Source organism: Papio anubis, chromosome 1 (assembly GCF_008728515.1).
Source record: "Papio anubis isolate 15944 chromosome 1, Panubis1.0, whole genome shotgun sequence".
In the NCBI taxonomy this organism is placed as follows: Eukaryota; Metazoa; Chordata; class Mammalia; order Primates; family Cercopithecidae; genus Papio; species Papio anubis.
In genome coordinates, this window is record NC_044976.1 from 51,397,138 (window position 1) to 51,675,258 (window position 278,121).

The 278,121-nt window shown below is 45.4% G+C and overlaps 3 protein-coding genes, 1 long non-coding RNA gene and 3 pseudogenes across 10 annotated transcripts; 4 read left to right on the forward strand and 3 right to left on the reverse strand.

The window, feature by feature from the left end:
• Positions 1-14,034: 14,034 nt before the first annotated feature.
• LOC110743845 lies at positions 14,035-15,448 on the reverse strand (annotated as a pseudogene).
• Positions 15,449-16,194: 746 nt separating this feature from the next.
• On the forward strand, positions 16,195-141,121 carry SCP2 (sterol carrier protein 2). 3 transcript variants are annotated; one of them, XR_002523576.2, is made up of 16 exons: positions 16,195-16,427; positions 37,389-37,446; positions 44,746-44,817; positions 47,782-47,913; positions 51,707-51,771; positions 59,615-59,741; positions 70,459-70,522; positions 72,382-72,468; positions 73,881-74,031; positions 76,057-76,204; positions 82,860-82,967; positions 106,846-106,999; positions 117,866-117,968; positions 128,440-128,569; positions 137,386-139,055; positions 140,102-140,213. XR_002523576.2 is itself a non-coding variant. In XM_003891901.4 (16 exons), the coding sequence occupies exons 1-16, from the start codon at positions 16,359-16,361 to the stop codon at positions 140,195-140,197; spliced, it is 1,644 nt and encodes a 547-aa protein (XP_003891950.2). In that variant the 5' UTR covers positions 16,195-16,358; the 3' UTR covers positions 140,198-141,121. The 3 variants fall into 3 exon arrangements, 2 of the variants coding, with proteins under 2 accessions (XP_003891950.2, XP_021797343.2); XM_003891901.4 differs by having other exon boundaries at positions 137,386-137,465; positions 140,102-141,121; XM_021941651.2 differs by lacking the exon at positions 128,440-128,569 and having other exon boundaries at positions 137,386-137,465; positions 140,102-141,121.
• Positions 85,587-89,531, forward strand: LOC103885217 (annotated as a pseudogene). Its single transcript, XR_648164.4, has one exon. The product of XR_648164.4 is annotated as a tubulin beta chain-like (transcript).
• Positions 141,122-151,273: 10,152 nt separating the features above from the next.
• PODN (podocan) lies at positions 151,274-175,251 on the forward strand. Of its 3 annotated transcripts, none has more exons than XM_031668854.1 (11): positions 151,274-151,430; positions 159,720-160,086; positions 161,441-161,534; positions 164,486-164,550; positions 165,741-165,850; positions 167,063-167,219; positions 167,436-167,551; positions 168,111-168,768; positions 170,466-170,614; positions 171,725-171,935; positions 174,263-175,251. In XM_031668854.1, exons 2-10 carry the CDS (start codon positions 159,775-159,777, stop codon positions 171,906-171,908), a joined length of 1,845 nt encoding a protein of 614 aa, XP_031524714.1. In that variant the 5' UTR covers positions 151,274-151,430; positions 159,720-159,774; the 3' UTR covers positions 171,909-171,935; positions 174,263-175,251. The 3 variants fall into 3 exon arrangements, 2 of the variants coding, with proteins under 2 accessions (XP_031524714.1, XP_021797361.2); XR_004185201.1 differs by lacking the exon at positions 151,274-151,430 and adding an exon at positions 151,621-151,892 and having other exon boundaries at positions 170,431-170,614; XM_021941669.2 differs by lacking the exon at positions 151,274-151,430 and adding an exon at positions 151,642-151,892.
• LOC116273749 lies at positions 162,991-163,269 on the reverse strand (annotated as a pseudogene).
• Positions 175,252-176,940: 1,689 nt separating the features above from the next.
• On the reverse strand, positions 176,941-230,061 carry SLC1A7 (solute carrier family 1 member 7). 2 transcript variants are annotated; one of them, XM_003891900.3, is made up of 11 exons: positions 228,672-230,061; positions 220,778-220,857; positions 201,250-201,465; positions 192,493-192,535; positions 190,119-190,341; positions 183,229-183,328; positions 182,327-182,560; positions 180,375-180,746; positions 179,565-179,699; positions 178,658-178,760; positions 176,941-177,990 (listed from the first exon to the last, which is right to left on the reverse strand). In XM_003891900.3, the coding sequence occupies exons 1-11, from the start codon at positions 228,846-228,848 to the stop codon at positions 177,772-177,774; spliced, it is 1,902 nt and encodes a 633-aa protein (XP_003891949.3). In that variant the 5' UTR covers positions 228,849-230,061; the 3' UTR covers positions 176,941-177,771. The 2 variants fall into 2 exon arrangements, with proteins under 2 accessions (XP_003891949.3, XP_009207025.2); XM_009208761.2 differs by lacking the exon at positions 201,250-201,465 and having other exon boundaries at positions 176,941-178,009; positions 180,375-180,569.
• Positions 182,552-189,792, forward strand: LOC103885240. The gene is made up of 3 exons (XR_004185210.1): positions 182,552-182,950; positions 183,978-184,039; positions 189,014-189,792. It is a non-coding gene; the product is annotated as an uncharacterized LOC103885240 (long non-coding RNA).
• Positions 230,062-278,121: the final 48,060 nt, after the last annotated feature.

Below are 278,121 nucleotides of genomic sequence, written 5' to 3' on the forward strand. Positions count from 1 at the left end.
AGACTGGGTAGTTTATAAAGGAAAGAAGTTTAATTGACTCACAGTTCTGCAGGGTTGGGGAGGCCTCAGGAAACTTTCAATCATGGCAGAAGGGGAAGCAAACACATCCTTCACGTGGTGACACCAAGGAGAAGTGCAGAGTGAAGTGGGGTGGGGGAACTCCTTATAAAACTATCAGATCTCATGATAATTCATTCACTATCACAAGAACAGAATGGGGGAAGCTGCCTCTGTGATTCAATTATATCCACCTGGTCCTGACCTTGACACGTGGGGACTATTACAATTCAAGGTGAGATTTTGGGTGGGGACACAGCAAAACCATATTACCAAGTCTTCATTTACATAGAGTGTAACCAACAGGAAACCTCTAAAGGGTACTTAAACCCTGGAAGATTTTGCAATCAGGGCTCTTGAGCTGCTTGCTCCAGCCTGCTCCCACTCTGTGGAGTATACTTTCACTTCAATAAATCTATGATTTTGTCTTCCATTGCTTTGTTTGTGCATTTTGCCCAATTATTTGTTCAACATGCCAAGAACCTAGACAACTCGTAGTCAAGACCCTTCACTGGTAACAGTAGTAGTTATTATTTGGATTATCACCCAAATCCTCCAGCTTGCTGAAGTCATTTTAAGGTTGTTTTTTGTTTGTATTTGTTTTGTTTTTGAGACAGGGTGTTAAATATTAATTCTAAATTTCTCTTCAAAGAATTAATGTCAGTCTGTTCAATGTTCAATTCCTTGCCTTATACTTTTAAACTTCCTCGTAAAGCAACCTTTTTCGATTATTACGCCACCCTGACTCATTCCGATCACCTGCTCCACCCTGACTCATTTCAATCACCTGCTCCACCCTAACTCATTCCAATTATCTGCTCCACCCTGACTCATTTGAATTACCTGCTACCTGCTCTGCCCTGGCTCATTGGCCACCCTGCATAACCATTTTTTTTCCCGCCAAAGCACTGACCCCGTCACTCTCTTTAAATCAGCCAATCAGAATGAGTTTAGACTGTGTGGTCTAACCCTAGCCAATAGGGGAATGACATAGCAGCAGGGGCCACGTACGTTAGGGATAAGAACCCCTTTCCCTTCCTTGTCCAGGTGTGTGCTCAACATTGCTCCATCTGTGAGGGTGCACCCTTCTATAGAAGTATGTTGCCTTGCTGAGAATTAAAAACAACATTTTATATTTGAGTGCTATTTCTTTTGCGGCACTGAAACTTTATATATAACAATTTGGGGGCTCGCCTGTGATTACATACATTCCCCTCCAGGGGCGGTCTCTGGTTCTTTCTCGTGAGGAGGCATGTGCCCCACCCCTTGTGGCGGCCTCAGCAGGGAGAAATCAGAACCCACCTAGTGCAAGGCATAACCCAAGCTCTCAGCAACATGGGAAAAACAAAAAAAAACAAACAAAAAAAACTGGCCAGCAACGTAGCTTAAAGGATCCTCACATACTGCTGCAACGACTCTGTGCACAGACCAAGGAAGGAGAAGCTGCGGGAGCTGGTAAAGTATTTCCTTGGTGGTTGGGACTAAGGTAAGAAAGCCGTGGGGGTGGGCGGTGAAGTATTCCTTGGTTGGAGTGGCTTAGAGGTCAAAAAGAGGCGAGATATCCCCACTAGGGGGGATTGAACCTCACACAAACCTCCAGTAGTAGAAAAGGCAAGATATTTCCAGTGGGGAAACTGAGCCTCACCCCAAAAGGCAAGAAGTTTCCAGTAAGGGAACTTGAACCTTACCACAAAACCATCAAGATGGGAAATGCCCCAAGCAAGACAGGGAGGAAGGTGGATAAAGATGGTAACAAAGATATCCCTGGGGATAGCACCCTAGGTTTCATGCTAAAACACTGGAAGGATAACAAAAGGACTAAACATAGGATAAAGCAACAGATGATAAAATACTGCTGTTTGGTTTGGACTCAGGGACCCATCCTCAAACCCTTAATCTTCTCGCCACAGTTTGGGTCGAATGAGGATGTAATGTGTCAGCTTCTAATCCGATATGTTAATGATAAAAGTCCAGTGTCTCAAGAAGAACTAGGCTATCCCTTTTGTTGGAGGCAAGGACCTGCCCCCCTTTTCCCCTTAAAAACAAAGAGGGAAGAACCCAGTCTGGCACCTCAAAATGAAACGTCAGAGGAGCTAGCTCTCATGCCTAAAGACTCCAACACGGCCGGGCGCAGTGGCTCATGCCTGTAATCCCAGCACTTTGGGAGGCCGAGGCGGGCGGATCACGAGGTCAGGAGATCAAGACCATCCCGGCTCACACAGTGAAACCCCGACTCTACTAAAAATACAAAAAAAATTAGCCGGGCTACTCGGGAGGCTGAGGCAGGAGAATGGCGTTAACCCGGGAGGCGGAGCTTGCAGTGAGCGGAGATGCGCCACTGCACTCCAGTCTGGGCGAGACTCCATCTCAAAGAAAACAAAACAAAACAAAGACTCCAACACATGGGATCCCCTAGACTACCTTCCCCCACTCAGCGTCCCCAATCTTTCCCCTCAGACAGCCACTGCTGCCTCAGATCCTGTTCCAAATTCCCCCTCTACTCACGTTATCCCTTCTCTTTATAACCCTGACTCTTGGGAATTACCATCCCATCAGCCTGTTCCCTCCCAACCTAAATACCCCTCTCTAAAAGGACTCCAGCATGAGGCAGGACAATGTAAAAAAGATATTCAGAATTTCCCATTTCCCTCCGTACCTAAGGGGTCAGCCCTGACCCTCTTCCCTTTGAAAGGGGTACCACAAGGAGAGGGGGCTATTGGCTTTGCAAATGTTCCCCTAACCAGTTCAGAAGTCTGGAATTTTAAAAAGGAGCTCAAACCGCTACTAGATGACCCTTACGGAGTGGCAGATCAAATTGACCAAGTCTTAGGACCTCAGTTATACACCTGGGTCGAGTTAATGTCCATCTTGGAGTATGATTCATATGTAGGGCTGCTATGGTAGTTTGGGAACGTGAGCACCCTCCCAGTGAAAATGTTCCTACCTGGGACCAGAAATTCCCTGCCCGAGACCGCCGGGGGAACAATAACAACGGAGATCACAACGAAAATATGCAGGACCTAAGGGAGATGATAATAAAAGGAATTCTGGAATCAGTACCCCGAACCCGAAATCTTTCTAAAGCGCTTTATATACAACAGGAAAAGGGTGAATGGCCTATGAGATTCCTAGACAGACTGAGGGAGCAAATGAGGCAATATGCAGGCCTCAATTTGGATGATCCCCTTGGACAAGGAATGTTGAAACTCCAATTTGTCACTAAAAGTTGGCCAGACATTTCAAAAAAGTTACAAAAGATAGACAATTGGGAAGACCGTCCTCTAAGTGAGCTTCTCAGGAAAGCTCAGAAAGTATACGTGAAAAGGGACGAAGAAAAACAGAAAAAAAGACAAAACTTATATTTTCCACCTTCCAACAGATGGCTCCCAAACCAGGTACTTCTAGACAGTTTCCAGGGAGCCAGAAACTGTAAAGGGTACAAACCCTCTTTTAAAAGACCCCAGCCTCCCTCTGGAGGACCAAGATCCTTGTATCAGGCCCCCTAAAGAGTATAGGGGAGCAGGGTTAAAGAATCCCAGAACTAAGAGGGAGGAAGGACAAGATAGGTGCTATAGATGTGGAAGAACAGGCCACTTCAAGAGAGGTTGTCCTGAACTAAGAAAGGAGAAAGAAGCCCTTCCACTCATGACTTTCCAGGAAGAATAGGGGGCTCAGGGGCTCTGTCTCTTTTATCTTGAGTCCCACCAAGAGCCCTTGATAAATTTGGAGGTGGGACCTAAACATGAGCTTATCACCTTTTTAGTCGATTCAGGGGCTGCTTGCTCCTCTGTTTCCCCCCGTCTAATGTTGTCTCCTCCTCAGAGGAGCTTTTAGTCTCTGGAGTAAAAGGGGAAGGATTTAGAGCAAAAATTTTAGAAAGCACCCAAGTTAGATACCAGGATTGCTCAGCTTATATTCAGTTCTTGTTAATCCCTGAAGCAGGAACTAATTTACTGGGGAGGGATTTAATATTAAAGTTGGGTATAGGTCTACAAGTCAGCCCAAGAGGATTCCTCACCTCATTAAACCTACTCACCACTGTAGGTGAAAAATATATTAATCCTAATGTCTGGTCCAAAGAAGGAAACCAAGGAAAATTCCAAGTCCCTCCAATCCACATCAAGCTAAAAACCCCGGGAGAAGTAGTAAGAAAGAAGCAATACCCTATTCCCCTAGAAGGCAGGATAGGGTTGAGACCTATGATTGAAGGCCTTATTAAGGACGGGCTTCTTGAGCCCTGTATGTCCCCTTATAACACCCTAATAAGGCCAGTCAAGAAATCAGACAGGTCATACCAACTAGTATAGGACCTTAGAGCTATCAACAAAATAGTCCAGACTACCCACCCCATTGTCCCCAATCCTTACACCATTCTTAGCAAGATTCCATATAATCATCAATGGTTTACTGTAATAGATTTGAAGGATGCTTTTTGGGCATGTCCCCTTACCGAAGATAGCCGAGATATATTTGCTTTTGAGTGGGAGGATCCGTACTCAGGGCGGAAACAATAATACCAATGGACAGTCTTGCCCCAAGGGTTCACAGACTCCTCTAATCTTTTTGGCCAAATTTTAGAACAAGTACTAGAAAAAGTTGTCATCCCAGAACAAATATGCCTTCTTCAGTATATGGACAACATTCTTATATCTGGTGAAGATACAGGGAAGGTAACTGACTTCTCTACATGTATTCTTAACCATCTGCCATTTGAGGGGCTACGAGTCTCAAAAAGAAAGCTTCAGTATGTAGAGCCCAAAGTTAAATATTTAGGCCACTTAATAAGTGCAGGCAAATGAAGAATAGGGCCTGGACGAATTGAGGGAATTGTGTCCTTACCCTTGCCTCAAACTAAACAAGAACTCAGCAAATTTTTAGGGTTAGTCGGATACTGCCACTTATGCATTGACTCATATGCACTGCACAGTAAACTGTTATATCAAAAACTTGCCCAGGAGAAGCCTAACCATCTCCTGTAGACTTCTGAGGAAGTTGATCAAGTCCAGAGGCTGAAGGAAAGGCTCATAACTGCCCCTGTTTTAGCCTTACCCTCCCTAGAAAAGCCATTCCACCTTTTTCTTAATGTGGACAGTGGGGTAGCTTTAGGAGTGCTGACTCAAGAACACGAAGGCCATCGGCAGCCCGTAGCCTTCCTATCAAAGGTCTTAGACCCAGTCACTTGTGGATGGCCTCAATGCATCTGTCCATCGTGGCTACGGCAATACTAGTCGAGGAAAGCAGAAAGTTAACCGCTGAGGGAAAATTGACAGTAAGCACGCCTCACCAAGTTAGAACTATCTTAAACCAGAGAGCAGGGAGATGGCTTAGTGACTTGAGAATCTTACAGTATGAGGCCATTTTGTTAGAAAAGGATGATTTAACATTGACCACTGATAATTCACTCAACCCGGCAGGTTTCCTAACAGGGAATCCAAATCTAAGGAAGGAACACACATGTTTAGATTTAATTGATTGCCACACAAAGGTTCGACCAGACCTAGGAGGAACCCCCTTCCGGACTGGATGGCACTTATTCATAGATGGTTTCTCCCGGGTGATTGGGGAAAAAGACACAATGGGTATTCAGTGATTGATGGAGAAACTCTCGTAGAAATAGAGTCAGGAAAATTGCCCAACAGTTGGTCTGCTCAAACGTGTGAGCTGTTTGCACTCAGCCAAGCCTTAAAGTACTTACAAAACCAGGAAGGAACCATCTATACAGATTCCAGGTATGCCTTTGGAGTGGCTCATACGTTTGGGAAAATTTGGACTGAATGAGGTATCATTAATAGCAAAGATCAAGACCTTGTTCACAAGGAGCTAATCACACAAGTACTGAATAGTCTTCAGTTGCTGGAAGAAATAGCTATTGTCCATGTTCTCAGACACCAGAAAAACCTTTCTTTTGAAAGTTGAGGAAATAACCCAGCAGATCAGGTAGCCAAGCAGGCAGCCAAGCAGGCTGCTGTGTCTTCTGAAATGTGTATTTTTCACTTAACTCCCTACTTCCCTCCTTCTACCATAATTCCCATTTTCTCCTCTATTGAAAAAGAGGAACTAATAAAAATAGGCGCTAAAGAGAATTCAGAAGGAAAGTGGATACTGCCAGAACAGAGAGAAATGTTGTCTAAACCCCTTATGAGGGCAGTCTTATCCCAACTACATCAGGGGACTCATTAAGGGCCCCAGGCCACGCATGATGCAATTCTCAGCATTTATGGTTTATAGGAACTTATACCCTGGTCAATCAGGTTACAGATAGTTGCTTAGTATCTCAGCTCACTGCAACCTCCACCTCCCTGGTTCAAGCAATTCTCCCACCTCAGCCTTCCAAGTAGCTGAAACTACAGGTATGTGCCACCAGGCCTAACTAATTTTTGTATTTTTTGTAGAGACAGGGTTTCACCATGTTGGCCAGGCTGGTCTTGAACTACTGACGTCAGGTGATCTGCCCACCTTGGCCTCTCAAAGTGCTGGGATTACAGGCATGAGCCACCACATCCGGCCTATGTCCATTACGATTTAAGCAAAACTCAGCTCTAATCCCCTTCCTGTATCTAATGGGAAACTATGAGTTCCTCCCTGTGTCCTTCGATATTATTATTATTCTTTTGAGACAGGGTCTCACTCTGTCACCCAGGCTGGAGTGCAGTGTGGCATGATCATGGCTTACTGCAGCCTCAACCTCCTGTGCTCAGGTGATCTTACCACCTCAGCCTCCTGAATAGCTGGGACTATAGGTGTGCACCACCATGGCTGGCTAATAATTGGGGTCTGTATCTGTCCTGGTCACTTCCAACTCTATGTCCCTGGGTCCAATGAATTAATTCAGATTATAGATCACCTGGCCATCCCTCCATATCTCTTTTCTGTAACCTATTGGACACAACTTCAATTCCTTCATTCCCTAAAGAATCAAGGACATGAGGCTGCATGTGATAAATTTTACAGAAAGGTTGGGGAGGAATTATGGGACCTTACCTTTCATACTTTTGTCAACCTTAAATAATAAGACTCAGAAATATTAAGTATTGAGTTTATTGGAGCACAAAGTTTGATAATAACACTCCAGGAAATACAGGCTGCAAAGGAATGGGGTCAGTGCCCCAAAATGGGGGAATTAAGGTTTTACTTATGTAGTGGAAGCAGGGAGGTTTAGCAGGGTTACAGTATTTTTCCATACAAGGCCAGTATGTATGTTACAGTAATTTGATTGCTTATAGCTTGCTATATTCCAAGGAAGAGTGCTTTAAGGTTCTGTGAGGAGGATCTGAGGGAGTCTCATCTTTGACACCACAAGGTTTTTCCTAATGATTTACAGGAAAAAAGCAGAAGTTGCAGTTGCATGCTGCAAGACTCAGGCCACATAGCCACATCTCTCTCAAGACTTGAAATAATTTAGAGTCCAACAGCTTTAGGTTTGAATTTATTTAATTTCGCACTTTAAAGAGGTTAATACAACCAGGTGCTGTGACTCACGTCTGTAATCCCAGCACTTTGTGAGACCAAGCTGGGAGGATGGCTTGAGCCCAAGAGTTTGAGATCAGCCTGGGCAATATAGTGAGACCTTGTCTTTACAAAAAAAATTTAAAAATTAGCCCAGCATGGCAGTGCACGCCTATAGTCCCAGCTGCTTGGGATGCTGAGATGGGAAGATCACTTGAATCTGGGAGGTCAGGGCTGCAGTGAGCCGAAATCATGCCACTGCACTCCAGCCTGGATGACAGAATGAGACCCTGTCTCAAAAAAATAAATAATATAAAATAAAAAGGTTAATGCTAACCTGTTACAGGCTGAATTGTGTCCCTCCCTGTCACCAAATTCATCATTGAAGTCCTAACCCCCAGTACATCCGAAGGTGACTATATTTGGAGGTGAGATCTTTAAAGAAGCAATTAAATAAAAATGAGATTATAAGGTTAGGCCCTAGTCCAGTATGACTGGTGTACCTAAAAGAAGAAAACAGGCCGGGTGTGGTGGCTCACGCCTGTAATCCCAGCACTTTGGGAGGCCAAGGTGGGTGGATCACGAGGTCAGGAGATCGAGACCATCCTGGCTAACATGGTGAAAACCCCGTCTCTACTAAAAATACAAAAAAATTAGCCGGGCGTGATGGCGGGCACCTGTAGTCCTAGCTACTCGGGAGGCTGAGGCAGGAGAATGGTGTGAACCCGGGAGGTGGAGCTTGCAGTGAGCTGAGATCACACCACTGCACTCCAGCCTGGGCGACAGAGCGAGACTCCGTCTCAAAAAAAAAAAAAAAAAGAAAAGAAAACCTTGGCTGGGCACGGTAGCTCATACTCATAATCTCAGCACTTTGGGAGGCTAAGGTGGGTGGATTACCTGAGGTCAGGAGTTCAAGACCAGCCTGGCCAACATGGTGAAACCCTGTTTCTACTAAAAATATAAAAATTAGCTGGGTGTGGTGGTGGGTGCCTGTAATCCCAGCTACTCAGGAGGCTGAGGCAGTATAATCGCTTGAACCTGGGAGGCAGAGGTTGCAATGAGCTGATTGCACCATTGCACTCCAGCCTGGGCAACAAGAGCAAAACTCCATCTCAAAGAAAAGAAGAGGAAGAGGAAGAGGAGGAGGAGGAGGAGGAGGAAGAAAACATTTGAGCATGGATAGGTACAGAGGGAGCATCATGTGAAGACAGAGAGAAGACAGTCATCCACAAGCCTACAGAGAGGCCTCAGATGAAACCAACATTGCCAACACCATGATTTTGGACATGTAGCCTCCAGAATTGTGAGAAAATAAATTTCTGTTGTTTAAGTCCCCCAGTTTATTGTATTTTGTTATGACAGCTTTAGAAAACTAATATGCTACCTGAAAGAAGTACTTCTCCTAAGAGGAAGTCTGGTGTCTGGTTTTTAAAACAAGAAAGTAAGTGAGGCACAGTAGCAGGCACCTGTAGTCCCACCTACTTGGGAGGCTGAGGTGGGAGGATTACTTGAGCCCGGGAGTTCAGGCCCAGTCTGGGCAACATAGAGAGACCCCAAATCTAAAGTAAAATAAAAGGCCAGGTGTGGTGGCTCAGGACTGTAATTCCAGCACTTTGGGAGGCTGAGGTGAGAGGGTGAGAGGATCGCTTGAACCCAGGAGTTTGAGACCAGCCTGAGCAACACAGCAAGACCTCATCTCTACCAAAAATTAAAAAAAAAAAAATTGGCCAGGTGTGGTGGCTCATGCCTGGAATCTCAGTACTTTGGGAGGCCGAGGCAAGTGTATCACTTGAGGTCAGGAGTTCAAGACCAGCCTGGCCAACATGGTGAAACCTCATCTCTACTAAAAAATACAAAAATTAGCTGGGCATGGTGGTGCATGCCTGTAATCCCAGCTACTCAGGAGGCTGAGGCAGGAGAATCGCTTGAACCAGGGAATCAGAGGTTGTAGTGAGCCAGGATCACCACTGCACTCCAGCTTGGCGACAGAGCAAGACCCCATCTCAAAAAAAAAGGGGGGGGGGGGGGGGGGCTGGGCATGGCAGCAGGTGTCTGTAATCCAAGCTACTCGGAAGGTTGAGGCAGGAAGAGTTGCTTGAACCCCAGGAGGCGGAGGTTGCATTGAGCAGAGATCGTGCCACTTCACTACGGCCTGGGTGACAGAGTGAGACTCCATCTCAAATAACAAAACAACAACAAAAAATTAGCCTGGCGTGGTGGTGGGCACCTGTAATCCCAGCTACTTGGGAGGCTAAGACAGGAGAATCGCTTGAACCCGGGAGGCGGAGGTTGCAGTGAGTTGAGATCATGCCACTGCACTCTATCCTGGGTGACAAAGTGAGACTCCATCTCAAAAATAAATAAATAAACAAATAAATAAATACTAGCCAGGCATGGTGGTTCATGCTTGTAGTCCCAGCTACTTTGAGAGGTCGAGGCAGGAGAATCGCTTGAACCCAGGACTTTGAGTGAGCTACGATCACAGCACACACTCTAACCTGGACAACAGAGTGATACCCTTTCTCAAAAGTAAAAATAAATATTACATAATAAAATAACATTAGGAGGCTGAGGTGGGAGGATTTCTTGAGGCTGGGAGTTTTGGGCCAGCCTGGGCAACAGAAATACCCCGTTTCTAAAAATAAATAATAAATAAATAAGATAACAAAGTTGCTCCTGCCTTCTTTTCTCTATAGCATTTTTGTTTCTGGGATTTCAAGGCAGCTTAGCAAAGGAGCAAGGGAAGTGGGACAAGAGTGGGACAATATGGCCACAGGGAATATCAGTATTTTTTCTCCTTTTAACATTCTGCTGTTTTTAAATTTTTATTTATTTTGAGATAAGGTCTCACTTTGTTGCCCAGGCTGGAGTGCACTGGTGCAATCTCAACTCATTGAAGCCTCGACCTCCCAACCTCAAGTGATTCTCCCACCTCAGCCTCCTTAGTAGCTGGGACCATAGATACACGCCACCATGCTTTGCTTATTTATTTTTATTTTTTGTAGAGACCAGGTCTTGCTATGTTGCCCAGGCTAGTCTCGAACTCCTGCTCAAGTGATCCTCCTGCCTCGGACTCCCAAAGTGTTGGGATTACAGGTGTGAGCCACTGCACCTGGCCTAATCCTGCTGTTTTTAATGAGAAATATTCCTTCACTAATCTCTTCTGATCTAAAATCTGAATTAAAAAAAATTTATTGGCCAGGCATGGTAGCTCACGCCTGTAATCCCAGCACTTTGGGAGGCCGAGACGGGCGGATCACGAGGTCAGGAGATCGAGACCATCCTGGCTAACACGGTGAAACCCCGTCTCTACTAAAAAAATACAAAAAACTAGCCGGGCAAGGTGGCGGGCGCCTGTAGTCCCAGCTACTTGGGAGGCTGAGGCAGGAGAATGGCGTAAACCTGGGAGGCAGAGCTTGCAGTGAGCTGAGATCCGGCCACTGCACTCCAGCCTGGGTGACAGAGTCAGACTCCGTCTCAAAAAAAAAAAAAAATTTATTGGCCAGGCATGGTAGCTCACGCCTGTAATCCCAGCACTTTGGGAGGCTGAAGTGGGCAGATCACCTGAGGTCAGGAGTTCGAGACAAGGCTGGCCAACATGACGAAACCCTGTCTCTATTAAACATACAAAAAAATTAGCTGGGCACGGTGGTGGGCACCTGTAATCCCAGTTACTTGGGAGGCTGAGGCAGGAGAATCGCTTAAACTCGGAAGGCACAGGTTCAGTGAGCTGAGATCGCGCCACTGCACTCTAGGCTGGGCAATGAGTGAAACTCCGTCTAAAAAAAGTTTTTTTCCTTAGTTTTAAACACAGTATATACAAAGCACTCTCACATTGCTGATGTGAATGTCTTTAAATGAAAAGCAACTGGTAATTTATATCAAAATTATAAATACACAAGCTCCTTGCCCCGGAAAGTCCAATTTTAGAAATTTAACCTATGGATAAATCCACACAGCTGTGAAATGACATGTGTTCATGGCTGTACATTGCAGCATTGTTTATAATAGCAAAAGATTGGAAGCATCTGTATTAGGCCATTTTTGCATTGCTATAATGAAATATCTGAGGTTGGGTAATTTTTAAAGAGGTTTAATGGGCTCATAGTTCTGCAAGCTTTACAGGAAACATGGTGCTAGCAGGTGCTTCTGCTGAGGCCTCAGGAAGCTTACAATCATGGCTGAAGGTGACAGGGATCCAGCATGTCACATGGAGAGAATAGGAACAAGAAAGTGAGGGGGGTGAGGTCCCAGTTTATCACCAAGGGGATGGCGTTAAACCATTCACAAAGGATCTGTTCCCATGATCCAATCACCTCCCAACAGGGCCCACCTCCAACATTGGGAATCATATTTCAACATGAGATTTGGAGGGGTCAAACATCCAAACTATATCACAGTCTTAATATCCATCAGTAGAGGGTTGGTTACATAAATTATGGGGCTGTGTGTAGTGGCTCACCCTATTATCCCAGCACTTTGGAAGGCCAAGGCAGGTCGGTCACTGGAAGCCAGGAGTTTGAAACCTGCCCGGGAAACATAGCAAGCCCCTATCTCTACTTTAAAAAATAAAAAAAAATACATCAATAATCTGAATACTATGCAGCTATAACAAAACACAGGAAGCTCTTTATGCATTGATATGAAACCTTCAAAATCTATTGGTATATGAAAAAAGTCAAGATGCAGAATAGTGTGTAAAGAAAGCTAAAATTTGGCTGGGTCTGGTGGCTCATGCTCATGAACCTAGCACTTTGGGAGGCTGACGCAGGAGGACTGCTTGAGGCCAGGAGTTCAAGACCAATCTAGCTAATATAGCAAAACCCCACCTCTATTAAAAGAAATAATAAAGAAAATGAAAATTTGTGTTAACAAGGGAGATAACATTAGTATGCATGTGTATATTTGATTATATTTACATAAAACATCTTTGGAAGGATAGGGAAGAACTGAGAGGCCGGGAATAGCAGTAGGAGAGATAAATTTTACAGTTTGACCTGTTACACTTTTTTGGATGCAGGATGTTGCTGTTGCTCAGATTGGAGCGCAGTGGCAGTATCTTGGCTCACTGCAGCCTCTGCCTCCCGGGCTTAGGTGATCCTCCCACCTCACCCTCCTGAGTAGCTGGGACCACAGGTACATGCCACAACATTGGCTAATTTTTGTATTTCTTGTAGAGATGGGGTTTTGCCACGTTGCCAAGGTTGGTCTCGAACTCCTGAGCTCAAGCAATTTGCCTGCCTTGGCCTTCCAAAATGCTGGGATTACAGGTGTGAACCACCATGCCTGGCCCCTTTTATACTTTTTGAATCTTGATTTTTGTTTTAAGTGTAACTTACTCAAAATAAATAATGAAAATGAAAACAAAGTACAATGACAAAAATTAAAAACATGCCTTAGCAAAAATAAAAAACTAACATATACACAAAATCAAAACATACTAACTAGCCAGGCCCGGTGGCTCATGCCTGTAATTGGAGGCTGAGGTGGGTGGGTCACCTGAGGTCAGGAGTTCAAGACCAGCCTGGCCAACATGGTAAAATCCTATCTCCACTAAAAATACAAAAAATTAGCCAGGCATGGTGGCCTGCGCCTGTAATCCCAGCTACTCAGAAGGCTGAGGCACAAGATCACTTGAACCCAGGAGGCAGAGGTTGTAGTGAGCCGCTGCACTCTGACCTCTGCACTCTGACCTCAGCAACAGAGTGAGATTGCCACTGCACTCTGACCTCGGCAACAGAGTGAGATTCTGTCTCAAAAAAACAAAAACAAAAACAAACACAAAACAAAACATACAAACTATAGTTGGGTATAAGATTAAAAGAAAAACCCTCCCTCTTCCATATTCCATGCATTTATTTTATTCTATTTTATTGAGACAGGGTCTCACTCTGTTGCCCAGGTTGGAGTACAGTGGCGCAATCAGTTCACTACACTCTCAGACTCCTGGGCTCAGGGGATCCTCCTGTCTCAGCCTTCCAAATAGCTGGGACTACAGGTGTAGGCCACCACACTCGGCTCATTTTTAAATTTTTTTGTAGAGACAGAGGCCTCCCTGTGTTGCCCAGGCTGGTCTCAAACTCCTGGCCTCAAGTGATCCTCCCACCTCAGCCTCCCAAAGTGCTGGGATTACAGGTGTGAGCCAGCATGCCTGGCCTCCACCCATTTAAAAAGATTTTTCTTCTTTTTCTTCTTTTTTTAGAGATAGAGATGTTGCCCAGGTTGGTCTTGAACTCTTGGGCTCAATCAATCCTCCCATTTTGGCCTCCCAAAGTGCTGGGATTACAGGCATAAACCACTGTGCCTGGCTGCTTTTTGTCTTTTTGTTTTTACAGAAAAGGTCTTACTATGCTGTCCAGGCTGGAGTGCAGTGGTTATTCACAGGCATGATCATAGCTCACTGCAGCCTTGAACTCCTGGACTCAAGCAGCCTTTCTGCCTCAGCTTCCCAAGTAGATGGGACTACTGTCGCATACCACCACACCCAGCTTAAAAGGATATTTGATGTATTTTATCTAGCATTTCTGGGTGTTTTTTTTTTTTTGGTACACTTATTCATGCCACAAAGTAAGTGGTACTTATACAAGTGTACAGTGATTTTTCAGGTTCCTTTCTAATATAGCTTGCTTAAATTCACAAGCCAACTAATGTTTCATTTCATGTGCACTCTAAGTGAAGCTGGTTAATGATGACCATAAGCAGGTGCAGAAGCTTTCAACATTTTACTTATTTTATCAGTACTCCTGATTTTATAAATGATGAGGCTCATCAACCCCATTCCCACTCAAATCTGACAAACTTGGGTATAAGAGGGCTTCACAGGCATCCAAACATTTTTAATAATGTTTTGAAGCATCTTGGTGTGGGACAAACAGCTCAGGCTACCCCAGAGCCCCACATCCAATGACTTAGAAAAGTCTGTGTTTTATAGTGGGAAATGTTTGGATTATTTAGTCCGCCACATTGGAAAGGGAAGTGTTTTTTCTCAATCTTTTTGGTATTAACAAATACCTTTTATATTACTATCTATCCCCTCTGCCCCTCTGTGGACTCCTATTTTGAAAGCAATATCCAGTGGACCGCCAGCATTTGTTACCTAACAATCTTGACCTTAGGACTTGTTGTTCTATTAAGTTGGTAACTTTGTTTGATCCACTAATCATACTGCTGTCTTTATCAGCCCATCAGTTTCAAGAAACAACTGTACACCTCAGTGCCCTGACTTGTGCTTGTTTTTCTTTTTTTTTGGTTTTGTTTGGTTTTTTAGAGACATGGTCTTGGTATGTTGCCCAGGCTGGAGTGCAGTGGCTATTCAGAGGTGTAATCACAGCACATTTGTAGCCTTGAATTCCCAGGCTCAAGTGATCCTTCCGCCGAAGCCACCTGAGCAGATGGGAGAGGCATGCATCACTGAGCCCAGCAGATTTTACTAAGTAGGTCTAGTCCTAGCTCAGTAGTTCTTTACTAAGCACAGAGCGGCTTCTTAGAATCTTCTACACTTGATCTTAGCCAAATAGCCAAGAAGCACTCTTTAGAATCTTCTAGGAGAGCCTTTCTACATGCTGATACTGCAAACCGAAAAGTATATGAAACATCTCAATTAATTTAGAAGTTAATTTTGCCAACTTTAAGGACGTACCCGGAGACAGGTCCATGCCTTTCTCTAAAGATGATTTTGAGGGCTTCAGTTTTTATAGATATTGGGGAAGGATGAATGAATTTTAAAAATATGTGGGTAGATAAGAGGCAAACGGTTGCGTTCTTCTGAGTCTTTGATCAGCCTTCACATGTGAGAGGGGGGTAGAGAAATAGTCACTTATGCATTCGTCTAGCTCAATGAATCTGCGTTTTTACATAAGATAAAATAAACAGAGGGCCAGGAGCTGCGGCTCACACCTGTAATCCCACCACTTTTCGAGGCCGAGGTGGGCAGATCACCTGAGGTCAGAAGTTCCAGACCAGCCTGGCCAACATGGCAAAACCCCATCTCTACTAAAAACACAAAAATTAGCCAGGCATGAAGGCGTGCGCCTGTAATCCCAGATACTCCGGAGGTTGAGGCAGGAGGATTGCTTGAACTCGGGAGGTGGAGGCTGCAGTGAGCCGTGTTCGCGGCATTGCACTCCAGCCTGGGCGATAGAGCGAGACTCCGTCACAAACAAACAAACAAACAAACAAACAAACAAACAAACATGGAAGGCTGTTTCTACCCGGTTTGCTGGAATAAAGTCTCCGTCTTCCAAATTCCTTCTCGGAGAACTTTTGTTCACGAGATTAAAAAAGGTCAGGCAGCTGCTTACGGAGCCTGTATTTTTTGATTTAGACATTGTATTCATGTGTGAGATCCTGCCCATCCCCGCTTTCTTGGTGTCTTGTTAGTTTTAATTCATGAATTCACTCTCAACTGCCACCGCTAACAGGACACAGGCCAATTCCAACACGAACCCCAACGGCTCTCCTCAGGATCACCTTTCACCAGTCCGCTTTCCCGCCAATTCCTCCTCTCAGTCTTAGGCCCCACTGCAGGCCTACTCCCGCTCACCGTGCAGAACCTAAGCACAGGCTCAGAGATGGGGACGGGCTGACTCAGTCCCACGCCCAAGTCCGCAAATTAGTGCTGCTGCCGCCAAGGGTTACAGAACGCTCCCCACCCCACAGGACACGCCCCGCCCCCGCTCCCCGCCCCGCCCCGCCCCGCCCCGCCCCGCCCCGCCCCCACGCACGCGCACTCTCACCCGCCTGTGTTGCGGTCCGCGGCCCTGACTTCGGGGCCTCAGGGAGCTCCGGTGCAGTCTGCGCCTGTCAGTCCCGGCAGTCGTCCGCCGCGCCGGCCCCCGTCCCGCACTGGTGCAGCCATGTCCTCTTCACCGTGGGAGCCTGCGCCCCTGCGCCGGGTCTTCGTGGTGGGGGTTGGCATGACCAAGGTAAACCGAGCAGCGGCCCCGCTGGCCGGCTGAGGCTCGGGGGCGGTGGGTGCCGGGTTTCTCTGCCCCTCCGGTCTCCTAGCTTCGGCTGCTCCGCGCGTGGGGCATCAGCGTGGCGACTTGGTGGCTTGTAATATGCGGAATCTCTGGGGTCATAGCGTCTCGGGCTGGTTCCTGCGGCCTTCTGCTTCCTCGTTCCCTTTTCTTCTGCTCAGAGTTCATGAAGCAGCCCCGAGATAACCCAAGGATCTCACCTCTTTAGATTCTGAGCGGAGTCCCGAGGTGTGTGGGCTGGCTTGCCCCGGAGGGAGGCAGGTCGTGAATGCCGTCTGCTCGACCCTCCCAGGAACAGCCCCCACAGGAGCCCTCGTAGAGACAGCTCCAGATGCGGATGGCGAGGAGAAACGCTGCTTATGCCCAGCGCCTCGGCCAAGTGGCAGAGTCCGGCCTCCCTCTGTCCCTCCAGTGACTGCTTGGGACCCGGACGCCGCAGGCTCCCACGGCCGTTTTCCCCTCATTGCCCGCATGCTCTCTGAATGCCAAACTGCCTTTCGTTTCTCCCCCGACTCAGTTGTCTGATGCCTCTGTTGCTTCTGTTCTGTTTGTACCGTGTGTCTTCACCTGGTTAACTTTTGTGCATCCTGAAAGGATCCGTTCAGATGGGATCTTCTCCAGGAAGCCTCGGATCCTCCTGACTTTCCCCTAGAGCCTTGCACTGTGCTTACCTCTGTCTTACACTTAACTCTACTTACGCTTACTAGGCAGTACCGAAGCTCTGTATGCGTCTGTGCGCCCCCTTAGCATGGCAGCTCCTCTAGACTGGGTACCTGGCTTATTCGCTGCTGTGCCCCTCACCCTGATCGTTCCTGATGCCTGAAGACCCTCAGTGAATGTTAGTTGAACAATCCTAAATGGATATGCTTTGTGAAAGAGTTCTTAGGGAGAGTGCTATTTCTGAGAAAACAGTCCTAAAATGTTTATTATTTTACCAGTGGGCTGAGCGTATGCAATTCAGTCCAACATGTAAATAGGCCGGGAGCGGTGGCTCACGCCTGTAATCCCAGCACTTTGGGATGCCAAAGCGGGTGGATCACCTGAGGTCAAGAGTTCGATACCAGCCTGGCCAACATGGTGAAACCCCGTTTCTATTAAAAATACCAAAATTAGCTGGGCATGGTAGCACACGCCAGCTACTCGGGAGGCTGAGGTGGGAGGATTGCTTGAGCCTGGGAGATGGAGGTTTCAGTGAGCCGAGATCACGCAACTGCACCCCAGCCTGGGCCGTAGAGTCAGTCCTTGTCTCAACAAAAACCAAAAATATCCATGTAAATGGAAAAGTGGACCAATACCTTATGAAGCAGAAGGACATCATCCTAGTGTTTCACAGAAGGGGAGGCTTCTATCACAGGTGGACAGTAAGATCTTTCGAAGTAAGGTATTAATGCAGTCAAATCTTCCTCTGGCTGCTGAATGTCTGATTATATGTGCTGTATGGAAAAGCACAGTTGTCTAAACCTTTGGGAAATAGATGTGTTCCTTTTTCCTCAAGTTGGGAGGTAGAGAGGTGGGGTAGGTGTTACAGTCCAGAGGGAAGGGGTGAGGAGTTTGGGTAGTGCCATTAATGATGTGCCTGTTTGGCCAGTGTACTTTCCTGTGGGTCTGGTCTTCTGGACCGTGGGGCAGAGGCTAATGGAGGAGGGAGAAATATTGACTAGACAACACTGTAACACTTTTTTTTTTTGGAGACAGGGTTTTGCTCTGTCAACCAGATGGGAATGCAGTGGTGCAATCATAGCTCACTGCAGCCTTGAACTAGTGGACTCTAGCAATCCTCCCAAATAGCTAGGACTACAGGCATGCTACCATACCCGGCTAATTAATTAATTTTTTTTTTTTTTTTTTGTAGAGACGGGTTTCACTACTTACTACTAGATGGGTCTCATTTCTACCATATATTACTGTTACAATTTATCATAATACTTTATTTTTATTTTTTGAGACAGAGTCTCACTCTGTCCTCTAGTCTGGAGTGCAGTGGGGCGATCTCAGATCACTGCACCCTCTGCCTCCCAGGTTCAAGTGGTTCTGCTCAGCCTCCCGAGTAGGTGGGATTACAGGTGTGTGCCATCACGTCTAGCTCCTGTTTGTATTTTTATTTCTGTTATTTTTTGACACAGATTCTTCCTGTGTCACCCAGGATGGAGTGCAGTGGTGTGGTCTCAGCTCACTGTAACCTCTGCCTCCTGGGTTCAAGCAATTCTCGTGCCTCAGCCTTCTGACCAGCTGGGATTATAGGTGTGCGCTACCACACCTGGCTAATTTTTATATTTTTAGTAGAAACAGGGTTTCATCGTGTTTGCCAGGCTGGTCTTAAACTCCTGGCCTCAAGTGATTCCTCTGCTTCAGCCTCCCAAAATATTGGGATTACCAGCATGAGCCACGGTGCCCAGCCTAGGTAATACTTTAAAGTTCCATTGATAGATCTCAGCTGTTGGGGTTCCTCTGTTATGTTTCTCAATTTAAATAGCTGAATTTGACAATATGAAGTTCTCTTAACAAGGTTTTATTATTCACTGTAGGAAATGAGTTGGAATTCCTATGGTGGATATCAACAGGTTTTGTTTTTTTTTTGAGACAGAGTCTCGCTCTGTTGCCCAGGCTGGAGTGCAGGGGCGTGATCTCGGCTCACTGCAAGCTCGGCCTCCCGGGTTCACGCCATTCTCCTGCCTCAGCTTCCCGAGTAGCTGGGACTACAGGTGCCCGCCACCACCCCCAGCTAATTTTTTGTATTTTTTAGTAGAGACGGGGTTTCACCGTGTTAGCCAGGATGGTCTCAACCTGCAGACCTCGTGATCCACCCACCTTGGCCTCCCAAAGTGCTAGGATTACAGGTGTGAGCCACCGTACCCGGCCGTCAACAGGTTTTAACACAACTAAGTCATGGCTGCCATCTGACTGACAGCAAGTCACACCCTTTGCTTATGCTGCCTATCTCCAGATATACCCTCTTTTCATTTACTTAAATGCTACCTATCTTTCAAGAACTAGTCCAAGTCCCATACCTTCTTAAAACTTCCTCAGACTACTCCAGTACACCAGTCACCTTTTTTGAAATTCTGGTGCCCTTATATTCAGAACATATAATTTAGCACTTCAGTTTTCTAGTACTTTTATGTATGGTAATTTCATGAAATAACATCTTACATCACAATCCAGTAAACACATACAAAACTTATTTATAACAACTGAAACAATTTGTTAAAGCAACGCTTATTGCATGTGATGAACTCTTGGTATCCCTAAGGTATATCTTTTTTTTTTTTTTTTTTTTTTTTTTTGAGACGGAGTCTGGCTCTGTCACCCGGGCTGGAGTGCAGTGGCCGGATCTCAGCTCACTGCAAGCTCCGCCTCCCGGGTTTACGCCATTCTCCTGCCTCAGCCTCCCGAGTAGCTGGGACTACAGGCGCCCGCCGCCTCGCCCGGCTAGTTTTTTGTATTTTTTTAGTAGAGACGGGGTTTCACCGTGTTCGCCAGGATGGTCTCGATCTCCTGACCTCGTGATCCGCCCGTCTCGGCCTCCCAAAGTGCTGGGATTACAGGCTTGAGCCACCGCGCCCGGCCCCCTAAGGTATATCTTAAAAAAAAAAAAAATTTGCTTGGCTGGGTGTGGTAGCTCATGCCTGAAATCTCAGCACTTTAGGAGGGCGAGGCGGGTGTATCTCTTGAGCCCAGGATTTGAGAACAGCCTGGGCACTATTGGCAAAACCCCATCTCTACTAAAAATGCAAAAAATTAGGTGGGCTTAGTGGCACACATCTGTAGTCCCAACCACTCGGGAGGCTTAGGTGGGAGGATCACCTGAGCCTGGGAAGTCGAGGCTGCAGTGAGCCCTGTTTGAGCCACCACACTCCAGCCAGGGTAATGGGAGTGAGACTCTGTCTCAAAAAAAAAAAAAAAAAAAAAAAAAAAAAAAGTGCTGCTCACAACCTACTAAATTGATTTGGTCATAATCTAATAAGTACAAATTTCAGTTTGAAAAATATTACATTATTTAATTTTCAGCATGTAATGGATTTTTATATATCCATTCAATTATCTGACTCTAAGGCTCAGAGGGACTAAGTAATTTATTTTGGTGCAGCTTTTAAGTTTTAGAACTGCCTTACTTGAAATCTTTCCATATATGGTATACTTGAAATTCCAATATACGGTATACTTGAAATCTACCATATATTACTGTTATAATTTATCATTGAGACATATATTCAGTAAATATTCTATGGGTTATATGCTAGAGATGCAAAAATGAGAAAAACAAAGTTCCTGTTTTAAAGGAATGTCTAATCTGGAGGAGAAAAGAATAAACAAGTAATTTAAATAAGATTATTTGAGATATTTGTTTAAACATGGCAGATTGAGAACATGAATTTATCTCTGTTGGTGCTTTCCATATCCCACTAAAGCAACAATAAGGAAAGAAAATGATGTTAATCCACAAGGGCAAAGTGAGTAGGAGAGGAAACAATGCTGAGAGATATCAGAAAATTTTTGGAAGATTTTTAGTTGGTGGAGAAGTGGTCACTGACTCAGAGCAGGGGGACCACTACCTAAGTTCCTGAAGAGGGGTTATACTGGTTGAGTCTCCCAGCAGAACTCCAGAAGGCCCAAAACTTGGATATACTAGGTGCCAGGTAGGGTGGGAAAGAAGAAAAAGACTATTCTAAGGAACAGTTAGGTCCCAATCTCTTTTACCACCAGGTGACTTTACCTTTTCTTAGCAGAGTATTGGAGACTTTTTCTCTGGGAAAACTGAACAGATGAAGAGGCTCTAGAATCATCTGAGCTGTTAGGCCCAAGTTGAAAAAAAGGGAATTAAATTGAATTCTGCATGCTAAAGGGTAGTACTTCCCAGCTGTGAGAAGCAACACTGGTAGTCACACATGTACTACTTTGCTGGCAGAGATTTGGAAAATTATTTGAAATGGCTCCAGAGAGAAGCCAGCTTGCTACTCCATCATCTTGTGGTGAAGATTAGCAGTTGATAAGCTTCATTCATGCAGAGAGCTTCCTTCAGGTGTTTAATTGTTTTAATTATGAACAAATAGCCAAGGATCACCAGACATTCAAGGAAAATTTCCAACAAGACAATGGTCAACCCCCCACTCAAAAACAACAAAATACTAAGGAAAAAATTTGGAGGTGGGATCAGAAGACACTTAGGGAACAAAAGAAAACCTAAACTGTAACAACTTCAGGGAGATAAGTGAAAATATTACATCTCTGAAAAAAGAACTGAATGCTATTAAAAAAAAAAAAGATATAGGAAAGAGCTCTTAGGAAATTAAACATATTTTGACCAAAACAAAATATTCAATAGAAGATAACATAAAGGAAATCTGGAAAATGGAGCAAGAACAAAGAAATGGGTATTAGGAGAGAAAATAAAATTAAATGATTAATAAAAAAGATCTAATGTCTAGTTAATGAGTTCTAGAAAAAGAACTGAGAACATAGAAGGTAGGAAATTATCAGAGAAATATGGAGAATTTTCCAAACTGAATTTTTCAGTTTGAAGAGTCAATCCAATGAATAAAAAGAAAACTCGTATCAAGGCACATTATCATGAAATATCAGAACCGTAGCATTAGATTTCTCAACAGAAACCTTGGAAGCTACAAATGACAGGATAATGCTTTCAAAATTCTTAAGTAAAATTTTTTATCCTAGTATTTTATTCCTGAATAAATAATCCAAATTTGAAGGTAGGAAACAAAGTTTTTAATGTAAGCACTAAAAAATTTACTTTTTACACATCTGTACTCACAAAGCTAATTAGAGAATGAATGTGTCCACCAAAATGGTGGAGTAATCCAAGGAAGAAGATACTGGATCCTGGAAACAGGGTAACATAGAATAATGAGAAAAGCCCCAGGATGGCATCTGTGCAATGACTCAGTTTGGAATATGTTCTGGATGGTTCCAGGAGGGAGTTCTCTAGAAAAAAACATTTTGACCATGTTTTAAGAGAGATTTTATTTTATTTTTTTATTTATTTATTTTTTTTTGAGACGGAGTCTCGCTCTGTCACCCAGGCTGGAGTGCAGTGGCCGGATCTCAGCTCACTGCAAGCTCCGCCTCCCGGGTTCACGCCATTCTCCTGCCTCAGCCTCCCGAGTAGCTGGGACTACAGGCGTCCGCCACCTCGTCCGGCTAGTTTTTTGTATTTTTTAGTAGAGACGGGGTTTCACCATGTTAACCAGGATAGTCTCGATCTCCTGACCTCGTGATCCGCCCGTCTCGGCCTCCCAAAGTGCTGGGATTACAGGCTTGAGCCACCGCGCCCGGCTAAGAGAGATTTTAGAGATGAGTATGTTAGAGTTGGAGGTAGGCACATAAAAAGCAAATGAAATGAAATACATGAGTTATGCAAATTAAAATCAGTAATTATGTTACTGAGCATTAACATTAGTATTGTTATGAGATTATTATGTGTGTAACATAGTTTAAAATACATAAATAAATAAAATTCTGCTTCATCCCTTGGTGCTTGAGAATTAAGATTCTTGGTGGAAAAGGCCGGGCGCGGTGGCTCAAGCCTGTAATCCCAGCACTTTGGGAGGCCGAGACGGGCGGATCACAAGGTCAGGAGATCGAGACCATCCTGGCTAACACGGTGAAACCCCGTCTCTACTAAAAAATACAAAAAACTAGCCGGGCGAGGTGGCGGGCGCCTGTAGTCCCAGCTACTCCGGAGGCTGAGGCAGGAGAATGGCGTAAACCTGGGAGGCGGAGCTTGCAGTGAGCCGAGATCTGGCCACTGCACTCCAGCCTGGGTGACTGAGCGAGACTCTGTCTCAAAAAAAAAAAAAAAAAAAGATTCTTGGTGGAGAAGAAAAGAGATACAGATGTAATACAGAAGGGAGTAGGTAGAAAATTCTATAATTCTTAATTTCTGAAGAAAAGAGATACAGATATTAAACAGAAGGGAATAGGTAAAAAGTTCTATAATTCTGAAAAAGTACTAGTGTAAACTTTAGTATTTCATCTTTAAATATTAATATAAACTTTAATTAGCATTTCATCTTTAAATATTTTTCTGGCTCTGTCCACTGAAGAAGCTTAGAAATAATGACCAAATCTGTGACATCCATACCATTGTGGTCTTAAAATATCTTTTTCTACTGGAAGAAATGGCTGGTTGCAGAAATTGCTGATTCTACATGGGGCAGGAAATGTACAATGTAAGTCTAGAATATTTTGTCACTCCTAATTGCAAAGAAGTTTTCAAAGCCTATTTGAGTGATGCCGAAAAGATTCAGGAGCCAACCTGAAGTTCTCACTTACCAAAGTTGAGAAAATTTGAGCTTTAAAAAAGATAGTAATTGCAGTTGATTAAAACCCATCAAGCTGGGCACAGTGGCTCATGCCTGTAATCCTAGCACTTTGGGAGGCCGAGGCGGGTGGATCGCTTAATTAAGCCCAGGGGTTTGAGACCAGCCTGGGCAACATGGCGAAACCTCGTTTCTACTAAAAAAAAAAAAAAAAAAAAAAAATCAAAAATTAAGAAAAAAATCAAACCCATCAAGTATGTTTAAACATGAGTTTGTGATAATATTTTAAAAATCAACTAATTATAGTCTTTGGAGGATAATAGGGAACCTACTCATGGTCTTGAAAATTTTTTGTTATTTTTCCCGTATGAACTGCATCATTGGATAATTAAATAGTAGATGAGGAGTAGTGTCTTCTATCAAATGTATTTAAGTAATAACTGAAAAAGAAATGACAGAACATTACCATCATTTTTGACAGCTGCCAATGAATTGATCTAGCAGGGGTTCTCAAAATACGGTTTGTGGAGTCCTGGGGGGCAGTAAGATCAAGACTATTCATAACAATACTAAGATATTGTTTGTGATTTTGATTGTATGTTGACATTTACCCTGATGGTGCAAAAGCAATGGTGGGTAACACTGTTGGCATCTTAGCATGAATCAAAGCAGTGGCACCAAACTGGTAGTCACTGTATTTGTTATGCACTTATGCCTTCACAGGAAAAAAGAAAAGCACTAATTTTCACTTAAGACCTCAATGAAGCAGAAAACATTTGTTAATTTTATTGAATCTCAACCCTTAAGAGATGATTTGCATTGTGAGCTAAACCAACTACTTTTTTCATGAAACACGTTTTACTTGAGAGAACAAATGGCACACATGTGATGGTTAATTCATACTTGAGTATTTTACAGACATTTTCTCAAAAATGAATGAAGTCAGCAGTCACTTCAAGGAAAACAACTAAAGTGTTTGCTTCTAATGAGAAAATTTGAGCTTTCAAGTGAAAATTAGAATTTTAGAAAACTTGTATCTGCTTGATAACCTCCTACTATTTAAAATTTATTATTATTTTTTAAATGGGATGAGTAATATTAACAAAGGTGAGTTTTTGGAATTATATAAAGTCAAAATTTGAAAGGGCCATATAACTCTTTAAGCCACTGTTTTTCCAGAAAACCAATGGATGATGTTCTGCATTCTTTAAATAATGATCCACTCATTTATGTATACATTGAATGGATCAGTAAGAGATCCATTCAAATACATGATTTTATTATAACAGAGTATGAAAAGTTCATTGATACCGTTTCAAATTCTACATTCCAACTAATCTTTAAGAAACCTTGGCCTGGGTGTGGTGGCTCACGCCTGTAATCCCAGCACTTTGAGAGGCCGAGGTGGGTGGATCACCTGAGGTTAGGAGTTTGAGACCAGCCTGGCTAATGTGGTGAAACTCTGTTTCTACTAAAAATACAAAAAATTAGCCAAGCGTGGTGGCGCGTGCCTATAATCCCAGCTACTCAGGAGGCTGAGGCAGGAGAATCGCAGGAACCTGGGAGGCAGGGGTTGCAGTGATCCGAGATCGCGCCATTGTACTCCAGTTTGGGCAACAAGAGTGAAACTCCATCTCAAAAAAAAAAAAAAAAAAAAAAAGGGGAAAGAAGAAAAAAAGAAACCTCTACTTGGCCGGGCATGGTGGCTCATGCCTGTAATCCCAGCACTTTGAGAAGCCAAGGAGGGTGGATCACCTGAGGTCAGAAATTCGAGACCAGCCTGGTCAACATGGCAAAACCCCGAAACCCCGTTTTTATTAAAAATACAAAAAGTAGCCAGGCGTGGTGGTGGACGCCTGTAATCCCAGCTACTTGAGAGGCTGAGGCAGGAGAATCACTTGAACCCAGGAGGTGGAGGTTGTATTGAGCTGAGATTGTGCCACAGCACTTCAGCCTCAGCCACAGTGCTAGCTAGACTCAGTCAAAAAAAAAAATAAAATAAAAAAGAAACATTCTCTCTCAAGAAAAAAAAAGGAATGTCTGTACTCAGTTGGGTCCAGTGACTCATGCCTGTAATCCCAGAAGTTGGGGAGGCTGAGGTGGAAGACTCACTTGAGCCCAGAAGTTTGAGACCAGTCTGTGCAACATGGCAAGACCCCGTCTCTACAAAAGATTAAAAAATTAGCTGGGTGCAATACTGTATGCCTGTAGTCCCAGCTACTCAGGAGGCTGAGGCAGGAGGATTGCTTTAGCCTAGGAGTTGGAGGCTGCAGTGAGCTACATTCATGCCACTGTACTGCAGCCTGGGTAACAGAGCAAGACCCTATCTTTAAAAAAAAAAAAAGAATATCCACAATTCCAACAGTCTTCCCTTTTCCAACTACGTATCTGTGTTAGGTCACATGATATACTTCATAGACTTCAACTAAAACAACATAATGCTAAAGTTCGAATGAAGAATCAGATATGAGGATTCAACTGTCTCCTGAATTAAAGAGAATTGCAGAAATGCAAAACAATGCCATTCTTCCCACTTTATTTTGGAAAATATAATTATTTTTCATAGAAATTATTTATGTTAACATGTAATGGATTTATTGTTTTTGATGAATTGGAAAATCTTTTAAAATGTCTTTAGTTTTAAGTTCTATTATGATAGCTATTAGTAGATATAACCTTAATAATCGAAAGCTCTTTGGCATTTTCAATAATCTTCAAGAGTGTAAAGGGGTCCTGAAACTAAGAAGTTTGAGAATCGCTAGATCTAGTCTCTACTGCTAACAACACAGAGAAACAATCAGATATATGCTTCCTAATGAAAGGATACACTACCACCTGTAGTTTTGTCAAAGGGATAGAATGTACGATCAACTTTTGGATCCAGTTGCCAATTTACAGGAAATACAGAGAACAGAAGTACACGTTCAAATACATGAGTAGGCAGTCTGCAAAATCCAGACTCTGGGAAACTGTAGGTCAAATGCTTGGGTTCTTCAACAGACATGTCCTACTGCATTTGAAAGGAAAAGAAAGTAGTAGAGGGGAGCCTGGATTAAAAGAGAATTAAAAGACTTTTTTATAAATGGGCAATACTAAACTATAATGTCTTTGGATGCATATTTGGGTGATAAAAGTATGAAATATTCCAAGAGAGTAATTACTGTAGGAATCGGGATAGTAATTACTTTGGGGGTAGAGTGGGGATTGAGATTGGGACAGAGTATGTGGAGGAGTTTCTGGGGTGGAGGACAAAGTTCTATTTCTTGATCTGGGTGATGATAGCAAGGGTTTTGCCTTAAAACAATTTATTAGGATATGCATTTAACTCCAGAAAAAAAAATCCTAAAAATTGTACAGTAAGGAAATGCAATCACAAGTAGACAACTGGCCCAGTAGTTGAAAAAAATGTATTTAATAAAGCAAACACTGAGAATTAAATTAACACCAAATTGTGATTCTGCTATGTAAGGAGGGTAAGAGATAAGTAAACTAATGTATATGTGGGGTAGCAGAAAAGGCCTGAGCCTCATTGGTCTTCATAGGAGATTATGATATGACTTCTTAAATTGATGAAGAAAGAAATGGTAGTATAAGAATACTTAGAAACTTGTCAGTTTCTAACAAGAAATATCTGAAAGAATTGAAAGTGGATGCTTTGGGAGCAAATAAGACTACTGGGTGGCCAGGAGCGGTGGCTCAAGCCTGTAATCCCAGCACTTTGGGAGGCTGAGACGGGCGGATCACGAGGTCAGGAGATCGAGACCATCCTGGCTAACACGGTGAAACCCCGTCTCTACTAAAAAAAAAAAAAAAAAAAAAAAATACAAAACACTAGCTGGGCGTGGCGGCGGGCTCCTGTAGTAGTCCAAACTGCTCGGGAGGTTGAGGCAGGAGAATGGCGTGGATCCGGAAGGCGGAGCTTGCAGTGAGCTGAGATCCGGCCACTGCAGTCCAGCCTGGGCGACAGAGCGAGACTCCGTCTCAAAAAAAAAAAAAAAAAAAAAAAGACAACTGGGTGCAGAGTAGTGAGACAAGATTGCTGTTTTTATTGTAAAGTTTGTGGTACTTTTTGTCTTTGTCTTTTGTTTTTGCATTTCTTTTATAAAAAAATAAAATATAAATAGAACATTACTAGCACCTCAGAAGGCCCTCTTGTGTCCTCTTCCAGCCACTGACCCCTTGCCTTCAAAGGGTTACCATTATTCTGACTTCTGACCTTTAATATGCTGGATTAATTCTGGCTTTTTTTGTTCAACATTATGTTTGTGAGATTCATCCATAATTTTATGTATAATTATAGTTTGTTCATTTTTGTTGATGTAACATAGTCCATTGTGTGAATATATTGAGAGGTGAAGCCAGCTGGACTTCCTGGGTCAAGTGGGGACTTGGAGAACTTTTCTGTCTAGCTAGAGGATTGTAAATGCAACAATCAGCACTCTGTAAAAACGCACCAATCAGCTCTCTGTGTCTAACTAAAGGATTGTAAACTCACCAATCAGCACTCTGTAAAATGGACCAATCAGCAGGATGTGGGTGGGGCCAAATAAGAAACTAAAAGCTGACCAGCCTAACCAGCAGCAGCAACCCACTGGGGTCCTCTTACGTCTTGTAGAAGCATTGTTCTTTTGCTAGTCATGAGAAATCTTGCTGCTGCTCACTCTTTGGGTCTGCACTACCTTTATGAGCTGTTAACACTCACCGTGAGGGTCTGCAGCTTCATTCCTGAAGTCAGCGAGACCATGAACCCACTGGGAGGAACAAACAACTCCACGACACACCACCTTTAAGAGCTGTAACACTCACTGCAAAGGCCTGCAGCTTCACTCCTGAAGTCAGCAAGACTACGAACCCACCGGAAGGAAGAAACTCCGGACACATCTGAACATCTGAAGGAAGAAACTCTGGATACCCCATCTTTAAGAGCTGTAACACTTACCGCGAGGATCTGCGGCTTCATTCTTGAAGTCAGCAAGACCAAGAACCCACCGGAAGGAATAAATTCCGGACACAATATTATCAAAGATAAAGCTGGACACTAGTTAAGACAGTGAGGATTGACTTGAATCAGTAATAAGTATTGCAGTAGGGAAAAGAGTTCAGCATGTACTGAACTCAACTTTGATTTGTAGAGAAGTCAGTGGGTGTTTAAAGGAAAATGAGGGAGTGGGGTAGAGCAAGCAAGGGTTCAGTAGAGTCAGGGAAGTGGAAAATAAGAGTGTAAATGTGACTAGGCCAGCTGTTTTGCCTCGCTGGCAATTACCTAATTTAGGATTCTGTCCTCTCACAGAGACTGGGAGACAGAGACTATCCTCAGATGTTGGCTGGAACAAATAGTACATTGTTTTGGCAGCCTAGAGTTTTGTCAGGCAAGCACTTTAAGCTGGGCAAGGGTTGTTTTAGGGATGTGGCCTTGTGCTGTTAGAAACTATGTGTTCAAATAGAGAAGAGAGCTCAGAGGAATCTATCTAGAGTCTGTTCAAGGAGAAGATCCTTGTCATATACCAAAGTTTATCCAGTCTACTGTTAAAGGACATTTGGTAGTTTCCACATAAATTTGCTTTTAATTTTGAAGGAATAACGTTGTATGTGTTTATTTGCTTGACTAACCTTTTAAAACTTGCCTTGATTTCAGTAAGAAATTAGAAAGTGGAGGCCACATGCGGTCGCTCATGCCTCTAATCCCAGCACGTTGAGAGGCTGAGGTGGGTGGATCATTTGAGGTCACGAGTTCGAGACCAGCCTGGCAAACATGGTGAAACCCCATCTCTACTAAAAATATAAAAAAAATAGCTGGGCATCATGGTGCGCACCTGTAATCCCAGCTACTCGGGAGGCTGAGGCAAGAAAATTGCTTGAACTTGGGAGGTGGAGGTTGCGGTGAGCCGAGATTGTGCCACTGCACTCCAGTCTGGATGACAGAGCAAGACTCTGTCTCAAAAACAAACAAACAAAACAAAACAAAACAAAACAAAAAAGAAATTAGAAGGTGGAGCAGTTTCACCATACAGATGATAATTTAATCATTAATAGATATTGCTTGTTAAGCGTCTAGTACAGTACTGTTGAAATGGGAAAGGTTCCCTTGTCCGCCTCACAGGGTGTGCTATGGGTGTGTGGCTTACTTCTTCAGTGCCCCCCTGTTCAAACCTCTAGGGGAGCATACAGGCAGGTCGGCTGTGGGGCTCTGACTCCACAGCAGTGTCTAGGGCTGAATGTTTACAGTTCCTGAAACCCCAGTGGGCCTGTGCTACAGGGTACTCTCTTAGTCTACAGGCGGCTTGTGTTAACCAGCTCAATTAGACCCCCTTATCATGAGAACAGATGGATTTCTGTATCCTGGGGTTTCTTGCCTTGGTGTACCAGAAGAATTGTATCACACATGGGTTTGCAGAATGAGTGCAAGGTTTTATTGAATAGAAGTAGCTCTCAGCAGATGGGGGAACCAGAAGGGAGATGATTTTCCCCTGGAGTCAGCTGCTTAGTGGCCAGGGCTCTCCTCTGACTGCCTCTGCCAAACTCTGCCTCATCCCACTGGTAGATGGCCTGCCGGTGTGCCGGTGTCTGTTGGTGTGCTCTTCTGCCAGTGTTCTCCTCTTGATGTGCTTTCGATGACCAGCCTCTTGCATCTTCTTCCACTGATGTGCTCCTCTCCACGTCTGGCTACCTGTGTGTTTGCCTGCTAGGGTCTCGGGTTTTTATAGGCACAGGGTGGGGGCATGGCAGGCCAGAGTGGTCTTGGGAAATGCAACATTTGGGCGGGAAATGCCTGACTTCACCTAGGCCCGTGAAGTCCATTATTGCGGGATCTGGCCAGCAGCCCGCAATGCAGTGGGGCTCTCTTTTTGTTCCCAGGTGGATCGGCAGGTTGAGAAATAATAGACGCATACAAGATAGTGAAAGCTGGGTCCAGGGGGGTCACCGCCTTCTGGTCCTGTGGTGCCAACAATGCACTGGATATGCCAGCATTTATTATTAAGTTTAGTGAGGGTGGGGGTAGGTTAGTGAGGGATTTAGGATCATTTGATTATGAGGTGAGATGGTCACATGGGGATGAAGTAATTCTTTAACATAATGTCTGTATGCAGAAGTACAGTATACAGAGATAAGAATTTACAATATAGTGTGTGCATCAGTAATTTCTAACAGAGCCTTAAAACAGGAACACAGTCTTTCCATTACCTATGATTAGCAAGCTATTAATCAGCAGTAACAGTTGCAGCAAAAGCTGGTTACAAACAATCCATAGTAACAGGACGGGAAACTAGACAACCAGTTAGATCAGAAATTCTCAGAAGGGAGTATGCCTTAACCCTAAAGAGGCCGAGAAGAGCTGTGGCAAGATGAGGGCGTTTATAGCCCTATCTTATCCATATGGACAGGCGCCCCCCCATGCGTCTGTTTATAGGCTCTCCACAAGGGTCGCATTCTATTCCCAGAGCTGTGAACATCTGCTTTTCTGGGATAGGAATCTTGGTGATGCAAAACCTCCCTGACTGCATGTCCGTTCATAGGCTCTCTGCAGGGGGAAGCACATCATGCACTGATGGCTCATTCTGGCAGTCCAGCCTGGCATTATCTTTACACAATCCTGCATGCCATTTTGTGTTCACAATAATCAGGAGCATTTCATCTTTTATTCCATAGCAATAGTTTCAGGGGGTCTCCTTACATCTCCTCCTTTTCTCTGATTTAAATGAACCATAGCAATCATAGCTTGGTGCTGATTACGATTGGATTGAAGAATATTTTTTTCCAATTTTACACATGAACAATAAACCAATAGCACAAATTATACACAGAACAAAATTAATGACAGTGGATCCTCCCAAAGATTTTACTCATTGAATGGGGTTGAGATTAGATAACTCCTTAAGGATAGCGTCTAAAACTTCAGCACCGGGTAAAGCAGTTAAGTGTGCTTGAGAGGCCTCTTAAATCTGTTCTTTTAGCTTGCTTATGTCTAAACTTAAATTATCTTCACTTCCTTGTAAATGGCGTTTTACTGATTCCCAATTGTGAACAGACTCATTATATTGAAATGGAGTTACACAAAAATCAGAAGTATTCCAATCACATTGCATTTGTAATCTATGTTCTAAACTCATAATTCTATCTCCCATCCATGTAACAGTTTGTGTTAGATCATTAATTTGGCCAATTTTTGATCAATACCTGACTGAGAATTCCACATACGAGTAGATTTTTTTTGCCATTTATCCACAAAATGAACAGTTTGAATAGAGTGATGTAATGCAACTCCACCAGTAGCAGTAGTCGCAGTAACAACAATCGAGCCCATTATTACTTCAATTAATGTAAAAATAAATCATTTACTCCTTTTAAGAATGTTTTGTAAAATATTGTTAATAACATGGATAGAAGGTTAAGATTCCCAAGGCCTATGTAAGGTTACGGGGAGCCAAATACCTTCTCTGGCTGTGACTATTAAAATACTATGATATTGTTTAAAGGATGAGTCAATACAAGTATGTAAGTAACAATTAACACAGGTAATTATGTTGGTTTTTGAACTAATATGCATCTTTTCTACTAATAACATATATAGTGGTTTAACACAGCTTTTAAGTGGTATAGTTTTGTTGGACTCCATATAGATAGTATATATGTTTTGGGATGGTACTGTTTTTTGTGAATGTGGAGTGGGGGGAATAGGTTGTACGAGAGGTGGTGGGGGAACATTAGCAATGGGGGGGTATAAGTCCTCATAATCTTTACTGTCCCATCTTTGAATTGACCTTTTGATGATTGCCATAGTGATATTTTTGGCTGTGTGGAAATAGTAGTGTAAATCAATCTGTTGTCTTAGTTTTCGAGGTGACAAGGTGGATTTACTTATAACACTTTCTCCAGCCCAAACTCTCATACCAGTCATAGCTATGGTTAATCTCCATAATTCTGAATGTTCAGTTCCTAAGTGGGGAACAATGAGCCTTGGCTTTGGAGGGGCAACCCCTGCCCCTTTCCACTTAAAAGGAAAAAAGGAGTTTAATCTATGATATAATAGGGGAGGGCTGTCACTATTTTTTTGATAAGTAATATCATAGACAAAATGTTGACAATCTCTGTGACCCTGAGAGCAATCATTAGTAATATGACCTTTAGGAGCCCAATCAACAGTGGCGTAGTGAGAAGAATTGAATAACACCATTCCTTCTGAACTAATACAATCCTTCCATATTAATTTGTCAGCATGTGAAGACAAGTTGAGAGGACACGCAGGTCCTAAAGGCTTATATTGCGATATGTGAATATAATCAGTGATTCTTGTTTTGATCTGCCTTAGAGGTTTTAATGAGAGCCCTGATACCAAGTGTCCTAAGGGAGGGACAGAGTGACCAGATGGTAGTGTGACTGCCCAAGTTTGAATATCTAATGAGAGACATCCATTAGTGGGTCCCAGGCACAAAGGTGGATACCTAAAACCTAAAGTGATATTGAAAGGGGTTCCTTCTTCTGAAGGTTGGGCGGGACAACGATCATCTACAGAACCAGGCGTCCAAATACTATCACTAACATAGACCTCGATAGGGGCGTCCATCCATGTCATGGCTCGAATAAGAGGAGGAAAAGGAACATAGGCCCAATATTTGTAGTTTTTAACAGTCTGTGGGGTGACAGAGGGTAGAAGGATCAGTATCAGGAGGAGGCAGAGGTTGAGCCGGACCTGGATCGCTGGAGAGAAGTTGTTCAGGGTGGCTGACTGGATTGTCTGTTGTAAAGGAGTTAGCATGGTCATTTTCTTCTTTTTAGTGATACGTTGACGTCCTAACCCAATCAAAGTGGCTATTTGATCAAAATATATTGAAAGAGTTTTAGAGGCTGAATTAGGAAGAAATACCCATTCAACTAGAGACTCATTTTGGACTTATCCCAAGCAAAGTGGCTATTTGATCAAAATATATTGAAAGAGTTTTAGAGGCTGAATTAGGAAGAAATACCCATTCAACTAGAGAATCATTTTGTACTATAAGTCTCGTAGGAGAGTGGATGGAAGGAAAAACTAAAAATTGTAAAGGTAAATTTGGGTCAATACGAGAGACTTTTGCCTCTCTCACTCGTTGTTTCATGAAAGTCTTGCTTCACTTAGGTATGTATATATGTGTGTACTGGGTTGTAAAATGTATTTTATTGTGGTTTGCAGTCAAAACAATGGTCAAAGTCGTTTCGCTTTAGCATGACCACTCAGCAGCAAAGCACTACATCTTACCTAATCAGTCATCAAGTTCAGTAGATTTTACTTCCCTTGTATTTCTTAGGTCTATCTCTTTCTATCTTTTTTGCTTCTGTCTTAGCCCTCACTTGGCCTGTTTCAGAATCATGCTAGTTGGTCTCACTGCCTCCTGCCATACTCCTTTCATCATTTCTCCACATTGTGTCTAGGATGATCTAAAATGCAAGTCTCATCATTCCCAGTCTCTTTCTCTTTAAAACTAGACTATTTTAAAAGAGAAATTTTAGGTTTACAGCAAAATTGAGTACAAGGTACAGAGATTTCCCATGTGTTTCCCCCATCCCTCCATATATAGCCTCTCCCACTATCAGCAAGGGTACATCCAGAGTGATACCTTTGTTACGATCGATGAACATGCATTAACACATCATTATCACCCAGAGACCATAATTTACTTTAGGGTTCACTCTTGGTATTTTGCATCTATGGATTTTGACAAATGTGTAATGACATGTATCCAGTATTACAGGATCATATAGAATAGTTTCACTGCCCTAAAAATCCTCTGTGTTACACATATTCATCCTTCTCTCCCACCAGCTCCTGGCAACCACTGATCTTTTTACTGTCTCTAAAAATTTTACCTTTACAGAGTGTCATTTACTTGGAATCATAGTTTGTAGTCTTTTAAGATTGGCTTCTTTCACTTAATATGATATCTATTTAAGGTTCCTCCATGTTTTCTCATAGCTTGATAGCTCATTTCTGTTTAGCACTGAATAATATTCCATTGTTTGGATGTGCCATGGTTTATCCATTTACCTCCTGAAGAACATCTTGATTGCCTCCAAGTTTTGACAGTTATGAATAAAGCTCATATAAACATCTGTGTGGTTCTATCATAATGGCTCATGCCTGTAATCTCAGCACTTTGAGAGGCCGAGGCAGGAGGATTGCTTGAGCCTAGGAGTTCGAGATCAGCCTGGGCAACATAGTGAGATCCATCTCTATAAAAAAACGTAAAAATTAGCCAGGCATGATTATGAGCACCTGTGATCTCAGTTACTTAGGAGGCTGAGGTGGGAGGATTGCTTGAGCCCGGGAAGTTGAAGCTGCAGTGAGCTATGATCACACCACTGCACTCCAGCCTGGGCAACAGAGTGAGACTCCATCTCAACAAAACAAAACAACAACAAAAAACGTCCATTTGTAGGTTTTTATATGGATGTAATTTTTCAGCTCCTTTGGGTAAATGCCAAGGAGTGCTGTTGCTAATCTGTACGTGTATTGTGTGTACTTTATTGTTGCTTCATTTATTTATTTATTGAAACCGAGTCTTGCTCTGTTGCCCAGGCTGGAGTGCAGTGGCACAATCTCGGCTCACTGCAACCTCTGCCTCCTGGGTTTTCCTGCCTCAGCCTCCTGAATAGCTGAGATTACAGGTGCTGGCCACCATGACCAGCTAATTTTTGTATTTTTAGTAGAGACAGGGTTTCACCATGTTGACCAGGCTGGTCTCGAATACCTGACCTCAAATGATCCATCCACCTCGGCTTCCCAAAGTGGTGAGATTACAGATGTGTGCCACCATGCCCAGCCTGTACATGTTTAGTTTTGTAAGAAATTGCCAGACTTCCTAATGCTCCATATCCTTGTCAGCACTTGATGTCAGTGTTTTGGATTTTTGCCGTTTTAATAAATAGTGGTATCTAATTGTTGTTTTATTCCAGTCTCATTTTAAAAAACATTGTTGTCTGGGCATGGTGGCTCACACCTGTAATTGCAGCACTTTGGAAGCTGAGGCAGGAGCATCACTTGAGCCCAGGAGTTTGAGACCAGCCTGGGCAACATGGCAAACCCCATCTGTACAAAAAATACAAAAATTAACTTAGCGTGGTGGTGCGTGCCTGTAGTCCCAGCTACTGTGGGTGCAAGGGGAGCTAAGGTGGGAAGATTGCTTGAGTCAGGGTGGTTGAGGCTGCAGTAAGTTGTGATCATACCACTGCACTCCAGCCTGGGTGACAGAGCAAGACCTTGTCTCAAAAAACAAACAAACAAAAACACTGTCTTCAGGATAAAGCCCAGACTGGCATTGCGGGGCATAAACGGTCCCTTGTGAGTTGGTTCCATAACTAGACTAAACTTTCAACTCTATTACTTATTAGCTCTATGCCCCTGGGTTAGTTGTTTATCTCTCTGTGTCCTAGTTTTCTTATCTGTAATGCATGGAACCTACCTTTTAGGATGATTGTGAGGATTAAATGAGTAAATACATGTGAAATGCTTAACACAATGTATACCACAGTAAGTGCCCAATAAATATTCGTTGTTATCATTGTTTGGACCTAAGTTACTTTTGTGTTCATATTACTTTTTTTTTTTTTTGGAGACAGAGTCTTGTTCTGTCATCCAGGCTGGAGTACAGTGGTGCTCTCTTGGCTCACTGCAACTCTGTCTCCTGTTTCAAGTGATTCTACTGCCTCAGCCTCCCCTCCCGAGAAGCTGGGATCACAGGTGTGTACCGCCATGCCTGTCTAATTCTTGTATTTTTAATAGAGACAGGGTTTCACGATGTTGGCCAGGCTGGTCTTGAACTCCTGACTTCAAGTGATCCGCCCGCTTCGGCCCCCCAAAGTGCTGGGATTACAGGCGTGAACCACCACACCCAGCCATCCTTAACACTTTCTACTTTGTGCTTTAACCTATGTCGTACCAAATTACGTACAGTTCTTCCACAGAGAAAAAACTGCTGTATTCTCTCACTTCTAGACCTTTACTCCAAAATTTCTTTCTCTTTCACTGTGCTAACTGCTACTCATCCATAAGGACTTAATTTAAATGGCAGTTTCTCTGGGAAGCCTTTCTTGGCCTCCCTCCAAGTCTGGGTAGATGTCTCTGTCAAGACATTCTGTGCTTCTGACACTGTAGTGTAACTGTCTGTCTTAGGTTAGACAGGAAGCACTCTGAAGGCAAGGATTTTGTATTATTTATTATTAGAGTCCAAGAACACAAGAAGGGCTCAATGTGTTTTTTGTTTGAGTAGTGAATGAATAGATTTTCATTGTGTAGAAAATATAACTATACTTGGCTGGGCGTGGTGACTCACGCCTGTAATCCCAGCACTTTGGGAGGCCGAGGTGGGCAAATCACGAGGTCAGGAGTTTGAGACCAGCCTGGCCAACATGGTGAAACCCTGTCTCTACTAAAAATACAAAAATTAGCTGGGCATGGTGGTGTGCACCTGTAATCCCAGCTACTGGGGCGGCTGAACCAGGAAAATGGCTTGAACCCAGGAGGCGGAGGTTGTAGTGAGCCGAGATCATGCCACTGCCTTCCAGCCTGGGTGACAGAGCAAGACTCCATCTCAAAAAAAAAAAAAAAAAAAAAAAAGTAACTATACTTGTTTGTATTTATTATCTCTTTCTGTATCTCTAGTTCGTGAGGCCTGGAGCTGAGAATTCAAGAGACTACCCTGACTTGGCAGGAGAAGCAGGTAACATAGAACATTTAGATCTTTGAACATTCATAGTTTATTATGTGGTCTGTCTTGATTTCATGGATGGGGCAGCCTTGCAAGCCCAAAAAGAAGCCCAGTCAAGGGAGAAGAACCTGTGCAGAGAAATGCCTAGTGACTCACTGCAAAGGAAAAGAGCTTGGGCATTCTTAGCAGCTACATAGCCAGAGCAGAGAGTGGCTTACAATTTTATGTGCTGTCCAAATATTTGTTGACGTGGTTAAGGGATCTGTGGGAGAGAGAGGTAGGGTCATTAAAAGGGATAACATCATTCTAGTGGGTGTTAACTTTAGGAGTTCTAATAAAATTAGTGTCTTCCTTTCCTGGAAAAGGGATAATCACATTCAAAATGTATTAAATACCTTTATGGTGGTTTTCTTCACTTCATTGAGCCAACATAGAGAATTCTTTTTCTGTCACTAGGTTACTGCACAACTAAAGGAGGTATTACAGTTTGTTATTGTTTATTCTAATGAGTATTAGTACTTTTGAGCAAAAGACGGGTGAATATTAGTGTGAGTGGAACCAACAGGGAGAAAGATGTACAGGTGTACGGGTCCTGGTTCTCTAAGCATTTGGCATTCTTTAGAGACGTGCCACGACCAGGCTGCATCTGGCTGCACTGTGGGTCTGAGTTCTAGCAGAGAGATCCGCATCCATTGTTCTCCTTCTCCCCCACCTCTCTTTTGTTTTTAAAAAGGGGACAAGCATGAGAGCTTCTTTACATGATATATATAAATAATTTTTTTTTGCCATCAATAAGAAATTTAATTGTTTTGTAAAAATCTAAATGCTGGCATTGCCAGAAAAATTTAACAGGCTTTTTTTTTTTTTTTTTTTTTTTTTTTAATTTGAAATGGAGTTTTGCTCTTGTTGCCCAAGGTGGAGTGCAATGGCGTGATCTCAGTTCACTGCAACCTCCATCTCCTGGGTTCAAGCGATTCTCCTGCCTCAGCCTCCCGAGTAGCTGGGATTACAGGCACGCACTACTACGCCTGGCTAATTTTTTTTGTATTTTTAGTAGAAACAGGGTTTCTCCATGTTAGCCAGGCTGGTCTCGAACTCCTGACCTCAGGTGATCCGCCTGCCTCAGCCTCCCAAAGTGCTGGGATTACAGGTGTGAGCCACTGCACCCAGCCTAACAGGCTTCTTTATATCCCTGCTGTTGTAGTACAAATTCACACACAAATGAAAATGGAAAAACTACCAATACTTGATTTCTGTCCCCTATTTTTCCACTTGGAATCATATACTTAGATGCCTTTTGACTCCATGGGAAAAAAAAATCTAACGTTGAGAACTACCACTAACAAGAAGAAAAGAATATTTTTGTTTTTGAGAATGAAATGGTTCCCGACATAGTGGGTTCTTAAGCACCTTCTCTGCATATGTAGTATGCTAGCTTGATGTCTGTTGGTGTAATTGTTACTCATTTGACATGGTTAGTGCACAGGTTGGTGTCTTCAAAGAGGCCGAGATAGGCCTCACTTACCTTTTGCAAAGCACCAATAGCTGCACTCTGGAAGTGCCAATCTGTTTTTAAGTCCTGAGCAATTTGTTGCACCAGATGCTGGAAGGGAGGTGTGTGAATCAGCCTAGTGGACTTCTGATAATGTCTGATTTCACCGAGTGCCACAGTACCAGGCCTGTAACGATGAGGTTTCTTCACCACTGCAGTAGAGGGCACACGCTTACGAGCGGCTTTTATAGCCAGTTGCTTCCTGGATGCTTTACCACTGGCTGATTTTGGGCAGTCAGCTTTGTACTAGCCATGGTATAGAGACCTCCTTACTTACCCTCCTTCTTTGGGTGGAACTCTGCCAGCTAGAGGTGGTGCTGATGATAGAGAGGGGCAGCAGCTGCTGGAACACCTAAATAAATGTTTTGGTTTGGGGGCAAGTACTCTAAGCTTAGGTGCCAGTTGTTTAGGAGAATTCTGGGAAATACCTGCTGTCAACACTTGGAGACCTTCTCTTTCGTCCCATAAGTTGTTAGGCACAGTCCTTTTCCTAGGGAGCCTCCCCAACTCAATTCCTGCTACCTTGTTGCCAGGCAACCCAAAAGGAGTTACTGTGTTTATTCCTTAGATGTTCCTGCTTATTACCATAAGCATCCAGTACATATATATTTAGATTTTGCCTCAACTTTTTTTTTGTTTTCTTTTTTCTCTTTCTAACCATTCCTTCAACATCAACTCTTATTATTCAACTCAATACTTACATGTTATACAAGGAATCAGAGCATGTCTGTCCTCCAAAACGAAGGTTCAAGAGATTTGATTAATTGCAGTGGTTCTCAGGGCAGACACTATTCACTTAATGTTTATCTTCTGCGTTGTTAAACGTTCTCCTCTTAACTGATGCCTCCAAACAGCTTCTGCCTGTCTCTTAAGTGGGAGATAATTTGATCAGTTTTCTCTATATTTTTTGACCAATTTCTTTTATTTCATTAAAAAATTTGAAGTTACTTTAGTGTGTATATAATATTTTGATTATAAAATGGTAATATTGAGGTAAAGTTATGATGTTTGAAATTAACTTTGGGGATTGACTAGTAATAAGAAATCTGGCCAGGCATGGTGACTCATGCCTGTAATCCCAACACTTTGGGAGACCGAGGCGGGCAGAGCACCTGAGGTCAGGAGTTCGAGACCAGCCTGGCCAACATATAGTGAAACCCCATTTCTACTAAAAAATACAAAAATGAGCTGGGCATGGTGGTGGGTGCCTGCAGTCTCATCTACTTAGGAAGCTGAGGCAAGAGAATTGCTTGAACCCGGGAGGCAGAGGTTGCAGTGAGCCGAGATCACATCGCTGTACTCTGCCCTGGGCAACTGAGTGCCCAAAAAAAAAAAAAAAAAAAAAAAAAAAAGCCCGTCTGATTTACTCAGCTTACTTATTAATACTGTGTTTGCAAGCAACATTAGGAAAGTAAGTATCTTTTAATAAATGAACTTTTATATGGGATAAAACTTAAAACTTCTATTTATTATTATTATTATTATTTTTTAGTTATTAAAATTAAATTGTAGAGACAGGGTTTCACCATGTTTCCCAGGCTGGTCTTGAACTCCTGAGCTTGAGTGATTCGCCTGCCTTGGCCTTCCATGGTGGGATTACAGGTGTGAGCCACTGCACCCGGACAAAACTTAAAACTTTTAAAACCTAGCTTTGCTCTTAAAAATACTCCCCCATTCTAATTATGTAAAGAAGTGAGCAGTGCCAAAGGATTACTCCACTCATAGATCTCACCTACAGCACCTTCAGACCACATCAGTCACATTTCGTCAAACATTTATTCAAATACAACTTGGGGATAAAAATCCCTGAGATTCTGTAGATGCTTTTGCACTTGCTGTCTCTGGACTCATTTGTAGACTGTGGTGTTGAGGCAGGGGTATTGGTTTAGAAGTCTTACCCCACTTCTCCAGACTGCTTATAGGAGGGGGTTCTGCTCCCTTTTCTTTCCCGTTATTTCCTAAATGCATAGAATGGAGGGGAGCACACCAGCAGAATTGTGTCCTGTCACTTCCATTACTTAAGGACTTCTACTCTTTATACATTCCTATATCCTCCTTTTCCTCAGAGAATGGTTGGGGACCCCTTTACATCTAAATGCACATGACATGTGCTTGAGTGATATAGCAACCATGGAACTCCTTGAAACATTTTCAGATAGTTAACTTCTGTGCTTCCATTGTTTTCTTATCCTTTTAACATTTTTATTTAATAATTATTTTAATCTGAAAGCTTATACAGAAAATCTGACATTAGGAAAAAGTGTGCAGCAAATAGTGAGTGCCTCCTGGGCACTGGGAAGGTTTCAGATTGGTGTGATATACTGATCTCAAGGTTCTTACCATCTAGTAGAGAAAATAAGGCAAGTTTAGAGAGACAGTGAGTAGTAGACTGTGAAAGGTACAACATGCTGTTAGCATTTTTTTTTTTTTTTTGAGGTGGAGTTTCGTTCTTTGGCCCCGGCTAGAGTGAAGTGGCTCAGTCACAGCTCACTGCAACCTCTGTCCGCTGGGTTCAAGTGATTCTCCTGCCTCAGCTTCCCGAGTAGCTGGGATTTACAGGCGCCTGCCACCACACCTGGCTAACTTTTGTATTTTTAGTAAAAATGGGGTTTAGCCATGTTGTCCAGGCTGGTTTTGAACTCCTGACCTTGGGTGATCCACCTGCCTCGGCCTCCCAAAGTGCTAGGATTACAGGCATGAGCCATCATGCCTGGCCTGCTGTTATCATTTAAAGGAGGTACAGAGTACCAGCTAAACATACCTTTTTGTAACTCATTCTTTCCCACTGATTATAAGAGCAATGCATGTGTTTTATTGTAACAAATAATTATGTACTAAAGAAAACAAAATTTTGACCCAGACCTAATCACTATTAGTATCTTGGTGTTATTCTATTTTAGCATTTTCACCCTATGGCTATATGGGATCACATTTGTAGTTTTGTATCCTATTTATTTATTTATATATTTATATATTTTTAAGGACAACATTTCACTATGCTGCCCAGGCTAGAGTGCAGTGGCTATTCACAGGTCCAGTCATAGTGCATTCCACCTCAAACTCCTGGGCTCAGGCAGTCCTCCTGAGCAGCTGGAACTACAGGCACTCGCCACCGCACCCGGCTTGTATCCTTATTTCTGAAATTGATTTTATCATGAGCATTTCCCCTTTTACTTAAAATTGTTTGGAAAAGGGCCAGGCGTGGTGGCTCATGCCTGTAATCCCAGCACTTTGGGAGGCTGAGGCGGGCAGATCACCTGAGGTCAAGAGTTCGAGACCATCCTGGCTAACACGGTGAAACTCCGTCTCTACTAAAAATACAAAAAATTAGTCAGGCATGGTGGTGGGCACCTGTAGTCCCAGCTACTCGGGAGGCTGAGGCAGGAGAATGATGTGAACCCGGGAGGCGGAGTTTTCAGTGAGCTGAGTTAGCACCACTATACTCTAGCCTAGGCAACAGAGTGAGAGTCTATCTCCAAAAAAAAATTGTTTGGAAAAGAATGTTTAAGTTGTGCATAATATATTATTTTTTATATATGCTGTTATTTTTGTTGGACATTTAGGTTCCCAAGTTTTTGATATTTTAGAAAAATTGTAGTGAACATTTTGCTAAATAAATGTTTGTTCTAATCTCTGTTTATTTTTGAGGAAAGAGCCTAGAAGTAGAATTGTAGGAATAGTAAATATGATCATTTTTAAGTTTCTTTTTTTTAAATTGAGACATGGTCTCCCTCTGTTGCCTAGGCTGGAGTGCAGTAGTGTGATCATGGCTCACAGCAGCCTTGACCTCCTGGACTCAAGCAATCCTTCTACCTCAGCCTCCCAAGTAGCTGGGACCACAGACACACACTACCATGCGTCCCTAATTTTTGTATTTTTTGTAGAGACGGGGTTTTCCCACATTGCCCAGGTTGGTCTTGAACCCCTGGGCTCAAGGAATGCTCCTGCCTTGGTCTCCCAAAGTGCTAGGATTACAGGAATGAGCCACTATGCCTGGCCTCTTTTTTTTGTTTGTTTGAAACAGCGTCTGGCTCTGTTGCCCAGGCTAGAGTGCAGTGGTGAGATCACGGCTCACTGTAGCCTTGACCTCCAGGATTCAAGTGATCCTCCCTCTTCAGCTTCCCAAGTACCTGGGACCACAGGTGTATGCTACCACACCTGGCTAATTTTTATTTTTTGTAGAGATGGGTTCCCACTATGTTGCCCAGGCTGGTCTCAAACTCCTGGGCTCAAGTGATCCTCCCACTTCAGCCTCCCAAAGTATAGTAAGCCACCATGTCAGCCAAGATTCTTGCCAAATTAATTTTCAGCATTTACACCCTTAGAGTCTCATTGGCAACATATGAGAATGTTCTTCTCAACATAGTCTTGTGAACGTTATTATAAGACATTTATTTTTTGCCCATACGTTAAGCAGGAAAAGATAACTCATTGTTTGACTAACCCAATTCTGTAATCAATTACTTCATAAATTATAATTGATTGTTATAATTAGTGTGTTTGTGAATTAAAAAAATCTTTCAAATACATTTATATGGTTAAAAAAAAAAAGAGGCTGGGCTTGGTGGCTCACGCCTGTAATTCCAGCACCTTGGGAGGTCAAGGGAGGCGGATCACTTGAGGTCAGGAGTTTGAGACCACCCTGGCCAACATAGCGAAACCCCCTCTCTACTAAAAATACAAAAAGTAGCGTGGTGGTGGGTGCCTGTAATCCCAGTTACTTGGGAGGCTGAGGCAGGAGAATCACTTGAACCTGGGAGGTGGAGGTTGCAGTGAGCCGAGATCGCGCCTTTGCACTCCAGCCTGGCGACAGAGCAAGACTCTGTCTCAAAAAAGAAAGAAAGAAAATACAGGAATACAGGGCCAGGTGTGGTGACTTATGTCTTTTACCCCTCACTTTGGGAAGCCGAGGTGGGAGGATCGTTTAAGCCCAGGAGTTTGAGACTGCAGTGAGTTAGGATCACAACACTGCACTTCAGTGACAGAGAGAGACCTTGTCCTTAAAAAAAAAAAAAAAAAAAAAAAGGAATGAAGAGTGGCTTGTAATTCTCAGGACTGTCCCCCATGGACAACTTCTTTTAACTTGTTTTGCTTTAGTTCTTCTGGTGGTTATCTAAATACTTCCTCAAGTTTTTGATTTGTCAGTTTTAGATGTCTGTTTTTTCTCACTGTCATAAATGAGGATTTAGCTCACACTTTTTTTTCAACCTCACTGTCTTGTTTCCAGTTTACTTACATAATTTTTCTCATTTATTTACATAATTTTTCTCAGTTCATCCACTAGTTGTTTCTGCCACTTTCGATAGCATCCTTAGGCTCTCTTTCTTGTTCCATAGACAGAGTCATCTCTTGATCTTGGCTTTGTAAGATGAGCACATTTGTGCTGTCTGCTCCCAGTAATGACAGTCTTTCTCATTTTACCCTCTAGATGTGCAGTGGAGCTACAGGGATGAATAAGACAAGGACCGTGTCATTAAGGAGCTGTAAGACTCTTCAGATTTAATGTAGATAGATGTGAAGTTATAACAGAAAGTGTTAAGTACCAAAAAGGAGATACGGAAAAGTGATGCAGTAGCTTAGAGGAAAAAATGATTACTTTTGAAATTAGAGATCTGAGATGATTTGATGAAGGATTTGTCATTTGAATTGAGCATAGACTATATAGAGTAGTTTACTTTGAGAAAACTCTAAGCTTAATTTTTACTCTCCTAAAACAAATACTTAAAGCACTTTTTGATAAAAACCTTTTGTTTTTGTAGGCCAGAAGGCTTTAGCTGATGCACAGATCCCTTATTCAGCAGTGGACCAGGCATGTGTTGGCTATGTTTTTGGTATGTATTAAACTGTGTATTCTAATTTTTTTTTACCTGAATCTAGCAGCAGCTACACAAACAATACAGAGACATTTGTGAATTTTAACCCTCAAAAACTCAGAATTCATTCAATTATATTTGCATTGAAAAAAGAAAGAAAAAATCCCTCAGAATTCAAAGTCTGATTTAAGGGGATTACCACTATTTATATATTTCCCTTATGTGTCAACCTAGTGTAATTTTTCTTTTGGTGACTATTCCAAATCATACTGTAAAGATCTTCTTTGGTCTTTTTAAAAATACGGCCAGGCACTGTGGCTCACGCCTATAATCCTAGCACTTTGGGAGGCCGAGGCGGGCGGATCACGAGGTCAGGAGATCGAGATCATCTGGCGAACACGGTGAAACCCTTCCTCTACTAAAAATACAAAAAATGCACCTGTAGTCCCAGCTACTCAGGAGGGAGAAGCAGGAGAATCGCTTGAATCCAGGAGGCAGAGGTTGTAGTGAGCCGAGATTGCACTCCAGCCTGGGCAACAAAGCAAGACTCTATCTCAAAAAAAAAAAAAAAAAAAAAAAAGCATAGTGTTTCATTGAATAAATGTATTATAATTTATTTTACCAATCCCCTTTTAATGGATATTTAAAAGTTCCAGTCTCTTCACAGCATTTAAAAAATACTTAATGTCAAATAAAGATTGAATATATTCAAGGTATAAAATAAGATGATTTATGTATATATTGTGTAATAATTACCACACTCCAGTTAATTAGTACATTAATTACCACCCATGCTGTACATTAGATCCACAGAACTTGTTCATCTTATAACTGAAAGTTTGTACCAGTTGATTAACATCTCTCTGTTTCCCCAACCCCAACAACATTTTTTTTTGTTTTTGGCAAAGGGGTGGGGTGTGTGGGGGAACCCCTACATCATTTTATATGATTATATGATATTCTACTCTTGAAGGTCTACTATAGCTTATTTAGAAGTAGTAATGATATTTTCTAAATTCTAGTTATTATAAAAATACTATGAATATATACAGCATTATTAAAATAGTATAGTAGGTGTTACTGTAGATGAATATTTGTGCATATATATGATTTATTTCTTTGAGATATCAAGATATCAAGAGAATTCTAGAAGGGAAACATACTGGGTTAAAGGGATGCAGAATATATTTATTGAAAAGCAGATCCCTAACTTTCCTGATTTTGCTGAAGACTCCTGGAGCCTGTACCTTCAGATATTCCCATCACACTGCTCCAGCATGTCTACCTTGGTGGTCATGTTACTTGTGTTTGAAATGCTTGTTCCTTGGTGCTGTAAAGAAATAGCACTTGAACATAAATTTTTTTTTTTTTTTTTTGAGACAGAGTCTTGCTCTGTCGCCCAGGCTGGAGTGCAGTGACCGGATCTCAGCTCACTGCAAGCTCCACCTCCTGGGTTTACGCCATTCTCCTGCCTCAGCCTCCCGAGTAGCTGGGACTACAGGCGCCCGCCACCTCGCCCGGCTAAGTTTTTGTATTTTTTAGTAGAGACGGGGTTTCACCGTGTCAGCCAGGATGGTCTCGATCTCCTGACCTCGTGATCCGCCCGTCTCGGCCTCCCAAAGTGCTGGGATTACAGGCTTGAGCCACCGCGCCCGGCCGAACATAAATTTAATTTACTCAGCAAGGCCACTTTTACTTCCTGCAGAAAGGGTACACTTGCCAGCAGTTTTGCCACGAGAGTACACCAAACAAAGGAGACAGGATCATTTATAACCTGACGTGTCCACCCTACTGCTGTGTCCAGTTCCATTGGCTGGAACGGGACCTCACATTCTGTATTTGTCTCGATTGGCTAGCAACTTAGAACTTTTTAAAAGAGGCAAAGGCAGAGGAGAACAAAGGAAGGAGGAAGTAACTTGTGGAATGCCAAGAAACGTAAAAACACCTTCAAATAAGGAAGAGGAACAGGTTATGACCTAATGCTTGCTTGGACCAGTATAAGCATGCCAGGGCAAATACTTAGGCTAAATAGTGGGAACTAAGAACATAAAGTACATTGATTTCTTTACCATGGCTAGCAGATATTTAAGAATGTTAGCATAGGTCTTTGAATATATTTTGCTTCTAAGAGAAGTTACTATCTATTCCTAGTTAAATGGGGAGGAAAGTCTTTGAAGAGGAACCTCTACTTTACTTTTTACACTTGGGAAAGGAAGTCACATATGTATTTAACATGGATCATGTTTTCCTGGAATGCCTTGGCATGCAGGGTCTTTTAAACTTTTCGAAGTTGTGGAATCTTTATATGAAAAGTAAATCATGGCTTTTAATCACTATCATAGGTTTAAAGATTTTATTTATTTATTTGAGACAGAGTCTCGCTCTGTCACCCAGGCTGGAGTGCAGTGGTGCAATCTTGGCTCACTGCAACCTCTGCCTCCTAGTTCAAGTGATTCTTCTGCCTCAGCCTCCTGAGTAGCTGGGATTACAGGTGCATGCCACCACACCTGGCTAATTTTTTGTATTTTTAGTAGAGATGGAGTTTCACTGTGTTAGCCAGGATGGTCTTGATCTCCTGATCTTGTGATCTGCCCGCCTTGGCCTCCCAAAGTGCTGGGATTACAGGCGTGAGCCACTGCACCTGGCCAAGGTTTAAAGATTTTTATCTGACATTTAGGTGTTAATGAAATATTGCTTTCTTTATCATATAGCCTTAGCCAGATGGAATCGTTTCTATTAACTGATCATTTCTTTACTTCTCTACCTCTGTATTATATAAAGAAAGTGCACATATATTCTGTTTTCAGTCTTTTTTGCAGAGTAAATGATGGTTAGTGTTAAAACTGTTTCTAAGATATTTATTATCTTGCACGTGTTATATGCTTGGCAAAGGTATAATATTAAAAAAAACACATAATGTAGTATTATGTTGCATTGCAGCTCCGTAATTCTCCATATTAAAATTTTTGTTTTTCTATTCAGGTGACTCTACCTGTGGGCAGAGGGCTATCTATCACAGTTTGGGAATGACTGGAATTCCTATTATCAATGTCAACAATAACTGCTCTACTGGTTCTACTGCTTTGTTTATGGCCCGCCAGCTGATTCAGGGTGGTAAGGAGTGCTTGTCTAGTGTACTTAAATATTGCCCCATTTTAATCATTTAATCACACGACCATCAGAGGAATTATTTTATAATGTATTTGTTTTAAAAAAAGCCATATCAGGCCGGGTGTGGTGGCTTATGCTTGTAACCCCAGCACTTTGGGAGGCCGAGGTGGGTGGATTGTTTGAGCTTGTGAATTCGAGACTAGCTCTGGGCAACGTAACAAAACCCCGTCTCTACAAAAAAATACAAAAATTAGCTGGGTATGGTGGCATGCATCTGTAGTCCCAGCTACCTGGGAGGCTGAGGTGGGAGAATGGCTTGAGCCTGGGAGACAGAGATTGCAGTGAGCCTAGATGGCACCACTGCACTCCAGCTTGGGCGATAGAGCCAGAGCTTGTCTCAAAACAAAAACAAAAACAAAAACAAAAAAACAAAAAAAAGGCTTTATCAGCCAGGCATGGTGGCTCACACTGGTAATTTCAACACTTTGGGGGACCAAGGCAAGATCATCATTTGAGCCCAGGAGTTCAAGACCACCCTGGGCAATGTAGTTAGACCCTATGTTTACACAAAATTAAAAAAAAATTAGGCGTGGTGGTCCCAGCTACTCAGGAGGCTGAGGCTGGAGGATGTATGATCATACCACTGCACTCTAGCCTGGGCAACGCAGTGAGACTCTGTCTCTAAGAAAAAAAAAAAAAAAATTAAAGTAAAATAAAATTAAAAAGGCATTGTGAGATATAATTTATAGACCATAAAACTCACCTTTTTAAAGTATACAATTCAGTGTTTTTTGTATATTCACAGAGTTGTATACCTATCACCACTATGTAATATAAGAACTTTTTTTTTTTTGAGAGTGAGTCTTGTTCTGTTGCCCAGACTGGAGTGCAGTTGTGCGATCTCACCTCACTGCAACCTCCACCTCCCGGGTTCAAGTGATTCTCCTGCCTCAGCCTCCCGAGTAGCTGGGATTACAGGTACCCACCACTATGCCTGGCTAATTTTTTTGTATTTTTAATAGAGACGGGATTTCACTATGCTGGCCAGGCTGGTCTCAAACTCCTGACCTCAAGTGATCCGCCCACCTTGGCCTCCCAAAGTGCTGGGATTGCAGGTGTGAACCATCACACCTGGTCATATTAGAACAGTTTTATCACCACAGAAAGAAACCCTGTACCCATTAGCAGTCATTCTCCATTTTCTTCTTCCCTCAGTCCCTAGAAACCACTAATTTACTTTCTCTTTGTGGAATTTCATATTCTGAATATTTATATAAATGGAATTGTACAATACATGGCCTTTTGTGGTTTATTTCACTTAACACAATGTTTTTACAGTTTATTCATGTTGCAGCATATATCAGTACTTAATTCCTTTTCATGGCCAAATAATATTCCATTGTATGGATATATCACATTAAAAAATAGATGGACTGTTTTTTAAATGTAGAAGAAAAATAAAAAGTAAAATAAGTAGAAATGAGGTCTTCCTATGTTGCCGAGGCTGATCTCAAGCTAATGGCTTTAAGCGATCTTCCTGCCTTGGCCCCTCAAAGTGCTAGGATAGCTATACCACATTTCTTCTACCTGTTTATCAGTTGATAGACATTGTTGCTTGCGTATTTTTTTTTTGGTTTCCATCAGTTGAGGGATTGTTTCTATTTTTTTTGGCTGTTATAAATAATGCTGCCATAGTGAGCATGGCACCTGTAATCCTGGCTTCTTGGGAGGCTGAGGCAGGAGGATCGCTTGAGTCTCGAGACTGAGGCTGCAGTTTGCAGTCATAACTGCACAGTCATAACTGTGCCACTATACTCCAGCCTGGGCAACAGAGCAAGACACTGTCTTTTAAAAATGGTCAGGGGAGGGCGAAGATAATGCCATTGTAAACATTGTGTATACTTTTTTTTTTTTTGTGGCCGTGTATTTTCAGTTCTTTTGTATATGTGTCATATCCTATGTCTCCATATATTCTAGGGTTTTTTATTAGGTCCTCTCTCTGTTCCACTGATTTGATTGTTGGTTACTATTTCACTACCCAGCGTTTTAATTATTGGAACTTTATATTGTTTGATAATGCTAGTGGTCCCTGTTTCTGTTACATTATATTTCTTTTATTTTTTTAGGAAAAAATGTGGCAATCCTGTCTTTTTTTTTTTTTAAATTCAGCTCCTGCAGGAATGTTTGGCTCTTCAGTTGAACTTTAGCAACATCATTTTTAGGTGCCCCCTCTCTCCAAAAATAATTCTTTTGAGATTTTCATTGGGTTCATTTTTTAATTTTTAATTTCAAATTTTAAATGCTTTTCTAACTGTGATTCTAAATTAGCTTTTTATATTCATTACTGAAACATATTTCCACATTACCACGAAATTTTATTAACATATTGAGACTCAAGAGAAGAATTAAGCACCTTATTGATTTTTCCTCTTTTCTTTTTTTAGAGACAGGGCCTCACTCTCTCATCCAGGCAACGGTGTGGTAGCATGATCTCAGCCCCTGCAACCTGTGCCTCTTGGCCTCAGGTGATCCTCTCAGTGCAGCCTCCTAAGTATTAATAGTTGGGATCATAGGTGTGTGCCACCAGACCCGACCAATTTTTGTATATTTTGTAGAGATGGGGTCTTGCCATGTTGCCCAGACTGGTCTCAAACTCCTGGTCTCAAGCGATACATCTGCCTTGGCCTCCCAAAGTTTTGGGATTACAGGTGTGATTCACCACGCCCAGCCCGATTTTTCCTCTTGTCTAGAAGAATATAAAGATTTTCTCTGTAATTTTTCTGTTATTAAAAACTTTGGCTGGTTGGTGGCTTATGTCTGTAATCCCAGCACTTTGGGAAGCTGAGGTGGGTGGATCACTTGCGCCCAGGAATTTGAGACTACCCTGGGCAACATGGTGAGACTCCATCTCTACAAAAAAAAAAAAAAAAAAGCAAGAAAACTGGTTGTGGTGCCACAGGCCTGCGGTCCCAGCTACATGCAGATTGCTTGGGCCCAGGAGGTCTAGGCTTCAGTGAGCCATGATTGCATTGCTGCACTTCAGCCTTGGTGACAGAGTGAGATACTGTCTCAAAAAAAAAAACAAAAAAAACCAAAAACCAAAAAAACCTTTGTGGTGCCGGGCACAGTGGCTTATGCCTGTAATCCTAGCACTTGGGAGGCTGGGGTGGACAGATTGCTTGAGCCCAGGAGCTCAAGACCAGCCTAAGTAACATGGTAAAACTTTTTCTACAAAAAATACAAAAATTAGCTCTAGCTAATAGAGAGCTGAGGTGGGAGGATCGCTTGAGCCTGAGAGGTTGAAGCTGCAGTGAGCTGTGAGCCTGCCACTATACTCCAGTCTTGGTGACAGACTGAAACTTTGTGTCAAAAAAAAAAAGCAAACAAACAACAACAACAACAAAAACCTTTGTGGGATTATAGTATGTTTTTACATTTTATGTAAATTGGCTTATTTATTTAGAGACAGAATTTCTGGGCTCAAGTGACCTCCTGCCTCAGCTTACCAAGTCACTAGGACTACAGGTGTGTACCACCACACTCAGCTGATTTTTCAAACATTTTAAGTTTTTAAATTTTTGTAGAGACAGAGTCTTACTATGTTACCCTGGCTGGTCTTGACCTCCTGGCCTCAAGCAATTCATCTGCTTTGATTTCCCAAACTGATGGGACTAGGGACTAGAAGTTTGAGCCACTGTGCTCTCACTTGATGCACTTATTTCAATTGAAGTATTTAATGGTATTTTGTTGGTGTTTAGAAATTTGAAATTTCAAAATAATTACATTTTCCTTTAAGGTGTGGCAGAATGTGTCTTGGCTCTTGGGTTTGAGAAGATGAGTAAGGGAAGCCTTGGAATAAAAGTGAGTGTTATTTTGGCATAGTTACTAAATGAGCTAATATAACCCAAAAGTTGAAAGGTGATACTTATATGTATGCATAGATCTTGGTAGTTTAGAATAGTGAAGAATCTTAGAGATAATTTTGTTCAAACTGTTTATTTTACCAATGATGAAACTGATGTTCAAAGATATGAGATTATTGAATTTGAAGTTGACTTATCTATTTAATTTGAAAGCCATTCATTTATTCATTTTTTTGATCAATGAATTACATTCAATAAATGAAATTCATTCAACAAATTGAAGAGAGTTAATAAAATGTGGGACTTCTAATTCTGGTAATGGCAAGCCAAGTTTTTTGAGCCAGTTCTCTCACTGATGACAACTAAAATATTTGGATAGAATATGAAAAAAGAAATCCTAAAGGTATTGAAGAACTAGCAAAAGAGAGGAAGTGCAGATGAATGCCAGAGAATTAACATCAGCATTTGCAACTAGTTTTGCCTTGAAGATCTTTGCTGATCAGGCAGCTGTGAGCCACAATTTTGACAGCCCCCTGGAATGAAAGGGGAAGCAGTCAAAGCTCAGACTTTCCCAAGATCAGAAGTTTAATACCCACATTAAATTGATACTGTGTAAGGGTAAGCTCTTTGGGTAGGACGAACCTGAAGTAAAACTGCCCACTTCCATGAGATGATAGGGAGAGTTACCATGGCATCCAGTAAAACAGGGGAGAAAAAAAAAAGAGAATAAAAAACCCAGTAAAAGCTTTCATTGAGTTAATAAATCACAGACTAGCCCACATGTGGGATCACTGCCAACATTCTCATTATCTAAGTGGTCCAGGAAACCTCAAACCATGAATTGAATCTAAAGTAGTTCCAGAATGGTAGTAACCTAGCCAGATTTTCTTCTGGAGGAAAGCACCCTTCTTCCAGGCTTTGAGAGCCCTTCAAGTAAAATTTCAAGGACACGCAGTTAAAGATAACCTTAAGTGTTAAAGAAACAAGGCACCACAATTGAGAACCGAAAGAAAGAAGGAGCAGTAAAAGGTAATCTCTGAAGACTGCCAAAACTAGATTTATTGGATGCAGATTTAATCATGTTTGTTATGTTTAGAGAAATAAAAGACAGCTTGGAAACCTCTTTAGGCTATAGGAAGCTACAAAAAAGAACATTATTGGCATGAAAAAAAAAAAAAAACCCTAAATGGAATTTATAGAAAAGAAAAGAAAGAAAGAAAATTAAAAATTCACTCATGCCTGTAATCCCAGCACTTTGGGAGGCTGAGATGGGCGGATCACTTGAGGCCAGAAGTTGAGACCAGCCTGGCCAACATATGAAACCATCTCTACTAAAAATACAAGAAGTGCTTGGTGTGGTGGTGTCGCTGGTGTCGCCCAGCTACTCCCGGGGAGGCTGGGAGCGAGACTGCCTGAGCCCAGGAGGTGGATTCTTGGGAGTGAGCCAAGATGTGTTGGGAATTTCCAGCCCTGGAAGCTGAGCAAGTGAGACTCTCTTTTTCCTTTTTTTTTTTTTTTTTTTTTTTTGGGGGCGGTCACCGCTCTGTCTCCCAGGCTGGAGTGCAGTGGCGGATCTCAGCTCACTGCAAGTTCCACCTCCCGGAGTTCATGCCATTCTCTCCTTGCCTCAGCCTCCCGAGGTAGCTGGAACTACAGAGAGCCCGCCACCTGCGCCCGGCCCCAGTTTTTTGTATTTTTTAGTAGAGGCGGGGTTTCACCGTGTCCGAGCCAGGATGGTCTCACGATCTCCTGACCTCTCATGATCACCACCCGTCTCACAGAGCCTCCCAAGGGGAGTGCTTTGGGATTACGGGCAAAGGAGCCACTGAGAGACTCTGTTCAAAAAAAAAAAAAAGAAAATGAGTTGAAGACAATTTTTTACTGTTATCTAAAATTATACTATTATCTAACTTATGTGATCAACCTGATCCCATTTTCTCTGTTGAAACGTTAAAGGACCTCTACCCCAAATTAACTTAAATACATATGATAATATTTCTTAGAAACCACAAAAGTGGCACTTAATAGACATTCAAATCAATAAGTTGTTTCCCCCTTTAAAGAACACCTTTGAAAAGTGGTAGAAGTTAGATCGGATAATTTAGGAGTGGATAAGGGGAAATGTGTTCTTCCTAGATGTCAGAGAAGGCATCATGAGCCTAGTCATGGGTGTCTGAATGAATATGATACACCCAGGGAACAGTTTAAAAAACTGTCTGGATTAGAGTGGCAGCTGGAGAAGACTGAGAAATAAGGTTACGTAAGTGAATATATAATGTTTATGACACATGAAAAATACGTGTTTTTTTCAGCAGTAAATGGTACGTGCCCTGGTAACTTTTATTTGAAAATTATTAAAAATTATAAAATAGTAAAATCCATCCATAATCCCATAGTATAATTAAAAGGAAATATATATAAATTAGAAGTCCCTCCTTCTGCCTATTTTTTTTTTTTTTGAGACCAGATCTCCCTCCCAAGTTCAACAGAAGGACTGATACTACTCAATTTCAAGACTTACCTAAAGCTCCAGTAATTAAGACAGTGTGGTATTGACAAAAAAGTTCAGACAAATTAGACAAATAGATAAATAGAACAGAATAAAGCATTCAGAAATAGACCTACATAAATATAGTCAACTGATCTTTGACAAAGAAGCAAAGGCAATATAATGGAAAAAAGATAATCTTTTCAACAAGTCGTGCTGGGACAACTGGATATCCACATGCAAATAATGAATCCAGGCACGGACTTTACACCCCCTTTTTTTTTTTTTTTTTTTTTGAGACGTAGTCTCTGTTTCCCAGGCTGAAATGGAGTGCAGTGGCACGGTCTTGGCTCACTGCAACCTCTGCCTCCCTGTTTCAAGTGATTCTCCTGCTTTAACCTCCAAAGTAACTGGGATTATAGGCGCCCACCACCAAGCTGGGCTGAGTTTTGTACTTTTAGTTGAGATGGGGTTTTACCATGTTGACCAGGCTGGTCTCAAACTCCTGACCTCAGGCGATCCACCTGCCTCGGCCTCCTAAAGTGCTGGGATTACAGGTGTGAGCTACTGTGCCCAGCCACGTTTTTTCACAAGCTTTTTAGATATCTATTGAGATGTTCTTATTTTGTTTGTTATTCTTTTTTAGTTTGTTAATATGATGAATTATATTTGTTGGTATTTGACTGTTGGTCTATCCGATATTCTGGGGTAATGTTTGGTATTTGGTCATGATATATTATCCTTTTTATATATTATTGGATTTGATTTGCTAATCTTTTTCTTTTAAGTGATGGGTTCTCCCTATGTTGCCCAGGCTGGTCTTAAGCTCCTGGGCTTGAGCAATCCTTCCACCTGGGTCTCCCAAAGTGTTGGGATTACAGGTGTGAGCCACCGCGCCTGGCCTGATTTGTTAAAATTTTGTTAAGGATTTTTGTGTTTATGTCTGCAAGGGTGTTGGTTTGTTGTTTTCTTTCCATTGTGCAGGTTGATCTTGAACTTCAGGGCTCAAGTGATCTGCTCACCTTGGCTTCCCAAAGTTTTGGGATTATAGGTGTGAGCCACCACACCCAGGCTAGTTTTAATACGAGAATAATGCTGGCCTCATAGAATAGCTGGGAAGTGTTCTCTTCTCTTCTGTTTTTTGGAATAGTTTATATGTAAATTGGTATTTTTTTCTCTTAAATTTTTGGTAGAATTCACCAATTCACCAGTTCACATTTGATTGGGTGACTTTGTTTCTTTTCTTTTAAATTTTTTTTTTTTTTTAAGATGGAGTTTCTCTCTTGTTGCCCAAGCTGGAGTGCAATGGCACAATCTCGGCTCACCGCAACCTCCGCCTCCCAGGTTCAAGCGATTCTCCTGCCTTAGCCTCCCGAGTAGCTGGGATTACAGGCATGCACCACCACGCCTGGCTAATTTTGTATTTTTAGTAGAGATAGAGTTTCTCCATGTTGGTCAGGCTTGTCTCAAACTCCCGGCCTCAGGTGGTCCGCCTGCCATGGCCTCCCAAAGTACTGAGATTACAGGTGTGAGCCGCCGCGTCCAGCCCTAAAATATTTTTAATTAAAAAAAATTTTTTTTTTTGCATTCTTATCTTTGGATCATGGTCTGGTGATTTCTTTATGGGAAAGTTTTCAATCTTCTAAGTTTAGTTTCTTCAGTAAATATATTACTATTCAGGTTGTCTATTTTTTCTTTTTTTAAGCGAGCTTTGATAGTTTATGTCCTTCACGGAATTTGTCCAGTTCATCTACATTGTTAACCTTATTGGTAAAAAGTCATTCATGTTATTCCCATCTTTTTAATGTAGGATCTTTGGATGTGTCTTCTCCCTTCTTCTGGTGTTGGTAATTTTTATCTTCTCTCTTTTTCCATGGTCATCTTTTGTTGTCAGAGTGATCATGGAAAAAGAAAGTTTACAATAGAAGGACCAGCTTTTGTTTTCATTGATTTTCTATATACTCTTTTTTTTTTTTTTTTTTTTTTTTTGAGACAGAGTCTCACTCTGTCGCCCAGGCTGGAGTGCAATGGCATGATCTTAGCTCACTGCAACCTGTGCCTCCAGGGTTCAAGCAATTCTTCTGCTTCAGTCTCCTGAGTAGCTGGGATTATAGGTGCCTGCCACCACGCCCAGCTAATTTTTGTATTTTTAGTAGCGACGGAGTTTCACCATGTTGGCCAGGCTGGCCTCAAACTCCTGACCTCGTGAACCACCCACCTGGCCTCTCAAAGTGCTGGAATTACGGGCGTGAGCCATGGTGCCTGGCCTATATTCTTCTTTTTTCTAGTTTATTCTGCTCATTTCTACTCATTCTTTTTCTTTCTGCTCATTTTCTATTTCAATCTGCTCTCATTCTTGATGTTTCGTTTCTTCTCCTTACTTTGGGTTTAATTCTTTATTTTAAATCAGCCATGCCCAGCTAATTTTTTGCAGAGACGGAATCTTGCTATGTTGCCCATGCTGGCATGACCCACCATGCCTGGCTACTATACACACACACACACACACACGCATATATATACACACACACATATATATACACAATACACACACACACATACAATATACACACACACACATATATATGTGTGTGTATGTGTGTGTGTTATACATATATATATATATATATTTATTCCCAAGACAGAGTCTCACTCTGTCGCCCAGGCTGGAGTGCAGTGGTGTGATCTCGACTCACTGCAATCTTCAACTCCTGTGTTCAAGCAGTTCTTCCACCTCAACCTCCTGAATAGCTGGGACTGTAGGTGCACACCACCACACCTGGCTAATTTATGTATTTTTAGTAGAGATGGGGTTCACCACGTTGGCCAGGCTGGTCTCAAACTCCTGAACTCAAGTGATCCACCTGTCTCAGCCTCCCAAAGTGCTGAGATTACAGGTGGGGACTGCCAGGCCGGGCCTATATTTTTTTATTTGAGATTTGTTTTTTGGCTCAGGGTATGGTTTATTTTGAAAAATATAATGTGTGCACTTGAAAAGCGTATGTACTTTGTTCTTAGTGGATGAAGTGTTCTATAAATGCTACTTATGCCAAATTGGCTGATAAGGTTGGTCAAGTCTTTTATGACCTTACTGATTTGTCTGCTTATTCTGTCAGTTATTGAGAGGGAAATATTGCAATCTCTGCTATATCTGTAGATTTGTCTATTTCCTTCAGTTCTTTTTTTTTTTTTTTTTTTTTTTTTTTTTTAAGATGGAATCTCGCTCTGTCACCCAGGCTGGAGTGCAATGGCGCGATCTTGGCTCACTGCAACCTCCACCTCTTGGGTTCAAGTGATTCTCCTGCCTCAGCCTCCCGAATAGCTGGGATTACAGGCGCGCACCACCACGTCTGGCTAATTTTTGTATTTTTAGTAGCGTTTCACCATGTTGGTGAGGCTGGTCTTGAACTCCTGACCTAGTGATCCACCTGCCTTCTGCCTCCCAAAGTGCTGAGATTACAGGCGTGAACCACCACACCCGGCCTATTTCCTTCAGTTTCTGTTTCATGTATTTTGAAGCTCTGATATTAGATATATTAACATTTAGGGTTGTTATATCCTCTTGGTAAGTTGACTCCTTCGTCATTATGAGATAATCCTCTTTAGTCCTTGTTATTAGTTCTTTGATCTTACATCTACTTTGATATTAGCATAGCCAATCCAGCTTTCTTTTGAGTAGAATTAGAATAGTATGTATTTTTCCATCCCTTTACTTATTTTTGTCTATATATTTGAATTGGGTTTTTGTAGACAGCATATTGCGGGGTCTTGCTTTTTAACAATATAATAATATTTGCCTTTTAATTGGACTTTTTAGATCTTTCCCATTTGATGTGCTGATTGATGTGGTTGAGTTTAAACTAGCAGTTAGCTGAAACCGATACCTACTAGCTTGTACTATCCTGCATGATCGGATTATGCACATCTTCTCCCATGTTTGGTTTCAGTGACAGCCATGTTAGTAGATTCAAACTGGCTATGGTGGGAGACTTTATACCACAAAAGTTGGCAAATGCTACCAATTAGGGCTCCCTGCATCCTGCCCCAGTGAGCCTGTTGTTAAGTATTTACTTGGACACCACTGATTTGCAGATTGTTTTCTTTTTGTTCAATCTCTTCTTTGTTCTTTTTTCTTCTTTTCTGTTAATTGATAATTTTTTCTTTTTTTTTTTTTTTGAGACGGAGTCTCGCTGTGTTGCCCAGGCTGGAGTGCAGTGGCCGGATCTCAGCTCACTGCAAGCTCCGCCTCCCGGGTTGACGCCATTCTCCTGCCTCAGCCTCCCGAGTAGCTGGGACTACAGGCGCCCGCCACCTCGCCCGGCTAGTTTTTTTGTATTTTTCTAGTAGAGACAGGGTTTCACCGTGTTAGCCAGGATGGTCTTGATCTCCTGACCTCGTGATCCGCCCGTCTCCGCCTCCCAAAGTGCTGGGATTACAGGCGTGAGCCACCGCGCCCGGCCTAATTGAGAATTTTTTATAATTTCATTTTATCTATCTTATAGGCGTATTAACTATACCTCTGCTGTTTTGTTTTGCTTTTAGTGGTTGCTTTATGGTTTATAGTTACAGCTTTAATTTATCCACAGACTACTTTTAAGTAATATATCTGTTCACTGTAATGTTATGAGAACTCTAGGAAGTGTTTTTTGTTGTTTGCTTCCTCCAAGAAGTATATTGTAGCCAGGTGCCCTGGCTCATGCCTGTAATCCCAGTACTTTGGGAGGCAGGGCAGGAGGATTGCTTGAGACCAGAAATTCAAGACCACCCTGGGCAACATGGTGAAACCCCGGCTATTCAAAAAAATACAAAAGAATTAGTTGGGCATGGTGGTGCATGCCTGTATTTCCAGCTACTTGGGAAGCTGAGATAGGAGGATCGCTTTATATTACGAAATATAAATGTTATTTATATTTTAAATTTTATTTATTTTCTTTTTTATATTAATCATTTAATAGTAATCTTTTCTTATTAGTCATTACTGAGTCATAAATATTTTTATTTATTATTGTCCTCATCACCTTTTACCTTCCTCCCTCCCCAATGTAAATGCCAGTGAGCAAAGTCTATCTTATTAGTTCACTCTTTTTTCTCTCATGTCTGGAATAGTTACTGGCACATACTGGATGCCCAATAAATATTTCTTGAAAGAGTTAATACCTCTTTCCTCACTTGATTATTTTTTCTTCTTCCCATGTTTCCCTGTGGCGCATGTCCTAACTGATTTTATTCACATTGACCATTTCTGGTGTACTATGGGCTTAGAATAAATAAATGTCTTAATAGCGCTGTAGTAGTTTTGAAAGAGATACTTATCATGTCAGCTACTTACGAAATTTTGTCCCCCCTCTCTTAGTTTTCAGATAGGACCATTCCCACTGATAAACATCTTGACGTCCTGATCAATAAGTATGGATTGTCTGCACACCCAGTTGCTCCTCAGATGTTTGGGTATGCTGGAAAAGAACATATGGAAAAATATGGTATGTTAAAAAAAACTTTTGAGGCTTCTTACTAGTTGTATACATGAGATAAGAAATGACAGTTATTTATTAAGGAACTATGGAGGATGCCAGGATATATAAGATGTAAAATGTTTTTTGAATTAAATCGAAGTAATAGTTCTTATAGAACTTAGCCATAGAGAAAGTGTTTATATATAGACTGTGGTATGGGAAGTACCTAGAGTACTCTATAGCAGGAAGTTGAAATAGGAAAAATGACACACATCTTGTCTCCTTTAATCATGGACTATAACTTTTTTTTTTCCCAAGCTGAGGGTGTCACTCTGTTATGCAGGTTGGAGTGCAGTGGTGCCATCTCGGCTCACTGCAACTTCCGCCTCCCAGGCTCAAGTGATCCTTCCACCCAGCCTCTCGAGTAGCTGGGACTACAGACGTGCACCACCACGTTCGGCTAATTTTTTGTATTTTCGGTAGACATGGCTTTTTGCCATGTTGCCCAGGCTGGTCTCAAACTCCTGAGCTCAAGTGATCCACCTGTCTCGGCTTCCCAAAGTGTTAGGATTACAGGCGTGAGCTACCATGACTGGTCATGGACTATAAATTGAGGATCTTAAAATGTCAACCAAGACGAGGTGAAAGATCAAGCTATTCATACTCTACATTCAATGTATCAGCAAGACTTTTCTCTGTATTCTCAATATATCCATTTCTCACCATTTTTGCTACCTTTGCTGTAGTGGCATAATTTCGTACCTGAAATTTAGGAGTGTTCTAACTGGTTTCTCTACTTCTGCTTGTGTACCTCCAAAGTCAATTCTCTACTTTATAGCCAGAGCCATACTTTTAAAATATGTCAGATCATTTCACACCTGTGCTTAAAATTCTCCATTGTTTCTCATCACACTGAGATTGAAACCCAAATGTCTTCTTATGGCCTACGAGCTTCTACATGATCATTCCCTCCACCCTCATTAGCTCTCTGATCTTATCTCCCACCATTTTTTCTTTCACTAGTCTGCTCCAACCACACTATCTTTTCTTTCTGTTCCTCATACACACCAAGGTTTATTTCAGGTAGGGCTTTAGCCTCTACCCTAAGATCATCAGAGCCAGCTCCCTTGCTTCCATCAGGTCTTTATTTAAAAGCCACCTTCTGCTTTCTTTCATCACTCTCCTTCCCAGAACTTCCTATTCACTATCTTCTGCTTTATCATTTTATATGGCACCTATAATAATCTGACATATATCTGACACATACATATATGTCAGATAATTATAGGTGCCATATAACATGAGATATATATATATATATATATATATATATATATTCTGTTTATTGACTCTTCTAACCAGAATATAAGTTCAACAAAAGCATGGATTTTTATTTGTCTTATTTCCTGCACATTGATTGTTAACTTAGAATAGTACCTGGCTAAACCAAGTATAAAAGAAAAAAAAAAAAAAAGAATAGTGCCTGGCACAAGTCAGTGTTGCGTAATTAATTCATCTTTAAAATTTAGAAAGACCCTCCATGACTATTCAAATCAAAGTAGCCCCTCCTATTATTCTTTTTCTTAGATAGCTTCATATCACTTCCTTCATAGCACTTAGCACTATTTATATTCATATATTTATCATATGTGGTTTTACTTGTTTAATTTTTGTCTTCTTCATTAGTCTATAAACTCCACGAAAGCAGGGGCCATGTCTGCTTTGTTTACCTTGATATACACAGCCAAGCACAGAACTTGGCATGTTATTTAACCAAAAAGAAGTTTTTTTTTTTTTTCTTTCTCTTCTATAGTCTTCAGCATATTTAAATACTCAACAAACATTTATTGAATGAAGGAGTGAATTTCCATATGTATGTTATCTCATTCAGCTATCACAAGAATCCATTATTGCAGATGTTATTATCTCATTTTATAGCAGAAGAATCTGATATTCAGAAAAGTTTTTGACCAGGGTCATAGGGTCAATAAGTAGGAGAGCCTATGTTCCATTCTCTTTCTGTCTCACTCAAAAGCTCTTGTGCAGCCCTTTCTCCCAGTAATAGTAGCTGCTCTTTGTTGCGTGCCTCACACATCTTAGATATTTTACGTACCAAATATAACAACTATTTTAAGAGGTGAGTGTACGCCTATTTTTCATATGAGGAACCTGAAGCTTGGAGAATTTGAGTAACTTCTAGTAGGTGATAGGAGAGGGTTTCACACTCAAATCTGCCATACTATAAAACCTCCATTCTTTTCATTGTTTCTCAGATAGCTATATTAATTTTAAATAATAAAAAGTTTTTACTGTATATTAACTTTTTATTTTCTTGTCATTCCTGTACATAGTAGAGGGACATTCAGTAATGTTTGTTAGCATTTATTGTAGGTATGGAAACATGTTTTGCTTGGAATTTTCATTTGTGCTTGGCTTTCCTTTTTTCTTTTTTGACCTGTTTGGTGAAGGGGAAGGAAAACTGAATATTGTAATAGCACTTTTGTTTAAAAATCATAAATATTTAAAATTAATTAGATAATGAATGTGGCCAGAGTATAATTTGAAATTAAACTTGTTTATGGTTGTCATTTGAAAGGTTTGTCAATTTTTTTTCTTTTCTTTTTTTTTTTTGAGACGGAGTCTCGCTCTGTCGCCCAGGCTGGAGTGCAGTGGCCGGATCTCAGCTCACTGCAAGCTCCACCTCCCGGGTTTACGCCATTCTCCTGCCTCAGCCTCCTGAGTAGCTGGGACTACAGGCGCCCGCCACCTCGCCCAGCTAAGTTTTTGTATTTTTTAGTAGAGACGGGGTTTCACCGTGTCAGCCAGGATGGTCTCGATCTCCTGACCTCGTGATCCGCCCGTCTCGGCCTCCCAAAGTGCTGGGATTACAGGCTTGAGCCACCGCGCCCGGCTTCTTTTCTTTATTTTTTTTGAAACAGAGTCTCACTCTGTTGCCCAGGCTGGAGTGCAGTGGCCCGATCTCGGCTCACTGCAAGCGCCGCCTCCCAGGTTCACTCCATTCTCCTGTCTCAACCTCCTGAGTAGTTGGGACTATAGGCACCTGCCCACCACACACGGCATTTTTTGTGTTTTTAGTAGAAACGGAGTTTCACCATGTTAGCTGGGGTGGTCTTGATCTCCTGATCTCGTGATCTGCCTGCCTCAGCCTCCCAAAGTGCTGGGATTACAGGTGTGAGTCACCGTGCCCAGCCCAGGTTTGTCAATTTTAAAAGATGATATGCTTCATTTTTAGAGGTATGTTGTAATATACTTTAAAACTATTTTGTTTAGAAGTAATTTCAGACTGAACAAGAATGTTGCAAAAATAGTACAAGAATTCCTAATATTTTTACTCTAGATTTTCTAAAAATTAACATTTTGCCATGCTTGTTTTTTTTTTTTTTTTTTTTTTTTTGAGACGGAGTCTCGCTCAGTCGCCCAGGCTGGAGTGCAGTGGCACGATCTCAGCTTACTGCAAGTTTCGCCTCCCGGGTTCACGCCATTCTCCTGCCTCAACCTCCCAAGTAGCTGGGACTACAGGTGCCCGCTGCCATGCCCAGCTAATTTTTTGCATTTTTAGTAGAGACGGGTTTCACCGTGTGAGCCAGGGTGGTCTCGATCTCCTGACCTCGTGATCCACCCACCTTGGCCTCCCAAAGTGCTGGGATTACAGGCGTGAGCCACCACGCCCGGCCATGCTTGTTGTTTTAATGAATTATTTTATCTATATTACTATGTAATTATTTAAAAATGTAAGGCTGGGTGCTGTGGCTCACGCCTGTAATCCCAGCACTTTGGGAGGCCGAGGTGGGCAGATCGTGAGGTCAGAAGTTCGAGACCAGCCTGGCCAACATGGGGAAACCCTGTCTCTACTAAAAATACAAAAAACTAGCTGAGCATGGTAGTACGCACCTATAGTCCCAGCTACTCGGGAGGCTGAGGCAGGAGAATTGCTTGAACCCAAGAGGTAGAAGTTGCAGTGAGCCGAGATCGTGCCACTGCACTCTAGCCTGGGCAACAGAGCAAGACTGCATCTCAAAACAACAACAACAACAACAAAATTAATTAAAAAAATGTTTGAGAGTAAGTTGCAGTTCTTTCATAGTCACTACAGTGATCAAAATTGGGAAGTTAATATTGATATGATACTATTATATAATCTACAGACCTCATTCTAAGTTTTACCAGTTATCTGACGAACATCTTTTTCTGAACCAAGATCCCTCATAGTTTTTCAGTGTTTTCTTGCCTCCATTTATGCATAGGTTATGTGCATTGGTTATTTTTTTCTCCATTTGAACTTTACTCTCAAACGTTATTGGTATTTTTACTAGGATTGTATTAATCTTGTTAAATTAATTTAGGGAGGACTGATGTATTTATGAGGCTGAGTTGTCCTGTCAAAGAACAGGGATTATCTTTTTATTTATTCAGTTCTGTCTTTGTGTCTTTCAGGAGTGTTTTAAGGTTTTCTTCATATATAAGTGTTTTATTTCTTGTTAAACTTATGCCTAAATACCTTCCTTAATTCCTTTAATCATCCTTGTTGCTGCTATTGCACATGGACTTTTCACTGGTGTTATATCCTTTAATCTGGTCATTACTTGTGTATACGAAGGCTACTGATCTTTCCCCCCCTCAACGTGGAGTCTCGCTCCGTTGCCCAAGATGGAGTGCAATGGCGCGATCTTGGCTCACTATAACCTCCATCTCCTGGATTCAAGCGATTCTCCTGCCTCAGCCTCCCAAGTAACTGGGATTACAGGTGCGCATCACCAAGCTTGGCTAATTTTTGTATTTTTTTTTTTTTTTAATTAGAGACAGGGTTTTACCATGTTGGCCAGGCTGGTCTTGAACTCCTGACTTCAAGTGATCTACCTGCCTCCGCCTCCTAAAGTGCTGGGATTACAGGTGTGAGCCACATGCCCGGCTGGCTATTGATTTTTATATATTAATCTTATGACTTGCTATCTCACTGAAGTTTTTAATTTTCAAGTTAGTTTTATTACTGATTTTACTTATAGGGGTTTCCACATATGCAGCTATATTGTATCATCTACAAAAAGAGATGGTATTACTACTTCTTTGCTCATTGTAATATTTGAATTGACTTATCTAATTAGACAAAAAATGTTATTAAAATCATAAAGAAGAGAAAATATAGTTACTATTCATTAAGTGGAAGGTGATCATCTTAAAGATCTTCATCCTTGTTGCCGCCTTCATCATTTTCTCGTTGAGTAGGCTGAGGAGGAAGAGGAAGGTTGGTCTTGCTGTCCCAGGTGGTAGAGGCAGAAGAAGTGGAAGAGGAGACGGAAGAGGCAGGCATATTTGATGTAACTGTCATTGAAAAAAGTCCCCTTATAGTGGACCCATGCAGCTTAACCCTGTGTTGTTCACGAGTCAAATGTAATCAATATGTGGCCTTTTGGGTACGGTGCTACACACCTGTAATTCCAGCACTTTGGGAGGCTGAGGCAGGTAGATCGCTTGAGCCCAGGAGTTCAAGACCAGCCTGGGCAACATGGTGAAACCTCATCTCTACGAAAAATACAAAAGTTAGTTGGCACTGTGGCACATGCCTATAGTCTCAGCTACTTGGGAGGCTGAAGTGGGAGGACTGCTTGAGCCTGGAAGGAGGAGGCTGCAGTAAGCCGAGGTCGCACCTCTGCATTCCAGCCTAGTTGATAGAGTGAGACCCTGTTTTTTTTTTCTTTAAAAAAAAAAGTCCAGGCACAGTGGCTCACACCTGTAATCCCAGCACTTTGGGAGGCTGAGGTGGTGGGATCACCTGAGGTCTGGAGTTCGAGACCAGCTTGGCAAACATGGTAAAACCCCATCTCTACTAAAATACAAAAATTAGCCGGGCGTGGTTGCGTGTGCCTGTAATCCCAGCAACTGGGGATGCTAACTAAGGCAAGAGAGTTGCTTGAGCCTGGGAGGTGGAGGTTGCAGTGAGCCGAGATTGCACCTCTGTACTCCAGCCTAGGTGGCAGAGCTAGACTCCGTCTCAAAAAAAAAAAAAAAAAAAAAAAGAGGGAAAAAAAGTGACCTTTTGTGACTGGCTTCTTTAAGTTAGTATATTTTCACAGTTCATTCATGTCATAGCATGTATTAGGACCTCATTCCTTTTTACTGCTTAATAATAATCCTTATGTCATTTATTCTTATTAATAAATGGTTGGTGGTATATATTTTCCTGATTACTGTGTTAAATGTATCACATTGATTCTGATATGTAGTGTTTTCATTATCACTATTTTCTGACAAGTTCTGTAATTTCCATTTCTATTTTCATTTTTTACCCGAGAATTATTTCATGGAAATATTTTTTAAATTTCCAGATGGACTTTTAATTTTATCAGTAATTTCTAGTTTTATTGCCTGGTGATTTGAGTGTGTTGTTTGTAGATTGGGGGGATTCTTAGTACTATGGTGCCCTTTTCTGTAAGTGTAGTGGAATGGGGTCTTGCAGTACTGCCCAGGCTGACTCTTTAGGTGCAATCATGGTGCACTATAGCCACAAACTCCTGGGCTCAGGCAATACTCCTGCCTCAGTGTCCTGAGTTGCTGGGACTACAGGTGTACCTTGTCCTTTTTTTGTCTTGTAGAACCATACAAATGTCCTCTTTTGCTGCTTTTCTCTTTCACTACCCAATTGCACCAAAAGGGACCTTGCCCTTTCATTTTGCTTTTTTTTTTTTCTTTTTCTTCTCAGAACCTATGCCTTTAAGATTCCCATCTCAGATCTCCTGTGTTTTTCAGCCCGTTCCATATGGTCATGGTTTGATCTATAGGAATACTTTCTTGGTATTTTCACACTTGGGGAGGAGGCCTTTCTTTTCTTGGTAGTTTAGAGCAGTTGTTGGCCTGCCATTATCTCCCGTCTTCTCTGCACAGTTTCCTCAGCCTGCCCTTGTACCCTTAAAGGTTTGTGTAGAAACGTGAGCAATTGTTGGCTGGGATTTGGGCTTATATATTTTTTCTTTTCTTTTTCTTTTTTTTTTTTTAACTTACAGATACTTTGAAATTTGGCATTTTCTATTTTCTAATTATGCTGAGAGTATGATTTGTGCTATTTTTTCTTGTTATTCTGTATTGGTTTTAGAGGCTATAGAAAGACACAGATTTAGGCGGCCTCCATTTTTCTTCCCTTTTTTCATGTTGAACCCAAATCTCTCAACCTATGGTTTGCATCCATGCTCTTGTTTTTGTCTTCTGAGAATGACAGAAAAAGCCTCTTTTACCTTGTAGCCCTTCAAATATCTGAAGGAAATCCTGTTGCTGGTGTGTTTTTAAGTGTATATATTTTCTCAAGTTTTACATTGCTTAGAATAATTGGACAGTTTTCTAGTCTGAAATACGAAATACAAGTGTACACTATCTTAATGGAAATGTCATTATAGGGAACAAGGGCCTTGACCTTCTGAAGGTTCACTGAAAATCACTGACATGAGGCAGATTAACAGGAGAAAAGGCATATGAATTTATTTAATGTGTGTACACAGGAGCATTCAGAATGAAGACTCAAAGAAATGGGAAATTGTCCATTTTTGTGTTTAGGTTCAACAAAGTATGGAACAGCCGTATAGAAATATGATTGGACAAAAAGCGTATGATCTAATACTAATAGACTGAGCGGGGAAACCCAGCCAGGCCTGTCCATCTAGGTTCCTCATGGCCTCTGTGAGCAGCATTCCTTCCTTCTGGGTGTGGGGCAGGACTCTTTCTGGAATTGGGATCTTATGACCTACAGTCAAACAAGATAGGTCAGACAATTTCTTTATGACCAGTTTTTGCATAGAAAGGTGGATGAAGTTAAAGTAATATTTCTAGGTTTTATGACTGGCTTTGGGGAAAAGGAGTTCTGGTTTCTATGACCTACCTTGGGGAAGGGGGATTCTAGTTTCTATGGTTAGCCTCAGGGGAGAATGGGCCTGAGAGACAGGAGGGTAGGAGAAGGTCAGTGAAAAACTTTTGCTTCTGAGGCCATCATTTTGGGGTGTTATTTCTTTATTCTTCATTCAACAGATTTCTAAATGAATTGTAGAATTTTATAGAATTTAAATTGTTATTTAAAATTGCTGTTTGTGAATATTGTGAATGTGCACTAGAAATGAATAGGTAAGAAAGCTTATAGTAGTTTAAATTATTTGTAGAACCAGCAGATTTTGTGATGTCATAATTAAATTATAGGCTATTAAAATAGTTTTACATAAAGGCATAGCCTTTGAATAGCCAAAAATCTTAATTGGCAATTCAGAATCAGTAGTCAATAAGCCCTTCATCAGTGCCCAGGCTTAATAAATATGTAAATGGCAGAATATTTTTCAAGGGGATGCTATCTTTTATTGATAAATTGGATCCCATGTTACAAAAAAAGGAAGAAAAAATATGAACATTATTGAACATCTCTTATGTTAGACACTATGCCAGGTACTTTACTGTTTTAGCCACCCTTCTTCCTACCGATCTATGCATGGATTGCCTGTAAATCTAATAGAGACAATAAAGTATGTGTACTTCCTAAAACAAGGAATTTGTCACCAACTGAGGCCACCAATCCCATTTTTAGGAGATTCCAATTGTTACAGTTCCCTTTTTTCATGTTGAACCCAAATCTCTCAACCTATGGTTTGCATCCATGCTCTTGTTTTTGTCTTCTGAGAATGACAGAAAAAGCCTCTTTTACCTTGTAGCCCTTCAAATATCTGAAGCCAGACTGACCCTATATTTCATTTCTTCTCTGAACTATTATCATTAGACGTGTTTCATAACCCATAACCAGTCTAATTGCTGTACTGTGATCCCAAGTAAGCTATTCTGCTAGTCACATCACACTATGAAATCTCACTGAGCTTGAGGTTTCTCATAGTTGTTGTGCCTTTTTGCAGGTTGTTGTGGGAGTTCAAGAATAGAACTGAGCATTTAATTTATATTCCGATCCATCCTATTGATAGACCTTGTTGAAATTCAACATTGTAGCAGTCCCTTCTAGCTTTAGGTTTGGTGAGAGAGCCTCTATTTTTCTTACTTACTTTGTTATATAAATATTAACAAGACCAGAGCTGAGGTTAGAAGTTAGTGCTAGAAACTTTTCTCTAGGTCAATGCATTAATTAATGCCTGTTGTTTCACATGAGTGTAATATTGGGAAATGCTTCATATTTTAGTCCTCTTCTAGATGGTCATAATGCACATAGTGCAATAGTAAAGGCTCCAAATGTCTTACAGTAAAGACATGTATTTAGCTTTGTTTAACCATAGTCTAAACTTACTTGACAGAAGAATCTTCTTTTTTTTTGTAACACCAAAAAGATAAAAATGAAAATACCCCCCACTCCAAAATCCCACACTATAGTATTTCCTTATCTTGTCCAAAATGGTGTTTTGAGAAATTTCGTTAATTTTCTTTCTGCTGTCCAGATACTATGTTTTCTTTGATCTACCAGTCAATTCAGTCACGAAAAGATAACACATAATTTGACTTGTCTTATTAGGAGGCCCTATTGGCCTCCTCCCGATCACTATTCTTTTTTTGAGATGAAGTCTCACGCTGTCACCTAGGCTGGAGTGCAGTGGTGCAATCTCAGCTCACTGCAATCTCTGTCTCCCTAGTTCAAGTGATTCTCCTGCCTCAGCCTCCGGAGTAGCTGAGATGACAGGCTTGTGCCACTATACCTGGCTAATTTTTGTATTTTTACTACGCCTGGCTAATTTTTGCAGTTTTATTAGAGATGGAGTCTCACCATGGTGGCTAGTCTGGTCTTGAACTCCTGACCTCAAATGACCCACCCATCTCGGCTTCCCGAAGTGCTGGGGTTACAGGCATGAGCCCCCGCGCCTGGCCCTGATCACTATTTTTATTGTTAGAAGATCACAAGTGTGGAATTTATCTTCTCTTTTTATTAGAATTTGGATAAGGTTTGCTTAATTATGTGTATGTCATTTTTGCTCTGAAGATCATCCTCCTTGATAGAGAAGAGAGAGAGAAAACAGACATGGGAACTTTGTACTTTACTGTGCCATTAATATAACATTATCAGCTCTCATTGGTGGCTTTCTTTTTCTTTGGCCTTTACAGCACCAAATAAGAATTCAAAGCCTATTTTATTCTGTTTTGTCTTTTTAAAAGTAGTAAAAAAAAAATTATTTTTGCATGTTTTACCTCATTACTGTACTTTTTTTTTGTTTTCCTGACATGATTATTTAAATTTTCTGTTAAGGAATTTAAAAGGCATACGCATTTATCATCAGGATATAACTCTTCTAAAAACTTTTCTGTTTCATCACAAGGAAAGGGAGAGAGATGAAATGTTTTATCATGCCCTGGAGAGTGCGAGTTGTGTAAAATTCTCTCAGTCTAGGGTACTAGGGTATTTGACAGATTCCTAGAGAAATTGCTGGCAGTGTTCTCCTGCCTTAAAACCACTATGTTTTGGAGTATGTTTAGGCCGTGTTTTCTCATTTTTGAAACTGGATCCTACTTATTTTAATTAGAATAGATCAGTTTGAACTGTTTTTATCTTGTGTGCCAATTAGTTGATTCAGTTCATTAATTAGGCCTACATTTAATTATAAATAAAATTTTTTTGAGGGAACAGTGCTGAAGTTTTTAATGCTGATGATATATATGAAAGGGAAAACATGGAAATATTTAGCAGAACACTGAGTACCATTGCAACATTTGTTAATAAGCAGCAGAAAAACATTCACCCACTGGTAGATGTTTGCTTTCTCTACAGGAACAAAAATTGAACACTTTGCAAAAATTGGATGGAAAAATCATAAACATTCAGTTAATAACCCGTAAGTATTTCAGAGACATGAAATAATGAAAATTTGGGTTATCGTACTGTGTAATATGCAACTTTATGCTTGAAAAGCAAATGCCAAGATCTCAAATATATTAACTAGAATGTTTTATTTTTTTCTTACAAAATGCTTATACCCAAGTAAACTTTTGACAATTTTTCCGTTTCAGTTTTTGGCCACTTTATATTTAGAATATTATTTAAGCTAATGATTCTTTTTTTGTTTGTTTGTTTTTGAGACAGAATCTCTCTGTGTCACCCAGGCTGGAGTGCAGTGACGTGATCTTGGCTCACTGCAACCTCCACCTCCCTTGTAGCTGGGACTACAGGAACCACCACGCCCGGCTAATTTTTTTTTTTTTTTTTTTTAAGACACAGTCTCATTCTGTCACCCAGGTTGGAATGTAGTGGCGTGATCTCAGCTCACTGCGACCTCTGCCCTCTGGGTTCAAGTGATTCTCCTGCCTCAGCCTCCTGAGTAGCTGGAATTACAGGCATCTGTCACAGCACCCGGCTAATTTTTGTATTTTTAGCAGAGACAGGGTTTCACCATCTTGGCCAGGCTGGTCTTGAACTTTTGACCTTGTGGTCCACCTGCCTCTGCCTCCCAAAGTGCTGGGATTACAGGCGTGAGCCACCGCACCCAGCCTGTATTTTTAGTTGAGATGGGGTGTTGCCATGTTGGTCAGGCTGGTCTCAAACTCCTGACCTCAGGTGATCTGCCCGCCTTGGCCTCCCAAAGTGCTGGGGTTACAGGTGTGAGCCACCACGCTTGGCTATTTTGTACATTTATTTAAAAGCTCCATCAGCCATAATTAATGTACTTGTATAATGTTATCACCTCAAAAGTTGGCTGAATTGTAGGTCATTTGATTTTGCTTTTAAGGAACTAGTATTCTATAATTTGCCAGGAAACATAAATATGGTATTCTGTTTTAATCCCCAACTGGTCTAACACCAACTGGGTATATTGCAACTCAATTCCACCACGAAGCATCTGGGAGTTAATGCAAACTCCATGAATTAAGGACCCAGTCCTCCACAAGACTGCTCATATGTCAGACATTAGCTGCAAGTGGGTTGCCCATGCCACTCATACTTTTGACCAACTGACCACAAATCTAGGGGTTCCCATGACTCCCTCAGGTTCAATAATTCACTAGAACAACTTACAGAACTCAGGCAAGTACTTAAACTTACAGTTTTACTATAAAGGATATAAATCAGAAACAGCCAAATGAAGAGGCATATAGAGCGAGGTCTCGGAGGATCCCAGGCAAAGCTTTCTTGCCTTTTGCTTATGGAGTCAGGGCATGTCATCCTCCGGATCCATCAAGATGTTCACCAATCAGGAAGCCCCGCTGAACACCATGTCCAGATTTTTTACTGGGGCTTCATTATATTGGCGTGCTAGATTAAATCACTGGCCACGTGACTGAACTCAATCTCCAGCCTTCTCTTCTTCTCAGAGGTTGAGCTGGCTCAAAAGTCTCAACTCTGTAGTCACGTGGTTGGTCTTTTGGTGGTCAGTCTTCCATTTTCAAGATAACAAGGCCCACTATAAGGGACCTCATTAGCGTAACACCGACTTCTATCATTCAGGAAATTCCAACGGCTCTGGAAGCTCCAAGCCAGGAACGCAGGACAAAGACTAAATGTTTAAAAATCAAACATACTGTTTTTTAGAGTTAGGATTTTTTAAAAGGTCAATTCAGATGACATTTATAGCTATTCATAAAAAATCTATCTTTTGGTTGTAAAAAGAACACTTATATATTATTCTGTTTCTGACTCTGCAACAAAAATTACAGTTGTTATCTCACATTCTGTAACTAATATTTATTTTGTATTTAGGTATTCCCAGTTCCAAGATGAATACAGTTTAGATGAAGTGATGGCATCTAAAAAAGTTTTTGATTTTTTGACTATCTTACAATGTTGGTAAGAAAAATATATTTTAACATTTAATGAGAGAAGTAACTGCTCCCCTTCCTGCCACCCCCCTGTGGTTAAACCTTAGGCTCTGTATCTGGGCAGAGCTTTCACAGAACTCCTCCCAGTGCCATCCCCATCCCACGTCCCCACTCTGGGTCACTTCACTAGAGTACCCTTACTTCCTACTCCTGCCTGGAGACAGACTGCCTCTTCTCTTGGAAAATGATGTGTTTTACTTCTTCTTGCATGACTTCTACCTACTTTGGTGATTTCAATTGTATTTATTCACTAAACTGTGGCTTAGGGGGCCAGTGGAGTCCAAAGCATTTTGTTTTCCCTGCTATGTACTTCTACTACAGGAAATACTACTCTATAATAGTAGCTATGAGTAAAAGTAAAACAAGGAAAAATTCGTAGCTCTAATGATGGTAATAGTTGTTTCTTGCAAAGTGCTTGACAGTATCTGTCTCCTAGACAATTGAGTGAGTACTGCCTAGCTCCTGCCTGTGTCCCAGTTAACACCTGGCTGTGCCCTGTAGATACAGGCTGGGATGGAAAGAAAGAAGTTGTGTCAGCTTTTATTTGTTGTGATATGAGGGTCTGCCCATTTAGAAAATCTAACTGAAGTCGCAGAGGGCTTCTTGTGTTTGCTACCTTCCATCCCAATTTGCTGTAAGAGAAAGATCTATTTAAGATATTGAGAGTCTTAACTAAAGCAGATGGTTTAGTATCCCCAATCTATCTTTTCCCAGTTTCCAAAAGGATTTCAGGACTGAGTTATTTGGAGATAGTAAAGTTGGAGCTGGGGCAGTCTGTACTAGGATAGGAATAACCTTTTGGACTCACTCCTCAGAAGATGCCTTATGCATCTCCAGAGGCAAATTGGTGATTCTTTGCAATAAGAACTTTTTGGGGCCGGGTGCGGTAGCTCATGCCTGTAATCCCAGCACATTGGAAGGCCGAGGCGGGCAGATCACCTAAGGTCGGGAGTTCGAGACCAACCTGACCAACATGGAGGAAACCCTGTCTCTACTGAAAATATAAAATTAGCTGGGCGTGGTGACGCATGCCTGCAATCTCAGCTACTCGGGAGGCTGAGGCAGAAGAATCACTTGAACCCGGGAGGAGGTGGTTGCAGTTTCAGTGAGCCAAGATCACATCATTGCACTCCAGCCTAGGCAACAAGAGCGAAACTCCAAAAAAAAAAAAAAAAAAAAAATAGAACTTTTTGGGACTCTTAGATACCAAGTAGTGATTGACAACATTTAAGTTCTTGATAGAGGTTCAGTCCTTAGGTGGGAAGCATGAGATTTACAACTGTAGATATCACAAAGAAGACAATCCACTGACCAGCAAGTATATTTGGCCTTTCTTTTCACATAGAAGGAACTCCTAGAACTGTTTTTACTTCCTCTTAGTCCCACTTCAGATGGTGCTGCAGCAGCAATTTTGGCCAGTGAAGCATTTGTACAGAAGTACGGCCTGCAATCCAAAGCTGTGGAAATTTTGGCACAAGAAATGATGACTGATTTGCCAAGCTCGTTTGAAGAAAAGAGCGTTATTAAAATGGTATGTCTGAGATTCTGTTTATTTGTTATTTTTATTTTTTTTATTTTTAAGATAGTCTCATGCTTCTTGTGATAGAGCCATGCATTATTATATAATAACTTTTAATTTACTAGACATGCTATTTATCATTAAGTTGACTATGCCTAGAACTCCAATGTTACGGAGTTAAGGGAAAAAACAGATTATTTTGTTTTGTTGTCCCTTTTCTTTTCTTTTCTCTTCTCTTCTTTTCTTTTCTTTTTTTAGACAGGGTCTTACTCTGTCACTCAGGCTGCAGTGCAGTAGTGCGATCTCAGCTTACTGTAATTTCCACATCCCAGGCTCAATCACTCCTCCCACTTCAGCCTCCCAAGTAGCTGGGACTACAGGCACATGCCACCACTGCCAGCTAATGTTTATATTTTTTGTAGGGACACGGTTTTGCCATGTTTCCCAGGCTGGTCTTAAACTCCTGGCTCAAGTGATCCACCTGCCTCAGCCTTCCAAAGTGCTGGGATTACAGGCGTGAATCACCACATATGGCCACAAAGATGATTTTAATGAACTTTCTTGACCCTCACCACTTTAAAAATTCTGATTAAAGATTGAGTACAAAATGGAAAAAGTAAAAAAGATGAAAATTCAGACCTAGAGTTAGTTGAATATTTGAAGACATACATACAATACACAAAATTGCATGCTAAATTATAGTTTACAGAATGATTTTACAACAACACTGTGAATTGGCAAATGTTTTTGTAACTGCCCAAGATCACAGTTAGATTGTGGCAGAGGTAGAATTTATACTTAGGTTTCCTGGTTATAGTACGTTTTTCATTACACCACAGTTTTATTTCTTTTTCTTTTTGAGACAGGATCTTGCTTTGTTGCCCAGGCTGGAGTGTGGTGATGCGATCATAGCTCACTGCAACCTCTGCCTCCTAGGCTCAAGCAGTCCTCCCACTTCAGCCTCTAGAGTAAGTGGGACTACAGGCACGTGCCACCACACCTGGCTAAATTTTTGTATTATTATTATTATTTTTTTTGTAAAGACAGTGTTTTGCCATGTTACCCAGCCTGGTCTTCAACTCCTGTACTCAAGTGATCCACCTGCCTTGGCCTTCGAAAATGCCAAAGTGCTGGGATTACACGTATGAGCCACCATGCCTGGCCTCACAGTTTTATTCCTTGAAGAAAAGTTATTTTATCATTTGAGGCCAAAGACATATTAGGAGCATGGACTTTGGAAAAATGGTTTGAGTCCTAGATGATTTTCTAAAGAAGATTTTGTCAATTTATATAGAAATTCTCCCATATTTTTCAGTGTATCTGACTCATAATGATCTGGTAATAAATGTCTGCAACTTGTTTATCACAACTATACATTGTAGTTTGACAGGTTTTGTAACTTAGCACAAGATATGCTCTGAGGAATTCTAGGTCCTTTTTATATATTTTATTTAAAAATTCTGTCATTTTTTAGTACAAAATTGAATATGTACATACTTCTCCTAGATGTTATTTTATTTGGACTTTCTGTGTAATATAGAATCAATTGACCGACCCTCCTTCCCTCCCTTCCTCCCTTTCTTTCCTTTTCCCTTTCCTCTCTTTCTTTTCTTCTTTTTTTTTTTTTTTTTTTGAGACAGAATCTTGCTCTTTCATCCAGGCTGGAATTGAGTGGGGTGATCCTGGTTCACTGCAGCCTTGACCTCCTGGGCTCAAACGATCCTTCCAGCTTAGCTTCCCGAGTATCTGGGACCACAGGCACATACTACCACGCCGGGCTAATTTTTAAATTATTTGTAAAGACAGGATCTTCCAATGTTGCCCAGGCTGGTCTCAAACTCCTGGGCTCACGCGATCCTCCTGCCTCAGCTTCCCAAAGTGCTTGGATTATAGGCATGAGCCACTGCACCTGGTCAAGATTTCAATATATATGGTCAATTATCAGTTGTTAAGGTTATGCATCTATTAATCTCTTAAACTACTTGTCTAAAAGGCCTAGTTTTGGTGCCCTTTATTTATATATGGTTTTGGTTTTAGGTTGGCTTTGATATGAGTAAAGAAGCTGCAAGAAAATGCTATGAGAAATCTGGCCTGACACCAAATGATATTGACGTAATAGAACTTCACGATTGCTTTTCTACCAACGAACTCCTTACTTATGAAGCATTGGGACTCTGTCCAGAAGGTAACATCTTTGAATAGGGCAGATTAATTTGGTAAATTTCATTGAGAAAACTTCATTTGGACCATTAGATAAAAGAATTCACTATTCGCTTTTCCCTTCACATTGGCTCTGCCACACTGTGGGAAGTGAATGTAAGGTGTTTTGGTAGTGGACTTTTTAGAACTTGTGGTATTAGGCAGTACCAACACTAAGATGATGGAGTATCCAAATAATTTGTATTCTGATTATATTATTTGTCTAGAAGGCTCTTTTATCTGATCAAAATAGCTACTCCATCTTTCTTATGCTTATTCTTTGCATGAGCTTTTATTCATTTGCTTTCAACCGTTTATGTTAATTTATTTAAAGTGTATCTCTTATAGGCAACATGTAAGCAATAATTTTTTTTGTTTTTTCATTTTTCTGAGACAGACTCTCTCTCTGTAGCCCAGACTGGAGTGCAGTGGTGCAATCTCCGCTCACTGCAACCTCCACCTCCTGGGTTCAAGTGATTCTTCTGCCTCAGCCTCTTGTGTAGCTTGGATTACAGGCACCCACCACCACGCCCGGCTAATTTTTGTATTTTTAGTAGAAACAGGGTTTCACCATGTTAGTCAGACTGGTCTCAAACTCCTGACCTCAGGCGATTCACTCACCTAGGCCTCCCAAAGTGCTAGGATTATAGGCGTGAGGCACCACGCCCAGCCACGATAATATATTTTTTTAAATCTACTTTGTTGAATTTTGCCTTTTAACTGGAGTGTTGAAACCTCTGCTAATAATGATAGCCACTAGCTATACTTTAGTCTTTGAAATGTAGCTAGTCCAAATTGACGTGTGCTGTAAGTGTGAAGTACACATGGGGTTTGGGAGACTTAATATTGAAAAATATAATGTAAAGTATTTCATTATTTTTTTTATTTTTTTTATTTTTGAGACAGAGTCTCGCTCTGTTGCCCAGGCTGGAGTGCAATGGTGTGATCTCAGCTCATTGCAACTTCTGCCTCCTGGGTTCAAGCGATTCTTGTGCCTCAGCCTCCTGAGTAGCTGAGATTACAGATGCACATGCCACCATGCCCAGCTAATTTTTGTAATTTTAGTAGAGACAGGGTTTCACTATGTTGCCCAGGCTGTTCTCAAACTCCTGGCCTCAAGCAATCCACCCGCCTCAGCCTCCCAAAGTGCTGGGGTTACAGGCATGAGCCACCTGGCCCACTGATAATTTTTTTATGTTGATTGCATGTTGAATGAAAATATTTTATATATATATAAAATGTATAAATTAAATAAAATATATACTAGAAAATTTAAAAGTATTGTGTGGGCAGTATATTTCTGTTAGACAATAGTGATTTAGATCATTAATGTAATTTTTGATATAGTAGGATTTAGGTTAGTCATTTAATTATCTGTTTTCTATTTGACCCTGTAATTTTTGTTCCTCTGTGCCCCTCCTCTTGACTGCTTTTGCATTATTTAAATATTTTTAGTATGCCATTTCAACTTATTGTTTTTTTCACCATATCTCTTTGTTTTTTCTTCTTTGTTTATCCCAGTGGTTGCTATAGAGCATGGTTTATCAACCTTGGCACTGTTGACATTTGAGCTCTATCATTCTTGTGATACAGCTTGTGTATGGTAGGATATTCAGCAATATCCCCACCTCTTATCTACTAAATGCCAGTAGCACCACCCCCCACAGTTGTAACAACCATAAAATGTCTCCAAATATTGTCAGATGTCTTCTGGGGGGTAAATCTCTCCCAGTTGGCAGGGCACGGTGGCTCACGCCTGTAATCCCAGCACTTCGGGAGGCCAAGGCAGGTGGATCACGAGGTCCAGAGATTGAGACCATCCTGGCTAACATGGTGAAAGCCCATCTCTACTAAATATGCAAAAAATTAGCCTGAATTCTCTTAGTTTTCCTTCAACTGAAAATGTCTTTATAATATTATATATTGGGATTTTCAATTTTTTTCTCTGCTTCTTCTGGGCTTCCAATGATGCATATATTAAACCTTTGGATATTGTCCCATAGGTCTCTGAAACTGTTCACTTTGAATCCCTTTTCTCTCTGTTCTTCACATTTGATAATTTGTGTTGATATATCTTTAAATTCACTGACTCCTCCTTCATCTTCTTTCTACTCATAAACCATTCTAGTGAGTTTTCTATTTCAAATATGGTATTTTCAGTTCTAAAATTTCCATTTGGTTCATTTTATAGTTTCTGTTTCTCTGCTGAGAGCCTGTATCTTTTTTTTCATTTCTAGTGGGCTTTCTTTACCTTGCAGTTCTAACGGCTGTTTTAAAGTCTTTAATAATTCCATAATCTGGGCTTTCTTAGGTTTTGCATCATTGATTGTCTTTTACCTTGAGAGTATTGGTTACATTTTCTGATTCTTTGTATAGCAAATAATTTTGGATTGTATCCTGGACAGGGTGAATGTCCTGTTATACAGATCCTTTGGAGAATGTTGGTTTTTGTTTTAACAAGCATTTAAGCCAGTATGTTCTGACAATAAATTCTGTCTTGCCTTTGGAGGGTGGTGGTTAAAGTCTTTGCTCAGCTCTCTAAACGTATGCCTACGTCAGAGTGAGCCTGAGATTTGTACAGGTCTGTATACAGAATTAGGGGATCCTCTTCTCTGGTTCACTCCACTGTGGACTTCTTCTCTTACTCTCCAGCCTGCGGAGGTTTCTTTTCCTAGTTCCTTTGGTTAGGAAGATGGGGTTTCTGTTAGAGTTTTAGCTACCTTTGCTGCTTCTGCTGCCATGCTGTTCCAGGGCTGTGCTCAACCTTGGGGCAAAGCTGTTGAGAGAGAGAGCCTAAAAAAGAAAAAAGACAACCAGGACCTCACCCTTATGCAGTGGCTTCTCCAAGTTTTGACTTGCTCTATAATCCCCCTGCTTTTATTTACTTTTCAGAGTCCTCAGGTAGTTTTTAAAAATTTTTTTATTTTTATATCCAGTGTTTTCAGTTGTAATCAATGCAAGAGATGAACTGTAGTAAACATATTCTGCCTAATATGGAACTTAATCTCAAAGTTAAATGTTTTATATAGATACAGATATAAAATGATTGCTTACTTACTTTTTTTTTTCTTTGAGACGGAGTTTCTCTCTTGTTGCCCAGGCTGGAGTGCAATGGGGCGATCTTGGCTCACCACAACCTCCACCACCTAGGTTCAAGTGATTCTCCTGCCTCAGCCTCCCGAGTAGCTGGGATTGCAGGCATGTGCCACCATGCCCAGCTAATTTTGTATTTTTAGTAGAGATGGGGTTTCACCATGCTGGCCAGGTTGGTCTCAAACTCCTGAATGCAGGTGATCTGCCTGCCTTGGCCTCCCAAAGTGCCAGGATTGTAGGTGTGAATCACCACCCCCGGCTTTTTTTTTTTTTCCGAGACAGAGTTTTGCTGTTGCTGCCCAGGCTGGAGTACAATGGTGAGATTTCAGCTAACTGCAACCTCCCCCTCCCAGGTTCAGGTGATTCTCTTGCCTCAGCCTCCCGAGTAGCTGGGATTATAGGGGTGCGTCACCACACCTGGCTAATTCTTGCATTTTTTTTTTTTTTTTTTTTTAGTAGAGATGGTTTCACCATGTTGGTCAGGCTGGTCTCGAACTCCTGACCTCAGGTGATCCACCCACCCCAGCCTCCCAAAGTGCTGGGATTACAAGTGTGAGCCACTACACCCGGCCAAAATGATTACTTTCAAACTTATACTCCTTGCTTGAACTGCTCCTCCAACCTCTAGACTCAAGAATCCAGCTGCCTGCTTTTTAGGGGTTTCTTTGGATGTCTCATAAGCATCTCAAACCTAAGCCCAAAATTGAGCGATGGATATTTTTCAATCTTTCTCCTCCCTCAGTCTTCCCCATCCTTCTGCTGCTTAAACCGGAAGCCATCAGGCTTGAATTCTTTTCTCTCTCTCACAGTCATCATTAAGTCTCTCTCTAAGTCCCATTGGCTATGGACTCTACCTTCAAATACATCCAGAATATGACCACATCTCACCACTTTTGTCACTGCCAGCCTAGTGCAGAACAGCATCGTTTCTCATTTATATTATTGTTGGAGTCTTATAACTGGTTCCCTGCTTCTGCCTTGTCTCTCTAGACTGATGCTAGAATGTGCAGTAAATCAGTTCATTCATTCATTCAAAACCCAGTAGTTTCTCAACTCACTCAGACGAACAAGCCAAATGTGATCTGTCCTCCTTACTCCCCACTCCCATCTCTGACTTCCTCTGCTTTTCTCTGAATCGTCTACTCTGCTGCAGCCACTTTGGCTTCCTTCTTCAAGCACTGGAAGCTCGCTCCTGTTTCAGGGCCTTTGTTCCAACTATACATGATTTGCTTCCTCACTCCCTTCAGGTCTTTGACTAATATCCTTCTCAGTGGAAGCCTTCTCCAATCACTTTGTCTGAAATATAAATCACTCACCTCCATCTTCCTTGTCTCAATGCGTCCTATGCCCTTTTCTTGCTTTCTTTTTTCCCTTGGCATTTATCACCACTTTACATATTTCTTTACTTATTTTACCTATTGTCTGTCTTTTCCTCACCCCTCTCCCCACAGTAACTTAAACTCCACGATAGTAAGGATTTTCATTTGGTTTGCTGTTGTATCCTTAAGTTCCTAGTTTAGTTTTTGGCACAGAACAGGTATAATAATTGTTTTCCAAAAGTGTATGCATTTGTTTTCCTATCTATGCTAGGTGAGAGTGTTCATTTACAGTACTTTAGTCTCTGAATATTTTTAGTTGATGAGTTCAAGATAACTTCCCTTTGGAATCTTTTAATACTTTACAAGATTGTATACATTATAGGAAAAGTGTAGTGAATTATTAATTTTTAGGGGTTAGCTTGTGTTTAGTTTGCTATTACTTGCTATAGAAACAATATTTATCAGTTTGTAAGTAGCAATAGTAGATAGATTCATCTCTGATGACTACAACCTCAGAGCAATTTCTAAGATAGAAACATACCAAAAAATAAAAGAAAGAATGCCTTAACCAATGGTTTTATCTATAACCTAGATTTAAAGCCAAATTAGAAGTGTCAGTCATCTAAAATCCTGTGATTAGTGTATTTCATTTTACCAACAGAGGAACTTTTGTTTTTGAAGGCAATATAATATATTAGCTGAGAACACAGGCTGTGGAGCCAGGGTGCCTGAGTATTAATCCTGGATCTCTTGCTGTTGCCTTGGCTAATTTCTTAATATCTCTGTCTGTTTTCTCATCTCAGAAATGAGAATGATAGCACCTACTTCATAGGATTGAATATTAAATTATATAAATATGGTCATCTCTCAGTATCTGTGGGGGGTTGTTTCTAAGACCTCCCACAGATACCAAAATCCATGGAAGTTGCTTATATAAAATGGCATAATTTTTGCATATAACCTATGCACATCCTCCCGTATACTTTAAATAATGTCTAGATTACTTATAATAACTACACATCACTTCATTCACATGGATTCAATGTAGTACTCAGCACATACAAATTGAAGTTTTGCTTTTTGTAATTTTTTTCTTCTGAATATATATATATGTATTTTTGAGACAGAGTTTTGCTCTTGTCACCCAGGCTGGAGTGCAATGGTACGACCTTGACTCACTGCAACCTCTGCCTCCCAGGTTCAAGCGATTCTCCTGCCTCAGCCTCCTGAGTAGTTGGGATTACAGGGGTGCACCACCATGCCTGGCTAATTTTTGTATTTTTAGTAGAGATGGGGTTTCACCATGTTGGCCAGGCTGGTCTCGAACTCCTGACCTCAGGTGATCTACCTGCCTCGGTCACCCAAAGTGCTGGGATTACAGACATCAGCCATGGTGCCCGGCCTCTTCTGAATATTTTTGATCTGTGGATGGTTGAATCCATGATGTGGAACTTGTGGATGCTGACTGTGTATACAGACAATAATTAGAACAAGACCTGACCCAGAGTGAGTGCTCAAAAGCTATTCGCCACCTTTAACAGCATCACCACCATCATTATTGTCATTATTTGGAGTGTCCACATCTTATTACTTTATCGTAAATATGATGTGGAAGACAATTTTATACAATACATACATTTTTATTTACTTCTTAACCATCTGGGAGAATGACCAAATGACCAGGAAATTGACAGGAATATTGAAGCCACCGAGCACATGAAGTCATTGTTTTTTAACCTTACTTTTGTGGCTCAACAGTGTTTTCAGACATTTGTCTTCATTTTATGAAAGTGTCTTTTTTCTCCTGTTTTTCCATATTTATTAAAAATACTTATATAGTATATAGCAGTACAGTTGAAAATAGAAAAGAACACATTTTGGCAAAATTGTGCATTTTGGCAAAAAAGCTGACATAATTATTTTAGTTATAGCATTATATCCATTTCAGTTCTATTCTCCTAGTTCTCTGAATCTCTACCATATTTAGAGCAATTTTGGAAGCCAGAGAGCTTTATGGAACTAATAGGAGCTTTTGTTTCATACAGGAAATGTTCTGAAATTGTAAGTATTTATTACTTTTGAAAGTGCTTATGTCAAATTGTTGTTAGTTTGAACTGTTAAGAAATATTTGCTCCAAGAAATTCTTGGCTATATGGAAATCTTATAAAAGCATATCATTTGTTCTATTGTTACTATTAACGTTTGTAAATATTATTTTTTCTTCTATAGGACAAGGTGCAACACTGGTTGATAGAGGAGATAATACATATGGAGGAAAGTGGGTTATAAATCCTAGTGGTGGACTGATTTCAAAGGGACACCCACTAGGAGCTACAGGTAATACTACATACAGATTTCATACATTTTTAAATCATTTTTTCCTTAAGTGTGAACGAATTAGTCTTTCATTTGAATGAAATATTATATTCTTTGAACTTGGTAGCTGGTGCTTTACATGATTGTTTAGCTGCAATATTTTTGATGTTCCATTAAGTAGAGCACACTTAAATAATCTTGATTAATTGATGAGAATTTGAATTAATTAAAACTAAATTCAAGATGTTTACAAGTAGAGATCTTACTGGACTTGCTAAATAAGAATCATTTGAAATAAGCATGTTATTTATATGTAGTTGTATACTTGGTTGACATTGCATGGAAATTATTTTCTCTTGAGACAACGGGACTAGAATTTATAAAGTAAGAATTTTACTATGGCTCTGCTGTTGACTGGCTGGCTGTGTGAAACTATTTTTATCAGTCAATCACTTTAACTTTTAATTCCTTAATTATAAAACGACAAACTTGTACAATGCAGTTTCTTTTTCTTTTTTTTTAATAAAAAATTTTAAATAAAAAAGGGAACCTCACCATGTAGTTCCTTTTTTCTTTCTTTCTTTTGTTTTTTTTTTTGAGATGGAGTCTCGCTTTGTTGCCCAGGCTGGAAAGAAGTGGCACAATTTCAGCTCACTGCAACCCCTGCCTCCTGGGTTCAAGCCATTCTCCTGCCTCAGCCTCCCGAGTAGGTGGGACTACAGGCTTGTGCCACCATGCCCAGCTAATTTTTGTATTTTTTTTTTAGTAGAGATGGGGTTTCACCATGTTGGCCAGGCTGGTCTTGAATTGCTGACCTCAAGCAATCTACCTGCTTCGGCCTCCCAGAGTGCTGGGATTACCAGCATGGGCCACACATGGCCACAACATGCATTTTTAATATATCACTGTCTACCTTCAAATAGTGTGTTATGCCATTTTGTACATAATGTAAGACTTTTACAGCCGCCTATCTGTTTACCTTCTCCTATCTTTTGTGTTATTGTTTCCATACACTTACTCTTAAGTATATTGTAACCCCCACAATATACTATTATTATTGTTGCTTTAAACAATCTAGTATCTTTCAAAGAAATCTAAAAATTACGGGGATGATCAGTGATGTTATGGGAAGTGGCAAAATAACAACATCCAAAAATCCTGTCCTTTACAAAAGTTTGGAGAACACTGGCAAAAATTGTCAAGATCAACTTTTTCTGTAACTTTAAAAATTAACCGGATTTACAACAATCTGTTGGGAGTGGAGGTGGGGGGTGCTTAAAACAACAACAAAGAGCATAATCTCTGTGAGAGCAACAAGCTGTGGCATTTTCACCTGCCTTAACACCTCCCCCTTTCTGCAGCTCCACGGTAGCCTTGAAAACCTACAGCTTGCAGTCATGGTGAAAATTAGCAGCCTAGCTGGCACTGAACAAGTCAGAACAGAGTTGGAGCTCTTTCAAAGCCCCTTCCTCAGAGAACTGTCATTATATGCCCTGTCTGGTGGTGTCCTGGTAAACCCCACTTGAAAGCTTTGTCTTTATTTCACCTCACTGAAAACTCACCCAGTGCAAAGAGTATTTTCCCTAGAGGCACTTGTCAAAAACAATAAACCACAACTGTTCAACAAAGTAGCTACCTCAGGTGCCAATTGGGGTAAACAACAAAATAACAAAAAACTTAAAAGGAAAAGTTGGGGAGTAAGATGTACATACCCGACTTTGAAAAGATCTGATATATTCCTGGGAATCTAGAAGGCTAATGGCATATATAAGGTCAGAGTTGTGTACATGCTCAGGAAAGACCTGAGAAGGTCCTAAGCTCACCTCTGGCTAAACTTAGGGCTCTGCACAAGCAAAAGGCAAAGGCTAAGGTGGAATTGTAAAATGCCTGGCTGAGGACCACATCATGCAGCTAGAGGTCCAATAAAGACCAGGAGACTTTTCAGTTCAGTCATTTAAGGACATCTCTATCTAGTCAGTAGCTGAGGGAAGAGAAAATTCAGTGGCCATGTGGGACAAAGATTACAGACTTTATAGAATTAGCTTGGAAAAGTCACTAAATAACCACAACAATAAACAGCAACAACAACAACAAACTGGGAAAGAGGAGGGTTTGATTGATTTTTAGAGGAGCTACATTATATTATTTAAAATGTCCAGTTTTCAACAAAAAACATAAAGACATGCAGATAAACAATAAAGGGTGACCTATATACCTAGGAAAAAAAGCAGTCAATAGAAACTATCCCCAAAGAAGCCAAAACATTGGACTTACTAGACAAAGACTTTAACTAGCTATTTTAAATATATTAAAGGAAACCATATATAAAGAACTAAAGGAAAGTAAGATAACAATGTTTCTCCAGATAGAGAATATTAATAAATAGAAATTATGAAAAAGACAACCAGGCACAGTGGGTCACACCTGTAATCCCAGCACTTTGAGAGGCAAAGGTGGGAGGATAGCTTGAACCCAGGAATTCGAAACTAGCCCAGGCAACATAGTGAGACTTCCCCTCTACTAAAAATAAAAAATTAACTGAGTGTAGTGGCATGCATCTGTCATCCCAGCTACTTGGGAGACTGAGGCAGGAGGATCACTTGAGCCCAGGAGGTTAAAGCTGCAGTGAACTGTGATTGTGCCACTGCATTCCAGCATTCCAGCCTGGGGAACAGAGAAAAAAACAAAAACAAACAAACAAACAAAATCAAACAAGGAAATTAAAGAACCAAATAGAAATCTGGAGTTGAAAAGAAATCTAGCACAAGACATCAAGGATAAAACCCTAAACATTAGTAGACATCAAAGGGTATAGGTAGAGAAGAAGAACCATTTAAGAATAATGAGAGGGAATGCTCAGTTAGCCAAGGAAGGAGAGTGTTTCAAAAGTAAGAGATCAGGCCACAAAAGTTAGATAAAGAACGAAAAGTGTCCTTTGGATTTGGCTGTTACAAAGTCGTTGGCACTCCTGGAGCAATTTTGAACAAGTGTTTTGCATGGAAGCACATGAGATTCAGAAAGAATTATAAGTGAGAAAGTGGCAATAATAGTGCAGATACACTTTTAGAAATAGTGGCTATGAATGGAAAGTGATATATATGTAAGGGATGTACCTGAATTATAGGTACACGTTCTGTATGAATGAAGTCTTGGGTGTGAACCTAGCCTCTTCACTCTCTTTAGTATGTAGCTTAGCCAGTTAATCCTAGTTTCTTTTCTATAAAATGGGAATATAGTACCTACCTTATAAGGCTGTTCTGTGGATTAAATGAGGAAATATATGTATGTAAAGTATATGGTAGAGTCCCCCAAAAAGAGTAGGAACACAATAACTTCCAGAATTCTCTTCCCAACATTTCCACAAAAGGAAGCCATGATGGATCTACTTAACTAGTTCTTGTTTGTTTATTTGCCAGTAATAAACCTCTTGTTTTTATCACAGTATGAAGATATAATTTTTGACCATTTCTGGAAAAGAATGTTCTTTAATTTGTAAAGAGAATTTGTTTTCTAGTGTGACATCCTCAAGGTACCATATTTCTATGTAAATGTTGTGCCCAATGCTACACAGACACTATTTAAAAACTATTTTCTGCCTTTGGTAAATAAACTGTTTTCTTTATTCCTCAAAATAATTAGATCATACTTCCGTGTTGATTTTGTTGCTAATGGGACATGGAGACGTCCGGGTGATAATAAATATTCCTGTGGTATAATCACTGAAGCCTTTGAGTTATACTGAGTTTGTGTGTAAAGAAGTGACTTAAATCCTCCTTTCAGACAGCTTCCTTATTCATATAGGAAACCTCTGTTTCATTAGGAGATGAATATGATATTTCATTTTAGTTGTTCTTGTTGACATACAACTTTTTTCTCCTCTGAAATAGCACATTTTTATTATTATTTGCTTGATTGCCATTATTAGATATTTTTGTTCTGCCATCCACTGAAACACTCAGAAATCTTGCCTTATAGTAACAATATAATTTTTCATATCTATATTTGTTATTAAAATTTAGATCTAATTTTTATACAATAAAATGCACAGTTCTGCTTCTCAGAACCTTCCTGCTGCCACGTTTGCACCTTGCTGCTCTAGCCTCTGGGGCGCGTTCCATCCTTTCAGCCTGCAGCCAGCAGAGAAAAAAAATTACATATATTCTTGCCCCGTGCATACCTAGAGGTGACCAAAAAAATTAAAATAAATTTTAACCATGAGGGAAATCATGCACATCCAGGCCGGTCAGTGTGGCAACCAGATGGGTGCCAAGTGCTGGGATGTGATTAATGATGAACGTGAAATCGACCCCACCAGCACCTAACATGGGGACAGCGACCTGCAGCTGGACTGCATCTCCATGTACTACAGTGAAGCCACAGATGGCAAATATGTTCCTTGTGCTCTCCTGGTGGATCTAGAACCTGGGACCATGGACTCTGCTAGCTCAGGCCCTTTTGGCCAGGTGCTTAAACCAGACAACTTTGTTTTTGGTCAGTCTGGGGCAAGCAACAACTGGGCCAAAGGCCACTACATAGAGGGGGCCGAGCTGGTTGATTCAGTCATAGATGTGGTGCAGGAGGACGCAGAGAGCTGTGACTGCCTGCAGGGCTTCCAGCTGACCCACTCAATGGGCTCTGGAATGTGTACTCTCCTTGTCAGCAAGATCTGAGAAGAGTGCCCTGATTGCATCATGAACATCTTTAGTGTGGTGCCTCCACCCAAAGTATCTGACACCGTGGTCGAGCCCTACAACATCACCTCTCCATCCATCAGTCGGTAGAGAACACTGATGAGACCTACTGCATTGACAACGAGGCCCTCTATGACATCTGCTTCCGTACTTTGAAGCTGACCACACCAACCTATGGGCACCTGAACCACCTTGTCTCAGCCACCATAAGCATTGTTACCACCTGTCTCCACTTCCCTGGCCAGCTCAATGCTGACATCCGCAAGTTGGCAGTCAACCTGGTGCCCTTCCCACGTCTCCACTACTTCATGGCTGGCTTTGCCCTCTCACCAGCTGTGGAAGCCAGCAGCATCAAGCTCTCACAGTGCCCAAACTCACCTGGCAGGTCTTTGATGCCAAGAACATAATGGCTGCCTGTGACCCCTGCCACAGCTTATATCTCACTGTGGCTGCTGTCTTTGTGGATGGATGTCCATGAGCAGATGCTCAATGTGCAGAACCAGAACAGCAGCTACTTTGTGGAATGGATCCCCAACAACATCAAGACAGCTGTCTGTGACATCCCACCTCATGGCCTCAAGATGGCGGTCACCTTCATTGGCAACAGCATGGCCATCCACGAGCTCTTCAGGTGCATCTTGGAGCAGTTCACTGCCATGTTCCCCTGGAAGACCTTCCTCCACTGGTACACAGGCGAGGGCATGGATGAGATGAGAGTTCACCAAGGCTGAGAGCAACATGAACAACCTCATCTCTGAGTATCAGCAGTACCAGGATGCCACCACCGAAGAGGAGGAGGATTTCAGTGAGGAGGCTGAAGAGGAGGCCTAAGGCAGAGCCCCTATCACCTCAGGCTTCTCAGTTCCCTTAGCCATCTTACTCACCTGCCCCTTTTCTCTTTTTTCAAACACAAATCTTGATCTCAGAATTTGTGTTTGCTGCCTCAAACACAAATCTAGATCTAGAACAGTGCCTAGCATGTAGTAGGTACTCAATAAGTACTTGTTAGTTGAATGTTTCCTTTCTCTTTCTACTCTGGGAAGCCTAGGTTTCTGACACTCTGGGAAACCCTGTATTTCCTTCTGGTGCCCATCCCTTCCATCTGTCCAGTTAATATTTCCCTCTTTTTAAAATCTGCAAGGAGCTGGGTCTCATCCAGATCTCATTTAGAACCCACTGGGTTTTGAAACCCACGTGAATAATGGCCACCATCCTAAGCCCAAAGCAAAAGATGGTAGAAGGTGGCAGGTAGAAGTCACTACAAGGAAGGGGATGGGATTTTCCATCCTAAAAGTTTTGGAGAGGGAAATCCAGGCTACTAAAGTCATAATTTCCAGGTACTTCCATTTTCCATTTCTCAGCTTCAAGGGAGGTATTAGCAGTATTTTCTCCATTTTCAATCTCCCTCCAAGCTCTGCCCTTTGGAGAGGTCTGCCCCACTCTGTCAAGTGGAATCTTTCCCTCTCTGACTCTGCCTCTCTCACACATTGAATTCCTCCCTTTCCCCTGATTAGATAAGGGGATCAAGGAAGGGAAAGAGACCAGCATTGGTCCCTAGGCCTCCAGAAATGCCCTCCTAATCTCCACCTTTTCTTAACCCCCAAAGAGGATTAACATCCCTGGCTTTATCTGGGATGGTATATACTGCCACATCAGTGTTTGAGTCATTCCCCAGAGGAAAGGAGAACCCTCCTCCATCTTTTTGCAACGTCTCCTATCTTCCTTTTGCTATTGCTTTTTTCTACCTTACACTTGGTTTTGTTCTATCCTACACTTCAAATTTCTATTTTGAACGTGCTGCTTTTTTTCATATTGAAAAGGTGACATTGCTCCAAGAGCCAAAAATAAATGGGAATTGGAAAAAAAATGCACAGTTCTCACAAAAACATGTACACTAATGTTTATAGCAGCATTATTCATTGTCAAAAGCTGGAAACAAGCCAGATGTCTATCATCAACTGATGAACAAAATGTGGTATATTTATTTTTATTTTTTTAGATTTTTTTTGAGACAGTCTCACTCTGTCCCCGAGGCTAGAGTGCAGTGGTGCAATCTTGGCTCACTGCAACCTCTGCCTCCCTGGTTCAAGCGATTCTCCTGCCTCAGCCTCCTGAGTATCTGGGACTACAGGCACCTGCCACCATGCCCAGCTAATTTTTATATTTTTAGTAGAGACGGGGTTTCATTATGTTGGCCAGGCTGGTCTCACACTCCTGACCTCAAATGATCTGCCCGCCTCGGCCTCCCAGGTGTGAGCCACTGTGTCCGGCCAAAATGTGTATTTATGCTATGGAATATTTTTTGGCCATGAAAGGAATGAGGTACTGAAATATGCTACAATATAGATGAACCTTGAAAACATTTTTAAATTCCATTTTTATGACATGTCCAGAATAGGCAAATCCATATAGACAGAAAATAGATTAATGGTTGCTTAGGACTAGGGAACACAGGAGAGAGATAACTAAGGGGTAGGTGTGGAGTTTCTTTTTGAGATGATGAAAATGTCCTAAAATTGATTGTGGTGATAGTTGCACAACTCTGAGAATATACTAAAAACCACTGAATTATACACTTTAAATTGATAATTGTTTTTGAAAATTATATATATCCAGGTAGCAACCAGCCAAAGCAAGATCAAGAACATTTTTATTACCACCAAAAGTTCTAGCCTGTCTATTTCCAGTCAATCCTCTGGCCTCCCTGAAACACTTCTCTCTCACTCTCCACCACCAGCAGGCCGAGATGTTTGACTTCTCTTGTGGTAGATTAGTTTTGCTGATCCTAGAACTTCATATAAATGGAATCATACAGCACATGTATGTATTCTTTTGTGTTTGGCTTCTTTCACTCAGCAGATTATAAAATTAATCCAAGTTTTTCTTTTTATCAATAGTTAGTTCTTTTTTATTGCCAAGTAGTATTTTATTGTTGAAATATATCAGTTTGCATATCCATTGTCTTGTGGATGGATATTTGAATTGTTTCCTGTTTAGGGCTACATGAATAAAATTGCTATGAATGTTTGTATACAAGTCTATTTGGAGACATATATTTTTATTTCTCTTGGGTTGATAACTTGGAGTGAAATTGCTGGGTCATAGGACAGATACATATGAGTAACTGTCGAAAAGGCCGAGTGCAATAGCTCATGCCTGTAATCCCAGTACTTTGGGAGGCTGAGGTGAGAGGATTGCTTGAAGCCAGGAGTTTGAGACCGGCCTGGGCAGCAAAGCAAGACTTTGTCTCTACAAAATATTAAAAAATTAACTGGGAGCAATAGCATACACCTGTAGTCCCAGCAACCCAAGAGGCTGAGGTGGGGGGATTGCTTCAGCCCAGGAGTTTGAGACCGGCCTGGGCAACATGGTGAAACTCTGTCTTTACAAAAAATACAAAAATTAGTCAGGCGTGGTGGCGCATGTCTATGGTCCCAGCTACCTGTGTCTTTCCATACTTTTGCAGGTATATCCATAGGATAAATTTCAAACAGTGGACTCATTGTGTCAAAGGGTAGTATATATTTAAAAATTAGTGGAGATTGCCAGTTTTTCTTCAGAAAAGGTTGTATCAGTGTATGTTTCCAACAGCAGAGTATGAGAGTGCCTCTTTCCTTCAGTCTTGTCAATATTGGATTTTTTTCTTAAATGTTAAAAAATTTGCCAATCTTGACAGGTCATCTGTTTTTCTTCCCTGGGTACTGAAAAGGTAACCTAAACCACCCCAGGAAGATAGAATTTACTCAGTTTTTAAATATTCAAAGAGAGACTCGCATTTCCTGCAGTATCCTTTGATAACCCTTTCTAACATTTGAGTCTACACTGTTGATAAATTTTTCCTTTTATCGTTAATCTTTGAGATATTATGTCTAGTGATGGGGTAGCATTTTGTGGGAAAAAAACTTATAAATCTTGATGACTTGAGTGGTAGTCTGAATAGGGATGAGGAATTATTGAAAAGTAAATGTTTCCTTGCTACATATTGAGGATTTGGATATATTTTGATAAATCTGGCACATGGCCATTAGCTGTAATGTGCCCCAAGAACGAATTCAGACTCCTTGAATTTATATCACAACGACAGTTATGAGTAGCTTAAACATTTTTTCTCTAGTTACTTGGATAACAAACTGCAATAGGATTCTAAGAGATTCAGAAAATGGTCAAGTTAAGTTCCAAAGTATGTTAAGACTCTTGGTGAGGGTGTAAGATTCTCTTCTGTAAATGGTATTAATTTAATTGTAAGACAGTGCCGCTTTGGTTGGGAACTCAGTATTGGGGAATTAGCTTTAAAATTAAAGCTTCATGATACTGGTTTCTGATTTTGTTTAGATCTGGATGAGAGTTTCTAGCTGCTATAACACTATCCATAATAGAAGAAAATTGCAGTTTTCAGCATTTGAATTGAGTATTCTTTTGTTCATTGTCAGTTTAAAAACATTAATTCCTTTTAGATTTCCAATCAGGAAAATTACATTAAACCTGAGCTTTTTTTGATTACTTTGCAGTGGTCATATTACAAAAAACACATTAGTGTTCAGGTAATAATGTCATATTTTATTCCAGTTTTCAAAGTGCTTTTACATATGCTGTCCAACACTTACTGAACACTTGTGGTTTTTTTTGTTTTTTTTTTTGAGACGAAGTTTTACTTTGTTGCCTAGGCTGGAGTACAGTGGCGTGATCTCAGCTCACTGCAACCTCCACCTCCCAGGTTCAAGTGATTCTTCTGCCTCAGCCTCTGGAGTAGCTGGGATTACAGGGACCCGTCACCATGCCCGGCTAATTTTTGTATTTTTAGTAGGGATGGGGTTTCACCATGTTGGCCAGGCTAGCCTTGAACTACTGACCTCAAGTGATCCACCTTCCAAAGTGCTGGGATTACAGGTGTGAGCTGTCACACCTGGCCTGATCACTTGTTTTAAATGAATAAAGATTGGACATGGTGGCTCATGCCCATAATCGCAGCACTTTGGGAGGCCAAGGCAGGAGGATGACTTGAAGCCAAGAGTTCAAGACCAGCCTGGGCAACAAAGCGAGACCCTGGTTTCTACAGGAAAAAAAAAAAAAAAAGAATAAGTAAAATTTGACTTTAGTTTATTCTTAGCTATCTCTACTTTTTAAAATATCCATATTAATATCTGCAATCTACTGAAAGGACATGAAAGTGCCTTTGAGATAAAGCTCCTGACAAAGGATTATTGATTGCTTTGAAGCTAGAAGTGGGTTTTTTTAGTTTGGCCTTTTTTCATAGTTCAGCCTGGCCTTTTAAGCCTTTAAGAAAGGCCTCTGTGCCTTTCCAGTAGGCTTCAACCTAGTGTTAGGTCCTGATCTTCTGTTATTCAGTCAACATCAGTTCAGTAGTGACTTACTGTGCACCCACCTCATCATTAGGTACTGTAGGTCACTGGTTGTCAAATATGAGGTCTACTCATAGACCGATTCGGAGCCTCCTGAAGCTTTTAAAAATATATGTTCCTGCCTGAGTATGGTGGCTCACGCCTGTAATCCCAGCATTTTGGGAGGCTGAGGCAGGCAGATCACTTGAGCTGAGGAGTTCGAGACCAACATGGGCAAGATGGTGAAACCCTGTCTCTACAAAAAATGTAAAAATTAGCCAGGCGTGATGGCCATACCTGTAATCCCAGCTACTTGGGTGGGAGGATAACTTGAGCCCAGTAGGCAGAGGTTGCAGTGAGCTGAGATCATGCCGCTGCACTCCAGCCTATGTGGTAGAGCCAGACCTTGTCTCCAAAAAAAAAAAAAAAAGATTTTATATATATATATATGTTCCTGTCCTACCCTTAGAAATTCTCTTTGGTCTGGGTTGGTCCTAAACAATTTATATTTTTTCAAAGTTCCCCCAGAGCTTCTCATTCATAGCCAGATTTGAGGGCTAGGGTTAGGATATACAAGGTAACTACTAGCCTCAGGAAGTATATAAGAGGCAGATAATACAAGAATACAAATACTTATATATTTAAATAAGCAATTATAATACAAAGCAGTGTGCTATAGGAGAAGCACAAAGCAGAAGTATGAAGAGGAGAAAAAGGGAAGGGAGGATGGCAGGGTCATGAAGATTTGCTAAATCCCATGACATGCCAGGTGTTTTGCCAGCATTTCTAGCTACTTGAGTTTTGAGGAAGGAGATTCAGAAAGAGGAAGGGTGTTTAAACCAAACTGTTTGCTTTTACCAAACAGGTTTAATTCCTTCTTGCCTATACAAACTCTACCTTTGTTATTTTCTCAATAATAATACACTGTTCTAAGTACACTTCATGTACAAGTGCATTCAGTTTTCATATCGATTTTTCTCTTTTACAAAAGAAGAAAATAGAGGCATGGAGAGTTTAAATAATTTGCATGAAGTCATCAGGCTAGAGAGTGGCAAAGCTAAGATTCAAACACAGGCTATGTATTCCTAGCATCCAGGGTCTTAACCATTATACTGTACTTCAGTGTCCTTTCCTCAGTGGAAACGCCCATCTTCAAGTGCTCTCTCAAATGTTATCCACCTTATGAAGCTCTTCCTGTTTCACTGATTTTTTTCCATAGATTGAATTAATCTTTCCCTTTTTTGAACTCCCATACTTTCTCAGGACTTTTCTTTTGACATTTATGCTTGTAGTATATATTATAATTATTTATAAGCTTTAAAAAATCTTCCCTATTTAAGAGCCTATGAAGTCAGGATTCATATTTCATTTGTCTCTCTACCTTGAACAGTGCGCAATACATTGCATATTTAAAGGGATAGTTGAATATGTTATTGCTCCTTTAACATCTAGAACGTGGCATGGAGCAAAGGGAATACATTTGTTTAATGTGAGAAGAATTAGGATCATTAGGAAGAATTCATTGGAAGGTAGATTTTGGCTGGATACAAGACAGAACTTTCTAATATGGCTTCTCAAAAATGGAATAGGTTGCCTCCTGAGAGCATGCATTTACCTATCACAGAGGCTGTGCACAAAAAATACATGTAACAACTTGATAGGAATGTTGTAAGGAGAATTTTGCCCATCTGTTGGGCCTTAGATTTGATGAATTCATAGATCCTTTTCAATTCTATTATAAGATGCTCTGATCTCCTGTGGGAAGTAATTATTTCTCTTTCTGCATTCACGTAGTTCTTGATGTTTTTAATGACACATATATTATTATTCTATCCTGTGATTTTTGTTTACATGTTTCAGTACTTTTAAAGGCATTATAAACTTCTTAGGTCTTAAGAATTTGGGTGAAAATGATATGAGAATAAGTGGAATTTTAGCCAAGGGACCTAGCATTTTCAAATCAAACCATGGCTTAGCTCTCCTACTCTATAAGAGGTTGCCAAAATAAATCCTAGGATGATGACTGATAAGACCTAAATCCAATATAAACTCTTAAAAAGCCAGCAAGTCAGTAAGGGCTAATTAGCTTTTCACCAAAGTTTCTATTTTACCTTTCATCATATCCTCCAGGACACCCATCCTTATTTCCATTGCCCAGAGTTTTGCATTTTTACCACTGCAATGTGAGGAGAGGTAAATTTTATCATTAAACTCTATTTGTGCCAGGACAAATGGAGCCCAGGAGATGGTGTCTACCCTAGATACCTGTTACTAGCTAGAGATAACTAGGAGAAAGCCCTGAATTTCTATTTCTATTTCTTTTCTTTTTTTTATTTTTGAAACCAAGGTTTCACTTTGTTGCTCTGGCTGGAGTGGAGTGGCGTGATCACGGCTCACTGTTGCCTCGATTTCTTGGGCTCAGATGATTCTCCTATCTCAGTCTTCCAAGTAGTTTGGACTACAGGCACGCACCTTCATACCTGGCTAATTTTTTATATTATTGGTAGAGACGGGGTTTCGCCATATTGCCTAGGCTGGTCTCGAACTCCTGGGCTAAAGTGATCCACCGATGTCGGTCTTCCAAAGTGCTGGGATTACAGGCATGAACCATCATGCCTTCTTTTTCTTTTTTCTTTTTTTTTTTTTTTTTTTGAGACAGAGTCTCGCTCTGTCGCCCAGGCTGGAGTGCAGTGGCCAGATCTCAGCTCACTGCAAGCTCCGTCTCCCGGGTTCACACCATTCTCCTGCCTCAGCCTCCCGAGTAGCTGGGACTACAGGCGCCTGCCACCTCGCCCGGCTAGTTTTTTGTATTTTTTTAGTAGAGACGGGGTTTCACCGTGTTAGCCAGGATGGTCTCGATCTCCTGACCTCGTGATCCACCCGTCTCGGCCTCCCAAAGTGCTGGGATTACAGGCTTGAGCCACCGCGCCCGGCCTCTTTTTCTTTTTTTGAGATAGAGTCTTGCTCTGTTGCCCAGGCTGACGTGCAATGCAGACATGGTACAAACATGGCTTACTGAAGTCTCTACTTCCTGGGCTCGAATGATCCTCCCACCTCAGTCTCCCAAGTAGCTGGGACCACAGGTGTACACTGTCACACCCAGCTAATTTTATTTTATTTTTTCTTTTGTAGAGGTGGGGTCTCCCTATGCTTCCCAGGCTGGTCTCAAACTCCTGGGCTCAAGCAGTCCTCTCTCCTTGGCCTCCCAAAAAGCTGGGATTACAGGCATGAGTCACCACACCCAGCCCCTTATTCTTTCTTCACAATTTTGCGGATAGAAGATTCATTCTTACCATAGATCTTAGCAACCTCAGCATACCATTTTTTACCCTTAAAGTTGGGAACTTCCACCTTTTCACTTAAAGGAAGCACTTGTATGCACATCTGAATTGCTACTTCACTCCTCTTGCGCTTTGGGGCCATCATTAAGTAAACTAAGGATGACTTGAACATGAGCACTGCAGTACCCATCACAGTCATTCTAATAACAGAGATAGTTACTAACTGACTAATGGGTGGGTAGCATATACCACTTGGATATGCTGGGCAAAGGGATGATTCACATCCCAGGTGGGATGGGGCTGAATGGCGTGAGATTTTATCATGCTACTCAGAACAGCATGCAACTTAAAACTTATGAATTGTTTATTTCTGTCATTTTCTGTTCAGTATTTTTAGACCATAATTGACTGAGAGTAACTGAAACTGTGGAAAGTGAAACCATGGATGTGAGGGCACTACTGTATTTTACTTTTGTTTTTGAAATATATTTTACATGTGATAGATAATTTTGTCAGGCCTCTAAGCCCAAGCTAAGCCATCATATCCCCTGTGACTTGCACATATACATCCAGATGGCCTGAAGCAACTGAAGATACACAAAAGAAGTGAAAATAGCCAGTTCCTGTCTTAACTGATGACATGCCACCATTGTGATCTGTTCCTGCCCCACTCTAACTGATCAATTGACTTTGTGACAATACATCCTCCCCGCCCTTGTGCTAATGTACTTTGTGATATTCCCCTGCCCTTGTGAATGTACTTTGTACAATATACCCTCCCTGCCCTTAAAAGTTCCAAGATGGCCGAATAGGAACAGCTCCAGTCTATAGCTCCCAGTGTGAGTGACGCAGAAGACGGGTGATTTCTGCATTTCCAACTGAGGTACCAGGTTCATCTCACTGGGGCTTGTCGGACTGTGGGTGCAGTCCGTGGAGTGTGAGCCAAAGCAGGGCGGGGTATCGCCTCACCCAGGAAGCACAAGGGGTCGGGGAATTCCCTTTCCTAGCCAAGGGAAGCTGTGACAGATGGCACCTGGAAAATCGGGACACTCCCACCCGAATACTGTGCTTTTCCAACGGTCTTAGCAAATGGCACACCAGGAGATTATATCTCGCACCTGGCTCCGAGGGTCCCATGCCCACAGAGCCTCGTTCACTGCTAGCGCAGCAGTCTGAGATCGAACTGCAAGGTGACAGTGAGGCTTGGGAAGGAGCGTCTGCCGTTGCTGAGGCTTGAGTAGGTAAATAAAGCAGCCAGGAAGCTCGAACTCAGTGGAGCCCACCACAGTTCAGCAAGGCCTGCCTACCTCTGTAGACTCCACCTCTGGGGGCAGGGCATAGCTGAAAAAAAGGCAGCAGAAATTTCTGCAGACTTAAATGTCCCTGTCTGACAGCTTTGAAGAGAGTAGTGGTTCTCCCAGCATAGATTTTGAGATCTGAAAACGAAGAGACTGCCTCTTCAAGTGGGTCCCTGACCCCTGAGTAGCCTAACTGGGAGACACCTCCCAGCAGAGGTCGACCAACACCTCTGCTGGGAGACACCTCTCAGCAGAGACCGACCAACACCTCTGCTGGGAGACATCTCCCAGCAGAGACCGACCAACACCTCATACAGCAGGGTACCCTTCTGAGATGAAGCTTCCAGGGGAAGGATCAGGCAGCAACATTTACTGTTCTGCAATATTTGCTGTTCTGCAGCCTCTGCTGGTGATACCCAGGCAAACAGGGTCTGGAGTGGACCTCCAGCAAACTCCAAAAGACCTGCAGCTGAGGGTCCTGACTGTTAGAAGGAAAATTAACAAACAGAAAGGACATCCACATCAAAACCCCATCTGTGTGTCACCATCATCAAAGACCAAAGGTAGATAAAACCACAAAGATGGGGAGAAACCAGAGCCGAAAAGCTGAAAATTCTAAAAATCAGAGTGCCTCTTCGCAGCTCCTCGCCAGCAATGGAACAAAGCTGGACGGAGAATGACTTTGATGAGTTAAGAGAAGAAGGCTTCAGACGATTGGTAATAACAAACTTCTCCAAGCTAAAGGAGGATGTTCGAACCCATTGCAAAGAAGCTAAATACCTTGAAAAAAGATTAGATGAATGGCTAACTAGAATAAACAGCATAGAGAAGACCTTAAATGACCTGATGGAGCTGAAAACCATGGCACAAGAACTATGTGATGCTTACTCAAGCTTCAGTAACCAGTTCGATCAAGTGGAAGAAAGGATATCAGTGATTGAAGATCAAATGAATGAAATGAAGTGAGAAGTGAAGTTTAGAGAAAAAAGAGTAAAAACAAATGAACAAAGCCTCCAAGAAATATGGACTATGTGAAACGACTAAATCTACGTCTGATTGGTGTACCTGAAAGTGACGGGAGAATGGAACCAAGTTGGAAAACACTCTTCAGGATATTATCCAGGAGAACTTCCCCAACCTTGCAAGGCAGGCCAACATTCAAATTCAGGAAATACAGAGAACTCCACAAAGATACTCCTCGAGAAGAGCAACTGCAAGACACATCATTGTCAGATTCACCAAAGTTGAAATGAAGGAAAAAATATTAAGGGCAGCCAGAGAAAAAGGTCGGGTTACCCACAAAGGGAAGCCCGTCAGACTAACAGCAGATCTCTTGGCAGAAACTCTCCAAGCCAGAAGAGAGTGGGGGCCGATATTCAATGTTCTTAAAGAAAAGAATTTTCAACCCAGAATTTCATATCCAGCCAAATTAAGCTTCATAAGTGAAGGAGAAATAAAATCCTTTACAGACAAGCAAATGCTGAGAGATTTTGTCACCACCGGGCCTGCCTTACAAATGCAGACCTAATAGACATCTACAGAACTCTCCACCCCAAATCAACAGAATAGACATTCTTCTCAGCACCACATCATACTTATTCCAAAATTGACCACATAATTGGAAGTAAAGCACTCCTTAGCAAATGTAAAAGAACAGAAATTATAACAAACTGTCTGTCAGACCACAGTGCAATCAAACTAGAATTCAGGATTAAGAAACTCACTCAAAACCACTCAACTACATGGAAACTGAACAACCTGCTCCTGAATGACTGCTGGGTACATAACAAAATGAAGACAGAAATAAAGATGTTCTTTGAAACCAATGAGAACAAAGACACAACCTACCAGAATCCCTGGGACACACTTAAAGCAGTGTGTAGAGGGAAATTTATAGCACTAAATGCCCACAAGAGAAAGCAGGAAAGATCTAAAATTGACACCCTAACATCACAATTAAAAGAACTAGAGAAGCAAGAGCAAACACATTCAAAAGCTAGCAGAAGGCAAGAAATAACCAAGATCAGAGCAGAACTGAAGAAAATAGAGACACAAAAAACCCTTCAAAAAATCAGTGAATCCAGGAGCTGTTTTTTTGAAGAGATCAACAAAATTGATAGACACTAGCAAGATTAATAAAGAAGAAAAGAGAGAAGAATCAAATAGATTCAATAAAAAATGATAAAGGGGAGGGCTATCACCACCAATCCCACAGAAATACAAACTGCCATCAGAGAATACTATAAACACCTCTACACAAATAAACTAGAAAGTCTAGATGAAATGGATAAATTCCTGCACACATACACCCTCCCAAGACTAAACCAGGAAGAAGTTGAATCCCTGAATAGACCAATAACAGGCTCTGAAATTGAGGCAATAATTAATAGCCTACCAACCAAAAAAAGTCCAGGACCAGATGGATTCACAGCTGAATTCTACCAGAGGTACGAAGAGGAGCTGGTACCATTCCTTCTGAAACTATTCCAATCAATAGAAAAAGAGGGAAACCTTCCTAACTCATTTTATGAGGCCAGCATCATCCTGATACCAAAGCCTGGCAGAGACACAGCAAAAAGGGAGAATTTTAGACCAATATCCCTGATGAACATCAGTGCAAAAATCCTCAGTAAAATACTGGCAAATTGAATCCGGCAGCACATCAAAAAGCTTATCCACCACGATCAAGTTGCCTTCATTCCTGGGATGCAAGGCTGGTTCAACATACGCAAATCAATAAACGTAATCCATCATATAAACAGAACCAAAGACAAAAGCCACATGATTATCTCAATAGATGCAGAAAAGGCCTTTGACAAAATTCAACAACCCTTCATGCTAAAAACTCTCAATAACTAGGTATCGATGGGACGTATCTCAAAATAATAAGAGCTATTTATGACAGACCCACAGCTAATATCATACTGAATGGGCAAAAACTGGAAGCATTCCCTTTGAAAACTGGCACAAGACAGGAATGCCCTCTCTCACCACTCCTATTCAGCATAGTGTTGGAAGTTCTGGCCAGGGAGATCAGGCAGGAGGAAGAAAGAAAGGGTATTCAATTAGGAAAAGAGGAAGTCAAATTGTCCCTGTTTGCAGATGACATGATTGTATATTTAGAAAACCCCATCGTCTCAGCCCAAAATCTCCTTAAGCTGATAAGCAACTTCAGCAAAGTCTCAGTGTACAAAATCAATGTGCAAAAATCACAAGCAGTCCTATACACCAATAACAGACAGCCAAACCATGAGTAAACTCCCATTCACAATTGCTTCAAAGAGAATAAAATACCTAGGAATCCAACTTGCAAGGGAAGTGAAGGACCTCTTCAAGGAGAACTACAAACCACTGCCCAGTGAAATAAAAGGACACAAACAAATGGAAGAACATTCCACGTTCATGGATAGGAAGAATCAATATCATGAAAATGGCCATACTGCCCATGGTAATTTATAGATTCAATGCCATCCCCATCAAGCTATCATATGGAATAAAAAAAGAGCCTATATTTCCAAGACAATCCTAAGCCAAAAGAACAAAACTGAAGGCATCGTGCTACCTGACTTCAAACTATACTACAAGGCTACAGTAACCAAAACAGCACGGTACTGGTACCAAAACAGAGATATAGACCAATGGAACACAACAGAGCCCTCAGGATTAATACCACACATCTACAGCCATCTGATCTTTGACAAACCTGACAAAAACAAGAAATGGGGAAAGATTCCCTATTTAGTAAATAGTGCTGGGAAAACTGGCTAGCCATATGTAGAAAGCTGAAACTGGATCCCTTCCTTACACCTTATACAAAAATTAATTCAAGATGGGTTAAAGACTTAAATGTAAGACCTAAAATCATAAAAACCCTAGAAGAAAACCTAGGCAATACCATTCAGGCCATAGGAATGGGCAAGGACTTCATGACTAAGACACCAAAAGCAATGACAACGAAAGCCAAAATTGACAAATGGGATCTAATTAAACTAAAGAGCTTCTGCACAGCAAAAGAAACTACCATCAGAGTGAACAGGTAACCTACAGAATGGGGGAAAATTTTTACAATCTACCCATCTGAGAAAGGGCTAATATCTACAAAGAACTTAAACAAATTTACAGAAAAAAATCAACCCCATCAAAAAGTGGTCAAAGGATGTGAACAGACACTTCTCAAAAGGAGACATTTATGCAGCCAACAGACACATGAAAAAATGCTCATCATCACTGGCCATCAGAGAAATGCAAATCAAAACCACAATGAGATACCATCTCACATCAGTTAGAATGGTGATCATTAAAAAGTCAGGGAACAACAGGTGCTGGAGAGGATGTGGAGAAACAGGAACACTTTTACACTGTTGGTGGGACTGTGAACTAGTTCAACCATTGTGGAAGACAGTGTGGCGATTCCTCAAGGATCTAGAACTAGAAATAACATTGACCCAGCCATCCCATTACTGAGTATATATCCAAGGTAGTATAAATCATGCTGTTATAAAGACACATGCACATGTATGTTTATTGTGGCACTATTCACAATAGCAAAGACTTGGAACCAACCCAAATGTCCATCAATGATAGACTGGATTAAGAAAATGTGGCACATACACACCATGGAATACTATGCAGCCATAAAAAAGGATGAGTTCATGTCTTCTGTAGGGACATGGATGAAGCTGGAAACCATCATTCTGAGAAAACTATTGCAAGGACAGAAAACCAAACACCGCATGTTCTCACTTATAAGTGGGAATTGAACAATGAGAACACTTGGACACAGGGTGTGGAACATCACACACCGGGGCCTGTTATGGGTTGGGGGTAGCAGGTAGGGGTAGCATTAGGAGATATACCTAATGTAAATGACGAGTTAATGGGTGCAACACACCAACATGGCACATGTATACATATGTAACGAAGCTGCACATTGTGCACATGTGCCCTAGAACTTAAAGTATAATAATAATAAGTACTTTGTAATATTCTCCCCGCCCTTACATGTGCCCTAGAACTTAAAGTATAATAATAATAATAAAAGTAGTTTGTAATATTCTCCCTGCCCTTGAGAACTTTGTGAGATCCACCCCCTGCCTGCAAAAAATTGCTCCTAATTCCACCGCCTATCCCAAACCTGTAAGAACTAACGATATTCCCACCACCCTTTGCTGACGCCTTTTTCGGACTCAGCCCGCTTGCACCCAGGTGAAATAAACAGCCTTGTTACTCACACAAAGCCTGTTGGGTGGTCTCTTCACACAGACGCATGCGACAAATTTTATATCTTTTGGAGAGAAAAACTGCTCTATTATAAATATACATTCTTCAGTCTATGCTGTGTCTATGAAAGCTTTTTGCTCTTTGAAACTCAACAAGCCTTTTCTTCCTCAAAAATTCAGGCTCTGATAGTAGAAAACCATGCTTTTTAATGTTGTTTTTGTTAAAGCGTTTAGATATCTAATTTGAAACTAAAGCCGAATTATGACTTTATTGTACTTGGCCGTCTTGATAGTATAGGAAGGTTTATAGGTTCAAGGAGAAGGAAGAAAAGACCTCAGATAGTAACTCATAATGTTATCCCCTATAGCTTTTCCATTCTGTGGCTATTCATAGCGCTTAGTGTCCTTATCTTTGTTAGCACTTTATATTTACATTACACTGTGAATCCTCTGTTATCTTTAACATTTGGTAGAGTGCTTGATACATGTTCGTATGGTTTATTTTTAGAAGCAACCAGATTGTATACTCTTATCTATGTAACTGAGTCCTAGGTCAGTTACTTTCATGTAAAAAGGTTGACCAACATCTTATTAGGAAATGTTTGCAGCAAGATGATGGTTTGTAACCAGTTGGTTGGAAGTACAGGTGGCCTGGAGTTGCATTTGGCATCTGAATTATGAACAGCCTGGTGGGACTCAGCCCTCAACCCATGGGATCTGACACTATCTCCAGGTAAATAGTGTTAGAATTGAAAGGAATTACAGAATACCTCATTGGTGTCTGTAAAAGAATCGATTTGGTATTTGGGGGAACCCCTCACCTTCCCGACATCTGGTTACAGAAGTGTGCTGTGAGTATGCTGAGAGGAAAAACAGCTTGCTTTTTCTCTTTACATCTAGCTTATAATTTACATCACTGTTAGGGCTTAGAAAACCATACACCAGAATAAAAGCCTCAGAAGCAAAAATTTTTCTCTGGCCTTCTCCTGGTCTCCTGTCTCTCAGTCCCATTCTCCCCACCGAGGCCAGCCATAGAAACTGGAATCCCTCTTCCTCAAGGTAGATCTTGAAAGCCATAACCCCTTTTCCCCAAAGCCAGTCATAAAACCTAGAATACTACTATAACTTCCCTTCACCTTTCTGTGTAAAAACTGGTCATAAAGAAATTGTCTGACCTATCTTGTTTGACTGTAGGTCATAAGACCCCAATTCCAGAAAGGGACCTGCCCCACACCCAGAAGGAAGGAATGCTGCTCACAGAGGCCATGAGGAACCTAGATGGACAGGCCTGGCTGGGTTTCCCCACTCAGTCTATTAGTATTAGATCATACGCTTTTTGTCCAATCATATTTCTATACGGCTGTTTCATACTTCGTCGAACTTAAGCATAAAATGGACAATTTCCCCTGTATCTTTGGGTCTTTATTCTGAATGCTCCTATGTATACATGGTGAATAAATTTGTATACCCTTTCTCTAATTAATCTGACTTTTACAAGTTGATTTTTCAGGAAACCTTCAGAGGGCCAAGGAGAACTTGCTCCCTTTGCCCCTCTGTACCTATCTATCCATTCCCCAGTTATTTCACTTCTAGATTATCTAGATTTTCACTGTTGTAACAATCTGATGAACAGATAGCTTTGTGTGTAAAACTTTCCCAACATTTGATTATTTCCATGGAATGGTTTTGAAGGCATTTTAAAGACTCTTCATAACTTTGTACGTTGCTTTCCAAAAAGGTTGTCCTGGTTTAAACTTTGACCAGTTCTGCATGGAGGTGACTATCTTGCCATAGTTTCCCCTGCATTGATTATTCCCATTTTTAAATATTCTTACCAATTTGATTGGTGTAAAATGGTATCTGTTTGATTTTTATCAATGGCGAGTTTGAGTATTTTCTCAAATAGTTGTAAATTGCATCTATTCTTTTGTGAAGACAACTAGCAGTGTATCTAAGACCAGTTTGAATATTTTTTTGTCTTACATATTCATTTAGGCTTTTCATAAAGGCAGATTTCCAATAAAACTGATTGCCCCCAAGTTTGGGTCTAATAGAGTCATTTCAATTTGGCCTTCCTCATTAATTTCTAAAATGTTCACAATTCAAAAAGCTATTACCAGGTGTGGAGCTACCTTTTTTTTTTTCTCTCTTTTCTTTTTGAGACAGGGTCTCGCTCTATAATCTTGCCTTGCTGGAGTGCAGTGGCATGATTATAGCTCACTGCAGCCTTGACTTCCTGGGCTCAGGCCATCCTCCTTCTTCAGCCTCTTGAGTAGCTAGGGCTACGGATACGTGTCCCCATGCCTGGCTGATTTAAAAAATTTTTATTTTTAAGCTGGGGTGCGCTGGCTTACACCTGTAATCTCAGCACTTTGGGAGGCCGTGGTGGGCAGATCACAAGGTCAGGAGGTCAAGACCAGCCTGGCCAATATGGTGAAACCCCATCTCTACTGAAAAATAAAAAAAAAAAAATTAGCCGGGAGTGGTGGCATGCGCCTGGAGCCCCAGCTACTTGGGAGGCTGAGGCAGGAGAATCACTGGAACCTGGGAGGCGGAGGTTGCAGTGAGCTGAGATTGTGTCGCTGCACTCCAGCCTGGGTGACAGAGCAAGACTCCATCTCAAAAAAATAAAATAAAATAAAATAAATTTATTTTTAGTGGAGATGAGGTCTTGCTATGTTGTCCACGCTGGGAGCTACCTATTTTAAAATAGTGTTTAAGATACTTGGTCTATAAATATATAGACACTGCTTAGAAATGAAAAGCAGCAGTTAAATTTCTTGGGGAAGTTGGAGTTTATACAGGAGATTGTCACAGGTACTCAGGAATTGGAAGTTGTGGCTGGTGATGTGCCTGGAAGAATAGGCACTGTAACTAGTAGACCTGCAGATCAGTCTATCCTGATAGAACATTCTTTTTTTTTTTTTTTTTTTTTTTTGAGATAGAGTCTTGCTCTGTGGCCCAGGCTGGAGTGCAATGGTCCGATCTCGGCTCACTGCAAATTCCGCCTCCTGGGTTCACGCCATTATCCTGCCTCAGCCTCCTATGTAGCTGGAACTAGAGGCACCTGCCACCAGGCCGGGCTAATTTTTTATTATTTTATTTTTAGTAGAGATAGGGTTTCACCATGTTAGCCAGGATGGTCTCGATCTCCTGACCTCGTGATCTGCCCGCCTCAGCCTCTCAAAGTGCTGGGATTACAGGCGTGAGCCCCCACGCCCGGCCCTGATAGAACATTCTTAACCCAGCTCTCCTTTAATAGCTGGTCCGATAGAAAGGCAAACAAATGTACATCTAGAATCATGGGTTCTAACCTCACCTCTGGAATTAGCCTGCTTTGTAACCATTCACCTTTGTGTTTCTCAGTGTTTACATCAGTAAGTTCCTTTTAGCTCTAAACATCTTTGATTTTATTATTCAGGGGACAGAATGTTATCCTTGTGAATCCGGAACTTTTCTTGTGAGTAGCTGTGAATAGGTCTGGAAAACAACGCATTCTTTTTTGTGTGTGTGTGTGTTTTTTTTTTTTTTTTTTAGTAGAGACGGGGTTTCCCCGTGTTAGCCAGGATGGTCTCAATCTCCTGACCTCGTGATCCACCGCCTACCAAAGTGCTGGGATTACAGGCTTGAGCCACCGTGCCAGGCTTGTTGGGAACTACTTGGAGGAAAATAATAGGAAAAATTTCCCATACCAGCTAAACTTTTTAGGGAATGTGAACTTCCAAATCCTTGTTTATTTTCTTTTAATACATTAAAAATAGTAAAATTACATTATTTTTATGCCATTTTCCCAGGACTAGAGAATTGTAGATTCAGTGTTTTGTCTTTCAACATGCCAGAAAACGACAGGTTGAGTAAGTTGAAAGAGTGCAGGAAAGAAATTTAGAGAGAAAATAACTAGCTGCAAAACCCTTCAGTGTTTTAAGAGAAGTTACTATTTACACAAACATTGTCTCAGCTTAATCAAGTGCTTTAATTTAAAGTCACAAACATCCCTTTTCTGGCTTGAGAAAGCTGGTGGAAGCAGCTTTCTGATCCAACAGACTCAGTGCTCTGTGTTCGATTTGTTAGGTCTTGCTCAGTGTGCAGAACTCTGCTGGCAGCTGAGAGGGGAAGCCGGAAAGAGGCAAGTTCCTGGTGCAAAGGTGGCTCTGCAGCATAATTTAGGCCTTGGAGGAGCTGTGGTTGTAACACTCTACAAGATGGGTTTTCCGGAAGCCGCCAGGTGAGTGACATTCTGAGTTTTGTGTGTCAATTAATCCTTCTGACTTTTCACAGTTGATGTTTTACATGTAAAAATTTCTTATTTTATTGTCTTAGTATTTAAGGAAAAGTATCTCATTACATTGTTTTAAGAACATGGCTTTAAAAGTGGCCATCAGGTTTTAAATTTAACAAACTTTAGGAGAATTCTGTTGAAAAAGGACCCAGGATAGTCACGAGAGTACTGAACCAGCCTGAGCTGGCTAGGTATGGATCTCGGCCCTCCCAACCTGAGTTATTTAGGCAGGTCTCCTCATGGCCTTCCAGGCTTCTGAGGTGGTTTAGGGAGTCACTAAATGTGCTGATTGGATCTTTGCAAATTTGTATTTCCGAGTCCAGCTAATAAGCCCTCGTTGCTGCTAGAATTCTTTTTGTCTCTTGCTGACTTTCTTCGTCTCCTTCAACTGCCCATGCTTCTCAATTTGCAGGCACTTTCTTTCCCATCCCACTCAGGATCCCTCAACTCCCTTGCTCATCTCTCAGAGAAGTACTCCTCCCCAGAGGAAAAAAGCACCCCTCATGTCAAAGGCTCAGCTTTCCTTGTTCCCTGCTTTTGTTTCCAGTCACTTTCTGTAACTTGGTTATCTTTCCATTGACTCCTTTCCCTCTGTCAGCATACATGTTCAGGTCTTCCCTTAGATCTCTTTTTTTTCCTTGCCTTAATTGTTGTTGTTCATGATGACCCTTTTATGTTGAGCCACCTTTATTTTTTCTTTTTTTTTTGAGACGGAGTCTCGCTCTGTCGCCCAGGCTGGAGTGCAGTGGCGCGATCTCGGCTCACTGCAAGCTCCGCCTCCCAGGTTTACACCATTCTCCTGCCTCAGCCTCCTGAGTAGCCCGGACTACAGGCGCCCGCCACCGCGCCCGGCTAGTTTTTTGTATTTTTTAGTAGAGACGGGGTTTCACCATGTTAGCCAGGATGGTCTCGATCTCCTGACCTCGTGATCCGCCCGTTTCGGCCTCCCAAAGTGCAGGGATTACAGGCTTGAGCCACCGCGCCCGGCCACCTTTATTTTTTCAAGCTGGAATACCTCACAGTCTAATTTTTTACCTCACCATTGAGGTCAGTGTCAGGTAAGGCCACCAGGATCTAAATGAAATTGAATAACCTTGTCTTTATTTTCCCTATTTACTCTCTTTAACCCTGCTGTAGCTTTTGACATTAATTGGCTCCCTTTTTTGAAATTCTTGGTAATTATTTAATCATTTATTCACGCTTTTTTGTTTCTCCAACAAAGGATATGAGACACACCTCTTTTTTTTTTTTAATTATACTCTAAGTTGTAGGGTACATGTGCACAATGTGCAGGTTTGTTACATATGTATACATGGAGACACACTTCTTTTATTGAGTCTATTATATTCTTCTGTAAGCTCTTGGATCTCTTGTCCTCTCCTCTTTCTCTGCCCAGAATATAATTTCTGTTGTAAGACTTATAATTTAAAGCCCGTCTCAAATACCATCTCTCTTTGAATATCCACAGCACTTTGTACGTTTTTGGGTACTATCTAGTTGGTTTGGTTGCACTGTATCCAGTTTTTAATTCCCTTTATTATATGAAATCCTTGAGGCCTAAGACTGTGACTTACATCTCTTGTTCCTAGAATCTCTCATATGTTTATTGAACTGGAATAAAAGATATTGAATCTTAAGTTTTTATGGGTTTTTTTTTTTTTGAGACAGAGTCAACATACTCTTTTTCAAAATGCTGTAGAAGCTCAGAGGAAGAAATTATTATGAAGAAAGTAAATTTGAGCTGAGATGACTAGGATTGCCCAGCAGAAGTACAGGAGAAGGGCATTCAAGTCTGTACATAGGTACAGAAATTTGAAAATACAAGGAGGTTTGACAAGGGGTTGTGCTGTGTGGGTACAGAGTAGATTATTTTGTGTGTGTCTGGGTAGAGGGACAAAGTGGGATTATGGTTTTGAAATGATTCAAATTACACATTTTTTGCAGCATGAAGTGATGTTGTATCCTTCTAGGTGCATCATATCTGGAGGTGCATGAGGTTGTTTAACCCATATTGGTGGTGTTAGCTTTATTCACTTAATGTGGCATCTACCATGTTTTCCTCTGAAAAGTTGCTGTTCTTTTCTTTGTAGTTAATGAGAATTTGCAGCAAGATGCTTTGAGATGATACCATTTTTTCTTTACTTTTTACCTGGCATTATTCTGTAAGGAAGAACTTTCCGTTGTCTTCCATTTCAAAATTTATTCATGTATTTATATATACATACATACAAACTCATGAATTCTTATTGTATTCACTGGGTTATAGTAAAGTGGTATCAATTATTTTGATTTTCAAAATGCCCCTGATTTGGCCAGTGGGAACCTGATCAAGTTGATTCGTTTTTCCCTATGATTCCTTTTAGTAGTTCCTTACTTTCTAGCACAAGAAGAGATTCCAGCCTCAGCCCTAGGATCAGTCATTTCTCTGAGTCCTGGTTCCTTTCAGTAGAGAATGGTATATGGAAACCACAAATGGCTGTTAGCTGTGTGCTTGTTATTATTACTTCTAGGCCTTTTCAGCAAGCGCAGTAGCACACGCAAGCATTACTTTAGTTTTGTTTTAAAATAGATATTTAAGGAATGCACACAATAATCTTAATGTGATGTATGTCTGTTTCCATACTCATGTAGTCACCAGTTTGTTAGCAGTTAGAATGAGGAATTTATAAAACTAGTTAAATGTCACTTGTATGTGACAACTTTTTAAATTTTATAGACTAGAGTTACCAGAGACAGATTTTTTTTTTTTTTGAGATGGAGTCTCCCTCTGTCATCCAGGTTGGAGTGCAGTGGCACAGTCTCGGCTCACTGCAACCTCCGCCTCCTGGGTTCATGTGATTCTTGTGCCTCAGCCTCCTGAGTAGCTGAGATTACAGGCGTGTGCTACCATGCCTGGCTAACTTTTTTATTTTTAGTAGAGATAGAGTTTTGCCATGTTGTCCAGGCTGGTCTCAAACTCCTGAACTCAAGTGATCCACCTGCCTCAGCCTCCCAAAGTGCTGGGATTACAGATGTGAGCCACTGCGCCGTGCCATCAGAGACAGTTTTGATCAGTGGGAAGAGCACCTTATCTACTTTTTGATCACACTACTGGCTTTGAGCATATTAATTTAGCCTTTTCCTTATTTAGAAAATACTGAAAATACGTACTTTAGGGATCAGAAAATATCAAATTCAAAATATCTGCCACACATTGTAGTTGCTCAATAAACTGTTGGTTTTTTATTTCCCAATGCATTTTCCTTTCTTCTTTCCTATTTCTCTAGTCGTGTCACTGGTTAAAGGTCAAAAATGGTTCTATCTTAGTTTAATTTAATTTAATTTTATAGAGACAGGGTTTTACTGTGTTGCCTAGGTTGATCTCAAATTCCTGGAGTCAAGCAGTCTGCCCACCTTGGCCTCCCATAGTGCTGGGGTTACAGATGTGAGCCACTGCGCCCAGCCTGAAAATGGTTTTATTTATTAATTACAAATATTACCTAGGGGTTTAGGAAAAAATGAACTTAAATTTTTAGTACAGAATGGGGAACATATCCAACTCATTGAAGCCCACAGCTTGGCCAAAGAGGATCTTATCATATCTCCCACCATACCTCTATGAGGTTTCTTTGTTTGTCTTCCAGCTCTCAACTCTGTGGGCTGTATTTCTATGTGTGATGGAACCATGTGCCTGCTCTGAGGTCATGGGGAGTAGCTGATTACAAATGAACCTGATATTCCCTGAAACTTATGTGTACTGTACAACCATCTCCAATCAGAACAAACTGATTACTGGTTAAATTTTAGTTCTAGAGATGAGGTTTGATTACAGTGCAGGACTTTATAATCTTCCCAAACACTAAGAATAACAGCAACCACTGTTTTTTTTAGATAGAGTCTCACTCTGTCATCCAGGCTGGATTGCAGTGATGTTATCATGGGTCACTGCAGCCTCAACCTCCCCAGGGTCAGATAATCTTCCCACCTCAACCTCCTGAGTAGTTGGGACCACAGGCACACACTGTCATGCCCAGCTAATTTTGGTATTTTTTTGGTAGAGGTAGGGTTTTGCCATGTTGCTCAGGTTGGTCTTGAACTCTTGGGCTCAAGTGATCCACCTGGCTTGGCCTCCCAAAGTGCTGAGATAACAGGCGTGAGCCACCATGCCTGGCCGTCAACCTTTTTTTTTTTTTTTTTTTTTTGAGACGGAGTCTTGCTGTGTCGCCCAGGCTAGAGTGCAGTGGTGCGATCTTGGCTCACTGCAGCCTTTGCCTCCTGGGTTCAAGCAATTCTCTTGCCTCAGCCTCTTGAGTAGCTGGGACTATAGGCATGCACCACTAGGCCTAGCTGGCTAATTTTTGTATTTTTAGTAGAGATGGGGTTTCCCATGTTGGCCAGGCTGGTCTTGAACTCCTGACCTCAAGTGATCCTCCCACCTTGGCCTCCCAAAGTGCTGGGATTACAGGCATGAGCCACTGAGCTCGGCCTTTTTCTTTTCTTTTCTTTTTTCTTTCTTTCTTTCTTTCTTTCTTTCTTTCTTTCTTTCTTTCTTTCTTTCTTTCTTTCTTTTCTTTTCTTTTCTTTTCTTTCTTTCTTCTTTCTTTTCTCTCTTTTTTTTTTTTTTTAGACAGAGTCTTGCCTTGTCACCCAGGCTGTAATGCAGTGGTGTGATCTCATCTCACCACAACCTCTGCCTCCTGGTTTCAAGCGATTCTTGTGCCTCAGCCTCCCGAGTAGCTGGGACTACAGTTGTAGGCCACCAGGCCCAGCTAATTTTTGTATTTTTAGTAGAGACGGTATTTTGCCATTTTTTCCAGGCTGGTCTTGGACTCCTGGCCTGATGTGATCCACCTGCCTTGGACTTCCAAAGTGCTGGGGTTATAGGCATAAGCCACCATGCCTGGCCTCATCAACCATTTAAAAAAAATTATTTCAAATAACTTTATTAAGACCTAATTCACATGCCCACAATTCACACATTTTAAGTGTCTGTTCAGTGGTTTTTAGCCTATCACAAAGTTGTGCAGTCATTACTGCAATTAATCTTAGAATGTTTTCATCACCTCAAGAGAAAGTGTGTACCCATTAGTAATTCCTCCTTGCAGTCTCTGGCAAACACTAACCTACTTTCTGTCTCTATGGATTTGGCTGTTATGGACATTGTATGTAAATGAAATCATACATTATATGGCCTTTGGTGACTAGCTTCTTTCATTTAGCATAATGTCAAGATTCATCCATGTTGTGGCATATATCAGTACTTGATTCCTTTATATGGCTGAAGGTTCCAATTTCTCCACATTCTGTCATTACGTTTTGTTATCTTTTTAATTTTAGCCATCCTAGTGGTTGTGAGGTGGTATTTCATTGTGCTTTGCATTTCCCTGATGGCTATTGATGATCAGTATCTTTTCATGTTTATTGGCTATCTGCGTATCTTCTTTGGAGAAAAGCCTTTTCAGATCCTTTGGCATTTGAAAATTGGAGTCTTTGTATTTTAATTATTGAGTTGTAAGAGTTCTTTCACAATCACTTTTTGAGGGCCTGGTGTGTGCCAGGACCACACTAGGTGTTTCACATGTACTTCTTTCTTTAATCCTCATAAAAGTCCCACACATTAGGTATTCCTGTTTATAGATGAGACTGATGATCAGAGTTAAAATAACTTATCTAAGGAGAGAGAGCCTTGAGTGGTAGGAATCAAGGTTCTAGCTGAGTGCAGTGCTTCTGTTCTCCTGGCTACTCTGTGCTCTCAGTCTTTGACATTGTTGTAGCAGAGCCTGTTTTAGGCCTTAGAATGAAAATTTTAAAGAATCATGGAGGGAATTCATATACTAAGTAAGATATTTGCTGGTTTTTGTCTTCAGGTTTCCTTTCAATGTTTATATACTAGATTTATTCCAGGAAACATATATAAACCAAATTAAAAAAAATAAAACCAATTGGAATTTAGTAAAAGAACTTTTTATGTAAAGAAACCATGAGGAACATCCTTTTGTGAATGTGAATACTCTCTGAGTTTAATTTGATACATTCAGTTTTCTTAGGGCAGGGCACATATATAAATTTTAAGGAATGAGGTGTTTTCAGAAAATATTGATAAAACTTGACATACTAACTTTTATCTTAATCTGGATGAAAAGCTGGTTAATCACTAACTTCATGAACTTTTCAAAACAAGCAAGATAAAAGACACATCTGTGACCTTTGGGAACATGCACGACGTGGCAAGTTTGGAAAAGGGCACAATGATGATTAAAAGTAACTGAAAAATTGGACCAGTGAAATGAAATTGGCTTGTGGAGAACTAGTTGTGGCTACCTGATTTTAGGTTACATATTCAGACTTTTGACCAAGACAAAATAGTGTACCATAGATAATTCTGCTCTGAATGGAACAGGAAGGAATTAGGAGTTAGGCAAGGGAGAATTCAGTGTAACTTCAGTTCCATTCAGTTACTATTCACCAGTGCCTATGATTTGCTGGGAACTGGCAATACAGAGATTTTTTTTTTTTTTTTAAGAAAAAGTATGGTATCTGCTCTTATGCTGTTGACATTTAGTAGGGTTTCACAGAATAGGAGTTTCCTGAATGGGCTGGGTCTTGAAGGGAGAAATGGAGTTTGCTAAGGTGGAGGTATTCTGGAGCCAGGGTGCAGCAGTGGCAAAGGCATAGAGGTGTGAGGTGGCATTCCGTGCTCTGAGGACTGCACAGAGTCTGCTTGCTAGAGCTAAGGTTCCATTCCTTGTTCATATATTATGATTCCTCTAGTAGGCTGTCTTTTCAATTTAGACTCTCCACACCCTCCCTTTCACCCTCACTCTCTGCTGATTACTTTGCCTTATGCTTTGTTGAGAAATAGAAACCATTAAACCCAAACTGCCTCAACTTCCATCCAAGACCTACAGACCCACTACACTAGAATTACACCCATCTGATCCTCTTTCTTTGCTTGAGTCTCCTCGTCCTGTCACAGGCTACAAGATTTCTCTCCTTCCATCTCCTTGCTCCAGGTTCCTCACCATCATCAGGCATACCTGTTCTGATTTGTTCATCTTAGATGAAACCCAGCCTTTCTAAAAATCCTGATCTGCTACAGGATGGATGATCCTTGAGAACATTATGCCAAGTGATATGTCAGTCACAAAAAGACAAATACTATATTATTCCACTTAGAATCATAGTACCTAGAGTAGTCAAAATTATAGAGACAGAAAGTAGAACGGTGGTTGCCAGGGGTTGGAAGCAGGGGAAAGTGGGGAGTTACTCTTTAATGGGTAGAGTTTCAGTTTTGCAAGATGAAAAGAGTTATGGAGATGAAAGGTGGTGATGATTGCACAACATTATGACTGTATTTAATACTACTAAACTGAACACTTAAATATGGTTAGTATGGTAAATTTTATGTGTATTTTAACACAATAAAAAATTGGAAAATAAAATATGTTTTAAAAGTTACAGGACTCTCATATGCCCACATCCAGGAGGAAATGCTACATTTCTTTCTTTCTTTCTTTTTTTTTTTTTGAGACAGAGTCTTGCTCTGTTGCCCAGGCTGGAGTGCAGTTGTCTCCTGGGTTCAAGCGAATGCTTATGCCTCAGACTCCTGAGTAGCTGGGATTACAGGCGCAAACCACAATGCCCAGCTAATTTTTGTATTTTTAGTAGAGACGGGGTTTCAATATGTTGGCCAGGCTGGTCTCGAGCTCTTGACCTCAGGTGATCCACCTACCTTGGCCTCCCAAAGTGCTGGAATTTTACAGGCGTGAGCTACCACGCCTGCCCAGAAATGCTACATTTCTTTAAGAGATTAGTCAAAATAAAGATTTCATCTTTATCCTTCCCCGCCAAAAAAAATACAAAAACAAAAACAAAAAAACCCACAACTCTCGATACCACCACATTCCTCTCCAGAGACCACCTCATTTTACTGTTCCACTAAAACTAATGTCTCAAAAGAGCCACGCTGTGTCTATTTCCCTCTTCTGTTCACTCTTCAATTCACTATATAATCTGACTTCCACCCACTGAAGACTGCTTTTGTCAGGGTCATCTGTACTCTCCATGTGCCACATCTAGTGGGTACTTGACCTTCGGGCAGCATTTGACAGTTTGCCCCTCCTTCTTGAAATCTTGCTCCTGGCTCCTGTGACACCATTCTCTTCTGGTTTTCTTCTCGCATCACTGGCTGCTCTTTCCCTTCTGTCCCTGGCTTCTGAGTATTGGAGGTCTAAAGGGCATTGTCCAGGGCTCTCTTGTTTCTCTATAATTCTCTTACAGTCCCTGCCCAGGGATTTAAATGCTTTCACTGTGCTGATGATTACTCCATTTTATCTCTAGCTGGCCCTCTCCACTGAGCTCCAGACTCTCATATCCAATGGCTTTCTTGTATTGTAAGATATTATACTTACTGTGCCTTAAACAGAACTTGGATCCCCTCTATTCCCACTACATTCCTCCTTGTCCTAGTAATGGCATTTCCATCACCAAGTTATTCAGGCCAAATGCCTGGGTAATCCTTGCCCTTTCCTCTTTATATCTCCCTCACCCCCACAGCAAGGCTTGTGGATTCTATTTCTATTTTGAATCTATCCCCACTCTCTATCCACTGGCAGACTGCCTCTGTAGTCCAGGCCACCATCACCTCCTATCTGGATTATTCCAACAGCCTCCTAACTAGTGCCCGCTCCTCTTGCTCCTCTCCATCCTCATTCATTCAGCACACTGTTGTAAGAATAATCACAAATCAAACAATTTCACTTCCCTGTTACCATTTCTGTGGATTTCCAAATTCCCTACTTTGGCCTACCTGCATCATCATTTGGCTTGCCTTGTTCTCCAATTTCATTTCATGTCACTCTCCCCACACCTACTGTATTGTAGAGACTCTGGTCTTACTTAACTTTCTTTTAACATACTCCTGTCTCCCTCAGGATCTTTGCAGTTTCCTCTTTGAATGGCTAGCTCCTTTTCTTCCTTTAATAAGGTCTTAGAGGTCATTCCTTGACTGTCCTTCCTAAAGTAGGTTCCTTTTTTTTTAATTTAAAATTATTTTTTATTGATGCATAACTGATGTACATAGTGTCAGGGTACAAGTAATAATTTAATACATTCGTGTAATTTGTGAAGATCAAATCAGTATACTTGGGATATCCATCACCTTAAATATTTGTCTTTTCTTTATTTTAGAAACATTTGAATTATTCTCTTTTGAATTATTCTCTTTTTTGCTGTTTAGAAATATAAATGTATAGTAAACTATGGTCACCCTACTCCTCCGTTTCATAATACTTGGTACAGTTTGCAGTTATTTTGTGTTCACTTCTTTTTCTCCTCCACTGGAAGAATATAAACTCAGTGAGTGCAGAGACTGGGTCTGATCCGTTCACCGTCATATCCCCAGTGTTTTGAAATGTCTTGCTTGGCATGTAGCAAGAAGTCATTAAATATTTATGAAATGAGGCCAGGCACGGTGGCTTACATCTGTAATCTCAGCACTTTGGGAGGCCTACGTGGGAGGATTGATTGAGCCCTGGAGTTTGAGACCAGCCTGGGCAACATAACAAGGCCCCTGTTTGTACAAAAAATCTTAAAAATTAGCTGGGCATGGTGGCATGCGCCTGTAGTCCCAGCTTACTCGGGAGGCTGAGGCAAGATTGCCTGAGCCCAGGAGTTTGAGGTTACAGTAAGCTATGATTGGACCACTGCACTCCAGCCTGGGTGACAGAGTCCCTGTGAGAGAGAGACAGAGAAAAAAAAAGTATGAAATGATAGAAGGAAAAGGGAAAGAGAAAGGAGCACTGTTTTTTTTTGTTTTTTTGTTTTTTTTGACAGGGTCTAACTCTCTCACCCAGACTGGGGTGCAGCAGTGCGATCATAGCTCACTGCAGCCTCTATCTCCCAGGCTCAGGTGATCCTTCCGCTTTAGCCTTCTGAGTAGCTGGCACTACAGGCACATGCCACCATAATAGAGTTAATAAATAACTTACTTATTTATGTAGAAATGGTCTGGTTCCATCACCCAGGTTCAAGCGATCCTTCCACCTCAGCCTCCTGAGTAGCTGAACTACAGGCAGGCACCACCATACCAGGCTAATTTTTGTATTTTTTGTAGAGTTGAGGTTTCGCCATGTTGCCCAGGCTGGTCTCAAACTCCTGAGCTCAAGCGATCTGTCTGTCCTGGCCTCCCAAAGTGCTGGGATTACAGGTGTGAGCCACTGTGTCCAGATAACTATGTTATTTATTTTTTTGTTTCTAAATTGTCTCCTCCACTAGCATGTAAGATTCATGAAGGTAGCTTCTTTGGTTTACTGTATTTTCAAGAAAAAATTCTAGCTCCTAATGAGCTGATTATGTGTTGAAAAAATGGGAAGAAGAGCTTAATTGTTTGTTTGTGACGGAGTTTCACTCTTGTTGCCCAGCATGGAGTGCAATGGCGCGATCTCGGTTCACTGCAACCTCCGCATCCTAGGTTCAAGCGATTCTCCTACGTCAGCCTCCTGAGTAGCTGGGATTACAGGCATGCATGCCCAGCTAATTTTTGTGTTTTTAGTAGAGACGGGGTTTCTCCATGGTGGTCAGGCTGGTCTTGAACCCCTGATTTCAGGTGATCCGCTTGCCTCAGCCTTCCAAAGTGCAGGGACTACAGGCATGAGCCATCTCGCCTGGCCAAGCTTAATTATTTTATATGCTTACTAAAGATTTCCTTTGGATAAGATTTGCAACATCTCTGTTCTTGTGGTTTTTGAAAATTTTGAAAATTACTATCTTATAAATGTTGAAAAACCTAGTACCTATGTGACTCCATGAATTGAAACGGTTTCTTTCCCCCAGTTCGTTTAGAACTCATCAAATTGAAGCGGCTCCAACCAACTCTGCAAGTGATGGATTTAAGGCAAATCTTGTCTTTAAGGAGATTGAGAAGAAACTTGAAGAGGTAAGATTTATGTAAAATATTGCCAGGAAGGACCTTGAGGCTAGAGGAAGCAGACACAGGTGTTGCCACGAGGTGGTACAATTGAAAATTTATATCATGTTTTCAACTATTGAGTGTAGTTAGATTTCTGAGTGTCTATTAAGGCTTCCTTGTAATTCTAAAAGAAATGCATTTCAGAAATGTATAAATCTCCAGATTTGAGCTTAAAAAACTATGATAAATACTGTTAAAATTGTCGCTCTTTTCTAGGTCCTCTTTGTCAGAGGGTTATTCAGTTATGGGCAAAGTTCAAATGTAAAGGGATTCTAATTTATTTTGGTATAATTTCCTTTGAATTAAGAAGGTCTTAAAATCATTCCAAAGAATAATATTTAAAACGAGCCTTTTTTGTACATAGATCAAAATTCTTTGTAAAAAGAAATTGTGTTTTGATTTCTTAAAGTAGTTAAAAATTTTTTGTTTTAAAAATGATGCTAGTTTAAAAAATTTATACTATACAGAAATGTATGTTTATGAATAATATAAATTTTATACTATACTTTTGTTTTAACCTTTTAAACAAAAGTTTAAAATCTCCCCAAATTCTGCCACTCAGAGTTTACTGAAATGTTAACAGTGGTTAACGTTCTTTCAAACATCTCTCTCTGTGTATATTAACTTACAGTTTTAAGCTAGGGTCATATAATACCTGTTGTTTTGTTGTTTTGTTTTGTTTTGAGACAGGGTCTTGCTCTGTCGTCAAGGCTGGAGTGCAGTGGTACCATCTTGGCTCACTGCAACTTTCACCTCCCGGGTCCATGCAATTCTCGTGCCTCTGCCTCCTGAGTAGCTGGGATTACAGGCGCCCACCACCACGCCAGTCTAATTTTTGTATTTGTAGTAGAGACAGGGTTTCACCATGTTGACCAGGCTGGTCTTGAACTCCTGACCTCAAGTGATCCACCCGCCTTGGCCTCCCAAAGTGCTGGGATTACAGGGGTGAGCCACCACGCCCACCACAACACCTGTTGTTTTTTATTATACTATATATGCTGATCTATTTTTTATGTACAATAATTCTTGATAGGTAATAGTCATACTAAGGCAATCTAAAAATAACTCTCCAGGCAAAATTGATATTTATTTCATTGTTTTAAACTTAGAGGAATCTTGGGATCTCTTTCTTTTTTTTTTTTTGAGACAGAGTCTCACTTTGTCTCCCAGAATGGGAGTGCAGTGGCATGATCACGGCTCACTGCAGCCTTGAGCCCCTGGGCTCAAGTGATCCTTTCACCTTGGTCTCCCAAAGTGTTGGGATTACAGTCATGAGCCTCTGCTTGGATGTATTTCATTATTGATTTTAGATCTCAGACCATACAAGGCATGGTTACAGCCATAATCACAATGCAAATTACACATCTATTAAGGTGATCAAAGTGGGCTGGAATAAATAGAATGTTTAAACTGTATTTCACCACATTAGAGCCATGGTATGAAAGGCAAACATTGTGCTTATCTCATAACCCTTATTGTAGGCCAAAGGACTACTTAATATCTGAGATGATTGCACTGTGGATGGGAATACAGGTGATATAACTGATGTGTCTTGTGAAAGAACCCAACATTCCCAGGACTTTCATTATAATCTACAACCATCCTGAGGGAGAGCAGGGCCAGCCATTGGCCTAGAAGCTGCAGACCTGTCCTGCAACCATCTTGGGATGCATCCACATGGGGCTACCTGTTTTATAACCTGTGTTTTTCTTTGGACAGTATGTTCCATGGCCATAATCTAAATCTTTACCCTCTTTTTTTTTTTTTTTTTTTTTTTGAAACAAAGTCTCGCTCTGTCACCCAGGCTGGAGCTCAGTGGCACGATCTTGGCTCACTGCAACCACCACCTCCCTGGTTCAAGCGATTCTCGTGCCTCAGCCTCCCGAGTAGCTGGGATTACAGGCACGTGCCACCACACCCAGCTAATTTTTTATTTTTAGTAGAGACAGGGTTTCACCATGTTAGCCAGGAGGTCTCTATCTCCTGACCTTGTGATCTGCCTGCCTTGGCCTCCCAAAGTGCTAGGATTACAGGCATGAGCCACCGTGCCTGGCCATTTACCCTGATTTTTAATACATAGTATGTATTCATATGTATTTGTCATAATTTAAATAGCTTCCTATGATGAATATCAGGTTGTATTTAACATTTTCAAGTAAAACGGTGCTGTAATAAATTTCCTTTTGCACTCATATTTAAGTATTTAAGCTATGATCAATTTAATATAAATAAAGGAGGAAAATTGTTGAGTGGTTGGCTATGTGCATTTTGTATATTGATACATATTGCCAAACTACACCAGCAAGAGGGTACTAATTTACAAACATTACCAATTCATGAGAGTGACTATTTTTTCATTTTAAAAAATTTATTTATTTTTATTGCTGAGGCAGGAGAATCGCTTGAACCCAGAAGGCGGGGGTTGCAGTGAGCTGAGGTCATGCCACTGCACTCCAGCCTGGGTGACACAGCGAGACTCCACCTCAAAAAAAGTAAAATAAAATAAAATAAAAATAAAAAGTCTTTGCCAACCTAGTAGGAAAAAATATCTCATTGTTTCTTGAACTTCTTTCATTATAAGTGTTCCTATAAAATGAAATTGCACTCTATAAAGTCTCAGCTTAAAAGTTTTGGTTTTTAAAAATGCTGCCAATATATTCCTGCAGAAGAACACATAGGATAGTTGTGTCTGACAAGTTGCTTCATTTATTTCAACCCTATTCCATCTGAAAAAAAAATCAAATAAATTAATGTAGAGACTATCTACTATGAAGTGTGAGGTATGGCAGTATATCAATCATTGAATACTTCATTACTGGGATTAACAAAGTAGAGTGGTTTTTATTTTACAGTATTCTCTTAGCCTTGCAAATGTATGCCTCTTGCTCCATTTTTATTCTTTTCTCTATAACCTCCCTACCAACCTTGATTCCTTGTTTCTTTCTCCTTCCCACGATTGTCAGTTTCCTAAGTGTTTGCAGCACTAGAAAGTTAAAGTCTTGGAATCTTTTGTCAATTCATGCATTTTCTGCATTAGCAAAGGCAGCCTGGCCAAAGATTTTATTTCCACTTCTGTCTTTATTAGCAATTCTCCATTGCCCTTCTTTGAATTTTGTCTTAATTTTTTTGTCCCTATTAAGTCTGTGACAGGACCTACTCCTTAACCTTTTGCCTACTCAGAAAAAAGTACTTTTCTTCAAGCAAGGAGGCACTCAGAACTTTCTTAGTATTAATGATCTCCAATTTCACAACTGTATTTTATTTTCCCTTTTAACTCTCTCTCCTCATCAGTTTCCTTGCCCTCTCTCACTCCCCTACTTCAATTGAAAATGTTTTATTGTCCAAGGGATGTGATTTTATAAGAGGATCAGTTGTTTCTGAAAAGTAACAGCAAGTGCAAATTATTCTCTTATCTATTTTAAGGAGGTGGGAGGATAAGCAGTAAGGTTATAGGAATTTCTCTTCAAGTATGCAGGTAGAATTTCTAAATGTTTGCTGGTGTTTTCCTGCTGTAACTTGTTGGTGTCTGCACATAGCTGTATTCCTGAGGCACTGTGCAAGCAGATGGCATGGATGCACCTGGAAATAGTCATTCATGGGCCTCTGGCCCTAAAGGAAGCCTTCCTCTCAGGTGGCCTAGCACACTAATGTTATTAACCCCCTCTTATAGATTATTTCCACAGAACCTTGAGAGAAAAGATTTTAAGGAATGTGAACACTTTGAACTTTCTTCATTTTATGGTGGCAGATACAGCTCTGCTGTCATCGGCTAAAGTTTAGAAATATTGGTGTGACCTACCGTTTCAGTGTGGTATGGTCAAATGAAAGTAGCATTGAATTTGGGATTAAAGCAACCTGGGATTGAGTTCTGGTTGTACTACCCACTAGCCATATGTCCCTGCCTCTCAGGGAACACAGAGTTTAGTGGGACGAGAGACATGGAAAAATATTTCCAGAAAAAAGTAACATGGGTTTATGTGCAGAGGGCCATCGAAGTATCTGGTGGAGATAGAGACTCCTTCCCAAAAGAGTTAGCATGTGAGCTGAGACTTGAATGAGGAGGTCAGGGGTGGGAGTGGAGGCTAGGAAGAAGTGAGTGTCCTGGGATGGGGTAGGAGTAAGGGCATGGAGGCATACAAGCACATGGCACATAAGTTCATGGAATTCAACATGTTCATGGAATTCAAAGATGAAGAGGAAGAGAAAGTGGCTGGAGTTCGGACAAATATCCTTCAGATCATGAAGACTCTAGGATAATATGTAAAGACAGACTTCATCCTGTTGACTGTGAGGAGTCACCAAGAAGTTCAAGCCTGAGAGTGCCAGATGGATATGTTAGTGTTAGATGGACTACTTGGCAGCAGTATAGAGGAGAAGCATTCTTAATCTTTATGAGCCTCAATTGCTTTTTCTGCTTAATGAGCTAATATTAATGTCTGCACAACTATTTGTATGGTTTTGTGAAGATTAAAGAAATTATATATGCAAAAGTATTAAAAACTTGAAGGCCCCTCAAAATAATTAGTATTGTTGTTAGTAGTTTTTTCTACAGTTAACTTAAAATAATTTAAGTGAGCTCTTTTAAGGGAAGCCAACATAAGAGCATTTCTTTTTCACTTAAAAGAAAAACCTGACAGTCATTTTCGTTTCTTGGTTTAACTAGAAAATACTGGTAGTTAATTTCAGGATACTCATATGTAAGAGATGCCTCCATGACTATTGAGATAAGTAGTCCCTGACTAAATATTTTAGGGCAAAACAAGTGTTTTGTCCTAAGACCCATGTCCAAGATTCCAGGTGGCTCTCAGGGGATCTACCTGTATATAAGAAAAAGGTTGACATACTGGGCACAGTGGCTCATGCCTGTATTCCCAGCACTTTGGGAGGCTGAGGTGGGTGGATCACTTGAGGCCAGGAGTTCAAGACCAGCCTGGCCAACATGATGAAACCCCATCTCTACCAAAAATACAAAAAAATTAGCTGCGTGTGGTAGCGTGTGCCTGTAATCCCAGCTACTTGTGAGGCTGAGGCAGGAGAATCGCTTGAACCCAGGAGGTAGATGTTGCAGTGAGCCGAGATTGCACCACAGCACTCCAACCTGAGCAAAACTCATCTCAAAAAAAAAAAGGTTGACATACCCAGTAGGATGACTAAAATAAAAAAAGCCAATAACAATTGTTTATGAGGATGTGGAGAAATTGGAAACCCTCATTAATTGCTGGTAGGATTGTGACATGATGTAGCCACTTTGGGAGTGCCTTAAAAAATTAAACATGACCTTATGACCTAGCAATTCGACTTCTAGATATGTAACCAAAAGAAATTAGGAGCCTGTGTTCACACAAAAACTTGCACACAAATGTCTGTAGCAGTATTATTCATAATAGGAAAAAATGGAAGCAACCATCAACTGCTGAATACATAAACAAAGTATGTTACACTCATACAATGGAATATTATTTAGCCGTAGAAAGGATTGAAGGAGGCCGGGCACAGTGGCTTATGCCTGTAATCCCAGCACTTTGGGAGGCCGAGGTAGGTGGATCACTCGAGGTCAGGAGTTCGAGACCAGCCAGGCCAACATGGTAAAACCCCATCTCTACTAAAAACACAAAAACTTTTAGTACTTTTTTTGGCACGTGGTGGTGCATGCCTGTAGTCCCAGCTACTTGGGAGGCTGAGGCGGGAGAATCACTTGAACCAAGGAGGAGGAGGTTGCAGTGAGTCAAAACATGCCACTGCACTCCAGCCTGTGTGACAGACTGACTCCATTTCAAAAAAAAAGGATTGACAGACTGATCCATGTATGCATCAATGTGGATAAACCTTGGAAACATCATGCTAAGTGAAAGAAGCAGTCACAAATATATTGTGTGATTTCATTTATATGAAATGTGCATAATAAGCAAATCTGTAGAGACAGGAAGTAGATTAGTGGTTGCCAGGGGCTGAGGGGTAGAGGAGACAGGACATGACTGCTAACGGGTGTGAGTTTTTTTGGGGGTTAATAAGAATGCTCTAAAATTAGATAGTGGTTTTGGTTGTACAACCTTAAATATACTAAAACAACCACTGAATTGAATACTTTAAAAGCATGAATTTTATAGGATATAAATTATGTCTCAATGCTGTTATAAAACAAAAACACAACAAAAAGAAATAGTAAATTTAGGCCAGGCTCTCTGCATACTTAGAAACAGAGGTTAGTATCTAATGTCAGTTTATGTAAGTTCCTCAGGGGCAGTAATTATTTGAGTATTTCAGGTACTTATCACAGTGCCTGAACATTGTAAACACTTAAGTCTTTCTTAAAATAATTAATATTATGAGGCTGGGCACGGTGGCTCACACCTGTAATCTCAGCACTTTGGGAGGCTGAGGCGGGTGGATCACGAGGTCAGGAGATCAAGACCATCCTGGCTAACACAGTGAAAACCCGTCTCTATTAAAAATACAAAAAATTAGCCGAGTGTGGCGGCGTGTGCCTGTAGTCCCAGCTACTTGGGAGGCTGAGGCAGGAGAATGGTGTGAACCCGGGAGGCGGAGCTTGCAGTGAGCCGAGATTGTGCCACTGCACTCCAGCCTGGGCGACAGAGTGAGACTCTGTCTCAAAAAAAAAAAAAAAATTAATATTATGATACCAAAAGGAAGAATTTTGTGTGTAAATTATTGCAGATATGTAAGGCCGAAATAAAGAAGATAGGAAATAAAAGCTATTAGAAATTAAAGAGAACTCAACAGGTAGCCAGTTCCAAAATAAACATTAGAAGATTAGTGTATTTTCTATATATTTGCAATAACCTAGCCATAAAATGTAATGCAAAGATGTGTTATTAACAAAAACAATATAAAATACCTAAGAATAAACTTACCAAGAAATGTACAGAAGTCTATGTTGGGAAAAAAAAAAAGACAACATTTTCCCAAAGGACATTAAAGAAAAGGTGAAGGTTTACTATATTCATGGATGGGAAGACTTAATATTGTAAAGATACTACCTCTCCCCTAAACAGATCTGTATATTTTATGTAACCCCATCCAACTCCAACAACATTTTGTGAGAAGAACTAAGTGATTGTAAAGTACATATAAAGGAAAATGTGTCCAAAAAAAAATCCAAAATAACCAAGAATATTCGGAAGAGAGGAATTATAATTGAGATTTGCTGTGTCAAAGAGTAAAGTGTATTATAAAGCTACAATATTAGCACAGAAATAGCAGCTAGATCATATAATAAAACATCATCAACAAAATGCTAACATTCATTGAGTATGCTGTGTGTTGTGGGTATTTACATAATTCTCATACATGTCTGTAAGGGTAGTTACTGTTTTATTCCCATTTAACAGATAAGAAAACTGAGATTCATACAAAAATACAAAAAATTAGCTGGGCATGGTGGCAGGTGCCTGTAGTCCCAGCTACTCGGGAGGCTGAGGCAGGAGAATGGCGTGAACCCAGGAGGCGGAGCTTGCAGTGAGCCAATATCACACCACTGCACTCCAGCCTGGGCAACACAGCGAGACTCCATCTCAAAAAAAAGCAAACTGAGATTCAGAAAGGTTTAATAACTTGGCTAACTTGTTGATAACAATCAACAGGGTATTGGTTAAATAAAATATGATATACTTTTACAATTAAAGACTATATGTGACCATTTAAAGTTATGTAGAATATTAGTGACACAGTAATTAGGATAATTATATTAAACAAAAAAGTAGATTATAAAACAATATGATCCCATTTAAGATATATATATATATAAAGGTTTATATATGACATACGTATACTATATTTTATTTAATCAGTGCCCTGTTAATTGTTATTCAGGCTCATGCTAACTTCTGGCTTTTATCACAGTGCTATGAATAACATTCTCATATCTAAATATTTTTACAGAGCCTCATTTATTTAAGGGTAAATACCTAGAATTAAACTTTGCTAATTAAGAACACCAAATCTAGGTATCAAAATAGGTTTGAATTCTTGCTCTTCCTTGTACTTCTACAAACCTAGCCAAGTTATTAGACCTTCCTGAATATATATGTATATAATATATATATAGCATATATATCATATATAAATCTTATATATATATCTTAAGTGGTAATCTACTTTTTCTGTTTAATATAATTAAACAGATCCCATTTAAGAGACATATATATATAATCTTTTCTGTTTGATATAATTAGATCCCATGTAAGATACATATATATATAATCTTCTCTGTTTAATATAAACAGATTCCATTTAAAAGATATATATCTTAAATGAGATCATATTTTGTAATCTACTTATTCTGTTTACAGAAAGATTCTTGTTTTTGGTACAAAACTCATTTTTTTCTCTGCATATATATGTATCAAAAATGATTTTCTTTGAGTGATAAAATTATGAATGATTTTGGCCGGGTGCTGTAGCTCACGCCTGTAATCCTAGCACTTTGGGAGGCTGAGGCAGGTGGATCACTTGAGGTCAGGAGTTCGAGACCATCTGGCCAATGTAGTGAAACCCTGTCTCTACTAAAAATACGAGAAATTAGCTGGGCATAGTGGCGCGTGGTGTAGTCCCAGCTACACGGGAGGCTGAGGCAAGAGAATCGCTCGAACCCAGGAGGCAGAGGTTGCAGTGAGGCAAGATCGCGCTACTGCACTCCAGCCTGGGTGACAGGGCAAGACTGTCTAAAAAATAATAATATAATAAATTACAAATGATTTGTATTTTCTTCTTGTTTGTTGATATTTTCTAATTTTTCCACAGTGAAATAAATGTTCCTTCTCTAAAAATTTTTTTTCAATAAAATTATTATGTTGCTCTTGTTTTTTTTAAACAAGATATGTGAGGTTGTTGTCATTCTTTCATTATTCACCCTGCCAGCTGGCTTAGCTGCTCCTCTGTGCTCCTGCAGTCCCGTGTTTCCCTTGATCCCAGTGGATTGTCGTAGTGATTATAGCGTATTGTTATTACTTACTTTTCTGACTCCTATTTCTATATACTTGGTGCCTGTAACAATATTTGGCTCAATAAATGCTTCAGGAAGGAAAGACTGGGAATGAAAGGAAAAAAAAGAGGAAGTGAGGGAGAAGGGAAACCCCCTTGCAGAGATATAGGTCTAAGGTTTTTTTTTCTGTATTTAGGCAGCTTCTTTCCCCAATATCTAAAAGCAAGTGGTGGATGGTATATTACTCATATAATTCTTTATACTGATAGAGAAAATGAGTTGAACAACAAGAACAAAAAAGGCCTTGATTTCAGAACCACTTGTCTTTAAGTCCTGATTGCGAGGAACCAAAAATATATGTAAGGCTAGCTGTGGTAGCTAACCCCTGTATCCCAGCACTTTGAGAGGCTGAGGCAGGAAGATTGTTTGAGCCCAGGAGTTTGAGACCAGCCTGGGCAGCATACGGAGATTCTGTCTCTATACACATACACACACACACACACAGATCCAGATCCTGTCTCTACACACACACATAAACACACACACACATTCAATTAACCAGTTGTAGTGGCACATGCTTGTAGTCCCAACTACTTGGGGGAGGCTGAAGTATAAGGATTGCCTGAGCGCTGGAGATTTACCCTGCAGTGAGCCCTGATTGTGCCACTGCCCTCCAGCCTGGGTGACAGAGTGAGACCTTGTCTCAAAAAAAAAAGAAAAGAAAACAATATATATATAAAATTTATATGTGTTTATATAGATACCATTTATATGCTTATATATATGTCATTTATATGTATGTGTATACACACACACACACACAGAGAAGGGAAGGTGGGGATCTTTACATTTAGAAATGCCAGAGTGAATCTTTCCCAAATTATTGGAACATATGAGGGCTATTTTGGCAGAAAATGCTGCCCTGTCCCTCCTTCCCTTTTAGATACCAGTTGTATCTAAAAAGGCCTTTTTGGGTTTTTTTGAGACAAGGTTTTGCTTTGTTGCCCAGGCTGGAGTGCAGTGACATGATCATAGCTCACCATAACCTCAAACTCCTGGGCTCAAGTGATACTCCCATTTCAGCCTCCTGAGTAAGTGGGACCACAGGCATGCACCACTATGCTTAGTTAATTTTTTTATTTTTAGTGGAGACCAGATCTCACTATGCTGCCCAGGCTGGCCTTCAATTCTTGGGCTCAAGTGATCCCCCTACCTCTGCCTCCCATAGTGCTGGGATTACAGGAATGATCACCATGACTGGTTTTATAGCTAGCCTTACATATATTCCACATTTATTTTTAATAAAAGACTTGGCAGATGTGGGAGTTGTTGCCTGCTTGCCTTTCAGACTTTTCTGGGTAAAAGATCATAAAGGACCTTGGGGACTGCTCCCTGGCCCAGATACTCATATCATGTATCTATTTAAACATGAATTTGCTTGAGGAGAAAGCCAGAGAAATGGACTTAATGTAACCCCAGTGTTATTTTTCTTTCCAGGAAGGGGAACAGTTTGTGAAGAAAATTGGTGGTATTTTTGCCTTCAAGGTGAAAGATGGCCCTGGGGGTAAAGAGGCCACCTGGGTGGTGGATGTGAAGAATGGCAAAGGATCAGTACTTCCTAACTCAGGTTAGTTTGGGAATGACTTCATTTCTAGGAGCACTGACAAGTTTACAAAGGCTGTCAGCTGGGAAAATGGGGGTCTGCTCTACTGTTCCCCTAAAGGACTGGCTTTTAATGTTAAAGAACCAGTGAATTCCAGGGAACAGGAAGAGGTCAAAGCCACCTCCTCCCAAGGATTTGCAGGCTCCATCACAGAGTTGCCAATCTTAGGCTTTGGAATTAGGCAAACTTGGGTTGGAGTCCCGTCCATGCCATTCACATATTCTGACCTTGAACAAGTTATTTAACTTTTCTGAGACTCGGTTTTCTCTTCTGTAAATGGGCTTAATAAATGGCCCCTTTTCATAGGATTGGTATGAAGATTAAGAGGATTCTCTCTTAATTAACCTGTAAAGCACACGGTCCAATGCATGGCTAGTGGCCTTGGAAGACCTGTCTATAGTCACTATTGCCAGTTATCCTCATCCAAATCTTTCTTGAACTCACTCTAGTCAGCTTTTGTCCTCATCACTATCCCCGGACTGTTCCTGTCAAGGTCACCAGTGACTACCACATTGCTAAATTCAGTGGTTAATTCCCAGCCCTCATGATATTACACTTAACACGTTTTCCTTGCCTACTGGCTGTTCCTCCTTGGCCTCTCTTGATGGTTTCTTTTTGTCTCCAAATTTCTAAGCATTGGAGTGTTCCAAGGCTCAGTTCTATTTGCCTTAATTCCTTGGGGATCTTATCTAGTCCCATGCTTTGAAACAGTTTCTACACTAATGACTGTCTTTAGCGTGGACCCAGCCACTGAACTACAAGGTGTATATCCAACTGCTTAACTGACAAGTTTACTTGGACACCTAATAGGTATCGCAGAGCTAACATGTGAAACTGAACTCCTGATCTTTCTTCTTCTCCCCTGTAAGTGTGTACTCCTCTTGCTATTATCCCATTCTTGGTAAATTGCTCCTGTGTCCTACTGGTTCCTTGGTCTAAAAACCTTGAAGTCATCTCTGGCCACTTTTTTTCTTTTACACTCCACAGTTTAACCCATCAGCACATCTTGTCCTCCTCTATAGCCACCACCACCCTGATCTAAGCCAGCCTCATTGTTTTATCTGGTCTCCCCACTTCTATTCTTGCCCACTACTCTGCACACCTGCCAGAGTGATCATTTAAAAACTTGCCGAATTGTTACCTTCCTCTGCTCAAAAGCATCCAGTAGCTTTGTCTCACTGCAGGTAAAAGCAAAGTTCTTAAAATTGCACTGTATGATCTGGCCCCAGTTTTCATTGTCTTACTATGTATGTCCTTGCTCACTTAGCTCCAGTAACATTGACTTTTTTGCTGTTGCATGAATGTGGGATTCTCTTGGTTGGGGACTTTTCTACTCTCTGTTCCCTGTCCGGAATTATCTTCTCCCAGGTATCCTTGTGGCCTATTCCCTCCTTTCCTTTGGATCTTTGCTCAAATTTCACCTTCTCAGTGAGCCCCTCCCTAACCACCCTTTTTAAAATCTTACCCCCACAGTGAAACCCCATCTCTACTAAAAATACAAAAAAATTAGCTGGGTGTAGTGGCGAGTGCCTGTAGTTCCAGCTACTCAGGAGGCTGAGGCAGGAGAACGGCGTGAACCTGGGAGGCGGAGCTTGCAGTGAGCCAAGATCACGCCACTGCACTCCAGCCTGGGCGACAGAGCAAGACTACATCTAAAAATATATATATATATATATATCACCCCCATTACCATTCCCTATTGCCCTTTTCTGCCTTATTTTTCTCCATAGCACTTATTACTATCTGATATACCATGTAATATTTTACTTACTTTCTTTTTATCCATCTCTCTCACTTGAATTGTAAGTTCCTTGAAGACAGAGCTTTTTGTCTGAGGTATACTGCTGCATTCCCAGTGCTTAGAATGTACCTGACACATGGTAGGCCTTCAAAAATGAATAATTTAAAAATGGACAACAGAATGAATGAATGGTTCCGAGTAAGCATTCAGTAAGTGGTAGCTGTACTGTACTGTTATGCTTCTCTTGTTGGAGAGAGCCTAGGGTAATTTAGAAACACTATGGATTGAGACCAGCTTTTTGGAGGGCTTAAAATGCCGTGATAGGGGCTGGGCAAGGTGGCTCACACCTGTAATCCCAGCACTTTGGGAGGCCAAGGCGGGCGGATCACAAGGTCAGGAGTTCGAGACCAGCCTGGCCAACATGGTGAAACCCCATCTGTACTAAAAATACAAAAAATTAGCTGGGCGTAGTGGTGCATGCCAGTAATCCCAGCTACTTGGGAGGCTGAGGCAGGAGAATTGCTTGAACCCAGGAGGCGGAAGTTGCAGTGAGCCGAGATGGCACCACTGCACTCCAGCCTGGGCAACAGAGCAAGACTCTGTCTTGAGAAAAAAAAAAAAAAATGCCATGATAGGAACTTTGAAAGTCATTTGGTATATAACCAGTATACCAAAGCTTTTTAATATGCATTAGAGCTTCCTAAATAGAAAAGTGAAGTCAGAGCTGTGTTTTAGAGGATGAAACTGGTACATTAGACCTGATGAATTGAAAGGGGTGAGATCAGAAGCAGAGAGAGCCATCAGGAGGATAGACGTTGCCACTGTCTAAGTGAGCGGAGAGGATGGCCGGCCTTTGTGCAGGCAGTGGGAAAAGTGAATGTTGTGAGAGTAGATGCCAGAGATACTAGAGGTGAAGGTAATGGGACCTGGGAATTGTATGGAAGAAGCATGTCTGTCAAAAATGGTGAAATTTTATTACTGACACATTTTTGAGGGAGGTCCTTTTGGAAAGGACGACATCAGGAGCACAGGTGGAAGCAAGGTTACCTCTAGTGAAAAGGGATGGATGGAAACTTCTTTCTCTGAAAGGGCAGGTAAATATTCAGGGGCATTTTGAGAGGAGAGGAGGTCGGCAAGCTCCTGGAATAGAGTATAGAGCTTGGAGTGTGGAGAAAAAGTGAAGAGTACTGTTAATGTGCATGGTTGAATAAGGGATTGATGAGAGATGAATGAAAGAAAAATTGAGCAGTAGTTAGGGCATCTGTCTAGTGTGGGCAGCATGACTTTGTTGTGGAAGGTTCCTGAATTATACAGAGTCCCTTTTTTTTCCTTCCAAAATGAATGGGCAAAAAAATGATCATAACTGCATTCTATGAGCCGCCACTCTAAGGTGGTGTACAAAGAAAAGCTAAAGGCTTTGTCTGGATTCCAGGTTTTAGAAATAGAAAGAACTTCAGGAATTATATTCGTGATCTTTTTTTTTTTAATGACTGAAGGTTAATGTTACTTTTGTATTTAGATATGCCCATACTGATACTAAGGTTGTTTTAAAAAAATTTCTCCTTCTCCTCCTATTTTGTTGTTGTTGATTGATAGGATTGGTTTGTTATCAAAGATCATATGCTGATTGAAAGCTGTTGAATGATTTTGGAAAAGCTGTGTTCCCTCCAGATAGGTTCTTGCCATGTTCTTCCCACATTAGGTGCTGTACCCCAGACCCCAAGGGATCTTACCCTGGGGCAGGATAATTTCTGCTGAAACTGACACTTGTTGGCAGCCAAGAGTGGTGCTGAAATACAGACTTACCAAGAAAAGCCATCACTGGAAATTGCCAGCTCCTTTTACATCAACCAACAAATGGCTATTTGTTAGAGATTAGCTACATTAAAGCATTAATAACCTGTCCTAGTTTGAACCGGCATCTTAAGGAGAATTGCTAGTTCATCTGGCATATACATAATGTTAGGGGGTTTGTTTATTGTTAACAAAGTAAGATTTACTTAAATATATTTTGTAAGAGCTTGGTAATGATTATTGAGATGAATATATTATGGATTTTTAGATTTTGTGCATTTTCCATCATCTGTTTTTGCTGCCTGGGTACCTTTTAGTATCTCCTCCACGAGTTCTGCCTTTGCCTCATCTCCTTTGAAACAACTCGTATAGCATATATCCAGGAAGCCAACTTTGATTAATCTAACATAAGATATTATTCCTACATTCTTTTATTCTGCCCCTTCAGCACCTTGAGTTCTCAACTTTCTCCCTTTATGGGCAGCATGATACAGAAAGCTTCAGAGTCCCCTAACCCCAAGGTACACTAGAAAGAGCATAGCCTTTAAGAAACACCCAAAACTGGGTTCAGATCTAGGCTCTGTCACTTAGAGGGTATATACCTTCCCTGAGTCTAGTGGTCTTATCTAGAATATGATGAGAATGGTTTGTATCCGTAGAACTGTTGTGGGGATTAAATGAGATAAGGAAGATAGAGCACCTAGTAAGTGCTCAGTAAATCATTGTTTCCTCCCCAACCACATGTTAAACATTAATTGTGCTTAGACATATAGGTTTGTCTAAGGCTCTCAAAAGGACTTTGAAAACTTGGAAACCATCTGGGATTCATCAAATGCTGATAAATCAGTGAAGGCACAGTTAAAACTGAGCTGTTGAATGTTTACATACTTCCTACAACAAAAGGAAGCAATAGAGCATAGGAATTGGAAGTATGAGCTTTGGCAACAGGAATCTGCATTCAGATGTAGCTCAGCTACTTACTAGCTATGTGGTCTTGGGCAAGTTATTTGGTCCCTCTGACCCTTATAGGATTGTTACAAAGATCAGATGAGACCAGGTATGTTGAAGTGTTCAGCATAGTGAGAGCTCAATAAATGCTGATATTACAGCAGTAGCAGTAGCAGATTTTACTTCCTGAAGCCCCCTTTCAATGACCAAGAGTCCTTTCTTGGACTGTTAGGACCAGGTCCAACGATCTCAGTTTGTTTTTTACCTCGTGCTCTTTGATGTTATATATCTGCAAGAGAACTGGATTTTCTAGGCTGTAAATTTGTTTATTTTTTAAGGATTTAGACCTTTTTTCCAGTATTAAGATAAAATTTTGTTAGCAGCTAAGTTAGGATAACCATTGAATCTCAGTCTTTTTAGGGGCAATCCCTGAGTTGTAAGACATATAATAACTTTTTTTCTATCTTGTTTCAGTTATTTAATAACAGAGGCATACTATGGTTTAACAGTTTATTCTATTTCTTTTTTTTTTGAGATGGAGTCTCACTCTTGTTACCCAGGTTGGAGTACAATGGTGCAATCTCAGCTCACTGCAACCTCCGCTCCTGGGTTCAAGAGATTCTCCTGCCTCAGCCTCCCAAGTAGCTGGGATTACAGGCACCCGCCACCATGCTCGGCTAATTTGTGTATTTTTAGTAGAGGTAGAGTTTCACCATGTTGGCCAGGCTAGTCTTGAACTCCTGACCTCAGGTGATCTGCCCACCTCAGCCTCCCAAAATGCTGGGATTACAGGTGTGAGCCACTGTGCCCAGCTCCTATTCCATCTCTTTTATTAAGGTACAGGTTATCTGATTAGCTATTATGCCATAATTTGATCATCTTTTGAAATTCACATAATCTATTAATTTATTCAACAAATGTTTATTGATTTCCTATGTGTCAAGTACTCTTCAAGGGCCTGTGGATATAGCAGTGATCAACACTGACAAGGGCTCTGCCCCTTGAAGTTTTCATTCTGTTGGACAAATACAGACAGAAAACATATACACATATAAGTGGAGTAGTTTCAGATCAGTGCCCTGTGAATAAAATGTGACTTCATTTCAGGGAGAGGCCAGGTTTAATTTGAGCTAATTCTTAATGAGAGGAAGAGCCTACTGTTAGAATCCTATTGTTATATTAATTGATTGCCTAAAACGTTGACTGCTGAAAATGTTGATTTCTTGGTGAATTTTTCCTTTTGCACTTGAAACCTCTCATTTGGACAAGGTAGACACGGCTGATTTAACAATGAGGTATTAGTCTTTGTTGTCCAGTCTTTTTTCCACTATTTCACTTTGATAATAAAATTAATATTTTAAAAGCTTTGTATTATTAAAATTGCATACACTTGATGTAAAAAAAATTAGAAAAGATAGACAAATAAAATGAAGAACTACCCTGCCAAAATTCCACTGTCCAGGTTAGGAGTTGGCAAATTATGCCCTGCAGACCTAGCCTACCACCTGTTTTTACGTTTTGTGTTTTGTAAAATTTTTATTGAAGTCTAGCCTGTAGTAAGGGCATAATTCCAGAGTGTACCACATGATGAATGTTGACAAATGAATACACCTCCAAGATTAAGACACAGAATGTTGCCAGCACTCCAGAAGCCTCCCTCCTGCCCGCCTGCTCTCACTATTCACTCCCAAAAGGAACCATTATTTCGAATCCTATCACCATAGCTTGATTTTATTTATAGACCAATAACATTTACTCTTTTTTAGGTCTGGCTTTTTTTATTCAACAGCATAAGATTCATGCATATGGTTGCATGTGGCAGTAGTTTGTGTTTACTATGCAAATATCCCAGAATTCATTCCTAGTGCATTTGATGTATCTTTGCATTGTTTCAAGTTGGGGGCCTGATGAATAATGTTGTTATGAATATTCTTATAGATGTCTTCTAGTGGACATTTCCGTTGTACTTATTTCCACTGGACATGTACCCAGGGCTAGGTGATAAAGTACAGGATAGCCAAACAGGTTTTTCGTGTGGATGTACTATTTTACATTTCCTTCCACATTATATGAGAGTTTTAGTTCCTCTGCATTTTTGACGGTACTTGGTACTTGCCAGGTTTTTTTTTAATCAGGCTAATCGATGTACAATTGACAATAAACAATATAAAATCAACCCTTTTCAGATGTATAATTCTGTGAATTTAGACAAATGCATACAGTTGTGTAACTATCACCAGAAATCAAGATATAGACAGACTGTTTCCATTACCCCCGAAAGTGTCCTCATGTCCCTCTATAGTCAGCCCCCTCAGGCCCTTTCAGCCACTAGTTTGATTTCTCTCCCTGTAGTTTTGCTTTCCCTAGGAAGTCATACCCATGAAATCATATAGTATGTAGCTTTTTGAGCCTCCTTCTGTCACTGAAATTTATTCATGTTGTTGCATGGATCATCAAGTGTTTTGTTCTTTTTTGCTGCTGAATGGTTACCCGTTCACCAGTTGATACACATTTGGGTTTTTTCCAGCTTTTGGCAGTTATGAATAAAGCCACTATAAGCATTCACATGCAGGTTTTTGTGTGGACATAAGTTTTCATTTTTCTTTGGTGACTACCTAGGAATAGGATTGCTAGTTCATGTAGTATGTGTATGTTTAGCTTTATGTGAAACTTCCAGACTGTTTTCTGAAAATGGCTGTATCATTTTACAGTCTTTCTGATATTATGTTGACCTTTCATTTGTTTCACTTCCTCACTAATGCTGGATATTGCCTTTTTTTTTTTCTTTTTTAAATTTCAGCCATTTGTTCTAGTAGGTATGTGGCACTCATCATGATTTTAACGTGAATTTTCTGATGGTTAAGGAAGTGAAGCACTGTTTCATGTGTTTCTTGGCCATTTGGAGATCTTTTATATAATGCCTATATGTGTCATTTGCCCATTTTTATTTTGGATCGTCTAACCTTTTCTAGTTGAGCAGTAGGAGAGTAGGAGTTTTTTGTTTTTTGTTTTCCCATAATCCACTGTACCTTCGACAGGAGTTCTTCATATAGTCTGGATACAAGTTCTTTGTCAGAGATATATGAGTTGCAAGTATCTTCTCCTTCCTCTGACTGCCACCTGTTTAAAATAATTTTATTGGAACACAGCCAACATTTGTTTATATATTATCTATGGCTGCTTTTGCACTAAAGGGCAGAATTGAGTAGTTGTGATAGAGACCTACTGACCTGCAAAGCCTAAAATATTTAGTGTCTGATCCATTACAGAAAGTTTGTTAACCCTCGATCTAGATAACCGTATTCATTTTCTATTATGGTATAACAGATTGCCACAAACTTAGTAGCTTAAAATAATGCACACATTTATTAGCCCACAGTTACCTTGGATAAGTAGGCTGAGGACAGCTTAGCTGGGTCCTCTGCATAGAGTCACACAAGGCTACAGTCAAGGTGTTGGCCAAGGCTGGGCTCTCATCTGGAGGCTTCACTGGGGAAGGATCCATGTCCAAGTTGATTCAGGTTGCTGGCAGAATTCATTTCCCTGTGGCCTTGGGAATGATAGCTTTCCTCTTTTACTGGCTATAGGCCAGAGCTGGTCCTCAGCTCAGTTCCCTGCCACATAGTCCTCTCCATAGGAAGTCCATAACATAGCAGTGAAGTCATTCAGAGCCAGCAGGAGAGCAAGAACAAATCTGCTAGCAAGGTGGAATCATTTAATGCAACAAAATCACAAGAGTGACATCTCATTGTCTTTGCCATATTCTGTTAGCTAGAAGCAAGTCACAGGTTCTGCTCACACTGGAAGGAAGGGGATGTACACCAGGAGGGTCACCTTAGAGTCTGTCACAGTTACTATTAGTAATATATTGGTGTCTTCAGTTTACAGATGTTTTTCTATATTTATATAGTTGAATTCTGTTTTTAAGCAAAAATGGCATCATACAGTTTATTTTGTAACTGGCATATATAATAATATCACGAATAATGTAACATGAACATTTTTTTATGTCAGTAAATCCAGATCCATGTCATTTCTTATTGTGGTTTATATCATACCTGACTATTTGAATATACCATAATTTATTTAATCAATTCCATCTTGTTAAATATCAGGATTGCTTGTGGTTTGTGTCACATTTTACCAGCCTGCCATAGAAGTATATGTGAGTGCCCATTTCCCCACACTGCCTCAGTGCTGGTTGTAATTCTGTTGCAGTCAGTGGCTTTTGACAAAAATGTATATGTGAAACTGAACACCTCCTTTTCTCCTTCCTTCTCCTGTGTATCTGTTTTAGATAAGAAGGCTGACTGCACAATCACAATGGCTGACTCAGACTTCCTGGCTTTAATGACTGGTAAAATGAATCCTCAGTCGGTAAGTATGATGGAGCTTATATCCTGCTAGTAGGTAGGTTTTCAGCCCTTTCTACTCCATCTCCTGACTCAGACTCTAAAGTGCAAAGTGGTCAGACACACAAAACTCTGCAGCGTTCCCCAAACAAGTGACAGATGTCTGTGGAGCAAGCTATGTGCCAGACACTGTCTTGTGTGCTGGAAGTGCCCAGAAGAATAAGAAATAGTTCCCACGCTCAGGGCATCCACAGATCTGGAAAAGAGTCAGTGCAGCCAGAGATCCAAGGTGCCACACCTGACTTGTGGTCAGGGGAGGATGAAGGCAGGAGCAGCCATATCTCTCTGGGCCATCAGGGAGAGCCCCACAGAGGAAGCAGCTCTTAAGTTTAGTGCCCAGGTGGAAAGTAGGAGTGTTCCAGCAGGAGGGAGCGGTGGCATGAACAAAGGCATGACCTTTTACATTCTATTTATTTGCCCATGTTCTTCTTTTTGCCTGACCTGTCCTTACCTGACAAATGATTTGTCTTTCAAAGTTAGCTCAGATGTTATCTCCAAGGACCTCTTTCCAAGTTGCTGCGGAGCTGTAACCAGTCCCTCTCCTGAGCCACGTACTGGACTGCCAGCTTAGTGCCTGTTGTGTTGTGTTAGTCATAATATGCCTCTCTCTCTTCCCTGTTAGACTGTAAGTGTCTCAAAGCATCAAAGCACATCTTATTTGTCTTTATGTTTCCAGAATTTAGCACAGTCTCTGACATTTTTAGGTATTCTGTAAACACCTGTTGGACTAAATTGCATTTGTCTAGAATGTGTTTATGCCTTGTATAGATTTTCCTAGTCCTCAGATTGTCAAGGGTCCTCTTAGATTCTTCAGCTGCAGTGTTGAATGGACTTGATATAGTGAGCTTTCTGTCAACTTGATATACTGAGCTTTCCATTAAAAAAGAAACTAAGATGTTTCTTTCCAATGTAACTTAATTTTTTTGTTGTCTCAGTCTGGTTTGTTTTAGGTCTTATTCCTGTGGTTCTCTGGTAATTTGCAAGATTGGATAAAACAACTAAATCTCACTCCCACTTGCTTTTTTAAAATGCTTTTTCTAAGTAACCAAGCACATTTTAGTTGATGCCATGGCAAGTGAGATTTGTATCTGTGATGTTTCCGCTGAATACACACCATTGGCACTGACATTTCCACTGAGCTCACTCCAGAAATCTAGACAGAACAGAGGCCACCAGTATAGGAGCTGGCTGTCATCCTGCTTCCCACCCACTGCACATGCCATGCACAGCTCTGGCAGGCTGTTCAGACTTCACACATCAGCTGCCTTCATTCTCTCAATTTATCTTTGTACTGCCCATTTTGGGGGCAAGGTGTCAGCTTATTTTCCTTCAGCACCTTTTAACACCCAAAGGAATTAAAGATAAAAATAGCAGACCTTTCTATTAATGTGCTAATGGACTTCCCTTATGCTCAGAGGATTTCCAGAGGATTTGACTGGAAATCGTTAAATGCAGTGGAAATTCTAATTTCAGTGTTTGACTCCAGCAGCAAGCATACATGAAGAACACCTAGGGGCCAGACTGAAATCATCTTTATGTATGGACTCTCTAAAGGGTGAAGATTCATGTTTTCTCCATTGTTAGTAAATAAAAAGTGATTTTCTTTGTTAACTTACAAAGGGGAAAGGTGGTAAGTTTCTCCTGTACTACTGGTCCGTATTTTTTAATGATGTTTGTTCAATATATTGTGTTCTGAGTCACCTGACCTTTAAGCCATCAGACAGAAGGCTTTGTGCCATATTTAGTTTGTCCAGACAGAGGAGGGGGAAAAAAAGCAATTAGTCACCCCTACCAGGAGGTACAGATAAAACAGAGCTCCTTACATTCCCATGGATGATATAGAAGAGCTCCTAGCTTCTTAATGTACTGTTAAAAACCTAAGACTACCAGAAACGTTTTTTAAAATCTAGCCCTTCCTTGTTTTTAATTCAGTTAAAATACTGAGATCATGGCAGGGAAATTATGCTGTGTTCCCAATTTTGCTATTTCTCTTAAGTTTTCCTGGGATTTTGTTACATGGTAAATTTAGCAAACATCATGTGATCTAATCCCAGGCAGTTGTTAAATGGAACAAATTGTGGCTCTGCACTTCAGATTGGTTTGATTCTTCTTATTGAGCCAAAGAGTAACACAAGCACCCCATTCTCAGCAGGCTCTGTGTCCTCTGTAGGGATAAGTCCTTTATCATTGGTGGCATTTCATCCACATGCACGTTGGATTGAACCCCAAGAGTTTCTGTGTTTTTTGTGTATGCTTTTTCTCTCAGCAGCCTGCTAAAAATTTCAGTTAGTATTTCCCACCTACATGGAATGTTTTAAAACAGAATCAGTCTGGTAACCCACTTTGAGGAGGACAGGTAAAAACAGGCTCAATTTCTATGAGAAATTTGGGAAGGCTGCTCCTTTCTGCTGCTCTGCGAAAAGTGTGGCCTTTTCAAATTCTTTTGAAGAATCTGGTTCCAAATCTATTGTAGAAAGCCAAGTTTCATATTTTAGAGAAAGTCATGTGACCTGGATAAATAAATGATCTCAGGGCTAGATAGTATAGAAACATCAGCAATCTTAAAAACACCGAGTAATGAGTTTTCTTTCTTCTTTACAGGCCTTCTTTCAAGGGAAATTGAAAATCACTGGCAACATGGGTCTGGCTATGAAGTTACAGAATCTTCAGCTTCAGCCAGGCAACGCTAAGCTCTAAGGAACTCCCTTTGGCTACTTTGAAAATCAAGATGAGATATATAGATATATATCCATACATTTCATTGTCAGAATTTAGACTGAAACTACACATTGGCAAATAGTGTGGGATAGATTTGTTTTTAAATGGGTGTGACCAATCCTGTTTTTCCTATGCTCTGGGTGAATAGAGCCTGATGGTAGACTACTGCTTTGCGGAATTGCATACAACTGTGCATTACAAAGTTAATATGGTAATTATGGTCTGGGGTAAAATTGAGTTTCAGAATAAAATTAGGAACAGTAAAATCCAAAGAACTATGTAAACAAAAAAGCTTTTGTTTTGCTTACAAAGTATATTTAAGGATTATTCTGCTGAAGATTCAATTTAAGAGTTTTCCTTGGGAGAACTAAGTAAGAAACACAATGCCAACAGCTGGCCAGTAATTAGTGTTGTGCACTTAATGTCCTTAATCAATTTCTCAATAGTTCTTGAAATTAGTGAGATTAAGAAAAAAGTCTAAAAATTTTGCATGTCATGCTATCAGAAACAGTATTTTCTTCCCAAATCAAAATAAAAGAAATATGATCAGAGCTTGCACACAGGCTTGTTTTTAAAATAAAAATATTTTTAAAACGGGTTTCCTTCTTGAAAAATCAGTGTATTAGTCATAAAACACTATCATTAAGAATAATTGAACATTAAAGTTTGCTTTGAGATGCACAGTTTTCAAATTATAATCTCACTTCAAATATATAAAGTCCTCGGTCCTTTGTTACAATTTCCTTTTTCATGTAAGTTTAATTATCTGCATTTATCTTTTTTCCTAGTTTTTCTAATACTAATGTTATTTCTTACAATTCAGTGAGATATGGGATAAAATAATGCTTTGAGAAGAATGTTTAATAGAAAATTAAAATAGCTTTTTCTGGCCTCTCTTATTTATATTATGTGTGTTCTTCTTGCTCAGGGTTCTCTAGATAATGCAGAATAAAGAGAAACATTGGGGAATTTATAAACTGAATGTTATCTGGACATAATCACTAGTTTTTGACTGGGGAGGCAGTGTGGTATAATAGAGCACTTGACTAGGAGCCAAGAGACTTGCTTCTCTTAGGCAAATAACTGCCTGCCTGGACCCGTTTGCTAAACTGTTAGGAGATTTAAGTAGATGATCCAAAGGTACCTTCTGCTCCGAATCCTGTGAGTTTCCTCAGAGCCCAGTAGAATGGTTTGGGAATTATCCAGGCCCCGCCTTGCTGTTGTTGTCATTACTTCACCCAAAGGTGGGCAGAGGTAGAAAACAAGCTGGTTTCATTTGTTTAGGTGATTGGAGCCCTTGCGTCAGGACTGTGGATCAGGTCTCCTAAGACCATTTAGCTTTGCATGTTCTGTGACCAGCAGAACAGCATTTGGTGGTAGGGCAAGAGGATACGTTAAGCCAATAGAAGTTGATCCCAAGTTCCATAAAATGAATTCAGAACACAGACCTACTTCCTAATCATAGTAGCTTCTTACTCTGAGAAGAAAAAGACTTCAAGAAAAGAGTTTCAACAAAATGTCTGATTTCTCTGTAGTTTGGATTCGCTGCTTCATTCTGTCCTCACTTATCCCACATAACAAGAGATACCTGAAATAGGCTTTAGGATAAACCTCAAAAACAAAAAGGAAAAACAAAAACTGGTTCTCAGGGTAGGAATATGTTTATATAGGATGTAATTTGTGTGCATGATAGAAAAGTACTTAGTGATAAAATAGTTTGATTTTTTTCCCCTTCTGGTATTATGGTTAGGAGGAAGGAGATTAAGTTTTAATTTGAGTTAAAACTGCCGTTACTAGTTGTGCTGCTTGAAGAGATCAAGTCTCAGTTGCCTGATTGATAAAGTGGAGATACTAATATTGGCCTCCTAGGATTATGAGACGCTAGAGAGATAACACGTAAAGTACCTACAGCAGTTGCTAGTTGAGGGTAGTCATTCAGTACATGTGAGTTCCCTTGCTCTTCTCACCATTAGCAGCACCACTTGCTCCTGGGATATGTGATTCCTGGGATATGTGATAATGATGTTTGTAGTGTTATGTCCCACTTCTGGAGTCTTTCATTTGTTCATTTAACAGGTATTTATTGAGTACCTACCATATATAGAAGGTACAATCTCACCGGAGATACTAGTCAGCTCTTTTTCTCAAGGTGCTTACATGGGGAAGACAGTCAAAGAGACAATTATTATTGACTATGAAGTGCCCAGCAGGAAATGGTTAGGGTGCTGTGATAAGCAGTCATAGTGAGGGACCTTGATAAAGTAGTTAAAAGAGATGTCTTCAAGGAAGTAATTTTTAAGCTGAGATCTGAAGGTTAAGAAGGAGCAAACCATGCAAAGAACATTGCATGAAAGGGTAGAAACAGGCTTGACTTGTTCCAAAAACTGTGAGGGGTCCAGTCTGAGTGGAATAGTGAGCAGGAAGGACAGGCCGGAGATCAGATTGGATAGATACACAGAAACTAGTTTCATTGGGATTTGTTCATTATGGTAAGGCTTTTTTTGTATTTCATTCTTAGTGAAGTCAGGAGCTGTTGACAATATAGCTTTACAGGTGTTTATTTCTTAGGCTACATATTCGTCTTGCCATCATATCCTAGGTGTGGAACCCAGACTAATGGAGTAGCCACTACCTGGAACATCATGACCATCATGGCAGATGAAGAGAAAAAGGTGAAGTGCATGTTGGCTCTTAAAGCTTCTGCCTGAAGTGATACATACCACTTCTGCTCCCATCTCCTTGACCAAAGAAAGTCACATACCCCACCTAACTTCAGAAACTTAACATGTACCAGAAGGAGAAATTAGAGTTGGAATATTGGTGAAGAGAAATGATGACCACCAGAGGACTGCAAACAGGAATGAAATAATTTAACACTGTAGCTGGTGTGTGGAGAATGTACTGGTGGCAGAGGGCTGGAGAATGGATGTTGGGGTACAAGAAGATGGCGTCCTGGACTAGGGTGTCAGCAGTAGAGACAGATGTGGAAAAACAGGCAGAAGTAGAGCTGACAGAACTTGGTAACTGAATGTCGGGGGCCAGGGGAGGGGGGCGGTGACAAGAATGACTTCTAGTGACGGGCCAGCCGAATGGTGGATCGTGACTGGACTGGCAGTGAGACAAGCAGGTTTCAGGGGGAGTAGTTGAAATAAGCTCTGCTTTTGAAATTTTAACTTGGAGATGCCTGGGAGATTTGCAAATAGAGATATTGAGGAGACAGTTGGATTTGACGAGCTTAGAGGTGAGGTCAGCTTGGAGATACACACTTGGAAGTCATGAATATATGGGTTGAATTTAAAGCTACAGGAATGGATATTACCTGGGTTGGGGAAAAGGAAGGTTGGGGTAATCCTTGAGGAACTTCAGCTTTTTGAGGTCTAGTAGAGGAGGGCAAGGGTCCAGAGAGGTAGAGGGAGAACTCCAAGAAGAGAGTATGGCCAAAATGGGAATGGCCAACTATGTCACTTGACCCCAATAGAGAGGTCAAGTAGGATGATCTCTGAAAAGTGTCTACTTGGTTAAATTTGGTGACACGAAAGTCACTGGTGACCACTGCAAAATCAGTTTCAAAACAAAAAAACCAGTAGAGCAGTAGAGATAAAACTATATTGGAATTGGTTTCATAAAGTTCTACGAAAAATAGGAACAGAAGAGTTCCATTTGGTAGTGATATGCTCAGTTTCCAAGTGACAAATATAGAGCAAGCACATTAGCTAACTCAGGTCTAAGCTGTGTCATCTTGCACACGCTGTTCTCTGCGCCCACCCTCACCATTCTGTCCCTCCCCACTCTTGCCCCCCACCACACCGTTCACTTGGCAAATTCTCTTCATCCTTCAAGACTTACTTAGGTACCTTTGCTTTCAGGAAGCTGTCCCCATTTGTTACCCTGTAGAGCAAATCATTCCTTCCTGGTCATTTGTTTCTGTCTCCCAGCCAGTAGAGAGGTTCTTAAAGGAAAGGACGGCCTCTCATGCATCCATTTTGAGATCTCCAGCATAGTCTTGGCTGACTGTTGTTAAATGAATGAAGGAGATAGGCGAATAACAATTTTATATTCACAGAGGGACCTTTTCTGAGGATGAGAGCCTAGTCACAGAATTGCATTCTCCATTACAAAGACTTTTTGTAGCCCTGATGATGAAAGAGAACATTAAACATTTTTTCCTTAGCCTAACTTTTCCTAATTTTTCTTTGAAAATATTTGCAGCTTCCCATAACAATCTTTCAATTTCAGACTGAAACAATTGGAAGTAGTAAGAAAAATCTGTTTATTAATGGTCTTACTATGTTTTTAAAAACTAAGTGGCAGCTGGGCGCTGTGGCTCACGCCTGTAATCCCAGCACTTTGGGAGCCCGAGGTGGGCGGATCATATGAGGACAGGAATTCAAGACCAGCCTAGCCAACATGGTGAAACCCCGTTTTAATTAAAAATTTAAAAATTAGCCGGGTGTGGTGGCACACACCTGTAATCCCAGCTACTCGGGAGGCTGAGGCATGAGAATCTCTTGAGCCGGGAGATTGCTGCCACTGCACTCCAGCCTGGGCAACAAGAGTGAGACCCTGTCTTAAATAAATAAATAAAAAGTTGCCTGGTGGGTTCTTTCTGCATTAAAATTGTTAGTCTTGTTGCTGTGCTTTTTCAGATGAATTCACACTCTCAGATTTCTACAATTTTTGTTGGATGTGTAAAGGAAAAATAATGGAAAGCATTACTAGCATGTCAAGTCCATGTAGAGGTGGGGGTATGACAAAGGAGTCACTGAGGAATTTCAGGTCAAAAAGTCCTGTCTCTGCCTCCTGGAAGCTAAGTTAGGGTAAGGCATTTAAGCCTCACCAGCATTTAGTTTTCGTTTCTTCCTCTGCAAAGGAGGGACACTGTTGAATTTTTTTTTTTTTTTTTTTTTTACAGTCACTCTCATTAGACTGTATACATCTTGAATGCAGTAATTCTGTTACTCATCTCTGTGTCTCTAGTATTAATGCAGTGTCCACCAGAGTAGCATCAATAACTGTTTCTCGGACAAATAAGGGTTAGACAATGATCATTAATGTTAATTTTAAATTATAAAATACTTTGTGAAAGGTTCAATCACATATAAATATAAGTTCCCTCAGTTTTCCCCATATATGTCATCTTAGGAAAAAGTGTGAAATTGAATCCTACAATTAACAGCTTTATCTTCTGAAACTTTAGCAGTCTCAGAAAATGGTACATTTGGCCAGGCTTACTGGCTCACGCCTGTAATCCCAGCACTCTGGAAGGCCGAGGCAGGTAGATAGTGAGGTCAGGACATCGAGACCATCCAGGCTAACATTATGAAACCCCGTCTCTACTAAAAATACAAAACATTCGCCAGGTATGGTGGTACGTGCCTGTAGTCCCAGCTACTCAGGAGGCTGAGGCAGGAGAATCGCTTGTACCCAGAAGGTGGAGGTTGCAGTGAGCCGAGATCGTGCCACTGCACTCCAACTTGGGCGACAAAGCGAGACTGTCTCAAAAAAAAGAAAAGAAAAGAAAGAAAGAAAATAGTACATTTAGAACAGCCTGGTATAATGAGAAAACTTTGGGGCCCATCAGATGTGGGTTTTGGTTCTACCTGTGGCACTTACACAACTTTGGGACCACCTTGAGCTAATAATAAGGAAAGACTCTGAGACTGTTTCTTCGTCTGTGAAAAGGGACTCATAATGTCTGCCTTCCTGGTTGTTAGGAAGATGAGCAATTGTAGCTGTAATATGTCAAGCACATAGTAGGTTCTGAGTAGATGCTGCAAAATGTTATTTAAGGAATTTTTGTAACATGAAATTTATTCATTGGAACATTTTGTGATAATCTTTTTTTTTTTTTTTTTGAGACGGAGTCTCGGTCTGTCACTAGGCTGGAGTGCAGTGGCGTGATCACTGCTCACTGCAACCTCCACCTCCCTGGTTCAAGCAATTCCCCTGCCTCAGCCTCCCAAGTAGCTGGGACTACAGGCATGCAACACCACACTCAGCTAATTTTTTGTATTTTTTTTTTAGTAGAGATGAGGTTTCAGCATGTTGGCCAGGATGGTCTCGATCTCCTGATCTTGTGATCTTCCCGCCTTCTGCCTCCCCAAAGTGCTGGGATTACAGGCGTGAGCCACCACGCCCGGCCAGTGATAATCTTTTGAGTTCACATAATCAGCTGGCTTCAGAATGAGGACAATTTGCTTTTATTAACTGTTTACATCCTTATGTTTTCCTCAAGAAACATTAAAATTTAATGGTCTCTATACTTAAGTGAATGGATATAGAATTATTTAGTTTGACTTTCAGAAGGTTTGCATTTTAGCCAAAGATTAAATTCTAGCTGCCCATGCCATGATTACTTTTTGAACAGAAAGAAGTCACTTGATGTTATTGACTAGCAAAAAAAATGGTAATCAGCCAGATTGTACCTCTGGGCAAATTACCCTGTGGGAGTAAGCTTGTTTAGAGACCACACTGATATGAATTAGGAATGTTGGGTATGGTACTAAACAGCTAATGAGGGGCCTGAAATATTTACGAGCTATTAGGAACCACAGCCACGTCTGGCCAAATTTTAGAGTTTTTCTCAATAGAGAGTTACAAAATCTTCTGGAACAGTCTCATATTATATCTATCTGGAGACTGCTGCAAACAAACAGCTTTTTAGTTCTTGGTAAGAACAAAGAATATTGGACCAGATTTCTGGCCCTTAAGAAATGTGGAGTCTGATTCCATTTGGCTGAAGTTTAATTTGGTGTGGAATTTTAGCCAGACTTCTAGGGGAAATAATTTTTTTAAAATGTAACCAAAATTTATTGCAAAAAGTCATGTGCATTTGGTCTATCTATTCTATTCGTGCTCATTTAAATATTTTGTAAATATTCACAGTACTGTTACCAGCAGCATGTAGTAAGTGCTTGACCTTTTTGTTTCTGAATTTATGGCCATAAACTTTTATGTAGAATTGGGGGAAATTGATTGTAGTCTGCTGTTTATTTAAATTTCAGGTAGTTGTCTAACCAACTACCAGTGATGTTTTTTCTCTCTCTGGAAGTTGTGTGATTCACCTTTTAGAATATGGCACCTTCTGTTGTGTACAGAGCACTCTGTTCAAGATTAGACACTTTATTAGAACAGAAATAGAAAATAATTAGACATGAAGACACAGTACAGGAACAACTGACTATGCAGGCTGAAAGAAGCCTTAAGCTTGGCAAAATGATACCAAGACGCAGGGTATGATATCAGTTCACGAATATTCAAGAGATAGAAAGACCAAAGAGGGAGAAGAATTATTTTGCTTAGTTATTAGAAGTAAGGGAAAGAAATACAGAAAGATAATTTTCAGACTGAATATCACTGAATTTCCAGACAATAAAAATCGGTCATGAGTGGACTAGAAGCTCCAACCACAGAGTTGTTCCTAGACCCAGATGGCAAAAACGGGGCATTTCATTGTGGGAGATGTACCTTAATAGTGGCTGAAAGATCATCTGAACAGGAGAAAGTGGTATTTCATTGACAGCTGCTCTTGAGGATTTCTCCTTTTGCAGTTGATCAAAATCTTTTTTTCTTCTATATGCTAGAGAGAAGACTTGAGATCTTTTTGCTTACTTGTTTATACCCTGACTGGTTCATAACTTACTTTGGAAGAAACATGACATACCTTTGGAAGAAACAGTCTTCAAAAGAAATGAGAATTCAAAAGCTTCAAGTTTTTATAGTATGAAAGCAGTCTGAGTTTGTGTTTTGTCTTTTTTTCCATCCACTTTTATTTAGCTTAAGCTAATAGCTAGTTGGCTGGCTGCAGTGTGGGAGACAACTCTCGCTGGAGTTGGAACCTGAAGACTGAGTTTGAATTCTGACCCAAGCACTCATTAGCTGGGTCACCTGAGCAAGTTGCATATCCTCCCTGAGCATCCCTTTTCCAAAATAAGGGGGCAATAATACCATCATGTTTGCCGTGAAGATCAAGTGAAATGGTGTGTGGGAAAGTGTGTACCAGTTTTAGTTATTCATGTTTGTTTTATTTTCTATTGTTGCTGAAACAAATGATCACAAAGTAGTGATCACAAATTTATTATCTCACAGTTCTGTAGCCTAGAAGTCTGGTTGGGTTTGACTGGTTTCTTTGCTCTGGGTCTCAGAAGGCTGAAGTCAAGGTGTTGCTGCCCTGGGCTCCTATCTGGAGGCTCCAGGTTAGAAGATGGCTCTGCTCCCATGTTCATTCAGATGCTGGCAGAATTCAGTTTCATGCTGCTGCAGGACTGAAGTCCCTGTACTCTTCCTGGCAGCCTATGGGTGTTTCACCTTCTAGAGGCTACCTTATTCCCTAGCTCATGACCCCCTTCATCTTTAAAGCTAGTCAAGTCCTTTTCATGTTTCAAATGTCTCTGACCTCCTCTTCTGCTTCATCTCCTCTCTCTCCAGCTAGAGAAAGTTCTCTGTTTTTTAGGGCTCATGTGATTAGGCCCACCAGGATAATCCAGAATAGACTCCCTATTTTGAAGTCCATAATGTTAGTTACATCTGCAAAGTCCCTTTCATCATGTAACATATTCAAAGGTTTTAGGGATTAAGGTGTGGATATATTTGGGGCGGGGTAGGGAGGTATTCTGCCTATCACAGTGGTATTTTACAGTGAGAGAGGAGAGCTTACAGAACATGAGATTCTTGCCTTGGAGGACTCACAATCCAGTGGGAGAAAGAGGAAAAACAGCAAGAAAGTTCCAATAATAAAGAGTCTGTATGAGATGTTATAGGAGTCCAGGAGACTCCTTGTGTACTTGACTTGGACTGAAGTTTTTTTCATTATTTTCTTCTTGTTCCCTGATGAGTCTTGCCTTTCATCAAGGTCCTTCAGATGGAATTCATATACCCCAAACACCACCATGTAATTGGATTCCTTAAATGTCCAGAAAATCGAGCTGCTGCCATAGCTATTTGGGACTCTACTGCTTAATAAGGTCTTCAGCCCTCAGCTCAAAGTAGGAGGAATTATTTTCTTCTCTGATGATGAGGCATAACAAGAGCTCATTGTTCCTCGTCTCCTGTTTCCCATCATCAAACCCCACTGAGAGCCTTCTAGAACGTTCTTTACTCCTAGCTCTCTCTACCGTATCTATGTATGTCTTTCCTCCCTTCTCTTTGGAGTGTTCTTGTTTCTTATTGTTTTGATTTAGAAAGCACTTATCCTGGGCAGTGCAGAGGTTACTGTTTAATTCTTGCCACTTGCCATTTCTATTTTAATAATGTTTCCTGGCTATTTGGTCAGGTCTGGGTGATAGTTTTGTAGTAGTAGCTACCATTTACAGAGCACTTACCATGTGCCAGGTACTATGTAAAGTTCTATACTTGCATTTTCCAATTTAGACATACTGTGAGGTGTAGGTACTATTTTTATATTCGTTTGAACCTAGCTAGGATTTGAACCCAGCTCCAAGCTTAAAGCTTGTACTTGACACTGTGTACTTCAGTAATATCAAACAGGAGCTGAAATTGAGGGGCAGCATGAAGGAACTGAAACAGCACAAGTAGATTCAGGGAACCTCAATTTCAAACTCTACCTTTAAAATCCTTCTGAAAGAGGATTTGCTTCTAGAGCACCAAGATTGCCTCCATTGTTATACCAGAGGCACTCAAAATGATTCCTCCTGCAGCTTGTGTCTATAGTAGCAGCCAACCACAAAGCACACGTGGGCATTGGCTCAGCATTCCACAGAAGAGCCTATTTCTCTGGGAGGTGGTGGGGACTGGATGTGTGATGTGCCGTGTAGCTGGCCCCTGAAACACCCTGGCCTTAGCAGTTAAAGGTATAGAGAATATCTTCCTCACAGGGTTAGGATGATTAAAATGTTTTAAGGATTTAGGATGCTGCCTGTCACTTATTGGGCACCCAATATGTGCTGGCTCTCATTGTCCTAAAAATTTTTTAGTTCGTAAGTATTCAGGCTAGTAGAATCCTGTCCTTTTAGCTCTACTTGAATCTAGGCTCAATGTTCAGGAGAAGACACGAGATGCATCTCTGTGTTGGTCCAGGTCCAATTCTGTGAATCATACCAACTCTTGTAAGTTTGAGCTCTGAAAGGACTGGAATTTGAGGCCAAAGAAGGCAAAATATTTTCCCTCCCCATTCTTGCTAAGTGCTTGAGTTATTGGTGTAATGGAAACAGACAGTCCTGGGTTCAAATCTAGGCTCTACATTTGCCTGCTCAACTTACCTGCCTGTTTCCATCATGGGAAGAATTTGGGCTGTGGAGAAGGGTAAACCTGGGTTCAAAACCCCAGCTCTGCCAGTGAATGGGCATTTTACTCAGTCAAGTATCCTTTCTGAGGCCATCTCTTTTCTATAAAGTGGAGCAGCAGCAGTTCTTCCTTTGCAGAGTTGTGAAGCAGAGCATCATGCATGTGGTATAAGCAGAGCGTCATGCATGTGGTATAAGCAGGGCGTCATGCATGTGGTATAAGCAGGGCGTCATGCATGTGGTATAAGCAGGGCGTCATGCATATGGTATAAGCAGAGGCTGCCATGGGGGCGCCAGCCAGTGAAAGGTCTGGAGCTGCTTTACAGGGGCCATTCATTCATTTATTCATGGTAAGGTTGAGCAAGAGGTCCCACGTGTGACTTATGTATCCTTCTCCCTCTCCAGTGGGAGGGCAGCCAGGTGAGGCAGGTGTGGGTGCCCTGCCCACAGGCCAGAGCAGGTAAGGGGAAGAGGCTTGCTACACAGTGGAGGTGCCAAGTACCACCTAAGCCCAGCCCCATTGCCTGTTCCACCGCCGAAGCCCCTGGCGCCAAACAGTGTTGCTTCAGCTGGTAGTAGTTAATGCTCCTTTACTTGGAAACATTTGCAGCTCCTGGGAGCAATATGGTGGCGTGAGGTCTCACTGTTCACCCGCCCTGTTTCTCTGTGACTGGGATCTGCATGCCCCCGACTCCGGCCCAGTTTACCATTCTTCAAGGCTCACCAGGCTGTGGGCCCAGGGCCAACAGGGATGGGAGTGGAGGGTGGGGTGGAGCGTGGGGAACTTTTCCGGGAAGAGGCCCAGCAGGGTCTTGGCTGACGGCCCCATTAGCCACGGCCCAGGACCCCAGGGTGGGAGAGTGAACGGAAAGGTACTCGTGCCTGGAGCGGTTGCAACATCCTCTGTAATGAGGCAGATACAGCTCAGAGGCACTGGCTCGAAGGACCCCTCTTCCCAGCCCTCCTTTCAGGTGTGGGGCCTAAAGGGGGTCCAGTTCCAGTGCGGAAGGCTGGGAACTAGGAAGCGTCGTGGACTAGACAGCCCGCCTTCCCGGTCTCCCGGGTGGGGGTTCAGGGGGCGTGGTGCGGCGGCCGGGGCTAAGAGGGGTCGGTGAGACTGCTCTGCCTCCCCGCAAAGTGGGGCCAGGCCAAGTCCCGCGCGGGTAGGGGGCAGGCCTTCTCCTGCCCGCGCCTGGGGGGACCCTACGCCTGTGTCCGAAGGAGGCCGGCGTCCAGCAGATGCTTGCGGGGGGGGGGGGGGAGTGGGGGAGGGGGGCGGGAGAGAGGCGGGGAGGAGAAAACCCACAACAAAACTTGCGTCGCGGAGCGCCCTGCTTGACTTGAATGGAAGGAGCCCGAGCCCGCGGAGCGCAGCTGAGACTAGGGGAGCGCGTTCGGCCGGCTGGGCGCGGCTCGGCGCCGGGGCGCAGCAGGTACAGGGCGCTGGCGGCCAGGGTGGGCCGGGGGGCCGGGGGCTGAGCCCGGGCAGCGCACTCAGACTTCCCCGCCTCTCCAGATGGCTCCAGCAGCTGCCTGGGGCGGAGCCGCCGCATCTCACCCCCTCTGTAGGACCCTGCACTGAGGGCACGGCGGGAGATCTCCTCCTCTGAGTGCGACCCCTGCGCAGTCAGGACCCAGGCAGGGGCCTTATCCTCTCTGAGCAGAGGCAGGTCCCCGTCCCCAGGCCCCTCCCGCTGCGCACATCTGGAAAGAATCTGAGGGCGGATGGGGGCGGGGGCTGGAGTGGGAGGACTCCGGCGGGCGACAGGGAATGTTGGGGGCAGGTGGAACTGTGTAGGGGCGGGGACCCCTGTCAGGAGAGCCTGGGCCCGGAGTAGCCCGCGTCTTTCCACGTTGACTCATCAGGCCCCCTAGCGAGTCCAACCTCCACCTCTTTACAGATAGAGAAACTGAGGCCCGCAGAGGGGCAGAGATCTGGCCCCAGGGCGCGTCGGCCGCCGGGTGGGTCCCCTCCGGGGCTCGGCTTCCCCGGCCACTGTGCCGCCACAGCTTAGTGCCAACCACTGGCGGCCTGGAGTCCGTCTGTCTGTCTACTCGGCTGCTTCCCAGCCGGTACAACTGGACGGAGGAGGGGGTGGGGATCCGTGGAGCGCTAGGAGCGAGGTCCGCGCCTTTCTGCGAATGCAGCGGAAGCCCCAGGTTCCAGGTCCCCGAGCCACAGCCCGGCCTGGGGCGGGGGATGAGATCGTGGCGTTGGAATACCTGACGTGCCGTCAGGTGGAAGAGGAGGTGGTGGCGGGGCGGCGAGGCTCCTGGCAGCCTCGGGGGCTGGGGTTAGGAGAGGGAGCCGCAGCCTTCTGGAGAGGAGCAGGCGCGGCAGCAAGAGGCGAGCACCCTGGCCCGGGTGCGCGCGGCACTGACTGACCTGGTCCGGGAGGCGCGGAGGATGCGCCCCCAGCGCTTGGAGTGAATTACTGACCTGTCTGCCCTTCGATTACCGGCTGGCCAGGGAAGGGGAAGCTGTGGTCTGCTCCGCTCCAAGAGGCGCCACTGGTGTGAACCGGGAGAGCCCCTGGGTGGTCCCGTCCCCTATCCCTCCTTTGTATAGAAACCTTCCACAGTGAGAAGGCAGCGGTGAGGCAGGAGGGCTCATGGTGAGCAAGGAGGCTGGCTGGTCTGTAGGTGCACAGCATTCCGAGGTAGGTCACTCAGAAGAGCCTGGGGACTGCCCTGAGAAAGACCCGTGGGGACTGGTCTGGGGGTTCTGCTCCCTCATGTCCACTCTTAGGGCCCAGGACCCAGTCTACTCTAGCCTCGAGTGCAAGTTAAGAAGTGTCAGAGTCACACGACTGTGTTTCGTGTCATCTGTGAGTGCACACTTTATCTCTTCTGCCTGAGTCTAGGGTAAGGGATTACTAATGGTGGCACTTTTAGGCTTGGTGTAGTCATACATGAAAGTGCTGATCGTGTCCTGCTTGGAACCCTTAATGAGTCCCTGTCACCAACACTAGCATGGTTGTGGAGGCCCTTGGCCACCTAGGCCTCCCACCCTGTTGACCCTTCCTTAAACACACATCCCTCTCCTCTAGCCCCGCCCCTGCCTTTTGATCACACCCTGCCTCTGCCTAGAGGGCTGTTTCTCCCACTTTGTCCACTTGGAGAACTCCTGCTCAGTCTTCAAGGCCAACTCAAGCCTCTGGGCAGGAGTCAGAAGACCCACATTTGACTCTTGGCCTTGGCTTTCACACACTAATTTGCAAACTGGGGGAGTCAGAGCAGATCATATTGCAGATCTCAAGATCTTTTCCAACTCTGCCTTTCACAAAGTCATTCATTCAGCAAACATTTCCCCAGCATCCACTCCAGGCTTGGGGAGACAGGCTCCCCAAGCCTGTCTAATAAAGCTGGCCAAGATTGCTGTGGAAGCACCCAGAAACACCCTAACCCAGCCAAGGGGGCAGGAGAGGCTTCCCTGAGCAGGGGCATTTGAGCAGGAGCTTTTTAGGGATGGGCAACAATGCCAGCCCTTTTTGCTTGAGCTCCAAATCTGCAGAACGGGAAGACAAACATGTTGTCCCAGGATTTCTATTAGAGTCAATAAGATGCAGCTGTTTGGGGCCCAGCACTGAGCAGGTGGGCAGTCGATTTGTATGGAATTTGAGTATAGAAGGAAGGTAGTGCTGGGGGCTGAGGATCCGCCTCTTGATTTGGGTCTCCCTTTCCCTTCCTTCTTCTAGTCCTACCTTAACCTCACACTTTGGGCCTTGAGGTTTGGTTCCCTGGTGGGGGTTGGAGGAGACGGTGGGTCCTGCTTACTTTCTCAGTAACAGTAACCCCTGCTATGTCACACCTACTTGGTGCCAGGGGTGACAGGCTGAGCCTGCTATTTCATTTAATTCTCACAAGTAGCTCCCAACTCCATTTCTTAGACTAGTAAACAGAGGCTCGGAGCAGTAAAGTGACTCATCCAGGCTTACCTGGCTTGGTCAGGGTGGAACCCATGCCTTCTGTCTCTAAAGCTCTCCACATGAGAAACACTCATGGCTGGCTGAGCTGCCCCTCTGTCCAGGGGTCTGAGTTCTTCCTCACCAGGTGGACTTGAAACTCCTGGAGACCAGGGAGCTCCCCTGCTCTTCCCCACACACCTCCCACACGGCTGGGTACACAGAAGGGGCCTTAGGGGGCTTATCTTGCTCCATTCTTAGAAGAGCAAGGCGGGGTACAGTGGCTCACGCCTGTAATCCCAGCACTTTGGGAGGCCGAGGCAGGAGGCCAGAAGTTCAAGAACAGCCTGGGCAACATAGTGAGACCCCATTTCTAAAAATAAAAAATTAGCCAGGTGCCAGGTGTGGTGGCACATGCCTGCAATTTCAGCTACTCGGAAGGCTGAGGTGGGAGGATCACTTGAGCCCAGGAGCCCAAGGCTGCGTTAGCTGTGATTGTGCTACTGCAGTCCAGCCTGGGTAACAGAGTGAGACTCTGTCTCAAAACAAAACAACAACAACAAAAAACTACAAGTAGGAAAATGTAGATGCAGATGGGTCAGTGGTATGGCCAAGGTCACACAGCTAGTAGGGCTGGGCCTGCCCAGGACCTCACAGCCCTGAGAGTGGCTGGCCAAGCTGGAGGGACCACTCTCCATGCCCTGTCTGTCCTTCCTACCTCTCCCTCCATTCCTGCAGTCCAGCACCTCTCTCTCTGCCAGGGTCAGGCCCCCTTAGCCCTCACCCATCCCAATTGCACAGCCTCACGTCCACCCTGTGTCACGCTCCTGCCCTTCAGTGGTCCTCATCTTCCAATGATAAGGCTCACACTCCCTAACCTGGCCTTCACATCTCTCCTTCGTGGCCTGGGCTTGTTGTGGCGACTGTGCCTGTTTGTATCACTCCCAGTCCCTATCCCCCACCAGACACCCCACAGGCACTTGGCTAATTTGTACCCAGCCTTGCTCTTCTAAGAATGGAGCAAGATAAGCCCCCTAAGGCCCCTTCTGTGTACCCAGCCGTGTGGGAGGTGTGTCAGGGGAGCTCCCTGGTCTCCAGGAGTTTCAAGTCCACCTGGTGAGGAAGAACTCAGACCCCTGGACAGAGGGGCAGCTCAGCCAGCCGTGAGTGTTTCTCATGTGGAGAGCTTTAGAGACAGAAGGGCATGGGTTCCAACTCTGACTGCTGTGTAAGCCTGGATAAGTCACTTTACTGCTCCGAGCCTCTGTTTACTAGTCTAAGAAATGGAGTTGGGAGCTACTTGTGAGAATTAAATGAAATAGCAGTCTCGTGAGTGTGAACTGTCTTGCCTCTGGGCCTTTGCACACACCGACCCCCTTGCTTGTATGACCCTTTCCCTTTTGTCTGGTAGTCATCCCTTAGAATGGGATTATAATACTCAGCTTATGCATAAAGCTGCAGACCAGCACTGTCCAATAGAAATATAATGTGAGCCATAAATGCAAGTCACATATGCAATGCAACATTTTCTAGAGGGGCCATTTTTTTTTTCTTTTTTGAGACAGGGTCTCACTCTGGTACCCAAGCTAGAGTGCAGGGGTGTGATCACGGCTCACTGCAGCCTCAACCTCCTGGGCTCAGGTGATCTTCCTGCCTCAGCCTCCTGAGTAGCTGAGACTACAGGTGCATGCCACCTCACCTGGCTAATTTTTTGTATTTTTTGGAGAGACGAGGTTTCACCATCTTGCCCAGGCTGGTCTCAAACTCCTGGGCTCAAGTGATCTACCTGTCTCAGCCTCCCAAAGTGCTGGGATTTCAGGCATGATCCACCTTGTCTAGCCAGAAGCCACATTTTAAAAAGTAAAATGAAACTGGTAACATTTATTTCACCTGTTCAAAATATTATCATGTAATCAATATAACAATAAATGGGATTTGATGTCATTCATATTAATATTAATGAGGCATCCTACATTATTTTTTGTACTATGTCTTTGAAATCCACGGACACCACATTTTACACTTGCATCTCTATGTGGGGCAGTCACATTTCAAGTACCCAGTAGCCACGTGTGGCCAGTGGCTAATGGAGTGGCCGGTGCAGCTGTGGCTCTCTGAAGGGCAGAAGCCACGCTGAGTCTTCTGTCTGGGTCCCCTGCTCCCCATCATGCTTGGCCTAGGGGAGAGCAGCGTAGCATTGTTGATGTGATGTGGGCTGGGAGCTCAGCTTTGCCACTTAACAGCTGTTCACTGGCTGACCCCACTGGGCCTCAGCTCCCTGAGTTGTAAAGTGGTGATGATAACATTTTCAGTATGGTGCACAATGTTAATATAAATTCAATATTTTTATGGATACAGTTTACAGATTTTTACAGACACCAAACAGAAGGCGAGGAGGCAGAACAGCCTGCCTGGTGCGTGCACAGGATATGTGAGACCAGAGTTCCTTCCCCTGGATTCTTCTCCTTGGCCTTCTGCCCTGATTGAATTTGGGGCCTGGGCCTGTGCCCACACTCCCGCTCTCAGAACACCAGACTGCAGTGGGGTCAGATGGGCAAGGGGCTGCCGGCTGTTGAGCTGGCTGTAGAGTTTATAATGTGCTGTGGGAATGATGGTCTGTAGACCGGTGTTGGGGCAGGGGGCAGGGGCAGCAGGGGTGTGGCGGAGCCAGCATAGGGCTGGTCTGCTGTGGGTGCCACTCGCTGCTACCGACTGATCCCTGGAGCCTGGAAGCTGCAGGTGTGCCGGGCTCCCTGGTTCTTTGCTGGGCCAGTGGCTGAGACCTGAGTCTCCATAAACCATGTGGATCTGTAGGGTCAAGTAAGCCTGGCTGCCACCCCTCCTGTCTCCTCTAGGACCTCCTACTCCTTGGGACCCCTTTTATGCCGCCCCGCCCATCCCCAGTCTGGGTGGGGAGTGGTTGTTGGTACTAGGGTCTGCTGCCCCCTCCAGATGGAGGACAAGGATCTTTTCCACCTCACCTGTGTCCCAGTGCCCAGTACAGGCCCAGGCACAATGGGCCCTTACTTCAGAAAACTGGCTGAGCCACCAAGTGAGGCAAAGTGGTATCTGAAATCCCATGGCCACCACAGGGCAGCAGGAACTCAGAGGCAGCTACAATGTCTGCAACATCTTCTGGGAGGAGGTGGGCCTGGGATTGGGTCAGAAAGCACACACGAAGGGCCAGGCGAAGTGACTCATGCCTGTAATCTCAGCATTTTGGGAGGATCACTTGAGGTCATGAGTTTGAGACCACCTCGGCAACATAGAGAGACCCCATCTCTACATAAAATTAAAAAATTTGGCTGGCATGGTGGTATACCCCTGTAGTCCCAGTTGCTTGAGAGGCTGAGGCTGGAGGATCATTTCAGCCCAGGAGCTCAGGTTACAGTGAGCTATGATTGCACCACTGCACTCCAGTGTAGGTGACAGAGTGAGGTCTTGTCTTAAAAAAAAAGCCCAGCAAGATCTACAAGATCTAGACAAGGGAAGGAAAAGGAGCAGGAGCAGAGGATTCTGGAGTGAGCAGTGGTGTGGCAGGGGTGCAGACCATGCGCATGGAACAGACAATTAGTGAGTGGCAGGAAAAGCTAACATTTATTGAGCACTTACTCTGTGCAGTACATGCATTTCACTGACCCCTCACGGTCTTCCCACAAGGACAGTGCTGTTATCATACCCAAGGATGGGGGAGAAAGCTGAGGTTTAGACAATTATAGTCACGTAAGAGCCAGAGCTGAGGCCAGAGCCAAGGTTGCAGCTGTGGCCACTAGCTCCAGACATTAACATCATTGTCAAGCTCCCCGTTTACAAAACCCTCTTAGGCCCAGGGTCTTGCCAGACCCTTCTAGCTGCTTTATGGTGATGGTTTCTGATCTGGTGGTGGGGAGAGAGGCTCAGCCTGAGCCAGGACTTGTGGCCACTCAGCTCAGGAGTGAATGTCCCTCGTGCTGGAGGCATCCCCAGCAGGTCCTTGCCGCTGTCCCTGCTGCTCACTTAGTGCCACATGTTCCTATGCGTGATTGCTGCAGTGGTGACAGCAGCTCCTCATCACCTAATAGCATCACCTTATCACCTCATCACCTAAAAGCCAGGTGCTTTGCGTCTTATCTTACTCCACAGAAGCTGTGTGTTTAGATGTATTATCTGCATTGTACAGACAAGGAAACTGAGGCTCAGCAAGTCAGAGGTGGGACTCAAACTGGGATTTGTGGGACCTGAGAGTCAGTGAACCTGAGCTACCAGCATGTCTTATCACAGCCCAGAGATGTCTGAGTCCCTGTAAAGAGAACCCAGGAACCCACCAAGAGCCAAGCCTACGCCACGGGACTGCTGGGACAATGACATCTTCCAGCACCTTCCTCTGTGGGCCTGAGATCATCCCCTGTACCCCGTCCTTGCTGGACCCGGGGGCCATGCCTGGGAGTGGTCTCTGGCAGGTGGCAGTGGTCACTGAGCACATCAAGCCCTGGTGAGGGCAGCTGAGGGGATACACATCAGGAATAGGATTTGGGAGGCCGTGAGGGCAGCAGCAGCTGTAGTTACTGATGTTTTCTCTGTGCCGGGCTCTGGGCTTGACCTATGTCCAGACACAGAGAGTTGCTCACAGCTCTCTGTGGGAAGAAGACACCTTTGCTATTCAAAACCCAACCCAACTAATGCTAAGCTCTGGGTGAACGCAGTCACGGGGAGCCCCAGGGCATCGCAGTGTCCTGCTGCTCCTCCTCTTCCCATGTTCATAGCACTGAAGTTGGTTCCTAGAAAAGAAAATGCTGATTGCACAAGAGAGAGGAAGGGCACCCTAGGCAGAAGGAACAGCATGTGCAAAGGCCTGGAGGGAGGAGCTATCCCATAGTCCTGTAGAACTGGGGGCAGGCCTGGAGGGAGGAGCTATCCAATAGTCCTGTAGAACTGGGGGCAGTTAAGGGGACAGTTGGAAGAGAGTCAGGACCAAGTCAGGAAGACCTGAGAATGGCAAGCTGGAGAGCCGGGACGCACCTTGCCGGTGCTGGCTCACCATGGCCTGTGGCTGCTGGAGGAGGCAGGGGGTCTTCCCACACCACCAGTGCCAGGATAGCAAGGGCTCGGCACAGTCCAGCTCGTGTCTCAGCTTCCCCTTCTAGGAAATAGGGATACAGACTCCTTAGGGTCAAGCCTGCTGAATGAAGGCTGCAGAAGGTTTTGCAGACCTGCCAGAGGACAGGGCTTTACCTAGTCCCCGGCCTCTGGAGGGCAGCCTGGTGGGGGTTGGGCAGGTGCGGCTCTGAGGACGGTCCAGAGTGGGCCCTGCTTTGTGCTCGGGAGGGCCCCGTCATGACTTTCAAGGGCCCCAATTGTGTCCACTGTATCTCACAGGTTCCGTCAGCCCTGGCGCCCAGGCGCATCTGACTCGGCACCCCCTGCAGGCACCATGGCCCAGAGCCGGGCGCTGCTGCTCCTGCTGCTGCTGCCGCCACAGCTGCACCTGGGACCTGTGCTTGCCATGAGAGCCCCAGGATTTGGTCGAAGCGGCGGCCACAGCCTGAGCCCTGAAGAGAACGAATTTGCGGAGGAGGAGCCCGTGCTGGTCCTGAGCCCTGAGGAGCCCGGGCCTGGCCCAGCCGCGATCAGCTGTCCCCGAGACTGTGCCTGTTCCCAGGAGGGCGTCGTGGACTGTGGCGGCATCGACCTGCGTGAGTTCCCGGGGGACCTGCCTGAACACACCAGCCACCTGTCTCTGCAGGTGAGGTCCGCGTTGCACCCGTGGTCACGGGGCTGCCCACACACCCTTGGCTCCCATCCCAGAACCCCGACGTTCCCAGCAACCTGTTCACCAGAACCTCCAATATGTGCGGCTCTCCACTCCCAACCACAGGGTCAGATTCCTGGGGCCCTGGCTGCACCAGGTGACACCCCTCCTGATGTCCCAGTCACGGAGCACTGTGTTAGTACAATAAAACCCCCTTTGCTCACTTAGCGTCCGGGCTGGGCCAAGTGGAGCCAGGCTCTGTCTGAAAATGGACGCAGACCTGCCTAGCAGCTGACCCTCTGAATGCACAGCCACCGTTACAAGGCCAGGAAACCCCAGAGCAATGTAGACCTGACAGAATACTGTGGGGCCTCCTAGGATGGAGTGCTGTCTCCAGCCAAGGGGCAGGCTAGAATTTGGAACCTTGAGAGGTGGGACACAGTGTCCAGACCGGGAGCACCCTGGAGTGCAGGCGCACCCATCCTCGCCTTGTGTGGCCCAGCAGCCCTTGGGAGATGGAGGGACTGCGGCACCCATTCCCAGAGGCGATCAGGCCCGGTGCGGGAGAGTGACTTGCCTTCCGTCATCCACACTGGTGGGTCTGAGCTGGCAGCCGTGGTAGCCCAAGGCCAGGGCAGCCACTGAGAGAAAGGGCATGCTGAGCACATCTCTTACTGTCGCTTTCTTTGCTCTTTCATCCACACACCAGCTCTCTCAAGCGCCTGCACTGGGCCTGTGGTCCTGTGTGGGGGCTGGGCATGGAGGCAGGGCTCGGCGTTCCCTGACCTTTGGGTGCTTACAGTCAGTGGGCGAGGCAGAGACTTAAACAGATAGAGGCACCAGATGGAAATGGAAGGACTGTGTGCGGGGCCCAGAGCAGCCTCCTAATCCAGCCCCAACCCAATCCAGGAAGGCTTCTGGAGGAGGTGGTACCTACCCCAGCTTTCCATGTGTTCCAAGGGGAAAGGGGACTGCAGGGCCAAGGAGGGGAAGGAAAAGTGGTTTCTGGCTTAGGGAGCAACTGTGGCTGCCTGTCACGAGGTGGAAAGGCTCCAGGAGCAGGTCTGGAGGAGATAGCATGTCGAGTTTGAACTGCCCATAGATGTCCATGTGTGGGCTCCCTGAAGGCAGGACCCACACAGCTGTTGTGGTCACTACTGTGCCCCAGAGCGCATATCCAGACCTGGCCCAGAGCTGGCACTGGGGGTCTGCTGCCATGGGGGAGAATTCCAAGGGAGGCACCCAGCAGGTGGACTGGATTCTAGGACTGGAGCTACGGGTGACGAATGGAGTCCAGGGCACACCCCACTGGGCTGATGCTGCCTCCTCGCAACCCCCTACCCCCCAGAACAACCAGCTGGAAAAGATCTACCCTGAGGAGCTCTCCCGGCTGCACCGGCTGGAGACGCTGAACCTGCAGAACAACCGCCTGACTTCCCGAGGTGAGGGGCCGCCCAGAGCCCAGGGCCAGGGACACCGAGTGGGGCCTTGGGGGCCTGAACAATGCTGGGTGCCCGGGGGAGAGCTTGGCCCTGTGGATCTTGGGTTGTGGATGGAAGAGAGCAGGCCCGGGCCGGGCTAGCAGTGGGGCTGCATGAGAACCAGCTCCACACGGGCAAGGGGCTCCCTCTTCTTGCCTGAATAACACATGGGTATTTTTCTTATTCTTCTTCTTCTTTTTTTTGACATAGTCACTTACTTTAATAACAATACATATACCATGTTATCACCATGGAATGTAAATTCCGGTTAGACAAGAGAATTTCACAAGTGTAATAACATTGTGTACATGAAAGTTTGTGTATACTGTCTGGCCAAACCAGCATGCTCATAAGTCATTCATCAATTCCATTACAAGTCATTTGTTTAGTTAAATGTTTATAATTCTTAAGGAGAAAATAAGCAACACACACATTTTTAAAGTGTTCACTTACCTTTGCATGAGTTAAAATACATGATTCTATTTCAAGATGACATTTCAAAATGATTCTAATACAACAGCAGCAAAAATATAATTCTGCAATTACAAAAGAACTAAACTAGAATCCATAAGTTATTTTCATGTTTACAATTGTGATTCTTTAATAAATATTATTACTGTGCAATTCTATCGCAAGCTTTCTAAATTTGGTTTAAACACACACATAGGTAATATCAGTTGTGGGAGGCTTTACAAGTTATATTCCATGCACTTTTGGACAGAGTTCTAAAAGAGCCAGCCAGTCCACAAGACAGATAGAAAAAAGGTAAATTAACTGGGGAAAATAGGACCCTTATATAACATCCAAAACATGAGATTCTGTAGCAAACTGGGAATACGTCAGGGTTGGCCTGGACAACCCCGGTGCCCTCCCATCCTTGTGTCTCCAACCCTTTCTACTCCTTGCACTTGAGACTCAAAGGTCTGCCTGCCTCCTTGACATTTCCCCTAGACGTCCCTGTCTTCTTTACAACTAATTTCATCTGAACAGTTTAAGAAAGTGGACATCATCAAGTGCATTCAGGTGATGTGTTTCAAGATGTCTAACTAGGCCAGGTGTGGTGGCTCACGCCTGTAATCCCAGCACTTTGGGAGGCCAAGGCAGGTGGAACACCTGAGGTCAGGAGGTCGAGACCAGCCTGGCCAACATGGTGAAACCCTGTTTCTATTAAAAATACAAAAAATTATCCTGGCGTGCTGACGGGTGCTTACTCAGCAGCCTCCGAGCTACTCAGGAGGCTGAGGCAGGAAAATCATTTGAACCCGGGAGGTGGAGGGTGCAGTGAGCTGAGATCTTGCTGTTGCACTCCAGTCTGGGCAATAAAAGCAAGACTCCATCTCAAAAAAAAAAAAAGAAAGAAAAAAGCTGTCTAACTAAAACAAGCTCCTCCAATAAGACCAAGAGAGCCTCTCTCCTTCTAAAGCTTAGGATTTGCCCAGAACTCCTGATACATGGACTAGCCCATACCAACAGTCATGGCTCCTACAACAAAGCCTTGGGCTGCCACATGCATGTGGATCAGATGAAGGGACATTTTCATATTTCCCCTGCTCTTCAGTTTGTGTAATCCTTATGCAACAATGGCTGCAAAGTCTGCCATTCCAATGGGACACATGGTGCCTCTAGCTTTCTGAAGAAGTTTGGATCCCTGATCTTCATTATGTGAAAACTGGGAAACCTCTGTGTCTGTTGACATAGTGATTGCTTGAAGAATCTCCCTAGAGTGAGAAAACCTCTTACACGCCAACCAGCTTCTGATCCCTCCTGTGCGCCCCAGGCGGGTGTTTCTAAGACCTGGGGGATGCACAGGAGAGAGGCTTCAGAGAAGCTGAGCTTCTGGAACCTTGTCGCAGGTTCTTCAGTTCCGAGGGCCTTTAGGATCCAAGAGTTGTAGAGTCCTCATATTTTAAAACGATTTTGTTTTTCCTGATCATGAAAATAACATCTGATTGGGATAGAAACTTTGTAAAACAAAATGGAAAGAGAAAATTTCTCCTAATTTTGCCACTTGGAATTAACTACTATTGACATTTTGGTGTATTTGTTTCCATTTTTTAAAAGGCAGCTTTCTTGAAGTATCATTTATATACCATAAGATTTACCCAATTCAAAGGTACAATTGGCTGAGTTGTAGTTAGTGGGGCAGCCATCACCACAGTCCGGTGGTCTTTTTTCCTTTGTGTTTTAAACTCGTGGCTGAACACATGCTATGATATCACAGCCTGCTCTGTGTCTCTTAGCCGTCAGCTCGGCCGCCTCTCTCGGGTTGCTAAAGCCTCTCGTTGACCGTCATCTTACACAGCGGCAGCAGGGTGTTCCGTGGAGAGACATGCCAGTTTATGTAACTGTTCCCTCTTGTTAGATAGTGGGTGAGGTCCAGCATCTGGGGGTCTTGGAGCCAGGAAACGAGGGTCAGAGGCCAGCCTGGCAGGGCTCCCGGCAGCAGCCGAGTCCTGACTCATCTGCCAGATGGAGCTGGGGTGAGCCAGGTGGTGAGGAGGCCCAGAGCCGCAGCCCCACCCTGTGTGGAGCCATTCCCGGCCCAGCCCACCTGCCTGTGGACGGGGCTCTGACCTTCTGGGGCTCTCCCAGAGGGGAGCACTTCTTCCTGGCAGAAAAGGGTCAGGCTGGGTGCTCTGCCGCTGGCCTGACCTCTCAGGGCTCATCCCCGCTCAGAGTGAGGAGTCAGTCCCTCAGTAGACAGTAACTGCCTGCTCCTCTGAGCCTGGGCTCATGTGAGCAAGGAGAAAGAATAGGGCTGGGCGGGCCCCGCCAACTGCTTGGGAGGGGATCTGAGCTGCCTCTGCCTCCCCAGTCCTGGCAGGCGGCTGGTGGAGGAGGGTGGGTGCTTGCTATGCTTCCCTGTAGCGTCTCCTTCATCCAGGGCTCTGACCGATGCCTGTCCTTTGAAGGGCTCCCAGAGAAGGCGTTTGAGCATCTGACCAACCTCAATTACCTGTACTTGGCCAATAACAAGGTGAGGGGCTCGAGGCAGGGTGGGGGGTATGCTGCCCTGTCCTCCAGGCACTGTCTTCCCTGAGTTCCATGAACTTTCACCAGGGCCTTTCTGGACTGGCTGCTGGGTCCCTGTTGCTGCTCAGACATGGCCCCGGGTTGGAGGTGGGGAAGACACGGACCCCATGCCTATAACTCAGGGCATCAGAGTGTGTCAGGTCATGAAGACAGAAGCCAAGGCCCACAGGAGTGTAGAGGGGGAAGAGCTTGTCCCCACTGGGGAAGTCATACCTGGAGGGCTTCCTGGAGGAGATGGCATTTGAGCAGGGGCATGGAGGGTAATAGGATTCTAGGCAGGGGCCCCAGGGTAGGGCGGCACTGCAGTACAAGGAACGTCATGAGTGAAGGCACAAAGGTATTCTTGTTCCAAATATTTGGTATGCTCCAGAGCGCTGTCCCAGCCCCTCCTCTCTCTCCACTCTCTGGAGGTTACCTGTGCCCTCCCAGACTCCGTCTCCCATCTGCATCATGGCCATGTCCAGTGGCTGTCTCCAACCCTTTCTACTCCTTGGACTTGAGACTCAGAGATCTGCCTGCCTCCTTGACATTTCCCCTAGACGTCCAGTGGAAGGAAGCTACAGCTTCCCGCCCATAGTCCCCAGACCCAGTCCTCCTCTGTCTTCCCAGCTTTGTAAGGGGCATCTCCAGCCACCTACGACCCCACTGGTCCAAGCCACAAATGGTGCCTCTGGGCCCTGAGCTTCCTCACCATGTCTAGTCCCATTGAGGTCCTCAGCTCTTACCGCACTGGCCCCCATCCCTCACCTGGACGCTTGCCTCCTCACTTGCCCCCCATTCTTGGAGCAGCCAGAGCAACCTTAAAGTCACACCCATCGCTTCTCGGCCTTTTGGCTAAGATCAGGTATAAAAGTCACACCCGCCTCTACCTCTTATCCACTTGGGATGAACCCAGGAGGACGGGCAGGGCAGGGGACAAGTCCTGAGGGCCTTGAATGCCAAGCTGAGTGCTGAGGAGATCCAGAGAGGTTTGGGTTTTGTTTCTGCAGGGGGTGGGACAGGTTTCAATTTGAGAAAGATGGCCTGGTTGCAGGGAGACACAGTGAAGGGGACCCGGTGGTGAGCAGACAGCGGGACCCACAGCTGGCCTCTGCTCCTCCATTGCTCTTTCGGCCCCAACTCTTCCCTTCCCAGCTGACCTTGGCACCCCGCTTCCTGCCAAACGCCCTGATCAGTGTGGACTTTGCTGCCAACTATCTCACCAAGATCTATGGGCTCACCTTTGGCCAGAAGCCAAACTTGAGGTCAGAGGTCGGGGGTGGTCTGGGCTTGGGCTGGGGCAAGGGGAGGGGCTGAGGTGGAGGCTGCCATCCTGTGTGAGACAGAGACAGGCCTGGAAGGAGGCCCTGTGCTCAGGGCTGTGGTGAAGGGACACCCAGGGGCCCTAACAGAGGAGGACGACTTGGGCCAGGAGGCGAGGACAGAGAGTGTGGTCTACAGGAATTGTGGGGAACCAGTGAGGATGTCCCCACTTTCCCAGCCCTGGGAGGAGGGGAGCATCTTTCAACAGGCAGCACTGCCCTTCGCTGAGCTGCATTGGGAGGAGCGACCACCCTGCAGCATAGGTGTGCGAGAGAGCAGGGTGGTGTGGGCGGGGCGGGGGGCTGCTGGGGAGCCGCCCCCAGGACAGTTTGGGGGCTGGACAACCCCAGTGCCCTTCCGTCCCTGCATCTGCCGTCTCACTGACTCTCTCCATCTGTCTGAGGACCCCAGGGCCACTGTGCATGGCCCCATCCCACAGATGGAGGTGCAAGAGGCCACACAGCAAAACTGAGCTGTGTCTGTCACAGATGACCCTTGTTCCTTGTCTTCCCTCCTTCTAGTATGTTGGCTCCACGAAGGCAGGGTCTGTCTCATTGGTCGTGTCCACTGTTATGCCCTCAGTCTAGAACAGCTCTGGCATCTCGTATATATATTTATTTATATACCTCAAATATGTATATATCTATATTTACTATATTATATTACATAATATATTCACTATATATTTGCTGAATGGATGAGGGTCACCTCCTCTGAGACAGACCCTGTGCTGGCACTAGGGCCAAAGAGGCAGGCAGAGATAGGCCCTGTGTTTAGGAAGTCCTAGGAACTCAGAGCCAGGCTGCGTGGGGTTGACAGGCAGGGAGGAATGGACCGCAAGTCAGTCAAGGACTCCAGGGCTGAAAGGGTCAGGGGTCGACTGAGACCTTGAAAGGTGTGGGGGAGCCTCTGCCAGGGGTCAGGAAATCCTATTTCTCCCACTAGCTTATGGGACCACTTGTGGTGGGGCACGACCCCCTTCTGGTCCTTGGTTCCGTCGGCTGTGTAGGCAACATCTGAGGTGCTTCTGACTCTCTACCCTTGAGTTTGGATGGAAGGAGAGCAGCCTGGGCAAGGGTTTGGAGGCTCACCAGGTGAGCTGGCACAGGGCCCAGGGAGCCCAGGTGGGTGAGGACCTGTGCCTCGACCCGCAGGTCTGTGTACCTGCACAACAACAAGCTGGCGGACGCCGGGCTGCCGGACAACATGTTCAACGGCTCCAGCAACGTCGAGGTCCTCATCCTGTCCAGCAACTTCCTGCGCCATGTGCCCAAGCACCTGCCGCCTGCCCTGTACAAGCTGCACCTCAAGGTGGGCAGGGGAGAAGTAAGGAGGGGCACAGCAGACCCCACAGCCAGGGCACTGGGGCGGGGGCCTGCAGGGGAAGAGCTCAGGCCCACATGGGCACAGGTGCCCACATGGGTCCCTTCCTGGTGGCTTCCCAGACTCCTCTCCACACCTCATCCCGAGGCCCTGACCTTGCCCTCAGTCCTCCTCACACTCTCCTCCCTTCCCTTCATCCCCTAGAACAACAAGCTGGAGAAGATTCCCCCAGGGGCCTTCAGTGAGCTGAGCAGCCTGCGCGAGCTGTACCTGCAGAACAACTACCTGACTGATGAGGGTCTGGACAACGAGACCTTCTGGTGAGTCCTTGTCTCGCCAGGTCCTTGGCATGACCACGGGGCCCGGGAAGCTCCTTCAGGGCCAACCACCCAGCCCAGCCCCTCACACACGTCCCCTGCCCACCTTCCCTGGAGAAGGAACTTTAAGCCTTGTGCCTCTGTTGACATTTCTGTCCCTGGGAACAAGAACTATGCAGAAGTAAGGCCTTCCGAGATTCCAGTGAGATAAAGAAGCATTGGCAGAGGCTGGCTTCTTGGTACGAAATATAGACTTGGGCATTCTTGTTGAAGGCAAATACATTTTCATTTTTATAAGGGATCAAGGTAGCCATAAAAGGCTATCAAAAGGTTAAACAGTGGTCTTCAAGTAAGCTCCTGTGTGTCAGAAAATGCCGGATCCTTCCTACACCAGAATATCATTGAGTCAACCCGAGGAGCGAGGACTGAGGGCCCACAGTCAGTGAGCGGCAGAGCTGGGAGGAGCTAGTGGCAATTCCCCAGCCGCTTCTCTTGGGAATCATGGTGGAAACGAGCACAATGTGGGCTCCTGCCAACCGTCTTAATTCCCTCCCTGCCCCAGGAAGCTCTCCAGCCTGGAGTACCTGGATCTGTCCAGCAACAACCTGTCTCGGGTCCCAGCTGGGCTGCCGCGCAGCCTGGTGCTGCTGCACTTGGAGAAGAACGCAATCCGGAGCGTGGACGCGGATGTGCTAACCCCCATCCGCAGCCTGGAGTACCTGCTGCTGCACAGCAACCAGCTGCAGGCGCAGGGCATCCACCCGCGGGCCTTCCAGGGCCTCAAGCGGCTGCACACGGTGCACCTATACAACAACGCGCTGGAGCGCGTGCCCAGCGGCCTGCCTCGCCGCGTGCGCACCCTCATGATCCTGCACAACCAGATCACAGGCATCGGCCGCGAAGACTTTGCCACCACCTACTTCCTGGAGGAGCTCAACCTCAGCTACAACCGCATCACCAGCCCGCAGGTGCACCGCGACGCCTTCCGCAAGCTGCGCCTGCTGCGCTCGCTGGACCTGTCGGGCAACCGGCTGCACACGCTGCCACCTGGGCTGCCTCGAAATGTCCATGTGCTGAAGGTCAAGCGCAATGAGCTGGCTGCCCTGGCACGAGGGGCACTGGCGGGCATGGCCCAGCTGCGTGAGCTGTACCTCACCAGCAACCGACTGCGCAGCCGGGCCCTGGGCCCCCGCGCCTGGGTGGACCTTGCCCATCTGCAGGTAAGCGGAAGGGAGGAGGCTGGGCCATGTCCATGGAGGGGGGTACTGGGATGGCTGCCCTGAGCCCACCTGTCTGAAGGGTGAGGAGAAGGGCTGGGTGGTAAGGGAGGTTCCTCTGGTATGGCCAGACTGAGCTCATTCACCTTCAGGTATCTGTGGGGATGCTGGCTAGGGTGAAGCTAGGCCTTAGGGGAGGCAGGAGGTGGGTCAGGCAGAGGGTGTGGCTGGCGTGCTAGGGTGAGCCCAGCCCACCTGCAGGTACAAGAGTGAGGGGCAGAGTACAGCTGGTATGGACAAGCTGAGCTCACCACCTGCAGATACAGGTTTGAGAAGGGCTGTGGAGGCAAGGAAGGTCATGGCTGCAGGTAGGGGCCCCAGGCTCAGGGGGACCAGGGGCCAGTTTAGGTGGTATGTATGGGAGAGTCAAGCTCACCCCTTTGCAGGCACAGGAGTAGGTGTGTGGAGAAGTCTGGGCCTTGGGATGGGCGGTAGAGGGGCCAGCTTGAGCTGTGGGCCCACCTCACCAGTCTGCAGAGGGCTGGAGGTGGGGATCTACTCATGCTTCCTGGGGCTGGCCAGTTGATGTGGCTGCTGTGACCACATGGTCAGAATTAGGCAGGGATGCCTGGGCACATAGTTCACTTTGGTAACAAAACCCCCAACTCAACCAGTGTGAGTGAAAGAGAAATCCACTCTGTACGCTGGCTCATGCCTGAATCTCAGCAGTTAGAGAGGCTGAGGCAGGAGGATCACTTGAGCCCAGGAGTTCAAGGCCTGCCCGGGCAACATAGTGAGACCTGGTCTCCACAAAAAAATAAATTTAAAAAAAAATTAGCCCAGTGCAGTGGCATGCACCTGTATTCCCAGTTACCCTGAGGTGGGAGGATCACTTGAGCCTAGGGAAAATAGAGCTGGCAGTGAGCTATGATCGCACTACTGCACTCAATCCTGGACGACAGAGCGAGACCCTGTCTCAAATTAAAAAAAAAAAAAAAAGGAAACTCATCAGAGAACCTGGGTGGGAAGGTGGGGTGCTTCCAGGTTAGGGGCCGCCCAGTGGCTTCAGCAGCTCCCTGTGGGAACCCACTTCCCTGACTGTCCTCCCCTGGATGCCAGGCATGTGATGATCGGAGAACGGCCTGGGGCCTGGCTGTTGTGCTGGGGTCACTGTGGGTCTTACGCCCTTACTCCTGGCCTCTGTACATGTGGCCCCTGAGGTCCATAAATGAGCAGTCCCACCCGAGCACCTGCCACGGCCCCATCCAGGGCCAGTGGGGCGAGATTCAGAGTCTGGAGGAGCCCTGGGCTCTGCCCATTTGAGATCTTTGGGAATGACAAAGTCTAATGGGAATGACAAGTGTGTCAGGAGGTAGGACTGTGACACCCAAACGTCTTGGCTGTGAGTTTATGTGGGAAGGCACAAGAAGCTGGGTAGGACATTCATCAATTAGAATACTGGTTTGGAGTCAGGCACACCCGGCTACAGCCTTTTACGGGTTATGTGATCTTGGAAAGATCACTGAACCTCTCTGAGCCTCTATTTCCCAATCTGGTAAGTGGGGATAGTTATAGACACCCCCTCCTCCACACAGGGTTGTTGTTAGATTTAGATAGGCTGGGGACTTGGTGGGAGTTTTGTAAGCTGTTAAGTGCTTTGCACAGGTGGGAGTCCCTGACTCCCTTGGTCGCCCCTGCAGCTGCTGGACATCGCCGGGAATCAGCTCACAGAGATCCCCGAGGGGCTCCCCGAGTCACTTGAGTACCTATACCTGCAGAACAACAAGATTAGTGCGGTGCCCGCCAATGCCTTCGACTCCACACCCAACCTCAAGGGGATCTTTCTCAGGTAGGAGGCCACTCGAGGCCCTGTACACACCCCCGTGGGGTCTGCCCCAGCTCCAGCGGGACAGCTGATGCACGTGGGAACAGCTTGGCTCCACTGCTGACTGTGTAACCACGGCTCAGCTCTCAAGGGTGGGGACAGTCTGGCCAGGCCTGATGTGGTTCCTAGGTTTGTCAAAGGGCTTTGGAAACGTTAGAAACCAGTGCTCATGGGTGTTGTGAATGTTACTGTGGCAGAAAGGATGCCGGACAGCGTCTTCCTGGTTTGCAGCTGAGAGCGCTGAGGCCCTGAGAGCGCAGGTGACTGCTGTGTCTGCAGTCATCCAGGCTAGGCCCGGGCCTCACACTCAGGGATAGATGTTCAGGTCCTCCCTGGGTTCTGGGGCTAAGAGATGGAGATTTGGAATGATTCAGGGGATGCAGCTCCCTGAGGATATGAGGGGCTTCCATCCAGCAGAGCCAGGATGGTTCTTCCCAGCACTTCCCATAATCCCTGCCCCCAAATCAGAGAGAAGGAGACAGGGCAGAGAAGAGCAATGTGTGCTCCCAGGAGCTCAGTTGCCCAGAAGGCCCAGGGCTTGATGACATCAGGATGGCTTGACATGTGCCTCAGGCATCTGCAGGGGAGCTGAAGCACAGAGAGTGAGGAGCCTGAGATCAGAGCCACAGCCTCCACCTTCCCACACCTGAGTGTGGCCCTGGCCCGGCTCAGCGCTGGCCTTGCCTGTGTGCCACTCCACATCAGGCACTGTGGTGACCCCTGGCTACCGCAGCCCAGGAGCCTCAGGCCTTGGGGTTAATGCCAGGGATGGCATAGAGACAGCTCCCAAAGATGTGGCTTCCAAAATAACAGTGAGACTGTGTGCAGAGAGAGACCCCTCACTTTGCAGAGACTGGCCCAGTGCCAGTCCCACCCCAAGCTGCGGCTGCCCTGACCAGCCTGTACCTTCCACCATGCACCACGCTCTCAGGCCCTGGCCTTTCCCGCCTGCTGCACCACTTTCCAGGAGGGCCGTTCCCTCCCCTGTTACCTTCTGGAAAGGCCAGTTGGGGGAAGGGAGGGTTCCTTGGGGGTTGGGCTCCTGGCACTGACTCCACCTTGACGCTCCCACAGGTTTAACAAGCTGGCTGTGGGCTCCGTGGTGGACAGCGCCTTCCGGAGGCTGAAGCACCTGCAGGTCTTGGACATTGAAGGCAACTTTGAGTTTGGTGACGTTTCCAAGGACCGTGGCCGCTTGGGGAAGGAAAAGGAGGAGGAGGAAGAGGAGGAAGAGGAAGAGGAAGAGGAAACAAGATAGTGACAAGGTGACCCAGATGTGACCTAGGTATGTGGCCTGTGTGGGGCAGCACACACTTCTGCTCACTGCTCTTTCCCCTTCCTGATCCCGATATAGGGGTCTTTCTGTCCATTCTTCACCCTCCGGCCTCTGCTTCATCTGCCCATTTAGCAAATTTATAAGAGCACTTGGGATGTACCAGGCCCTGAGTGAAAGATTGAAGCCTACGGGAGGCCCACACCTTCCAGAAGATTCTCACCCAGGGTGTGGGTGCTGTCACGGGAGTGCCCGGGGGGCACTGAACATGTGGGTCTGGGCTCAGGAGTGAGGTCTGGTCTGGAGAGAGGGCTCCAGGCATTGTCAGCCTTGAAACAATCACTGAAGCTGCAGGGAGCTGGGGAAGCTTGCCGTGAAAGAGTGAGTGAGGCGGGCAGGCAACGTGGGAGAGGAGACTGAGACAGAGAAGTTAGGAAAAGAGGTAGGAAAACCCCAGACTGCCATGGCCAGAGGGCGTTTACACATGTATGTAACACAGTGCACATGTGCACATGCACACAAATGCACACGGATGCACCAACACACATACATTCATGTGCACGCACGTCTCATCATGTACACACATCCACAAACCATGCACAGGCAGAATACACACACCACACTCATGCACACAGACACACATACACGCTTGTACTGCATGACATACTTGCAGGCCTAGACTATGTACATACTTGCACACACATGTGTACATGCATGTGAGTACATGCACACAAAACACCCATACGTACCCACACACGCAGGCCCTTACGTACACACCTGCATGCCCACACGTACACATGATGTGTGCATGCACAGGCCTGTCTAGAAGTGGGGGTCTTGGCTGTGTCAGTGCTGCTGAGGGGTTGAGGGGGCTGAAGCATTGTGGAGTGCCCACTGGATTTTTCCACCTGGAGGTTGTCTGTGACTTTGTAGCCACAGGGGAAGCTGGGGTGAGGAGAGTGGCTGGAAAGGAAGTGGGTCCAGGCACTGCAGACAAGCCTTTTGAGAAGTTTGGCTGTGAGAGATGAGAGAGGGCAGAGGTGGGAATGGGGTGTGAGGTTCAGGAAGCGCTCATTTTCTGAGCCTCACAGGAAGCAAAGGCCTCTCGAGGGAAGCCCTGTGTAAGGGGCTCTGGGAAGATGCCCCAATGCACACATGCATCTTCCACACGCATCCTCTTAACGGAAGGGGCCGGCTTGGGTGCTGGTGGGAAGAGACTGGCCTGGAGGGGGAGTTACCGATGTAGGAAAGAGCTGACTGTGAGGGCCCCCGTGGGAATGATAGAAGTTGCTGGCTTTAGCAGGAGGGACAGAGGGCAGGGTGGCTGCTGTCACAGGTAGGTTGGTAGCTTGGTGGCCGGATGTGAAGCCATGTCAGCCGGACGCCTCCAGTCTTCCGTTTTCTCTGTGCAGCAGGGAGGTGCTCCGCAGACCACAGGTATGGAGAAGACGGACAGGTGGATCCACCCACAGCTGGGTTTTCAGCCAAGAGTTCAGGACAGGAGGGCAAGGAACAAGGGAGTGTGTTGGCTGGAGGCTGGCTGCAGGCGTGGGTCCCAGGATCAGGCTGGGTAAGGAAGGAGGTGCAGACAGGAGGGCTGGTGGGCAGGGACTCAGAGAAGGATGTTGGAGAGGAGCCAGGAACGATGGTGTGGTCTGAGGAGAGAGGAGAGGTGGTGACGAGTGAGCCAGGCTGGGGGTCACAGGGCCAGGGCGTAGCTGTGGGAGGGGCTGCTGGGCCACTGTTGAGTGTTGACTGAAGTAGGGCCTGGGGCAAAGAGGAACCAGAGGGGGCTGTTGAGGGCCACTTGGATGGGTGACAGAGGGAGCCGGGAGAGGGGCGCAAGTTGATGGCGAGAGAAGAGTGTACACAGGGGTGGGTATCCACACGTGTGGAGGGACTGGCAAGAGGCTGAGCTTGGGGGTCACCTTCCTCAGCTCCCAGAGCCCGGGAGTATGAAGGTGGAGCCGTTCTCTGAGGCATTGTCCTCACACAGAGTTGGGGTTGGCGACAAGATGACGGGCCATTCAGTGAGGACACCACAGCCCTCATGAGAGGGGCTGTGGAGTCCTGGGGTGGGTGAGAATCTGCCCCATCTCAGGTCAATTGAGTGGGGCTCTGGGAGAGGCCCCGGGGAGTGGCTGGTGGGACCCAAGGGCCTTGTGGCATGAATGCCCCACTGGTTTTGGGCTCCCAGGGCCCAGGCTCCCTCCCTCCTCACAGTAGCCTGGCCTGTCCAAAGCCCCTCCAGCAGGGCTCCCACAGCAGGCCCCCCTCAGGCTGCTTGGGGTGGCGGGTTTGCCCTGAGCTAGCCCCTGACTCTCTTACTTGTTCTGCAGGACGATGAACCGCCGGACTCCTTTCTGCAGCACACGCCGGTGTGCTGAGCCCCCTACTCGGCCGTGCTCACACAGACACACCCGGTGGACACACGGGCATCCCACATGACACAGGCTGACACAGTCTCATATCCCCACCCCTTCCCGCAGCATGTCCCACGACCAGACACGTGCACACACGTCACACCCTCACACACCCAGCTCAGCCACACACAGCCCGTTACACACTGCCCTCCAAACCACCACAGTCTCTGCCACACACCCACTACCACTGCCACACCCTCTGAATCATGCAGGGAAGGGTCTGCCCCTGCCCTAGCACACACAGGCACCCACTCTCTCCCCCTGCTGACATGTGTATGTGTGTGTACACACCACGCACACACACATGCACAAGTCATATGCAAACAGCCCTCCAAAGCCTATGCCACAGACAGCTCTTGCCCCAGCCAGAATCAGCCACAGCAGCTCGCCGTCTGCCCTGTCCATCTGTCCGTCCGTTCCCTGGAGAAGACACAAGGGTATCTCCATGCTCTGTGGCCAGGTGCCTGCCACCCTCTGGAACTCACAAGAGCTGGCTTTTATTCCTTTCACACCCTTTGGGGACAGGAGCCTTCAGGACTGCTGGCCTGGCCTGGCCCATCCTGCTCCTCCAGGTGCTGGGCAGTCACTCTGCTAAGAGTCCTTCCCTGCCACGCCCTGGCAGGACACAGGCACTTTTCCAATGGGTAAGCCCAGCGGAGGCAGGACGGGAGAGCCCCTTGGGTGCTGCTGGGGCCTTGGAGCAGGAGTGAAGCAGAGGCGATGGGGCTGGGCTGAGCCAGGGAGGAAGGGCCCAGCTGCACCTAGGAGACACCTTTATTCTTCAGGCCCGTGGGGGAAGTTCCGGATGCCTTTATTTTTTATTCTTTTCTAAGGAAAAAAATGATAAAAATCTCAAAGCTGATTTTTCTTGTTATAGAAAAACTAATATAAAAGCATTATCCCTATCCCTGCAGCCTGTGGCTATGTCTGTGCGTGCTTCCTGCCAGGTGCTGGGCTGGTGCCAGGTGGAGGGGGCAGGATACAAGCCCCTCAGCGCCCCGGCCAGACCAGCAGGCATCAGTGGAAAGTTCAGTTCTTGGGGCCCGCAGAGTAGCTGCACAGGCAGGCATCCCGGGAGAAGAGGGCATAGTCCCTGGTGATGGGGCCTGGAGGTGTGTGCAGATGGCCCACTTGGGAATAGTAGGTGAGGCCTGAACCAGCACACACGGCCTATGAGCTCACTGTGCATTCCCAGAGGTGGAGCATCCAAGCAAAGGACCTCCTGGGCTTTGGGCCTGTTAAGGGCTCACCTGGAGGGTCACGGGTCACCTTCACTGAGGGGGCGTTACCAGTGGGTTCTGTCCCTTAGAGGAGAGCAGGGGACTGGAGGCAGGCCTGGGAGCTGGAGCAGGGCTGACGTGGGGGCCCAGGTCTCTGCAGACCTTACCAGGAAAGAGCTAACAGATGCACCCAGTGTGCTCCCCACCCCAGGGGGCGGGCAGAGCTGGGAATGGGAGAGGAAGCCACTGGGAGGTGGTACCCAGCTCTGAGCTAAGAAGAACCTCTGATGGGCAGAGCTGCCCCACGGTGGATTGAGATGCCCGGGAAGTGGTGACCTCCCTGCTGCTGGAGGTGTGTGAGGATGCGCCTACCAAGTCCACTAAAGAGCAGACTCCTGCCTTGTGCTGGGACAGACTCGATTGCTCAAGGAGTCTCAGAGATGTGACACCGAGAAGGGGCTGGTAAGCCTGTCCGCATGAAGGTGGAATGACTCATTGTATGACATCTGACCTCTCCCAGGTGAGGAGGCCTCAGTGAAGGAAGGATGCTCTCATGGAGGCCTACAGCCCCCAGCCCTGCAGTGGGAGGAGGTGTCCTGGGGTCATGCTCTTCCCAGACTCCTCAGACTCCGCCCCTGGGAGGAGGGCGGAAGGAGTTCAGGAGTGGGGCGCTGGGAGCAGGTGCCCTCCTGACGCTAGTGAACTGGGGGAGGCGTGTCCCCTCCCTGGGCCTCAGTGTCTTCATGGGCATCATGGTGCAAGCCCCTCCAGACCCAGGAGCTGTATCTTCTCCCCAGGGTGTATCTGGAACAGGCTGTGTGGCCAGGGCCCTTCTGCATGCCCTGCAGGCCTCCTGGAGGCAGCCTGGGGTGGGAGAATGAGGGAGACCATCTGGAAATGTCCCTGGGCACGCCCCTCTCTAAAGCAAAGCATTCACCACAAGGAGCCAGACTGGGAAGGAAATGTGTTTCTTCTTTGGGGACCGATCTCAAGGCCCTGCCTGCAGAGCAGAGTCTAGACCACGGCAGAGAGGTCTGTCCACACTGGACAACACCCAGCTGCCTGTGGTTATTGGGACAGGCTCCTGGGTAGGCTAGCTTGTACTCTGTCTTCTGCATGTGACAGCTCAGACAGGACTGTCCTTACTGCAGCCACCAGGACAGGCTCCTCTGCACTCTGGCTGCCCACACACTGGCAGCCTGGACAGACCTGTCTATACTCCAGTTACATGGACAAGCCTGTTAGATTCTGGCCACCTGCATAGGCCTGTCCATATCCTGGCTGCCCAGACAGGCCCGTCTGCACTCTGGCTGCCTGTATTAGCCCAGTAGCTAATATATTTGCTGGCTAGCATAAGGTGTTGAAGCCCACAAGAAGTTTTAAAAAACAAAATAACTTTATTTAGTCAACACTGAATTTGCAAACACAGAAAGGAATAGAAAACCTGACTCCACTTGGATGCACAGGCCTTTGGGGAGTTCTGACACCAGGGCTCCATCGGCAGGTCCACCAGAGCATCCTGGCTGCACCTCCCTCCCGGAGTCCTGGTTTGCCTACCTATCCCGTGGGAGGTTGACTTGGATGTGTCACGGGGGCCTTTGAACTCTAGTAAAGACATCTATCTCCACATCCAAGGAGCTTTGCAAGAGACACGTGGTAGGACAGGAGACTGGACGCACTGTGGCCTGGGGAAGGCAGTGGGGCTCAGCCCTGGGCTGCTCCCCTTGGGGATAGCTATGTGGCTGAGGCCACCTGTTATGGGGTGAGGCCTGGGTCTGGACACAGCTACAGGCTGCCCTGTCCTCCAAGAGGAGAGGTGGGGCTTGAAAGATTTGAGTTAGTGTCTTGACCTTAACGTGAGACCTTGGACAAGTGTTTTCAGCTCTCAGGGCCTCAGCTCTGTCATCCAGAAAGTGGGGCCGGATAACCCCTGCCAGCTGCCCTCACCGGGCTCACACGGGGGAAACTGTCACAGCGGGGCCTCGGGAATGCCGGGCCCATCACTCCCCGGTTGGGGCTCCCCCATGCGGCCTTTCCCTTCTCTGAGATCCATTTTCTGTCAAGCGGGGTGAATTCCAGCCTCTCAAGGGTGAGAAGAATGTGTGATCCTGGCCACTGCCGGCTGCTCAGGAGGATTGGAGAGTTGAGTTCCTGCCTCAGGACTCTGCCCCTGGAGGCCTCGCCTGCCCCTGCAGCTCCGCACGCTCAGACATTGGTCTCCAGCTCACTGATCTGGATGGTGCAGTGGTCCAGACTCACAGTGGGCGGCTCCTCGTCCTGCTCCACTTGAACGGGGACGTGGTGGGGGCAGGTGGGGCCCAGGGTGAGCTCGGAGGCCTCCGCCACACTCTTCACACAGCCATTCTGCTGGGCTGCCACAATCTCCTGGAGGCTCACTGGCTTGGTCTCGCAGGGCAGCAGTTTCTGGTGAAGGGAAACAGGCCTTGGTAGCGGCAGGAGGGAACAAGGTTAGACACTAGGGAGGACTGAGGGCCAGTGGGGCAGAATGAGCTCAGGGCTAGGAACCACAAGATGGATTTTCCTGCAGACATGCTGTGTGACCTTGGCAGGTCACGGCCTCCCTGGGCTCCTGTTCCCAAGCTGTCCTGCCTCCCACTAGAGCTGCCTTAGTAGAGGAGGGGACTTAATCCACAGGGTCCAGCTGGGGAATCAGTGGCTCCCCTGCCTGACCTCAGCTTCTTCCCCATGATGCGGGGACAGCCTTCTCCATTTGCCTGTAGAAGGAGCCTGAAGCCCACACAGCCTGCACAAACCTACCAATGCTCACATCGTGGCTAAACTGGACAGACCATCCCTACACTAGAGTGTAAGTTCCATGAGAGCAGGGAATTTTATCATACTTTGTTCCACTGTTCCTCCTGTGTCTGTATCAGCGCCAGCCACAGCGGGTGCTCAATACATAGATGTTAGAGGAATTAGTCACCCTGTAACAGATGAGGAGACCGAGGCCCAGAGGCATGGAGGGAGGGATTGGCTGGAGGCTGCCCAGCTGGTTGGTGGAAGATCTGGTGCCCTGCCCACCCCACCTGGCTCCACCCTCCTGGCAGCCTCTGGACCTCACTGTGCTCACCTCAGTGCCTGTGTCCCGAGCAAAATCCTTCCGACATATGTGGGCCATGATCCCCGCTGCCAGCGCATCACCCAGCACGTTAATCATGGTGCGGAAACGGTCCCTGGTGAGCCAAGGTGGGGGATGAGTGGTGGGCACTTGAAGGGGAGCTGGAAGAGGGCAGTGCTCAACCCACCACAGCACAGCACAGCCGGTGACCAGCTGTCGTGCAGAGCCTGCAGCCAGATGGCTTCCTGGCTCCTCCCAAGCCCACCCTTTGGCATCATTGAAGCAATTTCTTGGCATGTGGCTGTGGGTTCAGCAGGTCCCCATGCTTAGAAGTGTCAGGCTTGGTTTAATCCTCTGCTGTTTCTGTCTCGAAATTCTTTTTAAGTTTTTTTGCTGTTTGTTTTTTGAGACAGAGTCTTACTCTGTCACTCAGGCCGGAGTGCAGTGGCGCCATCTCGGCTCACTGAAACCTCCATCTCCCGGGTTCAGGCAATTCTTTTGCCTCAGCCACCCGAGTAGCTGGGATTACAGACACATGTCACCACTCCCAGATAATATTTTTTTCTAATTTTTAGTAGAGATGGGGATCTTGCTATGTTGCCCAGGCTGGTCTTGAATTCCTGGGCTCAAGGAATCCTCCTGCCTTGGCCTCTCAAAGTGCTGGGACATATAGGCGTGAGTCATCATACCTGGCCTTTACAGTTTTTGAACTGGGTTCCACATTTTCATTTTTGAACACTGGACTCCGCAAACTATGCAGCCAGGTCTGTGCTGATGAGTAGCACACTCCCATGGTGCCAAGCAGGGCAGTCCCCAGCCTTCTACCCTGGGGAAGGGACTCAGCCCCTCACCCTGATCCCTGCTGACCCTGAAGTCAGCCTCTCCCAAAGCGCTAGAGCTGGAGATAAAGTCCACTCACAGAGCCCAGTCAACGGCAATGATGAGGGTGATGTCATCGGTGGGCAGTCCCACGGAGGTGAGCACGATGACCATGGTGACGAGGCCGGCCTGGGGGATGCCGGCTGCCCCAATGCTGGCTGCAGTGGCTGTGATACTGCAGGGGGTGGGAAGGGGAAGAGGAGCAGCAGGAGGGGCGGGGTGCATTGTCAGGGTCTGGCTCCAAGGAAGAGGTTGAGTGTCAGGGCTTCTGGGACAGCCATTTGGGGTGGGGGGTGGGTAGGAATGCCACGCCAGGAAGCTCCCAGGGACAAGTCCCTCCTCACAGTCCTGCAGCCCCATGGACCCCCATTCCTGGCCTCAGGAGAACCCCTGGGGAATGTGCGAACACCTGTGTCTGGAGCTGTGTCTCTGTGGGTTCCAGGAAGCTATATTGCTATGGAGCTGCCCAGGGACTCATTGACCACCACGTGGCTCTGCCTGCCTCCCTCTGGGGCCTGGCCTCCAGGGTCAGACCTGTGTGCTTGGCTGGCCTGTGAGGCCTCCGTCAGCCTCAGCCCCACCCCAGCTCCCCTTCCTCGGCTCCTGCCGCACCGGCTTCCTCTCCGAGGTCCTGAATCCTGTCCCTGGCCTCTGCTTGCCCTGTGCCCACCAGCAACGCCCTCCCTCCCAGCCTGTCCTCCAGGCTCGGAGCTCCCAGCCCTGGCCCTCTGCCTGCCATGCCCCGAGCCCAGGTTTGCTTGTCTCAGAGACCCCTCAGGCCTCGGAGCCTGGGAATCCTCAAGGCCTCCAGCCCCCGCCCCATCCACACAGGTGCGGTGTCAGGGTGCACCTGATGGTGATGATCTGGCCAAAGTCCAGCTCGTAGTTGTTGACCTGGGCGATGAAGATGGCGGCCACGGCCTCATAGAGCGCAGTGCCGTCCATGTTGATGGTGGCACCCACGGGCAGCACGAAGCGCGCGATGCGCCGGTCAATGTGGTTGTTCTCCAGCAGGCACTTGAAGGTGATGGGCAGTGTGGCTGAGCTACGGTTAGAGGGGCCGGTGTCTGCCCAGCACCCTCTTCCAGGATGGCCAGGGCCTCCATTGGGAAGCTCACCCCACCCTAGGCAGCCACCCCGCCAGGAGTGTTTGTGCTCCTGCGGCGCTGCTGCGGAAGGAGGGAAGGACCGCGGGCACTGCAGTGCTCTCACTTGGTTCTTCCTATGAGGGAGGTGTTTGGGTGCATTTTACAGATGAGGAAGCTGACGCCCAGAGGGCGGGGCTGACTCGTGTCACACTGCTGTGCCGAGGGATATGGAAGTCTGAGCAGCAGGGCCCTGGGCCAGGCTGCCTGGGCTTAGATTCCAGCCTCCTGTCAAGTGGCCCTGGCAAGTTCCTGAACCTTGTGCCTTAGCATCTTTGTCCCAAAAAGACCGGGGTCACAGAGCTACTAGGAGGATTAAACGACTACAGGCTTGGACAGGACCTGGCCCGTTGTACCCACTCAGTCAATGGTGACCATGGCTATTATTGTTACTATGTTTGTCATGAGAGTTCCTAGTGGCAGTGCTGGGACTAAAACACAGTCCGGTGTGGCCCCCGAGTCTTCCTCTCTCCTGGGCCTCTGCCTGGAAGGCCGGTTCTACTCGTCAGAGCCTCTCAGGAGCTCCAGACCTGTTGGGCTCGAGGCTGCGGTTCCTGCTGGCAGGAGATGGCCAGGGGGCTGCTGGCTCTGGCAGGCTTGGCCCCTGGCATGGGAACCGGCATGTTTGGGGCTTTGTCCTGCCCCCTGACCCCCTATCCTCAGGAGGGTGTTCCTGGCAATGGCTCCTGGGCTTTTCTTCACTGGGATCTGCTCCTCCTGAGTCCTGCAGGAGGTGTGTCTGCTGCCAAGGGTGGGTGTCATATGACTGCTGCGTACAGAGGCCTGCAGGGCATTTTACAGACGGGGAAGCTGAGGCCCAAGTGAGGGCTGGAGGGAAGAGTGAGGACTTCAGTGCCAGAAAGATGTGGGTTAAGTTCCTGTGACTCCCTTAATGTGGAGCTCAGACACTTGCCATGGGGAGAGCCACCCTGCCTTCACGGCACTAAATGCTCCATGAGGGACCACTTCCTTCCTGCCCCCTCTACCGACGACGTGGTTTGCACAACTCTAAATTCCCGAGGTCTCTGCACTGGGCTGCGGTTTGGGATCCTTGAGGCCAAGTGCTGGCTCACCTGGCCCAGCCTGGCAAGGAGGAGCTCAACCTCCACAGCAAACCCGTGAGCTGGAAGCTGGAATCTCCCCCAGTTCGTGCATGAGGAAAGCAATGCCCAGGCACAGCAAGTGTGTGACAGAGCCATGGCTCAAGTCCCTGAGGTCTAGCAACACTGCCAAGGTTGTGACAGGGCACCCAGCCGGGACATCCCAGCAGCAGTGGACAGGCCGAGCTCCTAGAGCAACGCAGGGCCCGACTGCAGGAGAAGCACCTTGTGGGGCAAAAGCCAGCATTGCTGATGTGATTTCCCACAGAATCCACTGCATTGTCTGTCTGCCCTGGCACGGAAGCTGCCCCCATGGGGACTCAGTGAGCTTGAGGACTGGGGCCGTCGGGGAGGGGGAGGCCTCGACAGAGGCCGAAAGATCCCCCCCCCGACCCCGCGTCGGTCTTGTTACCCTAGCACCAGCCATCCCCGCGTTTGTGAGGTGGGCCACACTGGTGCTTTGGTGGTTCTGTGGCTATGAACAGATAATGACTGGCCAGACGGACAGGACTCAGCCCCTCCCAGCTCCCCACCGTCCTGTCCGTCCCCGGGGCTACCTGGAGGAGGTGGCCAGCGCGATGAGCAGGGCCTGCAGGATGCCGCGGATGAAGACGATGGGGTTCTTCTTGGTGATGAAGAAGTAGAGCAGGGGCAGGATGAAGAGCCCGTGGAGCACCAGCCCGCACACAACGGTGACCGAGTAGAAGCCCAGCTTCTTGCCGACGGCCCTGGGGTCATCCATCTCCAGGATCTTGCCAGCGATGAGGAACACAATGCCGAAGGGGAAATACCTGGGGGCGGGGCAGCCAGGCTCAGGAACCAGGCGGGCAGACACACCCCGGCCCCAGCCCCACATCGCTGCGCCGCCTTCTCCCTGAGCCTCCTTGGGCTCCTGCGAGGACAGAGCGAGACTGTGCCAAGGTGCCCGGCCCAGGCTCAGCATATGGCGTCCTTCATGCCGTTACCTCCACCGCCCCAGCCCCGGACAACCTCTGCCACTCCTTCCCCCGCCCTGCCTTCGGGAGGCCCCCATTTCAGGCCCAACACCACCAGAGCCTACACAGTGCGCCTGCGCAGGCCGACCTCTGCGTTCCCCACTGAGCTCCTGAACTCTGAACTCTGGACCAAGGAATAGCAGCTGGTTCTCACTGCCAGCTTTCCTTTCTGCAGAAGCTGAGCTGGTAAGTCTCCACGTGATGGAGAAACTGAGCCCAGGAGAGCAACAGAGCCAGGCTGAGCATTTAGACCAGGCTGGAAGGGGCAGGGGGCCCAGGGCCGGAGCCAGGCCTGGCTGGGGCTGGGGGACCCATGGAAACACATGTAGCTCTGGAGGCCCCGGCCCGGGGCTGAGCCTGGGCACAGCTTTCTGCTCACTTTAGGGGAGAAGAGGGTGGGGTCATGTCTTCCCTCCATCCACCCAGGGCTGGCGGGGGTGAGGTGGGTAAATGAGGAGGCTTACCACACAGCCACTGCCACAATCTTCATGACCGACTCATTGAGGCACTGGCAGAAGCTGACCAGGGGGGCCCCGCTCTCACCCATGCGGCCCAGCATGATGCCTGCGGGTCACAGACACAAGAGCATGTCACGGATGCCCCATGCGGGGATGCAGGCACACTGTGGTAAAGCAGGGACAGACCCACAGGCCCACATGGGTCTCAGCATGGCTGGCTTCCCAGCAGCCTTGATGCTCCAACACTCCCCCACTCTCCCTCTCTCCCTCTCTCCTCCTCCACTACACCATCGACCCCACAGTGCTCTCACGTCATCCTCCTCTCTCACCTTCCTCCACGAAGCGGCCAATGTTATCTCCTCAAGATAAAAATGCTCCCTGCCAAGCGCACCCCTGGCTTTGCTGTGCACTTAGGCCATGACAAGCTCCCCACTGCCTCACCCAGCTTGATGCCTCAGCCCCACTCCAGTGGGCCCTGCCTGCCCCTCCCTCCTTCTCCTGCCCATCTCACTGTGCCCTGGCACCACTGGCCTTCTTTAAGTTTCTGGGAGGAGGGAGTCCAGCTCTTCACTGCCTCAGGGCCTTTGCACAGGCTGTTTACAATGCCCCAGGCACTGGCTGCCCGCTCTCCAAACAGCTTGGAAGCCATCCCCACTCCCCTTTGCAAATGCCCACTTATTCTTCAGTATCTCACCTCTTAGGGCCTATTACAACATAACTGTCTGGGTTTTTCCCCGCCTCCTCTGCGAGGTTAGCTCAGCGAGAGCAAGAACTGCATCTCCTTAGCTGGAGCATGTTAGATGCACAGTGATCAATGGTGAGTGAGGACTAAAAGCCCTCCCTGATGCTCCTGGTACCTCCCCCGGCATTCCAGGCCTTCCTCCCCAGCTCGCACACACCAGGAAAGGGTGGTGTGGGAACAGCTCCGTGGGGTGATCTCCATCAGGCCAGTCCTGAAACACGGACTGAGTGGCTGCCCTGCCTCCTGGTGAGACCGACGAGGGGAGCAGGGCACCCTGTGCAGCTGCCCTCATGAGGCCCACTGTCATGGTGCTGGGGCTCAGCCAGGGAGGCAGGGTGGGATTCAAACCATGGCCTGTGGGACACCAGAGAAGGGCTCTTTCCCTGTCCTGAGAAGCCTGAGCCACACAGTCCCTGGAGCAGCTACCCTGTGGTAATAGGGTGAGGTGGGGGCCCTGCCAGGGTGGGTAGGAGAGGCTGGAGTTGGAGGTGACCCTGGGCCTACCCCTGTCCACCTGTCTTCCTGCCGCCTGGCTGATGTGGAGCCAGATTCCCCTGCTGGTTCCACCCTCCCCAGGCTCCTGCCCCTCCTCAGGCCGATTTGGATTTTCCCAGGGGCATCCAAGGACTGGCTGCTGGGAGCCAGTGTGCATGGAACCCTGATGTGATGAGGCGGCTCCCTCACGGCAGGGCCAGCGGGACCTTAGCACCAGCCACATCCCAGGGATAGGGTGGGGAAAGGAGGCTGGGTTGAGGGAACCAAAGAAAGCCCTGCTCGGAGCCACTGTACAAGTGTGCTCACTCATACACGTGGGCAGACACTGGTATCTGCACCAACAGGCACAGGCACTGGCACATGTGGGCATTGACAGGCACAGGCACACACAGAAGCAAGTGCACACAGACACAGGCACAGAAAGACCAGGCACACGCTGATGCAGGGACGCAGGGATGCAGCTGCACACAGACGTGAGCACAGGCAGATGTGGGCACACACAGGCATGAGCACACACAGACACAGGTGCACATAGACACAGGCACACATAAACCAGGTGCACGCTGATGGGGGAACACAGGGATGCAGGTGCACACGCACAGACACAGGCACGGACAGGCCAGGCACACGCTGATGCGGGAACACAGAGACACACATGCACACAGACACAGGCACTGGCAGATGTGGGCACATGAAGGCATGAGCACACACAGACTAAGCCACACACTGCTTTGGTACACTCACACACCCCACCTTGGTACACTCACACCACCTTGGTACACTCACACACTCCGCCTCGTTACATTCACATTACCTCGGTGCACTCACACAACCCGCCTTGGTACACTCACCCTGTCTCAGTACACTCACCCTGCCTCAATACACTCAAACACTCTGCCTCAGTACACCCACACATTCCACTTTGGTACACTCACAAAACCCACCTTGGTACACTCACACTGCTCACCTTGGTACACTCACCCACCCCTCCTCTGTACACTCACATCACTTTGGTGCACTCACACACACTCACTCATACTTCATACACCACCTCAGGACACTCACACATGCCACCTCAGTACACTCATCCCACCTCAATACACTCACACACCCTGCCTCATTACACTCACATTGCCCACCACACCTATATAACTTTCTAGTACTCCCCTCACACTGGGCTCTCGGTATCAGCCATTATTTTCAATGCCTGGTGGCACTCTACAGCTGACTGCCCACACTCTCACACAGCCCACCTCGCTACACTCACTCCACCTTGGTACACTCACACAGCATGCCTCGGTAAACTCACACACCCTATCTTGGTACACTCACACATCCTACTGGTACTAAATCTCTAATTTTTTTGTATATTCTATTATTAATTTACACTTTGCACTTTATAGTGCTCTTGCAGAATGCCTCAGTACTCAACACCCTGCTCTGTAGTGGCACCTACAAACCTACCTCGTACACCTTCACTGGCTCTGCCTTTGCCACACACCCACCCCGCCTCTGTACACTCACACCGCTTTGGTACACTCACACACTCCACCTCGTTACACTCACACCACCTTGGGTACACACACACACACTGCCTCAGTACACTCACGCCACCTCGATACACTCATACACCCCACTTTGTTACACTCACATTGCCTCAGTACACTCACACAACTTTCCTTGGTACACTCACACAACCTATCTCGGTTCATGCACACACCACACCTCGGCAGTACATACACACACACCACCTTACTGCGCTCACAATGTCTCAGTACACTCACACCACCTTGGTATGCTCACCCTGCCTCGGTACACTCACACTCCCCATCTCACTACACTCACACACCTCGTCTTGGTACACTCACACCTCCTCTGTTGTACACTCACTTCGTCTTGGTACACTCATACTCCTCTGTATACTGACACACACTGCCTCATTACTCACACACCCCAATTTGGTACACTCACACACCCTGCCTTGGTACACTCCCACAACCCACTTCAATACACTCCTCACACACTCTGCCTCGGTACACTCACACACCCAGCCTTGGTACACTCACACATTTTGCTTTAGTACACTCACACACCCTGCCTTGGTACACTCAGTTTGCCTTGGTACACTCACCATGCCTCAGTACACTCACACACTACATCTCGCTACACTCACACCCTGCCTCTGTACACTCACATGCACTGCCTCAATACACACACACGCCTCACCTTGGTACACTCACATGTCCCGCCTCAGTATACTCACCCCACCTCAGTACATGCACACTGCCTCAGGTCTGACACCCCTGGCCCTCGCACACACACACACACCGGCTTTGTACACTCACAAACGAGCCTGAGAGATCCCACCCGCCTTGCACCACACAATTCTAATTCCTCGGTATTAATTCCCACACTGCCTCAGGACTGGCATACCTGCCTTGCTACACTCACACACTGCCTCTGCACTCCCCAGGCCACCACACTTCATGATCACCCTGCTATACTGACACCTCGCCTGAAATACCTGGCAGCTCACCATTGGTGGGACATCACACTCCACTTCTGGCACCTCAGAGACTGTACACCAAGGAAGACCACCTGCACACTGATCCCTGGGCCTTTTGACGGACGATGATGATCATCTTGAGTACACTCAAACTTCCGCCTGAACACCTAGACACCCTGCCTCTGTACACCGGCATGGCCCACCCCACACTGCACCCCCTGCACACTGCACACCATACTGCCTCAGTACACACCCTGGGTACCACCTGCCAGGCAACCTGTACGCCCCAGGCCACCGGCTAACTGCCTCAGTGACTCACACACATACCGCTCCTGTACTATTACTGTCTTTGGCACACTCCACACAACTCTCTTCTCGGCACAGTCATGGAACCTGGCCTCAGCACACTCCACACACCCCTGCCTCCTCGCACACCACACCCCTCAGTTTCCTTTGTATCTACACCCACTCCTACACTCCACCTCATTACACCTCACATGCCCACCTTCCACACCACCTGATGGCACCACCCGCCCTCACCAGATCACACCCTGCACACCCTGCACTGTTCCCATGACTGCATGACACCCCTGCCACCACCTGCCCTAAACACACCCCTGCCTCAGGCCACCAACTGCACCACACCCTACCACCCCTCCCTCAATGCACTGACACCTCAGCACATCAACTGCCCTACACCTACCACACCTCACCTTGGCATGCAGTCCATGCCACCGCCTTGATACACTCAAGCACACTTCTTATTATACTCCACTTTTGCCTTTGGCACTGGGACACATACCACCTCAGTACACCTTACAACCACTGCCCCTCACTCACACTGCCCCAGTACACTCCACACCACCTTGGTACACCCACACACCTTGCCTCGCTACACTAACACCACCTCGCTACACTCACACACTCCACCTCGGTACACTCCACACACATTGCCTCGCTACACTCAACTGCCTTGGTACACTCACACACACCACCTCGCACACACCTCCCACTCTACACTCACTTTGGTATACCTTTGTCTCTAGTACACATATTAATACTCAAGCATAGTATACTTTGGCCCCACCTCAGTACACTCACATATCCTGCCTCGGTACACTCACACACACCACTTCGGTACACTCAGAAACCACGCCTCTGTACATTCACACACCTCACCACCTCGTTATACTCACACCATCTCAGTACATTCACACACCCCGTCTGAGTACACTCACACACCTTGTCCCGGTACACTCACACTGCCTTGATACACACACATCCTGCCTCGGTACACTCACACACCCCTGCCTTGGTACACTCACATACACCACCTCAGCACACTCCTACACCCCACCTCAGAACACTCATACATCCACACACACCCACACACACCACCTTGTACACTCACACACACTGCCTCAGTATACTCACACAACCCACCTTGGTATACTCACACAACCTGCCTTGCTACACTCACACACACTTCCTGGTATGCCTTACATACCCACCTGGCACGACATACCCACTCTCGGAATTACATACATACCTCTCGGGGCTTGCATAATTTGCCAGCTTACAGTACATCACACTCTCTTGTCTCGGGTACACTCACATCTCACTCGGTACACTCATTCTTGTCTTGGTACACTCACATGTCCCACCTTGGTACACTCACACTCTTTATCTTGGTACACTCACACACCCTGCCTCGGTACCCTCATATGCCCCACCTTGGTACACTCACACAAATGTTCATGGATGCACGGACAGTTACACATGCGCAGTGAACACTCAGTAAGTTAAGTCCAGGGGTCTCCGGTTCTTTTGCTCTGCCAGTAGATGCCCTTTTCTTGTGCTCCTGGCCCTGAGAAAGGCTGCGTTTGGGGACTGCTTGTCAGATGTGCTGAAAGGCACTTTCAGACATTGTCGTTTCACACACTTGGCTCACTGAGGCCCTGGCCCCTCTTCACGCCTGGCATTTTGGCCCAGATGAGAAGAGCTCCATTACCCATTGTCATCCAGCCACCCACCCATCTCCCCACCAGGTCTGCTGAGTGCCTGCTCTGGCCATGGCAGCAGTGGGCTCTGGGGTGGATGGCGAGAAGCCCATCTGCCTGTGCGGGGCTGGTAGTGGCTGTGCAGACAGCAAGCAATGGTATCCTCGCAATCTAGTCTAGTGCTCACGGAATAACCAGGCAGTGTAGCCTGGGGCACTCGGCCTAGTCTGGGGAGGGCTCTCCTGAGGGCATGGCGCTTGTGGGGAGCACCCTGAAGATAACAAACGTGGAGGGGGAGTGGCAAAAGCAGTCAGGCTGAGGGAGGCAGTGGCTGTGAGTGGCGGGGCTGTGCTGAGAGGAGAACATGGGCCAGTCTCACAGGGCTCTTCAGCTGGCACTAGGGGTTCAGTCCCTTTCCAGGGCAATGGGCAGAGCACGATCAGACTTGTGACCTCCTGAATAGGAGACACCAGCAGGGACAGCCCTGAAAGCTTTCTAGGCAGCTTTTACCGGAACCAGGCAAGAGACCACACGGCCTTGACCCAGGCAGTGATGCCGAGTAGAGGGAAACACGTGGCTTGGAGGGGACCTTGGGGGCAGACCTGACAGGATGCAAAAGTGGGGGCCAAGGCAGAGGATGAGGTAGAAAGTCACTCCCGGAGTTTTTGCATGAATGAGGAGGACGGTGAGGTCTTTTCCTTGACAAGAAAACCCAGTGGAGGAGTCGCGGATGGCAGGCAGGACATCTCCACAGGCTTTGTGGGGTCTGAAGCTTGTATAATTTGGGACCCCTCTTTAAGAAAAATAACATAAAATTTAAAAACCAAGGTGCGGGCCTCCAAGTAGCTTGCATAGGCGAGGGACTTGGCATCCCAGAGGAGGGCAGCAAAGGGAAGGGTGTGGCAGGGATGCCAGCTGTGGGCCTAAGAAATGGCCCAGACAGGCCTGAGCGGGAGGTGCCAGGGAGAAGCCTCTGGGGTGGGGTGGGGAGGTGCGGGATTTAAATAAACAGGGCTGATCAATATTTACAGTTTTTCACAGTAAACCTCTCTAGCATTCTCCCCAGACCTCAGTAAGAGGTGGAGGAGCAGGCTGCTGGGAGGGGATGGGGGCCCAGCTCCATGGCACCACTCGGCAGGTGGGCAGCACGTACCCATGGTGGCGGAGAAGAAGACGATGCCCAGCACGTTCATGCCATCGCTGGTGCCCGGCTCTGACTTGTAAATGACCTCAGGCGGTGGGGTCAGGTCCAGGGCGAAGTTCTGCACACGAGAGCCATTCTCCTCCTGGACCCCGTAGATGAGGATTCGCCGAGGAGGGGCCTCCTCTGGTGCCACCTTGGGGGACTTGACAACTGGGGTGGTCTTGGTGCGGTACTGGTGGGTGACACCCCACCCAGAGAGAAGTCAGGGCCAAGGGTTGTTATTAATATTAACGACAAGAATAATAGCATCTTGAAGGCACATTTGTATCCACTCCTATCCTATTTGATTGACAGTAACCCTGTGAAGCAGGCAGAGCAGGGATTGCTATTGATATTTTATCCAAAGAGAGCTGCAACTCCTTCCTCTACCACCACACTACCCAGCCACGCTGCCTCCTGCCTTCATTCCTCTTCTTCCTTCTACACCTCATCACCCCATCTGAGTCCCTCTTAACTGCCCACCCAGCCCCTTATCCACCCAGGTAACCCTTCCTCCGCCCATCTGTCCCCTCCCAATCATCCAATATCCATCCACCTGGTGGCCGCTGGCCCTGCCGCCCACCAGGTGGAAACTTGGACCTTCTCTTTGAAGAAGCATAGCCTGCCCCAAGCCTTGTTGATGAGATGAAGCCCATGCACGAGAAAATGACCCTCCTGAGCCACGTACCTTTCCCTCTCTGCCCCCAGAGCATTCATGGGTCTCAATCCCTCATCCCTCAGGTACTGGGAGCCCAACAAGGGAGCTTCCTCTCCCCTCAAACATCACTGCATCGATAAGACCAACCACCCAGGAAACATATGAGACCTGAAGTCTCTGCTTCCTTTTCCTCCTCTGTAAAATGGATCATGATAGCATCTACCACATGAGATGAAATGAGACGATGTATATAAAGTGCTTACAACAGTTCCTGGCACATGTTAAGCCCCATGGAAGCATTACTGCTACCATTATCATCATCATCATCATCATCATCATCCTGTTGAACACTCTGTGCTGGTTGCTGGAGATACACAATGAACCTGACATGATTTCTGCCTTGGGGAGGGAGTGACTAATTGGCTGAAAGAGATAGACAGCTTCACGAAGAAGGGGACATTTGACTTGAGTCCTGAAGGGTGGGTAGGACTTTGCCAAAAGAAAAAGGGCATTCCAGATAGTTACAAAGTAGAGCAACATTGTTTCTCTTTATCTCTCATACCCTCAATGATTCCCAGTCACAATAGAAACTCCCTAGCTTAGGATTTGGTCCCCTTCACAATCTGGTTTATTTCATACATGTCAGGAGAGACACAGTGACTTGCCGAAGCTTTCACAGCTCCCTATTCAGAAGCCTCCTCTCTACCCCTCAGCCACTTCCTTGTGTCCCCAGGCTCAACGTAGGGCCCAGCCCAGGAAAGGGGTTCAGGAAACTCTGGATTTAACCAACAGCTGACAATTTAGAAAGGGAAACAGAATTGGAAATTATTCAAAGGGCAAGGCAAAGACTGATGCATAAGGACATTCACCACAATTTCAACAAAGGAAAAACTTTGAAAACAACCTAAGGGAACACTGAAAGGGGGAATGGGAAATAAATGGCAGCCTAGCCTTATCAAAGGCCATTATAGTACCACCAAACATTATACTTTTAAGAAATATTTCATATCCGGGCAAAATGCTCATGATATAATGGAAGTGAAAAACAGCAAGATGAAAACTGTATATGCACTATGATTATAATATTATTTTAAAATATATAGAGGAAAAAGACTAGAAATATACCGTCTGCTACCAGGGACTATGTACTAGAACTACAGATGATTTTTATTTTCTACTTTATATTGTTTAGTATTTTCCTAATTTTCTACAGTGAACATCATTATTATTCTCGTTGGGGAGAAATGATTACTTTAAAAGGAAAGAGAAGACAGGCTAAGAAGATAGGCCTGGGTTTACCTACTGGCTTTGTTATTTACTAGTGGTATAACCTTGGGCAAATCACTGAATCCTCGGAGCCTCAGTTTCCTCATCAGGAAGTGGGGCTAGTGCCGAGTTACTGTGAGGATGGGCGAGAGGGTGTATGTGTAAGCAGAGCAGGCACTCAGTGAAGGCTTCTCTCCACCCCCACACTTTTTCATCATGAAAAATGGAACCCAGGACAGGGATGTGGCCATGGGGGGCTCTAAGGATCCCCAATGTGCCCTCCCCTCTAGCATCCCACCTCCAGGAGACAGCGTGACTGACCAGCACACCTGTCACGTCCCAGCCATGCCACTAGCCCTGCTGCCTGCCCTCCTGCCGGCTGCCCCTTCCCTCCCCTCCACCGCCCATGGACTCACTCACCTGTTTGAATGTGGCTTCTACTAGGTTGGCTGGGAACATGTTCCTGGGAAGAGAATCAGCAATTGAAAAATTCCAGAGCCCAGGACAGGAGGGCCCTGGGGGTCGTGTCCTTGGGGTCATCTGAACATCTCCCTTGGTGGTCGGGCCTTCCTCAGGCCAGCCTCCTCTGAGGTCTCATCCCCTACATCATGGACACTCCACACCACCAGCACCTGCTGCCCTCAGACTGTGCCACTTACTTTCCAGAGCCAGGCATTTGTCTACACTGTTCCCTCCGCCTGGAATGCCCTGCCTGCCTCTCTGTCTGGTGAACTCCTCAAATCTACCACAGATCAAGCACCTCTTCCTCTGTCCAGCCCTCCCTGACTGCCCCACAAGACCCTGTGGCCCTTCTGTGTGTGGGTCACTGCCACTCCGCCACACCACCATGCGGTCGCTGGCTCACCTGTCTGCCTCCCCCACATAGGGGCCGCCTTGCAGGTGGGACTTGGTTGTTCATGTCCTATCTGTGGGGCCCAACACGGGACCTCTCACACAGGGGGGCTCGTTATTCTTAGTAACATATTTTGTTATAAAGCTAAAGGTGGAGGAGTCTTTCCTACCAGATAAAAAAACTGTAAAGATATAACTGTCAAAACTGTGATACTGACACAGCAGTCAATGGAATAGTCCGTGTAAGGGAAGCTGTAGCCCAGAAACAGAACCTAGCACATCTAAGTGTTTCATACTTGATAAAAGTTGTTTCACAAATCAGTGAGGAAATGAAGGATTCTTTACAGAATACTGTGCAGCTGACCAACTGTTTGGAAAAATAGATGTCAGATCCTTACACCAAAATGAATTCCAAATGATTTAAAGAGATAAATAATTCTTTGAAAAATGAAACCAGCTGGGCATGGTGGTTCACGCCTGTAATCCCAGCACTTTGGGAGGCCAAGGCAGGCAAATCACCTGAGGTCAGGAGTTTGAGACCAGCCTGGCCAATATGGCGAAACCCCATCTCTACTAAAACATACAATAATTAGCTGAGTGTGATGGTGCTTGCTGTAGTCTCAGCTACTCAAGAGGCTGAGGCAGGAGAATTGCTTGAACCCGGGAGGTGGAGGTCGCAGGGAGCTGAGCTTACACCACTGCATTCCAGCCTGGGGACAGAGTGAGACTCTGTCAAAAAAAGAAAGAAAGAAGGAAAAAGAAACCATAAAAAGCTAGAAGAAATACAGGTTGAGATCTTATCAGGTCTCAGTATAGGAAATGACTCTCTAAGAACAAAATGAGCAATAAATCAATAGATTTTACTACATGAAAATAAAGAAATCCCGAAGCGCAACATAGCATCCTGGATTGGATCCTGCAACAGAGAAAAAGGACATTCGTGGAAAAACTGATGAAATCCAAACGAGATCCGTAACTTAGTTAATAGTGTTGAACCAATTTAATTTCTTAGTTTTGACAAATGTACCCTCGTTATGTAAGCCGCTAACATCAGGGGAGGCCGGGTGAAGGGCGTGTGGGATCTCTCTGTACGGTCTACAACTTTTCCGTAAACCTAAAACTAGGCTAAAATGGAAAGCTGAATGCTTGAGAAGCTCTCTAAGACATATTGCAATACAGCTAAAACCACAAAGCAAGTGACGAGCTGGAGAGACTGCGTGACCAAGCACTACCATCTTAAATCTACTAAGAGCTTTTACAAATCTTGGCCTGGTTTCTACCTTCACTAGCTCCTCTCATCAGAATATCAGCTCCCTGGAGGGCGGAAACTCTGTGTTTGTTCACTGCTGTGTCTCCAGCCCCGGGAAGAGTTCCCAGCACATACCAAGCACTCGGTAAATATTTGCTGCGTAAACCAATAGACCACAAAAATCCGACAGGAAAATGATGGAAAGATACGACCAGGCAATTCGTGTTACAAAAGAAGGAAAGTCAATGGCCAAAAATGCTTTTTAAAATGTTTAGTTTCATCAACAAATTCAAGATATTTCCACCTGTCAAACTGACAAAGTATTTTTAAAACGACAGTGCACAGTGTGGGAGGTTTGGTGAGAGATGGGCACCCTCACATGGTCCTGGCAGCAGCCTTTCTCTAAAAGCATTTATATCTTTGTCTTCACAGTCCCCTTCTAAGACTGTGTCCTGTGAGAAATGCCACCTCTGAGGTTAGCATGTGCTAAGAGGTTTCCGTTGCGTGCCTGCTCTTCCTCCAACCTGCGGCCCCACACTCACACTGCCTCCACCTGGGTTGCCTCCTACTCACTCTTGTCCTCAGTTCCTCTCTTCCCATCTTTCAAGACTCAGCTCACACACACATGGAGAACATGTGGAAGGTCATAAGAAGCCAAATGGAACTTGTACCTGTATAGACATTTATTTACAACTTCCTTTACAGTTACAATCATTTTAAATGTGGGCCCTGGCAGGGTTAGCTAGTTGCCTATACAGTCTCCATTCTCCCATCCTTCCTTAATAGAAGTCCTGTTATATTGTGGGGACCAAATGGGACTGCCATCAAACCCTGATTCTCTTGCTGATGGGGTGGCCATCAAGAAGTGAGTGAAAGTTGTTGGGTGGTGATTCCTGGAAAACTCTTAAGGAGGTGCCCATTCAGCCAGGACCCTTTGGTCCATTCCTCCAACTTTCTTCTTTTATGCCTTGAACACGGAGATAATAGCTAAAGTTTGAGCAACCTTCGTGGACCATGAGACTCAGATGAAAGCCAGGTGCTAAGCGTGGCACAGCACACGGGTGGGCGGGGCATGGGACCCTGGCGACTGCCAGCTGCCCACCTCCCATTTCTGGACTGCTCTTCAGGAGCAAATGCAAGCTTTTACCTTACTTAAGCCTCTGCTGATCTGGCAGCCAAAAGCAAGTCCTGACTAGTGTGTTCTCATACTAATAACCAATGAATTTATCCTGCAGATTTTAATCAAGAATTATACCTTTGATTATTAAATGGGGAAATGTACATTTTCTTTTGGCTTTGAGCCTTCATGGGAAGACTTTTCTGCTTGTCCCATGAGGTCCGTGCTCCTGGTGGCAGCTACATAAAACACAGAACGTGCCTGGGGACATTAATAGCCATGCCTATCAAATATCCACACACTCTGCCCTGTGCCTCCCTGCACGTTTTCCAGGCAGAGCCAGAGTCCATCTCTCAGCTCCCCTCTTCCCCTGCTACTTGCAAATTCTCACCGAGATGCTTCCAAACCCACCCCTAATAACATGTCCCCAGACCAAGTCCTAAAGGTGGGAATTGTTCCTTCCCAAGCACAGCTCCTGGAAGCTTCTTCCAATCCCTGAGAGGGTAGTTGGGAGCTATAAATAGAGCCCAGTCATTACTTAATCTCTGTGGTGTTTTAATAAGATTGGAAAAAAAAAAAGAGAGAAGGGGCCAGCCCTGATTAGTGCTCTGCTTGGGTTTCTGTTTTGCGCGCTGCACTGGGAGCAGGCGCCAGCGTTCTGGAGCCCCCGCTGGAGCCCTGGAAAATGAATTCCTGTCTTGGCGGGTCATCCAGGGACATGGCCCGTTGTGTTCCTCTGGAATCATCTTTGAGACATAGATGCAGATCTTTGCCCCTGAGGTGTGCCTTATGTCTCCACACAGTGGGCTCCCACTTTTCATTTGTCCCACTTGCCCTGGTTCTCAGTTCTCTGCCTGGTCATCTGTGTTTCTGTTCAGTCTTCAGTGCCTGGTAGACACCTGCAGTGGGCCCGGGCAAGGGTCAGGAGGCCCCTGGTCCCTCACTGCCAGTGTCCCCATCTCCTTCACAGCCTCTCAGAGCATCAGGAGTCACCGTCAGTGCACCCACTTGTCCGTCTGTCCTGAGATGGTGGGCAGCCCTGGGGTGGGGGCGTGAGGGGCACTTGTACTTGCTCCCCAGCTCCCAGCACAATGTCTTCCCCCAGAGCAGCAGCTGAATACAGGGGGGCTGAATGGAACGGAAGTGACTGTGCCCCTCCCAGGGCACCCCATCCATGCCTCTGCTCACCTGTCCACTCCACCCTGCTCTAATCCATCCTTCCCAAACCCACCAGCTTCCCATTCCGAAAGCCTAACAGCCAGCCCCTCAACCTGGGCTTCCTGTCTTCAAGGTTGGACTCTGCCCAGCCCTCTCAACCTCATCTCCCAGAACCCTCCTCCAGAAGCTTCGGTTCACTCCCTGTAGCCTCTTCACCGGCTCATAGGCCTTTGTGTTTCAGAACCACAGAGCTAGATGGGAGCTTGAAAATCACTGAGGAAACTGAGGCCTGGAGCGGGGAACTGGCCTGCCCAGGGTCACACAGTGACTTATTATTGTCAGAGTGGAGATGAGGCCACAGGTCTCCTAGGTTCTGGTTTCCTGTCCCAGGACACCTGTGTTCTCTCCCTGCAGCCCCGCTCTCTGACCAAGAAACTGTGAGAGCGAGGCCCAACACCCAGCTTTGCAGAACAACTTGCCTCAGGGTTGAGAGCGGGTGGGGTAGCGCTGGGGGGTAGGGGGTGCGGTTCTAAGCAGCAGGATCAGTTTTCTGTTCTAAGCAGCAGGATCCATTTTCACCACGTGAAAAGCAACCCAAGAGCAGGAAACACTCTGGAACATTTGGCTGTGGCACGTGTGTTTGATCCGGAGCCCCGCAGCCCCTGAGCAGGGGCAGGCAGTGGTGAGGCAGGCAGCACCGACACCTCCTTCCACCACGTGGAGAAGCCGTTCTGAATCATTAAGATCCAAGAAACCATGAATCACCACACCCTAGAAATAACAGATCTTAGAAACGAGGTTTCTTGAAGTTCCTCTTTCCTCGGTTTCCAGGATATCCACTCTCCCAGTTCTCCTCCTGTCTCTCTGCTTGCCGCTGCTCTGTCTGCCGTGCAAAGCCCACAGTGCGGCCGTGAGCCAAGGCCCCTCCTAGGCCTCTGCACCTGCTTGCTGGGCACGTTCTCCCTGGACCATTCCAGCTCCTCCTGGGGGTCAGACCCCAACGCCACTGATGACCTGAAACCCACATGTGCATTCAGCAAACTCTGTGCACCCACTCGGTGCCAGGTGCTGTTCTAGACTCCAGGATACAGCAGGGAACAGAGGTTAAAGAGCCAGGCTTCACAGGGCATGTTACATTCCAGTGGAGGTGGGAAGAAAAGAAACACATCGATGTGATCATGTTGGGTACTAAGAAAGGCTATGAGGAAAGGTGACAAGAGAAGACAACAGAGAGACAGAGCCTCGGAGGCCCCAGGAGAGGCAACACCCAGGAGAGATGTAAATGGAGTGAGGGAAGGAGCTGCATGCTTTCTGCTGGGAGGGCCATCCAGAGAGGCGGCAATGGCACCCAGATGGGAAGGACAGCGAGGCGGGTGGGGCTGGAGCCAGGGCAGGGAAGGGGAGAGTCGGGGCAGAGGTCAGAGGCTGACGTGTGTCAGCAAGTGCCTGTAAGCCGCAGTGCAGGCTACGATTTTGTTGCCATGTGCTGGGTTGAGAGCAGGTTTTGAAAAGGATGCCTCTAGCTGCAGTGCTGAGAACAGACCACAGGAAGCAGAGAGGAAGCGGAGGCCAGGCCGGACACCGGAGGGGCGGCAATGGCGGGAGTGGCAGGGGAGGTGGAAGGGCCATGGCTTGGGATTTCATTTTCAAGGTAAAATTTGCTGAGGAACTGGCTGCAGGGTATGAGAGAATGAGAGATGTCAGACCAAGACAGGCAGGGCGAGAAAAGGGGAGATTTATGAAAAAATCAAGAGTTGAGCTTGGGCCTGTTAATTTTGAGATGCCTCTAGACACTTTATGTGAGAATCTGGAACTCAGGTGAGAGGTTTCCAGGCTGGAGACTGAATTCGGAAGTGCCAGAGTCCAGAAGGTGTTCAAAGCGCTGGTACTGGATGAAGTCTCGCTGGCCAAGTAAGCACTCACAGAACAGACCCTGCCTGGATCTCTTTCTGGCTCCAGACTCTACAGGTGACAGCCACGCGATAGGAACAGCATGGCAAGCATTTCATGATCCTTAGTTCATCACACACTCTAAAGGGTAAAAGAGAAGCTGAAGATTTTCCTGGAGTAATGAAGGCAGTGGTAGACTGATTGCATCGATGGCCTTGGTTTGTAGACTCCGTTTCCTTTGTAACATTGTGGTCCCTTCCCACCTTGACTCTGGACTTGGCCACCTGACTTGCTTTGGCCAAGAGGATATTAGTGGACTTGCTGAAAGCAGAGGATTGAGAAACATTTGCATGTTTTGATTTCCTCTCTTGCTCCTCCACCTTTGTTATTAAAAAAAATGCCTGGGCTAGCTCTCTCCTGGAATCCTGTCACCACCATGAAATAAATCTAGGCTGGCCTGCTGGAGTACAAAGACCACAAAGAGTGCAGCTGAATCATCTCAGCCAAGACTCCCCTAGACCAACTGTTCGCCAGTTGAGCCACCAGCTGCCTGCAGACATGTGAGTGAGCTCAGTCCAAATCAGCAGAACTTTCCAGCTGACCTGTAGACTTGTGGCTGTCGTTTTAAGCTGATAAATGTTGGGTTGGTTTGTTATGCAGCAGTAACTAGCTGATACAGGGATTGAGAGTTTCTTTAGAGAGCGGGTGGGAGCCTGTGTATGGGCATCTATCCCCACGGGGGAGGAAAGGAATGCTTCTCCACAACCTCAAGCCAAGAGAACTGTTCAGAGACCTTGGCTTGAGTCTCTTAGGATTTGAGGAATGTAGGGGCTGGTGCCTGACTCATGTCCAAAGGCCCTGGGAAAGGCCAGCACTTCCAATAGGGATATGTATGCTTCCCATGGGCCAGATATGACCCAACAGGGTCACCCAGGGGGTGAGGTGACCCCAGTAGAGGAGTCAACCAGAGCCCCAGTCTAGGGAGGACATTGTAAGTAGCCAGATGGAATAGACTGCCTGAGTCCAGGGGACAGCAGGTGAGAGATGCAAGAGAGAGAAGAGGCTCCAGAGAACCCGCAGAAGTACTCTTGGAGAGACATGACCAGGAAGCACCTGCTCCAGCTCACCCCACTCCCAGTCTGGGCAACCCGTCCTGGCCAACTCCCTCACCTCTCACCAGGGAGCAGGCAGAGCAGGAAAGAGAAACGAACTCACCACGACCCTCTTCACACTGCAGCTTTCCCAGTCTGAGTCAGATCCAAAAGACTAGGACAGGGTTAAACTGCATGAGTGTGGGGTTTTAATGTTAGGCCTAGACTTCTTAGATCTGAAATTGATCGGAAAGTGAGAAGTCCTAGAAGGAGTTCCCTGAGTGGGTTTAGTGGGGTAGCCTGTGGAGCCCAGCAGACCATTCCTGGGTGGGGCTTCCCAGGCTCCATCCCAGTCCCTGCTCTCTCACCACCTGTCCTGCAAGAGCCCCTCTGCCACTAGGGTTGCACCTAACACCTCTCCCTGGTGATTTCCAAACCTCTGTCTCCAGCTTAGACTCCTCCATGAGAGTCACAACCACTGGCCAACCATCAGTGGACACCTACCCCAGGATGCCTGCTCCTGCTGCAGACCATCCATCACTTGGTGACCACACCACCATCCACCTGGATGCATGGGCCAGAAACCTTCATGCTGGGTGATCAGCAGACCTCACCTCCGTCTCACCCGCCTCCTGCTGAGGGTCCCTCCTGAGCAGCCCTGCCATCTGCCTCTTTTTCCATCCCCAGTGCCACCACTTGGCTCTGTCCCTGGCTCTGCCTTCCCCTCCAACCTCTCCCACAACTCTGACCCCTGGTCAGAGTGAATCTTCTGAATTGGATCATGCCACTCCTTTGTGTAAAACCCATTTCCTGTGGCCTTTAGGATAAAACTTAATTTTTGGCCTGGTTCACGGTGCCCTTTGAGGTCCGTCCCCACCTGGATTCTCCCGCAGGAGTTTCTGCCCGCCTCTCACCCCTTCTGCTCTGTCACACTGATTGTGCGATGCCTTCTCCCCCACACGGTTCCCTGCAGCTCAGGACCTTTGCACAGCTGTCGCCCCCAGGCCTGCCCTCCCTGCCTCCCCATCTTCCCCTCCCTTAGAAGGGCGGTGGCTTCCTGCTCTCAGCGGCAGCCCCAGCTTCCCCATTGCAGCCCCAGGCCCCCACGTTGTCCCTGTCTGCTCCAGGGTCTGACCACTCCTGCAGGGCAAGGGCTGGCTCTGAGTCCCCTGGTCCAGGGCCCGGCACAGAGCTCCACTGGTGAGGGAGCGAATGCATGAAGGAGAGGAGCAGGGGTGGCCTGCAGGGGACCCGGGGAGAGGGAGTGGAAGGTGGCTGTGCCGCTGGGTCTGCAGTGCTTCCCTGGAGAGGGAGCCTAGGTCTGAGAAGCAACGTCAGCTGTACTGCCGTGGCTAGCGGGTGGCACCGCAGGGCAAACGGCACCGTCCTTGGAGTCAGACAGGCCTAGGTTGAATCCTGTCTCCACTACCTACCTACCGATGACTCTGGAAAAGTCATGGCACCTTTCTGAGCCCCGTTTCCTCATCTGTGAAAAGAGGACCAATAAAGAAAGGGAGGGGCCAACAACCGCCAGCCTCCCATCCTACAGGCTGGGCATCAGCAAATGCTCACAGACGCCTGCTCTGCACCCAGCCACAGGCGGAGAGGGGCAGACCCCGTCCTGCCTGCAAGGTGCTTCCAGCCTGGTGGGGCAGATGCTGCAGCATGATCTCGGCGGGCAGCCCGGAGCTCAACCCCCCAGGGTGATCATGGCCTCCGTGATCACCCCCATCCCTACACCCCGTCCTGGCCTCTGGGGGCCCTAGCAGGGCAGGCTTGGGCCTGGCATTCCCGAGCGGGGTGTGGGTGGCAATGGTTACCGGATGAGGTCCAACAGGGCATCGGCTGAGCTCATGATGGGCTTCCCACTCTGCTCCGTGGTCTCCTTCTGGGCCGCGCCGCCTGGGTGGATGATGGAGACCATGAAGATGCCCACGATGACAGCCATGAAGGTGGTCCACAGGTAGTACGCCACGGTAAGGACGCCCAGGCGGCTGGAGGTCTTGGCATCCAGGGAGGCAAGTCCGGACATCAAGCTGGGAGGGCGAGGGGGTCAGGGGCTGTGGTGGGGAAGCCAGGGTCTGGCCGAGCACTCATTGCTCACTCGGCCCCTCCTGGCTATGCCCAACTGCCTCACAGTGCTCCAGGAAACCCCGTTCCTTCAACAATCCAGTCCTGTGCTCCTTCCAGCCTCTCTTTCTGCTCTGCCCTCTGCCCCACGCCCTGGGGTGCAGGCCCCGCGCCTTGAGACCTCTGCACCTGCCGTTTCCCTTGCTTGATGTCCTCTTAGAAGCTTCCTTCACTCTCCTAATGCCTGCCCACCAGGCAGGATCAAGCTCGGGCTACCTCTGAGGTCTACCTGCCTCTCCCCCAAAGTGAGGAGCCCATTCCAGGACTCCCACAGCTGCTGGTTGCTCCATCAGGACCCTGCCTGTCTGTCTGTGAAAGGAGGGACGGGTCTGACTTCCCTGTGGGTCCTGAGAGGACGGCACTGCAGGCGGTTCCTGCAGGCCCCTGGACCAGCTGATGAGGGAGTGAGTGAGAGCGCTGGGCTGGGGACTGGTGACCCGGGTCCTAGTCCCAGCTCTGCCAACTGGCTGTGTGGCCTCAGCAAGCAAGTCACTCTCCCATCTTTGGGCCTTAGGATCTCCATCTGTAAAATGAGGCCATCTTGGGTTTGTGCCTGGGCCCAGGTTCCCTGTCATAGGTGGCTGTGTTGAGAGGGCTGTGGGTCTCTCTCCTCTCGGCTCCTCTCCACCCCCAGCCACCCTGGCCTGGGTCTCTGCCTGCCAGTGCAGGTCAGCCCCGAAGTCCTGGAGCCCCGGATCCCCAGAGCGACACTTCTTGCAGCTGTTGTGGGGGTGTGGGATGGTGGGGGGCGGGGGGACGTGAGAGATTAATTAAGGAAATGCTTGTGCTTTGCTTTGTTGCCAAAAGGATTTTTCCCCAAAGCCCTTTCATTCTTTCAGATAAAGAAGTATTTGTCTGGTTTTAATCATGTAAACAAGAGCAGATAATCCCCAGCCACGCTCCTCTTATCATTAGATTCGGTGCAGCAGCATCCAGCCCCAGGCTGAGCGTGAACACCGCTCCCCTCCCGCAGCGGGAGCCACTGCCTGTGAGGGCCCTGCCCTGCCTGCTCGCTGGCACAATGGCTTACTCTTCTGGTAAGACAGAGTTTGAGCGTCCCCTCCTCCAGGAAGCCTTCTCTGACCACCAAGCTGAGTGAAGCCTCCTTCTCTGGTTCCACAGTCCCTGTGCCTCCCACTGTCCCTGCCCCCACCTCACTGAACTGTGAACTGTTTACCGGAAGCGCCTCCAGGGTTGGGCCAGGTTCTGATTGAATGCTGGGTCTGCAGTTTGGTAGCAGACCTGCTGAGTGAAGGAGTGAATGAATGAATGAATGAATGAGTGTTTACAATCTCTGCTCATCCTCATCTGCCAGGATGCCATATGTTAGTGATGGGCTTAGGGTGGGTCTTAGACATAAATCCTGAAGGGCTCATAATGGGATTGTGCAGCCAGAGGAAATGGGGGCTGCCCTGCAATCATTATCCAAGACAGGTTATCCCAGGCAGGGTCGGTGCATCAACCCCAGGGCCAAACAGTCCTCCCACCCTGACAGAACCCCCACAGTGGGGTCCAGCTGCCTCAGGCCACAGGGAAACCATGTCCCCGAGAGCAGGCCCTGCCTGAGGTCACACAGGACAGCAGTGCCCGGCTGGGCCAGAACTCAGGGCCAGACCCAGGCCTGTCCTCCTTCATTCATATGTGTTCAAACCTTTCTCACATGCCCACTCTGTGCCATGCCCTGTGCCCACAGGAAGAAATCAGAACCTGTCCCTGACCTCAAGGAGCTCCTAGTCTGCCAGGGAATGGGGAGGGAGATGGAAAGGACACTGGGCCACAAGTGCACTCAAATGGCCCCTGGACTATGTGGGAGCATCAGAACCAAAAGGGAAGGGGGGACAAGGAAATGCTGTCTTTATTCAGAGAAGGTTGAATCACTTCAAGCTAGGGAAGTCAAGAAGGGCTCCCTGGAGGAGGTGGCATTTGAGCTGGCTCTTGGAAATGGGAGAGGATTTGGAGATGGGGCAGACATGCCCAGCAGTGAGACAGCAGAAGGCAGAAGGGAGGCTGGAAAGTGTGAGACATCGTGCTATTCGATGTGGCCTGAGCTTAGGTAATATCTGAGGATTGGTGACAGATTGGTGATAGAAGGGATAGAGAAGATAGGCTGAGCTCAGGAATAGGGTGGCCTTGTGGCATTTAGCACAACTCAGGCGGCAGAATTTGCTGAATGTCTAGAACGGAGAACTAACAATTCCTTAGATTTGAGAAGATCAAAGTAAACGTGGTGTACTGGGAGGGTCACTGAAGTAGTATTTGTAAGATCAAAAACCTGACCTAAGAACTCACCGATGCAGATTAGATAGAAAGGGATGGCACAGCAACCATCAGGAGGGGTAATGTCCCTGGAAGGATGTTCCTAAATCAACGCTAAGTGGAAAAGCAAGTTACCAGATCGTTTGCATCTCTGCAGTGAGCCCTGGAACCTCCTGGGATGGAGGCCCCCCTCTGGATTTGCGGTCTAGGCACATAGATGTGTCTGAGGGATTGCATGGAGTGGGGCGCAGGTGAGGACTGGATTTCAGAAAAGGATAAAAGCCCCTCAGAAGGCCCCTCCGGGGAAGAAGAAGCCTAACACAGGGGTGGCGCCAACTCAGGGACAGAATGAGATGTGGGAGGGAGTGTAGGTTCTAGACAGAGCGAGAGGGACCCCTGACTGCACCCTGGGGCCCCCATTGGCTCTGGACAGGAGAGCACCCATGGACGAAATGGAGAGAATCCTGGCACCCAAGTCGTTCTGTGCTGGAGCCTCCTCCCTCCCCACATATGGCGGAAGGGAGAGGTGAACAGCCGCGGGAACTGCTGGTGACAACTGGCAGCATAGGTCAGCCTCCCCCAGAGTGCCAGGGCCATGGCAGGTGAGGGCAGAGGCCAAGAAAAATGGGGGCTGGGCATGCAGAGGGCGTGGCTTCCACAGCCCTCACAGGCACAGAAAGGAGGTGTAAGGCCCTGCCCTTTGGCTTTTTGAGGAGTTTCTCCCTGCTGAGGCTCCTCAAGGTCCCAGGCTTCAGGACCAAGCTGTTAAAGGTGACTTTTCTGAGAACTTGCAGCTGGTGCCCAGTGGTGGTGGGAGACCAGGTCGCACGGACGGGCACGGAAACAAGCAAACTATAGGAAATGTAACCGTTATCTTTGGGTGTTATAAATAATTTTCATTTTGTTTTGAATAGTCCTTCACATTCTCTATTCTTTCTAGATTGAGCCCGTCTTCTTGTGTGATGGAGAAGACGCCTCCCGGAGGACCCAGCAGCCTCAGAAGCCATCATCTCTCTGGGACTTTACCGTTCCCCAGACACCTGAACACCCAGCTCACTGGATCCTTCAACAACCTTCCGAGTGAGGCGCTGTGGAGTTCCACTGCGAGCCACATTTGTAATTTAGAATTTTCTAGTAGTCACGTTAAAAAGTGAAAAGAAACAGGTGAAATTAGTTTTTTGGTGAAATTAAGTTTAATACATTATTTAACCTAGTTTATCCCAAATATTATCATTTCAATGTGTCATCAATATAAAAATTTTTAGGCCAGGAGTGGTGGCTCACGCCTATAATCCCAACACTTTGGGAGGCCGAGGTGGGTGGATCATCTGAGGTCAGGAGTTCAAGACCAGCCTGACCCACATGGTGAAATCCCATATCTACTAAAAATATAAAATTAGCTGGGTGTGGTGGCGCATGCCTGTAATCCTAGCTACTTAGGAGGCTGAGGCAGGAGAATCGTTTGAACCCGGGAGGCAGAGGTTGCAGTGAGCCGAGGCCGTGCTGTCGCACTCCAGCCTGAGCAACAAGAATGAAACTCCGTTTAAAAAAAAAAAATTATACTGCTTCAGGTTTTAAATTTTAACTTAAATTAATTAAATAAAATTAAAAGTTCAGTTCCTCAGTTGCACTGCCCACATTTTGGGTCTCAGTAGCCTCCTCTGACTCATGGCTGTTGTATTGGACAGCCCAATACAATAGTTCTGAGTTACAGACGCAGAAAATGGAGCACAGGGAGGTGGAGGGAACTGGCGAGGCCCCCCAGTTGGTGAACCATAGCGTCAAGATTGGAACAGGGATTTCTGGTTCAGGACCTTGTGGCGTTCCCCCTCCCACAGTGCCTCTCTGTGGTACAGATCTGGTTTTACTCTGGTGGTGGGGGAAAAGATCTAGTTTGGGCTATGATTTTATTTTTTTATTAATTCTTTGAGACAGGGTTTCACTCTGTTGCCCAGGCTGGGGCTCAGTGGCACGATCACGGCTCACTGCAGCCTTGACCTCCTAGGCTCAAACGATTCTCCCACCTCAGCCTCCCAAGTAACTGGGACTATAGGCACTCAACACCATGCCCGGCTAATTTTTTAAAATTTTTAGTAGAGATGGGGTCTCTTGATGATGCCCAATCTGGTCTTGAACTCCTGAGCCCAAATGATCTTCCTGTCTTGACCTCCCAAAGTGCTGGGATTACAGGTGTGAGCCACCCAGCCCAGCCAACTATGATTTTAATGTGATTCAGCCCATGTAAAGCCTTTTTAGTTCAATCTCAGCGTTCACAGCCTGCCTGTGGTAATGAGCCTCAGATTTGTGGTGGGGAGTTTCCCATTGTTGGAGGCATCCAAGTGGATCCTTGATGGCCACCTGTTGAGATACTGGATGGAGGCTTCCAGATAGAGTGGGGGGTTCCATGAGGATGACTTCAAACATTCCTTGTGGCTCTGTGATTTATGGTGAGGGGAGAATAGGCAACCACCTCTCTCCCACTCCAGGCTTGGCTGGGTGCTCCTGGAAGCACCTGAGGTGTTTGAGGGCCCCAGGGAAGAGCCTCTGGGAGTCTGGAGGCCTGGAACTCCCTCCTAAACCATCTGGCCACCACTCAGAGCCCAGGGATTGTGGATCAAGAGATTGCGGTGATTAGAGACATTAACCGGCAGAGGCAGTGGGGAGGCCCAGCCTGTCTCAATCTGGTAATTGTTCCCCTTGCAGAGGTGGGGGAAGGGAGGCGGTGGCTGCCAGGCTCCCCAGGGAGGGAGAAAAAGGCCGCTGACTGACCCTCCCCTGGTTTTCCCAACCCCCAAGGTGGGACTCCTGACCCCATCTCACACTGGGAGGTGCTGAGCAGCTCTGCCATTTGCCAAGAGCTGGTTGCAAAGGTGAGGGATTAGAAACCACGCCCCAGGAAGTCGAAGTGGAAGTCGCACCTCCCTGCAGAGAGAGCCAAGAGAGCCTGCAGGCTGCCTGGTTGCCGGGTGTCCCTCCCCCAGTTTTAAGTCCTCCAGTGACTCCCCATTGCCCTCCGCAACCATCCCAGCTCCTTCCCTGCCCCGGGTCCAGTGCGGCTGGGCCATTCTCCTCCTCGTCCACTCTGCTCCTGGGAGTACCTTTGCACCGGATTTTCCTCCCGCCTGGAACTCTCCATCCACCATCCCTTCCCCGACCCCAGCCCAATGTCCCCAACCCTGGGTCAGCTTAGACATCACTGCCTCTGGGAAGCCTTCCCTGACTGCAGTCATCTCACCCACTTCCCCAGGGCAACCTGTGCTTCCCAGTTTGTTATGGACCACCCTGCCAGTGGGCTCAACCCGAATCCCCAGGGCCTGACCCAGTGCCTGGCACAGGACGGGCTGGCAGGGAGTGCCGGGAGCCCAGTCCCCACCTTCTTCTCCTTTCCTGTCCTCTAGACGAAGCTCAGCTCTGAAGTCTCCACTTAGGCACCACCGCCCACTGAAGGCCTCCCTGAACCCTTAGGCAAGACAAGGAAGCTCTCGTGAGTAAGCATCCCTCACTCGCTGGGAGACCTTGGGCATGTGACTGAGCCTTGGTGTGCCTCTGTTTCCACTGAGGATGAATGGGGATGATGCTGGTTTGCTGTGAGGTCGAACCTTGGTTTGGAGTGGCGCCTGGCATGTGATAAGTATGCACTGCATTTCAATTGTTAGAATTTCCTCTGTCGTCTGTGGCCACCTGCCCCAGCAGACTGGAACTCCTCCAAGGCAAGGCTAAGTCTAGTTTGGCTCTAGGTCCTCAGAACCCAAGGTGTGGCACAGGCCTGGGTGCAGGGTTGCTGATGTGTGTGATGCTAAACCAGGGTGACATTCTAGATCAGACTTGAAAAGGACGGCTTGTGTGCCCTGGTGACTGAGCAGCCATTGAAGGTTTCCTGAAAACAGATCACCAGTACCAGCCTTGGTCCCCCTGATGGGCTTAGGGGAATGCCCGTGGCGTTGTGTGTCTGTGTGACATCGAGACAGTTAGCACCAGAAATCTGGGAAGAGATGGGAGCTTGGTGAAGGGACAAGGAGCCAAATGACTGTCCTGGGCAGTAGAAATGGGTGTCTAGAGGTGAGCCTCAGGACTCTGCTTTTGGCCCTCTCCTTTCTGGTCATTTTAATCAATGGCTTGGCCAAGGCCCCCGACAGCATGTGGAGCAGATTTGTAGAGGACAGGAAGCTGGGAGGAACAGCTAATGTGTTGGATGAGGGAGTTGGGAATCCAAGCAGACCCCAGCAGGCTGGGACCATGGGCCAATTCTGACACAATGAGCCTGAACACAGACATGTGTTGGGCCACACTTGGCTTCCACAGCTTGGAGTGCACAAACACCGGGGTGGGAGGGGGAGGCCGAGCCGTGGCTGCACACGTGGGGAGGGGACTTTGGGTTTTGCTTGCTGCCAGCTAGTGAGTCACCTGGGACGCGGGGCAGCCAAAGGGCTGGTGGGCCCCCCGCCTGTGGCTTCAGAAGCCCGGGGGCTGGTGGAGGCTGCTGCAGACTTGCCTTGACTCACTGGGAAAGGGACGGGGTGGGGTGTATGTGTCCTGTAGAGGGCAGCTGGGGTAGGTAGCAGGTGACAGAGGCACGTGCCTGGTTGGGGGGAGCAGCTGGGGGGCTGGAGGGCAGGTGCTATGTGGTCCAGAGAACAGCAGACCTGGGAATGCTGGGGATGACGGGAAAAGCCCTAGGGCTCTCAGCTCAGCGCCAGGAATAACTTTCTGGCAGAGCTGTCCTGTTCTGGCAGGAACTACCTTGAAAAGTGGTGACCTCCCAGTCACTGGAGGTGTGCAAGCAACTTGCTAAAGTCACACAGTAGGTGGGTTCAAGCCCTACTCTGCTAGCATGACAGCATCCAGTCACAACCTCCTGGCACTGGGAAGACCTGAGGGACAGTGAGGAGCCCCAAGCCCTGCAGCCAAGTCCTTGGGCTCTGGCCTCGGCTGACCCAGCTGCAGAGGCTCTCCCCAGCTGGCCCTGGGATGCAGCTGCAGGAAGTCCACCAGACAGGCCGCAGGAAGGAGGCTTTGGGGGTTTGTGGGCAAGAGGGGTCCCTTCAGTCCACCTGAGCATCATGGCTTACTCTTCCTTTCCCCTGAGCAGAAGGCAGGCCCAGCAGCTGACAGCCAGTACCATGCCCATTAGCGCCAGCTCAAAGTCATGCTTCCCAGACGGCTCTGCCAAAGCCCCACGCTCAAGCCGACTCCTCCTGAGGTCTGAGGCAGCATGCCCAGACTCCCACTTAGCTAAAGTCTGGGCCATCTGGTCTCAGCACCCCCTCCCAAGGGCAGAAATTCCTCCACCACCTCTGCTTGCATATCTCAGAGGACAGAGAACTCACTACCTTCTGAGTCAGCCCCTCCACTATGAGCTGGTGATGCTTATTAGGAAGTCCTTCCTGGTGTCACAGTGAAATCTGCCTCCGGGGAAGAGCATTGGGCCACATTGGGCCCAGCCAGCCCTCTGGAGCCACATGGACCAAACCTCTTTGCCTCCACCTTGATTTCCATGGAGGGAAGGTGGGAGAGAGGGCGGGGCTCAGAGCGTGGGCAGTGGGTGCTGCTACCCTGGCATGCCCTGCTGTCCTCTGAAGGTCCCTCCTTCCCAGGCCTGGGTGCCAAGAGGGCGCTCCACTGGGACCTGTGCAAATGACAAGCTTGAACTGGATCAAAAGCAAATGAGCAAATGCTGGAGGAGCCACAGCTACAGCCCTCAGAGCTCACCGTCAGACTTCCAGCTATTCTCAACCATTCCCCACCAAGAAGGCTGCATTCCCTAAAGTAATCAGGGCCAGGGCCAGTTTCCAACTCCACGTGAGCTGAACCTCTCACCCCTTCCTTGCCCATGTGGCAAAGACCGTCAGGAGTCAGGGAAATTCAGGTCTCCTGCCTCCTCTCCCTGCACCAGCAGGGTCCCTGGAGTCCGCCCCGCACAGGGCGCGGGCGGGGCCATCCTGGGGGCCTCTCTCCAGCGCGGTGGTTCTCCACAGAGAAGGGCAGCAGCACAATAAAACCTCACCCACCTCCCCAGGTTCTGAGATATGTGCCCACCCTGCCCGGTGTTGAACATTTGCTCTGGGTGCTGTGGGGCTCAGAAGTGAACGAGGTGGGTCTGTGTTCTGCATGGCGCTCTGGCCAGCAGGTGGGGAGACCTGCAGCAGAGCAACACCAACCCGGGGGTGGGGGTGGCTGTGACTGAGCGGCCAGAGCAGGGCCAGCCTCCCGGGCATCGGGCTGGGCCTCCCAGGGGAGGGCACAGCTGGACAGAGCCTCGAAGGCCAAGCAGGAATCTCTAACTGGAAGGGAGTGAGAGCATGGAAGTCTGTGGTGCAGGATACAGCCTGGGAGTTTTTCGGAGTCACCAGGCTAGAGGTCTGACCCCACCCGCAGCCCGCAGCGGGCCACGTTTCCCCTCTTGATGAGTAAGGCAAATCATCTGACTGGGCAGGAGGGCCAAAGGCAGGTCCCAGGGCTCACACCAGAAGGTTCCGTGGAGCTCGCCGAACTGTGGCTGCCCCGTGACTCGGGGGGCAGCGTCTGAAGCGCAGGCTGTGCCGGTTTGGCCCTCTGGCCACCCGCTCCTCTGCCTCCTCCCGCTCACGGCCTGTCCTGGGGAGTCCGGGCAGCCCCCTGCACACTGGCTCCCAAACCAGACTCTGACGGCTGCTTGGCCCAGGCCCATTTCCAATAAGTTAGAATGTGGGTGTTGGGGAATTTTCTGCCAAACTAGAGTTCCTCAGGAAGGGGAGAAGGGAGTGTTGAGTTTCTTTGGCCAAACATGATTTCCTGATTCTAAGAAAAATCAGTTTAAAGTCCTTACAAGAAATAGGAAGGAAAACAATACATACACAATACAACACACACACACACACACAACACAGCTTCACAGACAAACCCACACCCACACTTGGCTGTCTTTGCTGTGATGTGGAGCTCACAGAACACTCTACCATGCGCAGCCCTAGTGAATCACAAACACATGGATTCCGTTTCCCCTGAACGACGCCTGGTTTAAGAAACTGAAGAATGAGGGGAGAGAAGGGTTTGGCAAAAAGCAAGCGGAGAATTGGAGGCTCTAGCTGGATCCAGATGCTGGTCTGACCTACCCCTAATTCCTTGTGTCAAGCTTGTCTGAGGATGTGTGAAAACAAGGCTCAGTTGACTTCCCAAGGTTAGGTGCAAACTCTAGCCTCAGTGGAATGGGGCCATAAAGGGCCACACACACACACACACAAACACACATGCACACACAAACACACATGCACGCAAACACACACATGCAGCACCTGCTGGGACCTGCTTTGTAAATTAGCAGACAGCACTGTGCCTATTTTACGGCTGAGTCTAAGAGGGTGAACTCAAGATGAACCCACAGTTCTGGGGCAGAGCAGCTCCCCCAAGAGTCTAGTGGCCTCCCAAGTGTCTTGTGACAGGAAAAGGGCTTTGCAAACTCTGTGCCTCCCGAGTGGGAGAGTGAAACAGGATCGCCAAGGTGAAGGTGCAGCGTGGAAATTCTTATGGCATCATGTTGGGGGAAAACCAAAGCAAGCAGGCTACAGATTTATTTTTGTGGAAGATACTTTTGATACTTTTTGGGTTACACTGTAAGTTGAAAGCAAAAAGGATTGGGGTAGTGACAAGTGGCCTGCTGGGGGGAGAATGGGAAAGTAAGGCTCTCAGGCCCTAAAGGCTTGACTTTTCTAAATAAAGATGTAGTTGGCATGACGTTAGTGAACTGTGGCAGCACACGGGAGAGAGCTGAGGAGGGCAAACCCATGGGAGGGGGGCCCCAGTGCAGGTCCTGTCTAGACGATTCGTTCCTATACTAATGTAATGTGAGGCAGAATTTTCTAATTTTTGTCCAAGGCTTCTCTGTTCGTGGGTGGACAGAGCAAGTTCCCCTGCAGGCAATTTTATTTTACAAAGAATCTTTGAGCAGCAAATGTCAGATGAGAAGGCAGCACTGTCCGGGGAAGGGAGGTGCTGTTGTGGTTTGATGGAAACCCCCTCCTTGAGAACTTGACATCTGCAGAGTTATGGAAAACTGTGCCCATTTGCACCAGAGGATCAGGGCCTTCTGAGAGGAAAAAGACTAAGACCTGAGCCCCGGTTCCCTGTGATTTGAAGTTAGCACCAGGGTTCGCTAGAGTCCCCCAGCCGAGATGGCCTGGCACTCAAGGCCCCCAAAATGAACCCAGTAGGAGGGAAAAGGGAATTGGGGCTCAACTCCCAGGGAGTTGATCTCAGGACATGACTGAGGCTGATTTAGAGACAATTATCGAGCACGTTGGGGTGACTTGGGGTGACCTAGGGGTCTGGAGGCATCTGTGGCCTAAGCAGCCTTGTGCACGTGCAAGGGGCAGTGTGCAGACTTCCACCAGACCACGCAGGACCTGCGTTCCACAGGGCCACCACGTGGAGGGAACCAGAGCAGCAGAGCTGGTGGCAGGACCCCATGTTCCAGCTCTGTTTACACCAGAAGCTTCCACTGAATGAAATAAGCTGACTGTGGCCATGGAGTGGAGGCCTCCAGAGGGAGACACCGGGCTTCCTGCTTGTACAGGGGAGTAGGACCATATTCAATGTATTCAGTTTCAATAAAGCAAAAACCAAGCATAATTAATTTTGCCCTTGAAACTCTCTAAAGTTGCCCATAGAGTCCAGGAGGTATAGTTTTGTGTACGTGCATTCAAGACAGTTTTCCTTCCAGCCTTGCAGTGGGTTGCTGTTTCTTTAAGCAAACACCAGATGAGACCGTCCGCATACACTTAGAGGCCTGATCTAAAACACCGCCCCTCTGCAGGCCCTGGAAACTCCCTGGCTTCAGGGAGGTGCTCACTGTGTGGCAGGTTCTTGGGCACTGAGGCCAGTGGAGGCAATTCAGGCCCTCCTCTCTCGTGGCCCTCACCTGGGGCAGAGCCCTTGGAAGGAGGAGTCTCCTGTCTCATTTAAATGATTTTCTCCCTTTTTCAGAGCACATGTAATTGAATTCACTTAAGTTAAATGCACACATGATGGGACTCCACTATAAGGCGGGGGTGGTGGGGAGGGCTGAAATAAACTGAAAATGGTAAATCTGGAGTTACACTGGGTTATACAATTAAATAATTAAATGGACCCACTAGCAAGCAGATTTAACCAGTGGGTTCTCTGCATGGTGAGCCCATAGAGAGCCTCTAGCCAGACCCTGCAGATGACTGTCCTCGCTGGCAGGTGTCTTGATCTCTGGGAATGAATAAATGGGTATTTGTCATATTTGATTGCCCCTTATTAGCATCGGGGGACAGACCCAACCCGCTCTGGGGCCCAGACAGTTGGGCTTCTGATCCCATCAGCCAAGGACCTCACCCTGCATCTGGTGAATTCACCAGAAAGAATAAGAACAAACTTTATGGAGAAGAAATCACAGTGGCAGAATTAGCAATGTGGAGAGGATGATTTCTTCTCTGTTATCCAAAATGTTTGTAATTTGCTTATCTAATTTTTTTTTATGAGACAAGGTCTTGCTTTGCTGCCCAGGCTGGAGTACAATGGCATTAACATGGCTCACTGCAGCCTCAACCTTCTGGGCTCAAGCAATCCTCCCACCTCAGCCTCCCAAGTAGCCAGGACTACAGGTGCCCACCATCATGCCTGGCTAATTTTAAAAGCTTTTTTTTTTTTTTTTTTTTTTTGTAGAGATGGGGTCTGTCTCACTATGTTGCCAGGGCTTTATCTAATTTTTTAAAACATGAAAACATCTTTAAAGGTCAGCTCCTAACTGTCTTCCAGGGCCCATTCAAATGCTGGTGGTGAGGCTTTCCCTGAACTCTGCTGCTGCTGCCCTCCGCCGCTTCTTACTCATTGAAAATGTATTGATCAGGCACCGGCAGTAGCAGGCCCTGTACGGGGCAGTGAGAAATCAGATGAAAGGGAGAGAGTTATATTCTTCAGAATTACTTTTACAGTAAGGGAGCAGTCCTTGTTCAGAAGAAATTTCTTGATGAGCTACTTGGACAGAAGCTGAGCAGAGGCTCCACCCAACCCAAGCCGGCTCCAGGGAGAGAGGTGAGCAGAAGTGACTTCCGAAAGACATCCGGCTGCTCTGGGGACAGAGGAAGAGAGAAGGAAGGTTCCGGGAGAGAGAAGGAAGTAGACACGCACTCAGGTGACCCTGACAACCTGAGCCCTGGTGTATCCTCCTCCCCCAGTGTGGCAGTGCCTGTGACTTCTATGAGAACGTGGCAAGGTGGTGGGATGTCTCCCTGTGGTTATGTGGTAGAAGACTTTGACTCAGAAGACTGGCGAGGACAGGGCTTCCCGCTGGCCTCGATGACCTATAGTGCTACGCTGTGAGCCGCCTGTGGAGACGGCTTGGGCAGGGAGCTGCAGGCAGCCTCTAGGACCTGAGTGGCTCCACAGCACAGCTGTCAATGCTGGGCCCTCAGGCAGCAGCCACGGGGAATCACTTCTGTCCGTACCTGAGGGAGCACGGAGGCAGATTCTCCCTGATTGGGCCTCCGGATGAGAACAGAGCCAGAGGACACCTTGATTGCAGCCTGAGACTCTGAGTTAAGGACTCAGCCAAGCCTGCCCAGACTGCTGACCTAGGGACTGAGGCAACCATGAAGTATGTTTATGTCACTAAGTTTGTGATACTTTGTTACACAGCAATGGTAACAAATACACAGATATACACACAGAGGACCAGGAGACAGCTGAAGGTACTACTTGGAGCAAGGAATGCTCATGTGAATGGGAAGCTGATGAAGGCTGCTTGGTTGTAGGAGTGAAGGGCAGAGAAAAGCAAGAGGCAGTAAGAATAGGAATTGGGCCAGGTGCGGTGGCTCACGCCTGTAATCCCAGCACTTTGAAAGGCCAAGGCAGGAGGATTCCTCGAGCCCAGGAATTCGAGACCAGCCTTGGCAACATAGTGAGATCCCCATCTCTACCCAAAATTTAAAAAAATTAGCTGGGCATGGTGGCGTGTGCCTGTAGTCCTAGCTCCTTGGGAGGCTAAGTCGGGAAGATCGATTGAGGCCAGGAGTTCAAAGTTACAGTGAGCCGTGGTCATGCCACTGCACTTCAGCCTGAGGACAGAGCGAGACCCTGTCTCAATTTAAAAAAAAAAAAAAGAAAAAGAATAGGAATTCATGACAGAGAAGGAGGCTTTGACTGCCATGGCACAAGAAATGGCTCTGGGCGCCAGGTGAGTGCATCATGGAGAGGCGCGGGACCCGGCCAGTGCCCCCATGGAGGCCCTGTGGGTGTGCAGGTATGCATGACTCCAGTGAAGCAGGGCATGCTGCACGGTCTGTACTGGTGTTGAGGGAGCAGCCGGGTGTGCTTCAGTCAAGGGTGGCTTTCCAGGGCAGGGGACAGGTGAGCTGCTGCTGCTAATTAGAACCATGAAGATGGAAGAGGCCATCCAAGGGGCTTCCTGCTGAGAGCAGGGACAGAGGTGGCCACGGGCTGGGGGAGCATTCATGACACATCTGAGGAGCCTGGTGATGCTTTAATAAGTTATAAAAACATGGGACATCTGCCAGGCATGGTGGCTCACGTATGTAATCCTAGCACTTTGGGAGGCCGAGGTGGGTGGATCACCTGAGGTCAGGAGTTTGAGACCAGCCTGGCCAACGTGGTGAAACCCCGTCTCTACTAAGAAATCAAAAATTTGCCTCGTGGTGGTGCGCGCCTGTAATCCCAGCTACTTGGGCGGCTGAGGCAGGAGAATTGCTTGAACCTGGGAGGCGGAGACTGCAGTGAGCTGAGATCACACCACTGCACTCCAGCCTAGGCAACACAGTGAGACTCTGTCTCAAAAAAAAAAAAAGAAAAGAAAGAAAAAGAAAAGGAAAAAGAAGAAAGAAAAACATAGGACATCCATAATGTACCAGGAGCCATGCTGGGTCTTCACGTACATTCTCTTATTTACTTTTCATAATAACCCTGTGAGGGAGGTATTATTCCCACTTTATAGATAAGGACACTGAGGCTCAGATGCTAAAAGGCTTGTTTACGTCTGCACGTCTAGAGAGTGACTCCAAAGCCCTGTTCCTGCCCTGTAGCCTTTGCAGATTTCAGCCACCCTCGCCCATGCTGCCTGCTCCCCTGCCACATTGTGACAGATAAAGCCACCACTGGTCAAGCGTGGGCTGCACTCAGCTGGACTGAAGCACACCTGTCTGAGGAGGGACTGGGGCCAGGGGCTGGGCCGGAGAAATTCTAGAAAAAAGGAGCCCACAGCTGGAAGATGCCAGATTATGGGAAGAGTGACTGAACTTGGCTCCAACCCTCCTGGGCCCATTGCCCTCCCACTGGGCCTCCCTTCTCCAGAGCAAGGTGTGTCTGTGACCCCTCCATCGCAGCCCAGGGGCCTTTCAGCCCTCACGTCCACCCTTGCAGTCACCCACACTTCTTTACACCTCACCACCTCCCTTTGCTTGTTGTTTAGCTCTCCAGCCTCTGAACGAATCTGTCACGCTGAGTACCTGGCAGAGGTCAGTGTGAAAGGCAGAGGAGTCAATGACCTGATCCCCTCCTGGGATCTCAGACAAAAACAAAGATGCACACGACCCTGCCCACAGAGCGGGCCACTCCACTGGCCTGACCCCTCAACAGGGGCACTTCTTGTTCAGTGAGATGAGTGCCTCTCCCACATAGGGATGCTAGTTTGTTTGCTCACATAGACGTCACTAGTGGACTAAAAAATGCCTGTCCCCCATTGTGTGGCATGCCAGCTGTGACCGCGAGGTCACTGAGCTAACGACACTCAGCTCATGTAGGTCACACACAGCGTCAGCATTGGAGACAGGTCATCATCTATTTTACCAACCAGCGGGGAGGTGAAAGGACTTCCCACACAGAACCTTGAGACAGGTCTTGAATACAGAGTGAGACTTTAAATTAAAAGAGGGTGTGCATGGCAGGGGCTGGGCAGGAACAGGAGTGTGGAGACAGACCCCTGTGGCATGCTGCGGGACTAATGGGTGACCAGCCTCGTTCCAGGGCTTGGTGTGGGGAAAGGGTGGCTGTTTGTCCTGGAGAGAAGGTGGGAACAGATGTCATGGGAGCCAGGCTTTGAGGCCCAGACCTGCAGGTGGTTAGAACTGGAAGCTGGTGAGCCCAAATGTAACCCCTGCCCTCCCGCCACTGCCCTGTAGCCAGGTCACACTGCAGAAAACCTTGCCTTCCTGGGTCACCGCGTGGAGCCCCTGGGGATGGGAGTACCACAGCCTCCTGCTGGGCTCCGAAGATGTGGAGCCAGAAGGTCTGACCCCAGGACAATCAGGAGGTTTAAAATCCTCAGAATACTTTTGGAGCTCTGAAAGCAAACCTCTGCTTGGACCCTTTGGGGTTCTGGTTCAGTCAGCTCAGGGTCAGTCCTGACATCTGAATTTTTCAAAGCGGCTCTGGTGATTTTGCCCTGCGCTGAGTAACAACCTCACACAAGAGTGGCTGTTCCTCAAAGGCAGGGACACCCATCCCTGGGCTGGCCAAGAGCAAGAGCTCAGGGGACAGTGTGGATGGACTCCTGGCCAGCATGGATAATAGGCCAGTTTGAGGCCAAAGGAGAGAGAGTTCAGGAATGAGGGGTTTTAGGGCTCAGAAATGCGTCATATTTCCCCCATGAAGGTTTAATTCTCCCTTCGTAGGAAAATGTTAAAGCAGTTCCATTTCTCAGTGACACGGTTGCTCTGCACCAGTCCAAACTCTATAACAAACAAATGAAATGTATGAACACGTCCTGGCTTTTCTCAACTTAATACCACATGCATTTCCAGCCAAGAGAACACTGAGTCTGGTGGAGGGAGACCAGGCATTTGAGAGCCAGAAAGTGGAGAGCTGGACGGGCCTTTGTTGCTGGGTAAAGAAGCCCAGGGTTGGGGCCTCACCTCAGATCGCATGATCGCTTGTGCAGGAGGCAGGTTGAGGACCCAGGCCTCTGACTTCCGAACAGGATTTTTGTGGTTTGTTTTGAGTGACTTGTCCAAGGCCACACAGGTAATACATAGCAAGGCCAGGCTGTGTGATTCCAGGGTCCACACAATGGCCTCTAAGGTGCTTCTGTTCTGAGAGAGGGGCAACGCCCAGGCAGTTAGGACAGTCAGCAGGAAAGGGCAGACAGAGCTGCTGCCAAGGGTCCTAGCTTCCTCTACCAGTGCACTTATTTAGCTGTTCAGTGATTGTCTATGTTCCTGTCAGTCTTCCCAGCAGTCTGTGAACACCACAAGATAGTCTCTCCAGAGACAGGGACAATCTCTCCATCATCTCTGTGTCTGCAGCACCCAGCACAGGGCCAAGTGTCCAGAAAGCACAATGCATGATTGCTGGATCCATTCATTAATTCACTTGACCAGTATTAATAGCACCTACTATGTGCCTGGCACTTGGCTAGGTGCTGACAACACAGAGTTGAATCTAGGCAGAGTAGCCTCATTAACTTTGCAAAGCTGACAGCCCAATGGGAGATAAAGAAACTAATCAACAAGTGAATGCATGTAGAATGACAATATATGATACGGGAACGGGGTACAGTGAGGGAGAGCCAGGGTGGCGTGAAGGGGTCAGTGGGGAGGGCCTTCCTAAGAAGATGATGTGCAAGTTGAGATGGAAAAAAAGAGGAGGAAGAAGAGGTATAAGATGTTGGGGAAGCGTGTTCCAGAGGAAGGAACAGCATGTGTGGGGGCCCTGAGGTGGTAAGGGCTTGGTCTGCTTAGGGAACTCGAGGCTGGTGGGGACTGGAGTGTGTGACACGGAATGAGGTGGGATGGGCAGGGCAGATCACGCAGGGCCTCCTAGACCAGGTTAATGGTCTGCAGATTGAGTCTACATGTCATGGAAGCCGTTGAAGGTAAATGAGGGGCAGGGCCCAATCTACTTTTCTCGAGATCCTTCTAGCCACTGGGTGGAATGGATGGGAGGGGACAAGAAGTGAGGCGAGGAGACCAGTGAGGTCGTGGTGGAGTCCGGATGTGAGAAGAGAGTGCCTTGGCCTGTAGGGTGGGGAGGAAGCTCCATTCTTCGACTGAGTAGGCAGAATCCGCTGGAGCTGCAGATGGGGCTGTGGGGTTGAGAGAAAGGGGATAGCCAACGACAGGCCTGATGGAAGACCTGGGTGATGGAGCTGCCATTTGCGGACAAGAAGAAAACAGGAAAAGGAGGCAGTTTTCTGGGTAAAACTTCAAGTTGGTGACATTAAACTTGAAGTGTGGCTGGGCACGGTGGCTCATGCCTATAATCCCAGCACTTTGGGAGGCTGAGGCAGGTGGATTGCTGGAGCTCAGGAGTTTGAGACTAGCCTGGGCAACATGGTGAGGCCCAGCCTCTACAAAAAATACAAAAAAGTCACCAGGTGTGGTGATGCGCGCCTGTGGTCCCAGTTACTTGGGGGGCTGAGGTGGGAGGATCACTTGAACCCAGGAAGCCAAGGCTGCAGTAAGCTGAGATTGTGCCACTGCACTCTAGCCTGGGCGACAGAGCAAGATCCTGTCTCAAAAAAAACAAAACTTGAAATGTTTGTGAAACATCCAAGTGGAGATGTCAAATAGGCAGTTGGCTAATGAAGCGTGGAGCTCAGAGGAGAGGTCTGGGAAGATCTCCATCTGCGGGCATTGGGCTTGTAGGTGGTACATTAAAGCTATGAAATTAGATGAGAAAAGGCTGGAGAAACTGAACATTTGGAGATTGAGTAGAAGGAGAGAGGCCAGGATGGATGGGCAGAAAGCAGGCAAAAAGGAGAGTGTGAGTCCACAGGGAAGGGCATTTCATGAGGGCAAGAGTAATCAGCTGCACCCATGGCTGTGGAGAGGCCATGTGGAGGAACCGGACGTGTCGTACAGATTCAGCAACACAGAGGACTGCTGACCCTGACAGATGCACTGGCTCAGTGAATGACTCCAAAGATGTAGCAAGAGGAGACAGTCACTAGAGTGAGTTGAGGAGTCAGGGAAGGCTTCCTGAGGGAGGTAGCATTTCAGCAGAGCCTTGAAGGCTGAGTCCTGAGAGATTTAAATGCTGCTTGCAAAGGCCTCTGTGCAGAAAATACAAAGCGCCCTTGGCCTGGGGATTATCTCCACTTCACAAAGGGGAGAGGGCCGAGGAGCTGGCTCACTGCTCAGCGGCAGGGAGGCCGGGAGGCAGAGCCCATGCAGAGGCTCACCCTCTTTCCTGTCTGCAGAGGAGTCCTGGAAGATGAAGATTTCTCATGGCCTCAGAGCAAAGGTTCTTAGACACCAACTGGAGCAGCCACTCGTTATACATCTGGAAAACTCAAAGCCTGGACAGGGATAGGGTTGCTCAAGGTCACCCTAGCACATCAGTGAAAGGGACCAAGGGATCTCCCATAATTTCTGTGGCCCGCACCCTACTGGGTGAGGTCTGAATTCTTCAGCCTCATGTTCAAGGTCTTTCATGACTGGGCAAGAGCTCACCCTCCAAATTCATCTCCCACTGTCCCTCTCTTGTCCCAAGTCCCAACCTCCTGAGTGCTCAGATACACAAGCACATAGTCTTCATGAAAACCCTTCAAAGTAGGTGGTGTTGTTCCCATTTTACAGATGAGGAAACTGAGGTGTAGAGAGGTGAGATAATGTGTCCAAAGTTACACAGCCGAGCCAGGATATGATCACTGGAATATCATCAGAGTTAGTTCTCTTTTCTCCAGGCCTTGCTGCATCACCATGAACAGCCCCTCCTCTGGGAAGTCATCCCTCAATTCCCTGGCCTTGAGTTATCTTGGAGTCAGGTCATGTCCTTTGACTCCAAATCACCTGTTCTGCCCACGAAAAATTCTACTGGATGGAACCAACAACTGGGGCCACTAAATGACTCAGAAGCCAGCAGCCCACAGCACCACCCATAAAGGCTCTGAAGTCACACTCCTCCCATGGCCTGTGGTTGCTGTTCAGCCACCCACAGCAGGAGCCGGGCAGCAACAGAAGCCATCCTCTCCCCTCCTGGTTCCAGACCGCCTGGCCGAAACTCCGCTCTCACCTGGAGACCACCAGTGGAAGGATCATCATCTTCAGCATCCTCATCAGGAGCTCTCCAGGGAACTGGAAGTAACTAATTTCCTGAAAACACAGTAAGAACTGGGGTTATAGCAAGAGATGTAGACTGCACAGTGGTTCCATGCTTCACAGTCTTTGAAGCACTATCCCATCTGACTCCCCTGTCTAGCACATGGCAGCAGAGTCCATGGAGAAAGAAATGGCTTTGGAGCCACAGAACTGGGTTCCAATCCTGGTAAACACCGCCCCGCCCCCCCACCACCACCACCAATCCACCACAAGCTGTGTGGCCTTAAGCATCTTCTGTGACCACTCTGAGTTTTTGCGTTTTTCTCGTCTATAACATGAGGGTAATAACTACAGTAGTCCCTACTTATTCTCAGGGGACGTGTTCCGAGACTGCCAGTGGATGCCTGAAACCACGGAGACTGAACCTATGGATGTTGTTTTTTGCCTATATGTACATACCTACGATAAAATGTAATTCATAAATTAGACACAGTAAGAGATTAACAGTAACTAATAATCAAATGGAGCGATTAGAAGATACTGTAATAAAAGTTATGTGAATGTGGTCTCTCTTAAAATCGCTTACAGTACTGTTCTCACCCATTTTCAGACCACTGGTAACTGAAATCATAGAAAGTGAAACAGTGGATAAGGGGGGACTACTCTGCCTCACTGGGTCATTGGGGGACTTAAATGGGAGAATGCATGCAAGCACTTAGCACAGCGCCTGGATGACAGTAAATGTTCGATAATCCTGTGAATAACAGCTCTCCTCCCATCTGCACCACGCATCTGGCCTAGCCATGGAATAAAATCTCTCTCGTGTAGCAGATGGCAAGTGATGAGAGGACAGAGCCGAGTACCGCTCACGCGTTCATTCAACCCGCATCACGCCAGGCATCATGGTGAGCACCCCAACATGAACTAGGCAGGGTTCCTGCCCTGAGAAATCCCCAGCCTAGCTGGTGAGGAGACCCACTCCTAAGCAGACCATGGCCTTCTTGCAAGTCAGTTTCTCCATCTGTTTTGGGTCCATTCTCTAGCGCTTCTCCCCGAAAATGCTGAGAGAGAGGATCAGATTGAATGGGTGCGACACCATGCAGTAGAAACAGCCCCCTTTAGCAGAGTTCTTAGGCCTGACTCCTTCCTAGGCCGCTGGCTCCAGCCTGTCCACGGATCTTTGACTAAGTAGCCAATTCCTTGCCCAGTAAGCTGTCGCCCAAGTAACAGTCACGTGACCAGGACCTGATACCTGAAGCAGAAGGGCTGCTAAGCCCAGTTGAATCTGACTTTCAGATAACAATGTGTAATTCATTCTTATACTTTAAAAAAAAAAAAAAAAATTGCTGTTTATCTGAAACTCCAGTTTATCTGGGTGTGCTGTTTTTAAAAAATTTTTTAACTTAATTCAGTTTTGCTACTCTGGCAACTCTGGCGTGGGACCACTTTCTTCAGAGGGTGAGGTTGTGGGCGAGGCAGGCAAATGGACTTTCAAACATCATCCAAGTTAAATTGTTGTACTTGCAACTTTTTTTTTTTTAACCAAAGCCAAACATACTTGGTTAATGATCTGATGCTTTAAAAACCTCCAAATCATTGAATGTTGGTGCTGTGAGGGGACTCTTGAGATCTTCTAGCCCAGCCCACTCATGTGATAGATGAGGAAGCTGAACCGCAAAAGGGAGGTGACGGGCCCACCCAATGTTAACCGCAGCACAGGACCAGGAATCAGGCCTCCTAGTCCTGTACTGCTACCATTTCCAATGCACCAGAAAATCTGCTTTTTAAAGAAATATACCCATCATGGCTCTCCCTCTCTCTCTCTCTCTCTCTCTCTCTCTCTCTCTATCTATCTATCTATCTATCTATATATATTTTTAAAGACAGAGTCTTGCTCTGTTGCCAGGCTGGAGTGCAGTGCAGTGGTGCCATCTTGGCTCACTGCAACCTCTGCGTCCCGGGTTCAAGCAATTCCCCTGCCTCAGCCTCCCAAGTAGCTGGGATTACATGTGCCACCATGCCCGGCTAATTTTTGTATTTTAGTAGAGACGGAGTTTCACCATGTTGACCAGGATGGTCTCAATCTCCTGACCTTGCGATCTGCCCTCCTCAGCCTCCCAAAGTGCTAGGATTACAGGTGTGAGCCACGCACCCTGCCAACGATATATTTTTAATTAACTTTAGTCCATATATATATATATATATATATATATTTTTTTTTTTTTTCTTTTACATTTTGACACAGGGCCTCATTCTGTCACCCAGGCAGGAGTGCAGTGGTGCGATCTTGGCTCACTGCAACCTCCACCTCCTGGGCTCAAGCAATCTTCACACCTCAGGCTCCCGAGTAGCTGAGACCACAGATGTGTGCCACCAAGCCCAGCTAATTTTTGTATTCTTTGTAGAGACAGAGTCTCACTACGTTGCCGAGACTGGTCTCAAACTCCTGGACTCAAGCAGTCCTCCCAGCTCAGCCTCCCAAAGTGCTGGGATTATAGGCGTGAGCCACTGCGCCTGGCACCCACATGTATTCTTTACGTTAAAAGTGCTCTAATAGTCAGGCTCGGTGGCTCATGCCTGTAATCCCAGCACTTTGAGAGGCCAAGGTAGGTGGATCACTTGAGGTTAAGAGTTTGAGACCAGCCCAGCCAACATGGCAAAACCCCGTCTCTACTAAAAAATACAAAAATTAGTTGGGCATGGTGGTGTGTGTCTGTAGTCCCAGCTACTCAGGAGGCTGAGGCACAAGATTCGCTTGAACCCAGGAGGCAGGGGTTGCAGCAAGCTGAGATCACGCCACTGCACTCCAACCTGGGCGACAGAGGGAGACTCTATCTTAAAAAAATAAAAATAAAAATAAATAAATAAGTAAACAGTGCTCTACTGATAAAAAGGCAGCTCTTTCCTCATCTTTCTCTATCCCTATCTCACAACTTACCAGTAGTGAACATGCCCAGTTCTTCTAGCTGTTTCCCATAGTATCAGTATTTCTAGATAATATGGTCATAATGCTATTTCTTGATTCATCATTTTGACATCTATCAACTTCTCTGCCATGATTGATGAAAACTTAGTTCTTACTCCCTTTCTCTCCACCTATTTCACCATTATATTTATATCAATTTTTAGGTAAATCAATAGTCAAGATTTACAATGTTTTGATCGTCAAACAGTGCTTAACCGTTGAGCCAAGTAATGTGCTACAACCATGCCGCCTTGCTTGTAGCCTAAAGTTAATTGACTGATTTTTATTTGTCTTGCTTTCTGGGAATCACCCACTAATTTCTTCCAAACATTTTAACATGTCTACTAAACTACCTAATGATAGTATTTTCTGCTCTCTCAAGCACATTGGTTCTCTTTTATCCTGCCTGGGACCTTGGTCCGTGAGCTCTCCACCTTCCTGCTCCAGTTTGGACTGACTGCTTTCTAGGCCCAGTGCTTGTCATGGTTCCCTTCTTGATTGTCATTCTGGGACTTATCCTTTAGAGGGCCCCCTGTTTCTGGGATCCCTTGTCTTCTTGGTTTACTTCCTTGTTTTGCTGAAACATCTCCTTTGGTAGCTTTCTGAGTAATAGTGGATGGCAGATAAACTTTTCTGAGTCCTTACCTGAGTAAAAATGCCTTTATTCTACCTTTACCTCTGATAATAGCATATGTGAGACACTTCGTTGGAAATAATTTCCCCTCAGGTTTGGAAGATGTTTGTTTTCTAGCTTCTAGTTTGCTTACGGTGTTCAAAGTCATTCTGATTCCTTAAATGATGTTCCTTAAATGATGTTGGTTTTATTCCACCAGAACCATCCAAAGATCATCTGTTTATCTCCACTTTTTGGTAATTTCATGGTGATAGGCCATAGTATGGGGTTTTCTTTCTTTTTTTAAGCAAAATTGACAGTGCTATGCTTACCTTTCACTTCTGAGAAACTGCTTAGATTCTCTGCAAACTGTTTCTCCTCTATTTTTCTTCTGTTAGCTCTCTCTCTAAAAGTGTCATTAGGTAGCTGGACATTGAACATTCTAATTTTCTTATGTTTCTTTTCTATTTTCATTTCTTTTTGTTCTAGTTTCTGGGAGATTTCTACAACTTTATCCCAGTTATTGACATTAATGGGTTTTTTTTGGAGATGGGGGTCTCACGCCATGTTTCCCAGGCTGGTCTTGAACTCCTGGGCTCAGGCAATCCACCCGCCTTGGCCTCCCAAAGTGCTAGGATTACAAGTATGAGCCACCAGGTCTAGCCAAAGTTTTTCTATTAATATATAATATTTGTACATATTTATGGGGTACAGTTGGTATATTGCTACATACACTGTGTAATGTTCAAATCAGGGTATTCAGGGTCTCCAACACTTTGAGTATTTATCCTTTCTATGTGTTGGGCAGCTACTCACATTTTTATCTTAGTTCTTCTATTTTTAATTTCCCCAGATTCTTTTTTGTTCTCTGATTGTTCCTTCTGTTTGCATCCCCTCTGTTGTACGGTAACTATATCTTCACTCCGGAAAGCCTAAGAGGAGATTTACAAAGCTTCCTTCTCCTCCCCACCTTGTCTCTGCTTCATTAGAGACCCCCTTTTCTCTTTGTTTCTCTCATTAGAGACCCCCTTTTCTCTTCGTTTACTCTGTTTCACGTTAGCAGTCTCCTCACGTTGCTGGTGGCGTGGCTTTCAGCTCATATGTAAGTTTGAAGTGCTGAACTTCTGCGTGTATGAGTGGGGCTTTCAACTGACGGCCCTCAGGGCAGGGCGACAGGTGCTGATCTGGCTTTTTCACTGGGGCTGTGTGGGATGGTAGAGGAGTCTCCTTTATAGCAGAATTTAGAGATCTTTTCTCTGAGGCTTCAGTGAGAGAAGTCTCTTCTTGCCTTTGCCTGAGGAATGACATGGTGCCTAAGCTCAGCTGACAGTGATCTGAAACTGTGCTGGGGACCCCACTCAGATGAAAATGTCTGCTAATTAGTTTGAAGTAGGTGCCTCAGCATGGCCCTCTCCCCAACACACACAGGGGTGGCCCAATACCCCCAAGTCCAGCTTCTCTGGTTCTTTGGGGCAGGCAGTGGGGTAGAGATGGGTGGATGAGTCCCCCAATTGAACTGGAAGGTCCCTAGGGGTCTAACTGCTCTAGTTACAAAATTCCAAACCATGCCTGGGCTTTCAACCCCAGCCTCACCCTGCCTAGTGCAGCATCTTGCTCTTTTATGTTCTGGAGTCTACAAGGCAAACTGGCTTGGTATCGACTTCCATAGACTGACTAAGATTCCAGCTTTCTGTGAACAAGGTCATAAGCTCCACCCACCTCCATATTGTCTAATTTGTTGTAGCCTCTCGATTTCTTTTCTCAACTGTCTCCTTTTATATTCCCTTTATTCTTGGTGGTTTTATCTTTTAAAAATCCCATTACTAAAATGTTAGTGGAATTCTAGGAAGGAGGGAAAAAAATGGATACAACTGTAATTTACCATGGTTTAACTGAAGTCTCAAAATGCTCAGTATTTTTAAATGAGATACTCATATCCCAAGACAAAATCCTGTGATTTTGTAAATTCTTTTCACAAATAGAACATTCTACCATTTTCCAAATTGTTTATGATTTTTGCCTGTTGCATAAGCTTACAAAACAAGAAGGGTTTAGTTTCTGAGTCACAGGCAAAGAGATCAAACAGAGAAATCCCAGATTTCAAAGTAAGATGCTGAGAAAGCCAGTTCCTGCCAAATAATTGTTCTAAGCCTCTACATCCTTCCTTCAATTTATCTGGCAGGTTAATCCAGACCGGAATACATTTGCATTTCCAAACAGATGGGAAAGGCAGCTTTGGCAAAGGAGGCCCCAGATGAGTTTGGCTTTTAATAATAGGCATTCCAATTTGTTTTCACAAAATAATCTTCCTGCAGGAGATATATTTTTGTTGCTGAGGAAAATTAAAGAGAACAGATTGCAGATTTTTTGTTCCATTGCCAGTTTAATCCAGCAAATAGTTGAGCGTTCTCTCTGTGCCTGACACAGGGCTAGGCTCAGGTTTTGGTTAAAAACAAACAAACAAACCCATATGTTGTTCAGCAGTGTGCAGCTTGGTGGGAGAAAGAGACACCCACATAGCCAGCTCTGAAGCCAGGTGGCCAGCAGTGGGGTTACAGTTATTTTTCATCAGCTATGGGAGATGAGATGGTTCCTGATGTAGACAGGACTCTAACAGGTAGATAAGGGAGAGAGGGGGAGTAACATGTAGTAAGCACCTACTGTATGCTGAGCACTAATGAATCCTTGGTTTATTCCTCATAACAATTCCAGTAGACATATACTGCCCCATATCCCATTTTACAGATAAGGAAACTGAGGCCCAGGGAGGAGAGAGGATATTGCCCAGCCATTTGCTAGCAGAGTCAAAGTTCAGGGTTTCTCTGCCTCCAGAGTCCACACCTCTTTCTAAATAACTGCTCGAGGCCTAACAGGGTCACCGTAGTCGTGGCTCAGTTCTCCAGGAGTGGGTGTTTTCCTTTTAATGGAAGACAAAGTCTCATGCCTGACGCCAGTTGTAGAGACAGCGTTAGACCTTAGTGAGCAGGGAAGAGGACTTTCTGGGAATAGGGACACTTCCAGGAGCCCATTGACAAAGGCTCTCTCCTTGACCACACTTTAGATAGTCTCCTCTGAGCCCTCTTTTCCACTGGGCTTTGTCCTTGGGCCTTGTCTTTGGCCTGCATAGTCCAACTGTAGCAAAAGTCCTGCCAAGTCAGTTTAGTGAGGATCCTTCACCCTTCAGCATCCCGATACTGGATCAGATTCCCCATCCCAGATCAATGTCTGGTCGCCCTGGCCTGCCTTCAGCAAGAATCCCCCTACCCTGATGTCTCCTGCAGCCATTTGCTGTCCCCGACCCCCTCCCTCTGCTCACTGGCTGTAAATCTCCAGCCGGCTTTGTTGTCTTTGTGGTTGGGTCCCATCTCTCTCCCCAGGAGGTCTTGATACCTACCCCCACCACAATAGTCCTGCATACAGCCTTCCTTACCAGTTTCACAAGTGGCAGAGGATTTTTTCTTTAACAGCATGGGAATGTCCCTCCCTCTTCTGTAAGAGATGGGGGCTGACAGGGAAAGGGGCTCTTTCCCAGGCAAGGCAGCTTCCCCATGGCAGTTATACAGGCTGGAAACCCGGGACCTGGCTCCCCTTCCTGTCCCCCGGCCCACATCCAATCAGCCCCCACATCCTGAAGCTTCTCCTTTTGAAAACAGTTCTCACGTCTATCCCTTTTATCTGCACTACCAGGTCTCCCTCAAGCTGCCCCTTACTCGGCCCCCTGCCTGCCTTGATACCATCCCCTCTCCACTCAGCACCTGAGGGGTCTCCCAAGCTCCAACTGGCCTGTCGCTCTTCTGCCCAAAAGCATCTCATGGTTGTTGCAAGCCCACGTATGGCAATGGGACTTATGGGCCAGCTGGCCTCTGTGCTCCGGCCCCTGCACCTGGCACCTGCTGTCACCTCTGCCTAGAGCGCCCTTCCTGGATCTCTTGTCATTTGAGCAGCCTTTAGGTGTTCTCTGGTGCCTGTTTGAACTCACACAAGACCCCCCTCTTTCCCCGCCACAACTCTTGGCCCTGTGTTTGTCGTCGTGAGGCACCCTTGCCTCTTCTCACCTGGTGGTGCTAGGTTTGTAATCACTCCCCAGCCACGTGACTGGTTCCTCCCTCTAGTCCTGCAAAATGTTTATCACACCCATGTTACCGATGAGAAAACCGGGACCCAGAGGGGCAGAGGGACTCACACACTGTCATGGCACCAGGGAGCTGTGACACGAGAATGTGACCCCAGATCCCTCAGGCCCACACACCCCTCCTGGATGGGGACCCCGAGATGCTCCGGGTGGCTGACCTGTGGTGAGAGGTGCCGGGTCCTCAGGAAGAAGCCGAGGAGGCAGCCCACAATGACAGACAGCACAGACAGGATGAGTAGTCCATTCCGCCTGCACACGTCCCTCCCCCGCGCCAAGATGGCATGCAGCACCATGGCAAGCCTGGCCTGCTGGCAAGGGGCACAGCACCATTCCATGCACAAGAGGCCGGCCGGGGGCACAGGGTCTGGGCTGAGGGCTCTAGCCCCTCAGTAGGCAGGTGGTCAGAGATGCTTAACACCAGTCGCCAGCCCCACGGCCAGGCCTGTGTGGCCGCCCTAGAGGGAAGCCACAATCCTATTACCAGCTGCATCATTAGGAGCTGGGAGCAGATTAGGGCCTGGGAAATTAGAGCAGACCACGTGGTCTGGGAGTTCAGCCCTCAAAGCCAAGCGTTCCTTTTAAACAGTTGAGTGGACCAGGTACTGGGAGGAACAAGAGGAACATTCGCTTGCTTGGTTTGATCTTTATCCCCGCTTCCTTCCAGAAAGAATCGAAAACAAGACAGTAAGACATCAGTTATCCTCTACATTAATTAAGCATTTGCTGTGCCCCAGGTGCCATTCTAGAAGAAAGTTACATGTACTGGCATATTTAATCCTAACACCAATCCCAAGAAATAAGTACTATCAATATCACCATTTTACAGATAAAGAAACTGAGGTGAGTGAGTGCATGTGCTGTGGGCCAGGCCTGTGCTGGCTGCCTTACCTATGCTAATCATAGGGAATCGTCCCAAAGACCCCAGGGTTTCCACCTTCATTTTTCAGAAAGGGAGGCTGAGACCCCAGGAGCCAGTCCCTTGGCCGTGGTCACAGAGGTCAGAAGTCGGGGCCAGGCCAGTCTGTTTCCACCACATGAGCAGGCAGGTAGGTTCAAGGGTGCTTGGCAGTATTGTGGGGAATGTAGATTCGAGTCCAGGGGACCTGAGTTCAAAGGTGGGCTGTGCCACTCACTGGGAAACAGAACATAGATGCTTCAGGGCTGTTTCAAGCCTGGTGCTGGGCACCCTACAGGCTCTCTGGACCTATTATTTTTTACAGATGACAGAGCCCAAGAGACTTGCATTCAGGTCCCAGCTCTGCCACTTACTAGCTGTGTGACCTCAGACAAGCATTTCATCTCACTGTGCCTCAGTTTCTCCATCTGTAAAATAGAGATGATAACAGCATCTACTTTGTTAGAGCTGGTACAAGATTCCACCCAGAGGGTATTTGGAAGTGCAGTGTGAACCCTGGCGTGCTGAACAGGGGAACAGACTCTTAGGGTCATTATCACACTTAGGGCTTTGGAGAAAGGGTGTCTTTTTGCTATTTCTTGTGGCCTGGCCTGCCCTGTCCTGTAAAGCCAGGGGGAATTAACCCTCGTCTATTTCACCAGAGATCTGTAATCTCATTAGGGGCAGTCAGGCGGCAGGCAGCAGGGAGAGGGAAGTGCAGTCTGCAGTGAGGGTGGGAGGTAAAGGGTGGGGTGCGCACAGGGGCTTCCTCCTCCTGACATAGGAGACAGGGGCAGAGGATGAAGAGGACAGGGCCAAGGCAGGGCGTGGGGGAGAGGCGGAGAGAGGGCACTGGGGCACAGGCTCTGAAGCCATGGACGGAGCTCCCAACTGGGAAGATTCTGATTCCAATTTAATCAGCTCTGTGACCTTGCCGTCTCTGAATCTCTGTCTTGTCTTTTTTAGAATGAGAGAAATGGGCCCAGGTACGTTCATCTAAGGAACTTCATTTCAGCAAACCAATCTTCCAAAGCCCCTGCTCTTTGCAGTAGCTTGGGGGTGGGGGTGGGGGTGAATACAAGTCTGAGAGGTTTTTTTTCTCTGACTTTGACTCTTAAAACCAAAAGTTTCTTGCTATACCTTCAACTCCAACAAATGCCTCATTTTCCAAATAATCAGGTGGTTGGTTACTTCCTAGAAGAGAAAACAAACATTTGGATTTGTGTTTTGCTCAACTCCCGGGCTCAAACAATCCTCCCATCTTGGCCTCCTAAAGTGTCGGGACTGCAGGCATGAGCCACCACACCCAGCCCAGACCTGGCCTTTACCTGTGCCATGATATAGGTGAGTCTTGCTTTCTACTCTGGCTCCATGACTCCGATTCCCAGGACATCCCCCACAGCCATCACTGACTCCTCTCTCCCACATGCTGACACTACCACTACCTGCCTACCAGACTACAACCTTTCTTTCCACTGTTCCTACAGTCTTCAACAGGAGAATTCCAACTCATTCTCGCAAATGTTCTTATAGTACCATTTAGTGCCACACCTCCTGGGTACTAGGAACACAGCAGTGAATCAAACGGTACCTGCCCTGCCCTCAGGGAGCTTATAGGAAAGTGGAGAGACCCCAAGAAAGGACTAATTCACACTAAAATGTAAGTGACTGATAATGAGTTTACTAACAATATTTGCAAATCAAATCAAGCCTCCTGGGTCAGAACCCTATAATAACTTACCATTGACAAAGAATCAACTGCCTTTTACAATGTCACTAGATGTGCAAAACAATTTTTCCATAATTACATAAAAAGGAAGTTTGGGAAATGCTGGATGAAACAAAAAGTTAAGCAGGTTATTTCCTCTGAGACAGCTCAAAGTCAGATTGCTAGAGTTAAAACCTCAGCTCTACCATCAACTAGCTGTGTGACCTTGGGAACATTTCTTAACTTCCCTGTAAAATGGGGATAATGCAACAGTACCTAGATCATAGGGTCGTGATGTGGGTCATACAGTGCTGCATGCACATGGTTACTGCATGGCCCGGTGCCTTGCAGATAGCCCCAGGTAGTTACTGTGAAAGCATTTGCAGCAGCAGCCGTGTCACAGGAAGTCTCCACGTGGAGAACAGAGAATCCCACCCCTCCTTTGGAGCAGAGAACTCCCTGGGCCTGGTGTTTGGAGGACAAGCCTGGGAAACCCCAGCCTCCAGCATCGAGTCTGCGCTCCCCTGCAAGGCACTTTCCCCCTTTTCCTCACCTCTTCAGCATTACCTCCTACTCCTTCCGTTACCCCTCCAGCTCCTATGACACCAAACCACTGCAGGGTCCTGGAATGCTGCATCCTATCTCAGGCTTCCGCACCTTCGCCCGTACTATTTCCTCGGCCTACAATGTCCTTCCTTGTCACTAAAGTCACAGGTTAAATCCCCCTCTTCTTCGAAGCCTTCCCTGATTACCCTAGATATAATACCCTCTCTTTTTCTCACTCTAACTCAGGCCCTGCACAGTCGCCAGCTGAGGATTCACCTAGCTCCCTTTTAAGTGGCTCTGACAAGGAAATAAGAATCTATGAAAATAAAATCAAATCTCTGTTTGTTACCATGTCATTTGAAAACACCTCGATGGAGAATCCTCAAAGTTGGAGGGTATATTGGCAGGGGCAGGGGCAGGGGGGTGCTAGGAATAGCCTGAGGAGCAAGGAGTTGTCTAATGGGCAGTAGGTGGCCTGAGAGATGCTTCTGGGGAAGCTTGAGCTGCACAGATGGAGATGCTATGGCAGAGAAGAGACATCGTGGTGGCAAACATGAGCGCCAAGTCACAGGTGCAGCTGCCTCACCCTGTGGAAGTGACGTGCAGTTGAGCTGTCCTTCATGGGGCCCTCTGCTCGGGTTATGCTGTGGGGAGAGCAGCAGAGGTTGACTTATTTGCTAACGATTAATGATTAATGATTCGCCAGGGCTACAGGCGGGGCCAACTCAGCCTGGGAAGGCGGGGATAGGAAGGCTTCCCAGAGGAGATGAGACGTGGTTTAGTCAGAGGCCTCAATAAGCCAGGGAAGGGGGTGCTTGCTGGTCAAGGGAGAGGGGAGAGGACAGCCTGATTTAGGCCGGAGGTGTGACAGCAGGGCCTCCCAGGGCTAGCAGTGCATCGGCGGGCTGCAGTGGCCATCGGGGCTGGGGCCTCACACCTTCCACCATGTATCAGAATGATTTAGGTCTGGCCGGGTGAGCTCCCATCTGGGTCTGTCGTGACAACAGCTCGGGGTATGTTGGCTGCTTTCCAGAGACATACCAGAGGCGCCTTAATCTCCCTGACACGTCTTCCCAGCTCGCTGGAAGCTGGGACCTTCTGGGAAGGTTTTCTCTGGGCAACAAATCCAGCTGGGTGTGGATTCCTGCGAGCTTTAGTCACCAAGGGGCTGCCCTGACCTCGCTGAGGGCTAGTCCTTTCCCACATTTGCCTCAGAGGATGGGGGAAAGTGATTCTGTGATGGCAGCGAACACACACACCTTCCTTCTTCCCTTCCATCCCCCCGTTTAGATCTGTCACTTAATGGAAATGAGGCCTGGGTGCCCATAAGCCCCTCAGCCGCTCTGTGTTGAGCACTGACTGTGTACCAGGCTCTGGCTGGGTACTCTGACACCTTCACCTAGAAGGGCCCTGACCAGAGGGAGCCAGGGAGCCCTCCACATTCACTGGGTCAGTCAAGCCTGGGCGCTCTAAGTCTGTGCAGCACAATTACATAGCATCAGTTACACTAATTAAATTGAAATTAATCAAAATTAAATAGGACCAGGCCCAGAGGTTCATGCCTGTAATCCCAGCACTTTGGGAGGCTGAGGTGGGAGGATGGCTTGAGCCCAGGAGTTTGAGACCAGCCTGGGCAATGTGGAGAGACTCTGCCTATACAAAGAATTTTAAAAATTCACTGGGCATGGTGGTGTGTGCCTGTGGTCTCAGGTGCTTCAGAGGCTGAAGTGGAAGGATCATTTGAAGCCTGGGAATTTGAAGTTGCAGTGAGCTGTGATAGAACTGCACTCTAGTCTGGGCAACAGTGTGAGATCCTGTCTCAAAAAAATATTTATATAGTTTAGAATTCAGTCCTTCAGTTGCACTAACCACATTTCAAGGGCTCAATAGTCGTATGTGGCCAGTAGCTGCCATGTTGGACAGCACAGTTACAGAACGTTTCCATGATCACAGAAAGTTCTACTGAACTCTCTACAGTCACCCTGAAGCAAATGCAAAGCTCAGCCCTTTTGCTTGGAAGCTGTGCGACTTTGCCCAAATTAGTGAACCTCTCGGAGCCTCTTTTCTGTGCCTGTAAAAGCCCATGCCCTTTACATTGCATCATACTTCCTCTCATTTGCATATAAAAGTTAGGACAAAGTATAAAGTTAAACCCTCCAGCCAGTTCAGATTAGGTTTCCAAATTAGTTAGGACTTTTATTAATAAATACTAGGAAACTAAATCAAGCTGGCTTTGGTAAAAAGGGAATTTATAAGCAGGACTGACTATATAATTTGTGGGGCCCACTGCAAAATAAGAACGTGGGGTTCTTCTTTCAAAAAGCAGGAAAAAAAGTGCATCAAATGTACTAAAATATATAGCTTTGTTTCCTCCACAGTTCCTCTCTCTCAACTTATCATGATGCTTTTTATTTGTGATTTTGTCATTCTTAAGTAAATAAAAATAACAATTTTAAATTACTGGCATTAACTTTACCATTCATCTTTTTTTTTTTTTTTTTTTTGAGACAGAGTCTTACTCTGTCACCCAGGCTGGAGTGCAGTGGCGTGATCTCAGCTCACTGCAACCTCCACCTCCCAGGTTAAAGGGAATCTCCTGCCTCAGACTCCTAAGTAGCTGGAATTACAGGTGCACACCACCACGCCCCGCTAATTTTTGTATTTTTAGTAGAGATGGGGTTTTGCCATGTTGGTCAGGCTGGTCTTGAACTCCTGACTTCAAGTGATCCGCCCACCTCGGCCTCCCAAAGTGTTGTGATTACAAGCGTGAGCCACCGTGTCTGGCCCCTGATTTTTACATTCACTGTGCAATGCCAGTTTTAAATGCAAATATAAGAGCATTTAACTCACATGCAGAGTCACCAAAGTTATACAGTTTGTATTTCGCAGCTCATACATGCGTATGTTTTTCATTTTTACCAGATGGTGGAAATGCTACACAAAACTAATCCAACTGTTTTTATTTCACTTCTCAATGCATATCCATTCCGTCCGTCCTCTCTACCTTTGACTCACTGATGAGTAAGGAAGAACGGAAAAGAAAAGAAACTCTGGTGGTCCTCTCATTCCCTTGCTGTCGATGTTATCCTTTTCAGTATTTAAGTAGTTGGCTAATGCAGGTGAGCAACACTAGTAAGAAAAGATATCATAAGATTCCTTGGTCGTTTGCATTTTTAGAATGCAACTTTTTGTTCTTCCTGTGTTCGAAACAAGTTCTGGTTTGAAGAAAGTGAGGCTTCTCATGAGTGTTAGTGCCTCTGCTTACTTAGTTGTAGACAGAACACGCTTACCTGACACCTATTTGAGTCTTACTGAACTCCCATGTGTTGCCAGTTTACTGGAATTCTGTGCTTATGGGGCATCACACATGCTGTATGAGGATGGAGTGGCAAGGACCAGTGGCAGCATGTGTATTGGACGTGTTTTCTCTGTTTGCATGCATACTCCATTGTCCCATCATACTTTGTTTATAAGACACAAGTTCAAAGATAAAATTATTAAGAATTTAGTGATGGTAACAACAGAGCATTAAACCAAGCACAGGGGCCCTTCTGAGCATGGCAGGGTGTAGAACCATGAAACCGGTCCAATTTATAAGACCAGGTGAGCATGAGTTTCACAGAACCCAAGGACAAGAGCAGAACTGAGCTGCAAAGACCCTCTGAACAAGGTACTTGATTGTTAATGGAATTATCTCTTGCACCAGCTCTCCTTTCTACATATCTGATTTGTCCATTCATTCTTCATTCAACATATATATATTGAGAGGTGGCATAAGGAATTGATTCAGAGCACAAACTCAGGAACCAAATGACTTGATTTGACTCTTAGGTCTTTCACCTACTCCTTTTGGAACTGTAGGAAAGTTACTCTGTGTCCCAGGTTTAGTTTTCTCAAATGGAGTGTGGGGATAATAATATTCTACCTTACAGGGTTATTATAAGGAGCAAATGAATTACATATATGAAGCTTAGGACAGTTGTCTGATCGTAGTAGGCACTGTCTATCTATCCATCATCTATCTATCTATCTATCTATCTATCTATCTATGTATACTATCTATCTATTACTATGTGCCAGGCATATTCTAGACACTTGGAATACTGTAATAAACAGAAATAGACAACAATCCCTGCTTTTATAGAGCCTACATTTGGTGATGATATTTGTGTTACATTATTCTTTCTCTAATGAACCCATCTCCACTACTGCTCTGGTCCACAGGGAGGAAGCATGGCCACCAGCAGCTCTGTTTCACTCCAGTGCCACAGTTCTCAGGGAAGGTTCTGATTGGCCCAGTTTAGACCAATCACCTGCAGCAGTAGGAGCAGGGGGCAGGGTCATATTATTTACAGTTGCTGCTTCTATGGTAACTCTGTAGATGTGTGTGATAGCAATTAGAAAAGTGGATACATGGGGCAGACACAGCAAAATATCTAGTACATTGTCCCAGGCACTCAGCTCTTGGCATGGCTTGCTTAGTAAAACCTTGGTTTTCTGTTCTTTCTTGTGTAAAATGCCTAACATCTTATCTCCAGTGAGGTTGCTCTAGAACTTCGGGTCAGCGGCTCGAGGTTCCTTGTTGCTTGTCTTCTCTGATGTCTGCCTCGCCCCTTTATGGCAGCAGGCACCTGGGGCCTCACCCACAGAGCGCACAGAACAGACTGTGGTGCAGGTGATTTCTCACTGCTTCTCAGCCCACTGCTTCTCTCTTGTTTGGGCTCTCACAGCCACCAAAGCTCTTGGGAAGTCAACCTCTCAGAGCTTCAGTTTTCTCAACTCAAAGACTCCTTCCTTCATGAAGCTACAATGAGGCTGCAAGGCCAAAAAAGTACATGGTCAAGACCCCATCTCTAAAAAGAAAAGCGAGCTGTCACTGAACTGTAATTAAATCTCATCTTTACTCCTTAAGTCTAGGGCTTGTTAATGCTTTGATTGATTGATGGTGAATGTGGTACTTGAGGAAGACAATTTGGCAACAGTGCTAAGAATCTTTAGCCATTAGCTCTGGAGTCCAGAGGTCAAGGTCAGGGTCTGACTCCTGTTAGGGTGAGTAAGGCTGGCTTTGCCCCTTCCTCCTGACAGCATGCAGACTCTTGGGAGGGGGTTAGGTCAGGGCAATTTCACTCTGGCAGGGGGCCATGTGCTTCCCTTGGCCCCAGCCCCAGACTATAATCAATAAAATCCAGGGAGGCCGCTATTAAGAATGTAAATCTTAACCATCTCATGGGCTGATTATTTAAAAGAGGAGTTTTAATTTTGTCTGTTTTGCCTCCCTAAAGTAACCACAATCCCAAATATTCAATTGTGCTTTATCATTCTGTTGTGTTTTATCATTACATTGCTTTTCTTGATAACTTTTAATATATTAGTTTTGCCTATTTTTGAATTTATGTAAACTAAATCACATCGATTTTTTTTTTTTGAGACAGAATTTTGATATGTTAAGCTGAAATGCAATGGCTATTCACAACAAGATCATAGCATAGTATAGCCTCAAACTCCTGGGCCCTTGCACAGCTAGCTCCTGGGCCCTGCCTCAGCTTCCTGAGTAGCCAAGATTATAGGTGCCCATCATAAAGGCACAGCTACTGAATGTTTTTTTCACTCCAGCCTGTCTCTTGAGATTCATCAATGCAGTTGTTGAGTTGTTGATTCATCAATGTTGTTGAAACAATGTTAATTTTCTTCTCTGCTATATAGAATTCCATGATACGAATGGAATATTATATGTCATCTACTGTTTATGGACATTTGTGGGTTTTTTGCAATTTTTGACTATCATTTTAACAACGCTGCTATAAACGTTCTTGAATACTAATGTACACGTACAAGAGTTTCTCTAGGATAGATACGTAGCAATGGAATTGCTAGGCAACAGATTATGTAGATGGTCAAAGTTAGTAGGTAATAACTGTTTTCCAAATTAGTTTTACCAACTAATACGTTCATCCACAATACCTGTAAGTTCCCATTGTTCCACATGCTTACTGACATTTGATATTGATTAATTTTTAACTCTTGCCAATCTGTTAGGTGTGAAATGGTGTTCTACTGTGGTTAAAATTTGCCTTTCCCTGATTACCAAGACTGAATATATTGCACTATGTTTATGAGTCATCTGTGCCTCCTCTTTGGTGAAACTGCTGTTCATTTACCTATTTTTAATTGGGTTGTTTATCTTTTCATATATATCATAAATATTCTTTATGTAATCTGCATATTAACTCTATTGTTTATATATGTTTTCCTATTTATGACTTATCTATTATGTCTTTAGATAAGCAGAAGTTACAACTTTTAATGTAACTGAATCTTTTTTGTTATGACTTGTCTCTGTCTTGTTTTAAAAACCTCCCCATTCTAGTAAAGTTATTCTTCTGTGTAAATTTCTAAGAGTAGTATACTTTTCCTTTTCTCATACAGGTCATTAACTAACCTGGTTAAAGACTGATGTAAGAGTCTAATATCCTGTTTTCTTTAAGATCTACTAATTGTCCTAGTATCACATATTGAAAAATCTATCCTTACACCTGAAACTAAAATGGCTGCTCTGAAATAAAATCAAGTTCTGTATATGTCTGGGTCTGTTTCTGGGTTCCCATTGGTTGGTTTGTCTATATCTTTGTCAATACCACTCTGTCTGGATCACTATAAGTTAATGATCATTTTTAATACTTTGCAAGGCAAGTCCTATCTTTGTCTTCTTCAGGAATGTTAGTCTTCGCTGGGCATGGTGGTTCACGCCTGTAATCCCAGCACTTTGGGAGGCTGAGGTTGGTGGATTACCTAAGGTCAGGAATTCATTCGAGACAGCCTGACAAACATGGTGAAACTCTGTCTCAACTAAAAATACAAAAATTAGCAGGGCATGGTGGCGCATGCCTGTAATCCCAGCTACTTGGGAGGCTGAGGCAGGAGAATCACTTGAACCCGGAGGCGAGGAAAGGAGTCGAGATGCATGCTACTGCACTACACTCCAGCTTTAAATATACAAACCTCTCGCCCCAAAAAAAAAAAAAAAGGAAAGTATTAGTCTTCAATAAAACATTTTAAAGGAAAACTTGTCAAGTTCCAGAAAAAAATTGAGATTTTTATTGTAATTGCATGGAAACGTTTAAATCAATTTGAGAGAATCCACATCTTTATGATATTGACTCTTCCAATTTGTGAACATATCTTTCAATTTATTTAGATCTTGTTTCTATAGTTTTATTTTGCTCCATAAAAGTGTTAAATATCTTTTAAAAGATCTATTCTCATATATCTTATTTTTTATGCTACTAAAATAGTGTTCTGTTTTATTGCATTTTCTGTTTTTTGCTAGTGTATACACATAAAATTGATTATTGCACCTTGATTTTTTTTCTTTTCTTTTCTTTTCTTTCTTTTTTTTTTTTGAGACAAAGTCTTACTCTGTTACCCAGGCTGGAGTGCAGTGGCTTGATCTCGGCTCGGTGCAAACTCCGCCTCCTGGGTTCAAGCGATTCTTCTGCCTCAGCCTTCCGAGTAGCTAGGACTACAGCATGCACCACCATGTCCTGCTAATTTTTGTACTAGTAGTAGAGATGGGGTTTCACCATATTGGCCAGGCTGGTCTTGAACTCCTGACCTCGTGATCCGCCCACGTTGGCCTCCCAGAGTGCTGGGATTACAGGTGTGAGTAACCACGCCTTGCCTGCACCTTGATTTTGTATTCTGTTGACTGACTATGTTCTCTTAATCTTTGGGGTTTTCTATGTAAATAAGCATATCATCAGCAAACAATAATACCTTTGCTTCTTCCATTTCAATCCTTACACCATATTTTATATATGTATATTATACATATATAAAAAATAAATAAAATATATACATATTGCTTGCTTGCTTGTTTGTTCACGTTACAGCCCTGGCTGAGTCCTCTAGTACAAAACTGAATAAAAATCATGATGTGAGGCACTCAGGTCTTGGTCTTGATCTTAAGAGGAATGCTTTCAACATTTTACCATTAGCATTGTCATTGCTATAGGGGTTTTTGCCCATGCCCTTTATCAGAATAAGAATGTTCTCTTTTATTCATACTTTCTTAAAAAGGGGTTTTGCTTTTTGGTTTTTTGATGTTGAATTTTATTTTATTTATTTTTATTTTTTAAGACAGGGTCTCGTTCTGTCACCCAGGCTGGAGTACAATGGCATGATCATAGCTTACTGCAATCTCCAACTCCTGGGCTCAGCTATCCTCCCACCTCATCCTCCCAAGTAGCTGGGACTACAGGCACGCGCCACCACGCCTGGCTAATTTTTGTAGAGACGAGTTTCACTATGTTGCCCAGGCTGCTCTCACACTCTTGGCCTCAAGTGATCTACCCACCTTAGCCTCCCAACGTGCTGGGATTATAGGCATGAGCTACCGTGCCCTGCCAGATGTCAAATTTTTGACAAATTATTTTTCTCTTTTAATTTATTAATGTGGTGAATTATATTAAATAACTGTAAAACATTGTAACAATCTTGTATAACAGAAATAAACACAACATGGCCATGATTTCTTCTTAATATTATTATCATTATTTTTATTTGAACGTGATTGCTTTATATTGCACTTTTAAAATTGACAAAAAGTTTTACAATATCTGCATTCCTCTAGTTAATCATCAAAGCTTTATGTAAGACAATGAAAATTTTATTTCATCAATTGGGCATACTGAAAAACAGTGGAAAACTAACAAATCTTATTTTTCCTCTTTCCCCCCTCAATGTTGTCCTCTTCCCTAAATATTCTAGTCCCAGGATTCAATTCCTTTCTTCCCTTGGGACAGCCCAAGGGAAGAATCAGGGGAGAAGGGACGCAAGACCCCAGAGGCATGCCAAAATGTACAACCCCAAGTCAAAGGTGAAATGGCACACTTCATCTCTCAAGCTGCCCAGGAAGCTCTTGACCGAGCGTACTTTACTTCCTTGCATTCCTGCCCTAAAGCTTTTTAATAAACGTTCACTCCTACTCTAAAACTTGTCTCAGTCTCTCCCTCGGCCTTGTGCCCCTCGGCCAAATTCTTTCTTCTGAGGATGCAAGAATTCAGGTTGCTGCACACCTATACAGATTTGCCGTCACTAACAATTTTAGAAAGAAAAAAAGATGAGCATGGATTAGGAAGGTCTACATGTGGAAAAAAAATTACAACTAAGATATTTTAGAGAGCCCATCTCTAGTACAAAATAAAAAATGGGCCCGGCAATCTCAGCACTTTGGGAGGCTGAGGTGGGTGGATCCTGAGGCCTCCCCAGAAACAGATGCTGCCATGCTTCCTGTACAGCCTGCAGAACTGTGAGCCAATTCAACCTCTTTTCCTTGTAAATTACCCAGTCTCAGGTATTTCTTCATAGCAGTGAGAGAACGGCTAATACAGTAGCCATCCCTGGGGGGATGTCGAGGAGGCCCTCATTCTCCTGGAAGTCTTTCCAATTCATATTATCCTCAGACCATAGTTCATCTCTTCTGTAAGCCACAACTCTGGGCCACCAGGAAACCCAGTACATGTAGCTGTCTGCTTGCCACCACTCAATTTTTTTATTTTTATGCATTATGTATAACTATGTATGTTTCATAACTTCCCAACATAGGCTTTTTTGTTCCTTTTATAAACAAGCTGTATTGGGGTATGATTTACATACCGTATAATTTACCCATTCAAAGTGTACATTTCAATAGTTTTTAGTAGGTTTACTGAGTTGTGCAATCATCATGACAGTCCAATTTTAGAACACTTCCACATCCCCAAGAGCCCCTCATGCCCACATTTAGTCAAACCCCATTCCCATCCCCAACCCCAGGCAATCACTAATATGCTTTCCATCTCCATAGATTTGCCTCTTCTGGTCATTTTATAAAAATGCAGTCACACAGTCTGTGTTCTTTTTTTCCCTCATTTTACTCTGCATATGTTCTAGGCTCATCCATGTTTGCAGCATGGATCAGTAGTTACTCCATCGTAGCGTTGAACGGTAGGTACCACATTGTATGGACGTGCCCCATTTTTTTTTCTACTCACCGATTGATGGACATTTGTACTCACATTTTGGCTTTTATGAAAATGCTGCTATGAACCTTCATGCAAAAGCTTTTCTGTAGACATATTTCATTTATCTCGAGTAGCTACCCATGAGTCCCATTACTAGGTTGCTTGATACATTTATATTTACCTTTTTAAGAAACTGCCAAGCTATTTTCCAAAGTGGCCGCACCATTTTACCCTCCTGCCACCAGTATATGAGGATTCTGATTTCTCTACAGCGTTGCCCACAGGTATTATTGTCTGTGTTCTTTATTACAGCTGTCCTAATGGGCATGAAGTGGTATCTCATTTTGGTTTTAATTTGTATATTACTGATGACTAATAATGTTGAGCATCTTTTCATGTGTATATTAACCATTCATATATCTTCTTTGGTGAAGTGTTTACTCAAATCTTTTTCCTATTTTAAAAATTGGGGGCTGGGCGTGGTGGCTTACGCCTGTAATCCCAAGACTTTGGGAGGCCGAGGTGGGTGGCTCACGAGGTCAGGAGATCGAGACTATCCTGGCTAACACGGTGAAACCCCATCTTTAATAAAAATACAAAAAATTAGCTGGGAATGGTGGCACGCGGCTGTAGTCCCAGCTACTCAGAAGGTTGAGGCAGGAGAATTGCTTGAACCTGGGTGGCAGAGGTTGCAGTGAGCTTAGATCATGCCACTGCACTCCAGCCTGGGTGATAGAACAAGACTCCATCTCAAAAATAATTGGGTTGTCTTCTTCTTATTGAGTTGTAGGAGTTCCATATATTCTGGATATGAAAGCTTTTTTGTTGTTTGTTTTGTGTTTTTGTTTTTTGGAGACAGGGTCTCACTCTGTCACCCAGGCTGGAATGCCAGTCATGTGATCATAGTTCACTGAGGCCTCACTGAGGCCTCAAATCAGTTCCTGGGCTCAAGCAATCCTCCTGCCTCAGCCTTCCAAGTAACTGGGACTACAGGTGCATGCCACCACGCTCGACTAAAAGCCAGGCGCAGCGGCTCACACCTGTAATCCCACACTTTGGGAGTCCGAGACCAGCGAATCACCTGAGGTTAGAGGTTTGAGACCAGCCTGGCCAACATGGTGAAACCCTGTGTCTACTGAAAATGCAAAAATTAGCCAGGTGTGGTGGTAGGCGCCTCTAATCCCAGCTACTCAGGAGGCTGAGGCAGGAGAATCACTTGAACTCGGGAGGGGGAGGTTGTAAGTGAGCCAAGATCATGCCACTGCCCTTCAGCCTGGGCAACAGAGCAAGATTCTGTCTCAAAAAAATAAAATAAAATAAAATAAAAAACCTTTATCAGAATTAAGATTTGCAAATATTTACTCCCAGTCTGTGGCTTATCATTCTCATTTACTTAATAGTGACTTTTAAAGTATAAAAGTGTGTAATTTTTATTAACTCCAATTTATTGATTTTTTTCCATTTATGAATTATACTTTTAATGTCATATTTGAGAACTCTGCTTAATTGGAGGTCAGGAAGAGTTTCTCTTGCACTTTCTTCTAAAAGTTTTATAGTTTTAGCACTTAAATTTAGGTCTACAATCCATTTTGAATTAATTTTTCTGTGTTGTATAAGTTAAGGATCCAAATTCACCTTTGTGGTTGGGTGTGATGGCTCACACCTATAATTCTAGCACTTTGGGAGTTGAGGCAGGAAGATGACTTGAGGCCAGGAGTCTGAGACCAGCCTGGGCAACATAGTAAGACCCCCATCTCTACAAAAAAAATTTTGAAATTTAGTCTGGTGTAGTTGTGCATGCTGGCCGTCCTAACTACTCAGGAGGCTGAAGCAGGAGGATCGCTTGAGCCCAAGAGTTCAAGGTCGCAGTGAGCTATGATCATGCTACTGCATTCCAGCGTGGGTGACAGAGTAAAACCTCATCTCAAGCAATAAATCAATCAGCTCATCTTTTTTATGAGGATTACCAATTGTTCCAGCACAATTTTTGGAAAACCTTGTGTTATGGTTTGGATATTTGTCCCCTCCAAATCTCATGTTTGAAATGTGATCCCGAATGTTGGAGTTGGAGGTGGGCCTAGTAGGAGTTGTCTGGGTCATGGGGATGGGCACCTCATGAATGGCTTGGTGCCATCCTCCGTCTCAAAAAAAAAAAAAAAACCGACCATTCTAAGAGTGGATTTGTCTTTTTCTATTTGTAGTCCTCTTGAGCTGTAATTTATATACTTTAAGGTCATGTAATTGAGTTTCATACCTGCTTTCCTTGTGATCTCATCATTTTATCATTATGTAGTGAACTTCTTTATCTCTAACAATACTTTTTCCCTTGAAGTCTATTCTGGGCCAGTTGCCTTGGCTCACGCCTATAATCCTAGCACTTTGGGAGGCCAAGGCAGGAGGATGGCTTGAGCCCAGGAGTTTGAGACGAGCCTGGGCAACAGGGCAAAACCCCCTCTCTACAAAAAATACAATAATGAGCTGGGCGTGGTAGTGTGCGACTGTGGTCCCAGCTACTCGGGAGGCTGAGGTAGGAGGATTGCTTCAGCCCAGAGAGTCAAGGCCTCAGTGAGCTGTGCTGTGATCTTGCCACTGTACTCCAGCCCAGAGTGAGATCCTGTCTCAATAAAATAAAATTTAAAATTTAAAAAGTCTGTTCTGCCTGATAGTAGTGTCTTTCAGAGAGAAAGTCCAGGGACTGTATACTTGGAAGAGTTGACCTGGTGAGGTAATAAATACTGTCTAAAACCTAGTGTCTCTGCATAGCACCTCTCCTTCTCCTGCCTTCCCAGCGAGGCTCACGTCCTTACATAAATCTGAAGACCTCCTAATCGAGCAGGCAGCATCTTTTTCTTGGAATGCCAGAGAATACTACCAATTTTTAGCAGGTTAGTAAAACCAGTTGATGTTTGGTATAAGAAAGCAAAAACGTGACAGAATGGTCTTCCATTCAAAGCCAGGCGCATCTAGGAAACTTCTGTATTCAAATAGAAGTATTTCTGTGTACCAGAGGAATGTGAAACATCTTGGGGCCTGGATCTCCTGTTTAAGGTACTCTACCTCCAGATATGTGGAATGTAAATCATAGAAACTGGTGCCCCTGCCAGCTTCTCCTGCAATTTCACCTGAACGCCATAGAAAAGCATATACAGCCCATATTCAAAACAGACTCAGAGGCAGTTGGACCTGTCAGGTAAATGCGGGTGAGATCTTCTCCCTGCCCAGACACCCAAGGGAAGGGCACCTCCTCCTCCCTACTGGTTGATGCTCAGTAACTTTCTTGGGCTAGGAGAGGAGACACCTGCATCCTGACAGTAACAGTCTCCTCCAGTATGGATGAAGGCTGTGGTCTCAACCACGCACCAAGAGAAAACCCACATATTCAGCACCTATTCTGTGGCAAGTCCTTTGACCCCATGAGGAAGGTATTATTGTCATCATTTTGTAGATGAGAACACTCAGGCCTAGAAAAACTGGCTTGCCCATGAGCACTCAGCTAATAAGCAGCAGAGCCAGGATTTGAACCCAGCTCTTTTTACCCTCCTTGTTTGAGGGAAAACCAGAGAACTTGACCTCCTTAGAGAAGAGTTTTTGACCCACATTGCGCAGCTGGGAGAGCTGGTGGGGGCAGGAGAAGGAGGTGTGGCCACCTTGTCTCCTACTCTCCTCTGAACCCTGGTAATTGGCAGAGGGGACATTGAGGTGGCACAGTGGGCTCAGGAGCAATGGAGACCCATATATGAATCCTGCTCCACCATTCTACCAGAGGGCAACATTGGGCAAGCCCCTTAACCTCCCAGGAGCTCAGTTTCCTCATCAGTAACTAGTGCGGCTGGTGCAGATAATTTCTCCTTCACAGGGAAATCGCAAGCATGAGGCAGCATCACACATGAAGAACACTGAGCAGTTTCTGGCCTTAGGAGGCTTTCAGGAATTGCTAGCCATTACGGTTACTATGATTGTTCTTCTAGACCTGGGCCCCTACTAGCGATGTGACCATCAGCAAATTCCTTTTCCTTTCTGCGCCTTTGTTTCTTCATCCTTCCAATAGGGATTCATGTGACCCCAGCTTCAATGGGATGAGTTTGAAGATCAAATATGTAAAATGTAAATATTAGTTTATTTTCTCTTTTCTTTCTCTATCCCTTTCTAGAAGGTCCCAAGTGTAAAGATTATCTTGGCCTCATGGTGGGTGTCACGGTCAAAGGGGGCTCCCTAGCTGAAGCGGGTGAGGGAACTCTAATGCTGAAGAACTCTGGATGCCCAGGACCGACAGTGCAGAGAGGCCATGATCTGGACGTGAAAAGGCCCTCAGCCTGAGGCCCTGCCGCAAGGATGTGGCTCCAGGCCCAGGCTTCTGAGAATGAGTTCAGAGAGGGGCTCCAGACCAAGGGACCAGAATGTGCACATACATGGGCACTGAAGGACAAAAAGCGTTTGATTAGGTCACCTTCTCCATGATTCCTTCATTAGTAAGTTGTTCCCAGAAGTATTATGTGAGCACTGTGGGGACTTGGCCTCTGCCTTCTCAGAGCTTAGCATTGAGCAGCAGATGGAAAATGTACCACCAACCCAGTTACAAATCTGCAAATGGGCTGCCTTCCAGAATTTCACTTGTAAATCAATGTTTGGTTATTAGAATAATTTATTCTTTTGGGGGATAAAAAAGTTTTACACTCTTCTGTATATTGGATTCTTGGCTCCATTGTAGAAAAACATTTCTTCCTTTATAGATAATTATTTACAGCTACCTATGATGGGGTTACGGCTCTGCAAATCCATCATAAAGTCAAAGAATGGTTTCATCAAGCCATCCTAGGCTGGGAACTACCTGTATAGTGATATATATTAATATTTATACTGAAAAATTATAGGAGAAAACATGTAGCTCAAAAAAATACTACTTTATTTGTGCCTGACACAGAGTGGATACTACGTAAATATATGTATACAAATATTACAGATAAAACGAACTTTCTTTCGGTATCTGTTACCTTCTCTAATTTTCAAAGTGGATGCATAAGGTGGATTAAAGGAAGAAAAGGTAGTTGAGGGCCACAGGCAGAGAAGCTGGTTCCCTCCCTCAAGTCCAAGTGGAGGGCTCAGGCCAGAGATTGGAGATGAGGCCAAAGAGGTCTGCTGGACCCTGAAGCAGAATGAGAACATCTGAATGACTTCTGAGCAGGGCAGGGGCCCAGGCATCGTTGCTACCAGTCACGTGGGGTGTGGGAAGCCTGACCTGGGCCAAAGGTCCAGGGCCAGAGAGTATTGTCCTGTGAAGGCAAGAAAGCACCTAGCCCTGGGCCACAGTGGGGTTGTGCACATGCTCACTCAGATTCCACAGGGCAGGGGTCACATAGCTGAGGCCATAAAGCTAGTATGGGGAGAGCCTGGTGTTCCTCCAGCCACCTGACTATTTCCACTGCCTGTGGCTGGTCCACAGGGAACCATGGCATCCTGATTGCAGGTGCCCACCCAGAGAGGAGTAGAGGGGAAAGGAAAAATGGGTGCCTTTTCCTTGAGGGAAGGGGCCTGGTCATTTGCTTCTGATAGGCCCTGATCAGCACTGTAATAAATTTTGAATAAGTTACTAAATTCTGATTTTCAAGAACTAAATTCTAGGTAGAAAATAATATTAAAAATTAAAAGTCAAACCAAAATTTTAAAAACTACTTAAGCAGCCAGGCATGGTGGATCATGCCTGTAATCCCAGCACTTTGGGAGGCCAAGGTGGGCGGATCACGAGGTCAGGAGTTTGAGACCAGCCTGACCAACATGGTGAAACCCCGTCTCTACTAAAAATACAAAAATTAGCTGGGTGTGGTGGTGCAAGCCTGTAATCCCAGCTACTTGGGAGGCTCAGGTAGGAGAACTGCTTGAACCTGAGAGGCAGAGGTTGCGGTGAGCCAAGATCATGCCACTGCACTCCAGCCTGGGCAACAGAGTGAGACTCCATCTCAAAAAACAAAACAAAAACTACTTAAGCAGAAGTCAAAAAACAAGAGACAAACTGGGAAAAATTCTTTGCAGCTCATATCACCAAGGATTAATTCCCTTAATATATAAAAAGCTTCTAGAAATAGAGAAATACAAGATTATTAATTACTGTGGTTTGGCTGTGTCCCCACCCAAATCTCATCTTGAATTGTATTATAGTTCCCATAATTCCCATGAGTTGTGGGAGGTAATTTAATCAAGGAGGTGGTCACCCTCATGCTGTTCTCATGACAGTGAGTGAGTTCTCATGAGATCTGATGGTTTTATAAGGGACTTTTCCCCCTTTTGCTTGGCACTTCTCCTTGCTACTGCCTTGTGAAGAAAGACATGTTTGCTTCCTCTTCTGCCATGATTGTAAGTTTCCTGAGGCTTCCCCCGCCATGCTGGACTATGAGTCAATTAAAACTCTTTCCTTATAAATTACCCAGTCTCAGGTATGTCTTTATTAGCAACATGACAATGAACTAATACATCAATCTAACAGAAAAAAGAGCAAAAGACACAAAAGGGCAGTTTACAGTCAAAGAAATACAGATGGCTTTAAACATATGCAAAGGTGGGCAACTTCATTCAATAAATATAGATCAAAACTACACTAGGTGGCTTGGCAAGGTGGCTCACACCTGTAATTCCAACACTTTGGGATGCCAAAGTGGTAGGATTGCTTTAATCCAGCAGTTCAAGACCAGCCTGGGTAACAGAGAGAGACTTCATCTTCACAAAAAATAAAATATTAACCGGGCACAGTGACTTGTGCTCACAGTCCCAGCTACTCGGGAGGCTAAGGTGAAAGGATCTCTTGAGCCTGGAATGTCGAGGCTGCAGTGAGCAGTGATCATGCCACTGTGCTCCAGTGGGGACAAAGTGAGACCCTGTCTCAAAAACAAAACAAAACAAGACAAAGTACACTAGGCTACAACTTTTCACCTCACAGATTGGCAAAATCCCAACACACTGTGTCGGTAAGTTTGTGGTGAAACAAAATGCTCTTATTCATTGCAGATGGGAATCCTTAAGGAGCAGCAATTTGACAACATCGATGACATTTCCAAGTTTATTTACCCTTTGATCCTACATCTCACATCTAGGACTTCATCCTCTGATATGCTCAAGCACAAAATGACACATGTGCAAGGTTAGCAACTGCCATAATAGCAAATAGTAACAGCAAAAGATGGAAATAAGCTATGATCACTCAGTGGGAATTGGTTAGTCTGTGATACATCCACACGATGACATGATAGGGATGTATAGAAAATAATAAACTTTGTACTTAAATGGAAAGATCTCCAGCATACATTAAATAATAAAACTATGGTGCAGGTTAGTAATTGTGTAAGAAAAGAGAAAACAAGAATGAACATCTTTGTTACCAGTATTTAACAAAGAATGAACATCTTTGTTACTGGTACTGGAAAGACACATAAGAAACTAAGAGGAATGTGTGTTTATTAGACGAGCAGCGGTTCTCAAACTTCAGCGTGGATTAGCATCACAGTGGGGGCTTGTTAAAGTGTAAACCACTGGTCCCACTCCTACAGCTTGTGATTCAGTAGGTCTGGAGTGGAGCCCCAAAACCTGCATTTCTTTTCTTTTTTCCTTTTTCTTTCTTTCTTTCTTTTTTTTTTTTTTTAAAGACAGAATCTTGCTCTGTCACCCAGGCTGGAGTGCAGTGGCGCAATCATAGCCCGATGCAGGCTCAAACTCCTGGGCTTAAGCAATCCTTCCACTCTGGCCTCCCAAAGCTCTGGGATTGCAGGTGTGAACCACCATGGCCTGCCTAAAAATGTGCATTTCTAACAAGTTCCCAGGGGTGCTGACGCTGCCAGTCAGGGAACCAAGTTTGGGTCAGAAAATGGAATGGAGTTAGAGGCTGGAGCAGGTCTTCTCAGGGTGCATCTTTTCTATTTTATTTGTTTAAAACTTGCAAATCTATTACCTACTCAAAAATAAGATAAATTCAAAAAACATTAAAAATGTTCAATAAAATAAGCTGCTCCTCAGTCATTCCCTAGTTCCTTATTTTATTTTTCTTTATAACAATTAATGTTATACCTAAAATTATGCTATTTTTTTTACTTTCTCCCCCAACTAGAATAGGGTAAGGACATTGTCTTATATTCCCCTCTATTTCCAACACTAATATTGTGCCTGACACATAGTAGGTACTCAAGAAATAGCTGTTTGGCCAGGCATGGTGGCTCACACCTGTAACCTTTGGGAGGCCGAGGTGGGCGAATCACTTGAGGTCATGAATTCAAGACCAGCCTGGCCAACATGTATTTTTCTCAACTAAAAATACAAAAATTAGCTGGGCATGGTGGTGCATGCCTGTAATCCCAACTACTCAGGAAGCTGAGGCAGAGGAATCTCTTGAACCCGGGAGGTGGAGGTTGCAGTGAGCCGAGATCGCGTCACGGCACTTCAGTTTCAGCGACAGAGCAAGACTCTGTCTCGAAAAAAGAAAGAGAGAAAGAAAGGAAGGAAGGGAAGGGAGGGGAAGGAAAGGGAAGAAGGAAGGAAGGGCTGTTGAATGAATAAAGTGAATGAATGAATTCTCTCAGTCTTTAGTAGATCAGTGATCTCTGCTGGAGAGCTTTTAAAACATACCCATATCCCCATCAAATCCCCAGTTTTGAGCGAATTGTTTGGGGGTGGGGCCCAGTATTGAGTTGAGGGTGATGGGAGCCCCTGGACTAAACCACAGCTATGTAGAGACTTATGGTTTGGATTATGCATATAAAGTGAGTGTATTAGTATACAGACCTTGCTGTGTTTTTGTGCATTGCTTTGGGGACTAGTTCTGAGGCTCTTTTTGATCTGGAGACCCTAACCTCCTTTCCCTCTCTTTTCTCTTTCAGTTGCCTACAGATCTGGAAGCCTTGCTGAAAAGACACCTTAATGGCCTAGCAGTTCTTTTAGGCAAGGACCAATTCAGATGTTGAATGATGGAACACAAAAACCCGTAGCAGGCATGGTGGCTCACGCTTGTAATCCCAGCAATTTGTGAGGTTGAGGTAGGGGGATTGCTTGAGCTCAGAAGTTTAAGACCAACCTGGGTAACATAGTGAGACCCCATCCCTATAAAAAATCAAACAATTAGCTGGGAATGGTGGTGCATATCTGTAGTCCCAGCTTCCTGGAAGGCCGAGGCAGGAGGATCTCTTAAGCCCAGGAGGTCAAGCCTGTGGGGAGTTGTGATTTTGCCACTGCTTTCCAACTTGGGTGACAGAGCAAGACCTTATCTCCAAAAAAAAAAAAAAATGCATTGGTGTTGGTGTTAATGGTCTTCATGTAGGTTTTTCCCATTGTGGAGCAGGGCAGGACAATGAGTCTGGATGCTGGCCCCACTGCATTTTAGTTCTGCAGTGAAGTTGTGGGGCCTGTGGGCTCAGGTGACAGTGTGCTGTGATCATGCTGTGTAGTCAGAGTGAGAAAAGATTGGGTTAGGGAGTCACAGAGTCACAGCATCCAGCCCCATTGGCCATTGGGCAATTCTGTGACCTTCCAGCTCCGGTCAGTTACCTCATCTGTAAAATGGGGATGCTCATGCCTGTCTCTTAGGGCTACTGGAAGAATCAAATGTTAGTTATTTCTTGGCTTTTCAGTTGAGTTATTGCACCAGCTACGTTCATCGTTTTCCCCCTTGGTTTACTAAGTAATAGTTGTAAAAGTTTTTAACAGGTCACGAATTGGCGGCACCCTTGTTTTGACTGGCATTCGAAGTGACTTACAAAAACTTGACTTAGTTGCCAACTTTTAAAAACTAGGGATCTTATATAAAAATCTGGATTTGTGGCTTCGTTGGAAACATCTGCATGACCACAAGTGCTGGAGCTGAGAGTCATTTGCTTGTTCCTGATCCCAAACCTCATGACTCCTGGCCACCTTCTGCCTCCCACCCCTCATCTATCTGGATTCCCTGAGTGGCTTGCTGCTGGAGGCTTTGAATCCCTAGTTTATACCCCTAGTTGATAAAGTGCTTTCACCTGCTTCATCTCATTAGCCTTTTACCTGTGAGGGAGGTGTTAGTATTGTTCCCGTTACAGGAGAAGAAACTAAAGCTGAGATATTACAGGACCTACTCTGGGTTAGTAATAACAGCAACTGCAATAAATAGTAATTTGTACTAAGTGTTTACCATGTACCAGGCATTATTCTAAGCACTTTACATGTTTAATTTAATCCTCTCGATCTTATTAGATATTATCATTATTCCTAGTTTACAAATAAGGAAATTGAGGTAGTGACAGGTCAAGTAGATTTCCCAAAGTCACACAGCTGGAAAGCTCAAAATAAACTGAGGACTTCTGGGTCCTAATCCACACTTGTTCAGCGTCCTGCAGTGCAGCCTTTCCCGCCTTTCTCTCTTTCTCTTCTTTAAAATGGGTGAAGCCATGGGCCCAGCTTCAGGTGAGAGATTGTAAGTGTTGTTTGGTGGGAAGGGTGGGCTCGTGTTTTGCAGGATTTGTTCCCTGCTGCCTCCTCAGCACCTACAACAATGCCTGGCATGTGGCAAGAGCACAAGAAAGAGTGAAAGCCAGTGGCAACAGGGCAACATCGGCAGCTTTCAGGACCCCAGTGTCTCTAATGATTGGCACACAGGTGAAGACCTACTACGCGGTGTGCAGTGGGTGGGCTCCCAGCTCTTGAGCAGCTCAAGTCCAGGTAAGAAACACTGACAAGTGAAATTCAAATATGGGGTGTGTGTGGATATGAGTCACTTGCCAAAAAGTTACCTTTCCCCTTAAAAATAATCAATGACCCACTGTGATATTAGCATTAAAGGCTAAAAATTGAATCAGGGAGGTCAAGGCTGCAGTGAGCTGTGTTTGTACCACTGCACTCCGGCCTGGGTGACAAGACAGAGCAAGACCCTGTCTGAAAAAGGAAAAAAAAAGAAAGAAAGAAAAAGTCCTCCAAACAAAAACCACTCAGATTTATGATTCACCTTTTTGCTTTAGGAAAACAAATTATTGGCCATAATTCTCAAAATGGAGTTGGAAACTGAGCTGCTAGCACTGGATGACCTCCATCAAGAAACTAGCTACATCTCAGGAACAAGATAGTTTCTGTTCAGCTCAGCCAACCCAAGCTCCTGCCTGGGCTGGGCGTTGGGCTGGGCACTGAGGCTGCATAGCTGCTGAGCTCTGGGCCTGCCTCCAGGAGCTCAGTCTGTGGGATATGTTCTGCACAGAGAGAGCTCGGGACTCTAGACATAGCTCAGAGGGTCAGGGAAGGCTTCCCAGGGGAGGTGTCAGCTGGGCTGAGTTTCTATGAATGAATGTTGTCCAGGTGAATAAGGGAGAGAATGGATAGAAAAAGAGCAAGGCAGTAGTGAGACTTATGAGAGATCTGGAAACTTCACAGCTTCTGTGGTTCTCCACGGACTTGCTGTTGTCTGAGTGTCCACACGAGTAAAGGTGGAAGAATGGGCGTGGGCTCTCTGTCCAGGCAGGTTGGGATCCCATCAGGGATAATCAGTGTCTGCCCAGTAATGAAGGTTGTTTTGACACATGCAGGTGGTGCTGCACTCTTGCCTTCAACCACTGTCCATTAGGGGACAGGCTGAGTCAGTTTGTGCCTATCTTGCCCTATCTCCTTCAATGAAGAAAGTAAATACTGCAAGTAATACATGTTCATTGTCAAAAACTAAGAAAAATGTAAATGAAAATACCCCATAGGCTGGGTGCAGTGGCTCACACCTGTAATGCCAGCACTGTGGGAGGCAAAGGTGGGTGAATCACCTGAGGTCAGGAGTTTGAGACCAGGCCGGCCAACATAGTGAAACCCCATCTCTACTAAAAATACAAAAAAAAATTAGCTGGGTGTGGTGGTGGGTGCCTGTAATCCCAGCTACTCAGGAGGCTGAGGCAGGAGAATTGCTTGAACCTGGGAGGTGGAGGTTGCAGTGAGCTGAGATTGCACCATTGCACTCCAACTTGGGCAACAAGAGAAAAACTCCATCTCAGAAAAAAAAAAAAAAAAAAAGAAAAGAAAGAAAAAAAGAAAATACCCCATAATCCAACCCCAGGAAATAACTTTTTAGTTCATATTCCCAAATATTTTTCTATGTCTAAATTTTTTGTTTTGGAGAAACATACATATTGGTTTTTTTCTTTTCTGTTGGGGTAAAATGCACATTTACAAAAATAGCAAAGTCATGGAACCAACCCAAGTGTCTACCAGTGGTTGATTGGATAAAGAAAATATAGTATATACACTGTGGAATACTATGCAGCCATGAAAAGAATGAAATCATGTCCTTTGTCGCAACATGGATGGAACTGGAGGCCATTATCCTAAGGAACTAACTGAGAAGCAGAAAGTCAAATATTCCATGTTCTCACTTATACATGGGAGCTAAACAATGGGTACACATGGACATACAGATGGAGATAATAGACAGCAGGAACTCCAAAGTGGGGGAGGATTGACAAATTCCCTGTTGTGTACAATGTTCAATATCTAGGCAAAACTCAATATGGTAGGGATTGGGCTTCTAGTGTACCCATCACTAATAAAAATAAAAATAAGAAGCAAATTCACACTACACACATGCAAATATGTGACATGATGGATATGTTAATTAGGTTGATTTAATCATTCTGTAATGTACACATATAGCAAAACATTACATTGTACCCTGTAAATATATAAAACTATTGCCAATTTAAAAAATACATTGTGGGCCAGGCATGGTGGCTCATGCCTGTAATCCCAGCAGTTTGGGAGGCCGAGGCAGGTGAATCACCTGAGGTCAGGAGTTCAAAACCAGCCTGGTCAACATGGTGAAACCCGTCTCTACTAAAAAATACAAAAATTAGCGGGGCGTGATGGTACATGTCTGTCATTCCTGCTACTCAGGAGGCGAGGCAGGAGAATTGCTTGAACCCAGGAGGCAGAGGTTGCAGTGAGCCGAGATCATGCCATTGCATTCCAGCCTGGGCAACAGAGCGAAACTTCCTCTCAAAAAAAAAAAAAAAAAAAAAAGGACATTGTGAAATTAAAAAAAAAAAACCTTTCCCATAAAATTTACAATTTACAATTTTCAATTTTATCCATTTTTAAGCATGCAGTTCTGTGGCACTGAATGCATTCAAATTGTTGTGCAACGATCACCATTATCCATCTCCAGAACTTTATTTTTATTTTATTTTTTGAGACAAAGTCTCATTCTGTTGCCCAGGCTAGAGTGCCATGGCACGATCTCGGCCCACTGCAACCTCCGCCTCCCAGGTTCAGGCGATTCTCCTGTCTCAGCCTCCCAGGCAGCTGAGATTACAGGTGTGCACCATCATGCCTGGCAAATTTCTGTATTTTTAGTAGAGATGGGGTTTCACCATGTTGGCCAGGCTGGTTTCAAACTCCTGACCTCAAGTGATCCACCCATCTCAGCCTTCCAAAGTGCTGGGATTACAGGCATGAGCCACCGTGCCTGGCCCAGAACTTTAAAAATATTCTCCAATGGAAACTCTGCATCTATTAAACAATAACTCCCCATTTTCCCTCCTCCCAGCCCCTGGCAACTATCATTCTACTTTCTCTGAATTCCACCACTCTATTTAGCTCATATAAGTAGAATCATAAAATATTTGTCCTTATGTGGCTGGAGGATTTCACTTAGCACAATGTCCTCAAAGTTCCCCCACGTGGTAGCATATATCAGGATTTCCTTCCTTTTAGGCTGCAGTGAATTATGATCACACCACTGCACTCCAGCTTGGGTGACAGAGTGAAAACCTGTCTCCTAATTAAAAAAAAAAAAAAAAAGGCCAGGCATGGTGGTTCACTCCTATAATCCGACCACTTTGGGAGGCCAAGGTAGGAGGATCCCTTGAGTCCAAGAGTTCGAGACCAGCCTGGGCAACATGCTGAAACTCCCATCTCTACAAAACCCACAAAAATTATCTGGGTGTGGCGGCATACACCTGTGGTCTCAGCTATTCAGGAGACTGAGGTGGGAGGATAACTTGAGCCTGGGAGGCTGAGGCTGCAGTGAGCTGAGATCACACCACTGCACTCTATCCTAGTTAACAGAATAAGACCTTGTCTAAAAAAACAAAAGAATTTCCTTCCTTTTTAAGTCTGAATAATATTCCACATTTTGCTTACCCATTCACCTCTCAATGGACACTTGGATTGCATCTACATTCTAGCTATTGTATATACTGCTTTTTAACTTAACCTATTACGAACATGTTTTTAGATGAATAACTAAATTTTCCCAACACCTTTTTTAGTGGCTGCTTTATAGTACATTACCCGACTATTCCACAGTTTAGTTGACTAATCCTTGAGGGTTGGAAATTTGGTTTGTTTCTGATTTTTTGCTCTAATATACAAGGCTGGAATAAATCCCTTATGAACAACATCTTTACATGCCTGGCTGATTATGACTTTCAGACAAAAGAATGTGCACAGGTTTCAGCCTCCAGCACCCATTGCTGGGCCCTTGTTACAAGCAGCCTGCGCATCCCAGGAGGCCTAAGCCTGAGCTGCCGCACACATCCCCATCCCTGGAGACCAGAGAGCACGGTGATGCCAGGGGTTGCTGTGCCTCCCGGAAGTGAAGAACGTTGCTGCAGCTCCACACTCGTAGGGTAAGTCCATGAGAATAAATCCAGAAGGACCTTCAGGGAGATTCCAATGAACTCCTAGTTATCCTGAATTATTTGGAAAATGGAATTTTTTGGTTAATTGAACTTTCTGACTGGCTGAATCCGGTCTAAATGCCTTCAAATAGACCCCTCCCTGGCACACCATCATGCTTCTCTTTTGTTTGGTTAGTTAGTTTGTTTTAAAGTAGGAGTCTCTCTCTGTCGTCCAGGCTATAGTGTAGTGTCACTATCCCAGCTCAGTGTGGCCTCCAACTCCTGGACTCAAGTGATCATCTTGCCTCAGCCTCCCAAATAGTTGGGACTGCAGGCTTGTGCCACCACACTCAGCTGATTTAAAAGAAAAAAATTTAGTAGAGATGGGGTCTGGCTCTGTTGCCTGGGCTGGCCTGGAATGCCTGGCCTCAAGTGATCCTCCCGCTTCAACCTCCCAAAGCACAGCCCCCCAAAGTACTCCCAGCACCACTCCTGGTCCATAATGCATCTTAAAAATGCAGATAGCATGTTATAATTTCACAGATATTGTTGTGAAATGTCTTGAGTGCCCAGAACAGGGCTAGCCACACAAAAGATGCAGAAGTCGAACAATGCTGGTTGTGGGGTCACATGCAACCTGGGAACTGTTGTTGAACTATTTACTGATCACAAAATTGAGTACCGACTGCTCTCATCCTCCCACCATGGGGTTCCTTGATTCTCTTGGTTGTTTAAACTGTGGATAAACGGGCTGTTGGTGGTTGCTGGGGAGAAAGGTCAGCAGCAGCAGTGATGAGAAAGCAGCATGCCCATAGGAGGAAGCCTCGGAAGGGGCTCCTGAGAGGCTGCTCTGCCTGTGAGGTTCGGGAAGCGCAGGGTCCTCCAGCTCAGTTATCCATGCAAGGCGGCAGGCACCGCTCCTAAAACACAGAGCAGTCAATCTTCCTAGAAACTGCAAAAGGCTCTTCTGACTCCACTTTTTTTTTAAGTATTCAAAACATGCTTTTCAAGCCCTGTTTAGCTCTTTTTATAGCTGTGTTTGGACAGACTGAACAGATGAAATTTACTTAACACTTCCAGTGTGGGTCTTTGGTTGATCACTATAGAGCCTATGTTTTGAATAAAATTTTAAATTTGCACATCAGCAAGAATTCTGCAATGAGAATTTATTTTAACATAAAAGGCCAAGACTGTTCTCCTTGCCTCCATCCCTCGGCTTTTCCTCCCCTCCTCCCTCTTCCTCTTGCTCCATCCACAATGGAATTCTCACCATTTTCCCAGAACACCATGCCCTTTCTTATCTGAGTCTTTGCACGCTCTTGCCATTGCCTGGAGTGCCCTCTAGGTCCATCTAGTGACCCAAATAAGACTTTAAGCCTAAACACAAATATCCCCTCTTTTGTGACGTCCCCATGGACACACCCCGGTATAAAATCGTTCCCTCCTCTGTGCATGGAATGGCATCTCACCCATCCATGACAGCACTTACCACACTGCGCACCTGCTCACCTGCTCCCTGTCTGTCTCCCCAGAAAGGCTGCCGGCTTCTCAAGGGCAGGGACCACGTCTCCTTCACTCACACCTTTGGCTCAAGAGCACTAAGATATTTGGACTCTTGAAGTCAGTTTCCTCGTCTGTAAAGTAGGAAAAAAATAACATCACTGATGGAGATAGGGGAGGGCTGAAGGAGCTGTTCTGGGCTTGGTGCACAGCAAATATTCAGTAAACATTCACCATTTTCTGGGATTCGTTATTTTAGAAGTTTACCAGAATCCTCCCTCTCCTCTCCCCTTGCTTACTCCTCCCTCCCCTCCCTCTCCTCTCCCCTCTCCTCTCCCCTCCCCTCCCTCTCCTCCCCCCTCTCCTCCCCTCCCTCTCCTCTCCCCTCTCCTCCCCTCCCCTGCCTTCCTCTCCCCTCTCCTCCTCTCTCTTTCTCTCACACACACACACTCACACACTGTAACACCCACATACACACTCACACCCACATGCGTGCACACACACACACACACACACACTTGAGATGACTGACCTGGAGGCCACCGTTTGCCCCAGGGGTAGATGCCAGAAATGAGCCAACTTGAAACAGATGGCAAATCCTCAGCTCTGAAGGGCAAGCTGCCTGGTCTAGGTCTACAGGTATAAGAAAGAAGATATTTCAAGGAGGAAATGAAAAGGCAGAACAAGTTCCCCATCCCCTGTCACTAGGCTCGACTCTGCACTGGAGACAGGTGGGAGGGTTTGGAGAAGGAGCAAGAGCTCTGGATGTGAGTGTCAGGAGACCTCTACCCTGCCTGGCCAGATAGCTTCAGGGTCGCCTTCCACATTCCCTCTTCACCCTCTCTGCTTGGCTCTCTGTCCCGGGAAGCTGAGCTATAAACACACCAATGGGCCCCTGAGACCCATGCCTCTGGTTGGATTCAGATGATGGGGAACAGTAACAGGACAAAGAAGGCAGGAGGAAAGTGAGGGTGGGTATTTATTACAGGGCTTCCTTCTGCCAAGGTCCCATGGCTCTGGTCATGGCAGCTGTGGGTGGAAACAGAACCTACATTACTAGCTAGCTCAGGGATACTGCATTGGACCTGGATTTCCCTGCACCCTATCCACACCTTCATAAATAATCTCTGTATTTAATTCTCTTTAAACCACACCATTTGAACATACCGTTGGCTCCCTGCCCCTGCCCTTCCATCCCTGGCCGAGGAGACACACGTTAATGTTCCCCTGGAACTTGAGGCGACCCAGGAGTGGAGAGGATTTGCTCCCTGCACACTCTCAGGGGTTTTTCGTGAGTTGCTGCCTTACGGATGTGTCTGACTCTGGGAATGTGAGGAGAATGATAAATGGGGTGTCATGGCTCATGTGGGCAAAATACAGCTTGAGATGGTGTGAATTTATAAAGGAAAAAGTTTTTTTTTTTTTTTTTTGAGGCAGAGTCTCGCTCTATCCTCCAGACTGGAGTGTAGTGGCACGATCTCGGCTCACTGCAACCTCCACCTCCCAGGTTCAAGCAATTCTCCTGCCTCAGCCTCCTGAGTAGCTGGGATTACAGGCATCTGCCACCAAGTCCGGATGATTTTTATATTTTTAGTAGAGACAGGTTTTCGCCATGTTGGTCAGGCTGGTCTCAAACTCCTGATCTCAGGTGATCTGCCTGCCTCAGTGCTGGGATTACAGGTGTGAGCCACAGTGCCCAGCCAGGAAAAAGATTTAATTGACTCAGTTCTGTATTGCTGGGAAGGCCTCCGGAAACTTACAACCATGGCAGAAGGAAAAGGAAAAGCAGGCACCTTCTTCACAGGGTGGCAGGAAGAAGTGCCAAGCAAAAGGGGAAAGCCCCTTATAAAACCATCACATCTCGTGAGAAATCACTCACTATCACAAGAACAGCATGGCGGTAACCACCCCCAGATTCAATTACCTCCCACCAGCTCCCCCCATGACACGTGGGGATTATGGGAACTATAATTCAAGATGAGAATTGGGTGGGGACACAGCCAAACTGTATCAGGTGGTCCCCTGATTTTCCCTGTAGTGACTCTGTTGGGGTATAGAGATATCAGAGAGAGAGAGCGAGAAAGCACGCTTGCAGATCAGCTGCAGATGAACTGACTGTGTGAGGAATGTGGCTGAATTCTTAGAGTGCTGTGATGGTTAATTTTATATGTCAGCTTGCCTGGGCCATGGTGCCTAGATCTTTGGTTAAACATTCTAACATTTTTCTGGATGTTTCTGTCAAAGTGTTTTTGGAAGAGATTAACATTTAAATGGGTGGATTTTGAGTCAACCAGATTGCTTTCCATGACGTGGGCGAGTGTCATCTAATAAGCTGAAGAACAAAGACTGACCTCCTCTGAGCAAGAACAGTGCTGCCAGCAGGCTGACTGTGGGCTCGATCCGTAGCTCTTCCCTGGGTCTCCAGCTGCTGGCTTGTCCTGCAGACTTTTGACTTGCACCTCCACAATCACACGAGCCAATTCCTTAAAATAGACCTCTCTCTTTCTAGGTATAGATACACATCCTGTTGGCTCTGTTTCCCTGCCAAAATGAAAGCCAATCAATACCAGCAGAATGTGTGGGGCCTCATTCGAATGAATGTTTGTGCCCTCTTGGCAGACATGGCGAATTATTCAAGAGCAGGAAGCCAGTTCAGGATGGAGCAAAGTGTTATCCTTGACTTCTTCCTCCAGCTTCCGTCCCCATCAATCTGTGTAGTGGCCCACCCTTCCCACTTTCCACATTTACTCTCTTTCTCACTGCTACTCCTTAATCCGAGCCATCCATGGAAATCCCCAGCCCATCACACGGGACCCTTGACGGTCTAACTCTCAGCATTCATTCCTCTCATTCCCAGCCTTTACTCTATGCATCAGGCATGCAGACCCTTCCCCGCTACTTGTAGAGCCCATGCTCTGTTATACCTCTGTGTATTTCGTTCACCAAAAAATCTCTAATAAGGGCTGACTGTGTGCAATCCTGTGCTAAGGGCAGAACACGTGGTCCCAGGTTTCAAGGAGCTCAGAATCTAGGGGAAAGAGAGGCTTGGAAACAGATTAAGTGCAACCACGTCCAGGTTACAGAGGGGAGGAAAGAAGCCCTGGTGAAGGCTCTTTGCAGAGGGAGGGAACATCTTAATTTTATGCATATTCTTCCTTCTGCTGCCTTGCACCTCTGCCCCAGGAACATCTCATCCTGCAGCTGAATACCGCCTCTCTACTCAGTGGTATCTACTGCCACCTCCATGCTCTGTCCAGAGCTAGCTCATTGTTCCCTTCCCAGTACTCCTTCATATTTTCTATTTACCACTTTCTTCCTTTATTACATCAAGTAATACTACCAAATACCGCTCCTCTAGCATCTGCACTGTGCTGCACATGTGCTTACCCTGCAACCATCTTTGGGGCGGGTACCATCGTATCATCATTGGCTCAGGGTGTAAGTGTCTTGCTTAGTAACTCATGGTTCGTGAAATTAGTCATTTCACAATCTCAAGTTGCTGAGTACTTGTCTGGCACGGAGTAGAGAGCTAATATTTGTCTAATGGAAGTGTGTTTGTGAAATGCTGGGCTGTGTAAGCTGAACAGAATGGAATAAAATCAACTTCAGGGGTTTGCCAGGGAAGACTTTAAAAGCAGAGGGCATTGGTTTCTCTCTTGCCACCACTAATGTTTCTCAGTGTGTGGGGCGAGAGCCAGGAGAGAGAAGTCAGGTAGTCCCATCGTTGGAAAAGGCCACAGCGCCTTGCTGCCACCCACTGACAGCAGCATGGAGCTCCGCAGCTCTGGGACTGCCTGTGCAGGGGGCCATCCCTGGTACCATGCCCCTCTCCCTTCTGTGTGCCAGCTGGGCTCTCTCCGTTTCCTGGCCAGAGCTGTCCCTGCTGAACGCCAAACATCTGCAGACAGGGTTTGCAAACAGCTGGCTCAAAGTTCTGAGCTTTTGTGATCTCATCCAAGTGCCTGGCTATGGGGAACAGGTTTATTTTCCTGGGCTACCAGCTCTGGAGTGGTGGAAATTACATTAGACTTAGATTCAGAGGCCTGCATTTGATTCTCAGCCCTGCCACTTTACAGCTAAATAAGTGATACTGAACCTCTGTTTCCTTAGCTGTAAAATGGAAATGATGATCATTCCTACATCATAGGGTTGTTAGGGGAGTAAGGCAATAGACATGGGGCATGCTTGTAACTGTGTTCTGCTGAAAACATGTGAGAGAGTGGCAATAATTCAAAGAAGCAAGAGTTCCTCAAGTCACAGTCATGCCAAGATATCTAGACAATCCCTTCAGTTTATCTCAGTTCATTATTGAGATGTGAGGTCTACATAGCAAGGAAATTAAGTGTTGCACTGAATGGACCAGATTTAGTTATTCATAGAGGCGGGCTGACACCTTGGGACTAGCATAGATTCTGGAGGCGGAAATTCTGGAAATGAATCCCCAAGTGCTGTTTGTGTAATCTAAGCATCATTTCTCTAGTTCTAAAATTGGGGTCATAATCTCCACATTGTACATGCCCTTGGACCCAGCAATCTTGCTCTTGGATTATATCCCAGAAGGCGTGTACGGTGATGTGTAGAAGGATATTCTTCGTGGTGGTGTTTATGGTAGCAGACAGGGGAGATACTGGAGGTTTTCACCACCAGGGAATGGAAAAGTCAACCACAGTGGATGCGCCTGTGGAATTCCGGACAGCAGGCAGAAGCAATAGACTTCTTCCATTCTGTGTAGATGCACACAGAGTAGCATGGAGAATTCTTCAAAACAGTGTTGGGTACGCCTGGCGCGGTGGCTCACACCTGTAATCCCAGCACTTTGGGAGGCCGAGGCGGGCGGATCACGAGGTCAGGAGATCAACACCATCCTGGCTAACACGGTGAAACCCTGTCTCTACTAAAAAAAATACAAAAAAAAAAAAAATAGCCAGATGTGGTGGCTGGTGCCTGTAGTCCCAGCTACTTGGGAGGCTGAAGCAGGAGAATGGCGTGAACCCAGGTGGCGGAGCTTGCAGTGAGACAAGATCGTGCCACTGTACTCCAACCTGGGCAACAGAGCAAGACTCCATCTCAAAACAAGTAAACAAAAAAAAAAGAGTCACCTAATTAGAACAAAAGACACTCCTATCACCCAGAAAATTCCAACAGATTAGGAGTTCTGTGTCAGAAACTGGAGTCAAAGACAAAATATTAGAACAAAAGATGCACCTAGCACTCTTATTGCAAATTACAAGTGTTTTAGGAGCTCTGTGTCAGGAACCATGGATGAGGAACAAAAAAAAAATCTTACTATAAATCATAATGTTGGGGGTATAGATTAAAACAAGAAAAGAGAAGAGCATTGCATAGATCAGTGATAATAGTAGACTATTAACCTAGATATAAAACCAACTCAATTTCCTGCAGCAGAAAATGTTTTAAATGCCTATCCTGAGGTGTTGTAAGAATTAGACATAACATTCATAAAAGTTCCTGGTACAGTGCTTGGCCCATGGGAGATACTGCAGAAATGGAAGCTCCTTTTATCATTCCCTCATTGATCAAATAATGTACCAAGTGCCCACTTTGTGCAGGATGCTGTGCAAGGAGCCATGGGAGAGACAAAGACTGGGTGTCTCTCAGGAACTTGAGCATAGCAGACAGGACAGAATGGCAGTGGGAGGGGAGAACCCTCATCTGAAGCTGCAGAGATGATGCTATCAGACCTCCTCAGCTTCCAAATTGAGGCTGAAAGAAGTGACTTGCTCAAGGTCACACAGCCAGTTAGGGGCTGAGTTAAGGGCAACTGACTAGGTCTCCAGGGCCCTTTTCAGAGCATCAACCAAGTTGGTGTCACTGGTGGGACAACTGAGATTCTTGACTTCACCGCACAAAAGAATTTGGGGTTGGGTCCAAAGTAAGAGCAGTCTAAGAAGTTTACTGCAAAGTGAAAGTACACCCTGAGAGGCAGAGCGGGCTGCTCAGAGGCAGAGACAGCCCCAGTGTCCCAAGGGAATTCCCTTTATGAGAGCTGTACATACATATGCCTGAAATCCGGGTGAGGTCAAGTGCAAAGGCTGACCTGTGGTTGGTGTATGCACTCAGCGTCTACATGCTCTCACATGCATTGCATGTTATCACTAGCACAGAAAATCACCCAGGGGTGTGTTTATTAAAATGAGGAAAAATCACTAAGCTAAACCTTGAGACAAGTTGCTCATATGAGACCCTGGAGAAGTCCTTAGCCCACCCCCATAAGCCAGGAATTTGTAGCTAATAGTTTCTTGGGGTTTTAGTGCTGATTAGCTAGAGATTAGGGAAGGTACATCACATCATGAACAAGGGGCTTTTGTTCTCTTTCCCCAGTGGTACTAGATATCAGAAACTTGCAACCATCTGGCGCTCTGCCGGTAGCCTGTAGGACTGCTTACAGGTAGGTGCTGATGCACAAGCGGGGCCTGCTTTGAAAGGAGCCCACGGGGCTTCACACCAGGGGACACGTCAGTGTGGCCTCCTAACCTTCCTTATCCTGCCTCACCAGTACCTCTGAATCCGAGAGCAGTGGAAGGCTGGTACCTCCTGTCTCACCTTCTGCTCTGACAATCTTCCCTCACACTCCTCTCCAGTTTACCCACTCACCCATGTGCATGTGTGCAATGGAGAAATGAAATTAGGAGATTATTTTAAAAATACAATTTGGTAGCTAAAATCTTTCTGGACAGGGGGTCCATGGGAAAAAAGTGAAAAGGTTCTGAACCCTGGCAGAGATGAAGCTCTTAAGGAATAAACCTCCTTGGGATGGTTAATTTTACATGTCAACTTGACTGGGCCATGGGGTGCCCAGATAGTTGGCTTACTTCTGGGTGCATCTGTGAGGGTGCTTTGGGATGACATTGGCGTTTGAATTGGTGGCTGAGTAAAGCAGACAACCCTTGCCAATGTGGGTGGCACCATCCAATTTGTTGGGGCCTGAATAGAACAAACAGGCAGAGGAAGGCAGAGTTTGCCCTCCGCCTGGCTGCCTGAGTTGGGACATTTGTCTTCTCCTGCCCTCAGACTGGGACCATAGTCTCCCCTGGTCCTTAGGCCTTCAGACTTGGACTGAGTGACACCACTGACTCTCCCAGGTCTTCAGCTTACAGATGGCAGGAAGAGGGACTTCCCAGCCTCCACAGTCATGTGAGCCAGTTCCTTACAATAAATCTCTTCATATCTACACATCCTATTGCTTCTGTTTCTCTGGAGAAGCCTGACTAATCCGTTCCTGTTCTCCCTTTTCCAGGCCTTCCCAGCTGCTTTAGTGATTCTGGGTCAGAGTCTTGCAATCAGAAGCAACTCCCACCCTCAGCCCTCAAAATCGGCCATCTCAAATCTTACTAGCCAATGGCACTCCAAGGAGAGGGAGGAGCAGTGTCCCCATAAGCCCCTTCCAGCCCTTATCATCCTTTTACTTGTCCCTAAAATATCCTATTCCCCAAAGATGGCAAGAGTGCCTCCCGAAGAGGAGGAGCAAGGGCATCTCCAGGGAGCCCCGCTCTCTGAGCTCTGACTGGGGGTGGGGGAGGAGAGAACTCTGAGTCTGGCTCACGGGGTGCCATGTGTCAGGCAGCAGGTCCTTGTGAAGTCTCCAGAGATGTGAGGAGTTGGTCATAACAGCCCAGGGAAGGAGAGGTGGACACGGCAAAGGGGAGAGACAGGTCCCCAAAGGCTTTGCCGACATCTTGCCAGCCTTGATTCACCAGAGCTATAATGGCCTTTTCCTACTATTGCAGAAAAATGCAAAACTTTCCCCACAGAGTTCAAAATGAGATTGGCAAGGAGCTGAATACCATATTGGTTTTCTGAGATGAGCACAGTCAGCACACTAGCTCCGAGTCAGAAAGGACAAGAGAGGAGGGCGAGACAATTCTCTAGGTGATGGGAACCCTCCCTGTCTGGGGGTTTGGCTCAGCTGTGAGCTGCGTTAATGTGACTGCGGAAGGGAAGCATGGCTCACACCCAGCCAGCACGGACACTGTCCCAGCGCTGCGCTGAGCCCTCATAGACTGGCTCCATTTACCTCTCAAGCAGCACCCCATGAGCTGAGTGCGGTTCTGTGGCCATGTTACACATAAGGAAATAAGATGCAGAGCTGATCACTTGCCCAAGATCACACTACTGGAAGTGGTAGAATTAGAATTTGAACCCAGATTGCCTTACTCTAGCCCATAACCCTAACCACTAATCAAAACAGCAGCTCAACTGTAGCCGGGTCATTAGGAATCTCCCAGCTTACGGCTGAGAAAGCAAGAAAAACAAATCTTTACCATGCAGGGCCGGAGTCAAAGTGCATGTCATTCAGTGCACGTTTCTTCTGAAGAATATTGCTTATGGAAATGCATTCTGGGGGGGCACAATGGCTCATGCCTGTTATCCCAGCACTTTGGGAGGCTGAGGTGGACGGATTGCTTGAGCCCAGAAGTTCGAGGCCAGCCTGGGCATATTAGGGAGACCTTGTCTCTACAAAAAATAAAAAAAATTAGCCCAGCATGGTGGCATGTGCCTGTGGACCTAGCTACTCAGGAGGCTGAGGCAGGAGGGTCACTTGAGTCTGGGAAGTCGAGGCTGCAGTGAGCCGTGATCATACCACTGCACTCCAGCCTGGGTAACAGAGAGAGACCCCGTCGCCTTCGCTGACAAAAAAAGAGACAAATATATTCTAGGGAAACATCAATCTATCACCGTACTTCCTATATTCTCAGTATTATCTCTTATTTTGTGGGGGGCTGCCTGCTCATTGAACAGTAGAGCATGCCATGAGGTTTCATCACATCTAACATACAACCTCCCTTCCATCCTAACTGATCTTCCGCAGTGTTTCTCAGCACTGTCATAGAACTACCGCTTATGGAATGTATGAATGACATTATTACAAGATATTTAAAGATATTTAAAAGCATAAAACCTGAATAAAAGCCACCTCAATCACTCGGTGTGTGTAAACAACACCCCCGTTCAGACAACACTGACTGGAGGGTCGGGTTCTACTTACCGGCTAAAGTGGCGCCACCATGTGGCAAGAATGTAAACGCTATTTGCGGTGGACTTGGATAGGAGGCTTTGAAATTATGTGAGCCTTAATTTCTTTTTATTTAATTGGTGAGAGTTGCATTATTCCAAAGTTGTAGGCGTCAAGTCAGACTTTATTAGTATCGTGTATCACACGATTTCTAATTCCTATCATTTAAATTGGGCCGATAGGGACCCCTCCATGCCATGTGGTGAGTGCTGGGATTTGGGCATATGCTGGACATCTGGACATGACAGGGCCCAGGGGAGGAGGTAAAGTGTAGGGAGGCTCCCAGAGGAGGTGACCTGTGAGTCAGATTTTGAGAGTTTTCCAAAGGAATGCACAGAAGTGGACAGCAGAGAAAAGGGAAGACGATGTTCCAGGCACAGAGAGCAGAGTAGAGAATGCCAAAAACATCACAGAAGGACACGAGGCATTGGTGAAAGGTTGGGTGTTTAGCTGCTGTTTTGATTGGTGGTTAGGCTCATGGACTAGGGAGTAAGACAGTCTGGGTTCAGATTCTAATTCCATCACTTCCCAGTAGTGTGATCTTGGGGTAGTCATCAGCTCTGCATCTTCTTTCCTTATGTCCCAAGAGGGGAGTGGAGGTGGAGCTGGGGCTAGAGAGGAGGGTCAGGGCTGGGTGGAAAATGCCATACATGCCATGAGAAGGAGCCTTTTTCCTGCAGGAGTGGAGGTCACTGAAGGACAGGCAGGTCTGTGTTTAGACAGATTACCAGTAGCAGGGTGGATGTTGGACTAGAAGAGAGAAGAAACCAAAGACAGGGAAACTAGTTAGTAGACTATTGAAGACGTCTCCTATCCTTTCATGTATTCTACAAATACTTACTGAATGCCCACACTGTGCCAGCGACTGTTCTGGGCATTAGAGATCTATAAGGCAGCAAAACAAAGACTGCTGCCCTCTGGGAGCCTACACTCTACTAGGGGGAGACAGGTAACAAACACACAAATAATACGATATATAGTGTTTCAGATAATATGAAAAGCAACGGGAAAAAATAAAGCAGGGAAGGAGGATAGAGAACGTGGGCAGGGGTGCAATTTTGGATAAGGTGATCAGTGAAGGCCCTGGTGAGAAGAGGATTAAAAGGCCTAAAGGGAGTGAAGGAAGAAAGCATTCCAGGTCCCAGAGAAGGCCTTCCAGGCAGAGAGAACAGTGAGGGCAGAGGCTGAGGTCAGAGCGGGTACCTGGTGAGATCTTGGAAAAGCAAGGAGGCCAGCGTGGCTGGAGCAGAATCAAGGCAGGCAGGGTGGGGGCCAGGGGCAACATCAGAGACATGGTGGGGGGGGGGGCAAACTGTGTAGGATGGGGTTGGCAAAGCTTATCTATAGAGGGCCGGACAGTAAACATAATATTTCAAACTTTGTGCACCACGGGATCTCTCTTGCAACTGCTGAACTCTGTAGTGTGCAAACAGCCACAGCCCAAATGTGAAAGAATAAGCATGGCTGTGTTTCAACAAAACTTTACTTACAAAAATGGGTGATGGGTCAGAATGGCCTGCAAATCACAGTTTGCCAACCCCGGTGCATGACATTAGAGGCACTGAAGTTCTTAGTTTTACTTGAAGCTATCACAGGGTTTTGAGTAAAGAAGGAGCACACTGTAACTGATGTTGTGTTCAGATTGTTCTGGCTGCTGTGTGAGAATAGACTGCATGGGGGCCCAGGGTGGAAGTAGGGAAACCAACTCTATTATTTATTCTCTGAGTGACCTTGGGCAAGTTACACAGCCTCCCTGGCCTTCAGTTTCCTCTTTTGTAAATTGTGGGGGGTAATAGTGTAATGATACCTAGCTTATGGAGCTGTTGTGAAGAGTAAATAAATCAATATATGCAAAGCACATGGGAAGTGCCTGGCACACAGTAAGCACTATATATGGTAGCCATTTTTATTAATGCAGTCATTTCGACAGATACAATGATGGTTTGAACCAGGTTATGCTGGTAGAAGTAATAAAAAGTGATCTGATTCTGGACGTATTTTGAAGGTAGAGCAAACAGAATTTTCAGATGATTTGTATACGGGGTGGAGAGAAAGAGAGAAATTCAGGAAGATTTTAACTTTTTTGTCTGAGTAACTGGAAAATGGAGTTGTTCTTTACCTAGAGGAGAAAAGCTGTGGAAGAATGAGTTTTCAGGGGAGCATGAAGAATTCAGTATTAGACAGTAGGATCTGTAAGCCTCATTCAGAGGAGAGCTCATTGAAAGTTAAGGAGAGGAGAAAGAACCAACAAAGATAATGGAGAGGAGGTGGACAGTGAGGTAGGCAGAAAACCAGAAGGACATGGCATCCTGGAGTTCAAGGGAGGAAGGCATTGCGAGGAGGGAGGTGTGCATCAAATTTTGATAGGTCAGGTAAGCTGAAGATAAGAATCACTGGGTTTAGCAATGTAGAAGACTGGAGCAGTTTTGGTGGAGTGGTGGGTGTGCAAGGCTGAGGGAGCAGATTTAACAGAGAATGGAAATTAAGTGTTTGCAGACAGCAAGTACAAACAGTTGTTGGGGGAAATTGGCTGAAAGGAGAAGATGGGAAATGAGGCCGTAACTGGGGCAAGCCATGAGGTCCAGACAGAGTTGACAAGTGATAAGGGAGCAATAGACATCAAGGGCCTTGGAAGATGGGATGAAGAGTCCAAAGGCATTTCTGATAAAGAGGACCTGGAGACTGTCAAGGGGTATGGAGTGAGGGAGAAGTCTAGGCTGGCTCCCGGGTTCCTGGCGTGCATAACTGAGGGGGTTGTTGGGAGCAGCATCCCTTCTCTGTGCTTTGGTAGCATCTTGGTCATGCTGCTATTGCTGCATAAATTGCACTGTCATATAATTGTTTATGAATTTGCCTGCTATTTGAGGACCATGCCACGTTCCATATTTATCTCTGTGCAACTGACACAGAGCGAGTGCTTGGAAGTGAAGCAGCAGCTCCGGGAAGGCCACAGTTTCAGTGGTCTGGTCTTGACAAGACAGCGATTTTTTTCTTCCATGCCCCATGTTAGAGCACATTCCTCCTGTTCTGTATAAATCTCTGTAGGGTCCAGTCCTACCTGGCCTGTGGGTTTTTCTCTTCGTGTGCAGAGATGAGAGATCACAGAAATAAAGACACAAGACAGAGATAGAAGAAAAGACAGCTGGGCCCGGGGGACCACTACCACCAAGGGGCGGAGACCGGTAGTGGCCCCAAATGCCTGGCCATGCTGTTATTTATTGTATACAAGGCAAGAGGGCAGGGTAAGGAGTGTGAGTCGTCTCCAATGATGGGTATGGTTGCGTGAGTCACGTGTCCACCGGACGGGGGGCCCTTCCCTATTTGGCAGCCAAGGCGGAGACAGGGGACAGTTTATGTCATTATTTCTTCTATGTATTTCTCAGAGAGATCAAAGACTTTAATACTTTCACTGTTTCTGCTACTGCTATCTAGAAGGTGGAGCCAAAGACTTTAATACTTTCACTATTTCTGCTACTGCTATCTAGAAGGTGGAGCCAGGTGTACAGGGTGGAACATGAAAGTGGACCAGGAGCGTGACCGCTGAAGCACAGCATCAGAAGCACAGAAGGAGACGTTTAGGCCTCTGGATGGCTGTGGCCAGTCTTGACTGATGTCAGGCCTTCCACAAGAGGTGGTGGAGCAGAGTCTTCTCTGACTTCCCTGGGGAAAGGCAGACTCCTTTCCAAGTCTGCTAAGTAATGAGCGCCTTCCCAGGCACTGGTGTTACCGCTAGGCCAAGGAGCCCTCTAGTGGCCCTGTCCGGGTGTAACAGAGGGCTCACACTTGTCTTCTGATCACTTCTCACCGTGTCCCTTCAGCTCTTATCTCTGCATGGCCTGGTTCTTTCTAGGTTATAATTGTAGAACAAAGATTATTATAATATTGGAATAAAGAGTAATGCTACAAACTAATGATTAATATTCATATATAATCATATTTATAATCTATTTCAAGTATAACTATTCTTATTCTATATATTTTCTTTATTATACTGGAACAGCTTGTGCCTTCGGGCTCCTGCCTCGGCACCTGGGTGACTTGCCTCCCACACATCTCCACTGTCCTTCCTTTCCAGAGATGCAGATGGATTCTTATCTAAGATGCCATAACTCAACCATATTTTATAGAGAAGCATGGTTGGCATTCCATCAGGATCCCAGAGCTGAATATGACAACCAGGGCTACAACCCAACTGTTTCTAGTTGAGTTTCTGGAATCCTGTTGGTGTGGTTGTCTGGAATCTGAGCTGTTGCATCCCTATCCCCATATGACTGACCTTTTAGAAGTTAATCCAGTGGTTCCCTAACATTGGTGTGGCCCACTGAGCCTCCATGCTCAGAGTCTTCCCCATGGACGACTCCATTTTCTGCTTTTTAACATAAGCCAGCAATCCAAGCTCTGGCAAGACAAACTTTACACTGATGAAATGACTCAACACCTCTTGGTGCTGATGTAGGGCTATTTTTACATTTCCAACGCTTTATGGACTGTTGTGAGGCCTCAGAAATCCAGGCTCCTTTGAAGTACGTACTCTTAGAAAACAGCCCCACCCACAGTCCCCTGTCCTACCTGACAATAAAAAACTGAGACGCATGGGCGAGGCTGAGGGAGAAGCTGGTGAGCAATGGCAACACGAGGCAGTGAAGAGAGGGGACTTGGGAACGTGGCAGTGAAAAAAGTCAGCCTGTGTCTCAGTGATGTGCGTGTGAGGGACCTAAACACTTAACTCAGATCACATTCTATGGGAAAGATGAGGATTAAATGAAATGACATAGATACAGTGAAGAGCACAGGGTGGGCAGTTAATAATTTTTAGCTGCCTTTTCTTTTACTATTTGAAATGTGCATTGTAAATTACAAAGTGACAGATGCTAGTTGCTAGGATGAGGCAGATACCAGTCCAATGGACTAGACCAGTGTTTCTCAAACTCTAATGTACCTAAGAAACAGCTGGGGATCTTGTTGATCTGTGGATTCCGTTTCAGCGGGTCTAGGATGATGGTTGAGATCCTACAGGTCTAACAAGCTCCCAGGTGATTCCAATTCATTGAACTCTTTGAATAGCAAAGGTCTAGAACAGTGGTCTTACCCAGGCTACACATTCAAAAGATCTAGTGAGGTTTATAAAGTATGGGCTTTCTGCTCTTGCACTCCATCTACTGAATCAGAATTTCCAGTGGTGGAGCTTAGGCATTTACAGTTTTAATAGGCAAGCCAAATGACTCTAGTGTTCAGCCAGGACTGAAGACCACTGGCCTAAGGCGCCGTATTCTTTCTAATTCTGCTCTCCAGCTAATTCTGATTCATTCAGTCAGTGATATTTGTTGAGCTTCTATTCTCTGCCAGGCAGTGAATTTGGCAAGGAGAACAAACAAAAAAACCAGCAATGACAGGGCATATGCCAAGTGTTGGGCAGGGGATGCCTTGCATGGGAGCCCAGGACAGCGGGTGTGGTGATTTAGCCAGCTTGATTGGTCACAGGCAAGGAAGGCTTCTCTGTGGGAGGTAAGGGTAGGACTGAGTTTAAAGAAGGAACAGAACCAAGTTAGAACAATAAGAAGAGCCATAAAATAACATAACATGCTGGAAAAGACTTGAGTTCACTCAAGGGAAGGGTAAGTAACTAGGCTGGAGAAGACATTAGGAACAAGATCATGAAGGGTTGCTAAGTTAGGAGTTTGACTTTCATCCTGAATGCTAGGATTTTAAGAAGACTGAATGTTGGAAAATAGCAAACACAAAAAAAACATTCAGCCTCAACATTATCATTATTATGTTACTATTATTATTATTACCAGGTTTGTGTTTTAGAAATATTATACTGACAGTAGGATGGAGAATGGGCTACAGGAGACCTAGGCTAGAAACAGGGAAAGTGGTCACAAACTATCATAGTAACCCAGTCAAGGAATGAGACAGATATGAAGGAGGTAGATTTGGCAGGACTTGGAAGACATGGTTCCTGCAATAATTTAAACACTCTCATGTGCACGTAGCAGTTTGCAAATTCCTTTCGTATAACAAACTTGAGAAGGAGTCAGCATAAACATTAGTCCAATGTTACTAATAAAGGAAACTGAGGCTCAGAAATGAACTGACTTATTTACAGTCACATGACAAGCATGTGAGCAATTCTGGTTTATCTGACTCAACACCAGGCATTCCTTTTGCTGTGTTGGGCCGCCTCCTGTAAGGTAGACATTCTATATGAACACTGGGAAGGGTGGGGTAACCCCTCCTGGTTGGCATGTGGGGTGTACTGATGTGGCCTTAAAGGGACCCTGAGGCCAGGCGCGGTGGATCATCCCTATAATCCCAGCACTTTGGGAGGCTGAAGTAGATGTATTACCTGGGCTCAGGAGTTTGAGACCAGCCTGGGCAATATGGCAAAAACCTGTCTCTACCAAAAATACAAAAAATTAGCTGGGCGTAGTGGCACACACCTGTGATCCAAGCTATAGAGGCTGAGATGGGAGGATGGCTTGAGCCTGGGAGGCGGAGGTTGTGGTGTGCTGAGATTGGGCCACTGCACTCCAGCTTGCATGACAGAGTGAGAACCCCTCCCAAGTAAGTAAATACATTTAAAATAAATAAAGGGACCCTGAGTTCAACAACTCTGTTATCATTAACTCGACATTCCCAGATATGGAAATAGGAGCCAGAGTCTCAACACTGGAATTTTCAGACAGTTTTGAGAAGAACCCATCAAGGGCTCCCAGCTTTCCCCAACACAGTCTTAGAGCTGATAGGTTACGAAAGCAAAGTAGCAATGGAAGTACAGATATTGGAGCAGTCGGCAGGGGTGGGGGAAGTTATCCTAATCCATCCTTGCCTTCATCTCTGTTTCAAAGGCATGTCCCTTTCTCCACTCATTCCCCTCATTTCCCTCTTCTCCATCAATTAATTTCCACCTCTCTCTAATATCTGCCTTCCCCCTGGCTCCGCTTCTCAAGCTTCAAGTTTGCTCCAACCTCACTCATCCTTAAAGGGCCACCTCATCTTAGTCCTGCCATATTCTCAAGCTACTGCCCTGCAGAGTTAATAAACAACTCCACCCACGCTTCTCAGAGGAACGGGAAGGTTTAATCTGATTTGTACCTCTGTCGCAGACAACCGTCTCTGATTATCTCAAGTTGAAAGTTGGCCTTCTGATTACTGTGACTCACTTTGAGAACTGATAATGGCTTACAAATGGATTCCTTTACCACACTTTGGTTTGTCTGATGTTTCATGGGCTGTCTCTGTGTAAACTTAGTTATTTAATGTCTCATACTTTGGGGGATAGTGCATCAGTGAGGAATCTGTTTGGCTACTATTAACTTTGGCTTAAACATATAACATAGACAGAGATGATACACATCAAATAATTTGTCTCACAGGCAAGAAGGCAGGGGAAGGTACTTGTAGGCTAGAGCAGCAGCCGCTTTACACAATCATCAGTGTTCTAGGCCCCTCTGTCTTTTCACACTGTCACCTTTGACATGTTGGTTTGTGGCCCAAAGGCTGCAAGATGGCAATGCATCACCAAGCATCCTCCAGGTAGGCAGAAGAAAGAAGGGCAGAGGGGCAAACGGGGCCTTGCCAGCCGACTCTGCCACTCTCTATCGAGAAGACAAAAGTTTTCCTGGAGTCCACACCCAGCAGAATTCTGTGTCCATCTCATTTCACACAGCCGCCTACAGCTGGAAGGTAGCTAAGGAGAAGTATTTTGGATGGGCTGGGTCAGTCAACCAGCAGCATCGTTCATATATCCTCATATATGTGGGGAAGACTTTGCTTATGGTTTAGCTGTGTGAAAAACAAGTTACAGTGACTGGTGTTTCAGATGTCAGGACCTGTGTTAGGTGTAGCATAAATTCTGTCAAGTGAAGACTACCATCTCCCTTTTACAGATAAGGAAGCTGAAGATCAGAGAGATGGAATAACTTATTGAAGCTCATATAACCTGAAGAAGTACTTTTCTGTTAAAACAAACATAGACATGTTATGACATAAAACCAAAAAATCCTCACTAATTTTAGAGATAAAAATTGGTGGCTGCACAGACATTCCATATGACAAGGGTCCTTAACCCCTGGGCTGCAGACCCCTGTCAGTGGCGTGTTAGGATCTGGGTCGCACAGCAGGAGGTGAGCCATGAGCCAGCATTACTGCCTGAGCTCCGCCTCCTGGTTCAAGCTCCTTGTGAGAATCTAACTAACGCCTGATGACCTGAGGCAAAACAGCTTCATCCCGAAACCACCCCCCACCCACCATCCCCGTCTATGGAAAAATTGTCCCTCGTGCCAAAAAGGTCGGGGACCACTGCCATAGGGACTATGCCCTTGACCCTCCCAAAGGAGCATTTCCCCTTTCCTCGCTCACTGGGGGTACATCGCTGGGAAAGTATGAGAAGCCCCAGGGACTGCCCTCAAGTGGGGATAACAAGATATACACACAAAAAGTGAGCTTCCGCCGCAGGAATTCAGGCCTGATGCAGTCTGTGATGTGAGGATGTCTCAGGAACTGCCATGCAGATGAGTGGGAAATGAAAGTGACTGATGGGAAGTGCCCTGAGGTGACAGGAGGGAGCAGTTCCTGAGGGAGCCACAATGGTCAGGGAGGGCTCGGGGGAATGGCAGATAGAACGAGGCCTTGAAAGGAAAGTAAGAATTGTACAAGCAAGAAGGAGATAGAAAGGGTAATCCAGGTGATGAGAAAAGTATGCCCATATTTTGGAAGCCAGAAAGAGTTTGTGACAATCCAGGGAGAGTGAAAAGACAGCCTGGCTAGAGGAAGTGGGTCCTGAAGGAGAGAAATGATAAATCATCCTGGAAAGGAAGTCTGGGGCCGGTTCCTGAGGGAAGTCCCCGGAGATCCAACATCTTCTGTTCTTTCTACCCACAGGTCAGGAATTACACAGATATTGTTTGCTCTGCAGACCTGAGCTGGCTCTAAAGGGGGCTGATTACACAGCCTTCTTGATCTCAGCCTACGTCCAGATGGATCACAGAATCCTCACCACAAGGGAGCTGGCCAGCCCAACCTGGAAGGTGGGGGCTTTCCTGCCATTGGTGCCTATGGGTTTGGGCTTGCATACTCAGTACAGGATGACCCCTAACTGTAATGCCACCTGCTATGCCAACAGAACCATCCAGAAACTCAACCAAGGCAGACTGCTGGGGAAAGCTTCTTGTTGTTTTAAATAACATGTCTTGGCTGAGCACTGGCTCATACCTGTAATCCCAGCACTTTGGGAGGCCGAGGAAGGCAGATCACCTGAGGTCAAGAGTTTAAGACCAGCCAAAATTAGCTGAGTTGGTGGCACACGCCTGTAGTCCCAGCTATTCAGGAGGCTGAGGCACGAGAATCGCTTGAACCTGGGTGGTGGAGGTTGCAGTGAGCCGAGATCACACTACTGCACTCCAGCCTGGGTGATAGACTGAGACTCTGTCTTAATAAAAATAAATAAATAAATAGATAACAAGTCCATCATCAGTTAGTCCCTGACGAAATGGGCTAGGGGACATGAGGAGGGATGGGGACAGGGAAAAAAGGGGCAGATACCACAGCTCAGATCCTTATCCCCAGCTGGGTTCCCTTCTCCTCCAAGGAGTGCTTTCCAGGAGTGTAGAAAGAGGCATCTCAGTCAGGCAGCCAGGGTCCCTGGAGGCCAGACTTTTTCATCCCCTTTCATATGTGAAGAGGCTGAATAATCATCTTGTCCCCTTGTATTAGCCCATTCTCACATTGCTATAAAGAACTACCTGAGACATGGTAATTTATAAAGAAAAGAGAGAGCCAGACATGGTGGCTCATGCCTATAATCTCAGCACTTTGGGAGGCTGAGGTGGGCAGATCACCTGAGGTCAGGAGTTCGAGACCAGCCTGGCCAACATGGTGAAACCCAGTCTCTACTAAAAACACAAAAATTAGCCAGATGTGGTGACCTGCGCCTGCAATCCCAGCTACTCAGGAGGCTGAGGCAGGAGAATCACTTGAACCTGGGAGGCAGAGGTTGCAGTGAGCCAAGATCACACCACTGCACTCCAGCCTGGGCAAGACAGCGAGACCACATCAAAAAGAAAAAAAAAAAAAGAAAGAAAGAAGAAAAGAAAAATTGACTCATGATTCCACAGGCTGTACAGGAAGCATGGCTGAGGAGGCCTCAGGAAACTTACAATCATGGCAAAAGATGAAGGGGAAGCAGGCATATCTCACATGACTGGAGGAGGAAGAAGAGAGAGTGAAGGAGGAGGTGCTAAACACTTTTAAACAACCAGATCTCATGAAAAATCACTCACTATCAAGAGAACAGCAAGGGGGAAATCTGCCCCCATGATCCAAACCATATCATCTGCCTGTATTCTGTGTGTGTGTGTGTGTGTGTGTGTGTGTGTGTGTTTGTGTGTGTGTGTGAAATGGGGTCTCATTCTGTCACTCGGGCTAGAGGAGCATGATCATAGCTCACTCACTGCAGCCTTAAATTTGAGGGATCCTCCTGGGCTCGAGCGATCCTCCTGCCTTAGCCTCCCAAGTAACTAGGACCGTGCCTAGCTAAAATACCAAACTCTTGACTTCAGCTCCATTTGTCATCATTTGTCCATTTCTCCTACAATCTTAAATTTTTTTTGACTGGGGTTTCTATATGGCTGAATTTGGTGAAGTTTTCACTAACCCAGAACACACACACACACACACACACACACACAGCCCCATTAAAGTTCTTTCCTTCAATGAAATTGGCAAAGGGGCATAAAGAAAACTGGAACCTAAGGACCCAGTGAGGAAGCAATGTTTCACTTTCCACTGGAAACTGGTCTTTTACAATAATCCCATCACACCTAGGAGGCTGGACCAGGTTGTTATTTTAGAGTTTTGAAAGTTGCCCTCCCTTTTTCTACCTGGCTACTGGCTTGGGACTTTAGGTGGGTGAGGCCTGCCTCCACAGGAAAAATCCACAGTGAAAATGGTGACAGTTGGAGGGTGCTGGAGTCGAGCTTAGCCTTCCTCAATTCAGAAGACTAAATGCACACAAGAGTGCAGCAGAAGTCAGGAATCTGCTGCCAGACGGGCCAGAGAGGGGCAGGGCCTTCCTGCTCTAGGGCCCTTCCCCAGAAGATGTTAGCTATGGGTGAAGTCTTTACCTCCTCCCCAACCCCTATTCTCCATTGCATCCTTGGAACCAGGAGCCCAGAAACTTGCCAGCTCAGATAACCAGGACCATGTTTGAGATGCATAAATTTGGTCCTCTGGATCCTTCAAAAGTACACTGTATTTGTCACTCCCCGTAGACCCTTCAAGCAATAAGCTCTTCATGCTCTGTCCATTGGTTCTTTTTCTCCAGCAGTTCTGAG

Excerpts from the sequence above, each read along its gene's own strand:
- SCP2 (XM_003891901.4), top strand. The coding sequence starts at position 16,359 with ATGTCCTCTTCACCGTGGGAGCCTGCGCCCCTGCGCCGGGTCTTCGTG. Across the intron at positions 59,742-70,458 it reads AGAACATATGGAAAAATATG|GAACAAAAATTGAACACTTT; the intron begins GTATGTTAAAAA and ends CTTTCTCTACAG. Across the intron at positions 137,466-140,101 it reads GTAAAATGAATCCTCAGTCG|GCCTTCTTTCAAGGGAAATT; the intron begins GTAAGTATGATG and ends TCTTCTTTACAG.
- PODN (XM_021941669.2), top strand. The coding sequence starts at position 151,804 with ATGGAAGGAGCCCGAGCCCGCGGAGCGCAGCTGAGACTAGGGGAGCGC. Across the intron at positions 160,087-161,440 it reads CCAGCCACCTGTCTCTGCAG|AACAACCAGCTGGAAAAGAT; the intron begins GTGAGGTCCGCG and ends CCTACCCCCCAG. Across the intron at positions 167,552-168,110 it reads CTGGACAACGAGACCTTCTG|GAAGCTCTCCAGCCTGGAGT; the intron begins GTGAGTCCTTGT and ends TCCCTGCCCCAG.
- SLC1A7 (XM_003891900.3), bottom strand. The coding sequence starts at position 228,848 with ATGGAATGGTGCTGTGCCCCTTGCCAGCAGGCCAGGCTTGCCATGGTG. Across the intron at positions 192,536-201,249 it reads GCCCTGTTGGACCTCATCCG|GAACATGTTCCCAGCCAACC; the intron begins GTAACCATTGCC and ends TTCTCTTCCCAG. Across the intron at positions 180,747-182,326 it reads GCGCTGGCCACCTCCTCCAG|GAAGAACCAAGTGAGAGCAC; the intron begins GTAGCCCCGGGG and ends CCTCCCTCATAG.